The sequence below is a fragment of the Accipiter gentilis genome, chromosome 7 (assembly GCF_929443795.1).
Source record: "Accipiter gentilis chromosome 7, bAccGen1.1, whole genome shotgun sequence".
Classification (NCBI taxonomy): domain Eukaryota; kingdom Metazoa; phylum Chordata; class Aves; order Accipitriformes; family Accipitridae; genus Astur; species Astur gentilis.
Window position 1 is genome coordinate 38,216,953 of NC_064886.1, and position 288,358 is coordinate 38,505,310.

A 288,358-nucleotide genomic window follows, 5' to 3' on the forward strand; every position below is an offset into this window, starting at 1 on the left:
TCTCCCATTTCACTGTCACGAATGGCAAAAATGGTGGGATCCTACAACCAGAGATGGATTATCCCCATTGCTGCTGTACCGTCTTTACAGTATTCCTTAAACATCGAGGAAACATATAGCACATGTTGAGTGGGATAACTCCCCACTGTCCTTTGCTGTCACTACCCTCTTCTGGCATCCAGAGCATTTTGAACAAAAGCTTGCCTCCAATGGGAAGAACAGTGTTTTCCAGCATTTCCATCCAGAGATTTCTCTCCTACATTGCCGCATAATAAACTTGTCATAAGAGGCATCTTATTCAGATAGGCGTCTGCGTTTATGTTACAGAAATATTTATTGTATATAGACAAGATTATGTGTTCTCCCTCACTGAGCTAGATCGTATCTCAAGCACACACCCCAAGAGAGAAGAGGGAGGAAGCTATTCCATCCTGGGACAGCACAGGAGCAATTCCTCCCTATTTCTGTTTTGCTCCAATACCAACAGCAAATACTCACACGCCCCAATTCCTATATGGACTAGGTCGTGCTGGGGTGGTGCAATAGTTGGTCTTTGTCTTTCTCCACCCACTAGTTTATGAGTCTAAACTCAATCTCAGAGCAATCACAGAAGTGTCTGGCTGCCCCTTGTGCCTTTACAGGAGCTCAGGTTCCACAATCCAGCTCGGGTACTTGTGCTTCTGGCTATGGGTTCAGGGGAGTTCTGAACATGAATCTGCACAGCGAGATGAGAGAATACACAAAGAGAAAGCGTTTTAAAAAACCCCAACAATAATGAACATTTAGAATAAATTGCAAATAGAGGTGCATAATTTGTGGTTAGAGAGACTGAGTGCTAGTCATTATTCAGTATCACTCATGTCTTTCCTCCAAATATACGTTTGAAAGCCAAGAACAAATAATATTTTTATAAACAGGGAGGAGGTTTTCTTTTTTAAATTAGATTATGTTAAAAAATAATCTAGGATGACTGGAGTGAGATTGTACCTATACAGAGAAATTACTATACAGCCAAGTGAATCATTAATCCAAATACAATGTATAACTTTACAGCAAACAAAAGCCAGACATATTAAGAGTGAATTGTTTACAATAGAGAGTTACATATTAAAAAGTATGTATAATTGTAACCTTCTGTTAACACCCTCTTGAAGAGAAGAAACACCAGTTCCAGGCTTTAAAATGCTGTGTTTTAACTATGCTCACTGAAGTGCTCTGTATGTAATGAGAGCAGCATACATAGGAGGGCTTCTTACAGATTAAAAAAAAAAAAAAAAAAAAAAAAAAAAGAAGAAGAAAAAACCAGCTCCTGTAAAAGTGTTTAGCAAAAGTTGCTCCATCTTCATTTGTCTGTATCAAAGGAATTCATTGTCATTACCAGAGACAAACTTTGGGGAAAGAAAACGTGCTTCATTGAAAGTAAGACATATGATTTAATCTGATCTCACCAGAATTTCATTCTAGCCCTAGGAAGGTTGCCCTGGTGACATCACATTTTGCGTCATGTCCTCAGCCCACAGGCATCCATTGTAAACTCTAGAAGAGACTTGGCATTAGCTGGGGATGGGAAAATGCACGTTTTGGAGGACTGATCAGGGAGAACAAACGCATCTTCCATCTCTGCTACTAAAAGAAGCCCAGAGACTTGGCCTAGGTTTACACCATTTGCCTCCACCTCCTCCAGAAAATCATCAGAGGCAGAGAAACAGAGCCCCTCATTTGCACCAAGCTCCTTTCCCAAACTTTTGGAAAGTACTTGACAGAGGAGAGTAACTGTTAGGTCTTCCACCATTTAACCCATTTACCCCCCATAAACAGCTTCTCAAAGCAGTATAGAAAGCAAAGAAATCAGGTTTCATTCTCTCTTCCCATTAAGAAATTGACTATTAAAGCTTTCTCATCACCCATTAAACCAGAGGGAAACAAGAACAGCAGAAGAACAAAGAATCCCTTAAATAATAGAAGCTCATTTTTTATATTTTGGATATTACAGCACTGGAAACCAGGGAATACAGTAGTTCAGAAGATAAAGAGAGACATGGAGAGATCTTATTCAGAGATGAAACTCCAGCATAGACCCCATTGCAGCTGCAAGACCTACCAGGAAAATAACAGAAGCCACAGTCAGCACAATGCTTGTGTGTTATCACATGTACTCACATTTCGACGTAATTCCCATGTAAACACATGTCAATATTTTCCATCTCAGTGAATAAATAGACAGGATTTAAATCCCTCAGACACTGTGGAGCACTAGTTTCCCAATACAGAAGAAGAACTGGGTCTCTCTTACCCCCTTTCCTAGAGCCAAATGCAGGAAAGCTCCTCTGCCAAGTCTTCTGGGCAGGTGATAGTCTCACCCGTCGATGGAACAAAGTCAATGAGAAAGTGAAGATTGACTTGCTTATTATCACAAGGTTCCCAGCTGCCTCACGCACACATTGGGAGGATAATTTCAGAGGAGCTTTGCTGCAAGTGCCCCTCTTTTCCAATCAGTAGGCATCATCACAGCCGGATAAGAAGCTAACACAGATACTAGCATTCCAGTCATTACAGTGACATGTAATACTACAATTTTCTGGGCTATTGATTACTGCTGTTCTGGCATTGCAACCCAAAACACTGGAGGAAGTCAAGTGGAGAATGAGAAGAGGTGGATTTAGCATGCTGGTGAGCTGGTTAAAACACCTTTGCTGAAAAAAAGCTGCTTTGTCAAAATCACAAGTTTTGGCCAAAAGGTATGAATTTGGAGACAAAGGTTTTGCAGGTAGTTTGGGGATTTTTGTCTGGGTCTCCAACCTGACAAATTAGTTCCCTAGTCACACAGCTATCAATTATGCTCTCTCAGGTTATATTTTGTTTTATTTTAGTGCAGTTTCATTCTGAGCTGCACCACAACCAAATTTTGGAAACATCTCAAAAAAGAGTGTGTTTTTCTGTCCCTTACCCCTCCTTAGTGTTCACATGGAGGTAAATAACTCTATCATAAACTCTATGGGGAGTTTATTGATAACATAAAATGGTACATTTTGCTTTCAAGACATTTCTTATTACAGTCAGGAGAGAGAGGGTGCGAGTCAGAAGCTTTCTTCTCAGTTTCACTCAGTTCATTTATTCACTTGGTTTACTGAAACCTAAGTAGCTATTAGAGCTAGAAGTCCCGAGGCGCATGTGTTCTTTAACACATAACTTAATTTCCAAAACAAATAATTACAACTCCATTTCTGAGTGTCACCCTTCCCGGGAGCATCTGATGCATATGCAAAAAATGCAAAAACTTGAAAGCTGAAGCTCCGCTGCCGCTAACTGCTCTCTCTGTTTCAAGACCCTCTACCCACCGTTTCTTCCACTCGGGCAGTCATTTCTACATCTGGATTACTTTTAGATGGTTTACTCCAAGCAAGCAGACAATGGCAGATCACTGTTTTGTCATCTCCAGACCCCTCCAGAAAAATCTTACACATTGAACAGATCTCCCTTAATGTCAGACAGAGGTAACTCTCAGTTACCTCGCAGAGAAAGCTTTAGAATTTAAAGGTTCAGTATTTTGCATTGTTAGGAACTGGCTCCTCCTCCCCTTACCAATAACACTGACCTAATTATACAGAGCCTCAATGCTACAGTGTGTAGCAGTTTCAAGTTCGCTTGTTATGTGATGCCTGCAACAATATTTATTCACAAGCTATTTCAAATAAAACGTGTTGTTTTACTGCGTTAACATCAAAGCCGAGCTTGTAGATTGTACTGGTTTCACTTCTATGATATGCATACTTATACATATATGTATTTTTATATATATGTACACACAGAGATACACACATGCACGCTTGACCAAGAGAAAAAGCAGCGCAGGGCTGCTTATAGTAACAGCAAACAACAACTGATGCTTGTGATTTTGGATCCTGCAGCACGCACCCGTCTGCATGCCTTTCATATTGAGATCCACACGTGGAGCAAAGACAGGCAGCTGCCTGCACGGTGCCTCACCCAGCCGGCCCCGGCGCTGCACTGAGCGCTGCTGCCTGCAGAGATGCCATCAGTTCTGCCCCAAAGGGATCCCGTTTTCTCCTACCCCGGTTAGCAGTAGGAAGGCAGAAGGCCATCTCTTCCAACATCTCTGGAGGTCGGTACAGATTTTTATTGCACCTTCTTGCACAGGTAATGACTTGAGGTGGTGGATGTCTGTATGCTGACCATGAGCATCTTCCAAGACAGCAGTGCTGTGTTAGATAATTCAAGATGCTTGCCAGAAGCTCTTTGGTGAATTCTTATCTGCAAGACATCATTTCTGGTAGGTTAAGAGCAAGCTGCAGAGGTTTTCTCCACACCCAGTGCGCTGCTTGGGGTACTTGTATACAGTACACCAGGCATTCCCAAAACCAACCAAACCAGTCCACTTGTACACCTGGAATGTCTATCTGTTCATAAAGACACATAAATTTTCCTTGTGTCCAATAGTGGTTGAATTAAAAAAAAAAAAAATAAAATCAGTGTGTACTAATGAATGATTTCAATCATCTTAGCCATGACTAGGTCAGTGTATCAAGAAGTAAAGCAGTAAAAGTGTCTGTTACCCTCTTTCTAATTTCCCTATTCTCTGCCTCAACCCCTTTCTTCCTTTAAAAGTTGAAACTGAACTTTTAAAGAGACGAGTAGATCAAAATCAATATCAATAGTGAGCTATAACATGGAACTTTGTGCCAAGACACACTGAATAATATTGATTTGTCTAAAATATATGCTCATGAAACCAAGCCCTTGCATATTGAAGTATTTTTACTTTGGACTCTAAAATCTTTGCATTCTCTAAAGCCCCCATACTCTTCCTTCCTTGTTCTCTGTTTTTCTTTTTTTTTTTTTTTTTTTTTTTTTTTTTTTTTCTCTGAAGGTCTGTATAAACCTTCCTACAACTAGCCAAAGAAGAGGTATGGTCCAGAAATAACATAGGGTCCTTAGTTTTCCTTTCTTCAATTAAGTTGTGGGAATATAAACTATTTGGTGACAAATGTTCAGCTGTTTGGGAACATGGGCCTCAAATTCTCCTACTCCTCACTCATCAGCATGGGAAAGGAAAACGTTATCTAAGAGAGCTGAAGGTCTTCTTTTCCCTGTCTTGGTTTGGCCAGTGCAAAATAGCAATGCCCATACTGTCTATAGGGGCATAGTTCGGCATGACCTAGCAGAGGCAATGTGAGAAGGTAGAGCCAAAGACCTGAAGTGGAATAAGAGCATTAAATACTGTTATCACATGTACATGGGACAAACTGCGATCCTTCAGATGTTTCCCTGCAGACTCACCAGTTCTCTTTGCCAAATCTGAACCCTTCTTGCACAACACAAAGCTTTCCCAGCAGAGGTGGCCTAGGCAGCATCTTATTTTTTCATTGCCAGAAAGTATTTCTGAGAAAGGCTAGAACAGAGCATGCCAGAGTCTGGAATTAGATACAAATTAATTGCATGTAATTACTCAAGAGCATCAAGTATCTTTTGGGGATTTTATACTTATTGTTATTGTAATGATGTTCAATTTGCAAATACAATTATTGTAAATTACTCTATTGATAACTTCAGCCTTCCTATTGTGTGTGATCACCTCGCCAGATTTCTTGTGGTCTTTTGAAATGAGTTTTTTTTAGCCACGATGAAGACACAAGTAAAGCTGAAAATTGACTGCTGTTCTCACAATGGCTTTCTGTTACTCAGAAGTGGGGAATTGGTAAATTATTAGCTTATGATCAAATTACAATGTCGCTGCAACATCTAAGAGGTCAAAGTCATAAACAAACTTTATTTTTGTCTTTTACCATGTCATGGTTTAACCCCAGCCAGCAACTAAGCAACACACAGCCACTCACTCACTTCCCCCCCACCCAGTGGGATGGGGGAGAGAATTGGGGGAGAAAAAGTAAAACTCGTGGGTTGAGATAAGAACAGTTTAATAGGACAGAAAGGAAGAAAATAATAATGATGATGATGATAATAATAATAATAATCAAAGAATTGGAATATACAAAACAAGTGATGCACAATGCAACTGCTTACCACTTGTCGACTGATGCCCAGTTAGTTCCCGAGCAGTGATCTGCCCCCCCCCTGGGCCAACTCCCCCCCAGTTTATATACTGGGCATGACATCACATGGTCTGGAATACCCCTTTGGCCCATTTGGGTCAGCTGCCCTGGCTGTGTCCCCTCCCAACTCCTTGTGCCCCTCCAGCCTTCTTGCTGGCTGGGCATGAGAAGCTGAAAAATCCTCGACTTAGTATAAACACTACTTAGCAACAGCTGAAAACATCAGTGTGTTATGAACATTCTTCTCATACTTAATCCAAAACATAACACTTTACCAGCTACTAGAAAGAAAATTAACTCTATCCCAGCCAAAACCAGGACACACCAGAAGCCTACTACTAATAAACTAACACATAATTTCTTAGCAGTGTTTCCTCTTTGTTTCAATTTTATTTCTTATTTTTTCATTTTATAGCCACTTGGGTTGCTCTTATCGTTTCATGTAAAGTAGGACTGCTAATGCTCCAGGGAGGTGTTGGGAAGGCTAATAAACTGATGCTTAAAAGCCTTTCAAAAGCCAGTTTTTATGTAAAATATGTAAGATTGGTTAAACATTCTCCTTCTTGAGCTTCCTCACAATGTGTAAGTAAATATTAATACGCACAAATAGAGAAAAGAGGTCTGAAAATTTTCAGTACTGGAGTATGCATTCAGCTACAGTAACTCATGCTCATTGCTTGCCTGTTTGGGCTCAGAAATTCCCTAGGCCTGCTGTATCCTGACAATTTAGTACATTGTTTGGTCAATAAACCCTATAGAAGAAAAAAACCTATAACTATAGGGAAAAAACTATAGCACAGTTAGAAGGGGGAATGCTGACCAGCATGGAGAGGTGTAAGAGAAAGAAGTTATAAAGAGGATAAAAGGGGAAAGGGAAAACCATTGAAAGGAAAATTCTTAGTCCCAGAGACTCTTGTCCTTCCTTCCAGAAAATGTTTTCTTACAGCCTCTTACCTGTGTGGGGAACTACATGTGCCTCCTCTGCATAGCCTTTCCTCTTTACATTCACCTCCTTTTAAGTCAATTTTCCAGTTGAATGTCTTTCTTCTCTTCATCCAGCTCCCCTCTTTCAACAGAAATCCCTTTTTTCCCACCATTTTTTTCCTTGCCCAGTTTGGTTATTTTTCTGTATGTTTTAAACTGGAAGAAGAAAACTTCAGGTTAAATATTAGGAAAATCCTCTTTGATGATTCAGACAGTTGAAGCACGGAAACAGATTGCCCGAGGAGGTGGTGGAGGTTCCATCACAGGGTGGTTTTAAGGAAAGAATTCAACAAAGATGTGCTGGGGATTTCCTAAGTCTGGCTGGTCTTGCCTTGGGGCAAGAGGATGGACCAGATGACCCCTTCAGATCTCTTCCAGCCTTATGTTTCTGTGATTCCCTTCACCTCTCCAGGGTCTGAGGGTATTTAAATGGCTGAGGGTATGTCAATGCTTAATTAAAACTTTACAGCACAGGGCAAGCATGTAAACCTGTAGAGACTATTTTTCCAGGGTTACTGTGCTTACATCCAGAAAGGTGCTGATACAGGCACACACAAACACACATGGTGTTGTAAGAGGTGTGCTCATCATTTATTTATGAAGTTTATAATCTGACACTTAAAAAAAAAAAAAATTGATCCTAACAGGCTCCATCATTCCACAGTTGTTGAAATGTCACCTCTCACATACAGATATTGATTTACAGTTTGAGACCACGTACATTGTATTCTGTGCTAACAAGCCAGTACAACTCTACTCGACATTTTTCAGTGAAGGAGAGGGCTAAGTCATGCTTGGTGGCATTTGTTAGAAAGCAGTGAGTTTTGTGCGTGTACTTTAACATCAGGCTGTGAACTGGGGAGCCTGTAGACATGGGTCTGTTCTGCCTGGGCAACTGGGCGAAGGTTAAATGAGAAGAGAGTGTCAGGTTTTTATTTAGAGCCCACAGGGCTGCAAACAGGGTTTCTGAAGGAGCGTGGCATGGGGAGACCCATGAAAAACAAGGCCTCAATGAAACCTGGTCACTTGGATGCTTCTCTGGCATGTGAAGAAACAGTTCTAATCTTCTCTCTTACACAGCTTTGTTGAGATCTCTGGGCACCTGATTCAGCCACTGGCTGATAGTTACTAAAAAAATTTTGCACACTGGAGTATGTTGACCTTTTTTGAGTAATCACCTAAAGTGAGATAACCCAGGTGGAATCCATATTGTCTGAAATGCTAAAAATAGGAATTGCAGGTTCTGGAGAACTTATACGTTGGCACACGGAATAAACCCACGATGTCGGTGGTGGACAGCTGACCACCAGGGAGGCAGTGACAACAACGTGATAGCTATATGAAACACAAGATCTCAAAAAAAAAAAAAAAGATTTTGTTTGATTTGCATGGAGCTGATTTCCAGATCAGAAGGCAAACATCTCAGTTCCAGCAAAGGCAATGGCAAAGTTCCTGCTGAGACCACTGGGACAGCAAAAAAAGTTTTCAAGACTTAACTTGAATGTAAACTTCCAAAACTTAAATCCCTAGTGAAGAAATCTGTGTATTTTTCATCACATTTCCATTGGTACTGAGCCAGGTACAACACATGATTGCATTTCCTGCTACTTTTTAAGCAAATTTGTAACTCCAGAATCTGTCTCAGGCATCGATCATTGTGTACACCACGCCGGGCGCACAACGAATACACCATCCCGGATGCCCCCATCCTTTAACCACGGTACAATGTCAGGGATGGACTCCCCTTTCTGAGAGTCTTGGCCATGACCTGCTGCTTACTGCAATTTTAACTGCTGTCTTCTAGAGCATTTAGGCCTGGGTATCTCACTTGGGAAGAGCTGTACCACTGAATTGATAATGTCCGAAGCTTCAGCATGATACAATTACTTACTTTTGCTGCCTGTGCATTTGTCGATAGAAAAGCATGCCGCATCGTGAGGAACAGGTGAATTTCTGGTAACCAGGAAGTATTAGCAGATTGTCTTAAAATTTCCCTCTTTCTTTCTGAGCTTCTAACTTGGCTGCGTGGTTTACTTAAAAATAATAGATTTCCTTCAGATGCCTTGGTCCAAAATTTCTCCTGCTTATTTAAATAAATGATTGCCTGCTGTCCAGATTTTATTTTGCCAAAAGATAAGCTGGAAGGTCTACTGAAACCTTTTTATCGTATTCCTAATCCAAAGTGTTCTAATAATGTTAGCCTTGCTAATATTATACTGAAGAACTTCCATTCAGGCTTTATTTTTCAAAAGAGCTTTTAATGTTTTGCTTTCTGGTGCCACCCTTTATTTATTTATTTACTGTGGTGCTTTGTGGTGGTGGTGGGTGCTCGATTGCACCAGTGGAAGGATGTGCAATCAAACTTGCAACGAGACAGTAGTCTCTGATTGTCATCAGCTGCAGCTCATTATTCTCTCAAGGATTCCTTGTGCCAATCGATGATAAACAATGTGTAATCACTTGCAATTGATTGCAAATCAGATTGCATAGACTGGCATGTGGAGTCCTTGATGGAATAATGAGCGATGCCTTTTGCCCACTCCTGGGTCTGTAAGGCCCACATGCCATTATCTGATCGCTCCTCTCCTCTCTTTGACTCAAACGCTAAGCAAATCACGCAGGACGTATCAGGTCAAGGTTGCGCTTATATTTGGCACGTGACGTTTTGGCTGTTCGTTTCATACTGGTCTTGTCTCTCCCCACGTCTGCTCTAGGGCTGTATTTTCCTGGGACATTACCCTCTCTGCAAAGTTGAAGAGACAAAATCTGAGAGCTTAAGGGGATGTTTATCATTCAGTCCATCAACAGTGCACTAAATCTATTTTCCTTTCTAAAGATTTCTAAATCTCTATTTTCCCCTTCAAAACTGGCTTGACAGCTCAGTTTTGAAGCAGTTGTTCGAAGAACGGTCTGGACAAGTCACAAGTAACAGAGGAATAAGCCCCTGCTCACTTGTTCCAAAGCCACATAAGATATGTGGTGAGTTCAGCTAGGTTTTGCCATTTAGCCTTTTACCTTCTAAGGTAGTGTTAATCGGATCTGGTCTATTGACCATTGGTGGCCTGTAAAGCACTGCAAAAAGTGGTCAGTGAAATTATGGCAAAAGAAGAAGAGATGGCAAACGTCTTCTGTAGCTGCTTTGTGATTGACGTTCGTGGCTGCCACCAAGCATAGCTAGCACTGTAATTGAAAATGTTGGTAACCAAACGCTAATATTTTGATTTTAGAAGTATTTTGTTTATCTAATTTTTAAATACATTGTTATTTGCCAATCTCCCTCCCAGCTGCTCTAGGATAGTAGGTTGCTAGGCCAGAACTCTTTTGTTTACAAAAAAGTTGGGTGGTTTTTTCATTAAAAGAGGTCAAGAAACATCATTTTAAATCAGTTCTCTATCTGGATGTTTTAGTTTTTCAGGCCTAGGTGTATGTGAGACTCCAATGATCTCATTCCAAGTACTGATCTTAGAAGAGGACATGAAATACCATCTAATTTCCACATGAAAAAAGTAAGCAAAAAAAACCCCATTAAAAAATACTCATGGAGTAGGTTGTTCAACTGATAGTGGGCTTTTTTCTACTTCAAGCAAGCAGGGTCTTGGCTTGATCTTTATATTTAAATGAGGAAAGAATAACATTAGCATTTACTGAATATTTTGATTGAGATAATAATCTCTATTGATAACACACTCCCTTTAAAACATCTGTAAGGCAATCAATTGGAAACTGATGCACTGCTCTAATCTTACTTTAGAATCTGGTTCTTAGTAAGGACTTGAAAACCATAAAGGACCAAAAAGTACTCTTTAATGGAGATGAAGCTCTTCTAGTAAGTATGCTTTAAAAATATTTTTTTAATGTTTTTTTTCTGAAGAGAATTTTCCTTGCAGTTTATGTAAACCAATGTAGCTCCACAGATTTCAACAGAATTAACTGATTTACCCAAATAACAGTGAGGTCAGGGAGAAAACTACTCAATGAAAAATGCACAGCTAATAATTAAAGAGATGGCCTGGTTTTGTAAATCTTTTTCCAAGTGTTTCATTAATAGTCATTGCTGTGTTAAAGTACAACTTTTTGAAGCTGCAGTGTAGCTTGCAATTGCTCTTCTATGAGCATCGCAACAGCCATCCTTAAAGAGATAAAGCACATATATTATCTGCAGCAGGCTTCTAGAAGAACATTATTCCCCAAGGGAATTCCCTTTTCAAAACCAAGAAGGGTCATGGATTTATTTCAAGTCCATTCTCCTTCACTGACCAAAACTGGTATGTCAACAAAGGAAGCAAGTAGACAAGTTTGGGTTTTTTCCCTCATAATCTCAGCTTATAAACAGAAACAGAAGGAGATATTGTCTTAGCTTTTTTTTTTTTTTTTTAAAGTACAGTCTTATCAGCAATCTGAAATATGTCAAAATTCTCCAGTATTCTAAAAGGTCACATACTTGAATAGTTAGTTTAAATTACCTACATTAGAAACAAATTCCTGACAATTCACCTCCCAGACTTGAGAACACACTCTAAAACTATGTAAAGCTTTTGCAACATTACATACAAAATGTAAGTCAAAGTGTTTTGGAAAGGGGGGAGCAATTTCTCACTGGTGTGAGCCGTCCCTGCACGGCAACGGCCAGCAGCAATTCACACCGTTGACTTTAACGGCTTTTGAGTTGAGCTCTTATACCCTTTCCAAAACAAATTTTGGTCATTGAATTGAAATATCCAGCTCTGAGCAGCACTAGCCCAGGACAAGGCATCGCTGCGCAAGGGCTGTGTATTTGGGCAGTGTGGTATTCACGGGCAAGCGACTGCGCGGGCAGATACGTCGCTACCAACAGGATTCCTCGATGGCAAGGGGATCCATGGGCACCAACGTCGGCAGGGGCCTAGCAGCTGGTTTTCATTGCTCCTTGAGGTACACGTACAGTCGGCATCTCCCTCGCGAGCCAGGGGTCTCCTCCGTCCGCCTGCTCTCCAAAGAGAGAACTTTCGGAAGGCAGTGCTGCAGGAGTTCACCACGCTCCCCGCACGGAGCGCAGCGAGGCACAAAGCACGGGGCTGGTTGAGTTACGGGGCTGTAAACCCGCCGTGGCTGACAGGAGAGCAGTTGTGAGATGAGTTTTCGTCTGCCCTGCTGAAGAGGAGGGTGATTTATACGCGGTGTGTGTCTGCTCTGTGCTTGAGCTGGACGGACAACTTTCTATTGGCTTTGTTACATGTCTAGAAAGAGGAGAGCTCTAACCAGCCTCGTGATAGAGGGATGATGAAGGTGTGGATGGTAGGCTGGTATCTTTGCTGTGCCTACAGATGTCTTGTGTAAGAGGAGTTGTGATGTGGTGTAAGCTGTGGGAGACATCCTACATAGTTTTATTTATTTACACGGGAGCTTTTGTATGACAGATATCCAGCATTTTACATGTGTCTCTTCTGTGAGGCGAAATGTTGGCCAGTTTACAAACAGAGTGGGCACGGATGTTCTGCAAACCGCTTGGTAAATAATTACACCCAGGTTTGTATTAACTGCTTTTGCTTTCTGCAGCATGCTGATGGATATATGCAATTGGAGAGCATCCGTGATATGTGCTTGGATTTTCTCTGGTTTTGTCTTACTGTAGGAAAAAGCAATTTAATTACAAGCACCAAAATAGATAAAACATAATTTGTTTCTGTTTTGACATTTGGTAAGGATTTTTAAGCATTAGCAGTAAAACAAGAGCTATAGTTCTGGCTATAGATAAATAATTGCAGCAACTGTGTAGAATGATGAAAATACTAAGGCAGGATTTATATCTTCAGTGTGATAGCAAAGAATATACAAACTCTCTTACACTGAAAATTCTTTCCCTGGGTGTATATATTGTTCGCTATGTTGAGCAACACTTGTAAACCAGAGGTGAAAAACCTGTGCACATCTGAGAATTGGACAAGATTGTCCATACCAAAGAAGCAAGGCTGCTTTTAACCAATAATGTCAAAAATAAATGCAGCATAAAATATGGAGTGGTGAGAAAGATGTTTATGCCTGGAGATGGATTCAGTTTAGGGTTAGTCTGGGTTTTGAGGTTCAGTTGAGAGACTTAATTAAGACAATGGCTGTGTTCAACTACAGAGAAATCTCACGGAATTTCAAATTCTCTTGGCCCAACCCTTCTAAGAATCACTGTTTTCATGAGATTATATGTATAGCATATACAAATGGTCCTCCCGGCTTGGAAGTGACTTACAGCCAAAGAAAAAAAAGAGTTTGGATTTCAAAATCTAGCTTAGCTCATTCTTCCCTAGTGGTAACAAATTCAAGGAAGAAAAAGAATATAGTAAAATACTATGAAAGTGTGAGAAAGCAGATTTAAACATGAACCATGGAAAGATGATGGGTCTGTATGACCAGCCCATGCCTATTTGTCTTGCTACTAGTATTCACGGTCTTCTGTCAGACAGTCTTAAATTGTTGAGCAATGTGATATATTGTTGGAAAGTACTTGGAAAATGTTCATGACTGAAGTGTGATTTACAGGTCTAGTCTTACAAACAGCAGCACACAGTGCACGAGAGAAACTTTTTACAGCATTTTTGAGCAGAGACGCCATGCTGTACTGTGCTTTGCAGGTAGCTCGGTACATTTTTCATCCAAACCAAGTTAAGTTTTATTTTCTCCTCCGCAAATCTTTAAAAACTTTTCCTTGAAGATGAAGCCTCTATTATATGGTGTGTATTACAGAAATTAATAAAGCTAATGAAATCAGGCACTGTTGGTTCATGTGTGATTCATCAGTCACACATCTCTGTTTAATTTGCACAGGTTTGGAGCCTACTTCTCACTTACACAAAAGTCTCACTGTTAGTTTAAGAAGCCCTCGTATAAATAGAATCCATTTTCTGATGCACCATAAAATATCTAATAGCAATGAGTGATTATAGTCACAAGGGCTATTTTGGCTGGACTCATGGTAGTTCCCCAGGCCCCGGATTAACACCGCTTTCCCTGCATTTTGAGAACAGAGGAATTGTCAGTATCCTCCAACCAGCAGTGACTAAAACCAGATGTTTCAGTGGAAGAAACCTCTCATTAGGCTCGTAGGGAATGAGCTTTGAAAAACTGGTTTGCTTGTTTGTTTGTTTGTTTTAACAAAGGGGAGTGCAAATGCACCTGAGTGTAAATGCAAATTGGGCTTTTTGAGTTTCATGTTGATACAGCAAAGCCTAAAGGAAATGACAAAAATACCCAGCCAACAAACAACCCTATTTAGTTTGTGGTTTCAGAGCTGAACTCCAGCCCTTGAGGATCACTGAAGGCAAGCTCAGGTTAGAATTTCTGCCCTTTGGAAATTCTGCTTTTTGTAGTAAAGGTCCCAAATTGGTAAGGCATGTTTCATTCTGAAGAGCTCGTGTAGGGCTACCTTCATAGCCAGGGATTTCGCTGGTTTAAAATGGTGCTATTTTGGTTATAAAGAAACAAGAGATGATAAGCTGGGGCTCTAAGTGTAGCATTGACACGTGTCTTCAAGTTGGACAGGTTTTTAAACAGTAGCAGTAAGGCAGGATAATAGGAAGCTCAGATCCAGCAATGCCTCCAGTAAAAACACCACCCAAGGAAGAAGGATGGAGGGTGGTGTGTGCTCTGGCGGTGGATAAAAGAACCTACTTCAGAAACCGGGCATGAAGTGAGGCATCCTGGCTGCAGCAGTTTGCTTTGAAAGTTAACTCCTCTCTCCAGGCAGTCCTGTTGTGTCCCATTTGCAATTGAGGCGTATTTGCCTGACAACTGTAATGAAATAAGCGTTTGCACTAGGCATGCAAATACTGAGGTAAATGTCCAGAACTTTGGAGTCCTGGACACATACTTCAGCACTTCTATTCCCCTTGTCTGATATCTATCTGGCCGTCAATATAACAATACAATACGGGGTTATCGGCAATTAATAGGGGTTGAACATTCCGCTCCAGCCCAGGCTGAGCTGTTAGGAGTCAGGACAACCTGTAAGTATCCTCTGTCCCAGGAACAGTGGTGCCAGGACAAGCTGACTAAAGAACACGTGCGGATGAACACAGGACCATTGCCCTGGTTTGCTCAGCTCATGGCTGCGGTACCCATGTGACAGGGTGATGGGATGAGAAGTACAAGCATGCACGTGGCCTCCTTGCCAATAATGATATCTATTTACCTAACTTCAGGTAAGTCACTTCACCTGACTCATGCTGCCTCTGCAAGATTGGACGTTGCAGCTCCCTCTCAGAGGGGATTTGGGGATGAAAAGTCCTTTAGCAATCCTGAGGGCTCTGAACAGTGCAGAATCCCGTAACAGTATGTGCAGAGGGGTAGCCCCCACCTCCTTCCTACTTGCAGGGTTGAAAATCACTACCATCAGACCCACGACACAGAGGCTATAGGGAGAAATACTCATACCAGAGGAAAGGCTCCCCGAGGGATTACACGCCGAGTAACCTTGTGTGCATCCATTGTGTGTCTTTGCCTGACATTGCGCTCTAGGTTTGGGCTCTGGCAGCCAGAGAGGTGTGCTCAGATGTGGCACAACAAAATGGCTCAGAAAAGCATGCCGCCTGGCAGTGAAACTCTGTGATTTTTTTTGATTGTTTTTTTTTTTTTTTTTTTTTGCATTTAAGAACAAAATTCCAGTGAAATAATAAGTCCTTAAAACATGTATTATTTATTTTCAACAGAGTAAAAGAGCCCCTACAGTACTTTGAAAGAATGTCTGTTTTATAGGTCTGCAGTGATAACATGTTGGAAGTAACTAACAATTATGTTATTTTTGTCCTCGCTAATAATGCTCAGGGAGCAATTGATGTTTCTTTTAGAGTTAATAAGAAACATTTGCAGCAAAAGCAGGAACTGTGGAGATAAAGCAATTGGCAAGAAATAGTATGTTTAAATACCATAAAACAGCCAGTATCCAAACAGGTGTGAGATAAAGTGGTATAAATAAACTACTCTGTATGCAGCCCATCACACAGCAGAGTTGTGTAAAAAATTGCATGAAATAACTTCACTCCTATTCAGAGGAAAATATAACAAAACCGATCCTTGTGTCTCCTAATTAGCTTTAGCAGCTGAGAAAACATTTCTCGTGGAAATTTCTAAAAGTTAAAAGTTGTTCTGTAAAAATGGAAAACAAACAAAAGAAGCATTCAGATTTGCAAACTCTTTGGAGAAATCGTATCTAAATTTTGCAAAACTCTTTACCAGTTAAAGCCAGTATCCTGAAGAAACAGTGGAGCCTCTTTCAACCTTGCAAAGCTACACCTGGCTCTTTTAGTTATTCTGCATTGCCTGGTGGCATTACGATACTAGATGATGTCTGTGTTATTTTTATTGGTCCTGCTTTCACAAACACACAGACATTTGCCCTTTCTTCATCCAAACATTTGGTTGCATTAAGGGTTGTTTGGTTTAGATTAAAGATTTTCTTTTTTTAAGACCAGTCAAATGCAAAGTAAATCAGCACTAGCAAACATGAGGTGAAAATAATTACCCATGCTCACATGACTGATAAGCAGAACTATGGAAAATGGCTCACAACAAAATCCACCCGGTTTCTGTGGCTCCTACAAATAAGAAGCCACGATAGGTTCATCGAAAGATTTGTCAAGATCCATCAACCTTTTGGATAAGTGGAATGACTTGTATTTTTCGTTTAATCAGCATGTGAATTTGTTCAACATGTGAATTTTAGGTGACATATTATGATTTTTGTGAGTCTTACTCACTGGCTTTGGGCTCTTTCAAACCCATGTTGAATGAAGACAAGAACTTACATGTGCCTGTGTGCATGTAGATACCCATGATGTGAAACTGCTGAATTTCAGGTGGTTTCAGAAATCAGAGCTTTCGAAAGTTCCTCACTGTAACTCCCTCGTTTGTGAATCAGGTCCCTGAACACAGCTCTGTGCAGTCCAAGTTGTGCAAAAAGCCAAAACAGAAAGCACAGCATCTCTTTGGAGACTCGTTCTCTGGCCTGTAATACGCTGTGACTTGGGAAAAGGAGCTTCTCCACGGATACTCTCTGCTGACAAAACCCTCCCCATAAGTTGTGTTCTGCATAGCATGGAGGAATCCCTAAACGCAGTGCCTTGGTTCCCACACAGTGCCTGGACTAAGGGAAACACGCTTTGTCTAACACCAATGTTTACTTCTCCTCTGTCATTCTGGGCTGGAAAGATTTGGAGGGGCTGATCCGGAGAGTCCCTAACCTGTGTTGTTGGTATCTCACTCACAGCCTGCACACACTGGGATTGCTCTGGACCAGCCTTCCATCAACGGGAAAAGACAGATATCATATCCAGGTGGACGCCACGCTTATTTTGGAGTCCTTTGAATCAATCACCGTCAGGGCTCCCCTGGCCAAGTCGCACCTAAATAAATACGGTGTTAGTGGAGAACTTGGCCCCGTGGCTCTTCAGGAGCTCACGTTTTTAGCTTCGAAGCTCTGTTGTCTCGGGCTTGCTGCACAAACAGAGACAAGGGTGGGTTTATGAGGATACTCCCACGAGATGCTGACGTGAAGCAGCCCCACGCTAATCAAACTCGAGGTGCCCATGGGGTTTGCTCTGGTGCAGCACCAAACAGATGTGAACTCGCTTTGGTTGTCCAAGCTGGTGCCCCTTTCTGACAAGCACTGCGTTAAGAAAGCTGCCTGGAGAGCTCAGAGTTGCAAAGTGTGGCATCGCGTGCTGTGTACATGCTCTGGAAGAGCAGAGGTGTTCGGAGAGCAACCGATGCTGTACCGAAAGACACGCAGAAATGGGAACGCTTCTTCTTCGAGCTGGCTCTTTTCAGTTAACCACCGATAGATGTGATAAAGTCCCGGTGCTGCTGCTAATAAGTAAAGGAAAGGAAGCCAATGTTCTTTTATACTCTGACACATGGTGCATTTTGGTTTCACTCAGAGTAGCAAACCTTTCTTTCTCGTAGCAAGTATTATAAATAGGCCCACTTCTTATCAGATCCTCCTCTTAATGTTTTTCATTAGAAAACCACAGTTAATTTTAGATAATTGTTAGAGATAATCTCAAATTTGTGTGTAATGTATGCCCCAGTTCTAAGAAAAACATGACATTGGGAAGGTACTGCCTGCCTAACAGCTTTTCATTTACAAGACTGGTATGAGATCTCTTGTTCTTGTCAAATGAATTCTAGTGTCTTAGACATTCAGACTCCTATCTCTCAAAGCAGATAAAATTTTAACTTGCTTAGTATTTATTGTCTTCTATATTTTGTAACAGCTTCTGAGCAGTGTGTTCAGGGACCGAGCACATGTCCTGCCAAACAAGAAGAAAAAGGTTTCCAAACAGTCTACGCCAGAATTTGCAATGGCATATCTGACTCTTTAAGCTTTCCTGTGGGAGTCAATTTTACTTTATTTGACAGCAGTGGCATTTGCTGCCAGAAGAATAAAGACAACAGTTGTTTAAAAAAGCACGTGTGTCACCCTGCACTATCAAACAATCTGCTCCACATTGCAAGAGATTTAAGATGAAACGAACGGATGAATTCCCAGGACCAAGCAGAAAAAGTCTTTCTAACACCAAAGGAGGAAGGACGTTCATCTACCAATAAGAAAGGATTAAAAGTGGGCTGCGAATAGTCCATTAAGCCTTCTGGAAAGGACAAGGAGCAAAACCAAAACATGACGAAAGTTTAGAAAAAAAGCATTATGCATTGCCTGTCCAGTCCAGTTTTCTGTTCAGTATAATTGCCAGATATTTTTTGAATAGCATGAAAATAAATATAAAATATAGTGGCATTTGGGCCTATAATATGCAAGACATCATAAAAATAAACAGAGCAAAAAGCAGTCTCTGATCTTCCACCTTAAGGAAGGCAATGGGGTAATAGAGGTGCAGTGTTTTCTTTGGGATGCCAGAGGATGGTCAGAGAGAAAAGCGAGGGACTTAGATACTGTGGTCTTCCTAGTCCCAAGCAAAGACATCTATTCCCTGAGCAACGTTTACTTTAACAACTAGGGCTGAATGTTACAAATATTTGTAGCTGAATTATTTCAACATTTTGAAGACTATGTACCTTGAATGTTGTGTTTTTCTGGGAAAATTAGTGGAGAGTTGTTCTTGGCATGCAGAAATGCTAGGAAATTCTAACATCATGCACAAAATTTCAAATCTGCCTTTAGGAAAAGCCAACTTCCTTCATAAATTGGCTCCTTCTCACTGGCAAAGGTGAGTAGGGTCAGGCAAAAAAGCAAACACAAGCTTACTTTTAACTTTGTGAGGAAATTTTAAACCCCATAAATTTCAATACATTTTGCCTTTTATTGTGAAGTCCTGGCATATTTCTAATCACAAGTTTCTCAAACAAAGTTCAGCTCTGCTATTTTATACTCTCTGTTTATGATATGTGTGAATGGATGTGTATCCAAGTTTATAGCTGACAGCCCCATCAGAATGTCAGCCAGTTTAGAAGTCTGCAGATTTTTGGGGTCAGCCCCATTTTTCACTCTCTGTGGTCCACAGAAATCCATAGTTTAAAGATCTTAAGATAATAGAGGGACCATGGTTTTTTCACCCAGAATTAATTGTATTTCAAACCATCAGGCATATACTTTTTACTGTGATACACACCCACAAAAACCATCTCACTTTCATGCTTATTGGTGAGGGAGAATAAACTGAAGGTTGATAGCTTTATTCATACACAATAGCTCTGCTAATAAGCCTCATTTCTTATCTTGCCGTTCCTGTCTGGCACCTCAAATGAACAGAAACTGCTAGTAAGATCAGAAGGTATAGTGTTTTTAATAAAGTGATGCATTAAACTCATTTTCACCTGTGATCAGAAGCCTTTCCATGTAGACTTAAAGAAGTTAAAAGTTAATGTATGTATGACACAGATTAGCTAGCCTGGGGTATTGTAGAACAAAACATTCCGCTTTTTAGTGCAGATTATTCTTGTGGCTGCATTAGCAAATTAACAAACGAAGGGAAAATACAAAAAAAACACAATGTCATAAACATACTTCATGCTCATTAAAAAATACCTGTTAGATCATAATGTATCTACAGCAAAAATGAGTTTTAAGATTTCACAAGTAAAAACTGCTAGGTTTGCAGTAACTCATTGGTTCTTGCTGTCACTGTAGTGCTTTTTAGATCAGCAAGGCTCTGCAGGATAGCTGATGTCATGAGTGTGTCCCTCATCATAAGAAAAGTCATAAAACACACAAAAAAGTCTTTATTTCCTGTTTTAACACTAGAGGTACTTGTTTGACAGCAAGCTAAGTTTGACCAGAAAGTCCATACTAAAAATTCCCAGGGTGAAATTTAACCCTATATAGCTGATTAACTGTTTAATAAACATGCTGGCAAAAAAGCCAAACCACTGTCTGCACTCTTCTGGCCAAGGACAAGGATAACATTAGCTTTTAAGAGGCACATTTTGTTTGCTGAAGCCAAAAGGGATCTTCTTATTGGACCGGCTATCAGAGGAAGGTTTAGAACTCCCATCTCTTGCCTGCACAAAAATCCAGTAGCAAAAGATAAGTTCACATTTAAAGAGTGTTCTTTCTTTCAAACACCTACCAAGTGACTTATCTGCAGAAATACAGGTGTGGACTCCTTCCCCCTCTCTGCTCCTTCCCTCTTGGCTCCATGCTGAATTCAATTCCATCGTAAGGGTGATTCAAGACCACAACCTGCAGTGGGGGTCCACTGCACTGATGGCACTTAAGAGGATAAAATTGATCGTCCTGGCCCCAGAAGGTATTTTTCTCCCCCAGCCTCCAGCCTTGCTTCCTACACAGTTGTGAGAGGATGCTAACGCTACCACACTCACTTGCAATTGGTTACGAGCTGCTTTCTTCATTGCATGGAGCTACAGATCAAAGAACCGTGGAAGTCTACACCCAGGTAACACTCCTGAGCAACCTACAGCTGCATGGGACAGGTCTGCATTTCATCGTCCACCTCTAGTGGAATTACAGCACAGTGATGACGATGACCAAAAAATGCATCCCACTTTCCAAGTGCAGCATAGCAGAGAGTGGTTTTGGCTTAGTTGTTCTAAACAAGACACTGATTAGCTAGTAATCAGCAAGCGATTAGCAAAGACAACTGGGTCACTTGGAGTTCAGCGTGTGCATTGTTTGCTGGGAGGCACTGAAATGCCTGTGCTCAGCATGAGCACACATGCTGAGATGATTGTCCACCGCAAACAACCATTCAACAAACTTGATTTGGGAAATCAACTTGCGTCCCATAAAATTTTAAGCATAAATATTGCAAAATAAGAATCATAATACTGGCTAGCTTTATAAAGCATTAGAAGATGTAGGTTGTTAATGGTTTTGATTAAACAGCTCCAGTATGTAACACATAATCAGGAACACTGTGATATAATGAAGAACCATTTTTATTTTTTTTTTCCCAAAGATTATTATAAACAAGCTGTACCATGTTCCACAGCCTAGCCACGATCATTCAGTATCAGATCAGGAGGTACCAAACCCTGCCGATAGCAGCTTTGCATAAAGGACAACTACAGAGCAGCCCTTTCCGAGTAAGGCACACCAAGAGTCACACACAAACCCATAGCTGATCTCAGTTAGAAGGTCTTCATCAGGGACCAGCTGAAGCCCCTTGTATTTGTAGATCTCCTGCTCCAAGGCAAAGCTTGTATTGATTTTGGTGAGTCAAAGCTACGTCCTGTGAAACGTGCGAGTCCTGGTTCAGCACTTTTATTCTGTGTGCCACCTCCTAGATATCAAGGGAAATATGAAAAAGAGTCATTTCAACCACCTAAACAACAAGGCTAGACTTGTACCCGAGGCAATTTCGTTGTCTCCACATTACCCATTGCATTTAGTTTCTGCTAGACTGAAGTATCCAGTGTATCTTAGTAACCCTTCACTATTTACGTCTGAAATCTTGTTCTTCATGCGTGGAGGTGGTGGAATGGATATGGTCTCACTTTGGGAGAGTGAGGGCAGGCAATCCCCAGGCATTTTGGCTATCTGGGAGAGAACAGATTTTTATACCAACACATTTGTCCCTTCCTTGCTAAAACAGAGGATGCCTATTCCTGCCAAAGGAGGATTTTATTAATTGTATAAAAATGCTGTTAATTTTAGGAGTCTCCATCTTCTCCGCCAAAAGAGCTCCATGCAAGGATCATAATCTTGAAACTCAAAATCCAGCAATCCCAATACTTCTGTAGAAAAAATTCTTTCTTCACATACTGCACCTTCTTTCTCCCATTTTCTTTCCCTCTCAATAACAAAACAGAAACAGAATCATCTTGTAACTAGCACGAGCCTCGTGAGCAGTGACACTGCATTCCCGCTTCCCCAGCACGCTCCTTCCCCTTCGCCTGCAGATAAGGAAGTCACGATCTTTTCAGGCAAGTCACGATCTTTTCGGGCACTCTTTCCAGTTGACTTTCTCTGCAGCAGGACTCTGTGCATGGTTAGGGCTGAGTAATGGCTGGAGTGCATGCGTGTCTGTGCACATGTGCAATATATACACAAAAATATGTGCCCATATATATATATATATATAACATGATTAATAGTGCCAGAAACTCGACCCTTAAGACTCCAGCTAAGCGCTTTAATACGCTGCGGTACAGCAGGCCTCTTAAGTGACTTGCATTTCCTGATAATATTAATTTGAGTACCATTAGACTTCTATTCCTGCTTCAAACTTAGTTACTGTTGACTTTAACAAAGATTGTAATGTAAACTTTTGAAACTCATATTTTTGCCAGGTTAAAAAAAGCGCAAAAAATTCCCTGTGAATCTGACCTCTTTTTTCTTGCAATGCCTTTCAGTGGGTGTTGTAAGAAAGCAGCTATTCAGTTATTATAAGCAGTGACTGTTTTGCTAAAGCACAATATTTGAAGTAAATAGATACAGCAGAATATGTGTATGTATGTCCCAAAGTTAAGTTGAGCCTAGAAATTGGATGCACTGAATTCAACTAGAGTTAAATTAGGCTGGAACAAAGATGGGCAAATCCTCCAGCCAAGAGACAAAATATTTTTTTTGTTTCCAGTCTCTAGGACACTAAAAATATCCTGTCATGGCAACGCTATATAATACTTGAAGCCTGATATGCTACAAAACAAAGTCTGAAGATGCTGCCCTGAAGCCATTCCTTGCACCAGCGCTGAATTCGATCCCCAATACTTGACAAGTGTGTGTTTCATTGGGGGGGTGACCCCAGCCACCCTTGGACAGGCAACTGCCCGTGCCAGAGGTGGCTTCATCCCCCAGAAGAGTCCCAGCCCAGCGCCATTAGTAGTTCCTAGGCTGTAGATATGGTGCGTTTGAGACACTTCTGGTCCCATCCTCTCCCTCGATGTCTTTTTCTTCTCGGGGGACAGAAAGCTAAGATGCATCACTTGTGCGTCTGTGACAGAGCACACACACAGAGCTGCTCTGCTGAGGGCAGCGGGAAGAGTTCTGATTTTGTCACATCCAGGCTGTTGTAACCAAATGTGTGTGAAGAAATGCGACATCAGATTACGAAACAGAAATGAGGCGTATGGAGATATTGCAGGAAATAAAGCAAATGGAGAGGAGAAATATTTGAAGGTTTTTTCTTCCTTGCCAAAATCACACACATCCATAATGTCAGCATCACACCAGTGCCTGCTCTCAAAATAATGCGTATAGGGCCAAGGGAAAACATCGCTGTAATTATTACAGAATGATTAAAGAATCGTTACTTGAGAAGAAAGCAGGATGGGAACAGCAGGGCTTCTCATCACGACTTAATGGCAAACTGAGTTATAAAAGTGCCTCTATTAGCAGAGACAATGCTCCAGAAATGGAAAAAAGCACCAAGAGAAAGCAGAGCAGGGCAAGAAGGTGCGACAGCAAAAGGGTGGGTGCGGGAAGCAGGTTTTTGCTGCTTTACAAAACCCACTTGATTTTCTCTTCAAATGGAAGGGGTTAAGGAAGGTAACCCAACTTCTCATTCTTTTCCAAACAAACCCACCCTTATCTAGTGTATGTGGAATGAGGACAAGGCTGATCAACGCAGTAACTTCAGCACGAATCACCTTATGCCCATGAAGAGTATCAACTAGGCTGAGATGGAAAGATATTATAAGCCCTTATTGCTTGAGCAGGATGTCTACACTATTAATTGCAAGGCATCTGCATCTTGTTGCCATAAAATGGGTGCACATTTTGAAGACAGCCAGGGAGGAAATAAACTCATAAAACAGGAGGATTAAAAAACCAAGAGAAACTATTTAGTGGCAGCCTTTCAGGTTGGGGAGTGTCTGGGCTGTGAGATTTTGCCTCAGTCCCCTACTTTTTAAGATCACGTAGACCAGAGAGAGGAATACCGTGTGCACGAAACAAGCAAGGGAAAACCAGATCACTTACTGATCCCTGCACCTCACCTCTCTTCCCAACATCTTCAATCCTCGTTCTTTTGTGGATTTCCAAACAGATTATCCTAATCTTTACAACAGAGCTGGTGGGAAACTTTCAGTCTATATGGACCATGGAGCCCTCCATAACTTTCACCAGGTACTTTCAGGTGAGATAAAACTGTTCTTGATGTTACATCAAAGCTCTGCAAGGAACAACTGGTTTTGGCATTAAATTTATTTTTATGTTTTAGCCTAATGTATCTCTTTTTACCCTTCTGGAGGCTGACATAGGAGCACGTTAAGTTCATGGTCAGAAAACGGAGGCAAATGAAATCAAGCAGAGCTGGTCTTGCTCCTGGCGATGCACTAACCGTGTGCTCGCTGCTGCACACAGCAAAGCAAGCCGTACTTTCAAAACTTCTTAAGAGGATTTGGATGGCTCTTTTCCCTTAATTCCAGAAAGCAGAAGTGTTTCGAGGTGGTTATGTAATGACCCCAAAGCTGACATAAGTGAAGGAAGAAACGGCAGAAGGGCAGCCACAAAGGGGAATCTTTGCCAGGCTTGAGAGAGACTGGCTTCCTACTGCACCAGGATCAATACTAAGATTTCAGCTTTTGATTACTTACAGTATTAAACAGCTTGATGCATTCTACTGGAAAATATAGCAAACACCGGGCAAAGATGATAGTACAAGCACGAAGCGAAAGGCAGAGCTTGCATCATTCCTCAGCCTGTTAATTCATATTTGCCTCGTGGATTTCCTTGCCTGCTGTTGTTAAAATAATCCTAAAATTACAATTGAGCAGATCTATTAAGAAATACAGCCAGAGTATCAGTTTACACTGCGAGAGGTTCCTGTGCAAATAGAAAATGCCGGCTTCTTGGAAACTGGAAATTCCTATCTCCCAGCCTGCAACTCCGTACTGACAGTCATGTGTTTCCAGCCCATCAGGGCTAATAGGCTCTACAAAACCTAAGGACTGATTATACTGGGAGCACAACACAGCACTGAGCATTATGTAGCAACTTAGCCGGTATATAATTACTTTTGAGGAAAATGCATTACAGAACAACATCACTTCTCAAAGATTTAAGTTATTAAGGAAGATTAAGGAATTTCACTCTGGAAAATAGACTTCACTGTGACCTAATTGAAGTTTTTAACATTCTCAGGGGAACTAATAAAAATTGGTTCATGCAAATTCTCCATACTTTCAAAGAACACGAACACAAGAGAACGTTATCTAAAAAAATTGGGAAATTGAGATCAAAAAGAATTTAGGGAAAAAAAACCCAAAACAACAGAATAATTTGAATGAGAGGGGACTATTCTACCAGGTTATTTAATCCATCCCCTCCTCCCCTTGAATCACAGAAGGATTGATTTCCTTATCCTTAAATAATCCCTAATAGATGGGTGTCTACTTGAGCCTATGATGACAATTCCACAACCTCTCTTGGCAGCCTGTACTTTCAGGAGAATAAACATATTGAATAAATTATTAAAAAAGGCCACCGTGGGCAAGAAGAATCAATGAAATCAAGGAAGAACTTGTTAATATAGAGTGGGGGATGAAAGACAGGGAGTAAAAATAAGCTCATTAGATGAATGAAAGATGAAAATGGCAGAAAAGGAACAGAATCTTGTGGTGCGTTTTTTTTATTCTTGTAGTACTGTTTTCACTTACTATTTAAAGAAATTACACAGAAAGAACACCTACACATTTCTCCAAGCATAAAGCAATTTCAAGAACGATCACATGAAAACTGCAGCCAGTGTAGCCTCTGACAAAAGAAAATGAACAAAAGAAATGCCCAGCAGTACATACAGGAGCAACTTTCTTACAAACTGAAACCAACGCATTTGCAAGAGACAATTACAGGTAGATTCATAACACATTCACACACAGGAAAGCATACACAGAAATAAAACACATTAATAAAGTACTTACACGTGAGAGTTAGATTTTCAAGGACACGAGGTACAAATACATAAAGCCCCTCATCCTGCAAGCGGGCATATATTTAACTTCACACATAAGAGCAGTCCGGGTCAACTCATTGGCATTATTCACCTCCACAAAGTGTTTGCCAGATGAAGTCCCCAGACCGTGCACAGCTCCTCACCCTGTGGCCACCCCACCAGTTAACTCTGGGAAATTGTTGCCGGTGTCCTTGGTGCAAGACTGTCAACAGAAAACCAAGCGCTTTCCCCAAAACCGTCACCTAAATACTTCCTGCAGAAACACAGTTATGATTTCACACTTTAATTGGGGCTGCAGGTAAATGAAGTGGGTGCCATTACCATCCCTTGCTGCTGGGCAGGGCAGCATTGGCAAGGGCAGCGGAGAGCCAGTGCCCGCGAGTCACGAACAGCAGGAGATGGCTTGCCTGTCTTATCAGAAGAAAACCGCCTCAGATTTTTTTCACGGCTTTCCCAGTACTGACTCGAGTGTGAAACCATTCAGAAGCTGTAGGACAGCAGGAAAACTTCAGAGGTTGCAGAGTGGGGCTGCTGGAGCCTTCGGAGTTGCTCAGACATGTTGCAAGCAGCGCTCTGTGCTCCAGAGCACCGATCCCTGGGTGTAATTCAGATTCTTCACGTGAACTTTTACATTGGGGTGTCACTGGCTGATGCACTTGCACCAAAATGCCTGGAGACAATTGTTTTTTTCTAGAATGGTGTCAAAAGTCACAGCTCCTCCTCTCTTCCCTTTCCTTAAAGTGCTCGTGGCGGGGTGGGGGGGGGGGGGGGGTATCATTAGACATATGTGAGTCTCTGGAAAGAGAAGGATGTGGCTTGATTGCTTTTCTTTGGATGGATTGACTAACTGCTCATGGTTATGTTTGACATTTGGATTATTTTCCTTCATGCATTTTTGGGGTTTGGATTTTGAGTGGGGTTAGAGCACTTCTGATTGATAGACATTTAACAGAGACTGCAAAACACAACAAATAGGAAAGTGGAAAAAATCTTCACTGCCTACAAAGTCCTAAATAAACATGCTGTGATTAAAGAGGGGCAGACGTAACCATCAAACGCTCAATTATTTTTCTTTAGACCCTTTCCAGATTTCTCAGATACTCATATACCATGTTTGCAGTATGTGTTCACTCACTTCACTTGTATACCTGAAACATCGAATCACTTTAATTCTTACTGTCACTCTCCATTTCCCAGCAATAATGTTTATTTTTCATTAGCATTACTTCTATAACTTCCCCATTTATTCAGGCTATTATGCATAGCACCTGGTCATATTCTCTTTACCGACTGTCCATGCGAGGCATTTAAGTGACCTGCAAACTATAATTATAACTGTATAAGCACATTCTGTCACTTTTACTACAAACATTATTGATTCACACAATTACAAGATTGTACCTGCTTTAATTTTAAATGTAGCAAAATTTTCCTTAAAAAGAAAGAACAACTCTGATTTAGGAACTTTTGTGCTAAGTTTAGACTGTAATTGATCAGGCTTTAGCTGTTTGTTCGCATGCAGCCCTTGCTGAGGTGAGTTTATGTCTATGCAATGGATGCAGACCAACTTTTTTGTTCCTGACAGGTAAAACTATACTTCCCTAGGCATTGAGCGCTTTCTCTCTCATGCAGTTTTATAATTTTGTGAACGCCTTTGCTTTTGAGATGTGAATTCTAGTTCTGCCTTGAAATGTATTTTGCACTGTACTTGGACTGGTTAATAAAATCCAAATGACCTCATTTCAGCTTAGGAGACATTGTGGGAAAAAGATGACAATTAAGACATAAAGATTTTGTTTTCCTGCATTTATGTTTTCTTTTTCTCCTAAGAAATATTTAAGTGAAATTGAATTTAACTTAACTTGAGGTTTGTTTAAGCTCAACAGTCATTGGTTTATTGCAGTTGCTTTCAGAGAATTTTTATCTTAAAAATCTTTGGCATTAAACCAGAAAACATTCTAACTTTCTTCTCCTTCGTCTTTAAGCTTACGACTTGCTTGTGCAATTGTTGCATGAAAGTAATTCTACATTTTTTTTGCTCTTATAGGAAAACAGATGGAGAAGAATTTATCTGCAGTTGGGATTTGCTGCATATAATTTATTTCACAGGATCAAGTAAAAGATAACTGTGAGCTCACACTAGCCAAGCTTCCAGGACGCTGTCACTTCCAAATTATATATATATTTTTTGAGATTATAGTTATGGAGACACATGGGTAGAAAGCCATTGAGGCATTTTTCAGATTTCCATGAGAGCTTAATGCTCCTCTGCGGCTATACAGTACATTCCTGGTGCTCCCTCTTGACTGGGTGGCTCCCATGAATAGAAATATATTTCATATTCTGCCTCCTAGCTTTCCGAAGCACTTGGTATAGGAGAAACAGTCTACACACGTAAAAGAGCTGCTCACTTTTCCACGGTGGGCACAACTTGTGTCACTTTGCCATACGCTCGGATTATGTGAACAGGATGGAAATCATTCTGACATGAGCTTATTACAGAGCCCCATTCCTCAGTGGAAATTTTCTGGTATGTCCTATTGTTTTAGCATTACATTTTATTATTTTTTCGTTAATACGGTAGGAAAATCACATTGCTTCCAGAACACGTTGATGCTAGTCAGGACGCTCTTGAGGCTAACAATGAGTCAGGACTCTGGACTCCTACCAAGCTTTTCTTCCATTGAGCTGTGCTCTTTTTTTCTTCCTCCTTAAGGAACTAGCTTTTATTGGCCTCTTTAGCTTTGGATTAACTTACATCATACATTTCATAGTATATATATATTCCAGTAAAAGAATACACAGAGTACCATGCAAATTAACCTCCTAATCAAATTAAAAGGTTGACTGACATATATAGAGCAGTGTGGAAAAGAGGTTCCACACGGTAACGTGATGGTTCGCCTTACGTGCCTTGCAAATCAGGCATCTACAGTGCACTTAAGGGAGTGATAAAGCCAAATTACGCTTGTGAGTCAAACGCTGAAGGAGCCGTGACAGGAAGCTGTGCAAGTGAGCAGCCTTTCACTTCCCAATGTGTTTTAACATCGTCAGGCATGGCACTACGTTACGGAGGACACGCAGCAGGTCTAAAGGGAGAGCAGGAAAGGTCGTATCCGCTAGGAAAGGAAATAAAAGTGGGTTTCTGTCAATGGCACAAAGGGACATAAAGGTTCACCTCCTGTTAATTTCCAAAGTACCTTTAAAAATCTCCCTAGGAAAGGTCTAGGAAAGCAGCCATAACCAGGCAACGGATTGCAGAGAGCAGCAGCTGCTGGCGAGCCTTGCCTGCGATTTTGGAGTGTGGGCATCCGTGTGTACCTCTCCTCTCCTGGTGGGAAGCTCTCCTACACAAACAGGGTCTGCATTATGGTAAAGGTGTAGGATGAAATAGTGCCAGCATATGTGTTATGGCAGTTTAAAGCCTCTCGATACCACTTTGGTGCCAACAGTGCTGTGATAATTCCTCTCTCCTCCACACCTTCAATTGTTTCACTTCTCAGCAACATATTTTAGCCCTATGGCTCCACTAGCTTTTTTTTTTTGCTTTTTTTCCTTCTGTTCCTAAGCATGGGGTCATTGACTGCCTTAATCAAATCTCACACCATAATGAAAAGTAAAAGGCATAATGTAGCATTTAACAGACTGACTATCCCCCGTGCTGACTGGCATATGATTTTTCTCAAAGAATGAATCTTCAGTAAGACCTGAATGGTTCAGTTCAGGAAGAAAGAGAGGCCAAATCGTCTTTCTAATCACAAACCTTTGCCCCATGGGGTCTGAATTCTTGCTTTAAGGACCACATCAGAAGATTTATGAAGTCTGCTGCTTTGTTCCCATTTTTAGGAACCACTCCAAGTCACACTGAAGTCAATAGGAGTCCTTTCATTGACATGATCAGGCTTTGGAGCAGGTCCATAGAGAATGTCACTTTTCTATGATAAAAAGAGAACAGTGCTGAACACTCTCAGCATTTCCACTGATGCTCACGTAGAGTGGAAAGTGTTTCTTTCTGGATGAGTGATCATCCTGCACAGTCTGTAGAAACACTAACCAGACGCAGCACTTGCCCAGTTCATCATCCCAGTTACTCAGAGCAAGGCAGTACAACGCTACAGACACAGCTTTAGGTACACTTTAAGATAAACTTGAATAACCACTGAAATTCTCAGTTTCTCAGCTAGACCCTCACAATGCTGAGCCCAAAGGGACCTAAGAGAAGGCAGCTTTCACTTGGTCAAACCACCAGAGTCTTTATAAAATGAAGCGCTCAAGAATTCATTACAAATTACTGCCAAGTTTACCTGGATTTTTATATTCTTTTGTGGCCCAAATATAACTGACAAAAAAGATTGTGTTAGTGTGTGCCAGTTTGCTAGGTGTGAAAATGAGATCTGTGTAATGCCCCAAAACTCTAGATCCCAGGACCCCAGAAACACATCAGATGTGATGATACCTGTGGCATAAGGAGCAAAGCAGATGTATTTGTTCTGTTTTATAAGAAACCCTTCAACGTGAGCTCATTGTCATAATTACCAATGCCTTCATTCACTAAATGACAAAAAGTCACCTGTTTTCTACCAAACTTTTTAGTAATGCGAATGCAACTAACATTGCTTCAACTGGGCAGTAGCTTCTGCCTGAACGTGCAGACACTTTAGAGCTCATCCTCTTCACCAGAGGAATCCTGGGCAAAGAAACTCCTTAAGTTATAGCCCAGAAATATTTTGTGTTCTTGGAAGGGGAACCCCAAGTTGGCCAGAAATGAAGCTAGTTGAATTACTGGTGCTTTTACCAACTTAATAAAGAACAGAAGATCTTCACTCATGGAGCATTGTGTTACAACAGCAGCAGCTGGGTTCATCTCTTTCTCCAGCGGGCAGCAAGCGATTCCACCCTTCTCATTTCAGTAGGGTTTGGGGGTCCAAGACACCCTGGTTTTCACCACACATTGATAAAAAAGATGTCATTATGAAGAACATTAACTAATATACAGGGAAGAAAGGAAACAAAGTCGTCCATGGGAACACTGGATTGAATTATCTTGTTCGCTCCCAGCTGTAGCATGCAATCAGTATTTATTTACTTGCAAGTGGAAGGTGTGCTATTTCAAATACTCTCCCTCTGATGGATGCAGGGCTCTGCTGGATCATGCTGTTTAACTCTCTCTTTGGGGCTGTTTGTCTTTGGTTTTCAACTGTCTTATCATGATATATGTGTACTGTGCATACCATGGCGTGTCAGGCTAGATCAGACTACAACTTGTCACACGCAGCAACAAATTAAGACAGTATGAGTGAGCTGCAGATACATATCACATGACATTGGGAAGTTAATAAAACTTAGTTTGGTGGAAAATATGTTGGTGTGTAGCAAGCATCCTTTGGATCATGCTTCCTTCTCGCGTGGCTGGTTGGAATCTTTTTTTTTTTTTTTTTTCACGTGTACAGTTTGAAACTTAAAAGGTAATTATGCCATTTAGAGGTATATGTTTAAATTTATGTCTTTGTTGTTCCCACTGTTCCCTTAACAGACTAATTGGTTAAAGTCATCTTTGCAAAATTATTCCAACTCATTTTTATTTTATCACTTATTTTGCATTATTAGAAGAAGCTATTAACAGAAGATGGGAAAGCTCTTGGTAATTACGGAAGCTATCTGGGTATTTATTTAAAGGAAGTTATGTTCACAAGAGGAAGAAGAACATTTTAGGCTAATATAAGAACCACTGAAAATTTTAGCCCAGATGTCCGTTTCAAATTCACCCAGGCATTTCTTTCCTTTGCTGCCCACCATATAGACTTCCACAATCTGGGTCATAAGCATTGAAAGCTGCAAAGAAAATACTTCCCCTTTCAGCTCCCATCCTTCCTTCTTAAGCCAGATGTGTTGCTGAGAGCTTGGCAAACCTGAAGGAGAAAAAGGGTCTTGAACTCAGAGCACCAAAGGGGCCAGCCAGGACGCCGGGGCTCTGCGCCGGGCTCTGCCCGTCACCCTGTTTGACTTCTTCTGGTTTGTTTAGGCATCAGTTCAGGGAGACTCAAAGCCACGTGGCTGACTCCCAGCACAGGTATTTCACAGGAGTCAACTGGAAACAATAGGGCTGTTAAAGTGTTGGGAGTCGGAGCTGTAGGAACGTGTTCCCTTCAGTCTGGTGGCTGAACGGCAAACTGAAAAAAATGATTCAGGTGAGGCTGAACCCAAAACACACAATGTGTTGGTGGAACAGACATAAAAGCCCCCCCCCCCAAGTTTAATTTTGGATCAACTCAGATTGCTTTGATTGATCTAGAATAGAAGTTTTCATATTGTTTTTAACCCAAAATTTAAGCAACAAACAGTTCTAGCTGAAAAAATCCTCCATTTCAAAACATCAAAAGGAAACTTAATGCAGTGACAATTCTTTCTCTTACTGAGAAGTCTAATATTCTATTTATCGTATTACTTTCAAAATAATAATAAACAAAAAAAGGTTAACTTTGAAAAGTAAGTGGTTTAAGACGGGTCAAAATGACATAGATTTTTTTGAAAATACTGAAATGAAACATTTAAACTTTCCCGAGAAAAGAAATTCCCCTGATTTTCTTTCTGACAAAAGTCTTTATTACATTCAACCTGAATTTGTGAATAGTTTTCCACTTCAAATTGCACTTTTGGCAAACTTAGTCTATCCTGGAAAGATTCCACCAGCTCTGTTGAAACTGGCACATGCTCACATACTTCACTGAATAAGAGATTTCATCCTGTAAAATGGGGATAAGAATAAAACTTCCCCACTGATGGAGAAAAATCTATAGGTTGAGCCGTTAATGCCTGTGAGATATAAATGTCTAAGGCAGACACCAAAGGTTTTGGCTTCCCGGGGTATAACACTTCACAGAGAAAGGAATTCTCTTTGTCTTAATGGGAACTAGATTAGGTCTTCAAAATCTTAACTAGTTAGATGAATAAAGAGCTAAAAGATAACACAAACTTAAGTGCTTTAAAATTATGATATAGAAGGCCTCTAATTTGCAGTATTACAATGTAGCTGTTCAGTTTAGTTTGAAGTGATAAATGGACACAGGCATCCCGTATGTGGCTGCGGCAGTGAGGCACATAAGGGTTCCCACTGCAGCCGCAGCACGGGGACTGTGTCCCGTGTCCCGCTGCAAACCACCAGGATAATGCTCTTGGCTGCAAGAGGTCTACCAGTGCCCCTGTGCAGGTGTCACCCACCACTGTCTTCCTTGTCCTCTTCTTCTTCCTTACTGGGAGGGGATTTCAGCACGAAAGCCAGTGATCAGAATGTTTCGGGTGGAATTTTCCTGTTTCATTATATGTGACATGTTCGAGACTGAGTTTTGCTGCAGACCCGTAGCCTATGGCGGTGGGCAGGAGAGATGAGGCTTCACTGAAATGTGGAGCAAACGTACGCATAAAGAAGATGGATAAAACATTAAAATGACAGCTTGCTGAGGTGGCTTTTTGTTGGAGTGGCTTTAGAATGATCACAAAGAGATGTGCAGTAGTTGACATAGCGTGCTCCGACGTGGTGAAACAAAATCGATGCTTAGTTTGCCCCACTAGACGAGGATTTGCTACAGGCACAAAATTTCCCAACCAGGCCACAACAGGTGTGCCAACAAAATGGTGAACATACAAAAAGACGTGTCTATACGTTAGACTTGAATCAAACATCTACTCAAACTTTGTCAAGATGAATTCAGAGGTTTGATCAATGAGCTGTGCTCTGCAGCTCAAGCCCATTGTTAATTTAAAAATGCTTTTGCACCCCATGCGATGTGACAGCATAGATACAGAAAATGATGTCAGAGTTTGTAAAAAAACCACAGAGCCAGAAGAAGTGTAAGTGCTTGGGGCAAAATTCCGGCATCAGTAAAATCAATGGCAATACTCCCACTCCCTTCTACAGTGCCGGAATGTCACCCTTTACCTATAGAAAAGTCAGCAGATACGCAATAATATGAATATCCGCTACACTGGGGTTTATTTTGTAAAAGTTTTGGGTTTAATTTCTGAACATATTTTCCAATGAGCTTTTGTTTAGCTCACCAAGGTCAATTAACTTAATTCCGGAACTTCTGGATCAAGTTTTGTGTAGATCATTCTCTCTAATGCATCCGTCTGTCATGAACTACTCACATCTTCTATTTTCACTTAATTCCCTTTGAAGTTACCTGTATGCCTAAAGTTAAGCCTCTTTTTAAATTCTTTACAGAATCAGGGACATAGTTTTTGTAATTCTCCATTCAGCTGGTGTGGTAAGAGTAATAAAAAAGGGCTGTGATGTATGTAGAATTACATGGTGTGCTCTTCCTCCGAGCTGCTGCATTTCTATAGCAGTACAAAAAAATCCTGTCTGCAGGGAATGTTGTGGTTAAAAATCTATATTTTCCTTTTCTCTATTTGTTCTATAAAACTGAACTAACAGGCACAACAAACATACATACAAATGTGCATACAAATATTTAAGAACAGCAATCATACTGGGGAGGAAAAATGTGCACTTGTTTTAAGCAGTATAAAAGTATTTCTTTCAAAGACTAAAAATGGAAAATATTCATTTGTTAATTACCACAGGATGTGCAAATATAGGAAGGGTTTTTTTCAATGTGCTTTTAGAACTTATACGAGAAATGTTGTCATTTAATTCACATACAGTACGAAATGTTAGATTTACATTCCTATTGGTTCCAACAAGATTATTTTATCATCTACAGAAAAAAATAATAAATACCTATAAACATAATAAAACCTGCTTGCATAACATGTTATTTTTTTAAAAGAAAAAGATAACTTATCCTAACTGCTGCCAAATATTTAAGTCATCTCTGTTTCTAGCATTCACTCAAAGCTCAAGGACTTCAGCTGGGAAGGCTCTTGCGAGCCGCACAAGTGAACACATGCGCACCCGGGTCAGTCTCCCCATGGGAGTGAGATGATACCCACTTTCTGCAGCTGCAAGTGTTGATGAAGAGGAAAAAAAAGGTTTAAATGACAGATGCCAACTTCCCCATCTTTCATCTCGACGGACAATAGGGAAAATTAATCCTCCTCTTTTTACAACTTCCACTGAAAATTTCCCCAGCTCTTCCCACGCTTCATGTGCATCGCTGGTATGTCGAGGACCTCCTGTTTACCCACAAGCAGGTGTGACACTGCGTTTAACATGGCCTCGGTGGAAAAGTGCACCTTTTGCTCCTTTTACAGTTAGGCGGCAAAAAACCACAGATTTCCCTGTTTTGCTCACAAAAGCAAGGCTTCGTGCACACACTGAACCAGGGAGGGAACCTGAGGTGGCCTGGCTGCAATGTCCACGCGGGGCAGGGGGGACACCTACCTTCTCCCACACTTTTACCAAACTTGTCCCCTTCTCCCCCCTGTACCCACGCTTTTGAGCACCAGCTCAGAAAGGCCTCATCTAGTGCCTTGCAGAAGCAGTCAGGGCTCTTGTAAATAAATAATGGGCGCTCTACTTTTCTAGCTCGGGTTATCCTACAGTAGCAGTTGCGATGTAAATCTTCTCCATCACTACTCCTCTTTTTTCAGCCTGCGTTTTTGAAACCCAGCGCTTTATTCTGCTCTTCCAGAATTGCCTGTAACAGCCGAGCCAAGACAGCCCTTTCCAAACGGGCGGTGAAAGAGTTAACAATGCCCTTTCATGCAAAACCACAAACAACTGGGGGGAAAGAAAAGAAAAAGAAGGAGAAAAAAGAGTTTTTAACTGAGAAATGGAAAGGATCCAAATTCTAACCGAGAGTAAAAGCACAGAGAGAGTATGAAACGCACAAATCATCCCAGGGTTCGGAGTTGATAAAGTTATTAAAAAAAGAAAAAAGGATGGGGGGGGGGGGGGGGGAGAAAAAACCCTTTGTTTCTGCCCTATACCTTGAGGCTGTGGGAGCAGAGCAGGAGGGAGAGCAGAACGAGTCAGACAGGAGCCCAGCGCAGAGCCCCATCCATCCCCGCGGGGCTCCGCAGCGGGAGCCGGGCACGGGCTGGTGCTCCCCAGCTCCTCTCTGCTGAGCTCTTGGCATGAGCTGGGTCGGGTTTGCTTGCATAAACTTGGCACTTCTTTGGCTTTTTTTTTTTTTTTTAAATTATTATTATTAGCAAGTGGGAGAAGAGAGGCTTTTAATACAGGCGGGCTGGAGCCTGGATCCGGCCGGAGCGCAGGGTGGGGTTTGGAAGGCTATTGGGCCATCCGCTTAGCAACAGCATGGAAAGGGCCAACCCCAGCATTTTTACAGTTGGGCCACCTTCCAAGGATGGGTGCCAAATGCTCCGCTCCTCTGCCAAGAAAACAAACAAGGGCACTTTTAAAAACTCCAGAGTTAAAGAGGTTTTTTTTTTTTTCTTCTTTTTTCTTCTCTCCTCCACAAACGCTCCTCGCTGGCAGTTAATGATCTCTTTCCCTTTATTGCAGAAGTTCAAGCTTCAGGGAATTGTCACTTCTGCAGGTTTCAGGAGTCGCTTCCACTTTCCCGTCTGTGGCAGTCTCCCATCTCTGCAGGCTGGAGCAGGCGCTGGAGTTCAGTCAGCCGATTTCTCTTCAGATGCTGCAGGTTCCCTCCTTTCTTCCTTAACGGTAGACATCTCTGCCATCCGCATTAGCATTGAAATCTGCTTGCTATTGCCATGCATTTATATAACTTACATAATTTACTACCTATGTCACTCTCTCATCTTTTACCTCTTCATTCATTTCAAGCCTGCTAAAGAAGTGGAATAAGAAGCGCAGAGACTTAAAGAGGCAAAAGGTGGCTCGTAGCTAGAAACCTTTTTTTCTGCAGAGAAAGAAGAAAGAATTTTGCAATTCTCGCTTCCTTTTATTAAGGACACATTTTTACATTATATTTTTAATGCAGTCCTTCTTATACATTAGTATTTGTGATTGATGAAGTTGGGGTAGAGCCAAATGTTTGCTAAGAAGAAATATGGACTATGGTTTTTACCAGCTGAGAAACGTGTAGGTCCGTATTGTGACACCAAACCTCTTCTTTTCCTGTGAAGGAGAAAACCAGAGAAGTCAGAGCCCATTTCCAAGAAGCACCAAGCGTCTTCAGGTCCCTGTGGCTTAGCGCCTGCCCAGAGAGAGTTCTCGCCTTGGACCTTGGCTCCTATGCACTAGAGGAAAAAAATGAAATTGAGATTTCCGTTGCTGTTTTTGTTGTTGTTGCTCTTAGATGCTTTGGTACGAGGTGAAGCCAAACAGTATTTCTTAGGAAATATTAAACACTACACAGGGACAGGCCTAAAGAGGCCAACATTGCAGCCCTTTTCTCACGCCAGTCATTCCATTAATTTCAGAGACACTGCTCACATGAGTGAGGCTAGCAGGGTCAGGCCTTTATTTGCACACAGTAGCACCTCCGAAGGTTAAAGGATGTCATTTGCAGTCATGATCCTGTTTCACTTCCTACCTCTACCTCTGATTTACTGGGAAACCTCGAGTAAATCACTTAACCTCTCTCAGACCAAGTTTAGCCAAGTGCAAGAACATTCTGAGCCTCCAACAATATTTGTGAAGTGTTTTGAGGTCCTTGGAGGAAAGATGTACTTGCAAATTAACGGTGTGGCTGCTTTTATGGAAATAAATCTAAGTTTCTGCGTTTAAGCACGTGTCCCTGCTGTATTCCAATCTCACGTCTACATAAGAGTGGTTATGCACCATAATCTACTTGGACTTCATCGGAAAATATGCAGGAAAACTGCTTCAAAGGACACCTCACCCAATCGCAGCCAGGTCCCTTGATCCAGAGAGCTGGGCTTTGGGCATGCTATATGGTGCACTTCATTCTCAAAACAGTTTTATCTGATATATTGAGGGATATGTTTCTGCAGCTGCATGTTTCAGCTGAAACTGTAGTTCGCTGATGTGGCAGCCATAGTCCATGCACTATTTGCTTTCTCAAACTACCCAAACGTCCGTTGTTACAAAAACTGGGCTGGGGAAGATTTTTCTGAATAGCAAAGAGCCAAGATGATGGGAACCCGTGTGGTTGTGGCTGTGTTCCCTGTCCTAGGCAGAACTAGGAAATATAGGAACAACAACAGGAACCATACAAAAAAAGAGTTTGGGTAAAGGTTCACTGCGGGGAGAAAAGGGAAGGGGCTTCCTTTTTATCTGTACTGGTTCTGCTTATCTTTTACTAGAGGTTGTTTTTAGTGATGAGGAAGTAGAATAAGAAATCCATTTGTTTTTCTCATGACACAGCAAAATCCACAACCTAATAACTCAGAATAACATCCCTTCTGCCCTAAAGAAATAATCTGACAAAATTAAACCAAGACTTTATCCAGAGATTGCCCAATTCAATAGTAAATTTCCACTGAAACTGAAAAGGCTTCGGATAAAACCTTCATGTGGGAATCCAGCAAATTGAAGCAACACCATAAATGCTTGATATTAATTCAGGACTAGGGTCTTAATTATTTTTCATTCATTACTTAGGCGAGCAAAGTGCTACATATTTTGATGGGAATTTACAGGACTACAAAACAGGACAAAATATTGTGGCACATAAGGACAGCTGGATCAACCTGTAGGCCTTGAGCCAAGAGTCAGCCGATATGCATTGAAGCACCATTTATCACCACGCTTTCCCCCAGAACGGCTTCCCCTCCTGTGCTGCTGGCTCCAGCATGTTCCAAATAACACCACCACCCTCTACAGCACGTTTTACAACCACCTGAAATTGTATTTTATTTAAGGGGTACATACATTGTGTCGGTAATTCCTATATACCCATAATTGGTTTTATAACACCTGGTTACAGTAGGCAGTATAATTTGCCAAGAACTTGATATGAATGCATTTCATAACATGCTTTATATAATCCATTATTAGAGAACATTGCTGCATCTGTAATTATGTTTGCAAATGCATTTTATTGAGTTCTACATAAAAGTATGCAGTACTGAAACCAGCTCTTAGGCTGCAGAAGTATATGTATACTTTGCTTCCTTCCACATATTTCTTTTTTTCTGTATAGTCAACACTACAAAGGGGAAAGTGCAAAATTTAGCCCCGATTTCCTATCAAATTCCAGCCCCTGATCCAAGCGTCCTTGAACCTGGGGACAGTTCAGACCTTCACCGGAATCCTGTCATTTTTATCTGCTTTAGTTCTACACACCAGAAGTGTTTATGTGAGTTCTGGCTTCAGGCTGATCAAATCTTTCAGTGTCTCCTCTGCTGTTGACACCACTATGAGAGGCACAAACTACATTTGGTACAGGCGTACCTTTACCTGCAGAACCCACACAGGTAACTGAGCTGGAATCTACTACAGCTGGTGCTAGAAATGTTAAATATAGTCTGATTTCCTAGCCTCTTTTTGGCAAGGTATGAGCCAGAGAGAATCTAGGTTGATTGTCACATTCCAGATTGACTTTGAGTGACCAGCAGCTTTGGGAGCGAAGCTGCCTTCGCTGCTCCTGATGATATCCATTTGGCTAAGTGTGAGCAGTGGAACCTAGCCTCTTGCCTACAGATTTCCAAGAAAACCTCTCCTTTGCGTTGCTTATTTGCAGGAGTCAGGCAGTTCAGACAGCAGCAGCATCTTTTTTTCTCATACTGCCTTTCCAATAAACGCGCTTTCAGTCGGGGTTGATTATTTCATCTGAAGCTGAAGTGCAAGACCATCACCAGCCCTTACGTATACTGAGCAAACATACTACCATGCTAACCTGTTGTGAGACAGGTATCTGTTGTGCACTTGAAAAATACAGAACATGTGAGTTTTGGTGCACTTTTTTCTCGTGCATGGAAATACGGTAGAAAAGTGGTAAAAAGCTCAGACAAGGTAAATTAATTATAGTTCAAGCCTTTTTCCATTTATGGTGAGCTTTCTCCTTCTTTCCCAGCCCCCCAAGGAATTGCACTGTAAAACACTCTCTCTAATAGGTTTTATCTCATTCTGCCTTGCCTCCATTTTCTCCAGCTCCTCTAGTGAATATTTGTCTTTCCTACCTGCTGCCCAGTTAAATCAGCCTCGGAGGCAGTGACATATGCCAGATCGCGGGGGCTGTCACTTTAATTCCCCGTGCTCATATTTTTCTCCTCCTAGCAGGGCGCTGGGGGCAGATGTTTGGAGAAGGGACCCCTTTGCTGCCTGGCACACTGAAGTCCTGACGTTAGCTGCTAATTATGGGAGTCGAAATCCTGGCCCCGCTTGCAGTACCCGGAGTTAAACAGCCGGCTTCTCCCGAGTGCAGTTGAGTGCAGGTTCTAGACGTTAGAAATGAAACCTTAGACTCCACCACAGAGTGCTTCAGGAGCAATTTCTTCCAGTTTCAACTCAACTGTCCTGTCTAAGTCCTGCCTGAAGACATCGGCCTCCCCAAGGCATGCGTGCTAATGCTGGTCGGCTCCCATCCTTCAGCCTTCCACAAAAAAAGCTATTTTCCCATCTGGGAGAAGGGATAAAGGGACCCAAGAAGCTGTGGCCTCCACCCCTGCATTGCATGGATCATGATGGGCTCCAAAGCACCGATGACTCCTGATCGGTCCACTGCAGCACAGCTTGCCCAGGGAAAATGTTGGTGAGACCTCATGAGGGATGATGGCTGGATGGGTAGCACATCCCTTGTAGCTCCCTGCAACGGGCAGCGGTTGATCTGGGGCCACATCACATTGCAGCTAAGCCAACAGGTTCATATTCTGCACCTTCTCTCCTCCTCAGAGGGAAAGGGAGTGGATGTCCCCTTCCCCTTTAACGCAGATCTGCTGCTCAAATCCACCTAACTCAGGTTTTGAAGAGCCTATGAGATTTTTACCCTATGAGATATACCTCAAAGCCTTTTGAAATCAATGGAAATATCTCCATTGACTTCACATGGCTTCCAGGGGAATGTTGACTTTAAAAATCTCACTGGGCCAAAACTGCAGTCCCTACCTGGCTTCTTAGAGGTGTCAGTAATTTTTCTGCCAATCTGACTACGAGAACCTATTCTTCTGCCGGCAGCTTTTCTCAGGAGGAGAGCGAAACCCTAAAGCTTCTGATGGTTTGCTAAAAATCCCCAGCTACACAAACCTTCTCTCATGTCTGGCACCATATGGAGCACCCTAATCTAAGTCTTCCTTAGGGCAGTGGAAATTTAAGGCCTAACCAGATGAAAGCTTGACAGAACAAAATAACCATGTTTTCTTAGTGGGCTACATTTTGGCGTTTAAACTGAAGTTTATTGGAAAAATACTGGAAGGGAGTAAACGGTCAAATCACTGATGAATGCAGGCACAATGGCAAAAGCGGCCAAATTGTAGCTCCTGCCTGGTGAGATAGAATAAAATGGACCATGGCCTGTCATTACCCTGCTGTCCCCAGATCAGGAGAGACCCTGACACACTGCTGTCCTAAAAAAAAAGAAGACTTTGGTGTTCCTTTCTGGAAAGACACAGTTCCCAACACCACACCTTTCTTTTCCAGCTAGAACTTAACACCATCTCTAAACAGACAATGATATAACACACATTTCCAAGAGCGAGTGTCCAGGGAGTGATAAATTGAAGGTTTGGGGTTTAGTTACATTAATAATGCATACAGAAATGCTATTTGAAAATAAGAAAATGATACATTTTATGCTGTGCAGTTTGGGGGGAAGGAGTGGAAAGAAGAAATTTAGTTTTACATTCCCTTTGTAGCACGGGGTCAAGGTGACTCGCCGCGTAAGCTGGCACAACCCCACTGGCAACCTCCTACGCACCTACCTAGTGTTGCTCCAGCTCCTCTCCCCAGCTTAGTCATTTCTCCAAGCATATTGTAGGGGGAGAGCTGGGAGAGATAAGGCACAGGATTGCCTATCCCCTCCCTAGGATGGCCTGGCCTGGGGCATGACACGGGGGCTCTTTCCAGTCCTTTCGTCCCGTCTCCTGACCAGAGCAAAGGATTTTGGTGGGGAAACTGTGCCTAAGGATGTAGTTGTAAATCATGGAAGCAACGGCTGGAGCAGAGCCTTTAGTTTGTTATTACTCAAAAGAAAGCAAGCAAACTGTTTCTACTGAACTTCAACGAGCAGACAAACTTGACATAAAAGCAGCGTGCGAACATTCGCACTGCAGCATGACTTTGCTCCAGCTGTACTGGTACAAGATGGCAGACCACGGGCACTTGAATCCTGCACGGTTAGGGAATGCATGCCTGACTCTGCTCGCTGGCTCTGCCTTATTTTACGAGGGCTTGATTCACCCGGCGAATGAAGAGTCCTAGCACGAAGGCAACCGGGAAATGAACCCGAAGAATGCTGCACCCTTTGCAAGAAGGACTGCTCACACGTACAATTGCTTTTACTGGGGGCTGTCGTGACAGAAAACTGCGCTGATGCACTTGGGGATACTTTCTATGAGACCGGAATGGAGCATTGCTTAACAAAGCAAGGCTACAGGCTTCCCAGCATACCACTGCACTGGCAATTAAATAAGCCTCTGAGCCACATGTGACTGTGCCTTAAGAAATTAGTGTGATTCAGAATGATTTGGGTAGAGGAAAATATTCCCTGCCTGGGCTCCTCAGTGCATGGAGGGTGGGAGAGGAGAGTTTCCCAGTCCTTGTGCAAAGGTGAACTCTGCCCAGAAAGAAGAAATTCAAGCCCACTGCAGCCACCTAAGGGCATTCCACCAACCAAAATGGAAAATTAATTAAGAGAGTGAATCATTTTCTGAGACTTATTCAGTTTTGTTCAGCTTTAGCGTTCGTCTTTTCTGTCAGTAGAGAAGCTCTTGATCCAACACGGTGTTTATAGCCACGTTTCCATAGAGCCCTGGCGTGCAGAGCCAGCTTGTGCGAATGACCTGCAAGACCTGTTTATAGACCTCCATTACAGAGCCTCTCATTTTCTTGGATGATTATCGTAGGTGTCAAATAAAGCCAGATTACCTGTTTTATGTCTCAGAATGATAAGCAAGCCAAAGCAAGTCATTTGGCTCATGTAGTTATACAGGTATACCTAGATATATGCATACATACATTATTTCAAACACTCAAGGCAATCTTACAGCCTTTCTTGTTGAGATTTCGAAATCTTTTCATTTTACCAAAATGTCCCTCTCGGTAAGGCGATGCTGGAATTTCAGCTTCGCTGGCTGAGCTGCAGAGCTAGTTTGCAAAAGCTACCAGCGGATGGCCTGGGCACAGTGGAGTGGTGTCACGGGGGCAAGGAGCCCTTCTCCCAGAAGACTGGTGGAGTCCTCGCTGATGGAACTCCCAGCCGCGACACGGCTTGGCTCAATGGCAATGCCTGCGATGGTAACAGGAGGTGAAGCATGTGCTGACAGAGCTCATTGCTGGGAAGCTTATAAACGATTCCTGGCACTATAGTTGGCAGTGGCCAGCGTTACCAGTCCTACCATTGCATAACATCTGCGCTTTGCCACAATCGCCAAAAGAATCAAGAAAGAAGAGCATGCTAACGCTTGTTGGAGAATAAACTCGGCAGTCACTCTAATATCACACACTTTTCCAGCTCGCGGCTCCACCTCCTTCCCCTTCCCTGCCTGGGACGAGTGGGCTCCTGCACCGGTACCCGGAGGCCCCACCTTCCCGGGCGTGGTGGGACCCAGCCCTGCTTCCCCTGGGCAGAGATGTGCTCAGGCTTTGGGATGCGCTGACTCAGTGATGCACGGCTGATTGCGAGCGGCAGTTTCAGTCAGCCAGCCAGCTCCAGCTAGTATATAATATGCATTTACCAACAAACAGACACAACCACAAGCTTCTTTTATAAATGGATTCCAGAGCTGGACGGCAGAGAGCTGGCTCGGGCTGAAGACTCACACAGGGCAAATGAGGGTACGTGGGAGGCCTGCGCAACGATGGCCTTTGCGCTCCCACAGCTTGGGTCAGCTAATTTCTCAGCGAAGCCCCATTCCTCAGCATAATCGAGAGATGCTTGGAGGCTGCTCTAATTAAAACTGATTGCCGTGGCCCTGGGGAGGCTGTTCCACGACATGGACTTCGGTTGGACCTAGGGAAGCTCTAGGAAAAACCCCTTTCTCTTCCACCTATTCTAATATATTCATTTACGCCCTCAAAGGATCCGCTCCTCAAAGGTACGCCCTAGAAGCCAACAGGTTCAAGTCCCTACAGGACGAGCCCTGGACCAAAGTAGCCCTTGCGAGAGTCTCAAGTCCTCACTTGAGAGCAGCTCACTCTCCTTCCCAAAAAACGACGTTCCAGCTGACATGCTGCTCCTCTCAAGCGATGAGGCAATATCCCCTGAGAAGAGAGAGTGTCTCTTGCATAGACAAGCTATTCCCAGACCACTGAGCCTGATCCAAAATCAATTGAAGTACATGGCGAGTCTTTCCACTGATTCCAAAGAGGTTTGAATTAGGCCCAAACATCAAAGCCAACACCATAAACTCTGCCTGGGAGCCAATACGCAGCCAAGTACCAATTCCTCAGCATCGGTGTCATGTGCTTACAGCGAGATACCCTGCTTATTCAGCAGGATGCTTGCCTTCTGCACCGGCTCCTCATTTCCCAGGGGATTTAGCTCCCTTTACTGCATTGCAGTTCTCAAGTCTTCAGGTGACAAAAACATGGATAACAGCACCAAGGTCCACAGCCACGAGGAAAGGTCACGGCACTCACCGCCAAGCAGAGATGGGCGGGGAGAGGACAAAAATCAACAAACTTCCTCTACATAAGGAACGGGGTCTCCCAGCTCTTGGCCAATTATGTTAAATAGTGGAAAATCTTTATTCCCCCACAACCAAATGGAGCAAAATGATGACACAATGGCCTCAGTGCTTTAATCAGCAGGACAAGTCAAGCCTTTTATTCCTTTGTATATTCCAGTCAATGGAAAGTTATTGCTTAATTAACCCCCTTGAATGAATACCTGATAATTAATAAACCCATATACTGTACCCCAAGGCTTTGAGTTTAAGAAATCTCTTCTGTTCAAGTATGAGAAAAGAAAACATGCTGAACTAATGGGAAATAATTCTGGTAGAAGGCAAACCAATTAGGATTAGTGAATTCCATTTCATTTAAAGTTCCAAGATAGAGAAGTAATTTATCTAGTAAATTAATAGTGTTAGTGACTTTCCTAATATATTAGCAAGTCTTTCGTATCATATTAGTGAAAACCAAGCTGGCTAATACAATAAAAGACTTATTATAAAGGTATGAAGGTTACTAATGTGATAAGATTTTTGCATCCAATTAGTATTAAAAGAACGCTGCTCTAAAAGGGACTTTTATATTTATTTATATGATTACCCAGGCTACTGTAGAGACCACAACTTTTATCTAAGCAAATTACTAATTCTCCTCCCAAATTTGGAGCTACTGTATGTTACGTTCCTCATTCAAAACTGCATGCGTGCCTCTATCTGCAGATCTGCATGGACAACTGACCCAGATTATTTGGTCTGGCTGCATTGTGTTTAGCACAACACTACAGTGGTTTTGCATTCTCCTAACCTTGGATCAGCTAGAGACTGGTCTAATCAGATACAGCAGCCTAAAGGCAAAACAATTACACTGAAATTATCATATGGAATCAAGCCAATGCTCCATCTTGTCTGGTATCCTGTCTTCATCAGTTACTAGATCCTCCCACCCTTCTCTGGAGCAAGGTGAAAAATACCTGCTGCACCGAGCTGATGGAATAACCTACTTGTACAGGCATTTCTTCAGAGCCTAACCAGGTACTGGCTTCCTGAATGAAACAGCAAGGTTTATGTCCTTTTTAAAATCCTGAATTATAAACCTTATTATTATAATACAAACCCGTGTAACTATCCCTACCTAAGGCTATGCTACTGTGCCAGTGAGTTCCAGAGGTGACTTTTCAATAGGGTGAAAAGGTATCTGCTTTGGTTAATTTTAAAATGTGCTGTCTTTTACACTGTATTATTAGATATTGTATGAACACAGCTTTTTTTTCCATGAAAGATCTCCTAATGCCTTTGCTGTGGGTGCAGTAGCAAAAGAGCAGATTTGCCTTCAGTGCCCACTGCAAAATAGGTTGCACATGGGGACACACAAAACCAGAAAAGACAAGAACTAAAAAGAGGTTTTTCTACATTTATTTGACCCATTGTTGTACAAATGGGTAACATTTTGGATCTGCATATAGTTAACCTTATTTACTCGTATCAACAGTTCTGGAGTATCCGCCTATATATATGGCTTTGCAGTGTGTTTATGCACAGTCTTGGGAAAGAAAGTTTTGAGACCATCATAAAATCCCTTCTTATGGGGCTGGCAGTAGAATTGTACAGAATCAGAAACATACACATGGGTACGCAGAAATCAATTGTATTAGAGAATATAATTGGTGCTATTTGTCATCTTTAAAGTTCCTGCAAGAGTAGTTTCCTTAGGTATATCAAATTAGTAAAGTAGAAACAGATGCAGTCCATTGTCCATCATTCAGGTCGAGGCATGGGTGATAAAGACTGATCACAGTCAGGGGATGTTAATGTGAGAAGATATATTCCTGCACATTCCTCCAAAATTGGAGCTGTGACTGATCTGATTCATCTCGTATCCTTAAATCACTGGAAATTGTCATAGTCTGGATTGCAGACTTATGTCCTACTATTTCACCCCCATGAAAAGCATAGCATCTTACACATCAGCCTGGAATTCTGCCTAACTTTGCAATACTTACACCTCCGTTCCTCCAAGCCAGAGATAATACAGAGCAATCTCAGGTGTGTGCAGGAAAAAGGTGAGCTATATGTCAGGGTTTATACTGATACATGAGTATAAGGAGTTGAAAAGATTAGGATAAATTCCACCTGAGAAGACATCATGCGCTTATTTTCTTCAGCCTCCTCGCATAAATTCAGACGAAGGGAATTCTTGGTGAAGTGCAAGGTCAGTCTTTTAAGAACACTGAAAACTGCACGTTTTGCTGCAACAGTCAGCCTGAGCCATCATTGAGACAACTGCCACAGTTAAATTTAATACAGAACCTCTACCTCCCTGAGTGTAGGAAGAATAATTATGCAAGCATAGCAACAGGTATATTTAACTTCATAACTAATTTATTGCCCTTGTGGGGGTGAGAAAGGATCCCACATCATTAAACCATATGCTAAGCATATAGCTAGCCAAATTTGTGTGCCTCTTTTTGAAATGTCATATCACAGGCACATCTAGATGGAGACCATAGCAAAAAAAAAAAAAAAAAAAAAAAAAGGTATTTAAATTATTTCAAGGGTGGAGGCAAAAAGAAGGAAACAGGGACAGCGGAGGAGAATGAGGAATTGAGAGAGAAAAATAGGAATGGAGAAGTAAACAGAAGCAGAGAGACAAGCACAAACAAGCACATTAGGTCCCTTTTAGATGTACGTAAAGACCTTAAGAGGGAGAAGGCATGAGGTAGGGATGGAGGCTCCGGCCACGGTAACTGAGAGCTGGTGTGCAAGGGTTTGAGCCGAGCCGCGGAGCAGACAGCGAAGGAGCCTGAGGTCACAGGAGGCACCAGTGGAGCTGCTGGAAGAGCAACTGGAGAAGGAGGAAGATTACTGGAGAGCAAGAAGTTATGGATGCTGGAGGAAGAAAAAGAACGGCTGTCAAACCAGCACAAAAAATAAGACAGCTGAAGAGAGAAGTCATGGGAACAACCTATACCAGGGTGGCTGTGGGGGCTGGGGAAAGAGAACAGTCATAGGAAATCAGACGATGATTTGATAAGGGAAATTCAGATTCAGAGGTCAAAGGGGAAAAAGTTGTTGGTGAAAAATAGGTCAAGGGAGCAGCCTGCCTTCGTTATTTTGCTTTTCAAACCTTTAATTTAACAGTTGCTAATGACAGACAGTGCACAAAATGACATTTGTATTACCCTCCAACACTGATGTAAAAATAGGCATAATCCTGTTTTTGTGATGATTAATGCAGTGTGAAAAAGATAATTAAATGAGGCCTGGTGTACTTTTGCTTTCTATGCCTCACTGCTACCTTCCGTGGCTCCTGCTCAATCTCCTTGAAAATCTATTAGGCTCTGCTACCACCATTTTATCACTTTTCCTGCATTAAGTTAGACATGCCCTCCCCGAGCTTTAGACAGAGAGCAATTCCTCAGAGGAGGCAGAGCCGAGCGAGAGCCACGGTGTGCCAGCATGCTGTCTGCCACCTCCTACTCATGTGATTACCTGACCCTTATATAAATTCCAGCACATAAAGTTTTTACTGGTAATGCTTACTCTTAATTAGCTAGTTCATGTAGTAGTAGCAACTTTTACCCCTTCGCCTGGTTAGAAAAACCTTTGGCAGCCGAGTTCACCATTGAAGGTGATGCACTTCACCAGCTCGCAGTCTGAAATCTCATTTCTGAGAAGCACGGGAGGGGAACACGGGACAGAGGTGTTCTGAAAACCTTAAAAATACCCTGTACAAACTATCTGCATATTTGTAGAAAATAAATTTTTTTAAAGTTCTGTTTTGGAATTTTATCTCTATATTTTTTTATTACCAAAAAAAAAATTGAAAATCGAAAAAGGCACCAAATGTCTGAAAAAAGTCTTTCAGAATTATTTTCTTTGCTGACGGCCTAGACATTTGCTGGATTTGATCCGAAACAAACTGCAGTCAAATGCCAGCTTACTCCTGACATTGTCAGAAATGGATTTTCTTCCTTTGTGCTGCCCCATACATAATCAAATGCAGATTCAAAATACATAATGGTCTGCTAGTTTAGAATTATTGCTTGATCCTATGGCTGTGGAAAAGCAGTGGAGTCAGCCAGTGTTTCTTCAGGGTGCATCAGCAGCAGAGGCAGGACTAGAACTGAAGACACTGCAATACCTCCCTCTTCTCCTTCCAGCTCCCAAAGCAATAAAACCTCTCTGTGCTAAATTAGACTATTGATCAGTGGCTACCATTCCTAATGGACATCCTGTCTCTCATGTCTGGGATTAGGATGTTCTTTCTACTGCTGGATAATCTTAGCACTGTACAATTGCTCTTTCTCTGCTAATGACTGACTATAAGAAGAAATATTTCCTGGTTGCGTTTGGTTTTTGTAAAATCTCATCATGCAGGCTCACATAAGAGGAGCTAGCAACACCGATTTGTGATCTAGTGCTATCTGATCACATTCAATCTAACTACCAGGTATGTGTTTTATTTTCTATGAAGGGATGTTACGTCATTAAACCACCACCTGCAACGTATTATAAGATACATTGATAATTCAAGCTATCAAATCATAATATTCATTAGAAAGAAAAAAAGAAGAAAAAAAAAAAAGCCAAGCCTTTCTTCCTGTTCTGGTGATGGTCAAATGATAAGCATGAGCTGAAAGTCACATCCGCCAAACTTCTGAAAAAGTACCACAGCCTGAACATCTGCATCAAATACAGCCTTATGTGGGTAAGCCTTCAGCTGGGGTAGCCCCAACACAACCAAACTCAAGCTCTCTGTGATTACGTGAGAAATAGGGCAAGAGACTACCTTCCCTGTGACCCAACACCCACACATGCTCTCACACGACCAGATGAACATACGCCACGTGCTCAGCAAATCCTGAGTTTTAGCCCAAAGTGGGCGTGCAGCGAGTGATGATGTGACAAGAGAGTTCACAGAGCAATTTCCCCAGCTCTTGGCCACGTCTGAGGGCTGCCGGGCAAGGAAGATAACAGCAATGGCAGAAGATAGCCTCAATACTTCTCTACCCCTTCCTGACAACATCATTTTAGGGCAGTTCTCGCAGATTCTTTATCTTTCGGACAGGGAAGAAGATTGCGCATTGATGAATGTTTTGGTATCTCAGCTGTAATCCTGCACTGAATATATCATTATGGCCAGACTGAGGGCAATTTTAATCCAGTTCATTGAAATCATCAAAATTTGCACACAACTTTTGTGTGGGCACGCACCTATTCTCTTTTCACCCATCTTTTTCTTAGTCTGAAAACACCCGTTAGCAAGTCAGGCTCCATCCCAGTAGCTACCCTGCGTGTCACAGGTTAGCAAAGGGAAAAAAGAACCATGTCTCTGGGAAATGTACCCTAAACTGTAGTGTGCTAAATGTAAAGCAGTGGTGGTGAATTAGCAGCCCTGGCACAAAGCTGGAATAGTGGACATACCTGAGAGAGCTGCGAGTGCTCTCTCTGCCTTCTCTAAGTCCACAAGCAGCATCCAAATGGATGTCAAGAGAGGGTCGTTTTTTCTTTAAGTGTAAGCTGTTTTCTATCGTATTGTGGCCTGCACCTCAGCATACAAGATGTACTACGGCATTATGAGATAGTGACAGCTGCTGAAGAAATGCTGTGTTCTAAACATGCAATGATGCAGTGAACTGGCAAATCCATATGGCTGGAAAAATGATGAGGAGGAAGAAGAAAAAATTGTTTCGGAGTTTTTGAACAAAATAGATACTCAGTAGTTTGCTTCAGCTTACATGCCCTAATCACAGCTTTTTTCTTTAATGGAAAAAAGGCTTATATACTCATATATAAATAAATAAATAAATAAATAAATATTTTATTTTTATATATATATATATATATATGTAGTATTATCGTAGGGATGATTTACATGTGGCTGGAGAAGCAGAGGTGACATTTTCATATACTACCATATTTCTGCTTCTTATTTCTTTGAGCTCTTTGGCTGAACAACCAGTGTCCTGAATTGTCACAGCACTAACTCCTTCATGCACCCCCCTAAAACCTATGTGCAGCTCCCCCCTCCCTTTGTCTGTGCAGATGGGTAAGCTCTGCACATATACAGCAGGGAAAGGTCAATCACTCACTTTTGCAGTGTCATCAGTCAGGGGGGATTCTCTGTGTGTCAGAATAAATGAGCGTGGACAGGACGGACGGAGGATGTCACTGAGGGAGACCCAAAAGCACATGGAAATGTTTATACAGCTTATATATGTCCTCATAATTGATGGATCTCAGCAAGCATACCCATCCATTGCTTTTAAAAATGCTGATAAATCCAAGTCCATGACACATGTTTCTTAGGAAAGCAAGCATTATGGCTTTTTAAAAAACTGAATGAGGAAATGGAAGCTTGCAGTCATATCAATCCCCATTTTCAAACCTGGTTGCCACAGCTTGCTTCCCATTTCTGAACATAAGTTCCTAACGAAGGCGGCACAGCTTCATGCGCATCGTGTGTTAATGGTGGCAATCCAGCCCTTTCTCAGTCCAGCCATTTGTGCTTGGGGCCTAAGTACAAGATTAAAAATCCCCGTTTTGTCACACAGGTTTGAACTTGCAGCCCAAAAGCAGATGGAAACAGAAGCTGAAGCTCGTGAGTCTGCTCTTTTGTGTGGCACTTTTCCATCCACCTTTAATCAACGACATCTGAGAAATGAGGGCTCAATGAGTATGCAGTCCAGCACTGGCAACATTTCCCAATGCTCCATAATCATCCTCAGATTTTTATGGAGAGTTTTCTCCCCAGTGATTTTTTTTTCCTTGTCATTTAGTGCCACTATTTCAGATTTCCTCTTGCTGAACTGCTGGAGTGTCATCAGTGCATCTATATAGAGTATGAGAATATATTTGGAAAGCTTATTTCCAAGGGCCATTGGAGATGACTAACATTTTTACACTGCACAAAAGAAGAGAAAATAAATTTAGGAGTAGCAAATAAAGCGACTGTGTTATTTCCTTCCCTGTAAATAAATAACTGTAACACTTATATTCCAATCGTGGAGCTGGGTATCCAGCATCTTTGTGGGGAAGGCACATTTCAAACAGCCATAAACGTTCACCCAAGACATTGACAATGAAGGCTTAAGACAGCACAAATTATAGGGAACATGAAAGAGGCCCTGCTTCCCTTGAAGACACCACCTGTTTAAGCACCTGGGAAAAATTATTCATAGCACTTTACCACTACACAGACAATAAAGATCCTATGGAAATGTCTTTGTTTAAAATCAACATTTATGGCCCAGATTTCATAGAAGGCTATGTAAATGTTAACTGATGCAACAAATGCAAAATGACATCTTTAAAAACATGGTCCCTGCGCATCAAGCTCCAGCACAAGTCAAACCATTTCAGCTTTAGAATCTCATACTTTAGGAGCCGAGACCTGAAACCAGAATTTTCTTCCTTCTCCTCTTCAGTCTGGGTTGCTGTGCCTCAGTACATATTTATATAATGAATTTTCCCCTGCACAGAACTGTCCTCCTCAACTGAATAACTATTAACTGGGAAACGGGAGCAGAACCCATTGGCATTCATCCTAACGCTGCTCGGTTCTGCGTCCTCGCCCAAGCCACGAGAGATCTGATCCTATAAGAGCAACCAAAACCTCTGTAGTTGGCCTTTTGCTATGCAGATGGATAATCTCTACATGCACCAAGGAAAGGGGGACAGGAGACAGACATCAATTGCATAAGAACCCAGGCGATGTCCGTCTTTATGCCCATACCTAGGAAACACGTTCAAGCCTTCATCGCTCTGCGTTGTGCCTGATTTACCTATCTGCAGAATGGGAGTCACAGTATTTCACATCATGCTTGATCACAGTTATAATTTAAAACCGTTATGGTGCTTCTACAGAAGTTTAAAATATTATGTTTAACAAGTAGTGCATAATTTAATTTTGAACTATAAATTTTACAGTTACCTTACACTGCTTTGATTTGTTTCTGAATCCAGTTTGAAGATCTCCTGAAACCAATTAATGGGTGTTCTCCAGCAATCTCCTATTGACTCTTTTGTTGCTGGCACCTTCTGCGAATAAACATTTCACCAAGGAGAGGAAAGCTTTCGGGTGTATTAGGTCTAAGTCACCACATGGCAGATGTAGCGCGTTGTCCAGATGTGTTTGGAGGGTGTCCCGCTGCAGAGGACTGCACACTCCTGCGGTGTAAAGGACCCAGGCAGTACTGAGCGGCGGCAGGAGGAATGGAGTCAAGGCACTTCTAACCCTTCCCTGAATCATTTTAGCATCCAACTAGAATTTCTCCCTTATACACAGGGAACAGCACCGTGGGATCAAATAGGGGTAAAGATTTCTTGTCTGCTTGACCGCCATCATCATGGTACCTTAGACCCGGACATATAGCATGTGACGGTACTACAGTAGAGTTCACACTTTCCGTAACACTTCTTTTTAGTCATGCAGGAAGCCTGGGAACTCTTCTCTGCTTTCTAAGCTGAGGAAAATACCAGGAACTGTCCTCTCCCCACCCCCCACTTTCTTTAGAGAAACCCCAACAGTCTTCACAGAAATAGGAAATGACTGTTACCTTCAGGCTTGTGGGTTTTTAGGTTCCAGCCTTCTTTCTTTCCTGTTTAAAAAGTTGACTCTTCCTTCCATTTCTCTCTGTTTGCCTCCATCTTCCAACTCTATTTGCATTCAAATAGAATATATTTGAATATATATTAGAATATACATATTAGAATATATATATTAGAATTATATATATATATTAAAATATTTGAATCTCCTCTTTTTTTTTTTTGGTCCCACTTCTAACCCAAGAGTGCTTCAGTCACCACAAAAGAGATACCAACAGCTGAGACCTCAAAAGAGCCAAAGCAAGGAGTACAGTCAAGTTTGGGTACTTTTATTACCAAAGAAATTTGCTGTCGTACCCCTCACAAACATTGCTTCCCCAGAAGGTGAAAAGCTGATCAAGGGACAAGGAAAATCTTTCGCCTGGCTAGAGCAAAACTCTGGCCTTTGAGAACAGGTTGAGTGGGTTTGTAGCGGGGTGAGGAGTTTGTCCCTGGTTTGCTGGAGCGTGCAGGGACATCACAGGCTCGTGGAGCTCTTGCTACAAAAGCTGCTCCCTTGCCATGTTATAAAGGAGGACTACGTGGCTTCACCAGAGCAGTATTCACAGGGTTAGGCTGCTTATACAAGGAGAAAGTTCCCTTTCACAGTGCCTGCTGTCATAATTTTACACTACAGGAAAGGGACCAAAAAGAGTAATCAAGGCATAAGAAGTTGCAGCATTTTGATTTATTTTTTTTTCATTACTTTTTTCACTGAGTAAAAACAAGTGCTTAAAATACTATCTAAGAAATCACGCAACCGTTTAATATTACTTGCAGTGGAAGATTTTCATAGTATTTGGTTGAGGATACAATCTGCCCCAGCAACTGTTGTGGCTGGTTATTTTTCCAAGTGAATGAAAACACAGAAACAAGCAGAAGTTATTGCAACCACTGCTGCCTCATTTACCTCTGCTGTCAGGTTGCTACTGGTACAAGTGCTCAGTTTTATACAGGAAATACAATTGCAGGTGCAAAACTTCAAGCTCATGTTTACACCCACCAGCGGGAGGCTCACCTTCTTAAATGCATCTGTCTATGTGCAAAGCGCTGTGGAAATTGCCATAATAATGATACCTTCTCCAGCGCATACATAAATATTACGACGTCCCTTCTGCAGAGAGGAAAGTGCAGGAGTAAAAAGTACATAACTTCACGTCACAGCAATGGAACAAAAAAGCCAGGGTTTTCAGGAATTCCTGCTCCTTAAGACCAAGTCTGCTTCTTCACCTAAACTTGCTTTTAAAAATAATTAAAAGTATTGAGAAACTTTATAAAAACCCACAAGAAGCTTCGGTGAATCTCCTTCATATTTGTTTGTTCTACAGTTGCCAGAAGGTCTTTCGGTCTCCTTGTCATTTTGCACTATATGACCTAAGTAACACTGATATTTATTGCTCATTTTCATTTAGCTCTTTGAAGACCAATCCACTTAATGATCAGAAACCTCACACAATTTAGCAGATAACATCACTGCAGAGACTTGTTGGGAAGCTTTAATAAGTAAAATGAATACTAAGAGGTGGGCTGGGGTGATTGCTGTGTTTTAATCCTAGATGATAAGAATCAGAGTCATACCTGCCCATTCTTGCTCTGCAATTACAGAGACAGAGCAGTTCAAGTGGACACAAATTTTCGGGGATGTTGTTACAGTGACTACCTCAAGCACTTCTAAGATACACATTATGATAATAACGCCTGCCCTTAGTGTCACTTGCATTTACCCACACACAGTTTCTCATGCAGTAGGTGAATCCTGTTACCTCTGATCTGCAGATGGGAAAACCACAGTGACCCCAGTCCCGGCAAGCCCCAGGCAGCCCCAGCCAGGCAGGGCACGCGCTGCCAGCAGCCTGGCACTGGTACCCTCCCTCCATCCTCCCCCAGCACCAGTTTGGGGACTGGAGCGCTTTGGGGCAGGTCATTGCATAGGCCACGGCCAGTAGGTAGCTGGCACGGGAGCTAAGGGAACCTGAACAAGGGTGGCTTTTGTGGATACGAAATACTCACTTGAGTACGAAAGGGAGCATCACAGAGTATGAAAGGGAATCTAAGAGAGTTTCACTGCCCGTACACACAGGCAGTGACACTCAGTAACTTGTTCAAGGTCGTGCAGGAAATCTGTAGGGGAGCAAAGAGGAGAATCTGGTTCCTCCCAGTCCCTAGTTCATGCCCCAACAGCTGGACGCGGCTCCGCGATATATGGAAATACGCCTTTAGTCCCACTGCAAAATGCTTCAAATTACAAACTTCCTACTGTCCTCCGAGAGTGTTCTATTTGTGGAAACGTTAAAAAAACAGTCTCTATATAATAACCGTGGAAAGTTGTTTTCTTGTAAAATTGTAAATAAAGCAGTATTTATATTATTGTTATAATCTCTCTGGTCCTCAGTGACAGGGTGACCTCCGTTGGTGTACGGAAATGGAGCAATTAATGAGTAATGGACCGTTTCCTGATATGCATATGCTGCAGCCCATCTTTTGTTCCCAGATCTTCAGGGACTATCTCTTATCACAGGTCTTTTCCCCTATGGAGAAACACTCGGAGGTTGCTTTAGGTAACACAGCAATGGGTAATTTTCAAAGCCAGCTTAAATTAAAGAGTCTTTTCAGCAGTTTTCAGTATGCCATTAGTGGATGACTGCATAGGTAAATGAATTGACTCACCCTCAAAAAGTTTTAGGGTTAGAAATTCTTGGGTTTCAGACCTCTCGTCACGAAATGAAGCAACAGGCACCACCACCTCATTGTCATGAGCGCCTTCAAGTCTCATTTGAAACCACCGAGTTCTGTTCCATAACCTGCGGTCTTTGCAGGAAACATCACTTTGAGGGCTGAATTGTGATTCGTTACCTATCAGAAAAGGCCAAAACCTAGGGTTTTTTGTTCACTTTTGGGGATGTTCACCTTCTACGTACAAACAGATGGCATTGGAACAACAGGTCTCTATGCATAAGGCAAGGTTTTGTGGATGTGCAGTTCTTCAGCGAGCACAAAACAAAGTAAAACCAGATTGAAAACTTTCATTACCCAGCAATGCAAGTCACAACAGCGGGGTTAAATCTGTTTCTGTTTAGACAATATCTGGAACAGTGTTTTATTATACAGCCTGTAAAGCACTGCCTGTGCATGGGTGGAAAGTACATTGTCTCCTTAAATAAAGAACTGGGGCAGGATTGTTTGGCACTTTCTTTTTTCTTCTTCTTTTTTCTTTGACCATAAATACAAAGTAACCATTTCTCCATAACATTGAACTCTTTGTGGCCTTCCTAGAAACAATTAAAGTATCCAAAAATGAACATCTACTTAGAATAAATATTAACTCAGAGACCTTTAAAATATGAAGAAAATGGTCTCTGCAATATCATCTCTTCCCTGATAATGCAAAAGCCACCCCACGGGGTTTAAAACTGAAGGATTTCAAGGCTTCAGGGTGTCTCATGATGCTCGGTCTGAGCAGGCTGAATGCCAGGCTTTGTGAACGGCTCTGTCTTAAAAGACAGAGTCCTAATCGCTTTCAAGTTTTCTAATTCTTCACATTCCTTCCTAGCAAAATAACTGCCTGCCTTATAATGGCAGAAACATTTGGAGACTAAAAGAAACAAACAAAAAATAATCAATTTTCAAGGTCCACTTGCAGACGGAGGAACTGTTTATGAAACATTTACTGTTCAGTTGCAGGAGAAAATCTCATCTTAATGGCAAAAGAGGAAGGACGGAAATACTGGAGAGACTTTTGCAGGGGTGGGTGTGGGCATAGAAACTCTCCTACTCTACAATTCAGATGACTGACTTTTCCAGCAAGTAGATCCCACCCGTGCCTCACCCAAGGACACGGGAATTTTCAGCTCTGTGGAGCGAGGAGTGGGTACTACTACCTCTCACACAAAGCAGAACGTGTTTGCTGCCCTCAAAGGGGTCAGCTGAACTTGTAAAAACATCCCCGGCTTCAAACTGGCCAAACCCCGACCGCATGAACAGAGCTCACCCCACTGTCCAAGTGCTTCTCCCGGGACAGTTTTGGTTTCCGAACCAAAAATCTCCTGCTGGGTTGTGACTCACCATATTTTACAGATTTCCCACTGACAGAGGACAAGAAACTGACATTTCAAGCCAATCTTTCTACACGAGGCCCGTTCTCAGCTTTCCCCCACGTTTTGCACAAAACTTGGCATGGTTCTTGCAGCAGTGGCTTGTTCACATGGTCCCGCACCACTCCCGGCCCCGCTTGCCCTGTACTCCTCATCACACAAGACTGTTGCAATGTGGAAATGCTTCCGATTAAAACCTCATGGATTCATCAGACTCTACTGCCCATACTTCTGATCACAGCCAGTCATTTGTCTAAAATGATCTATCTCCTGCCCATGAGGTTAGAGGTTGGGTATTTTGTTAGCCTTATCGCCTCTTGGATCTGGTTTTGATCTTTATCTTCTATGGTAATACTCTAAGAATTAAAAAAAAAACAACAACAAAACAACAGCTTTTATTGCCTTAATTTAAAAGTAAGACTTGCTTTTCAATTCCAGTTAAATAATTCATTTAAATCTTGCCAGAGATGTTGAAAAACTAATGTGTACAGATGAGAAGCAACCTTTCTAAAAATATGAATGGAAAACATCCAGTCTTTCCTGTTATGTTTATAGTTTTTCCCTTACAGCGTAACATTAAAATTACCAGCTCTTATGTGGTATAATTTGGTTACATCCCCTAAAGACACATGAAAGTAGTCCCAAAGGAACTATTTACTTCAGTGAGAATAGAAGGTGCTGAGTACATCACTCGGGAACATTTTTTTTTGGTCATTAGTGTGTGGGAATATTGGTTTATTGCCTAAATCTCCCCAGACCTCCCTTCCATACACATCAAGATGGAGCCAGGTGGGGGGGGCCCAGCTCACGTGCCACTCTTACATGGATGTTTCATGGCTCTAGGTTTTGGGGTCCATCACCTTTGCACACATGGAGGAAACAAGTCATGAGAGGAAAATATAGTTGTCCCCAGACTAGCGATGTGGTGAGAAGACTTGCACAAATGTAGTACGTCCATGAGTGAGCAAAGATTTAGCAAGAGCCGGGCTGCCCTGCTGCTCTGCGCTTGTGTTACCCCACTTGGCTGTGGGCAACGGTTTCTGATGCGCAACAAGAGGAAGAATCCAGAATAAACACATTAAGCATCTTAAACTTGCAAGGCCCTGATATAGTACAACAGATAAGTTCAGTGCTTAACTTTAAACATACAAATAATAACACCAAATTCACTTTCGCAAAATTACGTTGCATGCTTAACATTAAGCTTATGCTTAAGCGCCTGACTGATTAATTTTCTCCCTGTGTACTTTAACTCAAGTTTGTTTGGAGCCACTTTATGCCATCTTACCCAGCTACACAAGAGCACAGCTTCTCTAAAACAACACACTGGAACCAGCGTCCACACACTGGAAAGCTAGCAGGTTAAGTGTCTGAGGAGTTGTTTCCCCATTAAATATGACCCCCAATTTCTATCACTACATTTATGGACAGTTTATCACCTGAGAAGCTGAACCTGCAGTTCTCAAAATATCAGTTTCTGGATGTAACCTCGGTGCTCACAGGGTATGGGCCGCATTTCCAGCCCTTAACGGAGAGGCGTATACAGCAAGTGTATTTCTGAAAATTTGTGTACACTCCTGCTACAGTTGTTAAACCAAATAGAGCTAAAAGAGTTATTTTGTCTAGCTGGGTATTACACGATACACTTTCATGGTCTTCACATTTTAATGGTAAGTTTTGTCAGCTTCATAAATTGGTCCATCATGGGTAGGCAGAAGCCTTATAGAAAGCAGAAGCTCTTTTGTATTGTCTTCAGGCTTTTGCTTTGAAAGAGCTCTGCTACATCTGCATAGACTTGAAACAGGACATGGTAGGGCAGAAGTGTGAGCAGATTGTTCTTTACAGATTCTCTCCAACGAGGAGTCAAGGAATTAATTCTCAGTGCAATCACGTGGGTTTCGGTGGGTTGCGCTGCTTTGATGGGGACAAGTTATTCCCAGTGATTCTTTCATTATTTAATATACATCACTTTCCTAGTGATTTTCCTTTAAGGTCACTTCACATTCGTGACTGCACGAAGAACTGGTTTCTAAGTAGTACCACACTTTTCAAACCACCACCATGACAAAATTTGTACAAGTACCAGCAGTAACTAGTTTTTGACTTGCATGACCCATGCGAGGGAGTAAGAATCTTACCTACAGCCCGATATGAGCCCGCAGTTCCTGGCCTGATGAACAAACGTCCCATGTCCAGGGATAAGTCCCATCTCTGTCACCCAGCTTGCTGCTACAGATGAACTGATACAGATGAGCTGCAGATCCTTTCCCCTTGCTGAAGAGAAGAAATTGCGACCCATGTGGCGATTCTCCTCTTGCCGCGTGGAACCCCTTACCCAGAGCTCGGTAGAAAGGTTCAACCTAATCCTCATAGCTGTTTTTGAAGAGTCACTTATAAAATCCAACAATTAGCTGAAGAAGCTAATTGCTGATATTCTCTTAAATAAAAAGAAAACAAAATGCTTTAATGATCTGTGTTGCGCACTGCTCTAAATGTGTATTCAAATAAAGCATATATCTTATTGAACACATCCAATACCGGCCCTTCCAGTTTCAGTATAAATAATTAGACCTGTCTCTCTTTAGACAAATTATCAGTAAGGAAAGCTTTAAAAATATTTTCTTGTGAAATACAGTGCTATTTCTTTAAATAAAGGGCTCTGGCAGTTCTGTGAGGCAGTTAGCTTAGCACCATTAATACAGAATACAGTCTATCAGCATTTAGTGAACTCTCCATGACCCTGGTGGAAAGTAACTCCTTTAGCTTATACTTATGAAAAATATTATTAAAAAATGCTGTTGAAATGTAAGCATCATTTATAGTCAGTGTTAAACCGGAGTGATATTGCCAGCTCCATCAAGCATTTCACCAAAGATGGGGACCACTCATCTTCTTTTCTCAGGGATGTAGGGGAATTCTGGGAGCTGGAAGTGGGAGCTTCCCAAAACATCTCAGTTGTCTCCTGCTACGTGCATTCACGGGTTTCTCTTTTATTTGCTATGTGTTTCACCTTTCAGCAGAAATCTCTCAAAATTGGCCTCTATGGTAAGTTTTTAAATTCACCTGCTTTGCAACAGAGCAACAAACGTGCGCTGTGCGCATGAGGACGTCCTAATGTGCCAAGACATGGACTTTGAAGGTCACGGCTCCTCCCTTGGAGAAGGGCATCTTGGTCAGGAAGGATCTGGGAGAGGAAGCCCAGGGCTGTGTCTGCTCTTCCTGCCTCGCAGAGGAGGAAATTTCAATACTTCTCTGCCAACAAAAGACAGTAAATGACTTCTTTTGGTCATTCAGACACACAGATCTTTGGCTTGCTGAACTAGTATTGGCAGTACTATCCACAGGATTACGCTTGTGTGTAACGGCTGTCCACCAAGTAGTACACGAGGTCATGCAAGAATATAAGCCCTTCGAAGAAGCAATTTGAGGTGACTTTTTGGCACGATGTGTAGTTATCTAGGTCCAGATCCATAGCGCTACAAGTGCCCAACTCAGATGCCTGCGTTAGGGTATTTGTTATTTTGGGCTCCTTTTAGAGCCAATGGATGGACAGGCACCCCTAGAGGACAAATGCACTTCCCTGGGGTATCTCTGGGAGTGCCTATCTCTCCCACCTGAATACATAAGGGAGCTCATGTGCCTAATGTAGCCTCCTAATTTAGACATTTCATTTAATCCAGGCCTTAGTCCAAGTTTTGGCAGCTCTGAACTGAACTCAAGGAGCTCTTGCAAGCTTCTTATTTGTGTGACATTCAGGAGGTACAACTGGCGACAGGGGCTGAGCCCTCAGCCCACAGCCTCGGTGCTTTTGTGGATCGAGCACGCAAGGATTGCCCGTCTGAACCCTCTATGTCAGAAAAAAGGGGTTTTCCACATTTGGAAGAGGGCCATCACTGGAAGCTGAACCTGGCCAGACCAGTTAGCAACATTTTCATGATAAACAAAGCCGTGCGTTGCTTGGGCCACTGACTGATTATAATAGCTATGAAATTACCCAATTTAGTTCACCGCGTCAATAAAATTTATACGAAAATACCACCAGAATCTTGGCTAGCATATGGATAACTGTATGAGAGTTACCCAAGCCAATGTGACAACCATTTAAGAGGACTAACCTCTGTCATACGGTTTTCATTTTATGTGCATGCTATACAAACACAACCACCACAAATATGCATTACAGGCTGCCTGGGACTCACTACTGAGGTGAATTAGCACTGTAGTCTGACCTGTTGAAAAGCTTAACCTTTAACCTGCCAGGCAATGGCGGTTGCAATTTGCAAGCCATTCTTGTGTTGAGTGGCTGAAAACATACTTATTTACTTGTATAAAGCCATAAATGAAATGGGTTGGGTGAGCTCAGCTTACTTCCCAGTTCACAGACCATGTCGCAAAACACTACCACATGTTCAGCAAGTAATTCAGTGTGAAGACTGAATGCTACTGCACTGTGACCCAAATTCACTCTTCAGAGAAAGAAGAGTTTCTTCTAATCTGGAGTGAAAAAGAGAAAATTCAAAGTGACTTCCTTTTTAAGTAACTTCCCACTATGCTTCCAAGAAAAAGAAGTTCATAGAAATTGTTTGAAAATAAGTCATTTAACCTCATGAAAAATCTGCATAAGCTTATAGCTTGAGAAACTGAAATCCTGCGCAGAACCGCACTGCACTTATCATTAGAAGTACACGTTTCTTCTTGCTGCCCACTGGTAAGTCTCAGCTCTGTAGGGCAAAGCATTCATTCACTTGCTTTTCCACCTCATCTGCAAAAGCTGCCAGTGGTGCTATTTAGGATTAACTGTAGAGACCGAGTTGGGAGGTGGACAGAAATGTAATTTCCTACTCGCAGGTTTTGCAAGATTTATCACTTATCAGTTTTGTGAAAGATGCATCGTTTCGGGATGTGAAGCTCTCCCATGCTACACCTGCTCTTGTCTATCAAATGAAGCTAAATCAGTAGATAACCCAGGTTTAGCAAACTGGATGTTTTGTAATGGAGATAGCTGGATAACAACTATTTCTAGATCAAAGTCAGTGCCTAGGCGTTGCTCTGGGCTTGTTGGCTTTTCTGTCTGACTGTATAACCACAGGTAGGCTTGAGTTGCAAAATTCAGATCAGGATGCAAACTCCATAATTTGGGAAGTGTTTAGTTGCACAGACCTCGTATGGTTCACGGAATCAGGATGCTCAGAACCAGGTCTGCATATGAATTATGGCCAGCCTGACCACATGGTGCAGTTCTAGTCCATCTTCAATCCCAGAGGAGTTTTCTGATCAGCCTAAAGCCACATTTTGAGGTGTCCCCCACCCGCACTTACACCGACACGTTTGCACAGACAAAACCCCATACCTATTACAAAATTCTTTCATTAAAGCAGATACTTCTGATTTTTGTTTTCTATTTTGATCTTGTTTGATTATTACCTTTCCTTTCATGTCCTACAACAACAAAAGAAAAAAAAAACAACCCTTACAATATATATTTACTATACTTCAGCAAAGACATAGACAAAAAGGTTTACTTCTCTCTTACTTCAGAAACTTTACATTATCCAGAAAAAGCTCAAAAGCCCTAGATGAGCCAGGAAGGGTTGGGGAGGGATGTAAGGGAACACCACACTATATATTATATCGCTGCTCTTCACTGCTTTCATATACACACCACAGGCAGCTGCAGCCCTACAAGTTTTAGGTTAAAATGGGACACAAACCCTGGGATGTATCAAAGAACATGAAAAGATGACACAGCAAGCAACAGGGATAGAAGAGGATGGAGCAGAACCTGGATGTCCAGGCTTGGTTTACTACAGCTGTAGGCACTATGGAGTGTCCATAGCCCATGCTGGTACCGAGATCCTGCTTTCATGTATTTTCTGAAATTGGGGTAAAATAATAATAGTAGTGGCAATAATAATAATGATAATAAAAATAGCATCATCATTCTGGGCTGTGTGACAACCTACTTTCTGAATATTGGTGAGAAGCGCAAGATTTGTTTTTAGAAGAAATTTTAATGAAAAACCCGGGGTCTAAAATTGCAGTTTGCAGCAAAACTAATCTTGGATGGCATCCATGTCACGTTCTTCCACCATATTTAAAAGTTGGTTTCCATGGTGAATATCAGCATTTGAAACAATATTACTGTTAATGGTAGGGTCATATTTGTTGATTATGAAGAAGGAAGCAGATTTCCTTCAAAGAGAGGAACCAGTATCCCCCACTGGTCGGGAGCTTGCTACGATAGCTCTGCAGTCAGAGCCTGGCAATAACTATGCCTTGGGTTTTGCGGTCATTTTGGATTGGTGTGAACATGATAAATGACACGTTTTAATTTGAACTATTGCTCAGCAGGCCTGTTCAGGTAGGCAATAATTCACTCGAGCAGGCAATAAACCTGAACAGGTAATAGCCCACACTTTGAAGTATGCCAGCAAACTCTTTAGCAACAAAATAAATATGTACATGAACTTCCGCCATAAATTGTCTTTGGTGAGGCAGACCTAGTAAGAGTTTCAGAGCTGGCTTTTCAGGTACTCATGAGGAGCAGAGTGAGTCAGTGGGCAGATCCTACTACTGCGTTAATTCTTTGAAGCTGGACTAACGAACTGGTCCAACATCCACTGAAGTTAGTAGGAGTCTTCTGTTCAATGAAGGCAGAGTGACTAAGCTGGTAGGGCAGTTTGGTCCTTTTACTAATGTAAGTAAATTGTCTTCCCATGAAACCACGGACTTATAAATAAGTCTATTCCTATGCGGTTGAGCAAACTCCAAAAATGCAGCAACAATGTGCGGAGTAGCTTTGCTATAGCTCGGAAGAGATACAGGAGGGTTCAAACGGCTCTGATTCTCAATGCTCAGGAAACCTGCTGGCGAAACCATGTTTGCACAGCACTTTTCTTCACAGCATTCCTTTAACTGCTTTTGAACAAGGCTGTTTGTCAGCCATTACCTTACTTTTATATTACAAATACAACATTTTCAACCTTTGGGCAAATGTATGCATTGTTTTAGTTACTTACACCACTATGTTTTGTGCAAATTACTCCAGACTTGCTGGTAATGTCTCCATCGCTGTGGGATGCTGTTGTAAAGGAAAGCAGAGGTGCCTTGGTTTCCTTTTCTTTTGGCAGCTAGTCGGTCTTATTTTTATAGGTCGGGATCTATAGTGTTGTCACTGATCACCCCAATGCATGCTAACTTGTGATAGGAGAGGAAAAATAATTCAAAGAGTAACATGACACAAGCCAACTTGTTTGAGGTTGGTGTCTGTGAAACTCTTTTGCCTTCTCCTTTATAATAAACAAGGGAAAGAATTCAAAGCCAGAAGAAGAAACAGCAACAGATTGAATGGAAAAAGACAGTTTATCGTCAACTAGAGATGTCTGTGAGACCCGACTGTTCTGCTGCCCAGCCATGCTTTCAAACCAGACACCCATAACAGAGGTATTTTGAGATACTTCAGTCTCTGAGACTGTGTCTAGTGCAGGATGATCCCTCGCTTGTTTGCAGAAATGTCTCTATCAAATCACCCTGCAGGACAGGGCAGCACATGCCACCATCCTCTGGCTGTTGGGAGGAACCTTTCCACGGCAATTCACCATGCAGGGCACAATGTTGTTTGCCTCGTCATTGACAATCATTTACCTTTAGAAACACACAGAACGTGAATTTCTGTGCTGGGCTTTGAATCCAGATTTGCATTCTTTCCTTGCCTGAAGTTGCCTAGCTCTGTCATTCTGGTTTGAACCATCCCAGGAACAAGATCCAGCAGCTTCCTTCAGATGCGAATCTGGACCTGAAAGCCTTCCTTTTCCCTTCCCACACCATCTGGGAGCTGGGATTTTCCATCTTTTGTTAAAATAGTTACTTATAAAAGAAGGAAAGGGTTGAGGGCAGTTCACCACGTTTATTTCACTTGGTATGTGTTTGTCTTTGCTTTAACACAGGCTGTTTTCACGCCAAATGACAGTTCTATTTGTTCCCCCACCCCCTTTTTTTGTGTAGCTTATGTAGAACATCTGGTTTTAAAAGTGTCGCAATTTCTAAACATATTCTAATGCTCTTGGGATCAGAATATCAACAACTGTCTATTGCGGTAAACCGCATGTCTGGAAAACATTCCTGCAAACTGAGTTCTTAAATAAACATAAAGCATCTATAACACATAATGCAAAGCAACATTCACTCGTAAACTCAATATTTAGACCAGATGAGGTGCAAAATACAGTTTTTCTGGGCTGAGCCATCACGATTTACAATAACACTGACGGGCTTTCCGTTGTATACAAGAGAGGGCAGAGCTGTGGCATGCAGATTGGAGCCTTTCCTTAAGTGCTCATTCTGCACTTAAGTCCCATCTTGTGAGATTTTCTTACTTCGGTTGGAGAAGGGAGACCAGGAGTATGTCCTCTGAAAAATTTCTACTGTGATTAGAAAGTGGGAATCTAAAAGGGAACTGTAAAGGACCACAGATTAGAAATGCCTGTATCTGATAAGCCTGACCATCTTGTGTAATATCTGCATCTATGCTAATTATCTGCATACATGTGTCTGAAATCCAGAGGCAATTCAGAGATTAAATAAACTGAATAAGATGGTGAAAGGAAAATTGCAGTAAATTGGTCTGAGTGGGAAGCTTTTGTTATTTTCAATCACTATTATTATTTATAGGGTGTGGAAAGCGGAACCATAAGCAACTTTATAGAGATATGCAGTCATACTTTAAAAAAAATGGTTTCACTTTGAAAACCCCCTCCACACTGGTTTCAGAAGCATTTGCTCTACACTTAATGAGGAATAGTACCAAAGCGAATAATCACTTCAAATCAGTTTCCAGGAGTATTGGTGGCTGATGAAGTTCGCTGACTGGAAATGGAAACGCTGAAAACTCATTAAACTATTGCTAAATGCTATAAATGTATTTTGATTATTCTTCCAGATTGTTATTTCTTAAAAAAAATTGCCGCCTTCCTCCTACAAAGAGCACCGAATACTTTCTCCCAATTAATTGTTTAAGAATTTCCACTCTAAACTTAATGCAAAAATATTTTATAAGGAGAAAAAATGAATATATATGCTCAGGGTGATGTAATTACATCTGAAGGTTACTGAGAAGTCTACCGAATCCACCTCCTGCGGCATCTCAAAGTTAAGGTTTATCAAGAGAAAATTGAAAAATTAAGTCAAGCTTTATCATTTCATTCCCTAATATTAAAAAGGGCTGGATCTTTTTTTTGATGATTAACATCTGGAGTTATGTAAGGTAAGATAAGGGTATTAGAACATCTCACTTCCCTGTATAAAGAAGATCTGAACAGTATGGAAATGAGGGCCTCCACCCTAATACCCCATTATGCAACTAAGAAGATGTTTTGGCCCCAAATCTGCACATATCAGGATGAAAACACCTCCCCTGCTTGTTCACCACTGGAAATATGTACCACAGGCTGGACCTAAGTGATTACTGGGGGATGGATCCTGCTTGCTTTGAAGACTGAAGACCTCTTTTGAGGTTGGTGAAATTTTTAGGTCTTACAAGGATAAAAGCTTAGGTTCTCCCCCCCACACCCCCCTTCCATAATAAATTCAAGGGTTTGCATTGCTAGTGTAGGTTACTGGGCTGACCTGGTGTAGCTGAAACTGATTCTCCCTCAAAGCTCAAACAAATGGTTTCTAGAAAGCAGAGCCGTTTTCAGTTTACTGGAAGCAAGTAAAATTTTAACAAATCAACCAGAGTGAAAAAGGCTGAGCATTTAGCCGAACATATATCAGGCTTGAAACAACTGTGCTCTAATGCAAAGCAGATTTGTGCCAACCTGCAGGGACTTCTCAGTCACGGCACTCTCTTGGGATTTACCGGTGTGGTGCGCTTTGGGACAACCAAACAGCTCAGCCTCTTGCTTCTGCGAATGACGCTGGAGGAGCCACGCTCTTAGCAATGACAATTAGCTGGCTGGTGTCATCCATACAAAACAACTGCTTTTTGCCAAGTCTAATCACTCTACTAGGCACCTCACCTTCTTGAATGAGAGGTCCTCATTCAAGCATGTAGTTTATTCAAAAACACATGCTGCATTCATTATAGCTGAATATTAACGAACACCTTGAATTCTTGGAGCATTATTGGTATCAGGTCTCTTGGCTGCCGCTAGGACAGAATGCCTTATGGGAAGCTTGATGCCCGGCCAGGACTCAGATTACAAAGCACACACATCTTTCTTTCAATATACCGAAGAATCCACTCAACCTTACATTATCATCAAAATACTTCCTAAACATATGTGTTTTTCCAAAATGTTTATGTTGCAATTGGAATGACTCTGGAAAATTCTATCTTTCCTCTTCCAGAAGCTGGAAAACAGGGATTACTCTACTGAAAGTTTTAAAAGGCATAATTGTTTCAAGTAATTTTTTTCTCAGGCTTTTAGCAGTTTTGATAAAATCCTGTAAGAAAACATAAAGAATAAGCTCAGACAAGGACACTTTAGAGCTCAGGTTGCATCGTGTCCTCCTGCTCGCTATACATCTGAGGTAACAACTAGCGTATTGCCACAAACTCACAACTAGTCGCATTTTCCAGGAATCTGATCTATCCATGTGTTTGCGTGACCTTTGCCACTTGAAAACTTTGCAAATTGTTGTGTCTCAACATATAACATTCCTGTGGAGCACAGAAAAGTTTTTCATGTTTTTTAAAGGCTGTCAAACTGTCGTAAGGTGTAAATAAAGCGACAGAGGAAGTCTGTGGTTGCGTGACAGCAGAAGGTGGATCACCTGAATACCAGTTCAACATCCTGCCTCCGAGATCGCCCTTGCTCTACACACAAAACCACATCTTACTGAGAGATGCTTATTATATTAACATATTTCTTAAAACTGCATCCAATATAATATCACATTTCTTCAAATACCCTGTTTCTTCAAAGTATTATGTCATTGGCATCTTCCGTTGAGTAAGCTGGAAATAAATGTTTCTGTTATTACTCCTAAGGCGCAATATTTATTATTTATTCTAATGGGTCATGGACACAGACATCTCGCACAACCTGGGGCCAGGGTTCTCGCCAGTTTCTGTTCCATCCCATTTCAATTCACTCCCCTGACCTCAAGGACCAGCTTGGAACCTCTGCAAAGATACCAAACAGACCCACCAGTAATCCCTCTGGGGTAGCTGTGACCCTCTGAAATAACGATGGAGAGCACTCAAATGAGACGCCCCTTGCGTGTCCCTAGAGGAAGGGGGCAGCACTTCTGACTAGTTCAGATGTTCACCGTCATGTAAATTCTGCAGTGGAAAGTCTTTTATCCAATTTCCTGGTGTCACTCCAGAGTTTGCATTTGAAGGGAGCCATTTCACAAACTACAACATGTAAAAGCTGGCTAGGATCAACCCAACCCTGCTATTTAACTGAAATGTGCCTTGAGATATAAGTGAGCAGGGGAGGTGCTTCTTTAAAGAAACCAACCCATGGATTTTGGAGAGGATTAGGCACAAATATCCTTCTGGTTTTATAAATATTGACAAAAGGAAACAGGAAGATAGGTCTGTCCATAAAGAGGAGGTCTATTAACCATAATGCTGCTCTATTCGAGTGATAGTTTTATCTTTGTATTAAAACAAAAAGGGTAAGGCTAGATACTACTTTTTTTATACTGATAGTTCCAAACCTCATAAAATATTAGTATCTGTATCAGCTATAAAAATTAACAGCTCCAGATCCTTCAGTGTTGTGCTCTTCAATTTTATCACCAGTTTTTCAGTTGTCTGTGTGTGTACGTGTGTGCGTGCACACACGCACACATGTCCATTCCTTTCTAAGCTGTTTGGCTGTTGATGAATAGGCTTATAATTGCTCAGTAAGGCTGTCTGGTAGGGTTTGCAAGTGGCACTCCTGATTCCTTTACATCAGAGGTCACTATTGTACAGTGAGATCCTGATAGGAGATAGTGATAACAAGATGCAAAAAAAAAAAAAAAAAAACAAACAAAAAACCCCAGAAGAAAACTCTGGTTTTGACGGTGTGGATTGTTCTCCAGTTAAATAACTTTCTAGGCGCAAAACTAAAAAATTCTGTCAGGCATGTCAGTCCCAAACTGCCCTTTTAAAATGTTTGGGAGCCAATGTAAACACTAAACTCAGTATGATGTTTGTATTCACTTACCCAATCTAACTTTTATTAACAAGTAATCCATCAAATTTCAATGCCTATAAAATCCTCTGAGTCACAAGCCCCTCTGGAACTCTGTATCTCGAAAACAAAAATTGCAATTACTGGCATTATTTTTTGATGCAGAATCAAATTTAAACTGGTTTTACAAACTGCAGAATTATCTGCATTTCTACTGTCTAAAGGCATCAGATTCCTTTAAAGCTCATATACAGTGTAAATACATAGGAACTACAGGAGGCAGCCAGTACATATGGAACAGATAAAGGCCACATAGTTTATTGAACCTTGTGGCCTGCTGATGTAACAAAATAAGCTTTGCAATGAGCAGTCAGATCTTAACATCAGGTCGCTCCTTCGCTAGAGTGTAATAGATGATAGCTCTCAGAGGGCCAGATTTGGATCCCCATATTTATCAGGAGTCTTACTTCAGGCTCTGGCCCTCAGTATGCTGAATGAGGGATTTAGAAACATTCATTCGTAATATTTTCTTTTCTCTGAGCAAAGTGTGGTGAGAGGCAGCTGGAAGGTTTCATGTTCCAGCAGTTGAGGGGAGAGAGATCCTGAGACCAGCTATATGAAATCTTGCCAGTACTGGTGAGTCCTCCTCTTCCAAACAGGTAAACAGCTCTTTGTTGGGGTAAAAGCAACTTGGACTGAACTGTCTCATCATTGCAATAACCCTTTGCTGAAATTTTAAACCAACTAGAGGAGCCAAAGCAAGCAATGTGTGCTATTGCCTTTACCTGCAGCAAGGAGTTTGCCACTTATGAGAGATACCCAGTTTTCTGTTTCTCTTGCTTTTTGTTTTTTCCTTAAACTCAGCCTTCCCAGCATTTGAAGTCTAATCACTCTGGGATCATTACTAATGAAATCAGCCCATGAGAGTCTGGTGTAAGGGTAAGGAAGAAAGTCCTTGCACACCTTAAATCTGGTGCTAATGGAAATACCCTAAATGCTGATGCAGACTACAGCACAGCAAGGCTTTGATGGAAAGTCTAAAGGTATGTCAAGAAGCCAAAGAGCTGTTCCTGTGTGTCTGGGGACTCTTACCTCCTCAGGTGGAAAGAATTCCGCCTCCAGGGGTACAATCCCAACGCTTGTGCCCCAAGCAAACGTCCTATGGTCTCTGTGTGTCTGTACAGAGACACTCCTGATTATAAACCGTGGCAGTGAGTTTTGGCTCATAAGGACTGCTTGTTTGCTGGTAGCGCATCTATTAAAACACAGAGACTTTGTTGCCTGAGGAGACATTTTTGGAATGGAGACTACGGAGCTGTGAGAAGAACGGGTGACTATTTACTCTTCTGTGTTTCCAGCAGTTCTCCCTGCATGCTTTTCTTCCCATGTTTATTTCCATTCTTCTGTTAGGAATTAACTAATACCTTCAACCCCCAGTTTCTAGGAAAATTTAGGCTGGAAGGAACCTCTGGAGAAATACTATTTTGTTCCAGCATCTCAGAGGCCTATCCTGTATTCTGTCCCCATGAGGCACCTATATCCTCCAAGACACTACAAAAGAGCAGGTTAATGTCATTCTTACTATACAAATCCTCTTACAAATATGCATTCGTTAAACATCCATCTTCTCTTCAGTGAAGAACAGAGCATATTCCTAACCTGTTCCTGCTCTGGAGTTGCACATCTGGTTTACCAGACCACACTCACCCATCCATACTGCCCACTGAAACAAAGTGACCAAACCACAGGACAAATTAAATTTAAGTACATATGAATCCATTCATAATATAGCAGATATCTACAGAGAGCACCTTCTAAGCTGTTTTCAGAAATCTGCAGGGAACGAGAAGTATTTCAAGATTATGCACAAACTGAAAGCTCTGAAAAACTTGCAAATACTAAAATCAACGTAGATGGCTCTTGTGGGTAGATAACACTAGGAAAGAAAAGGCAGCTGCTCACCGGCAGTCACCTAAGGTAAGCAGGGCTGAATGAAAAGGATTCCCAGCCCTGGCAGCCAAAGAAACACAATGAGTCAAACAAGATCTAATGCAGCTCAGGAGCCAAGCAGGTCAGTCTCAAGCCCAGATGAGAATGAAGGGGGTCACGGTCACCAGTGGCATAAGCAGATAAAAAGATCCAACAACAGCACGGAGACATGCCCCCACTGAGTAAACAGAGGAAGGTCATGCAGCTCACAGCTCTCCTGCAGCTCGCAGGAAAGCTGTCTCAGTGCCCTAGACTGGCAAAGAAACCACCGAAGCCCTGATGAAAAGATTACTGCCTGGTGGTGTTCTCCAAATTATCTCCAAAATGTTCTCTCGTCCTGATAAACTGAGAAGAAAATGTGATCTTTTGCCTACAAAGACAAAAGAGGAGCAAACATTCACAATACAATAATGTGTTGATTCACAAATAATAGGAACTTGAGTTCATTTTCCACCTCCTTAACATTTTCTGCATCGTGTGGGTAGCAGTCAAGAGCCAATTGTTTCTAAAGTCAGTGTATCTGTTTTGGTTTAGGAGATGAGATTAAACAGTTCTGGATCAACTGTGGGTTTTGTTTTTTTCCAATAACACATGACCTATGAAAATGTCTTCCTAGGAACTGTTGAGATACGCACATAGACCGACCATAAAGCTTTCATAAGAGCTTGTGGTCTAACCATGGGGAGCATTGGTTCAGTCCTGATTACCTTTTACCTTTCAAAGGTTAATACACTTCATTCCATTTTGCTCATTATGTTGTGGACCTCTTAAAAGAAAGTCTAAAAGCAAAGGTCCTTTGTGATTCTTGCTCCTAGAATGTAATTTTCTGTGGGCAGATCTCGGTGTAATTCTTCACATGAGAGAAATGAAGATCTATGCTTAGGGAACAGATATCGGGGGAAAAAAAGACCTACAAGAGAATTCTCATCATTGAAGACATACTGTTATGTAGTTGATTTTAAAAAAATCTGATCCTCCATACTATAGTTCATACACTTTTAAATGAGGTTATATATTTCCCACAGAGCCCTGCGATGATACACTCCCTATTAAGCCTTCATTCTACATCCTGTTCTCTATTTCCATGGCTCCCTTGGATTTGCATTTCAGCGATGCGCTTTGGGATCCTCAAGATGAAGCATACTACTGAAATGTTAAAACAGTTTCATAGTCTTTATTTAATATGTTTTTACCATTAAAGGACAGGAATTACATGAGAAGTTTGCAGCCTAACACGTAAGAAAACAATTATTTAGATAAAGGAGATCTGCACGGCTTATTTATTTCTTGTTCTTCAACCTATTACATGACATCATTTTAATATAAAAGTACGTTGTAATTATGATGCCTTTACTGATAATTCTTTGTTGTACACCACTGGATTTTCCTTACCTGAGCCCAGAGATCTTTTGAGAGATTTTATACTCACACCTTAATGAAGTCCCACAAAAAGTCTTTCAACCCTCCCAACCCCTTGCTTTGCTTTTGTGTGTTCGGGACAGCATTTTCTGTAGTTTCCACGTTTTAAGCTTTAATCTTTGCCTAGAGGGCAGCAAAACAGCATCTCCCGAGAACTCCAATACCTAAATCTGCTTCCCGTATTCAGCGAAGGACCACAGTCTCTTCTTCAGTACGTCTAACGCTGTGCTGGAAGGTACAGCCAAAACGTAACCCATCTTCGCCAGAGTGGCTTGGCACGGGCACGGTGTGGTTAGCCCCGTCTGTCTCCCCACTGACCTAACAAACCGAGCTGGGACCTGCCAGGAAAGAGCCTCCACTAGCCATCCCCAAAGGGTTTTGTCAAACCTGCTGCCAGCGACCCACCAGCTATGAGGTAGTGTCTCCAACTGCTGGGCTGGAGATTGCAGGACTAACTCAATTATTTAATGATGGGGGAGACTTTACTGCTGAGACTAGAACTTGCTGCTCTAGTTTCTGGGCCTAAATGGGGACCATGAAGAAATGCTGGAAGCCAGACAAGCACACAACTGTTCAGTTGCAAAACCTAAACGTCTGTAAGATTTTCTTCCAGTGAGGTATGCAGCTGAGACACTGCTTCATGGATCAAAAGTCACCTGGCTAATGGAACGAGAACACAGATAGGCAAGCAGCCTGGGTGTTCTTTCCTTTTTAACTGAAAAAAATTACATAAATTCAAAACCAAACAACCTCCAGAAATATCTCTCCAGATCTCTCGAAGCTCTGAGGAAAGACACATGCCCAATGGGACTTACCCTTCCGTTACCCACCAAAGTATTTGAATTCCACAAGAAAATGCACTTGAAGCAGAAGTGAAGTATTTCCTAGATTAGAGCAGATAACACTGAAGCTGAACATGTTGGAGTCAACGGGAACAGGAATGCCCCAACACAGAAAAATATCTGAATAACTGAGCAGTAGGGCTAATAAATCTGGTTTCTCATGGCTTTGTGTGTCTTAACTGGCTCCTCTGATGCCTCGTGAGGGCTCCTGCTGTAGTTTCATCCATTGGGAAAGGCGTGACTGGAGTCTTTCTCCTCCACCTTGCTGTCTATTTTCATAAACCTGTATAGGCACATTTTCCCCACGGCACACCACCACCCCTTTTTTTTTCCCCCCTTCTGTTAAAATTGAGCAAAAGGATTAAAAGTTAGCCAGGGAGGATAAAGATGGACAAAACCAGGATACGATAATAGTCTCTCCCCTCTAGAAAATGAGAAAATGTGCCAGAAAAAAACTAATTACTATTGAAGTTAGCTATTTGGAGATACGAGGGCAGAACACATGCAGGAGTGTCAACCCCTCAGTATTTGGAATTACTTAATCTTGCTGGGAGACAGTAACAAAAATAATAATAAAGACTCACAGCTAGGGTCAATCCCTAGCAGATATTGGCAAATGTTTTCAAGTGTCAGTACAGAAGGGATAACCCCTGCTTGCAGCCAGAAGAGAGTGACCACTTTCTATCCAGCATTCCCTCTGTCCTGTTTCTTGCGCACAGGTCTGCTTACACTGATACTCAAAATTCAGGCACAGTCATACCCACACTCACAGGTTGCTCTGAATAACAAACGCAACCTTCCCTTTTATCTCTGCCAAAAATGGAGAAGCAAAGCAAGACAGCTTGTAAAAAACATTTTATATGCAAGACAGATTAGAACATTAGTGGTGTAATAAAGTAAATAAGATGGCAATTGACCTGAGACATGTGGGGTTTACCCCAATTTTTTGTTTATAGTTGAAGGTCATAAGCTATACAAACCTCTATTGATCAGAGTCCTCTTTGTTTAAACAGAACCTACTGTATTTATTTGTGCTGTTCCTCTAAAGTCAAACAAAAGGGGACAGTTTTAAGTAAATCTCTGCATGACACTGCTGCCATGTGGTTCATTCACTCAGTATACAGATGTTTTCAATCTGTACAGTTTGTCTTTCATATCCATATGAGATGAAGCAGGCTTGATTTAGGCTGGGAATGATGCCAAAGAGAGAAGAGACATCATTAACCCTTAATAAACGACTTATGAAGTATCCCTGGTTTATTCATTAAAAGGACTCCATGAAGGATTACCATAACACCTTACGAGTAGTAAGAACTTGTCCATAATACTATGCGACAGGTATTTATATGGAAAATAAAATGCCTGGTGTGGGAGATCCTCCCCTTTCATTGCCTTGCACACTAGTATACAGGCTAAAAATAAGCATCTACCCAAACTTAGCATTCAGATAACAAACATTATCAAGAAGTAGAAGGACAGAATTCATTTGGGTTTCACTTTGCAACTGATGCGCTGTGAAATCAGGACCCTGCGTCCTGGGCATCACACGAGTCTTTTCAGAATTGGTTCTTGCTTTGCCATGTTAGTACGTACTATGTGTACATACTTAATACATACTCTGGGCATTTACTCGATACATACTACGTATAAGAGGCAAGATGGTGCCTCTTATTACACGCCTGTGAAACCGAGACAGCAGATTAAGAGACTTTCCCAAGATCACGTGAGAAGGATGTAGCAGAGCCAGGAACCAAACCGAGCTGCTCCAAAACGCAGCCCAGTGAGTTCCTCACACGACCAACCCTCCTATACTGTTTCCGCTCTGCTTTCCTCAACATCCCTTTCTCCTAACAAATTGTTACAGCTCTTGACAAACATTAGACGTGTGTTACGCGCAGCACTGGGCTCATACTGGATACAGGAATAATAGAAGCAGCTACTGGCTTGGAAGCATTTGGGGAAACAAAGGACACAGCTTTTTTTTCAGACAGTTTACAGGGCTTTGCACGCTGAGTCTATTCTTACTGTATTATTCGGCGAACAATCTGTTGCATCACTACAAAGAAGAAACTGCTGATCTAATGCAACTAATAGACAATCTCATTCAATCAGTTTCTTCCTTTATTAAAACACGCAAAACACAGTAGTGAGTTTAAACCCGCTGTGCCAATAGTAACATCTCTTGATTTTAGCAGGGAACAGTGTGGCTTGGCAAGAAAAAAAAAAAGAAAAAAATCAGAATTGATTTGCGTTTTCCTTCTACTCCAGCTCAGTTAGAAGGCAGGAATTCACCACACTGCTTAGCTTAAAAAAAAAAATCAGAACTGAAGGCCACTGCTCAGAAGTGTGGGCTGAAAAGGCTGCTCCCTGCTATAAAGCCTTGTCCCTACAGATTTTATAGCCAGTCCTATGCCGTTAGCAGGAGAAAAAGCCTAAGAAGTTGGAAGATATTCTGCCCCATTTCAGGTTGTGTTTGAAGAAGGGGCTATACATAGTCACATGTATGTTCAATTATTCATTTTCCAGGAGGTGTTTGAGTCAGGGAGAGCAGGCTCAGCACATACCATAAAAATACTTCTGCTCCTTATTCTCAAGATCTGCACTACAGGTCAAACAAGCTACACTCAGTCATGGGACATTAAGTCCCTGGATCTTGAACTCCAGCTGACTGCCTCACCCAAGCTTTTGGGCTAAACGAGCATCTCCCTAGCCTAGATGCTAAACGAAGAAGTCAGCAGGTCAGGCTTCTCTTAACCCCGCTGCCAAGAGAGCTCCTCTCAGGACAGCTTTTGCACAGCCCAAACCCTCCCTAGACACTGCGCAAGCAAGGAATCAGTCAAACACAGGTTTTTTTCCACCTCCTTCCCTACCATAAAAACCCAACTCCCCCCCCCCCAGCGCTAATCCCAGTGCTAGAGACACAGCCCTTTTCTAGCTGACTGGGGGGAATTACTTAATTCGGCGCAGCTGGCCCAGCCCAGCTCCCCACGCAGTGCAGGCAGCCAGTGCACGCAGCTGGGAGCCCTGGGCTCAGCCCGCTTTAACCCCCTCCCTCACGGCTGCGGTCGGAGGGGAGCCCCAGCGGAGGGGCACCAAAGGGGAATTGGGGTGCCTGGATTGGGAAAGCACCTGCTTGGCTGCCATCGGACCGGTTGAACACCTCCGCGTTTAATTGCAGGTGCTGAGCACGGAGAGGGGGGTTGAGCACGCTGCTTCTGCTAGGGCAGACCTCGAAGCTGCCTAGTCCGGTCGTGTCCCCAGATCTGCTCGTGGCCTCTCTGGGACACGAGGAGGTTTCAATTTGCAGCTGGGTGGGAGCCGGGACCCCTCGCAAAGCCAAAAATCAAGAGGTTCACAGGACAGTGATGGATGAGAACTGGAAGTACCCAAACCTGAAGGTGGGCGGTTGAAATCAGGTCTCTAAGGAAGGGCTCTGACCATTGGGCTGTGATATAAAACAGGGCAGTCATCATCTCTATGTTATAGTCCTGAAAGGCTTGGACTCCGCTCCGTTCCTTGGAGGAACAGGGTTTGGTGCCCCTGCCAGGGAGCAACCAGCATCTCCGCATCAAGTGTTCTTCTTTGTTGAAGACAAAATAGGGCAAATCACAAAGTCAAGTGAAACACGGTGATTTGCCCCAATTCATAAACCAAGTCAAGAGCAAAACCAGCCCAGAGCCCAAGTCTGCCAAGTCCCAGTCTTATTCACCAGCTTACACCGTCCCAGCTATGCAACCTACAACCATATGGAATAGACCTTTTTGGAGAGACACACTCCCCTCAAAAAAAAAAAAAAAAAAAAAAAAAGAAAAGCAGACTGGTTTATCCATGGTACTTTAACAGAAAGCTTCTTCAGTAAGACTATTTTAAATTCAACTACTCATTTAAATATGGGGCAAGAATCGGGGACTTGGGGGGAGAGAGGGAGCCACAGCTACTGGCCCCTTTTTAGGTTTTAAACCAAACCAGAGACAACAGTCAAACTTGGGACAATCCTGGGTAAACCACAAAAGATGGCAGCACTTCTCATCATCCTAAAACAACAACATTTTTCCAAGTTTTTCCAATCAAATATGCTAGCAAGGCCACCCTGGAATTTGCTACCATTTTTCCTTACCCAAAGCTATTTTTCAACACAAGTATTGAGTTTACATATTAATATACCACTAAAAACAGGATGAAGAGATTGGAATGTTGGAGTTGCTGATTTGTTTGGGATTTTCTAAGAAAAAATAAAATAATTCTGTTCCACCAGTTTTCTTATTTTTTTCTTTCTTTTCCTTTTTCCCACTAAGTGACTGTTTCAAATTAATAGAAAGAGGATGCAGCATTTCTTGGGTTTTATTTTATGGGTTTTCCCAGCATATGGAATCTTTTTAAACATGAGAAGCTGTGGGTAATATGTTATTATATGCATATTTTAAGTTAACCATTCTTTATATCTTTCTCAAAAGAAAAAGATTTACCATGTTTATGTCTGAGAAATATGTTTATTTGGAAGATTTACTCCAACTCTACTTACTTCCTTTACAGGGATGTCAACTGGAAAACTATACTAGCATTTTTTATAATTAAAATTAGGGTGGAGCAGAAAGCAATCATTGCTTGTTGCTTTTCTAGATCATGGAAGCTTTCCATAAATCAGACTTGACAGGTTCAAAACGTTATTTTCTGAGCTTTGTTCCTGTGCCAATAAGGCTGTTTTTAGGGTGGTGACAGAAATCCTGACCTGTAATGCCAGAGAGCCCACTGGCACATCTGAGAGATCGCAGGAACCCACATTTCCAAAAGTGGCTACTAAACTGAAATACAGCTATCTGGTGAAGGGGGAAAGGAACAAGGAGAGCATTTCTAAACACCAAACTGGCCGAAGGTGATGCCCATTGAAAGCTCCAGGTCTCCCAGCAGCTGCTGAGCACTGCTGAAGAGCAAGAGTCAAGGGTGAGCTGAAAAGTGAAAGCAGCTAAAATCAGCAGCCACAGTATGAAAATAGGAAGAAAACGTGTAGGTGACCCTGCTCACCTCTCCTTAAAATAGATGTCAAAACAGGAGGTATTACTGGACTGCCATGAGCATTAACAAATATTTCTAAAAGCTTCATTACCAATACTTTGCCTATATACATTACCAGCCATAGGTGGTATCCATAAACCTGAGGAAACATCCACCAAATCTAGCACCTCAGCTGATACCGGGCCCAGCTGAAATCTAAGTACGCACTTTACTTTTCTCCTTCCCCACTAACCTAAAGTACTAGGATGAGAAACGCGCTACCTCTCAAAATGGGTTTCTCCAAATACAGTTAAAAAAATTACATTCAACTGACAGAAACTAAAGGGAAAACTAGTTTTATGTAAGACGTGCCTGTTGTAAAGAAAATTTCACTTTTGGCTCAGGAAAGACATTTTAATTACACGGGGAAAATTATATGAAGTTGTTACTAAACGATAACTGGGGAGGCAGGTTTTGGGATTCCAATTTGCGTGACTTTGGGATTTTCTCTGGGTATGTGTTTAGTGTTTCTGTGTATCAGAACTGGCAAGCCATGCTGAACATAACATTTATCTCCTCTCTGTGCTGTAATTCAGTGTTGATCTGAGATTTCACAGGAGGGTGACACCAAACTAACAAGGAAGGCTATGATACCTGTTCACATGGATTGCCCCTTCCCGAACTGCCCGACCCTTGGGGCAAAGGCATAATTCAATTCTGAATTATTGCAGGAAACGGAGTGATTGTGCTCCCCAGGTAAAGTAGTGAACCACGGATGAAGAGTGACCACAGCCTGGAGATACTGGAAAGAAAGGAGGGAAGTTATATGAGCTCCCAGGGTCGATGCAGGGTGGCAGGACCAGGAAAGCTGATGTCTATGGGGGGTGGCAGGCAGAGATGGAGGGCTCTAAATTCGGCAACTTCTGAGCACCCAGCTGGCCTATGGCCGTGTGACAAGCTAGCCCACTCCAAGTTAAACCTAGACTTGCTTCTCCAGACCTTGTTCTGGACTACTGGTCTAAGTGATAAACGCAAGTAGGTCTAACCAGCAGCCTTGGCATTACTCTCCAGTTCTGCGCGGGCTCTTCCACCACCTCCATTTCACAACGCCACCTACAACACCCCCCCACAGATGTCCTCAGGAGCTGGGCTCCAGCGAGGAGGGCTTCCATATTCTGCTCTTTCAAAGGCAAACCGAGCTCAGCAGGGGAGCAGGGGGGTATCACCAAACTGCAACATCAGATTAAGGCACCATGGACATACCCGTATGCTGTTTGACATGCCTGGCTCAGCCACACAAGGAAGGGGGAAAGGAACACGGCCCGCCTGCGTCTCTTTTTCTGAGCAGGGTGTGCAAAGAAGAGGAAAATGTTGTGGCAGAGGAAGACCAACCCTATCAGATGGGGCTGGGACTGGCCAGACCGCCATGAATCAAGAGCCTGTAGGAAGATCACAGACAACAGTTTCTTTTTGTGCCTCATTTTGTATCTGCTTGAAAAGCCTTTGTTGCTCAACAGTTTGTACATCCTTTTTTTTTTTTTTCCCCCATAGCTGTCAAACCACATTGATTTCCAGTCATTTTAACCTGGGCAGGATCAGGAAACCTACTCCCCCAGGTGAAAAGCCAGGACTGCAAGGAAACAACTCGAGTTGGCTGAATTATCCAATTCTTCTAAGACACAAAGAATTTGTTTGCTTTGCTCATGAGAGCTGAGGGAGGGATGGCACAGAAGGCTAAATCCTCACCGTCCCCCTGGTACGCGCTTCACGCTTTGCTATCGATGCAGGCAGAAATGTTTCCAGGGCTTGCAATACAGTTGGCAGTGTCTTTTCAGAAAAGGACCTCTACGGAGGAAACTCGTGTCTGAATTACATCTCAGCCCTCGGGAAGATGGTTTCTTCAGTTCCCCTTCAAGGTCAGTTGTGGGGTAACATATGTTATTCGTCTCTCAGTCTTGCTAACAGAAAATCTGACTGAGCGACATGTGGAAACTGGGAAATGAAAATAAACAAAATGAATAAACACATTTAAAGGGCTTGGGGGGAGACAGAATCCCGACCTGCGCGTAACATCCTTACCAACAGGACAATGCTAAATGAAATTTGGGATTTGCATCTTGATGGGTACGTTAAATTTGAACTCTACATGACTCCAGCGCATCTGCTAAGCAAATAGAGCCACTCTTATTACAGATGTACGGCACAGACTCAGCGTAAGATCTGGGACCCAGCAAGCTCGTTGCATTTGTGAATAGCACATTTGGAGTTTTTTGTTCTTTTGCTTGGACATTTCTTTTAATAATCAGCATAGAGCAAGGTCTTGCAGAAATTAGTACGTTTAAAGGGTGTTTCAGTCCTCCTTTAACGTGCTGTAGCAGGATGAACTTGTAAACCCTGTGTGTTCCCAGCTTTGCCTCTCCTCACTCTCCAACCACGTTTCCAGCTGCCCTTGCCGAAAACTGGCCAGGCACAGCCGTGAAGCCCACCCCGAGCCCCCAAGGATGGGGGGCACAGCCCTGACAGCCCAACAGGAGCCTCTCTCCCTGCTTGACGATTCCTCTCCAGAACAGCGTGGGCATGAGTTTCAGTGCAGTCTCAGTTGCTCCTACCAGGGATCTGCACTTAGTCAGCACAGCCCAGGGACACGTCAGGAAAGCCCAGACGGTTGTCTCAGCTACCCACTACCTTAAAAGACGTTGTTCACGTTACCCGTGTTGTGTGCTAATATCAGGGTGGTTGTAGGCGAAGCGGTCATATATTCTAGACGTTCAGGGCTGCTCTTTCCTGATGTAGCAGCTGAAATCAACCCCCATGGTAGCGTTGTAGCCCTACTCCAGCAGCTCTCATCTGTACAGTCATGTTTGCCATTCCAGCCATGGTAAAGAGTTCCCTCACTGGCTCACCAATGCTTCAGCACACCCACTTCTTTCCTAAGATTTGGCTAAAGATCAGAGCAGCTTGGTTGTAATAGCATTTGGCAGTAAAAGTCTACCAAGCAACCTGGCCTGAACAGCTGAAAGGAGAGCAGCGAAGCAAAGTGAGAGATGATTAAAAGAGACTCAAGACTCCAGAAGGAAATTTCTGGGCATCCCTTACAACCACCATATCCTTGGATTTCTATTTTTGTCCTATTCCTCTGTGTAACACTTTTGTTTTCGCTCTTCCTTCCCTTTTTTTTTTTTTTTTTTACAATCGGCAAGGGAGAGGGGTGAATCGCGAAGTCAGGTTACGAGCATCTGCCTGAGCCTGCGTGTGTGCGTGCAGGCACATGGGCACGGGAGAGCAACCAGCAGCACTGCCAAAGAGATGAGCCAGAGCCAGGCTAGTGAAAAGAAGTAAATGTGAGGATAGTGAGTTATAGGGAAGTGAGTGAGAAAAGTAGAAAAATTATCACAACAATTTCTCTCAGCCAGCTGGCATAGCTGCTCTGCTAGTGAAAACCTAGAGGCTTTCAGTGCAGTATATTTCGTAAGCGAGGTATTACAACTAAATTCAATTACAAAACATCACACAAAAAGGCATTTTAGCATTTTCTACGGGAGCGCTGATGCTGGAACTGAAGTGCTCTTGAGCTGGAAGCAAAACCCAAAGCCTTTGCTTTGGTTATTCATGTAACAGCATGAGACAGGCTTGGGCTTCCCAGGAGGTGGAGGATACTAGCGTCAAATCTAGGACAAGGAACTCCTCTTCAGGAACTCCCGAGGATCAATCACTGATACAGGCTTCCTGACGGACAAGATTTTGTTTGCAAAGATCCCATGGTTACGGATGTGCTCCCTGAAAAGCAGGTTTTGCAGTGCATCTTGCATCATAGAGGCCAGGTCCTGGACATACATCAAAGCCTTCACCTTATGAGTCGCAGTAGACATCAAGATGTGCTGCCTGCTCTGATCTGCACAGCACCAGCTCTGCCTTGGCAGGGCAGGGTACCACACCTCACGCCACCCGGGTGATGTTAGCGGCATCTCAGGGAATGGCCCTTGCTCTGAGTAACAGCCTGCTCAGTGATCAGTCCAAGGTGGAAACCAAAGCAGGCAGGTTTTCTACCAAATTATTTCTGTTCTTTGTCGGACTGGTCTGCTGCAGCATATTCACATGGAATTCATTAGCACATCTCTTCTGCTAATCCTCGCTGGGTTTAACACAATGGTATACATTGATTTTTTTCCTCGCCTCTAGGACAGCTGTGTCAAGTCAGAAGCATGTGCTTTGGGACAGGCTGAACCCAGGAGCTTGGCCCTTAAGAGATTAGAGAAATCGGGGCTCTGAAGGTTCACTCGGAGGATCAGGTGGAGTGAATTTATATTATAAGTCAAAGGAAAAATTCCGCCCCTTGAGACCCTCCACCCTTGCCACCTCCCACTTTAAATACCAGGATCCACGACTGCTATCTCAAGGGGACTGTCAGACACATCCAGTGCTCTGACCCAAACCACGAAACAACACAGAGCCGGCTCCCAATTTAAAGACACCCCCCTCGCGCACACAAACCAAAAAAGATGTCTTCAGAGTTCGCTGAACAGGACATCCACTCCGCCATCCCACGAAGCCCCAAGAACTCTGAGGTGGTTCAGCAAGCTTGCTGCTGACAGTCTCAGCAGTTGAAGGAAAAAAGATTCTCCTTCTTCTGCCAGCTGTGAAACTGAGCCCTGTCCAAAGAGCCTTGGCTCCAAGGCAGCCACCTAATGATTCCCAGGCTTCGTTGAACATCTTTATCCCTCTAAATACCATATGATTTGGGATAGATTCAGTGGCTTTTCTGGACTACCACCACGAATAAACACGAGACACTCCCTGAAGATAAAGGTGGGGGCCATCTGCTGTACACTCAGAAGAGTCCAAACCATCAGAGCAATTGCAAACATGTGAACATCACTTCTTTAAAATGCTGGCACTGCAGCATCAGTCACGTGGTTCAACCACACGAGCGCTGCCAAAACACTTCATGATATCACGTCGGGAGCCACCCCGCGTACGCCTGTCCTCACCCTGGATCGGCAACGGTGCTCAAAGGCACGGCAAAGCCCCGCTGCCACGGAGAAACGTGCGGTGGCAATGGGGGCTACAGCCCCAGCGGGGCAGAGTAGCCTCAGAGGAGGGATATGGGAGAGGGAAAGAGATGGCAATCGAACCTGGAAGAGGTTTAGGGAACAGAAGGAAGCACATGAGCAATAGGAAGCAGACTTACCTCACCTTGCAGAGCTTGATCAGACTTGCACTGAGAGCAATGCAATTTATTTCTCCATCTCTTTAGATGTTAAGTATCCAGTTGCATCCAACGCTGAGTGACAGCCAAGAGCGGATGTAAAACCGTAGATGTACAAGCGTGGATACGTGGAGCTCTTGGGCTTTCCGGAAAAGTTTATTAGTATTACAGCGTAGAACCTCAACTGTGCCCTAGTAATTCCCACCAGCTGTGAATTTCATTCTATGCTAAGAGATAAATCTCCAAGCCCATGTGCCCTGTACTGCCAGGTGCTGTCATTGACAATGGTGGAGAATTTGTCCACTTTTTATTGTCTGCATTACATAATTTATTACCCGAAGCATTGGTTTGGCCACGAAATTTTCACTAGGGCTTATTTTGTAATAAATCATTTGTGTAGTAAGTCAGTCACACTTCCCAATTTGCAAATTTTCCCTACGTGCCTCTCCTTTTTTGTGAATATATTCATTATTCAGAATGATCAGTTGTCTAATGTCGGGTATAATTCTTTGCCCTACCTATCTTATGGGATAGTTGGAGTAAAAATAATTTTGATGTCAAATTAGGGCACAGGTTATGTTCCTGCTCCATAATTGTATTTTCAAACTCAAGTTCTTAAAGTTGGGCATCTAAGTCTGTATTTAAGCATAAACTAAAACCAATTCGTTCGTAAATACTGTTATCCATCTGCTTTTCTGACACTTTCAGGAAAGACAAAGCATTTAGGAGAAAGATTTCTAAGAAAAATATTTTAAAATTTCCATGGATTTCAGCATCTCTTCAAATAACAGATGATTATTGTTATTACTACTATTGAGAGGTTTTGGTAATCTCATAATATCCATGTCAAGTTATTTCTCATTGCCAGAATTTGCATCTTCAATCTGGGCTAAAAATCATTAAATTAATAATCACACGCTTAGCCTGCTCGATTCTGGTGCCTCTCCCCCTTGGCACTCTGTACGTGTGCTGGTAGATAATCTAGGTTTTAAAAGCTGACTCCCTCTTTATCATTATGTGACGCTGGCCTGCAAAGTTCAAGGTAAGGCCATTGTGTCTTCAGTCTATTTTTGTTGTACAAAACACTGGATGGAACTTAATTTTTTTTTCCATCTGCCAACCATTTCGACTAATTGAACCCTCTGGAGCCAGGAGTCAAGGTTTCCCAATGTAAACCAGACCCTGGAACTCGGCATTAGCAGAAATGCTGAAAAGTCATGAAGGAATTTTTGGTTCTGAGGTTTGGTTCTGTTTTCCAGAGTCTGACCAGGATTCAGAAAAAACCCAAACCCTCTCCTACGTATACATTTTTTTGGGTTCCTTTAGTGTCTCAAATTTTCCAGGCACTAAAACTTCCCATTACCAAAAAAGAAAAAAAAAAAAAAAAATAAAAATTGAAGGATATAACTTAAAGCCACAGAAGTATGGAAATTCCCAGCAAAGTCTCAGACTTCCATTATTTTGGCAAAAGCAGAGCATGCTTGGGCAGCATTAAAAATGAAGCATTAACTTAATACTGGAGGGTTTCCTGATAAGTGCTCTGTACTGAAGATTGGATTCTTGACAATTCTGCAGTATATTTTAATGTTATTTGCACCAATATTTTTTCCCCTTAAGAGGGTAACTGGTGTAGCCAATAAATTCCGTGGCATGTTTTATTTGTTTGATGACCCACAAATAAGTTTCCAACTGCAATAATATTCCATCTCTGATTTCAGCTCAGAATGTGAAAATCTTGGGATTAGTGACTCTTCCAGCAGCAGGAGATCACCAAGGACTGAAAGGTAAGAGGCATTATTTTCCAGCAGTGACTCGCGATACACCTCTGATGAGATCAGGGAACCTCACTTCAGATTCTTCTGCTTGGTAGTGAAGCCTAAATGGATGGCTTGTGCCTCTTAGTTTCAGCTTTCGGTACAATACATCTGCTTTGATTTAGTTCTTTTTAGAACCCGGTATAATTAAGGTGGCATTTCCATGCTGATGACTACTGCTTCATTCGTCTCAGTGTCTTCTGCTATTGATGTTTCTTTCCCCAGTAGTTCCTCAACTTGCCACCAGCATTAATGATATGCCACTAGAGATGCTTCATCCTTTGTTTTTCGTGTCTTTGCTGCCTGGCCATTAGGAAGCAGAAGATTCAATGGCTTCTACCACCGCGCTTGTTCCCTTTGACAGAAAACTCATTTTACAGCATAGCTGTGTTACTTTGGAAATGCTTCACAGAAATCAGGGATCTGTCTGAAATTCTACACTGGAGGCAAATGAAAATTTTTAATAGATCTGAGTCTTAGTTCCGCTAATTTCAATGGTTCGTTTCGCTGTTCTGGCAGTCAGGATCCATTAGTGGAACAGAAGGAGAAGCATGTATAATGCATGTACAGCAACCACATTCTAATCTGAAATTTCTTTTTTCTTTTAAGTTCTTATTTTTTAAAATAAATATATAATGAGTTACTGACAGTACTTAACAATATCTTATACTAGACACTGTAATACCCCCAATAAATACTTAATTTCTGCTTTCCTGCAACTTCACTAGGATTACACCATGTCAGATTACTCTAAGTCTGCTTTAACCCAGTTTGAAAACACTAGTTATTCAAAGATCTTTACAATTCTTAATTTCATTCCTTGAAATACCTTTTCTTTTGCTTCCTTTATACAGTTTTTCAAGCTTGTGAAGGCCAGAGAGTTGTTGAAGTCAGAACAAGCCTGCAAGGGAGGAAGCTGGGAAAGCATAACTGCTGCTCAGCTGACAACAGAGCTCCCTCCCTTCCTTTCCCACTGGCCAGCAGCACCTCGTTCTGCTGGGTACGGATACAGCTAATTTCTGCACCCAATTCAACCTTCAGACTGTTGGATGTGGTAGCAAACATACCGGTAGTTTTTGTGATGTATAAAAGTATCTACAGAGAATGACACGGCCACCATGAATTCAGTTCACATAGGGTCCTTACCACCCACGAGATGGCAAGTGGTTTTGATCTATTGACCTGCTCGTAGATCAGAACCACCGAGTAAAGGGAGGTGTGCACTACCTTTAACCACCCAGTGAAGTCATTAGCATGCGCTCCCTACCATGAATTAAATTAGTTTAGATTCTACTGACGATGCAAATAAACTCATGAAGCATAGCTCTATAGGGCTGCAAACTAACCCATTTGAAAATACTTTTGCTGCTTTTGTTTATCATTCTGTATGATTAACAGCTACCTCCCCAAATTATCCAGAAAAGAAATTTTAACCATTCAGCAAATAACAAAAATTGTTTTAATGATAAATAAAAAGTCACAAAGCTCAGCATGTTCTGCTGAGAACCATTAATGAGGGAAGATGGTGAGGCCTGTGAATTTACCTTCCCTTTTGTTAACAGTCTTTTCCATCTGCAATCCATATACTTGAACAGAACTTAGATCCCTTACATAAAAAAATCAGAAAAAACCCACCCTAGGTTTTGGTGCTTATTGTCTTTCAAATGCTGCCTAATCTTGTGCTGAAGTCTTCTGAAAAGCTGAAGCAACTGAGCTCCTAATCCCACTATATTTCTTTGAAAATCTGGACCATAATGATGACATTAATTATGGTTGCCTTTGACTTTCCTTCCTTCGAAAATATCAGCTTAAAAACCAACTGTTAAAATAGCCTTCCTGTGGTAGGAAGCACCTTATCTTGTACTTTCGTGTCCCTGTAACATCTGCATATGGTGCTCTGAACTTTGCTGCTGCCCTCAATTAAAAGCAAAACAAAACACAAAAAAAAACCCACTTGATAATACTTTGTTGGAAAAGGATCTAAACAATATCCTGCTTATTGCAGAAAACCAACACGGTGTGTTCCTTTAGTGTAGAAAATAGGATGCAGAGTCTTGGGACACAATAAAGCCCACAAAGTGCCCTTCCCTTACCTCTGCCTTCTGATCCCCATCCCTGTGCTCCACGGGCTTTCCAAAGCTCGCAGCACTTGTTTCCTGCTTGGTTATCGAAATGGGAGATACTGCTATCTCCTCGATTTCAAAAAATTTCTGGCAATCCTGTAATGTCTATTTTGAAATGTGTATTTGGAAATACTCTCTCATCCTTTTTTTCACTCTTAAAATGTATTTTAATGACTTAGTTATAAGGGTCTTTAGTGTCTTCTACACAAAAGCTTTAAAATTCACTGTTTACTTGGTTGCATCAGTCAGTGACATTTTAGATTATTTGGGAATCGCCTCCTCTTGGCTACGTGTTTCAGGTCTCTATAGAAGACCTGTCCAAATCACTTTGAATTCAGCTGACAGAGTTAACTGAATAAACAGGTTTATATGACCCTGTCCCAGCACCAAAACCCAAACCATTCAGAGAATGGGACTTAGGCAAGCTCGTACCCAAACTATAGCTAGTCTAAAAATACACACATAAGAGAAAACCATAAGAAAACAGTGATTCCTTTGGGCCTGAAGTTAGTCACAATTACATCATTTGTGTATAGAGTCCATTTTGCCTGAACCAGCAACACACGTACTGACTGCAGGCTCCCTCTCGTCCCTCCCCCATCAATCCAAGGAGATGTGAGATCCATTAGATTCCTGCTGCCTGCAAGATGGGACACTAAACACCAAACTGCCCGACAACATAAAACGAAGACCAGACTGATACTAGGACAAATAAGACAAGATACCACCATAAAGTCTTTAGAAATGAGGACAACAAACAGGGACAAACCTGCTTCCCTCGCGTTCTTAAAATTGAATGTAGCCAGTTGGCTGTTCATAGTATTTTATGGAGGCAAAAATGCAATAAAAAGCGAGCATGAGCACAGGCAGGGTGGGTACCACAGATTTAGGAACCGCAAAGCAAGTCACAGGATCTCCACTGGCCTCAGACATGCAGCAGTGGGTGTTTTCCCAGAGAAGTGTCTGCTGGAGAAGAGACTAAGGAGTTAGATGGTGGGATGAACGTTTTTCATCTGAAAATGGGTGTTGGCTCCTGTCAAAAGCTGTCTCAATCTCTCCCCAAGAAAGCTATTGCCAATACTTCTGTACAACTTGGCATGATCATCTGTCTCGTTTCCAGAGAAAACTGCTACCCTGTCTCCACCCTTTTATGTGATAGCGGAGGCTTAGCAACCGCATGTAGACCTCGGCGACAGACTTGAGGTGAAGAGCTCTGTTCACTATCTAGGCAGGGAAAATTTAAAGGTCTTTTGTCAAGGCACTGCAAACATAGGGCATTAAATACCGTAAATGCACTATTTATTTAAAACAAACAAACAAACAAAAAAAACCCAACCCAGAAATCTCAGATTTTTCAATTTTAAATCCTTGTAAATAAAGAATGGCCCGCTCTAACATGATTTATAAAAAACTTAAACATCTGAAAACTTGCGAGGTCAATCACTGCTTGAAATCATTGGTTCAGATATCTAGTCTTCCATGGGGAAATGATCAGACCCTAGTGAAGGGCAATCAGGAATTCCACTCAGAAAGGATTATCAAGAATAGAGTCATTTCTGTCTGAATTTCAGACTTCTTGACACTGACCTCAGAAAAATCCTGGCAAGTATTTTTACAATTGCTATACTCACTAGAATCTTCAAAAGGATTTTTTTTCAAATTCCTCAATTCTTTGCAAATAGATGACATTTAGCTGCATATCACTTAAGTTCATAATCCTCTTAAAAACATGTGGTCTTGATTTGGCACCATTTGTTTCCATATGATGCTACTCTGTGACTCTGTATCAGATAACTGCATAATTTATTTGCCTTGCATATTGAACTGAGGTCTGAATGCTGCTCTCCCAGCCCAATTACTCCAGACTAATGAACAGTGAGTCAGAATACAGTGCTTGAAAACCAAAATCAAGGAGAACGATAATCAATGGGCACTTCTGTATATTTTTTTCCAGAACATACAACGGTCAGTGCGGAGCTGAAATTTTATTTGCTTATAGAAGTATCCCACTTGTAACTCCCCATTTGGAGTTAACTTTAGAAAGCATTTTATCCAAGTACTGAGTGGTACCTTCATCACTTATTCTACCTTCCATTTTACACCCACAGTCAGTATTACTCACAAATGAAAACCCTTGGTTGCCTGTCTGCGTCATTTGTCCACTTGATTGATAGCTGATGCAACTATTTTGGAGTGCAAAAGAGTGCCTGCACATTTGGACTTTAGCTACCTAATAAGGTTTTTAAGTCTGTGTGATGCAGAAATCCTGTTCCACCATGCTCCAACCCTGAATTCTTTCATAATATGAGATGATCAGGTTTTGGACCACCTAAATAAGTGAGAAGTTACCAGTTTTATGTCCCACTAGAAAGGAATATTCAAAACAAGTTTCACGAAATGAAAAGGAAACTGCATGGTGAGCTCACTGACGCGTTAAATGCATACTCGCCTCAATATCAAAATTAGGACGGATACTAAAAAGTGTCAACATTTCAGAGGTACCACGTTAAGACTTCTTTTTAAAGATGTCCAAGAGAACCGCTTCTCTCAGGTGAAATGAAGTGGATTCCTTCAGATAATTCTACTGGCACTCCTACCACCACCTGGAAAAATGCATCTTGACTCCTTCCTCCAGAAGGAGCAGCGTGTATTGAGGTTCCAGACATGGAAAAAAATATATCTCAACATACGCATGTGTTCACCTCAGAAATCAACCGGACTTAAACACGTGCTTTAAATTACAGATGAGCCTCTGCACTTCCCTGAGCGAGGAGGGATTTAGGCAGGTATTTACACCCTCTCTGAATGGGGGCAAGAGGAAGTTCAGTAGGGCTTGGTACCACTCGTACTCCACCTGCATAAACTGGAATTAGGCAGGACAGCGTTACTGGAAAGCCTCCCTGCTCAGAGAAGCGAACACGCTTCTGGACAGGCTTTCGCGACGGTTTGTGCAGGGAACGCTCAGTCCGTGTAAACAGGAAACTGTGTTTGCTTTGTCACGAGGGAAAATTCTCCTGTGTCAGTGATTCATTCCATGACAAAACAGAATTTCTTTTATGTAAAAGCCGAAATAGCTTAGTGGTATCAGTTGTCATGGCTTGACTTTAAAATCAGGAAACTTCTTTCCGCTAGATTATCATCATCAGGAGGTAGATTGTTAAATGATGGTTAAGTCAGTATGTTCTTCCCACAGAAGATCATTTTGGGGGAGATGCAGGAAAGGAAAGTAAGTATACTACAGTAGTATAACCTAGGATAATTTCTGCCTTTACTCTGGGGAGGTTTCCCACAATACTTTATCCCAAAAGCTTACTTTGCCTTTTTTTATAATATAGGTCTACAGTAGAAATTCAAAGGAGTAAAACCTTGCAGTAGATTTGGGGGCTTCCAAAATGCAAACCACTATCATGAAAATCAAAAGCATCTTAGTTTTTAAATAACAGCAGCGTTTGCTGCAAAATTATGATTGGTTACATTTTGATTTTCTAGGTTTGCTGCAAATGGAAGTGAATCGGACAACATTCGCCATCATAATTGCTTTCCGTGTGAAGAGGTCTTTTTCAGGCTGGGCTGGCTGCTGCTGTTTTAATCAGAAGGTTGTCTATTTGTATGTTAATAGTTTCATCCTGGTTTATTAGGCTTGTTGATGAAAAAGCAAAAATCAGATGCTTTACTGTTTTCAAGCTTCACTATTAATCTGTGATTTTTTTGGTGCCAACACAGAACCATTTCAGCATCCTCTGCCTTAAATCCTCTTAATGAAAGCATGAAGAATGACAAAATACTTCCTTTCATAAAGCAGAAGGCTGTGCCAATTCACTTTCAACATGCTCATTCAGTGGAACTGAGGTAAATATGTTGCTCCACAGGTGCTTCTCCTTGCAATAACATACTCCCTAGTAATCCATTAAATTCATCTCATGCTCTGTTTAGTGCCTACTCTGTGAACTGCCTAGCTGGTTAAGGTCATTGTGATAATAGCACCAGGTTAAACAGCATGGGTATGTTGAACTCTGACATTCATCCGCTGTGGCCACAATACAGATAAGAAACGATGGGCAACATTAGGTGTGTAATATCTACTCAGACCGACAGGATTTTTTCCCCTCTGCGGCTCCTTACAGGCAAAAAACCTTGGGATTAGGCAAACACCTTCAAACCTGAATTCTCAGGACTCCTTAAAATAATTTAGTGCCTTCAGAAACAACAGATCAGCAACTGGAAGCCTGTCTGCTTTCTTGCCTTTATTGAACTAGCCCAAACGATCGAGCAGGAGGAGGCTGAGCGTCCCGCGGGGCCCGGCAGCGGCTGGGTCGGTGGGTACCTGTGCTGCGTGATCCCAAACGGCACCGCTGCTCTCCTCCTGCCCTCCCTGCCTGGGAAGGAACCCGAAAGCCACCGCTGCTTTGTTCAGAGCATCCTCCCATCGCAGGGTTTAAAAACAAACTCGGTATTAACTCCTGGAAGATAACCTCTTTCATTATGGAGTTCCTGTTAAAGGCAGACAAATAATTGCCAGTTAGTAAGTCGCTATTAAATTCAGCCCAAATTCAGCCCCAGCAATCCTTTCCAAAAGCCTGACGGGTTTTATTTTATTATTTCCTTTGCAGGGTGTTGGGAAGTGTAATCACTGGTAACTAATCAAACTTCTTTCAAATACCCACAAATACATAAAGAGAATGAAATGATTAATTATTGGGCTAAGCCATTTCAAATAAGACCTCATCTAAATGAGCAGATTTATTTCCAGAGCAAGCTGGGTGTAAATTTAGCTGGTTTTCAAAGCTCTGAATCTAAAGCATGCATGGATTTGAGGATGGAGGGGGTTACGGGTGGCTGTATAACCTCTCCCAGACATCCAGCAAAGCACAGCAATAAAAAACAGACTGCAATTTTACAAAATATTTGTTTAAACAAAGCGTTACTGGGGTTAATAAGTGCTACCATTGGGTACGGTTAATTAGAGGCAGGAGTAGGTTGGGGCATTAAACTGATAGAGGATTTTAAAAATTTCAGTATTTAAATGAACATTCTTTTCCCCCCACATAACTGTCTCATTCAAGGAGAAGAATTAAAAAATGTTTTGTCAAATTTCCTTCCCTGTCTTTATTTTGTTGCTTTGGTTTCCAATCAGTTCCTCACCTGCCTGCTTTGTTCCTTTCATTTCTTCCAACATTGCTACCTATTTTAGTTCAGAGTGGGGCTTTAAGGAGCAAAGAAAACTCAAAACATATTTGGTTTCCCTCTCACTATCCTCAAAAATCCCGGGAATATGCAAAGAACTTGCCAGAGGAACTTTTAACTCAGCACCATTATCCCAGTCTACTGCAGTTATGATAATCGTAGATAATCTCTAGCAGTGTCTTTTCTTAGTAATGTCACAGGCATATCTCTATTTATTTAAAAAGGAATATTGTAGAAATAGTTTTCTCCATCCAAACCTAAGCTCACAGAACTACAATACCTGTCTCCAGAAATACACAGCATTTCCCATATTAAGAAACACATAATTAGAAATGGGTTAGCATTAATGTATATGCTGAATATTCTTGTTCCCAGGCACAAAATTAATTTGTGCAATTCAGTTTTATGCAGGAAGATGTACACGTTTCTTCACATACTGAATATATTTAACAAAATAAGTATCAGTCCCACCAAAGCCCTACTTGAAGAAAAAACCCAAAACTTAGCTGGTAAAGAGGCCTCAGCGCACAACACGGGTTGCACACACTGTGCACATGTGGGCATCGCATCTGCGCTTTGCAAGCGCTCCTGGAGTGAAACTGTCAGCACCAGGATCTTTGCAGAAATCTGCTTCTAAATGCAAACAAACATTTACGGAAAGCATCTCCCTGATTTGTGAATATCTGATCGCAACTAATTAGAGTAGTCCCCGGAGTGGAAACCCTCCCTAAGGAGGCTGAGGTGTGCTGACACGTGTCCAGCCCTGCAAACGCTGACCTAAGAAAGTTCATGCAGCATTTGTTCTGCGCAGTTTTATTTTTTGTGGCATACATTTAACAGCTCAACATTTTATACTTGTCCCCAAGGTAATTGACAAAACACGTTTCTAATGTTATTTAACAATTTTAATGACAGCGGCTGAAAGATACATTAAAAAAATATAACATTCTAAGCCAAACGTTTTTTGTCAAATGACATGGTTCCCAAATTTGCTGTTCCATGGCACTCTATATCTGTAAAAACTCTCATTGAGGCTGTAGGTCACAAAAGAAGAATGAAGCCTTGGAAAGAGATACAATGACTACTTAATATTGTGTGGGATTATATGCAGTGGCCTGTGGCAATTCCTTATGTCTCTCTGGGTAGTGATGCTTTTCCAGCATCATTTTTTTTTTTTTTTTTTTGTCATCGCACAATTCCATTGTGAAATATTCTTTTCATGAAGGAGGAAGAAAGAGCTGGTTACACCCTGCAGTGTTTTGGGGAAGACTAAGAAGCGTGGTTTGCAGGGAGTATGTGTGAAATATGACATTTCATTATGTGTAATTATTTTTTAACCAGTAATGTCCATGTTGAAATGAGTTTCTTATTTTTGGAATGCACGGGGAGTGGTTGGGGAGGGGAGTCATGGTTTTTTCCCTGTTAATAAACTCAACTCATTCTTATGCTAAAGTAATTTCTCAACAAAACAAATTTCTCTCCATCTGGGTAATGGCACACCCAAATGTGATTACATTACAAGGGATTTTAAATTAAATTTCAAGGTAGGAGCATTATTAATCCAATGCATTTGTCTTTATTATCATTGGATCTAAAACAATAAAAGACTTGAGCTCACTTTTAAATGGCAGTTCAGTGCTTGCTTCTTACGGCAATGTGGGTTTGATCTGAAATCCTCAGAATTCTATGTGTTTTGGGTCAGGCCCCAAAACGCTCTCCAAAGGTGGAGAAGGAATGGCAATATCCACCCCAGAAAGACAGGGGAGTTGCAGAAGAGCTTCATTTGGTTTGGATTCTTTCTGAACTTAAATGAGCAATATCAGATGCTGATCCGAGAGATTTTCTAAGTCACAGCGCTGACAGGGCTATGAAAAGGTGGGATGTACAGAACTGGCACAGTCAAATATACACATTTTCCAGACTTATAGCAAATCAAGTCATCGCCTTGAAAAATCAGAGTCCGTATTTTTAACAAACTGCTAAATGTTGCCCACCCCGATATTTCAAAAAGAAGTGTTTACATGCACATGCAAAGGAATTGGATGACCAAATGACTTGTGTTCATCTGCTTTCTTGTGTTCACAGGCATTCAGATTACATTTTGGATGCAAAACCAATTTTGTTTAAGCCCATAGCCAACAAAATGCAGTAAATAAATACAGAGTGTATGAATCCCTCTTGAGTACTGTTTTTCAATCCATCACATACGAAACTTCAACTATCCCTGCTTATAAAATGAATGCGATCAGAATTTGTCATCGCAGCATTATTTGTCCATTTTTTTCCCGGGGAACCTGACAGCTATCAGCTGATTACATTTGATCCGGCAACAGAACATGGATTTTACCAACTCTTCATCACAACAGCAAAAAAACCCACAACCAAACGCCACCGAGTAGCACGCTAAGTAACGTTATTACAAAACATTACTGTATGATTTTCTACAAAGCCATTACTTTACAAAATGTGCCGATTTCTCACGTTTCTGCCCTTAGAGGATGAGCAGGTCTGAGGTTCAGTTCATTCCACCCCCCACGGTCTTTGGGTGTTGGACTTCAGAAAGCACCGAGGCAGCAGGAGGGTGGAATGTCCTCCGACAGAGCCAGCCCCGGAGAGCCGCGAGGGCTTACGTCTTCCCGGGAGCCAACCCCCACGGAACAGGCAATATCAGGCACAGCGGTGGGAAAGTGGGAAATTTTGAGCGGTGTCTTTTATGTTGTTCTTCACGGGGGCTTTCCCTTTTGCCACCCAGATCGGGGGACTCGGCTGTTCAACGCAACGTTTCTGGGATGAGTTTCCATTGTGTTGGAAATACGGTACCCTAGTGCAACTGTGTGCATGTAAATGCACGCTTGTGACAGTGGGTGCCCACGGAAATGTATGGGGTTTTTAGCTAATACGTGTGTCCCATTTAGCAATATAATCTTTCCAAGAGCCCTGCTGCAGCACAGAAGCGGGCATTACATTTCAGCCTGGGTATCCATTGCCATGCAGAAACAACTTAATCTCCACAGCATATTCCCCCAGTAACTGCCTGTGCATGAGATTTCCAAATGCTCAGACATAATTCTCTCACTGGAGAGTACAGGCTGATTATGACAAACTCCGTCAATTTTATTAGCCACACAGATGTTATAGATATATGTGAAAATGAACCATAATTCTTCCCGTGATGTGCATAGTGGCACTGCCACAGGCTGTGTCTTTCCCCTCCACAACCCCAGAGCTCACAGGCTTCCAGCCATTCAGCCTCCATGCGGCCCCTGAGCTACGATGATCTTAAAAAGAGAAATATTAAAAGGATTAAAAATGACACTATTGAGCCAGTGGGTGCCTGCAACCACAGAATCCCGACTGCTGCTGAAAACCGAAGCAGAACGCAGGGAAGAGATTGCTGCCCTGCGATCTTGCTGCGTGCGGGATTTCTCCTCCGAGGTGTCCCCAGCTAACCTGCCGGCGGGGTCGTGTGTACCATAGCGGTCGTCCCTCCACAAATATCTCTGATGCTGAATACCATGTGGGCGAGCCTGGCTGCATCTCTGAAGCTGACAGGGGGCACAGCTGAGCCGTACAACTGCTGAGGTCCTCCCATAGTCCTTCTTTACGCTTGCCGTGGGGTCGTGACGCTCGCTTTGTCTGCCTATGCAAGGCTGGATGCAAAGCGCGCTCTTGAAGAGCTGCGAGAAATATGTGCATCAAGATCATTCGGCCAAAGCCCTCCCTGGCTCCCAGCACTGGGTCTCAAAGGCTCAGCAAGCAGAAGGAAAGTGATGCGTACAATTTAAAGAGAAAGATGAAGCCTACAGGGGCTTGTTGGTTTAAGTCTCTATCGCAATGCACCTCTAGAAGGCCAGGAAAAGAAGCTGAAATGCAGGTTTATTGTGGAGAGGCAGGTCCAGGAGTGAGAAGACCCATAAAGACTCAGTCCTTAAACCCTCTGCACCTCAGTCTTCCCACCTACAAGTAGTCCTCAGGTTTAATAACCTAGAGAGTACAATAGGCCACACGTGTGGGGTGAAAGTAATTAGTAACTGTGAAGTACAGAAACTGTTGGCAAAAAGAATCACATAAATGCAAAGTTATTATGGGCACCCAGTTACCATAGTGATTGGTGTCTCAGAAATGCTAATAATAGTAAAATAAATAACACAGGCCAGGCAGGAAGAGCCCCTAGAGATGGATGTGAGCTGCTCCCCTCCTGCGGGACTGCGTGTACTGCTTTCTCAGCGCTCCTCGCCCCGCGCTGGCTCCGGCTCAGCTCCCTCCCGGGTAACACACTGTGCTGCTGCGAGAGCGCTAGGTCAGCCAAGTGAAAGCGGAACTTTTAAGTGCTTTATTATTTTCAGGAGTCGTCAGAGAAAACGAAACCCCCACAACTACAAATAATTGAATACGTCAATAATATTTTGACTTGTTCATGTCTTGCAAGGTTTACTATAGCCCCGTTAAGTACTTTATTGCTGTCCCTCCAGTGATGTTAATTAAGTTCACCATAGGCTCATAAGTCCTTTTTTTTCCCCTCTTTCTTTCTTCCCCACTTTTTTTTTTTTTTTTTTTAAAAAAACAAGCAAGCAGTTTTCCCAAGTATAAAGCCTAGCAATGGGAGCTGTAACCCAGTGGAAGGCACTCAGACAACGGCAGATTAGAAGGAATAAAGATGAGGCACCCCTTTAGTACGATGGTCAACATTTCTCCACAAATAGGTTTTCCAGCAACATTAGCTGAGGGATTGTGAAAGTCCAAAGAAAGTGTTAAAGAGCCATGCCAAATAAATAAAGAGCATCGATCCTCAGCCTTGGGCCACTGTCAGATTAAAAATTGTTCTACCCATGTACAAAGGGATGTTCAGAGCTGAACATCTTAGGTAGGTGTTTCACCACTTTTCCATGTAATTTTACATCTATGTTACATTTTCCATTTAAAATGTTTTTATCAATAGGGGAATCAAATGAGGACAAGCTTCGTAAGGAGAACAGAGTGAACAGTAGGCCAGTAGAAAGATATACACCTGCTCCCTCCTCTCAGTATGTCTCCAGTCATCAACGACGGCACCATGATGCTTATCCCGCTGCCTCTCCCGACAAATCCTCAGCGTCACCTGAAGACCAGCCTCCTCCTACGCTCCAGTCACACTCCTCAGTGCATATCCCATGCTCTGCTGTCTCAGTGACCAAGACCAATGGGCCTCGGGCCTCTCATGAGAGCTGAGAAGCACGTAGGAGTCAGCAGGACCCAACGGAGATTTAAATAGCAGGGAGGTGGGTTCTGCTTTCTATCATGCTTGTGCAAATCCAACCATGACCTTGATACAGGAGAATTTGGGCTAGTACTTTCCTCGTCAGCCAGAGCAGCTGTTGTGATTTCAAGTGTCTTGAACTGAGTTTTCTACCTTCAATAAATCAAAAAATAAAGTGCCACTTTGCAATAAACAGCGATGCAAAATCCCACAGGACGTGTTGTCCAGCCATCTAAGCCAAGCAATCTTACTGTTTTACAAAGCTTTTGTAATACAACTGATCTTGGTTTCGAATGAGAGGATTCATTGCTCTTAATGTACTTATTTCCACTAAGTTGGAAGTGCATTTTTTATGCTTTTAAAACTGGGAGAGTAGGAGCATTGGTTAGTGCCAATCAGAATAAGAATAAAATTCTGTAGCAAGCTTTGGCCAAGAACACAACCTTTTTGTCCAGGTTTTGCTCACTGAAGGCCACTCAATGGTCACATCTCTCCTTTCATTTCAGACTCCAGCCATATACACAGCTGATAAATTGGGCTAGTACATCACCTCAAAATACCCAGAAGCACCAACTCCACTGCTGAGAACCGTACCTATGGAACCACCACTGGTACTGGGCAACCATGAGCCCAGCCATGCTCTTCCTGATGTTTTTGCTTGCAGTCTGCGCAAGGATGCTCAGAAGGAACAATTTCTGTATCTGTCTGGACTTCAAGGACGCGCTCATTCTGGAACGCTGTGTGCCAAACCAGTGAAGGGAAGAAAAATAATTCGGTGCCTTTCCTTCCACTCAAACAACACCGTGGCACAATCTGGCCCCGTGCAGTATCCTTCCTGGCCCCCAGGAAATCATTCAAGCCACCTCAATTAATCTCTTCTCAGCTTAACACTAGCTAGATATGCTGTCTAATGGACAAAGATGCTGAAGAAAGATTGTTTTAGTTCTTGGAACAGTCCAACCAAATGGAAAGTACCAGCTAACCCTCTATCTACCAACTTAATCCTGAGTCAACGGAAGTATTTCAATGGGAGTCCTGGCCACTTGTGCAATGAAGCAACACAAAGAAGAGAGATGAGTCAAATATGACACTCATATGGCAGGACTGGGAGACAGGACAGAAAGCGGAGGTGGTTAGCTAGGGAGATGAGGTGTTGAATTTTTGCCATGACTCATGCATACAAATCAATCAGTGATAAAATACAGAGACATCATGAGAAAAGATGGGGGCGAAAAAAGATTAAGTAGTTTCCACGCTTTCCAAGCAAGGAAGTGGTACAAGCAGAAGTGGGTAAAAAGCCTGACGTTACAGAGGGGATAGGAGGGGAAAGGCAAAGACTATGTAATACTTCCAGTTTCCACAAGCATTGAGCTTGGAGTTAAATTAGTTTCTCAGATACTCAGGCAACAGAGATGGCTGCTTTGAGATGTAATTCAATCAGTAGATTGTAGGGAAGCCAGCATAAGAAGGATGATGTTGCAGACAGAAAGCTTGCAAATTAGTATAATAAGCAAAGCACTGAATAAGCAGGAAGGAATTGAGCTTTATTTGAGCAACAGTTTGCTCACACCTAGATGAGTTTTAAAGATGTTGACATGTGATTAGCGATGGCCATCTCCCAACCTCTGAACGCTTCTCTACGTATGATTGTACAAACCACCAGACCTACTGCTTGTCTGCATGGCCTTGTTCTGAGGAGCAGGGGACTGCCAGCACGACAGGAACGGACTGAAAAACATGATGTTGGAAGATGAAATGGAGTAGCTGGGAAAAATCCACTACTGACCAAAAAAGACTCAAATTTGGACGATCAGCGGAAATATTTTTAGGGATTAAAGGCTTCCTCCCTTAGACTGCCCACACAACAACCCCAGTTCATGGCTGTATTAGATAAACCGTTTTTCCCTATACATTTGACTGAAGAAGAAAGAGTCAGGAGGTTGAGCGTTTCTTCCGAAACAGACATCAAAGACCTTTTTGAGAAGACCAGATAGATGCATTTTGCAGTCTGCTTCTCAGCCTCTCCAACACATGTGCCATGTAAACCAAGCGATGATGTTGCTTCTCCCTCCCACAGAATTCTTCCATATATAGGATTTGGGATTTTTCCACTTGAATCAAACAGTTCAGCCTATTGCCATATCCAATTATGTCACACAGAATTATCCCCTTTCTGTCCCTTCTGTTTGTGGCCTGGTTGTTTTGGGAATATAAAACCTATCCTATGATTACCTAGCATTACAATAGTATTTTCCTACAAGGAGCAAGTAAGGAATAGAGAAACAGGCTGTAATTTTCATTAGCAGTTACATCTGCTCTTGCTATGGTAAATGGTTTCTCCTTCCCAAGCCATTGCATCCCATTGCAAGCAAAACATAATCCTACCCTCGAGACTACAAAATCAGTTTCCATGGGAATCTATGTGATGTCAGAAATCTGTTCTTCTTACTCAATAGTAGTATTTCAAAGGCACAGCTCCTCACAGACACAAGTCACATAAGCACAAATCCTGGTTTGAACACTTTGCTCACGCAGACTCCAGGAAGACAGAAAGATGTTCACCTAAAACACTAGTCCACCTGCTTGCACTGTATATCTCTGAAGAAATTGTTACTTGTTCCCTTAATGACTAGCCTACAAGTGACTAGTTAGCTGATAAACATACAGAGGTTAACCAACAAATTTGAAAAGACGGACGTAAAATAATCCAAAACTTCCTTAACAATCTCAAAGCGCAATTGTTCTAGCTGTCTATTTATGGTCCATAGTAAATGATTCTGTCCGTTTCGAGAATTGCTTTAAGTTCCAGCGTGCCATGCCTGCTGCATTTCCAGTACTGTGAAATTAACTATTGTGAAATAATACCTGGAAACAAAATTGCCACCAAGTCTATTGTTTTGGTGTAGGAAAAACATAATTAAACAGCCCACATTGAGAAGCTAGTAGGATTCTTACCAACAAATGGATGTCCTGGTTATGTATATATATAATTTCAAATTCACGAAAATAAGATGTGTGCTACCGAGAAAGATGATGATTCTTTCCTTCCGCTAAAGAGAATGTTGTTTCAAGCTCATTTCTTTTATTTGAAGGCTGACTGTTGAACAGGTATACTTTATTTTTTAACATGACACAGCAAAATTTCCAGTAACAAGTTGTTTATGCAGTTCAGCGCAGGTTTTTTTTCCAGCTACATTAGCAACACAAAGTGTTTTAAAAGACGCGATTCGGTAGCACTTGTTCCCTTCCCAGCCATAGGAGAAAACTGTAATAATTATTTTGTAATAGTTCACAGTAAGGTGGACATTGGTTTCATTTAAAGCATTGCTATTCCTATCTAGAAGTGCTGGGATTTAAGCATGTGACTCCCATTAACATTAATGGAAGTTATATGTTTAAAACCTCTGCGCATTGTGATGGGAATATGTTCCATGGAATCCAATTAATCTGAAGAACATTGCATACATTTGGGAACATTCATGATGTACAATTTCACTGGCATATGGATTTGTCCTCAATAAAGCTTGCTAGTATCTGGTAACAAAGACATTAACAATCTACTGTACAGCTAAATAAAGGAGGACTAGACTATATGTTTTCCCAGCTCAGTGTAGGCAGCTACAAAGAAGCTTTTGAGTGTAAACAAATAAAGAATTGAGAAAATAAGGAAGAAGATGGTATTTTAAGAATGTGAATATTTGGAGAATGCTGGGGAATGAACACAGAGGAGGCTGTTCGTTTATAGGTTAGATGCATTTTCAACAGGAACCAAGCAAGTACAAAAAAAAAGAAAAGAAAAAAATGGAGGGAGGATAAAAAGAATATTCAGACTCCGGCTGTTTCCCACACGCCGAAGATAATAATGTGAATGGAAGTGATTTTGTTTTAGGGGTCAGAGCAGAGGCTGATATTGCAACCTTTCCAGATCCTGAAAAACATCATTTGATTAAAATAACTGGCCCCGTTGTTCTTGTGATCCTAAGGAGGCTATTCTACATGATGAAGACAACAGCAAAGCAGCGAACAGTAAGTTTTAGTGCTTCAGAGACAAAGCACTAGAGACACACTGCTGCTGGAAAGTGTAACAGAACATTAAAGCACATGATAAGCAAGCAAGAATCAGCAAAAAGTTAATAGGAAACCACAGTGACAATATGTCCCTGCAGTTCAGTACAATATTTCTCTCCCTTTTTTTTTTTCCCCCCTCTTCTAACAGGATGAGAAATTTAACAGGACACAGGAAAGCAGTATCTTAGTAAAGAAAGGAACAACCAGAGATAAGGAAATAATGGTTCTTGCCACTAAACAAGCTATTCAATTTTAAGAACATTTGTTTGTAAAAGTTTGACAAGACCTCACTTACCCAGACCTTGATGATCCTCAGACCTTCTTCAGAAAGGTTTCCTTTCTCTAAATGAAGAAATATATGACCAGAATGGCCAGAAACTAATCATTATTATTGAAGCCTCAATTTGAAACACGTTTTAAGGCCTGGTACTCACAGAAGGATGTTTAGGTCTTCTGGAGGAAGCAAGAGTCTTGAAACCACCTCAAATCAGAGATCTGCCCGAGAACGTGCGTGGGCAAGCTATGTGCAATGGGTGCAAACCCACCTCCCTGTGTAGCACGCTGTACAGCTGTATATTCGTTCATGTCAGCTTCTACAGATGAGTTCAGAGTGTTTCATTCCTATAAAGGCTGCAAAGTTTTGTGTTTGCCTTTGCAATCCACTACATAACCAACACACAGACCGAGAACGGAGGGGTGAAAATAGGCAAGGCTCTGCAGCCCTGCGTTTGGGGGAAGTGGAGAAAACAGTTGCATTACAGGGCATAGCTGAACTGACAGACTAAAAAATTACCTGAAAGCTTCTAAATACAATAAATAAATAAATAAGTGAAATCAGCAAGCTGAAGCATTAGATTTGAGGATTTTTTTAAAAGTGTTTTAAAAAACCTGTTGCTGAAATAGGAGGGGTTATTCTTTTCTGGCAATCTAAAGCACTCACTGCTAAGCCTGATAGTTGAGGAAGTCCCAGATCTTGCACACATACCAATGTGTACGGGCATGTTGGATGCAAGGTTTAATATGGCCTATTGTGATCAGAAAAGGAGAAAAAAAAACATTTTCAACCTTATCTTGAAAGTGAGATATGGTACTGAGAAGGAGGCATTAATAAGAGGGCAAACTGTGGATGACAAAAGTTCAAGAAAAGTTGAGGTTGTTTCATGCCCCTGAAATTGAGACATGAATGTTTTCCTACTCCTTCTAAGGAGCAAGCTGGCATTGGGCAATGGTTTTGTCTTCCTGGCCATTTCACTCTAAGCCACAGAGGGAGGAGGCACCACCACAACACTTCCCGGAGATGTAGGGCACCAGTCTACCTCCCGCCAGCTGTCTAAAAGGGCATCATTTAATGACTGGGGAGACAGTTATCACTTTGTGTATGAGGGAAGCGTCTGGAAGCCACGTTCCAAAATATCCTCGTGGCCCAGAACAAGCACTCCATACCCGAGGAACGAGGCAGGGCTGCCCTGCAGCGGAAGACAGCGATCTCCGCTGAGCCCCAGGGCAACTGTGTCTCCTCCACCACCACTGACTCTCCCCATTCAACAGCCCGGCAGCAGCAGAGCTTTGCCATTGCTCGTGGGACGTAGCCCCAGCTTGGGTGCCTCAGCCCTTGGAAAAGCCCTTGGGTGCCTCAGAGGTGGCCCAGGAGGGCTGTCACAGAGCCTGAGCATCATTTCACACGAAGCACGCTGACGCGGGAAACGCGCAGCTACAAGTCGTGTGACAACGTGCACAGCACCTCGCTGTCACGTGCAGAGCATTCGTGAACCAAAGCCTTTTCTTCCACAATAAGTAACAGCTTGTCTGAAATGCAGTCGTCTATTTCAGATTGCTGCCAACTCTGTGCATCTTTATTTGTCCCTTAATCATGCAGCTTTTTTCTCCTAGCAGAGCCATGACCACAAAGTGTTAAAGCCAACAAAGACCATTTACAATTCATCTTTTCACTTGGTATTAAATACTCATTTTATAGAAAGCAAATACATCTTTCTTAACAAAAAAGAGAAAAAAGACAGAAAGAATAGAACCTACACTGTTTTTACAGACCATCATTTAAACCTGATCCTGAAAAGTAATGTTAAAATGATAAACATGTTGTTCGTGATGTGTTAACATTTAATGATGATGTTATTGAACACGGAGATTAGATCCCTATCAGATGTGGTTTTGAAGAAGACACCTGGACTATGGAAAGATTTTCAAAGGCATTTTTCTTACTAAGAAATAGCCAGCTCCTTGTATGTGTCTCCTTCTAAGTATCTTAAAAACACATCAAGTTTTTCACCCTCCAGTTCAGATTTCAGAACTGCTATTTATCTATTTTAAAGACCTCTTCAATGAAAAAAAGAACTATAATTAATGAGGGGTTTAGGCCTTACTGTATACACACACAAGTTTATCTATCCATAGACATAGACACATTTTAATTTTAAGATGTGGTTTAAACTTAAAGGACTGATTGCAAAATATTGGCAAGGACCATTTTATTTAACAAAATATCCAGTGGTTTGCCTAACATCTAATTCCACAATGACCTCACTGACATTATCATTTTCCAAAAGGCTAACAGAGAGAGGTTTTTTAGGGTAAAAAAGAAGAGCTAAGCCTCAGACTATGGATGATCCAGTGCTTGTGCAAAAGAAAGTCACTCCAGGCAATGCAGAACCTTACCTGACCTACAAATACATACTATCTCCCCTCCCCAGTTCCCATTTACCAAATCCAAAATTCCCCCAAACGCGTAAGATGGCCATTCCCATTCCATGGTACCCATGGAACAAATGTCAAGGTTCCCGTTAGGGCTGGGGTCAGCCTGCAGCACCATGCACTGATTACCTGGTCCAGTCCCCTCCTGCCCTGGCTGGCCCGGCAGAAAACACTGCTCTTGCTGAAGAACAGCACAATCAGGCAAATACACTACAGGGAAGACACACGTGTTAAGAGCAACTACCAAAATGCAGCAACTTTAGAAGCAAAACTTTTAAAATTTAATCAAAACCTAAACGAACAGTCCTATATTTACCATTGGAATTCACTGGATAGCCAAAGAGAAGAAAATAATGTATGACTAGTGCTAACACCCCATTTATTAGGGTTCTGAGCTGTGTACGCTCTCTGTACATTTTACACGTCTATCTATACACGCGCCTAAAGGACTCCAGGGAGAAATCAGATGACAATTTCAGTATATATTTTCTTTTGAAGAGGAAGATCAAATCCCTGTGTTAAGTCTATACGCCAGTCACTGGCACAACAGGGTCTGCAAGCAGAATGGCACATGTGTTTAAAACTAAGCACGTTTTATATGTAGGCCTAATTGTGACCAGAATAGTTAGTATCTTACAAGACCAATTCATAATATCCCAATTCAAGTTTCTACCTCCTTCAAGGTATTTGATATTGAAGAAACATGCTAATGATCTGGTGCAGAACAGAAAGACCTGCATCATTCTTCCAAAATATGCTATTGCCTACTCAAGCCAGGAGAGAACAAAAAAATCCCTACTTTTTTTAAGGATGGTAACTTTCTAATAAATCCAATGCAGAATGCTACAGACAGCACTTAAGAGTGCACTGACATAGTACTATCTACAGAATTATGGACAACCCTAGGACCCTGCCAGGTTGAAGCTTAATACCAGAAATAGAATAAATTGATTCAAGAAGTCATCTTGAACACCACTGTTCAGCCTGAGTGCAGCTCAGTCTCTAATGATTAAATGTTACTTCTTTATAAGCTTCATTCTGGCCAAAACTCTCTTACACTAATATTTTCACAAACTACGTCCCAAAATAAACATTTTGTATATGATACAAATACCAAAGTCACTTCAGTTCACTTATTGTGGTCATGACCACTTTGGCAAGATTTTGGGGAGAGAGGAGAAATTCAATAAATCAGATATTTTCATGATTTAGTGTTTGCAAAGGTCAGAAACCAGCACACAATATCTCCCTACTCTGAATTACACATCAGTTAATACAAAGAGCAATATTTTCCAAGAATCCAGCCAAAACCTGGCATCTGACAGAGGAACTTCATCAGTGTGTCCTGTCCTTTGGGCTCCTCCCTCCCACCGTTACATCCTGAAGAAATATGGCGCAATACTGGACACAAGGACTAGTTCTTAAATTAAGAAACCAACAGGAGGGGAAGGATGAATGGTGAGAAACTTTTTTTCCTTTAATCACATTGTGCTTTCATTAGCTAACGTTGTAGCATTTGCACGAGAAGAAGATAAACTAAGGAAATGCAGTGACAGAGGGGGGGAAGTTGAGCTTTGTGCTTGAGATGAGATCGAAGCATCTGCAAAATCACAGCGTCTCTGGGATTTTTGTTTTAGCCAATATTTAAGAAAGTCTGGGGCATCTGCAAATTCACAGCCAAATTTCAAAGACAGAAAGCACATCTCCAGAGCAGTAGCAATGTGCATCGAATGGGATTTTCTTCTAAGACAGTAAGTCTACTCAGTTTCATGTTTACCTGGACTGCTTGCTCCTCTTTGCACCGGTTTATTTTCTTCTTATCTATTCTGACGCAGCTGGCTCTTGACAGATGTACACATGTTCATCGCATGAGGAATATTTGTGATGTGTTGGGGAAAAAAAAGGCCAAAATGTTGGATTCTGTTCTGTGACTTGCTGTCTTCATTTCCTTAGGCTGGGCGTACCCAGCATGTCCTCGGCCAAACATCATTCCACTTCCCTTCCATTCATTTACCAACAACGTTTGACCTAAATAGAACAGAGTACAGCTCATACAGCAAAACACCCGAGACAGAGCTGTGCGTCTCCCTGTGATAAGAAAGTGCCCACTCCTCCATGTTTTCACTGGCGATGCTCTGGGGATGCTGCAGTTAGGCGAAGCCATTTTCTGCACAGATGAAAAAATGCAGACTTCTGCATTCCAATGCCAATAGCAACTTTGCAGCACTTAGTAAGGCAACCCGACACGTGTAATTGATATGAAAGGAGCAAGCCAACAGCCAGGAACTGGCAGGGATGCCCCAACACATGTCCCTCCTGCATATATCATAGCATTAAAACCATCAAACACTCCGGGTAGAAAAGCAAACAAACAAGACCGGCGTAAGACCAAGATACATAAAATGCCCAAAGCAACATTAAATCATCTGAAGATATTCCCATTAAACAGAATTATTGTCCCCATTAAGAACCAAAGCTATTTAGAACCATTGGCCGTTCAGCCAGTTCCCTAAGAGACTTCCCGATTAAGCAGATTTTTCCATGTGGGTTTCTTGTGATTAAAGGCCTTATCTTGCAAATCCTTGCTCCTATCTATCGTCCTAACTCAAGTGAGCAGTCCTAACGCATGAAGAGTGCTGGCTTACTCATCTCATCTACATTTACCTAATTCTGCTGATTTCGGCTTGATTTGCATGACAAGAGGAGATCAAGCCAAGGGACCTACTCTCAGAGTTTGCAAGAGAAGAATTACAGCTGTGCCTACACTCAGACACAAAGAGACACACATTAAGAACTGCCCAGACTCCAAAACACCAGAGCTTCAGTCAGCTCTAGTCTGGAAGGCACGTAGCCACATTAGCAGAACACTGTGAAGATGCTGATAAATGCACCTGAGAGGCAAAACTTTTTACTGCAGACACATTCACACCCTAATGTGTCTAAATGGCTTCCTGACCAAAGCTGGCTCATGCCCCAGTGGCTTGGAGCTAGCCTGTGACAGCACCAGACTGTGTAGACACGTTCTATACGGTAAGCACATGCTATATTGACAGCATTTAGTGGATCCTTCACAATAAAGTGTGTATTCTACTGGTCTCTGACTGGCCTGCTGACTGTCTGAAATTGCCTGGAGGCGAAGAAATGAAACGGGACAAATTACTTCAAGAGTAATCATATTAAAAAAATGTAATGCAGTTTTGTCTGCCATCTAGAAATACTGTTAGCATCAGGCAGAGGAGCAAGCGAGAATCTCAAATTCCACAACTCAAACCAGAAATTAAGGACTTACTCTTTTTTTAAACCAAACGTGCATTTGCCATGATTTCTGTAATTTATAAGCCTGGAAATTAACCTTGACATCCATAAATTCCCATGTTCCAAGTTTCCTAATATTTTCTTTCCATAGATCTTCTGCCCCACCCCTTCTGTGGTCCAAGCTGGATTTCTGAAGACACTGTGCTGATACTAGCAGTTTGATAAAGTACAGTGACCTCTTTCTGCTTTCTCCGAGGAATATATGTATCAGTGCTTGCCTGGGTATATTTGCATGCATGCGTAACATGGTTGCACTGCCCCTTCTTCTTGGTCCTAATGAAAAAAGCTGATTATCACAAAGCAATCCTGAAAAATGGTTAAGAGGAAAGATACCAGGCCTGTATGAGCCCACAAAATGGTTCACTCCTTGGTCCCTGTTTCAGGCACCCAAGTACAGCATGAGTGAGTATGAAATGTTAACCTTTTATGGTTAGCTATGTGATGAAGTGGATCTCGTCTTGTTTCATTTTTGTTTGACAGTGCTATAAACATATGAAATTAAAGTAGTGCCCCAGCCAAACCTTCCCTGATGGATTTCTCTTGGAATTTTTGTGGGGAGCAGCAGAGGGAGGGAGACCAGGGCACAGACTACACGGTTGAAATGCACCAGTCGGCAACTCTGACGGTTGAAACTAAGTGATTTGACCTGTAGGAGTTACATGTGGTACTTGGGCAGCGAGCTCCAGGAGAGCATCAGGGTGGCCAGTGACGTGGAGGGCAGGAATGACTCCATCAGGCATCTCCTCCAGGTCACCTGCAAACATGAGTGAGGACCCTCAATTCACCTAAAAGTTCAGTCTAACACACCTTCAATGTATTTCAACTCAGAGTGGTCCATCTGAGACAAAGTAGGGGAACATTAAAAGCTGGCACGTGACAGCACGTCCGTGTGTGTCAAGCTCTGCAGACTTGTTACCTCGCTGTGGTTAGACACCTTGTTTTGAGATCCAAGCAGATTACCGCTAAAAGCTTTCCCTTCAGTTCATTACTTCCTACTTCAGTGTTACTCGTATCGATTTTCTTATTCTAACTACTCGCATCTAAAAGCAGAGCACTGAATTCATAGGACTGCTTTCTGACTTTTTTCATAAACAGGGCTAACGCTACTACAGATCAATCACTGTTAAAGTTATTTTTCCTTGCTTCTCTTTTGACTGAAAGCCTAAGAATCTGGACTTTCAGAGGTTTGGTTAGGAGGCATATTATGCAATTTAAATGTAACGTGTCAATAGCGAAGATATGGCACGTGGGAGAGGGAAGGGACAAGAAGACCACATCTCTCTGTATTGTTGAAGTTAACAAGAAAAAGAAGCCAGGCAAAGCATGTGGAGTTACACTGCTGCAATACTGGGGCAAATAAGAAGAAAATCAGGCACTACAGAGAAGGAAACAGAAAATTACAGCTCTAATAACAACAGAAGTGCATGGAATATGCAGCATACATAATATATGTATGCATAGTAGATCTTATTAAAAACTACAAATATTTTCTTCTTCTCCCTTCTGCTATTGCTCAAAAAATAGAATAGCTCTACCTCCCTTTGTCAATAAATCACATTAAGGTCACTCTGAGGAGCAGCAGAATATAAATGTCTTGTATGCAAAATCAAACTATGTTTGGGGTATAAATGTGATACAAATGCCATCCAAAATATGCTTGAAAGAGAGAAATGAAGTACTAGCGCATTAGATTTCGCAATTTATTTACAGAGTGGAAGTCATTGAAATCTACTTCTCCCAAAACTATCTGTTCCCAAGCTTTAAACATTCAATAACTTCTCAGCCAGGGAATGTGCTTTTTTTTTTTCTTTTTTTTTCACTTCCCTCTATTTTCTCTGTGGTTTGCCTTATCATGTGCTAAATATATTATTGCAACACATTAGTTACTTTGGTCCACAGCTTTGAAACCTTCACACAAGGCTCTAGGAATCTCACAGATAAATCACTGATCAGAATAAACTGATTGTCTATTCTGGATTCTTTTTTGTAGAATTTAAAAAAAAGCCCAAGAGATAAGTTCAGAAAATAAACCCAAGTCTGTTACTTCTCAAAAGGCCATGGGTTTTCACCCTCAGTCTACGCATTTTGGATTGTTTTCCAAGTCTTCCGTTTGAATAGCAAAAGCTGCATTTCTTGCAAGTTGTAGGACAATCGTCCCACAATCAGAATATACTTTTAAGATTACAAGCTTGGGTTTCATTTGAAGTTTAGATGGAGTGTGTATCTCTTCCCTCAAACCAATATTTAAGAAGTTGCTTTTGTGACCTGCTGAAGCAAGACATCTGCACTACACTGCACTTTTGTTTTCAATAGACTCACATTTAGCCTGGTACAGTTGATGTATAGGAGAGAACATCTTGGAACAGATAAGCCATGAATAATTCCAGATCTTCAACTACCACAAGCACCTTCTTTCGACATCCTCATTCTGAACACCATCTTTTTTTTTTTTTTTTTTTTAAATTAGTCAACGGATGCCAGATTGGGGTTATGGACTGAATTAATTTTATGTCTGTGACATGCTCACTGTATAATTATACCAAGCTGTGCACTATTAGATAATTATTTTTGGTCCTCAAAAGAGGAATTCAATTTGTTTAAAATTATTTTAGCTCCTTCAGAAAGAAAGATATTATTTCCCTTCGAAAAGCCATCAAACTAAGTGATAAAGCAACCCCATTCTGGTAATAAAAGACTATGGCACTGAAGTGGTTACAAACCATTTTGTTCAACCAGACTATTTACAAGTAGCAACAGGGTATCTGTTTCCTGTCATCTCCATCATATATCTTGAGGCAGAGAGATTGGAGCCCAATTACAGCCTGATATCTAATCAATACACACCTTATTCCTAGAGCAGGAAGTAAAGGAGGAGGCCCTTGGGAGCCAGAGTTCAAATTACTCCGCTGTCGATTCCAGATAGCAGCTAATGATAGGATATATTTCTGGAAAGGGGGGTGGGTGGGAAGGGCAGCATGGTTTAATGGGATTGTTAATACAAGGAACACATACGTATATTAATTTAGACATCTGCTTCTGAATTCCAAAAGCCCTACCCGAATCAGAAGAAAAGTGACCCAATTTGCTAGTCGCTCCTATAGCTTTGGGGACTCGACTTCGTTAAAATAAAGCAGTCAAGTGACAAACCCAGTCCAAAACCTTTAAATGAGATTTGTAAACTACATTTGGTTAGATTCCCACCTTTTTAGAGTTGCTTTTTCATGAAGAAGGACTTACTTTCATATGGATACAGATTTTATATAGCTCCAGGGACTTTCAACCAAGCCAGTGAGCATTTCCCTTTCCCAGCTGACCAGTTAAATTTACTCTGTTGTGTGCATGGACCCACTGGGCCAAATCCTGCACTTAACTGAAGGCAGCTGTCCATTGACTCTTGGTCAGTTACTAGCTGTTCAGGAAGATCTTAAACAGATAAATCTTGGGACTATTTGTCCCTAAGTGTCTACCTCTAATTGCATCAATTCACCAGAAAAATAACCTCTCCTACTTATTAATTGCTTTGTATTCCTAGCAATGGTTCAAAAAGCTGCCTTTTGCATAGAGGGCTTTACGAAAATGTTTGGGGTTTTTTTCTGTCTTCCAAGAATTACCCTAACTCAGAAATGTAAAATATGAAGAGCAAATAGCCTGAATAATCAAAGAAAGTCACATGCTACACTCAGTACTCCCAGAAAGAGAATGAAGCACAGGGGCATAATAAATCTTGTTAGTATTCAGCTTTCAAAATGGTCTGGAAGGCTGCCTGGTGACATGGATTCCTTCTAGGTTTAATACAGGTTTGATTAGCCAGGAAATCATTGTCTTTTTCTAGGGAGCCAGACCACAGACCTACAAAATTCACATTAAACAAAAGCAGGCAACAAAAATCTTATCCATGGTTTTCGGGTTGGAAGCACTGCAGTAGGCTCTCAGACTCCCAGCTTCAGTGGCCAGCAGCCCGAGCAAGGCTGCGCACGCGAGGCAGGTAAATCCTCACAAGGAGCGGATCAACAAAGACCTTTGGGTTCCTAACTTAACTTTCTACATACCTAAATCTGGTCTTGGATCTCGATACGCTTCAAATCCTCATCTGACATATTTGGGTGAGTAATCCTTCCTCTCTCCTGTCTTAACTATTTGTCCATCTTAACTACTTATAATATAAATTGTTCCAGGCAGTGATCACTGCAATATATTTGCACAATAGTTAGCACAATTTCAGCTTGGGATTTCTTAGTCTGACTCAATCGTTCTATTGCTAATACAGAGTTTCACATAAATGGGCCCCCAAGATTGAATGATACCTCTAAGTGCTGCTGTACTACAAATAAATAATTATATGATATACATAAATCTTGCATTTTTAATGCTGAAGTCCCATGAGACAGAAAAAAGATTTTAAACGAGACAAGAACTTTCTAATTATACTGCATGTTGATGATCTTGGAATAGGTACAAAAACCATTAAAGACTTTTACTTTTTTTTTCTGCCTCTTAAATAGGAAAAATCTTTTCATCAAACATAGATTGAAGCCAGTGATAATGTAACTCTGGCTTACTAAATAATAACAGTGCAGGGCTTTCTAAATAGCCTACTTCAAATAATGACTTATATTATCCTAAATTCAAAAGCAAACAACTGGGGAGAAGGAAATCGCTAAACGAAGAGCAATATTAAATTCCACAGGGTGAATGTGTGCTGCTAAAGGTGTGGTCTTAATGGAATTTGACCTATATCCATAATTTTGCTGTCACTCAGCGCCAGCTCCCACAGCACAAAGACGGCAGATGAGCACTGCACGAACAAAGCAAGGAGCTGCCCGGAGCAGCAGGATTCCCGGTAGGAGCGTGGGTATGACCCCGTTGCCCATTCCCCCACCGTGAGCCCCCGACACCTGAGCTGGCTGGCTGGCGCTGCCATTTAGGAAAGGGCTAAGGTGTGCTGGAGGGTGGCTACCGCTCGGCATGGGTTGGCCTCTCCCAGCAGGAACGATCGGATCCTCCGACATTCTTGCAGCGGCAATCCTACGGGCTCAGTCAATCATCCCAAGCCCCTTCACGGCTCTAGGCGTTCGGGGCACAGAAACAAAGAGGCGGTGGCTACCTCCCAGGTCCATAGCCCTTGGGAGAGAAAATGAGATTAGGTTAGCGAGCTGCCTTTATCCCAGCTGAACTGTTGGATGAACTTCCAAAAATATCCTTGAATTGGCATTCTGCATACAGCTGTGTTTATGAAAGGCAGTATCATGTATGTAAATAAATTCAGATGCTGCTTGAGTTATTTTAAAACAATCAGTAGAACACTAATCATTTTATAGGCACAATCTTATCCCAAGAAAAGTGACAACTTGGTGTGTATATACATGTACGAGAAGTTAAAGTTACTGTTACTTGCACCTCCGTACAGACATTAAACAAGAGGTAGACTTGTCTCATAGCCCCCTGAAAAGCTACTTGTGTTTTCTGTGTACTTCGCTCGCTGATGTAAGCTTTAAATACAGTAACCTAAAAAAATCCCTTAGCCAGAGTTCTAGCCTGGGTGGGTCTCCTTATTGGTAGGAAAGAGACGTACCCTGGCAGCGTGTGAAACCCCTCGCGCGAAGACCAGCTCCTCCAGTGCGATCTACCGAGGGGGAGAAGCCGAGCACCACAAGGGCCCCGGCCCCTCGCCAGCAGCCCGGTGTCTCGGGGAGCCCAGGGCACGTTCGGAGGATGCCCGAGCCCCGCTCCCCTGGGCAGGGTGGGTGCTCCGAACCCAGGCTAGAGCCAGCCTGCCGCTGGGCCTTGGCCAGGAAGCACGCAGATCGCAGAGCTCCCTGCGTTTAAATCCATTAATTATCTCGCAGTATAAACAGTTGGAGAGTACTGTGGTTGCCTGCTCATAGGGAGATAATGCAGTTTAACCACTGTCTGTTCTAACTTCCTCGCTGAACAGATACGAGGAAGGCTGCAGAAATACCGGAGCGAGATGGGGAGATGACAAACAGTTCCTGGATTCGGCTCCTATCATCCCGCAGCAGCTTGAGATGATACTTCACCTCAGCTGGACTAAGTGAAACTGTGGCTATCACCTGGGCTGAGTCAACGGCGATGCTCCCTCTGCCTTCAAGGGAGCAAGGACATCGCCTCTTAAGAGAGCCTGAACTTTGCACTTGTTTTCCTAACATCGACCACAAAAATAAAACCGTTAGCTTATTCCTAGCAGCCCCACAGTAATCCCATGGTAGCCAGCAGTCCTCTGCTTAACATTTGAAAAAGCAAAAGCCCTGAACAGACAGCACATCTGGGTAGTGAAAATATATGAAAGAATACCTGGCTCCTCCTTTATGCCACAATATGCCATACCAGAGTTCTGTGATTCAGGTGGCTGTTTTATTAAAACATCGTATATTGTTCCCATTTATTCTTTTATGATTGGAGAACAATCTGGGACTGAGAGGGTATAATCTGTCATAGTCTGTTATGTACTATGTTATCATCTTTTTGCCAGCGTTAGCCTCCAGAGATGACATGTCTGGAAATGTGAATACTTCCATTAACGTTAGCTCTGGTTTCATTTACCTTTTCCTTTTTGAGCAGTCCTGCACAGCAAGGTGAACTGGTTATATGATGAACCGGTTACACTTTGAGAGCTAGAGAGAATACGGCCACGTAACAAGGTACATCAGCAGTAGATGGAAAAAGAGCTTAAACTTGCGTGGCGAAAAACCCCTCAAGTCCACCTTGAATTTCATGTGTCAGCAACGCAGCATCTCTTCAGACACAAAACAAAATCTGGTGGCTAACCGGTGTCACTGCCATTAACCTCATCCTGATCTCCAGGGTCCAAAACAAGAACTTAAAATAAAGGGGTTTTTACAGCACAAAAGTTACCCTGCAGAAGACTACAAAACTGCAGGATTACAAAACATCGATGGTTATTGCAAACTTCCCTCACAAATGCTAATGAATTGTTTTCTTTTTTTTTGCTCCAATCCTTTTGTTTCAAATGAAAACACATGGCTGCTTTGTTGCTGAGCTCTTTCTCCCACAGTGCCCTGCATAAAGACTTGCTTGTGCACCCTCTGGAATGTGCTTATTCCAAGATGTTTAATTGTCATTTCTTCCACCTTACATCAGAAGCCTGTCACATGCATTAATTAGGTCCACAAAAATATGCTTGAAAACCTTACCATTTAAATACAAAAGAGAGAGAAAGAGAGCGAAATGAGCACTGTAATTTCCAAGAATGACTAATGTCTTGCTGAAGCTAATTCTCCGGATTGATGGCCTAATTGCCAACATGGCTGAGGTAAGGCACGCGGTAAGATCTCAGGCTGCTTGGCAGTGAACACTGCCTTACTAACACGTAAATGACAATTTTCTAATTGATATTTCCAACTATGAATTTGATTTAAATGAAAGCCTTACTCATGGAACAGACAACAAGCTGCCATTTATTGCATACACAGACACAGAAGAAGGGGAAACCTGGTCTAGCCATGGAGAACTGGGAATTAGAGACCGAGAACCATTCTGTGTCATCACAGGGGCAAAGCAGCCCACCAGCTAGATCAGAAGTTCATGTGCTGCAGTATCCTGTCTCCAGCAGCATCAGCTCCAGATGCTTCAGAGTACCGTGTAAACAACCCGTATGGTGGGTTCATTTTAACTCCCTAAAGTAGCCATCAATTTAAATAAGACCCTTTCCTAGCCAGAACCCCCAGGCTGGATTGCCCTCTCACAATAATATAAATGAGTCACTTCATTTATACCAGTGGCATTGCAGCAAGGATTTATTCACTGTGAGAGTGGGGAAGGCACGGCTGGGAAGACACACAGAGCTTAAAACAACCCAACTCAGGCATCAAACGTTTTAAAACAGCTTTGCTCCTGCAGTAGCATTGACATATCTATTATACATGAACGGCAGTTTCTCTTTCTTGCCCCAGTGAGCAGAGCTGGCAGCCAGGGCTTCCTAAGGGCATTTATCCCCTTCCCACCTCACACCTCTCTGACATCCAGCACGACGACTTTGTGTTCCCACTCAGACTTGTTCCTTCCATACAGCTGAAGATGGGTAATGCAGAGAGGTCTGGGAATTATTTCCATGTTGCTGCTGCTCTGCTGCAAACGGAAGGTTTGTGCAGAAGGGGGACACCGAGAGGCCACCATCACTCCAGCGTGGGTGCCCTCCGACAAGAGCTAGCCGTGAAACAGCACTCGCCAAGCTGCAACGCTACAAACGCATGCTGACTGCTGGAGTCCCGATGAATTCGGGGAAGAAGCTCGCAAGGAAAGGAAAAAAAACCTGCATTACAATCTGTAATATTTGGAGTATTGAGATGCATTAGGATATTAAGACATATTCACAGCACAAGAAACACTCATTTGCAGACAGAGAAGCAAACTGTGAGCACTGCCTCTTTGACATCACTGGGGTAACTGTAACTTACAGAACGGAATCTAAAATCAAATAATATTGAACTTTAAAACTTTTGCATTTTCTTGTGTTGACAGTCTTTCAGACTTGAGGGAATTCAACTGCTTGACTTACATAGCCCTGAAAAATGAGACTTATATTCAAATATCAACTTAATGCTTCTAGTATTAATGGCTTTTACTTTCACTGGGAGAAAATTCTGCTGTTTGTTTAGAGTGACCAGAGATATATGCAAAACGTGCCTGGGAAAAATATACAGACAATGAATTGCTTTCTGAAAAACTAAACCAGGTTTATACTAGCACATCAGCTGTATTTGTTTTCACATAATTCTGATATCCAGAGTTAAAACAAATGCATGTCTTTATAAAATACATGCAGAAGTATATTCAATCTGTCTCAGATAAAACATCTTCCACTAACTCTTGTGATGATCTATATCTTTTAGATTTATAGCAACACTTATCTGAGGAGGTCAAAGTACTCTGTAACACAAAAAATTGAAACTTGCAAAATCCCAGATGAATAGTAAGTGTGATTAGAATCTATTTTACAATTCTAAATATGGTTTTACAGTAGTCAGACACAGAGAGGTTAAATACTTAGCTCAAAAAACCCCCACACAACCTAGCTCTATCTTCTCTCCATATTCATGGCTTTTTTTCCCCCACCTCTGCTGATCAGAGAGAAGAGCTCAGTGGCTTTAGCGACAACAGTTAAGGATGGACGCTGGCTCCCTTCCTGCCCCTTTGCCCAAAATATTCACCCTGAAGCAGAGGCAGCAGAAGGGGTCGTATGGGCAGCCCAGCTCACGGGGCAGTAGGGCTTGTGCTCACCGACTGCCCGACCCATGCGTGCCACGCTCCTACCACCTCTGTGTAGGACCCAACCCGCGGGAGCAAGTCAAGAGTACGCAGTAAAATACCACTACCAAAACCGTTCTTCCCTTCTCTAACACACCAGTTTGTTTGGCTAAAGATAAGAGAAGGTCTGAGGTGGTTTTAGGGCTTAAAGGAACTCGCTTCAGACTGGCTTTCTAAGTAGAGCAGACCTGAAATATTACATCACTACTATGGTATAGGTAGTTCTTTAATTCTCACCAAGTTATCATCCTCCAGCATAGTCTACAGATGACAGAGCTTGACATCAGCACATACTTTGGGTTTTTTTTTTTTTTTTTCAATAATCCATAAATTTTAATACTCAGATCAGTCAAAGTGAGTGCTCTCTGGCAATTAATGTATAATTAGACTAAGGTAATAATATCTTTAGTAGAATTCAAAGGTAATTGCTATCGTGAAGTACACACGCAGTAACCTATATTGAGCCGGAGGTGGGCCCAAGCTCAGAAGCGAGTAACCAGAACCCTCACGCTTTGAAAAACTCAAGGTCTGGATCTGAATCTTGCCGATGACCTCTCCCTCCTCGCAGCCTCACTCTACCCGAGTAAGTGAGGTGCCAGCAGCCATCCCACAGCAAACGGCTGTTCACGTGATAGGTTTGGTACATCCAAAACCCAGAACTGAAGCCCCACTTCCGAAACTTCCCTCTTCCCCCTGAATAATTTCTAAAATCCAGATCAGAGTTCTGTGTCTTGGGGTCTGCTTAGATGATGTCTGCTTCCCCTGCTGTGCTTTACCTTTGATTCACTGCTCTGTGTTAAACCTCAATCGACCTATTTGACAATAGCACATTTTATGATGCCAGTTCTACCGATGAGAAATCTGAGCTACAATGAGACTAAGTGAGATGTCCAAGGCTGTATGTGACGTTTATAACAGAGTTTGGAGCAGACTGAGTCACAGGCTCCTCTTTTCTCTCCCTGCCAGCAGGATTGTATTTTCTCTTTATTTTGCCTTCTCTCATGCTTAAAATAGTTGTGGCTTATTGAGAGATTTAGCAAGGAGCACAGGTCAATGTACCTGTTTACCTAGAGGCTGCAGTGTTTCTAGAAGATGTATACCTTGGACCTATATGCCACATGACACCTAAAGATGCTGGATGGCCTGCCTAATATTTAATTGGAGTACACAGTTGTCTGCCAAATAACTGTAACATTTTTTTTTCAGAAAAAAAGCTGGGGGAAGAGGGCAACTTAAGTAGGCTAGAAGAAGCAAAGACGACCTTGCAAAGATTTTAGATATGCACATAGCCCTTCAAACATCATCAGAACTTGTAGCAACGTCAAGAAAAGCTTGTTCATATCTGGCCCCAAAGCGACTATCCTTTGAGGACCTCTCTGTTATCAGTCCCATTTAGATGATGATGATGAGGTTTAGGGTCCATGCCTGAAAAAATCCATCAGTGTCAAATAGGACGTCACTCCCGGCAAGACGTGCGTCTCACAAGCAGCATCTGACTCCAGTGCTCCAGGGTCCACGCTCGCTGACTGGCAGTCTCTGGGTGCATGCTCAGGGCTTATTTTGCCCAGTGATGACTGACCACTGTGAGCCGACCCCAGAAACTCAAAAGAAGGTTGGACCAAGTCTGAAGTAAAGCCCAAAGGATGCAGAGAACTTGCTCAAACATCCCATGCCACTGCAGTGCCCAGCAGATAGGCTGAAGCTAGTATTAAAGAGAAGCAAGACGTATGTGTTTTGCTATAAAGCAGTTGCAAAATAGATATTAACTGTTTCCGAAGTGGTCCATAATAGCCTGACTGTACTGTACTTTGGCCAATAAGGCCCTTTTGATTTAACTAGGAATTAGACAGGAGCAATAATACCTAGTAAGGAAATATTTTCAACTTGATTTCATTTTCAGATGGTTATTTCTTATTCTGGTATCAGGTTTTATACTGCTTGTGAAGTACATATTATACATATTTTTAATAAAATCATTGCAAAATTACCCACAGGCAAAGAGAGAATAAATTAACAGGCTACTTAACCGAGTTCTTTTCAAGATTCTTAGCATCAACTGCAACTGAGTGAAATAAGGAGGAATGTAAAATTTGCCACTTTACAAACCACTGGCCATTTATTCTCCCGGCCTGCTCAATGCAGCAGTTAATTCTTAACCATTTTAACCATTTTAAATGAAAACACAAACATCGATGCATCAGCTTGGTTACAGAACCAGTGTACCACCAAAAAAATGCCAATTTCAAGAAAAGGAAGAATTATCCCTCCTTTACTGCTTCAGAAGTCATAAACCTGAAATCTAAAGGGTGTCCAAATCCTTCTTGATCTCAGTGGACACCAGGGACCTAAAAACTTCTGAGGATCCCGGCCTTTGTTCTTACCCTTTCATTTATATGCATAATGGGGGAAAGAAGTCATTAATTTACTTGACCCTTCCAAACTCCAGAAGGAATGCAAGCACCTTTCTTTCAATTGTACTTTTAAAGAATCATTTTGAAAGATCCCTTTCCCAGCCTCAGTGAGACTGTCAGGCATTTTAGAAGAACACAAAATCTTTCCCAGTTTGATTTTTACTTTAACATCAGTTAATTTCTATTTGTTCTTCCTCCCCAATTTCACTAATGCCCTTTTTGTATACGTATATTTGTCCATTACAATCTACAGAACAATCACCCTAATTGATCTAGCGTTAACCTCTGACGGCTTAAGATCCAGACTGTTTTTCTCTATTGCTCAGTCCCAGTTGCAGCATTAATTCCCTATAGTGCTTACGTCTCTGTCACCACCGCCACCCAGCCCTTTTACAAGAAGCACCTCTCTAAATAAATGCCACTGTAAACCATCCTTACAAGAGGAGCGGAGGCTGTTGAAAAGCCCCTGCTGTAACAGTTTGTTTTTGCCTTGTGTTGTACATAATGATAAATTTCATACAGGTGTCACACTTTTTAGCAGGAGGTGAGGATTGATGGGGAGCAGTAGAATGATCCATCATCAGAGGCAGGTGGCACAGTATTGGAATTTCAGAAATCTGTTCCCAATCACATCCACTGCTGGATGACTCAGTAACGACCCTATTTGTGATGCGTTACTGAAAATCAATGTGCCGCATTCAAGGTCAATGTACTGTTAGAAAACTCCTTAAGCACTGATGGATGGATTGTGTTCATTCAGAATAAATGTGAGAAGAAAGTGACAGCTGAGCATCCCAACAGTTGTGCCAACTTTAAGAGAACAGCTTCCTCCTGGAGAGAGAAACAGGATTCCCTCGGGGATTACATCATTTCTTATTTCCTTTGTTCTTTCTCTTTTGAGCATTTAGGTAATTGTTTAATGTACCTATCTTCGTGCAATTAGGAGACTTCAAAGTTTGAAGACAAATACTGATGAACAACAATCTTTATGGACTTCCCTGTATGAATAATATTAATCATTATGAAAGACTATCAAAGTTTATAAGGATTAAGTAGACAAGAAGGGAAAACATTTGAAGAAGAAACTAAACCCACACACAGGTATAGAAAAAAGCCTCTCTGCAAAGAGCTCTAAAGATAAAATCCCAAGTCAAAACATGGTCTTGATTTTTCTGTTATTATAGTAGTGAACAAGATACTTAGTGTCTTTACATATCTTTACATATTTTTCAACTCTCTAAGTGGTTTTGCATAACTTTAAATGTTTTACATTAGCTGGGAACTTGCCATGCATGGTAAAACAGATTTTAGCTTATAAAAGATCCATGCTTATAAATAAAGCTATCTCACTTTTTCTTTTAGCAATGGGATGAGATATCTTATTCAACTAGTTTGCTAAATACGAATTAATGACACTTCAGAGACTACTTCCAGAGGGATTCAGAAATTACGCTCCTTTTCTTTCCTGAGCAATAATGAAATTGTCTTTTAGTTGATGGGGAAAAAAGTAATCATCAGCTACCAAAAGGAAAACAGGATTGATAGCTCAAACAGGAAGGGGGAAAAGTGTAATTTACCATGTGGTTCACCAGCAGCTAAATCTGTTCACTTGACACAATAAATGATGTCAGGCTTCCTCACCCACTGTGTCAACAAAATGGGTGTTGTCAAAAACATTAAGACATCTTATTGACAAACTCTCAAGTCATTATACTCTTTGAAGTGGTTTTGTCTTCTGCCTAAAATTATTGCACCGACAGCATCGATTCATCTGATACATTGATACTGCAACAACAAGCTCCGGGGAGGATTCTGAATACAGCCAAAGCAATCATCCAGACAAAGTTTGTTGGTTTTTTTTTTTTACTATTTTGCTAAGATCCTGAGAAGTGGTGGGTTATCAGGGACGAGCAGTTCATTTCCAATATTCAAACAACTGTGCCTCCACAAGAGAACAATTTTTTGCTATCAAAAAGTAACTATACAGAGCACTGTTAAAAAGAGGTTGCTTTGCATCAGGAGCTATCAACTAGGGGTTAATTGCAAATACATCATCTTAAACAGGTTGCTGCACATTATTTCAGCCAGAATATATTGCTTATTCAAATACTTCAGGGAGTACAAAGCTTCCAAAGCTCCTTTCCTTACTCAAATAGTTGTACTGAACTCCGTTAGACCAGTGCTATAAGGAAAATCTGAATGGTTTTGCCAAAATAGTTACGTTTGTCAAAGAAGATTCGGTCAAAAATATGCGAAATACCTTTACCATTGCAAGTTAAGAAGTCAGAAGGAATCAAGGCTCATCTGAGAGGTCAGAGGGGGAGTGCGTACAGCAAAGTTTCTTTCCCAGTCTAAACTGATGTGGCAAAGTAAGGGTTAGGTCAGGCAGGGTCATCTGCACCGCTGCTGCCCATCAGTAACTCTTCTGTGGACAAACAGGAGACATCAGAATCGTGATTTACAAGTGCTTCTGACCCTTAAGTTTAACACATCATAGGCCTAAATCCTCCCTTTACGCCACCATGAATCAGCAGTAACTCCATGGAAGCCAACGGCATAACAGCATAAAACCAAAATGGGAGGAAAATCAATTTTGTATGGGATTGAATGTCTATTCATCCCAAGGCAAAAGAGGTCCATTTCTCCCCCCCCCCCCGCCCCTTTTCTTTGTTGTTCTGCTGTACAGTGGAGTCTCCGGCCAGCGCAGAGCCAATTCGGCAAACTCCAGCACTCCTTTTCCCCTCTTGTCTTTCGGGAGCAGGGTAGCTGTGGTAGGTACAGCCAGAGGATGCTGCATCCCTGCCTCCTCGCTGACCATTCTTATGCTTTTCCTTCTCCTCCTTGTTGGGTTTGGCGGATTCTAGACCCACAGGCCAGCATCAGGGACTAATAACTAGGTCGCTGATCCCACCACAACCTCGCACACAGGCTACAATCGTGTGCCATTGAGCATTTGGCTCGCGGTCCTTAATGTAAAGTACAGAGCTGAAGATAGAAGCAGGCTGAGAGTGCCAGTTCTGTCCACTGTGGATTTGTGATTGAGTTTTGCCATTAAAATACAGTATATAAAACACTAATTCAAGCCAAAATTATAGACTTGGATAATATATGGAATTACCGTGCCAACAATCCACAATAAAAATACACAGTACAAATAAATGAAGGAATCTGATGTCAAAAATATGGATAATGAAAGTAAATTGTCTAAACGTAATTAATAAAGGCTTGGAATGGAAATTTCCAGTGTGTACTGGCTGAGCCTAGATCCACTGAATATCCACAGACTCTTCTAAATTTAAGCTGGGATAGTAATGACCAGCTTCTTATGTTTTGTTTAAACTGTATCTTTTATATCAGAAGGCATCTAGGAGTCTCCACTAAATTGTTTTAATTAAACTAGCCATTATGTTTTATTAGTTCCAACTTTACCACGTTCAGATGAGAAATAAAGATGCACGTAAAAACCAGACTTTGACATGAAAAAATCCATTCCTGCACAAGTATTCACAGCTGCTATCTTGTGCTGCCCCAACTCTGTAGATAACAGCTACTGTTTTGCTGGACTTGTCATGTAGCCTGGAAGTCTGACAGGGGTTTTTGTGATCCATTTGCAGTCTGTGCAGAGCCTTTTTTAAGTGTTTGTTTTGCTTTGCTCAAACCCCTGAGCTTGGGTGGCCTTGGTGAAGGATTTTCAGATTCTGCTACTAAGATGATGAAGAAAAGACTTCTTTTGCATGAAGTACTTTTGTTTAAAAAAAATACCACTGAAAATACAGAGAGAACAGGTTAAGACAACGACTACCTTCTTCATAGCCTCTGACCTCCTGGCTCAGAGCTGCATTTCATAGGGGAGATTCCCATAACAGACGGTAGGAACTGGCATTTCCATCTAATTCTCCATGTAGACACAGATGAAGTAAGTGGAATACACGGATATTGTACTGTGATATCTACACATTACAGTGCAGAAGCCAATGTGTATATGTATTACTTACACAAGCCAAGAAGGTGAAACCCTACCTAGAGTCCCAGTTTTGCTCCCTCTAGTTTTGGTTTATCCATTTAATGAAAGGAATATCTTCCTACTATTCTTCATATGATGGAAGGCCACGAGCCACTGAGATTGAAGAAAAAGAACATTTGCTTATTACGCTGGGTAGTGGGATTCCAAGCCTAATTTGGAGATTGTAAAGGTTTTTGTGATCACAGAATGAAAAGTTGCTACCAGTTAAATCCTCACAGCCTGCTCACAGTGGGTAGTTTGATACCAAGGAGGCTGTCCTGCAGACATATCTCTTGGTTTCTGATCCACTTTTTAAGAGACTGCAATCACACAGAATTCTGTTGAAACACATTTTCCATCTGTAATCACAATACAAGTAAGTAGTAAAGTCTCCTCAAGATTCTGGTGGAACCACATGGCTCATTTATTCACTTATACCACTCACACGAGGCCACAGCCCAGTGAAAACCAGCTTCTGGAAATTCTTTCCCAGCCCTGTTACACACCTTGAATTGGGAACTTTTGCCAGTATCTTGGCCACGTTGGCAGCTGCTGCACAGCTCTGTTGTGCTTTTGGGGCTCCCTACAACCTGGGCTACGATATGAAGGAGCCAGTGCCACTGCCTGCACAGGAATGAGAAACGCGAGCTACTGGGAGTGATGCGAGCCTCCAAAACCTTCCTCCAATAAGTCTGTGCCTGCAACAGATGACTTTCAAACAGGCACACAGGGAGAAACAAATAAATTCCTTGCAATTTTCATAACAAACAAAACCAGAGAGAATCATTCCAGAATAACAACTTCAGTAATTTGACCTCTCTTACTCTTTCAAAGAAAGCAAAATTATTTCATACAAATTAAAGACCATTTCTGCTGGGAAACGAGAAACATTATTCCAACTAATGCAAAATATTAAGCAATAGGTTTAAAAAAAAAAGTCACCCCATCCCTGTGCAGGAAAGGTACACCAACCTTTTAGCTCTGAATTAGAAGTATTTCCAGGCACCTTTGTGAAGTTGTTTAAGTGTATGCCTACATTAGCCTCCCTATATTTTTAAGTCAGTTATCGGGTATTTAGCAGAATAAATAGCACTTTGAGCTCTTGGTTGTAGTTTAGCTCCATGCTTCCAGTCTGAAGCAGCACACGTATAACTCCAGGGGCAAACCAGTGATCTTTTCCAGATCCAGCCGCAGAAGCTGGAAGACCACTCCTCAGGCAGAAGTTACCATCCTGCAGCCCAGCCAGCACGAGGAATCACATCTTTTCTGGCTGCCTCAATGCAAAGTCAGATCCTTGACTGTGTTTGCAAAGTCAGTCAAAATTTGACTGACTTTGCATCAACACGAACAGGGCAACAGCCATACAGACCTTTCCATTTCCTCCAGCAGAATTTGCAGTCTAGCCTAATTTCATCCCCTGTGTTTCCAGACGGAAAATATTCAATGTTTTCTTTCTTATCCACACAGATTACCATGTCAGTATAGCTGTGCAGGTCATCATATTATCACACATACTTTGTGTTCTCCCCACTAATCTTCCTACTTACTTAGCAACTATTAAAGCAATTAGAAATATTATGTTCCTTCCCGGCAAGTCCTACAGAAAATTCTCTGCACTCTTTGTACAAACGATGCCAATGGAAAATGTTCCAGTGATATCAGTCAGTGTATTATCAGCTTCTCTATAGCACAGCTTTTTGGGTAGTTTATGTCTTTACACAAAATTAAATAATAATTAAAGTTACTCAAAAGTGGTTTGGATGGCCTTCCAAATGGAAGTCTTAACAGAAGGGATTCAAGAGGAGTAAGAGATACATATGTTTTGATAATCTGAAGTGAGCAAGCTTACCCCAAAAGCCACTTAATTACACCAAAACTGAAACATCTGGTTTAGATTATCTGCTGAAAAATAGTACAGTGAAAAGCAAACCACTTGGAGAGGAAGTATTAACATCATTCCTGACTTACAGACAGTCACGACAGAAAACGAATACCTTTTTATTTTTATTATTATTGTATCTTCATATGACATACGAAGAGGGAAGTCAGCAAAGTAAGGAGTTCACTTGCCGTCACACTGAATTAGGAAAAACGAGGAGCTCTCCCTGCCCTGTTCCGAGCAAGCTGTAGGATGACAGTCACAGAGGGACTGCAATGCTGGGGGATGCCGGAGGTACCAGGCTAATCTTTGTCTCTTGTGGATCCTTTGGAATCCATGTGGCTTTCTGATGTCCTGCCATGTTCAGGGTATTTTCACAAGGAAAAAGTACCAAAAAAACCCCAACCCTGGCAACATTCTCCACTTTGACTTGATTTAAGAACATTCCTAACATTTCTGTTTGCTATTATTGATTTCCTTTTTTTTTTTTTTTTTTTTCTTCCAGTTGCAGCCGAGGAAAGACAAACCATGCAAAAGCAATGCCAGCTCTTTCCCTGCACATACAGCAGGTACTCCCCAACCTGGAGATATCCAAATCTCTCCTGGTACAGCAGCCTGGTATTTCTTAACAGTATCTGTAGCTGAGAAGTCACATTATAGCACTTAAGAACATTTAGAGCCTAAGGAAAACCTTTTATGTGAGCATTTTAAAGCTCAAAGCTCTAATCTAGGACTTGGTATATTTATCCAAGTCCTTAATTATTAATGTTACTCTATTGATTTGATACCTGAAACTCTAACAACAAAACCTGTGCAAACTAATTATGCCTGGCTTCCGAATTTACAGGGCTTCTTTGCTCCTCTTCAAAGTTCTCTTTTTCTTAATCAATAAGGTCTGATTCATAAAACAGTACAGAGATGCCAGAATTGATAAATAAAAGGCATATTAATTATCATATAAATCGTGCAACATCTATGCATGTTGCTGAAGCATTTATTCACCTGAGGGATCCCAACGATATCTAAGTTCATCTTAGTTTATTATCCTAATGCAGGCAGCATAATCAATCCTAACAGTATCTTAACTAATTCAAAATAGAATGATTTTAAAAAAAAATCTTTGGTATCTCCATGCAAGGCTTTGTAGCACCACTTTCTTGAGGCAGTGCAGCTTTGCCAACTTTCTGCAGAAAGAGTAAATTCACAAACCTCTAATCCCCACAGGTTCCTCTGTTCCTCCCGGCAGTACTTCTGCAGTACCAGCACCAGTGCTGTGCTCTGCTAGTTTGCAAAGTTTAGAGGAGGCCAGATTCCCCTCATCTGCGTTCAAAATCACCAAATCAATTCCCTAATACAGCTAATTTGAGCCAGATTCTGACGCCTTGCTTCACTCTTAGTAGTATCATTGAGACACACAAGATTACTTCTAGAGAAGTGTTCATGCAGAGGCCTGGCAAGATCACCATAAATAATTTAAAATAAGTTTTTAAACTACATCACCAGATCTGTAGTAGTGAGCAGTTTTGAAAGTATGTAACGCAGGAAATTTGCAATGCTCATTCCTGCTCTGTTAATTTTTCTTTTTTTTTTTTTTTTTAAATTTCATACGTAACAATACAGAGAGGGGGAAATATTTAATTGTCAACAATATATTTGGTGCTCTATAAAAGTAATGACTTCGCAATTTTGCTAATCCTCTGTAAAGAGGACATCCTTGCATCTCTTCCTAAGATATATTACTGTCATAAACTCATTCCTGAGACGGAGGTGTTACCATATGGAAGACTGAATAACTATGATACTATACGATCTTAACATTTTTTATCAAGGTCACTACAAGGCATGACTTAAAACTTAATGATGCTGGTGGCTCTTTGATCACAAACGTACATAAAATATTTTATTGAGAGGCAAAAGTTTGGGACAATACGGCCCCAATGAAGAACAATTTTGATTTATTTGACTCTGCAAATTTTGCTCCTTTTTAGGGGAGAATTTCTTTTTCTTATGGAACAACTTGTTCCTGTTTATTTGTTTTTAATGACACTATTTCACCTTTTTCAGGTGCCCACCTCAAGGCAAGGTGTTGTCTTATGCCTTTATTAAGTAAGGGTCAATCTTTCCTCTCTTTGGATTGCACCATAGATATTTTTGGTGTGATTTCGGAAACTGTTGTGTGCAGACTTTTGCAAACCTAACCCCTGCCTTGAATAATTATTCTAAAGGTATAAGTGAAATACATTGTTTCTGGTCTCAGCAGCCTGGACCTGAGTCACTGCTGTCCTGGGGAACATATTTTTTTACCATTTTGCCTAGGTGCAAGTGACTTCTTAGAAATAACAGTGGAGAATGAGACCGTTCCTGTCTTTCACTGCAATGACCATTACAGTTCAAGAGATACCACAGAGAGGGACCAGTGATACCACAGTTGTCGCCTCTTCTCACCAAAGCGAAGACGGGAAATAGATCAGATTCTTTATTCCCCTTTTGACCACAATTGATTTTTTTATTTTTTCTTCCAAATAGCAAATGTCCAAGTATAATATGTCCACATCTGTTTTACAGAGTGGAGACTGCATGCCATATTTTAGCTGTGAAAAGTGGCTCAGAGAGATTATTAGTACCTGACTACAGGTTTAGAATTGGTCCCCAAACCTCCTCAGAGCTGTACTTCAGAAACTTGTATCTCTAATACAAAACTGATATGTGAAATGAGAAATTAAGTCCTAACATATTTTCAATCTCCACATTTGAACATCTATTTCACTTTTATTGTTGTCATAATAGACTTAAGAATTATTTTCTTCAAATCCTCTGATCTACCCAGTTCTTAAGCAAATATACTATATTCGTCTCAAATCCTCTTGCTTTCTAAATGTCATTTCAGGTAGAAAAACATTTTTAAAATGTGAATCAGAAAAGAAAGAATGCAAGTTCTGAGGAAGATGCACAGTGCAATTTTTTTTTTTTTTTTTTTTTTTGAGCAAAAGCAAAAGTTGACTAGCTTAAATTCTTAAGTTCACTGAGACCACTCCAGGTTTACATCAAAACCAATGGCAATCAGAATTTGGTCCAACTACCTCCATTATGACCAAGCTCCATTAGTTCCACTGAACAGTAACTTACATCACAGAGGGAGGTAATTTACAATTTTTATAACCATTATAATTTGTAGTACACAACTAACCACATGGCCATTCTTTCAAAACATCAAGATAAATCATGAGAAAATCAAAGGCGTGTTTAATGTTTGATGACAAATGGCTACTAACAAACATTTACTGCAATAAATTGTTCTTAAAAACAGATATTATGGGAAAATGCTTAAAAAACATGATTAGGACCACTTATTTTCAAATTCTTTTCCATTGCTTCTCTTAAGTCCATGGACCACCAAGTTTCATTTAATCCTTTCTAATTCTGAGCAAGATAATTATGGCAAATAATGGTGAATGAATCACATGCCTGTACAGGAGTATCACAGCCATTGTGGCATTTAGATGAATGTTGTGTCAGAGGATTAATGTGGTATAATACCGCATTTGCTTTTGCAGCCTGTTATTTTAATCTTGTGAGCTGCCTTTCATCAAGGTGGGGAAATACAGTAAGGTTACTGTTGATCTCAGGCAGCCGGAGAGCATGCTGTGTGACATCCAAGTCCTTCAGTCCTATAGGGGACTCTTGGCAGCTTCTAAAAGTCTTGTTTTGTGCATTAATGGAAGGAGAGAGAGAATTTGCCTGTGCTAGGGAAAAGTTGGCAGGTGAAGGAACAGCACAAGAGATGCCATTGTGCCAACAAGTTACTTAGTTCTGAGTATTAGGCAATGTGCACCCAAGAATTCATGGGGTCCTAAAACTGCAGAGACAGCAAATCACTGACTCGTCACTCACTGCAGATAGGGAAGCAGAGATCTGGCAATGGCGCAGAGCTAGACGGACCGTGGTAGCCAAGTAGTCTATAGAAGAGAGTAGAATACGATCTAGTCTATAGAGGAGCAAAACCCTCTTTTAACGTTTTCCTCTGCCTTGATACAGTTTCTCTGCTATTTGGGCTGAGGTCCTTAGCATTATACTGACTAATGTATTCCTACGAAAGGCTACCCATGAACTTTGTCATGGACTGGTCTGATCCTTATCAGTAGAGACTTCTGTCCTGCTGAACAGGAGCATTTTGAAGTGCTAGAATTGTTAGTTATTTAGTTATTGTGCGTATCAAATGGCCACCTATGAACGCGTGCTCTACACTCACAACCTGTGCAGAAAGAAAAGCAGCATGGGAGTGTGAAAATTGTTCAGAAGCAAACATGACTTCCCCAAGCCACTGCCCAAAACATAAAAGGAATTCAGAAAGCACTGCAGATCAGAAAAATTCCATTAAATTCTACCCATTATATTTTCTAAAACAAGATGGAGGAGTGCCAAAATACCTAAACAAAGCAGTTTTTTCACGCAATTTCCATCCCACTGAGAAGTAATAAGTCCTGGAGATCTTATAAAGAAACCTGTTCTTGAACAATTTACTGCCCAGATTCATAGGTCCAAGAAATGAGGATGGTTCAGATTAACTTCATACAAGCATCTACTCTGAAGAGTTCTTCACACCAAGCCTGAGCCAGATTTTTTTTTTTTCTTTTTTTCCCCAGTTAGCTGCCCTTTTACACTGGCTGAGTCTTGTGAAGGGGATGGAAGATGGCCACAACTGCACATTTGAGAATTCCCCGAACTATGGAGAAGTCTCCAACTGCTTTGAATCACTGGAATCTCTTCTTACACTTCGATTGCAGAGGAAAGACTTCAAGCACACCGGAGAGCTCTGCTAAACCACTTCATGGCTGGCACCCAGCACCTAACCTACTCTAATTGCTGTTGGGGTCAGCACTATGGAACTTGCAAATCTACAAGCGTTATCCAGTTGTGAATATGCAAATGTAGCTGAGGGTTTTGGTTTGGGTTTTTTGTTTGGTGCGGGGTTTTTTTTGTTTGTTTGGGTTTTTTTGCTTGGCCAAGGGAAAAAAATATATTCACTCAATCTGAACAAAAGATTTGGATTACATTTCATGTAAAAATTGCAGAAAAAGTCCTTTCAGCTGAGAACGCTGAAATTAAATATTGACTTTTTTAGCTTTTAAATTTTGATTGGACACAAGTAATTCAGGGAAGTCAACATGAATTAATTGGTGCAGTGCAGGGCTGCCAAACCGGCATTATTTTTATTATTACTAGTTCTAAAATTGGATTTGGCCACTCAGCAGGGACCAGCTTTTTTTATAGGAGATAAACCCATCCTCAAACTTCTATTAATCATCAATTGTCCACTCTTCTGTGTTGTCCATTGTACCAGATAAAGCACAGTAAACTTGGCAGGATTAGCAATGAAAATCCAAACCTTGTACAGTTCACCTTAAAAGGTCAAGTGAACTTTTCAAGATCTGGTCTAAGATCTTCTGAAGAACCTCACAATACTTCGTATGTGGGAACTGATAAAAAATTCAGCCCAAATTGAGAACTTTGAAATGTGGAGTCCTCTGAAAATCTGGCTCCAGAAAGGCTATATATACTCCAAAAAAGGCAATGAAAGACTGGGAGCCACACACCTTGACTTTATCTTAACTACCTTGATTAGTGGTGAACTAACCAGACTTTTTATATGACCCTAAACCTTACCACAATCCATAAAGTACTCTGGAAATATAGCATTTAGGAAGAGATAGTAAAGCATATGTTCACTCTATTTGAGGAGAAAAGTCAAATATCGTAGCATTAAAAAGGAGGCAGTTTAGGTATTGAAGACAGAAGTATACAGAGGAAGACTAAAAGCAGAGAAGCACAGCTTCTAGTCTATACATGCAGGTGGGTGGTACAATAAAAGTGAAGGTGACAGAAATTGGTTGAAAATATTCTGAGCCCCCAGTCTCTCTGAACCATTTGGGGCTGTTTCCGGGCCATTTTTCCTGAGGAGTAAAACACAAGAGTTCTGAGCAACAGTTGAAGCAAATGGAAGTCACATCAGGCAAGCTGAAGTCATGCAATTTAATCCTGCACGTCCCTTACCTTATTATATTCATTTATGATTACACCATACTTAGAGAAAAACATGTGTTCACTGGCAGGCTGCAGAGAAAGCAAAGGCTGGTGATATCTTAAGTCAAGACATTGTATAAATAGAGATTTGAATACGAATTTCCACAGGGAGAGAGAATGGTGGTGAGATTTCATTTTCCATTATTACTACATGCTGGTAACGTGCTTGATAGTGTAAATATCTGTAATTGACATGAATGGATTTTATTTTTTTTTTAATCCATGGGTCTTCTCTCTTACTCTGCAGTAAATCAAAAGACACTTTGTTGATGTCAGTATTGTTGTATCACTGTATAACTGGGGTGAAATCAGAATTACAGCTACTATTTTAAGCAGGAGTGGTTCTGGGTCAGTACATATTCTCATTTGAAGCACAGATGAAAAGGGGAAAATGGTCTAAGAGGCTGGACTGAAGGTACCAGAGAGCAACTCTTCTCCCCATTCTGCCACAGACTTTTGGCACTATAATTTGCGCAAATCAGTAAGCATTATTGTAACTCAGCATCCCATGAAGCTGGCTCACGGATTTTTGTAAAGGGGAAAAAAATAAAGTTAGAAACTCTAAAAGCAACCAGGGAAATTGTTTTTCTAATAAATACCAATGCAGTTTTACAAGCAAATTCAGAAGAGTGAGATAATTTTAATGCTACTGTCAGGGTTTTTTATTGTATTAAAAAAGTGTTGGGAGTAAATGCAGAACAAAGATATGCACTGTTTTTTAAAAAAATTAAATAAAAGGAAGGTTTTAGATTTGTTTTTAAGCAAATCAGTTACCATGGATCCATACTCTGGCAATAATGCATCTACTCTACTTTATTGTACATTTGAAAGCTACAGAAGCATATCAAGGTAAAAAATTACTTCAGATTTCAAATTAAAACCTTGGTAAAATAACTAAAATAACAAGAGATTGAACTAGCCTGGGGGGTGGGGGGGGGGAGAAGAGGGGAGGCAGGTTTAATGCAGTCTCTGAAAAAGATAATAGTGAAAAGCCTGACTTTGTTTATTCCACGGGCATTTTGCCATCTACCTCCACAGAGCCAGGACAACAGTGTTGTGTTTTGTAGGGCCCCAATCCTGCAAACTGTGTGATGGAGAAGGGAATTTCTAAAGTCAGTGGGATTCCCCACAGCTCCCAGGATCAGAAATTTGTGGGAAACTATGTATAGAACTTGTTTGAATTTTGGCCCAAGAGTTTTCTCATTTCCTTTGACAGTCTCCATAAAAACCCTCTTGTGCAACTCCACTATCTTTTCATCTCGGGATGCCAAAATATAAGAGTCTGAACATCTGTTTGAAAAATAAAATACGCCAATATTTAAATTAGCAATGGTTTCTTTTCCCTCCAAGACTATCAACTAATTATTTGAAATAGATTTACCCAAATATTGCACTTAGTTCCATATTACACATGCATAAATGAGAACAGAATTTGGCCCGATATGTTTAAGCTAAGCACATTTTTGCAGCTATGAAAAGTAATCTGATTTCCATGGAATAGTTCATACATGGCAATTTGCCTTCCTGGGCCTCAGTTCATGTCAAGCCTTTTCACTCTGTTCATTTTATGAAGATTTAATTGAATCCTACTTAAATAGCATCAACTAGCACTTATTCATAAAGCCATCAAGCCTTTCATCACAAATTCATAGTTTTGTAATTCTTAAAAAAAAAAAAAAGAAATAAATCATATATATTCAGTCATACTATCACTGGAAACACTTGAAACAAACTCTTCCGTCCACAGTCCTCTACCATGATTTCGAAACCTCATTTTGAAGTCCCATGAGAAAATAACCATATTTTGACCAAAGGTGATTTTATTTTTCACTGGTTTTCTGCACGAAATGTGACGGTAACGGTGAAGTTACTGCTGCACAGACAAGTAAGGTTTGTCTTAGAACGAGCTGATAGAAAGAAATACAAAATAACTAGAGGTAGGAAGGGTAAAGTCGTTTGGGCAAACCCAGCAGGAATGTTGCCCCAGTACCAGAAAAGGACAGCACGGCCAAGCTCTCCCAAACTCACCTTTCTCAAGATCTCAACCAGCAGCAAGCACGGAAGGTGCAAAACCCATATAGGCCCTAAAATAAATTAAGCCAATTTCTACAGAGGCTTTGTAGGACTATCAGAAACTCCTGAAGAAGGTAACATCTGCCCCCCAACAGGTATGATTTATCAATGAACGAAGATGTGCGAGTAGCAAACACACCCCTCCAAAAACCAAAGAACAAAAAAGCCAACTAAGAAAAAGATGCCCAAAAGCAGAGGGAAGAAGTCTTTTCTTACTAGCCCTTCTCCAGCAGCCCAGCCATCCTGCTGGGAGAGAGGCAGCACTCCTCTCCCTGCCTGCCGCCAGACCCACCACCATCTGCACAACCACTTCATTTACCTCCATTGTTTTATCCCCCAGTTTATTACCTCTGGCACCTCAGCATCAAAAACTGCTGAAATTGTATTTTTGGAAAGAAAATCTGAGTACTTTGCCATTGGGTAAATTCTTCAATTTACTGCCCCCCAACCCCTTTGACCCGGGTTGTTATTTGCCAGAACAAATTGGGTCTTACATTATTGGTTCTCGTTCTTTACAGTCACAGAGCTGATACCATGCTGTTCATAACAACCTTTCCAAAATAACTCAGACATGCCTCAGGTAATTAAGGAATTATACCCCCCCAGCCAAACAATACCATATTTCTTATTTCCATCATATAAATGATTCCACAAGGGACCAGGAAGCCTTTTTGTCTCATAAAAATAGCTTACACAGGTGCATACTTAAAGCATGATTTCTTGTTATTATTTGGCATGGTAAAGACATGGTGGATTTAACTTCTTAGCGGTGATGAAAACCGTGTGGATTGTGGCAATGCCCACCAATACAGATCTTACAGTACAGGCAGAGTAGGAAAATTTATTCATCCAGGATCGGATGGAGATGATTTGCATAGCCTATGATCTTCAAATTAATTGATTCTGGATTATACTTCTAAACAGAGATGTAGGAAGAGTCCTTTCAGCTTGAAAGGAAAATCGTGATACAGATGAGGAGGTAGCCCATTCCACACCTACCTCACTGTTCTGTCAAAATGCAATGGGAAATGAAAATTGTTTCCCCTTCTGTTTCCTTGCTCATTTTCACATAATGAAGTGAATTTGCAAATGTAAACCACCAGAAATTATCACAGCAACAGAGATGAACGGAAAGGTAAAAATGGGAAAGTGAAAACTTCAATCCATGACTCAAGGGGGAGGGAGGGGGGGGTTCACAGACAATTCCTGTATCCGATGTCCCCACCTCAAGGCCGGCTCCAGTCACTTTGGGCTTGCCGATATTTGTGCAGGCAGCCCTGCGCTTTCTCTGCCCGTGTCGCTCAGTGGTTGCAGTAACCTTCTCCTTCCAGTCTCCTCACCTTCTCCTTGCTTCATATTCAAGCTGTGCTTAACCCTCTCAGCCTGTTCTCTGTGACCTTCCCTCACCCTTCTCTTGTTTCATGTCTTCCTTTTTCTTTGCTTTTTTTCTCCATGCAGTTTATTTCTTCCTCATTAAATCCACTAGAGCACAATAATAAAATGGTTAAGCTGACTTGTGCTGACCTGATATTGTCCTCGTCATGTCCCCGCGAGCCCAGCGAAGAGATGCGAGTTCAGACCTGCGGACAGCAGGATTGAATTCATGTGGTCCCAAGTGTGGAGCAACAAACACCCTGTCCCAGATTTGGGGTTGCTCTCACAACAGCAACGCTGCCCTGCTCTGCTCCATGTCCCTAATTGATCCGTGGTTTATTATGATCTATAACATTTTCAGATACCTGCCTTTAGGCATTTGGGCTAATTTCCTCCGTTTACAACAGCACGGACAAATTTTAGCAGAAGAAAAAACCCAGAGGTTCAAGATATCCGGGAGATAGATTCCACCGCTAACACACTGTTGAGGGTGTGCATCCGCGCAGCACCCACAGTGACACCCATCTGCCCCATCGGCAAACAGTGTTTGCTCAGTAGCAGTCGAGCCCTGATAGCTTCTCTGCTGACCTTTCGGTATTCCGCGTGTACTTGGAAGGCTTTACTATTATTTTAACCTCTTGGGCAATCCTTCCTTTTGTTCTCCACTTTTACTTTCCTTATCTTATTTTTACACCCTCTTATCTGCATTCTTTCACATCTTTTTATTTAAAGAGGTTTTCTTCACTACTGTTACTATTCTCTAAAAGTTTAATACATAACTTCTCAGCCTGTGTTTAACTAGGTTACTCATCTGTTACTACCTGTCTATAAGGGCAGTAACATTTCAGGGAAAAGGAACATTCAGGTCTTGTTCTCTCCTATTAGTAAAACCCCACTTCTAAGGTATCGAGCAGACTCTTTCCAGCATTCAAATGTACAGGCCTTGGGCTCCTCCCTATGAGCTTGTTCCCCCAAATATTCAGTCTTAACACATGGAAAGTATCTTGATTGATCTAACCCCAGAGAATACGTATACAAAACTGTTTGAAATTAAAACACAGTTCAGCTGAAGGACTTTCCTGCCTCCTCACAAAGGGCTGGATTCTCTCTGCCCAGCACGTTCGCGGAACCTGTCGATATGCGCATTTTACGACAAGCGCGTTCGTTCACCGAAAGGTCCCCTCCGCTTCCTCTCGGAGCCAGGTGTTTCCCGACAATACCTATTGTCCTGCCTGGCAGCTCCTCGCTCCGGGACACCTACTGTAGGGCTCTCGCTCGCTTCTTTTGTCAGAACATCATCTGCTTCCATGCACGCTTTTCTCACACCGAGAAAGTATCTCCCATCTGGCCAGAATCAACCTTCCTTTCCTTTCTCACCAACCCTGCCAGATAACAACGGGCTCATCCTCCAGCAACCAGAGCCTAGGGCTGCGTTCTCCAAGCAGAGCAGGACTGTCGCCAACTCAACATCATGAGCAGCAGCACGCTGTGAGACAAACAGGGACATTATTCCAAGTTTCAGCTTCCTCTTCCCTTTCATGGTACAGTATCTGCTTAGTTCATCAAGGCAGAGAGCAGCACGCAGGCCAAAAACGCGTGCCAACATCCTTCCAGCGCACATTAAAACCGAGTCTCTTAGCTATCTGCACTAAATTAACTCCCATGCACTGCACAGAGCATTAACCGCTTTAATGCACCGGGGTGGACGAGGCAGGGCACGCTCTGCTCCGGGGAGCCGCTCCGCAGCTGGAAAAGTCCGCCACGCATCCCGTCCCTCCGCAGGCACCAAAATCCCCGCGCTCGCCTCTACGACACCGCGGTCTTTGCCCGGCGCTTTGGGAGACAGCGCGGCGTGGGTCGGGGTTAACCCCAGCCGGGCAAGCGGGCTGCCAGGGCTAGCGGAGAAATCACCGCGCGGCTCCGAGGAATCTCCCTGGCATTTGCTGCGGTGGCTGGAAGTGGGATGCCTCCGTGAGCACCAGCAGCCAGTGCCCACCTCTCTCCTCTCCCGGCGTAGGCTCTTGGCTGCACTGAGCCTAGCTGTCCAAACACCTATATGTCAACATAAAAAAAGCCTCTCTGCGGCTGCTGTAATTCACATCAGGGATCAGGAACTCCCTGTAATGAGTAGCGTTGCTGAACAACCTGTGGGCATCAAGCACTTGATCCAGGGGAAAGTCAGCCCTCTGTTTTTTCACATAAAACAAAATGGGGTCTTAAGGCACCCGTAATTGCACCCCGTGCTGTAAAACCGCCAGAAAAAAACACTAAAATCAAATGCTAGACCTTGGTTCTATCTTTGTCAATGTGGTACCTTTCTCAACTCCCTTTTTTTAGGTTTTCTTTGGGGAAGATGGGGCTGCTTTGTTTTGTTCTGATTTGTTTTTTTGTTCCTGCCAATTGTGTGAAATGGAACATATTTGGGAGGAATGAATTAAATTTTACAAAAGCTCTTCTAATAATATATATTTAAAAAAATAAGCAAAGAATAACAAGTATTTGCCCAGTAGATGAACTGTAAATGTTATCAGGCAAAGTAAACATTCCAACTGTAATTGTTATTGTAGATGGATGAATTCATAAATATGGAAACACTAAAAAATGGTGTAATACAGAAACAAAATGCAATGGACTGAGAAAAGAATGCAGCATGCAGCAGGCTGGGCAAAGGCAGTTCAGAAAGGTTAAATAGCTAACAAGAGCACTGAAGAGCAGAGCTTTCTAACGTGGCACCAGCTCCATGGAAGCTGATGCAAACATTCGTCACCTATTCACCCCTCCGGATTTTGTTGACACTGCACATGAACCCAAAGGAAAGTATTCCTATCCCCTTTGTCCAACACCAAACAACATGCCCTCATTAGGAGTTTAGGTTGCGTCAAGGGAGCACTTTTGAAGCCCTTCTCCCAACTGTCCTCACCTACCATGCTTTGGCTCGCAGCACGGGTGGTCTTGGAGCACGCAAACCCTTTTGGAAACCAGAGAACGTACTCCAGGGATGTACCTGAAGTGCCACAATCACTAACGAGTTCTTGGCCTCAGACTAGCAACAATCCAAACTCAAATCCTTGTTAACGAGCCCTGCGGCCACGGGGTACTCAGCACTGAGTGTTCTGCTCCTACTGCACCAAGTGCCCTTGCTGACACAGACAGACCCTCCTGTAAGTACCCGAGAGCTTTTATATCAGCTTTTCCAGGGGCAACTCACCTCAACAGGGATGCTGTTCCCTCTCTACTGCCCTTGGTAGGATTTTTTCCACTCTCATTCTCTTTCAGTGCCGGCTGTTAGATGGCATAAATACGTGTGAAAATCACATCAACTGACTTAGGGGGTTTCAGGTGACTGGTGTTTTTCTTAAAGCTCTGCCTTATGGGAGACCCCACGCTCCTGACACACGCCAGAACAGAATCAAGGATGTCCCGGGTCGTTCGAGAGATACGACTGCACGTAAGGAGTGAAAGTACCAGCTGTCACCCTCTGATGCTCTCCAAAGTCACTTTGGGCAAATTCAGGGGAAGCAATTGCAACCAAATTCCTACCCAGCCCACAGGGCTATCACAAAAAATGAATTCTTCTCTATGCACTGGATTCGTAACAAAAATCCCCACACTGTCGTCCCTTGGCCAGACTACAGCCAGCAGCGAAGCGGCAGGCCAGGCAGCCTGGCTGTGCCCTAGCGCACCTCTCCTGTCCCCACTTCTGCAGCAGGTAGCCTCATGCCAGTAAAACTAGCGAAGACACCGAGACCACCAAATGACATATTTTCCCCTATCCCAGCCCCATTCTCACCCGATCGTGGGCCTAGATGTTCTGTTTTCCTTCCGCTGCCGTTTTGGCATGTACCCATATAAATGGCCTGCTAGTCCTGCAAAATCAGACCGGTTCTTTCCTTTCCAAATGTTCCAGATCCCTAGTGGGGTGGTCAATGACAGCAATGCATTTCTCTCATAATTTTCAGCTCGTCGAGTTGCTCAGCTGAAGTCAAGCTCTAATTTAAGGAAAGGAGTAGTATCGCGAGTCTGACATTTTAAGAAAGCCGCCCTTCGTTTTGCCAGAATTCCACCGATACTTACACTCCTGGTTTCCTCTATACAATGCATTGCAAGCACAAATATTAGCCCTTAGCTGATCTAATCTTCAATCACAAAAAGCTGTCTCGGAGCTAATGCCTGCACCCACGGTTCATTAGCGGGCAGAGAGAAAAAAAAAAAGCTTCTGAGAAATAGGAAGGCTGGCCCTCTGCTCATCTGAAAATTTATCTCTGAATATTCAGTACAACCTCAGTCATTAGTTTCCAAAGTCACATATGGAGCAGATAGATGTCAAATCAATATCAAGACAGATAACTTCTTATCAGTAGGAACGGATACTGAGAAACAGCCTCTGTGCGATGGTATCATTTCATTAGGTTAGTTATCAACAACCAGCGCCATATGTGACAATCTCATATAGCCCTGAAAAAAAGCCTGAGAGATAATAGTATGCTTTATAGCTTAATTCTCTGCACCAGTTAATTATATGGCACATTAAATCTACCTCAAAATAAACAAATATTGTAATTATAGCTAGAAAAAATTTATGTCATTCTCATCAACAAAAGTTTGACTGGAGGAGCTGGGTACATTTGGACATCTAAATCAATATGTAGGTCCTGAAAATGGATATCCAGATGACTTCCAATCTTTACATTTAAAAACTGCTGTGTTGAACAGACAGGATTAAATCAAAGTATTACTTCTTTTTAGGAAAGACTTCTTTCCATTTTTTACTGGTTAAACAATCACTTCTATATTCAACTGCTTTGCATATCTACTACATATAATATCCTTGAAATGTGGAGGAATACGTATTTTAGACGCATTTTTACTGCTTTTGCATCATACGGAGTATGCAATAAGATGCAACTGAATTAATTTCATCACTGTGATGGATTATTAGTATGCAAATCTAATGGATCCCCTACTGTTCCTTTGCTATCATATTACTCCTGCTTACAAAGGATTGCAAAACTTTCATTATGTTGGCCAATCAGTCAAACATTGAGTCAACTAGCTCATCTTTTTCTGTCTCTCCCAGTGGCTCTATTTATATCAATCAGATGTTGGACAATCCTCTAAAGAGCAGCAACTAAAATACCCACCCCCTTCCAGCAGCAAAGACCTCTCAGATTCATGAAAACTCTTCTGGCCCACCTGTGCTGCACAGTTTGCAGTATGGGCTGTATCACAATGCGCTTCCCTTCTCCCAGAATAAATAAACCAAACTAATTAGGTTAAGGGATAACCATGAGTAATGTCACAGCTGCAGCAAATGACTCTGAGAGGAACTATGGAATAACTCAAGCATTTGAAGGAGTACAGAAGCAAGTGCTCTACAATAACCCACCATTTATCAAAATAATAAAAAGAGACAGAATCTGGCAACAGCAAGGACATGGCAGTATTGACATACATAGAGATGTCCAACATAAATATTTCGAGATCTTTTATCAACAGTTTCTAAACATAACAGGAATGTGCATGAACTGCAGCAGCTCCGTTCCAAACAGCACCATGTTAGTGACGACCAGATTTTAGATTTAGATTGCGAGTGGGGCGGAGAAGAAATGAGAGGGGGGAAAACGGTTTGCAGCTTAGCAGGTCACTTTCAAACCAGCAGCATTGGTGCCAAATGGAGCTTTCTAATTACTTTTATTTTCCTGCTGAAATTGCAAAGGCACAAAAAGCTGCTCAGTGCTGGGGTGATTCACATGTTTCTGGAAGCTGCAGCCCAGGCAATCCCTCCCTGGCACTGTGGCTGTTGCCTGTTGACAGAATTAGGGTTTAGTAGCTACAGGCTGATCTCGTGAAAAGGAGTGACAGAAATTCAGCCTATAGAATTGCAGTGGGGAAAACATAAACCTTTTGCTTTTCAAACTGTTCACTTCAGGAGTAGAAAAAGAAGTTGTTTTTCATATTTAAGCTCCATAAAAGTTGTTGATTCATAAATACTGTGATATCCATACCCTTTCTCTGTATGACAGCATTTAGAAAGATCTCCTAAATTAGAAAAACTGTTTTAAGCTAATTTTTTTCCTCTTTCTGAAAACACATGCTTGAATGTGTGAAAACAGCCCAAGCCAGCATGAAGTCATTTATTCTCCAGACCACCGAAAAATCTGATTTAACAATTCTGCACACCTCTCCTACTGGGCATCTCCCAACTTTTGTCCAGCTTTCTCCGAGACACACTGACAGAGTCCTGACTGGGTAAGAAATATTTCTATTTTCTATTGCTTTTATGCTTACCATCAAATTTCTGGGAGTGGCTTCTTGTATCCTACTAAGCAGAAAGGTGGGAGTTACCCTGTTCAGTTCAGCCTGGTCAAGGTGTAGCTAAACCCTCAAAAAGGCAAGGCAGAACCCCCTGTCTGCGTTTCACCCCCTGACCAGCCACCTACTCTACACCCATCACCAGAATGATTCAAAGGATTCTCGCAGTGGCTATCAAATTGCCACCAAATACAGCCTGCAAAATGAATTAACGCTGGCTTCCCTAACCCACAGCGTACAGCAACAGCAGGAGGGCGACTGGTAGCTGGGACAGAGCTAATGTAACACATTGAATACTTAACTTTAAGCTTAATGTTTTCTCCCAAATAAAAAAAAAACCAACCAAACAAAAAAAAACAACAGGAAAGGAAGTACGTGAAGTCTTGTAAATCCTTGTGTGAGTCAGCTTTAGGAAGAAACAGCCATGGACATCCACGCTCAGAGCCCTGCAGATGTTTCGAGGCGATGCTTTTCACGCTCTTCTACACTGGATACAGAGAAGCAGTCAGCCATTAGCCCAAGGCCAGGAATAACATTACACGAGGTTATCCCTGAGCACGTGTTCACTGAAAGGATTTAGGGAGATGCTGCCCTCACTCCTGAAAAATTCCAGGATCATCTTTCCTCCTCTGCATTACACATACACTACTTAGGCTGAGAAATCCCCTCCGGAAGAACATCAGAGGTGTGATGTTAAGTACAAGCATTACTGTTCAATACACCACCCGACACAAAAAGGGGAAGTCTGGGGGAAAAAATAGATTTTATTTACAAGTTAATTCCCATTTTTCAAATAGTGCAACACACTATTAGCAATATTTTTGGCTGCATTAAATATTTGTTTGCTACAAGTTATATTGTTTACCCTTTTTGAAGCTGATGACGAAATTCTCCTACTTTTCAAAATTTTATATACTCTGCCTTAGGGTTTTGCTCTACCTAGAGCCTCCAGGAAATTATTATTCTGGCTTGTACTTCCAAAGAGGGTTAAGGATCTGTGAAAAAGACTATTGCCTCAGCATCTTTTTATCCATACATTCATCCCTAGCAGCGTGCAAGGTATTATAGTTTAATTCCATTAGGAGACCCACCAGCAGAATACTGGAAACGTCCCAGGTGCTGGTGGTTTAAAGGTGAATCAGAAAGCTCACCGGCACCGAGCTGGAGATGAAGGTCAGTTACGCATCACAAGATTCAGTGACCATTCAAGTTGGGCTTCTTAAAAGCTATTTTTAAGGACACGGACATTTTGTCACCGGAGTGATTATGAAAATCCTACCTCCCTCACTCCAAATTCTCTCATTCGTTCCATGTATTTTACACATCCGCTTATTGATTTCACCGACTAGTTTTGGCATTATGATCTGTTGCTCTGAGCCGCTAAGCAGGCCTTTGAACTTTTACTCGCTTATCTAAGCTAACGACACAGCTCCATTTGTGAGATGTGCTCACCAGGCCTTTCAATTCCAACGCATTGTCAAGAAATGTCATGAGGAAAAATAGCCATGGCTTTAACTTTAAAAAATAAAAGTAACATCGCACAGATGAAGCTCAACAGGATACTTCTCACCGTAAAACTGATATTGCACTAGTTTAACTGGGCTGTTGAAAACTTGCAATGTTTTTAGACAAGAATTCTGTTAATTGTGCAAGTTGAAAGATGCTTCATTTGCATCAAAAACAATAAGTTGGCAAGAAAGCTCACTAACTGTGCCAGATCTAAAGGTGTTACCATGACGGTAAGAAGAATTGGTTTAAGAAACCATTTATTTGATGAAATTGGAGGATCCCCAACTTCATAAATCAATTCCCAAATTGCAGGAAAAAATATTACCTTTTAAATGCCCCTAATTGTTATTCATTATTCTAGGCCCTCTAAACCTCACCAGAGTGGTTTATTGATGATGTAGTCTTCAAAGAACATTATTCAGGCAATGGAAAGGAAAAAAAAAAAACAAAAAAGGAAAAAAAAGAGTACTGCACCAGAATAATGAATTACAGTGGACAACATCAAGAAGTTTTAGTTTGTTTGCTTTAGGCTAATTTAACAAATAGGAGGATTTTTTTTTTCCCTCTTAGTCTTTCTTGGAGTCAGTTTAGGAAGAAACAAATTTATTTAAACAGGAAAAACAAGGCAGTGAGATTCACATGGAATTACTGTGTTTAAAGTTTTAGGTTAACTCCTATAATACCTAATCCTTTGATACAAGACAGGGTTCATTTGCTGCAAGATTCTTTACTGCAGGTTTTGTTTCTTGGGGTATTTGTCTGAGGGCTTAACAGCCGAGGTGACATCCCAGTTCCATGGACATTGCAGACAGCTTTGGCACTGGCCACAACAAAGCCAGGTTTTCACACAGCAACTTTAAATTGCAGGTTTTTTGGACTGCAGAATTTCTACTAAGTCAAGGGAAGTTCAATGTGCACATTAGACCTGATTTAGTGAAGGACTTCAGTGTGCCTAATGTTAAGCATGCAAATCGTCCCATTCATTCCACTAGGACTAATTCACTGGGTAAAATATTGGCTCCAATAAAAGTATAACTCCCACTTAGGGTGTTTCTTTAGAGCAGATTCCTTCACAGGACGAAAGCAGATGGAGGTGCCAGGCAGACGTCGCTGAGAAACTGAGATCAGGCAAAAAAATCATCATATGAAAGAAGGAATAAAATCACATTTGGGGGAAGTTAAAAAGAACAGTCTGCAGAAAAGTCTGAGAGGCATCTGGTGATAGAGAAAAGGTACTAGAAAAGACTGAGGAAAAATAGGGTCCTGCATGGGGCTTGAGCAAACCTACTTGAAGTGTATTTAACTGTCCTGGGGCAGTGGGTAGATACTCACTGTGATAGCAACTGTATATACAAAGGCCCCAAAATTTTTAAATCTAAACAGATGAGACAACGACAACTGAGGAAAAAGAACCATGACCTTCCCCGCGTTACAAACTGAGGGTAGGACACAGCCACCTCCAGCTCTGGGTCAGGAAACAGGCTCAAGCGCTGGATCTCGCTGAGCTCCGTTGCACTCGCCTTGTGCCAAGGTTTGGAGGGGTGCCAGCTGGCCCTGCGCCCCACCATGGCCGCAAACAGCTTGAGAGGAGAGGAGGAGGAGGAGGAAGGCTGGACACGGCTGCCCTGCCCAGGTCAGAGGGGAGACGGTCAGGCAGGCGGCAGAGCCCGTGCCATGGGGCTGCGGCTCCATCCCGGACCCGTTACGCCGAGCAGCACTATGGAAATGGCTGGGTGGGAATCATCTGCCTGGGGACAGAGCAAGTATACAACAGCCCGGCCAGGCACCGTGCCTAAACTTCTCAAATCCCATCCTCAGGCTTTGTGCAAAACTGTCTATTAAAAAAAAAGCACAAAAAGGTGGTTGTTTTCTTTTGCATGCAGGCCATGGGAGGAAACGTGTTCCTGAACAGACACTACAAGCTGCTGAACTCCCGACCGTTTCACCAAATGCTCTGAAGCGTGTGTAACATGTTGAAAATCAAAGTTATTGGGGTATTTGTAAATGAAACTAGGCAAGTGTCATTTCTACAACAGTTAGCTTCTCATGGTGAGCTCCCTTTGGAGGGCAAAATCCAAAATAGCAGTACTGCCAGGGTAAGGGAACACATCTGTACCTCCCCTGCTTGAAATGCATTAACAGACAGGGGTTAGGTACGTCACCAATAATGAAAACAATCCCTATCCCATATCTGAAATTAAAAAAAAAACCTCAAACTTCTTTTGAAAACTGTTTCCAGTGCAGTGGGTTCTGCACACAGGATGCTGTTTTTAAGAACAAGTACAAGTCTTGCAGTCCTGCTTCATTTACTGGTGTAGACACAGCCTTATTAACTTTAAGTGAAGACTGGTCCCATTTAACAGAAGTGGTAACCATGAAGAGTTTTCATTCTCACTGCAGCTAATATTGCATTTCTAATGAAGCCATGAAAATGACCAGCACACATTTATCTCAGAAAAGTTTGGAGATGGAAGACTTGCTGGAGAAGTGGAAAATATTTAAACAAAACATGTTGTTGTCTCCAGCAACAGGATAGCACACAACCAAACTGACAAAACTTCATCAGCCATTGGCGTGGGGAAAAGCACATACAGAACATGGAGAAGAGGGGAAAAATATCCCAGGGACAGACTGAGGTGGCATTCTCAGAAGTAGAAACTTTACAAGGAATTTAAAAGGATTTCTGGGTGATTCAGAGGTGAGACCTAGGAAAACAAAATAAACTGAATATTTAGCAGAGGATGTTATCTGTAATTAAAACAATTAAAAGATGAAAGGAAGGTAGTCCCTTGCTCTTTTCCCGCTTAAGTATCAAATGCTCATAAATCCTTCCTCCGCTTTTCTGAAAAAGCTAGAAAAGCAATAGATTGGGAATCTTCTGGGTGGAGTTTATCATTAACTAACATATCAAGTAGGCTCTAACTACAGGTTTGGTCATCTTTAAGTTACAGGGATGCTCCTTATACTGGGACAAAGGCAGAGATAAACACATAACTTCAAGAATCAGCTGTATCTCAGAGTGGTCTCAGTAAAAATATGGCTTTGTGCACAGAGACGCAGGTTACAAACCAAGTAATTCTAGCCACACAAAGGAGAAAAAGTATCACTCCAGAGATGGAACTGATTTTTAGTGCAACTTAGTGACTAATACAATATTGGAGTACAAAGACACACCAAAACCCAAGACACAACCACCCCAAGAGATAAGAACCAAGACCAGGATTCCTCAACCTGAAATTGCTCCCAACTTCTGAGTCAATTCTGCCCACAGTGGCAATGCATTTTAAACATTGACTGCTTACATTTTAATGTCCTAACTGAAAACTCAGCTGGTGGTTTCAGAAGATCAGTTATAGTGTCAGACCTGACCTTATTTGGGACATGCAAGAAGGGGAAAAAAAAAAGACAGTGAGAAATAGTAAAGGAAATTTCAATGTTGCTCAGTCTTTTAGAAAAAAAAAAAGACAATAGTCTGCTTTCTTTCACTCGCATTACAGAATTTACCCTGGGACAGATTTCAGAAGCGTTAGCACACAACAAGAAAAGGTGAGGGGGGCACTGCTCCATTAATTTTCTCGTTTGCCCCTTTGTTCCCTCTGCAGCAACCTAAACAGAACTAATTCTGATGTTCCAGTGTGTGTTGTCTGCCTCTAAGTGAGAACAAAACAAAAGCAGCATTAAACTGAACTATGTGGTCATCCACACACCATACTGGTTTGGATGACTCTCTGTCTATGTGGCTTTTTGTATTAGAGCTTGTATCAATGGCCTCCTTGTTGTCTGTTGAGCCCCCATGGGGTTACATGAGTACTATCTCAATTCAATAGCTTTTCTCTCAACCATTGTCTTTTAATATAGGTTTATAGTCCTCAAGGATATATGCTGCATTACAATTAGTCATAATGTCCAGCAGTTACTGAGGCTTATTTGCAACACAGTTTATTGCCCTTTATAAGGCTGACAAAGAGATACTTGTTGAGCTGTATACAAAAGGGAAATACAATGTATGAATTTCTCAGTAATACAAAAGACAAAAATAATAGCTGGTCAGTAAATAGTTCTGTAAGAGAGCAAGTGGCATCTCTTCTTCCACCTCCTCTGGCCCCCACCCCTGGCTTTCTCAAATCAATGCATCTCACCTAATTTTAAAGCGATATCTTGCAGAGACAGAAAAAAGTGAGCCCGCATTGTGTGGTCAGCTCTGTTTTCCAACTATACTGTCACTGAAAAGAAATGAAGTGGCAGGAATTATGTTTTACACCCTATGCTGGAGGTGTTTGTCACTTCTCAAGTTCAAACACAAATTGCAAGTCCTCTTGCCAGGGCTCGATGCGGTTCGGCTTGCAAGGAAAAGGAACAGCAGCTCCAATGCGACAAAATGAAGCTACTTGTGTAACAAAGGCTTTCCCGTCTCAGCAGTCTCAGGCCATGCTGCTCCACGAACAACTCCACTTTTGCACATACACCACCCAGCACACGCGGTCCTAGGGGACACAAGGACAGATAGACACAACCCAGCCTCCGTTAGCAAACGGACTCCAGCATCTCCGAGCACAGCCCGTACTCTCAGAAACGACCTCTGCCCATCAGCCAGCCCTCAGCAGTCAGCGAGGGGTTTCAGCACGTCATTTCCCACAGCAGCTGATGCAGAGCAGGAGCTGTGCTTGGCCCCGGTGCCAGGAGAACAGGCACGGACCAGCGTCCCGGGCAAGCTGTGGATGAGCAGCAAGGTGAGGCAAAGCTCTCCTGTCCGTGCACCCCTCGGCACAGGGGCTGGAAAGCCCATCCTCGCAAAGCCTTTCCCACCCTGAAACACGTGGATAAGCAGGAATGGAAGGCCTGATCCTTTATTGCTTTACAAAATATAAATTCAGTCTGAAAATTGCTATCTGGACCGTAAGGCTAAGGAGCAAAGTGGGATCTGAGTGCGCAGAAGCAAAGAGGGAGGCAGCAGAGCCTGCATGCTGTATACTCCAGGAAAATGGTAGCTTCTTTATTTAAAATATTTGGACAAGATACCACAGTGTAACAGAAGAGGATCTGGTACAGGACCCAAGACAGATCAAACACTCCATCTGCCTCCCTTCCTCATCCTCCTCTCACCCCACTCCACTTCACCCGCTTCTCCAGAGGTTTTGAATTTGGGGAAAGTTCACATCCAAACAATGCAAATCTACACAGTCTGGGTTAAACAGACAGATACGGAAAACAAAACCCAAACACCTCTACAGCATAGGGAAGCTCTTATATTTCCGATGTAAAAGGCATGGTTCAGACCAGGCTTAAAAAAAATTTGTACCAAGGGGCTCTCAGCAAAGTAAACCCAAAGCGTACTCCATTGCTCTCTGTCCTCTGGTTGAGCGCTCCATCAGTGTTGACAGAAAGTTAGACACACCGGCAAAAAGTGGTCATCTTTACACTAACAGTGAAAAAAAGAACATAAACTCACTGCTGGGAGAGAAAGCAAAGTGTCATCTGCAGGTGGTCATTAATCAGGGGGGTCCTCTCCAGACAGAGGATTTTAATACTGGAAGTTGCAAAGTCTAAACACAAGGATCCTTAACATATCTGCATGTGTGTCCAAGTACAAAATATCCCTCTCACTTATCATGAAGTCAAAGCTACATAAACAAAAATAACAATGCTTGTATTTATTTCCTTCTCGGGTTCCTCAGCACTTTGGAGAATTCCTTGGACAGGAATCTCAGCTCATTAGCTGATGAGGATTTTTTTTCTGCTGTCTCATGGCTTCTTTTCAGAAATAGTTTTTCAGCCCAACTTGCCAACTTTCCCTGGCCTACTTTGGGTCCTGCCATTAGGTTGGCTTTTTCCTCTTAAGAAATCATCTTCTCCTTCCTCAGAGCTACATCTATGTTTCTTGTTCCTCCATGACTTCTTTTTCAAAGAATGTTTCATCCCCTTCCTTCCGTCCAAGAAATTACCAGACCCCTTATTTCCCTCTCCTGACATTGTGGGAGAAAAGCCGTTCTCTCAACTCATCAGTCAGAACCCAGGCATTAGGATGAGTGAACTCTCTATCGTCATTATACTGGAATATGTGACAGACCTGAAAAAATGATGGATTCACCATCTGCAGCAATCCAACATGCTACCATTTTTCATAACAGCAACTTCATAACTTCAACCAGAATTCATAAAATGGACTTGAGACCCCCATATCAAGACAGGCTCCAAAAGTCCTCAAGGAATTGTCACATCTCTAAGGCATTAAATCCATCTCTCATTCACCAGGTAGCTGTGTGGGTATTAATACAGAAAACCTACGTCAGCTTTGCAGAATCAAAGAAGAGTAATGAGCAGTTTTGGACTCCACACAAATGTTTGCCAATATACCTTTGAACATGAGTTTAATATCACAGCTAATTTTGTTCTAAGGCAGGTGTATGTGTTCAAAGACTCTTCATACTAAAATAAAATATTTCCCTGGTGAAAACATTTATTTTTCAATTAATTAAAACAGATAAATAACATGGACGCATCAGTTCAGGATATAACATCTCTCGTGTGTTCCAGAGAACACAACTTTTTATTTGATCCTAACCTTTGAGAGCTGAAAACATTCTCTTAGCACTTAAACAGCAACATCATCTATTAGCTTTTCAGCCCAGAAAAGCTTTCACAGGGAATTGTAAATCACTGTTCCCTACAAGCCATGTGCTATAGGAACTTTCGTCTGAAAACTCCTGACAAATTGCTTGCTTCTTAGATATTCATTGTGTAGATCTAGATCAGATGCAGAAATTCACATTTTTTCCACATGCCAACCTTCTATATTTTAAATTAATCATGAGTAAAAAAAATAGCAATAGGGCATTAGAAATATGTCTTTTCCTGAACATGCCAGTTTATAGACATAAGTTTCTGTTCTATACTTTCTCTGGCAGGTATTAGCAGTGTAAACACTTGCATTTAAGCATCCTTCTAGTCAAAGATTTTGTCTTTACTTTAAAAGTTGTATGTGTGCATTAATAATAAAGCTGCATACAATAAAGCTGCATATGTAAATAAGGATATGTAAATAAAAAGAATATGTAAATAAAAGATCTTATTTCAGACAACCAAATATGCTACTGAAATTTAATTGGATGTAATAAATATTCATCAGGACATTTAAATCAAGGGGAAGAGGTGGAAAATATACATAAGGATTTGGTAATAAATGTGTACACATTTCAACAAAGTACCTATGGGTCTGAGTTTAATCCAGTACTTTAAAAGCACTATAGGTAACATCACCTTGCTTCACCCTGCAGGGACTGAGCTCAGCCTCCAGCCATGCCCCTCTTCTGAGCCCAGGCTCCATGCAAGGTGCAGCATCCACAGCCATGCAGCAGAGATGAAAGCCTTGACAGCCACAGAGAGGGCCAGTAAATTAATTTTGTAAGACTTTTTGCAGGCTGCCAGACTCCGTCCCTGCACGCACCCTTTGGGGAAGGGCGAAACACAATTTGCCTCCCCCGTGGCTACTTACACCTACGATAACGAGAGGTGGGAAGGGTCAGACTGTGCCCCGGGAGACGAAATAATCTATTATAAGCACATTACTCATTAGAGCAAATCAAAGAAGATACAGATGCAAGAAGCCTCAAAAGGCATTACAGGGTCAGTTGTCATAACTGACCAAAGTTTGAAACTTTTTGCTTTGCTTCCCTTCTCTTTACATATATACACATCTCCATGTGTTGGTGTACATACAGTTCACCAATCTCCACAGCATTTTGATGGTCTGCGTATCACTTGCGCTGTTCTTTTGGACATGGTCCTTCACAGACAGACTAGTTAAAAGGCATTTCTTGCAATGCATCACAACACTTAACAGTAACAAGCAGAAATGAGGGAGAATAAAACAGGTACTTGGAAGGGGGAATAGACTGAAATTAAAATTCAGTTACAGGAAAATTAAGCTAAGCCTAGCAAGCACACATGGTCAGGATATTACAGAACACCTTTTTTTCTTTGCATTGTTCACATAAACACTCCTATATGCCACCATAAGTTTCCAATGAACAAAATCTTCCTTTTACAGCAGTTTAAGGCACAATGACAATAGTCCCATCATTTCATCCCTACAGAAGCCCACCCCTCAGACAGTGTAAAGCTCTATAGCATGACTTGCTTCAGTGAAGTGAGATTAATTTATCCTCCTCTCCCCCCGAACCCTTTCTTTTTTTGCAGTGAAGTTTAGTTTCACTCTGCTATTTCTATCTTCCAAAGGAGAGTAAAAGTTTCTGCCACCCAAACCGCAGGATTATCTGTTGTACAAGAATTATCATTTCGGTGACAAATCACAACACAGGTTTTGGGAGTAGGAAATACATCCCACAGGCTGAACAGGAGACTACTGCCCAACTTAGTCCTGATGCTGCTCACTGTCGTGCACAATAAATGCGAGGCTGGGCCTGTTCTCCAGCTCTTTCTTCATTTTCTCCAGCAGTGCTAGGTTCCTGCTTGCTCTGTTCCCAACTCCTTTTAAGTTACCTCCCTGGATTAAGTCCTGAGCTACTTAAATTAATATCCTCCCTAATAATCCCCAAAGCTGCACTGCTAGTGAACTACATGTTTCTCATACATTAACTTTCAATATTCCAACCCAATGCAAATCATACCACTGAGCTGAGTGTCACCCGTTTACCCAGGGTCTAAATTTAGGTCTGGTTTTGTGTTGTTGCCACAGTGTTGCTGCGGTTTATGGTTGTTTTGTTCTGGAAATCCATGCGTACCTGCTTATAAAAGCTGCAGAGACAGAGCTTACCGGCTGGGTGTATACACAGCTGAGAAACTGAATTTTCCCAAAATAACAATTTTCTTAAAAGCCAAGAATATGGTGTTTGTGTTGCTGGGGAAGGAGGGCTGTTTGATCTTGAAACACAAGAAGATGAGACAGTCACTCAATTATGCAGCCATTTTTTTTACATTTATCACTTACTATGATTTAGAATTCCTAGATGAGTCTTAGGCTAAAAAATTAGATAGAACTGCAGTGTTGCTATTAGAGCATAAGAAACTTCGGATGACAGGCAACAGCCCAAGATAGGACTGGTTTACAATTGCTGATCTCCTCCTGACACACACTAGTGAGACAGAGTGGATTTCTTTTCCAATTCATAAATACCCTTCAGAGGGCAGGTAGATAGTCTCCACTAGCAGAGACCTGGCACGTTCCCCCTGGGGAAGGCCTGTCCCTGAACAGCTATGCAGATGACACTCATAACTCCCAGAAATTTTGTGCCTGGAAATGAGAAATTCAATCTGAAAATATCTGTTGCTCTATTCTTGGTCTCTTGCATACTGTATATTCCTCCTTGTTCTAATAATGTACCCAGCTATTAAAAATAGAAATTACGTAAAACTCTTGGAAGGCGACAAGTTCATAGCCACCAAGAACATGAATAGGGCCCTTTATTTCCAGTGGTAGAAAGGCAAGCATTTGCTAAAGACTTTAAGAGCTCTAATCCTTTTAGAGATGGCAAGTACTTCTGCTACCGTCTACATCCAGTTTGTCCACTTTCCCTAGAGGAACAAGAAAAAGGAGCTTCACCTCGGTGGTCCCCGGGGGCCAACGTGCATGGCTCTGCATTCACTGCTCTTCATCCACACAGAGAGCGCTTAGCAAGCAGGAGTCTTAAACTGCTCTGAGTGTAAATATAACCCTGCTTTAACTCTTGTCCTTCTAGCATTCTCTGGATAAGACATTGGTGTTTTGCCTTGTTGCTCCCTAAGGAGAGGGTAAAAGTATAAAAGGGGAAAAAACCTCAGAAAAAAACAGATAAACATCTAGTTTCCAACGAAACACATGGTTTAACTTAAGGAAAATTTAGACAGCAATCTCTTAGAAAAATATGTATTTAAGTTTTTCTCTATATGGAGTGAAGGAAAAGATCTCAAAGATGAGAGGGAGATATCAAATGGGAAAGTTGAAAAACATTGAAACGATCATGGTTCACTTCAGCTCTGCACAGTGCTTCTGACACCAGCTTCGAAGAGCAAAGTCCAAGCCCTGCAAACTCAATCCAAGATAAAACTCCCTACTCAGTGATCCCTAAGTATCCAAACGATAATAAACACATTGAAGAATCTTGTTGGGAAGAGCCAAGAGGAAGATGTTTTCAAGAACTGGCTTGCTTTCACATCCCTTCAGTTTTAGGTCTAGCAAAGGAAGGCTGAATGACCCTGCCTGCCTCTCTCTCAAATGTTACAACAAAAGCCAGACAAGCAAATGCTCTTCTTTCCCTTCCCACAGCTCAGTGCAAGTCTAACCTCCGTCCAGCATTTAATAACCACTCTGCCTTTCCTGTTGGTGTGTGTTACCTAAAAGCCTAAAGCTGGACAGACTGACAGGTAGAACACTGCAGTACAGCTGGACACGCTACAAGTTTCCCCTGTAACCCAGCACTGCCCCATCAAGACATCAAAAAAGGCTGAGAAACATCAGCAAATCATGCTTAACAACCCATAGATAAATGAGAGATTCACCACAGCCATCTCCATGAAACAATCATCATCTACTATATCCTTCACCCACCAGCACAGTTGGTTCCTGTCGACCTTGGGCAGATAAGAAACAGAAGTACAACTGTTACACTGACACACAGGCCAACACAACCCCCAAAACAGCACCCAGATATCCAAACGGGTGCCTTAAACAGGGTGATAGTCCTTTTCCCTAGTCAAAGGTACTTTTAACAGATAGGTAGCATAAATAAAAGTAGTTCTAATTGGCAGAAACAACTTTGATCCAAAAAAGTTGTTGTACATAAGGATTGTTTCTGTGCCAGCCTCATCTGTCTTTTCTGACTAAATCACTCGTTTGTCCCCCTTGAGATTCCCAAGTACTTCCTTGAAATTTGGACAAAGCAGACAATGTGACAATGCAATAAACAAACTCCTGACATGGCAGGGAAAAAGTCTGCATCAGGAAGGTCAGAGTCAAAACCTTCGTAGTCTGGATCTGCCCAATTACATCATCATAGGAACCAGACACTTGCCTCTTGCACCATTCGCCATCATTACTTTTTACTGTCCCCTTTTCTGCCACTTGCACTTTAATTTAGGGTTGGTTGCACTCTACCGAGGATTTGACTGAAGTCTCTGCAAAATGCTGAACCTTGAAAATCCCAAGTGTCATTAGCTGTGAGGTGGTGATATTTAACCAGATGAATATATTCCAGCCATGGCAAAGTCAAACTTCAGATAAAAATGATGCCTTTTGGGGTGGGCTGATTTTAGCAGATCAAAGCAAAAACATGTTTGGGAAAATAAAATACCAATTCTGAAACCACAGCAACCTGCCTATGCTATTGTGTTCTCACCATGTGTCCTAGGGTACGGCATGGCTATAAACTTGTCAGTGGTTGCTTTTCCCTCATTTGATAGTGACCTCATCAAGTGTGAATCATGAAACCGCATAAACTGCAACAATGCTGTCCTTCTACTGACTTCTCGGAACATAAACAATAATAACATAAATACGACTTACCAAAGACTTAAGCAAAGCACTTAAAGGAAATCTATATTTTTATATAAACCACGGATGTTTAGCGATGTGGTATGATATTTCTGCTTAGCTCTGAATAGCTGGAAATTATCTTACTACTGAAAAGCAGTATATTCCTTGGATGCTGAGAATTAATGCCAAAATGGTATCTTTTATTTATTTATTACACATTTTTGTGTTTTTATATCAAGCAGCACAGGCATGAACATTATAGACTGGTAAATGATTCAGTCTTGATCAGTTTACAAATGACCACAAAGTGCTAGCAAGCCTCTTTGTGTAAAACATGAAGTTCATTTCAAACAGCTTGATGATGGAAAAAGAATAATCCAGAAGAGATCTTATTTGCAGTTTATTGACCTCTCTTGAGTGTTCATTTGGCTGTTGTTGGATACTAACCTTAGCTGATACTGAATTATCCGACTACAAAGTCACGCAATCCTCATATTTTCATCAGCTGATTGGTAACCACAAATATTTGTCATTTGTGTTATCTGAGCAATAACGAAAATCCAGCATGGAAAAACTCAGACATGAAAATCAATGTTGAAACCACCTTAAAACCCTTAAGATGATAAAAGGCAGAGTCAAGCCTGGAACACTGTCCTTAAAGCACCCCATTTTTACTAGCTCAATGCAAGGATCTTCCAAAAGCAGCTTCTCTGCCTTAGCACATGACAAGATCTGCTCACACTGCAACCGCTTCTTCACCTCTTGCCAATGAAAGCAGTCCCTTGTTATATTAAAGCCACTCTCCACTTGGATTTCTTCCAGTCTAACTCCCCTCAGCCCCTTCCCCCCCCCCCCAAGCAAGCTCATCCCCATCTCTGCTGACCACAGAGTGTCCTAAACCCAGTGCTTCAACCGAGCGATGCGAATACTGCTTTTACCATCAAAACTTTCAGTGAGTATCAGACTGTGAGACCTCAGTATCTGAACCCTCTGCACTGGACAAAGGGGTTACCTGAAAGGGAAGCTTGGAGCCTCGTGAAATATGTTAGAGCAGATCTTGAACGCTGTCTTTGTCCTAACTGATAAAAAGGAGCGAACCGCATCACTGTTGAACGGGTGATGTATCTTCTCTGTATCACCAAATGTTTCAGCGACTGACACACAATATGCCAGCCACGCAACTAACTTTTGAAGGGAGGTCTTAGGAAAAAAAAGTGTCATGTGCTCTTTTTAAAGCACTGGGTAAGTTCTGATGAAAGAAAACAAGGAAATCCACAGTCTAGCCAGAGAGCATGCTAGGACCAATAGAATCGCTAGCTGTTTTTATCAAAAACTACAAATCAAGAAGAAAACAGCAAATTAGGAGCTCCCTGCCAATTACAAGGTAAGGGAGATTAAAAATAAAGCAGTTTGGAAAAACCTACGATTCCTTCCTGCCTGACACTCGCTTCTGAAAATTTGCAAGAACAAAACAAGACCTCACTAGTATCAGGAATAGCGATGAAAGTGACAGCCAGTATATGACTAACTATACATGTGCCACATCAGACATGGCGTTCAGATAACAAACAAGGCTGAATTGTGCCAACCTGAGGATCTAAGGTGCCTTTGCACAGGTACTATCACCGTTGACTGCAATGGTTCATGCTGATATTCCAAAGAAAACTTCCATCTATTGTCTCCATCTTGCTTAATTCAATTGCTTAACAGTTTCAGGATCTATGGGTTTAATCTAAGGAGAATCTAATTTAAAGATTCCACAGGGCTGATAAATGAAGTTGTAAGGAAGTCATAAGGAAAACAGTAAACCTGTCAACAGGTCAAAATTCTGAAAAAAAAAGTTGCTGATACGGAAAAAGCATTTGCTGTGTTTCTTGCATCAATTCCACATCATCTGAGTTAGCACGTGAGAGTCCCCAGCACAGCGAGGCCAGGACTCCTGCCAGCACTTTTAAGCACTGCATTATCTACCTTAAAAGGCAAACACAGGCAGAAAAACCCAGCAGCTTATTTGCATGGGAGCTTTCTGCCATGACCTTGGGTGAGCCACATTATATTTCTCCTCTGTCAAATGAAAGACAATGATGCTTCTCCCCTTTGACAAGGGCTTTGAGATCTGTAAACAAAGGACTCCAGATGTTGAAATCCTGGGTATGCTCAGCATGGCATGTTCCCTGAGCTTTGAGCAAGAAAGGTGCCAAAAACACATGGATAAACAAACATGATGCAGGGGAGTCAATATTTTGACTATTCCCTGATCAGTTGTTACTCTACCTGGGTAACTGAGTGTAAGCGAGGGTTTTCTTTCTGCTCTCATCGGTTTTCCTCCTTTATTTTTCACATCTATAGTATATTAGAGCCACTTAATACAGACTAAAAGTTGGTATCATGGTCCACAGAATGACAGTGACAGTACATTTTACTCCACTGTTTTCTCAGGCCTGCTTCTATTTTTGTGTTTGTTTATTTGAGCCACTAAATTATCTAATTAGTGGCATATATAGTTGAAACATGAGCTGCTGTGAATATTTACTGCACACTTGTTCAGGCATTTATCTAAATAGGTGGCATGCCAGGCCTATGTAATAAGGAATAATGATTCTTTAGAAGAGTTACAGGAAATTATGGAAGACAAAAAAAAAAGTTTTGCGTAGTGGGTTGTAGCTTCCAACAACATATATCAATTCTTCCAGAGATAGAGCAATTGCATCGTAATGACAAAAATTTTATTGTAACAAGTAAATCAATACTTGCCCTACTGCAGTCTCAGATGTTACTTTTATGGATCTTCCCATGTCTATTATATAAAACTGCTCCTGATAGAGTGCATTAAATGACAACTGCTGGGGGGGGGTGAAGAATACAGTACCACATCTCTGCACACTGTGCTCTACCTGCTATTAATCACTATCTCATTGCATGGAGATCCATTTATATCACTGCAACAACAGTGCTGAGTGGCTTACAGTGATGGACTACACTGCACAGGGAATGTTTGTTTTTGCAGCAGAGCTGTCACCGCATGCCCAGCAAAATGAAAATTCAAGACATCCCCAATTAGAACTGATCTGGGGGGGGACGGGGGGACGACACGTGCAGAAAGACCAGTAAGAACACGGTGGGGCAAAGATGAAAACTCCAGTGTCCTATAGTCTCAGTACTCATAAACATGGTAGAACAAATTTTCTCAGGGCCCTATACAATGCAGACAATCTCCCCCACACCATGAGTGCTACACCAGTCCCTTTTTGTACCCAGCTCTTCAATGTAATAGCAAAGCAATTCTTCATGGTACATCAAGTGAGTGTAGCAGTATCTTTCTGGATATCTGGTAGCTCAAACAGAAATCAGAGACACTAGATGCAAAAAATTGTTACGTGTAAGATTGTACCACAGTCATCCAGTCTAGCAATCTTTGACTGGCATTCTTCTAAGTACTAAAAAACCCGGAAGAAAAAAGAAGCTTTATCCATCCTCTTGGACCAGTGTCTAGTAAAAGGAAGATACCTATCCCTTACATGTATTCCTTTTAGCCTTTTGCCCTGCAGGAGATGTGCCAGCAGGGACCAGTGCCAATGAGTAATAGGAAGTACCTCTAAAGTCAAGGGAATACCACGTGTGGGCAGAGTAATGTCACCATGACTATTTGAAGAATTACAGCTGTCAAACACATTACCTTGTTTTACCTCACTTGTTAGGAAACATCCACCACATTTCCCAACAGAACGAATACAGTCATCTCGTCTTTTTTAAAAATACTTCAGTTGACAAATACTTGCAACAGGAGAATAATTTCTGAATAGTACTGTCTTCAAGAGGTACTTGCAAGGGCTAACTGCATCACATCATTGCTTTATCCCTCTCCTTCCCCTCTTTTTCTTCTTCCTTCTTTTACCTGTTAGGCACAGTGTTACATAAGACCTTTCAGGGAGGCATGTCATCATCTTTTCACTGTCACTACAATTTGGGCACTATGATGGGAAACTACATTATAAAGTGATACTACAGAGCATATTCTTTTGGGACTGCTTCTCAAAAATCCAAGTTAAAAAAACGCCAAACAACAAAAATCCAGCATTAATGAGAGTCCTTCCTTGCCCCTCTCTCCCCCCAATATTTAGAGTCAATTTTTATCTACAGCTGAAAACCAGGTCAAATGCTACCAACAGGAGAGCCATGAAGAACCAGGCAGCTTATGGAATTCTCTCATTTCCCCAGTTTCTGCACTTTCAGGTGATTTTTTTTTTTTATTATTGTTGAGTTTTTGAGTTTGGGGTTTTTTAGTATGATACTGTACTTTTCTGTGTTAGATCCAAACAGTTGCTGAGCACTTTAAAAGGAATGCTGCTGAGCATCTTCCTTGGCCTTTCCAACCCAATACTCTCCCCAAGTTCCCATTTCTCAGCCTACGGGTGTCGCCTAGATGACATTCTGCTCATGGTCAGTTTATCTCTGGTGTATTATTCATACCCTGTGGGGGAAAAACCCAAAACAATAGTTTTGCACTGTACTTCAGCACTTCATAAGGATACAGAAGTTTCCTCCTGGACTAGGATTAATTTATTCACCAGTATGGTAATTTCATTTGCCTATGGCTATTAGTGAATAACCTGAAGCCTGAATTTGGCATGGTTGTTAGGAGTGCTTGCAATGATAAATGACCAAGTGGGTATATGTACATGGATTCTTTTTCTTCTGCTTTTTAATTCATTAACCAAATGAGGTCTTAAAACCATTTACCTATTTCCTAGCCTTCTGATAGATTGGTATGCATTTCATCATCATCCATCTGATAAAGGCAAAAAAAGCAAGACTGTCTTCCATGGTGTTACAGGCAGGATTCTCTCCACCCTCCTCATTACTCAGCTAAACCCAATTTTGTTCCTTTCGTTATTTTCTGTTCTTACAGTCATTTGCAAGTGAATAACTTCACTCTCTGAAGAGGCTGGATGAGACGCAGAGCTGTTGTGCCAGGCTAGAACAAAGAGAGCTGCACATCTTCTCATAATTGCTACCTCTCCAGTGGCAGGCAGGTGATTTTCTCACCACCCTTTCAGATCACACACCTCCAGAGCAGTTGACCTACCCTACTCATCCGAAGGGATGGGTCTGTGACCACTTCCCATCAGCATATGCCCTCTTTGGAAGAGATACTCCCTTCACCCTGGGCGCAGGTTTCCTCTCTTCACCCCCATGGGCATTAGCATTTGATGGCTGCAGGGTGAGCAATGGCAGGGAAGGAATTCAGCTGCAGGCTAATCTTTTACTATTACTGCTGGGCTAACCAGATCAATGAATGCTAGTGCTGCTCTGGGAGAGGTGACAGGAACATGCAACCAGGCACAAAAAGAGAACAGCAGGAGGGAAGGAAAGCCACCCCACCGGGCAGCTGTGTTGTCCAAAAATGACGGTGGAGCAGCAGTCAGTTGGGCAAAGAAGGGCTTGTCTAGAGGTCCTCTGTGAGAAGGGTGGAGTTCCCCTGCTCCTTGTTTATTTATAACTTTACCTCTAAGACAGAATTGTCTTTTCTCTACAGCAATTTGTTTGGGGGCTTTGGTTTTTGTTTCATTTTGAATTTTCCTTGCAGGCGTTTGGCATGCTCTAATAAGGCTTTTTAAAAGTTTTTGCCTTACCTACAAAAAGCACATTACCTTAAACTGAAGGGAGGAGGGAAAACAAATAAGCAGAGAACCCCATACAGCAAGGTTCATAGCTCCAGGGAGAGCTGCAGCCCATCCTCTTATGGCTTTAGGACACAAGTTCCAGAGATTTTGTGACAAATTCCCTGCCTCCTCCACTTTCAGCTCAAACAACTCTTCAGTCTGGCAGACTTCATTGGTTTCATTAACTTATCGGTGCCTGTCCTTTGGAAGTCTAGTACTTTATTTAGAGAGACTTCCCCTTACTTATCTTTCCTTTTAAATTCAAGTAAATCACCTTTCTGGTCATTCGTCCAAACCTTTAAAAAAAAAGTAGCTCCTTCAGAACATCCTCACTATTTATTGACATTAAGACTGAAAAAAAAGCATCACCTCCTATTGACTCAGTAAATATTTGGTGATATCCTTCCAGAAACAGCACTTGTTTTTCAGCTCACATGCAGGAAGTCCCCTAGTACTACAAAAATATATTCACCTTTTCCTTTTGGGATGGTGCTGGTGGCGAGAGGAACCTTATAGGATTCCACATCCTAAAGTCACACATTTTTTTACTGCTCTATTTGGTGACTGTCTGAGCTTTTCTGGTCCCTGCCTGCCTGAACTCCTGATTCTTACCTATAGCTGTGGCCTTTACCTGGCTTTTAAGGATCTCGCTTTTGAAAAGGGGAATTTAAAAACCATCAATTGCTCTCCTGCTGAAGGATGTGGATGGAGATTGTGCTATACCATCTGGTCCCAGCCGATTTTATGCTATTAAAGAGACAGCTTTTTTACTCAGTAATTCTAAGTATTTTTAGTTTGCATTTGTTGCTATTCTACAGCTGGGATCACAATGTTTTGAAGTAAATCAGATGAGAATTATACCGTGCAGAAAGTAGCAGCAGATATTCAATGCACCTATATTAGGTTAATGTATTCTTTTTATGGATTTATTTTTCTTAGTTCAAGACATGCAGAAAAGAATAGGGAAAATAATAAAATCCTTCAAACAAGTGATTTACTCTATATCAGGGATATGTTTACCTGCCCTACTTAGATGGGAGAAAACAAGTTAGCTAAATGTTACTAGATATGAATATTTTCATCCTTTATTTCCATAAAGATTAGCTGCATATGGCCCCATGAGTAAACAACACGTATTGGCTCATAAGCTCTATTGGGAAAAAACCAGCATTAAAGATGGATCTCTGCTCTCAGTTCCACTGCAATCGCACTACAACCAAGAGACTAAAAGAAATGTTTATCGATTATTTTCCCCATAACTTTGTACAAAGAATATTGAAGACCAGCAGAGTGTACTAATGACTTAACTTCTTTCATTTAGTTATGAGGATAGAAGCAAAAAGCAACAAGGGAAGCTATTTCTTTAAAGAGAATTTGGATTAGGAAGAACTACATAACCTTCATTTCTTTCAAATTAGGAATTGTTTCAAGCGGAATACACATATATCCTTCAAAATAAAGGCTGAAATACAATTCTTTTGAGTCTCTGCCTGGTAATAACACAAGGCAACATTGTGTCTCCATAACTAACAGACTGTCTTTTAAGAGAGCTGTTAACAGATATGCCTCCAAAGTAGCAACCCTTTCAGCACAAGGATTTACTTTCCACCACCTCTTGCAGCTCTCCTCCTCTGATCCTCCCTGCTGGTTTGTGGAAGTTACTTCATCCTTTCTCTGGACAATTTTCATACAGATACAATATATGGATGGGAGGTGGACTAATGCCAAAGCTGAAGTTATAGTTCAAGGTAACCATGCATTGCAGACAAGTCTTATATGGTATGGCTGGAAACCTTCACAGGCCACCCAGTGTCTGAGAGTATCTCAGCTCTTTTCAGCTTCAGCTGGTCTATACCAAGCATAAGTGAACTTTCAATTTAAAAAACAACTCGAGTAAAGTCATCCTAGATGGTCACCTCATTCTGCTGCACATACATTCAATGCAAAACCAAGTCCCAGGTGCATATTTGCGCTACCTAATTTGAAGTATTTAATCCAAGTGTCTGGTTAGAGCTCATGTTCTCTACCTAGACAGCAGAGATGCACCTCTGGCATTGAAAGAGTCAAACAATGTACACATCTATATCAGATGCCTAAAACTAACTTCCTTGAAATATCAATCTTTCAGAAATATGCTCTGATATTTTAACCTTTAATGTCATTAGCAACGTAAGGATTTTTCTGATTGCACAGCGCTCAACAGCACTTCAGTCTGTCAGCTAGACACAATCCAAGTAACACTATTTCTCAATTTACAAATTTCTTTGCTGACAGTCCCTAACCAAGCAGCCAGCGGACACAAAATGGCATAACACATGCTTATATTTTTGCAGTCTGTCAGCATTGTTCAGATACAGTTGCTCCAGGCCCTACAGTCCATTGGAAACTAGTCCATTAGTGAACTAAGAGCACAGTGCAAAACCAGCAACCTGATCACCAGCCTTCCCTGGTGGAAACACACTGAAGGCCTCTGCACAAGCCACAGTCGTTCCCTAGCTGCAGGTCTTTAGCAAGAATCAGTAAGAAACTCATTTCATAAATGGTTTGGTCTCTAATGAGACCATCTTTAAAGTTCCCAAGCCCCCACACCAACGCTCTCCACTATCAACTTCTATTCTCTCTTCAACATGTTGGGTTTAGGTTAGAAAAGAAACACACGTCAAAAGTGCATTCTGTTCAAGCACACAGAACTTGAACATTCATCAGCTACTCCAGTGTTTAAGGCATTATTCATGTCAACAGCATTTTGCTTGCTTTTCATCCTTTCCCCTGAGGAACAGTAAAACAGATTTATCTTTACTTTCTGATCTTTATTCTCCGTTGTCACTTTATGTGGAAAAGCTTCTGCTTTGTTTCCCCTACTTCCAGATAGGGTTTTTTCCTTGAAATCCAGCTTTTCTGCATGCTATTTTGTCTTCTGTTGATCATTGCTTTGCTCCAAGCTTCACTAAATTGGATTTGCCACTATCTATCTTATTCTGGCTTGTATTACAAAGTGTCTCCATGCTTTTTAAATTTAAAGCCAGCCTTCAGGAAAAGTACTAGTCATGGGTATGGTGATCCTGAAACACCAGCATATGCCTAAAACCCGGGCCTTTTTCAATCATGGTTGACCATCAGTGGCTTTCCTAATGATGGCTCTTTGTTAATTTGGTTCTGTTACCCTCACCCTCAAATCCATGATTAGATAGTACCGCAGACATGGCCACCTCCAGATATTTAGTTAGTCTAGGAATTTGGGAAGCATAAAGAACATGTTTGGTCATCTAGAGGCTATACAAAGAAAACCGAGAAGAGAAAGGGTGAGGGGCATCTGGGGTATGGCTAATTCAAGCTTAAAGAAAAAAGTTACAGCCATTTTAAATAACTTATTTGTATAAATGTGTTCGATCAGTAAATAGTGGAGTACTTACCAAGCTTACCCAATAGCTGATGCAGCCTTTATACATATGTGCCTTTCCCTGTTGCCAAACAGGTTCATCCTCTACATACTGGGAAAGCACGGTCCACAGAATTTTACTGTAGACAAGAACTACACTACTCCCCTAACCCTATCAGGAAGTAAGGAGTGAGTATTACTTTTATTAGCAGTGAGTTAAATTAATGTGGATACTTGAATACTATAAACAGAGACATTATGGGGAGGGGGGTTGACATATGCACAAGTATAATCCTAACTCTTAGAAAAATCAGAGTAAAAATGGGCTTTTCCTATTATCCATAGCCATTCCTGATGGCTCTTGAGAATAAACAAGCTAAAAAGTATCATCTGCCTTTTAATTTTATTAGGAATTGGTCATCACTGTCCTATCTGCTCCATCACTCTATTCCAGAACATCTGAATGTAATATTAAATTAACCTAGTGTGGGATACTTATTCCTGTTTCTGTTTAAACAGCAGTATATTTCAGTTTTGGCTTGGCCCAATCTAAGTTTTATGGGAACAAGTATATTACTGAATACAGTTTTTAAGTTTCCTATAAATTTTCTATAAACTGAATGTGTGAATATTCTCTACAGCAAGTTAATCTCCTGATATTAGGAACCCCATGGCAAAGTTGACTAAATGTCTGCTTAGTAGTACAGCATGGCATAAAGCCATATGCCTTTCCCACTTGGGTCAGAGCCAAAACTGACCTTTTGCCTTGACGCACAATTATTTTCCAAGCAACAACTGGAAGAGTCTCATGATAGTATGCAGAGGCCAGAACCCCACTGCTCAAAACCACAGTAGCTGTGAGTCAACAACTATCACCGTGTCAATGTAATGTTGCCATGTGGCTGGGAAATAAACAAAACAAATTAAACATGGATTTCACCATCTGAAGTTCATCTGACACAACTGTACAGGGTCAGCAGCTCAACTGAAGTTGTACCGAGCAGTTGTTTCATTAAATACTTCAGCAGGAAACATGAGAATCAAACTTCAGGCACCAACATCTCGGTCTCTGGTTTAAGAAGCACAAGTTCCACATGATTCAACAGCCATTATCAACCGACCTTACCAGAAGTCACTATTACAGCTAAAAAGTTCTTCAGGACAGACAAATAGGTCATTTTCAGTTACAGAGATCACTTGAATTATCTTTCATCTGGATTCATCTCAAATATTCAAAGATTTTTTTTCTAATTATATAGCAACATAGCAAACATCTTTTGACCCAAATGACTCTTAGCACAGGCATAAACAAAAACTTAATGGAAAACTTTCAGCAAGGTTTAGTCCTCAAGTTTAACTATGCTAATCTAAACAGAAGACGTGCCAATGTCTGGGAAGGATTCTATCATCTGTTGTGTCACATTTTGCTCAGGCATGTGCATCTTCCTATTCTTTACTTCACTAGGAACTGACTGACCTTAATCTGAGATAGAAGACAAATCTTGCATATGATTTTCCCCCTATCCAGGCAGGCTCCTTTCAAGCATTGTTGAAATAAGCAGGTCATGTGTGCATTTATATAAGATCAAGTAAATTAACAAGATCAAATTATTTGCATTTACAAGAAAGTATTTGCTAAATAAATATGGAAGAGTCACTGTATTACATCTAGAGTGGAAGTACATTGGAAAAAGTTTACAACGTCCTTAAAAGAGAATGCCTCAGAAGCTTGAACTCTGTTACCCATCACAAGACAACATAAAAGGCCAGATAGATTTAAAAGAAGCCCTAGGATCTGATTGGTATGATTTTATATGCACAGCTTATTGCAAAAGAGCAAGACAGTTACCACCTCCTTCCCCTTCACTCAAAAATTCATCTTGACTAGTGTTAAGAAAGATAAAGGAAAAGCAGAAAAAGTATTTAAAGAAATGTTAATACTTATGGTCTTGGATTCATAACAGAGTGAGACCATACATTTATGGTGACTTGCCAGGAATTGCAAAATTGCACAGAACAGTAAATAGCTTTGCTGAATCTGAAACAACAGTAAAAACATTTTCCTGTGCTTCCTAGACACTGGTTTCAGCCAACATTATGCCACACACAAGTTTTCCTGCCATTCACATGCTGTCAAGAAAATAAATGGACAGTGATTGGATAGTGCCTTCTACGCAGCTGGACTATGCCAGGACAGCACTGACCCTAACATTTCATAAGAGACAAGCAAGAAAAAAGGAGAGGGAAGAAATGGAAAATCATGTGCAACTGTGAACAAGATCTGGGTGGTTATACTTGACGAACTCTGTAAAAAACAGATAAACAAAAACCACAGAAGGGACACAGACAGTTTTGGAGAAAGAAAAAGGACAGCCTGATGTAAGCAGTAGGCAAGGTACCTTAAGAGGGATTAGTCCACAGTTGGCTCTGAAAACTTAGGTTGGACTACCTGACCCTTGGTGGCTTCACTGCCCAGATTTATCTTTTCAATTTGCACTCCGTAAAGCACTTTTGAAAACATATGGTAAATGGAGACGTTCTTGAACACATCCCATATAATAAGTGTTTTATGTTGCATAATAAATAACCAGATTCAATTAAGCTCAGCATAGGAGCCATATTTTGTGAGTATTGTTGCGAATTTTAACATCCAACACTTTTAGAGTAAAACGTTTTGTTAGAAGCTGTACAACAGCACGTGAAGTTAGATAGCCTGAAGGCTTCTTTCAGCCACAGGAAAAAGAATCTGGATCTAATTTTTGTAGCAATCCCAAGAATGGGATTTTGACCTCTCATTGGTGCAATCCAGGAATTACTCCTTTCAATCTTTACCTCTACACCTGTGGAAATTAGACACTAGACAACTGTTTTGTATCAGGTTTTGGTACATTGTGATGTAAGTGGTTAAATCCTAGCTGTAGTGGTTCATGTGGCATTTCATATTAAAGTCTTTCAGATTGCCAGTATCTTGGAAGAAAGTTGGGGGACCAAGCAATTGAGCTTCTGCCTTTGCAGAAGGAAAAAAAAACTTCCAAAGACACAAGTAAAAAAAGGATCCTTGAAATTCAGCACAGAATAGAAAACTTTTCTTAATTTGGGCAGGCTTTCTTAAAACGCTACTTTTCTACTCCACTGTCATAGTTGTGTGTAGCATATCCTTATTCCATCTGTTTTCAGGGTTTGAAATTTTGATAGTCTCAAACAAGCAGAGTAGGTATTTTAGTTTGTGTTTTGGGGGTTGTTGTTGGTTTTTTGTTACTGGAAGTAAAGTTGTGTGACAAGAGAAAGGAAGTTAAGTGAATTTTCTTCTGTTTGGAGTAGTATTTGAGTACGTATCCTACTAATTTGATCTATGAAAAGACAAGTAAGCATTTATTACAAGAAGTGTGTTAGGCACAAAGACGGAGAACATTTTTAGATAACTTCATTGTCCTGGTGGATTGAGATTTAACTCACTGAGCTTGTAGTCATTAAAAACACAGCTAGATCAAGCTCCTAGTTACCGATTTATTAAAGAACTCTTGTATGATACACAGACACTAACAAAAACTACCCCAGCAAGGAGGGAGAAACCATCAAGGTCATTAGTATCCTAATTCAATATTCATAATAATCCTTCACTCTAAAAAACATGGGAACACAACTTCTTTAAAGGTATCCAAGCTCGAGTTAAAGACTACAGTAACAGACTCCATCATATGGCTATCTTGTTCCAGAATAAGTCTGAACAAAAGTGCTTTACATCATAATTCATTTGCCTGCTTTCCCCATTGGATTCTGCTTTGCTATGCCCTGCTGGAAGCAACATCTGGAGTTACTAACAGTACAGAGATGAACCTTGCCTATAAAAATAGGCATTAAAAAGACTATCCTTGGAGATAGCACACTTATTTCCTACCCTGAATCTCCTGTGACAACTACTTATTTTATTTCCTACACCAGCTGTGGTATTTCAGTTGTTGATACTGTGGTAACCATTGCTGAATGACAACTTTTTAGTGGCAGATTAAGCTGCACTTGGCTTTCATTGTCCATCTCCCTAACATATTCTCAATCTACACATTAACTAGAAATATTTTTCTAATTCTTTACCATTTTAATAAAACAGTCCAAAAGTTTAAAGGGGAAAAAAAGGTTCAAAGTTTCTGGATCCTTTATTTTTCCATTTGAGTCAGTGGAGTTTCTCTAGGTTTGCTAGAGCAGGCTGTGGTCCTGTAAGATGCATCTCTTGCTGTTCACCCAAGATGCTATTTGGGAAAAATTGGAATCTTGCAAATGCTATACTATTATTTTAAAATAACTTGGTAGTTTGGTTTCTTATGATGCATGCAGGATGAGTCTGGAAACTACAGCAATCAATTGTGGCCAAGTTTTGGATAATAGTAGAGATTTCAGTACTGGAAACTTGTCCAAGATATCCTATAGGCAGGGACTGAGAATGAAACTTTTATTTCCACTCTGATACTCTCTCTGCTACTGCCATTTCATTCTTCCTCCACCACACTTATCTGGCTTGTTATATTTTATATCTGTATCATAAGATTCCCAGGGCTGGAACAACTTTCTTTGCAACTTCTCTATATAGCACATTCATGGGGTGATGTAAATATTTGGCCAAAGTTACTAGGTAGATAATACAAAAAAAAGTCCTTTACAGAAAAAAGAAAAACAGCCTTTAGAATCTTTTGAAAATAGGACTTGTAGTCCAGGTTCTCAAAGCAAGGAAAATTACACTCAAGGAAACAAAACAAACTCTTGTCCGCACTGTCACACCTCAAGGTTGTTCCTGCTTCAAAGCAGGATGGTTTCAGCCCCTCCACCCAGTAGTTTCTCAGATTGTTCCTCAGTAACAAATCCCTTCTTCAGGCATAAGACCAGCCAGAGGCAGCTCTTGAGCATAGGAGAAGCTTCAGACCCCAAAACCCTCCAAGAGAAATGAACGTTTTTAGAACCAGCAAACTGAGATTTTAACCAATTTAAACTGAGTACAGCATCTTTACCAACATACCAGGCTTTCTTTCCAGTGCTCTTCACCCAGAATTGTTTTGATGTGTTGAATTTGCTTTATGAATAAAATCATTTACTAGTGTAGATTGAAGGTATAGTGTGCTCTAGGAGTTTACTCTCTTTATGTAGACTACTGTGTATAACAGAATACTAAAGGGCCTGGGCACCTGGTAGCACTCAGATTTGATTTAGAGAAATGACAAGCAGCATCAAACAAGGAAAATAACAGGTTACATTACGCTTCATGTTGGCACATATCTTAAGTTTCATAAACCCCTGTAATAACAGGAAAAAAACAGGAATAGAAAAACATTACCAGCATTTATGATAACCTGTACCTTGAGTATTAACAGACCTGCTGAGTTTTTTTAGTCTTATTCTCCCATGTAAATATAGTCTGAAGCAAATAACAGACAACTGACGTTACATTACAGAAAATCCCACATCAGCTACATTATAATATTTTAAAATAATGTTACAACCTCTCAACCATCATACGCTATCAGCATTGCACTAGATTAGTTTTCTGAATTTTTTCATCTTTGAAAATCTGGACAGAAGATTAGTTCAGGTCATACCATCAACACAATGAGTTTGGCGATTTCTCAGGCTAAATTAAGGACATATATCTTTATCACAGGAGCCCAATTTTACCTTTGTTACAGAAGCTGAGTGCTTTGCACTTACACATGTATTAAATTTAGCTTCGGTTGCATTTTTACAGCACTAGCTTGTGTAGTAGTGATAACACGGTTCAAGTTGTGTTATGCATGTATTTGGGGGCTTGTATGCAGGATAAAAATTTACAAGCCAGATTGTATCACAGTAAAGCTGTAGTTATCCTGGGCTAACATCCTGTAAGTTCACAGTTATTTCAGCATTTGAATGTTTTTGCTGGATATGTTGCATGCATAGTGACATGGTCAGTGGCAAATCCCTGATAGTAATTTCACATACCTCAAAGTACTTCTCCAGCAGAACTCCCTGGTTGTCATGCTGGCTGACAGCAGTCCCAGTGAGGGGCTGTTCTGACTCTAAAAAAAAAACAAAAAAGAAAAAAGGGCTGAGTACCTAGACCAGTTTCCATACTGAATGAAGGTGACTTTCAGTTTTAAGAGGAAAAGGAGCATCACAGAAGATTTAAACACAGTTTGGTAGGGAACGGTTTCACAGCAAAAAGAATTGCTACATGAACATCCATTAATTAATTACAGTTGAAGGTATTGCACAGGTTGCGCACTCATCAGAAACACATTACCATGAGACCTGGAGTAGGACAAAATCCCCTTCCCAGTTCTGGAACTGGAAGGACTGACAGCTCAACTAAAATAAACTAGCAGAGGTGTACATGAAAGCCATTTAAATAAGCTAGTACCAATTCAAACAATTAGAAATACTTCACCTCACCGTGCTTGTACATATATACAGCCACTATACACAACTAATTTTCTTAGTTCTTTCAAAAAAAGAATCCCACGTGCAATGGTTTATGATAACATAAATTGCACTGATTTACTTTGTGAGTCTATGCAACATACTGACAGGTTTCAAAGCCAAAGGCTGAAGCCCTGCCCCAGACATTATTTAAAACAAAGCCACGAGATCTCCAAGCCTCAAACTGGCATGTTTCACCAGAAAGGTGATGATTTAAATCCACTAAATTTCACACAGAGTAAATGAACTGCTGAAACTTGGTCTTTAACCAATGCTTGGAGCAGACATCAAATTGCAGGGTCTGAGATGAGAAAGGTTCATCCAGAGGACACTGCAACAGGTCTGAGCCCAAATAGGTATAAACAACCAAAGTGAGCTGTACAGCTGCTTCATTATTATACTCAGATGGCCAGAAACATATTTTATGTCTTGATGATGCTGTGTACAAGGGGTGGGAAAACCAGTTCTCTATTATTATGTGGAGATTTTAAAGAAGAACACATCTTAAAAAGTTGGAAGGAAAAAAAAAGAAAGAAAAATCAAATTAAGATCCTGCTGATGGTGAGTTTATGTTAATTTTTATGTTTCACTTGAATCAGAATCAGCAAGATTTATTTTTGTAACAGTTGGAGCCTTTAAGACATTTTATCTCTCTTCTTCAGTGATATCACAAGAGCCACGTGCAATGAACTCAATGTGCATAGGCATCTGAAGGACTCAAAAAGACGCTTCTGCGATCTCACATGGTTGGAGTGCTGTCCTCTGTGAATCAAGCAGTTGCACCCGCTGGCAAAAGCACTGCCGAGTCAGGCAGTAGAGAGATCCCACTCTCCACCTTTTGCTTTCCTGTGAAGTATTTAAACAAGCAAGCCTCCCAGGGAAAAGCAGGTTCAAACCACGTATCTTGGAGGCTGCACCTATGTCCTGCAGGCTCCAACAGCCCTGCTATCTTAGAAAATTGTTCTTGTGTCAGTGGGGAATTACCCATCGATTTGCACAAGGGACACTAAGGACCTAGAAACAACCATGGCTCACTCCAAGACCCACCACTATTGAAGCCATTCCTTGGATTAAAGGTCTTCGCATCAGACCTCAGGAACACTATAATGGTAATGCATTCAAACATAAGGAAATAATATTATCTGAAAAGCAGGTTAAATAACAGTACTTCTAGATTGCATTTAAGATTTCAAACAAGTGTTAAGATATTTGTTTTTACTAATGATCCAGATATATAAACTACACGTCAGATAAGTCATAATATGTCCATAGTTTAAAACATAATTCTTGAAAGAAACTGGTCATCACTAGCAGTTAATATTCCCTCAAATAAGGTTTAGGCCTGAAACAACATTCTTAATGGCTAATTTTAAATCGATTTTTTCTGAAAATAAATCTTAAATTATGGGAGACTAGATTTTTATAAAGCAAAACAGTTGCAGGACTTCACCATTTCCTTAAAATATTTTTTGTAGCAGTCACAGATCTTCATTTGCCGTAAGGAAAGGTTATCGCAGCTTTGTGAAACGGTCTTTGCCTACAAGTTACCAACATAAATTTCCCTATAACTGCATAAAATGTGACCTGCCCCAAAGAATTTGCCTTGGAAATGGGCTGGAGTTTTACTGTTCATTTTCATGAAACAAAACAAGGCCCACACTCAAAGCAACATATTTAGTTCCCAACACCTAGTTTTCCTTAAATCCAAGACAGAACACACATATCCCTGACAGTAAATTGTGATTTATAATCAGTCACAAGTAACAATGTCAGATTTCACTATATTATCTATAAATTTCATCATGATTCTGTACTTATTTGAGGTCAACTTTCACAAATCACAATTAAGCCATCAAAATCTAGTTAATTCCAAGAAATTGGTTTTGCTACTACAAATGGATTATTTCTTAATATATATCTTTAAGGTTTTATTTCTATTAATAGCACTGGTTGCTTCTGCATTTAGAGCTTCTGCTGTCATCTTGCTGTTGAGACAACAGGAGCCTCAAGATTTTTTTTCTCCCAGTAGGAAAACATGACATATAAAAATAACATAATCAGGTCCTAGTTATTTTCAGGAAGTATCCAAAAAGAGTGATTAGAAGCTTAGTGTGGTTGACCAGATTACCTAGGTATTTTCATGTTTAAATGATGGTGGTGGATTACCCTACCTTAACAACATAATACAAATTAATGAGGCATTATAAACAACAGTCAATGCAATACTCTTCTTTTGCTTAATTGCATATAATCTTAGTTTAATTCAATATAATACTAGCTGCAAACAACTAAATACAATGGTAAAGCAGTTCATCAAACTTAAGGAAGATCCATGCCAAGTATTCAGACCTCTTTGCCCAAGGTTAGACATTTAAGATCAGAATAATACTGAATCATATCCCTACTTGTAGCCCTATTATCTTTTCCTTCTTTAGTCCTTAGATAAAAATTGATGAAGAAGCCTAACCTCTAGACTTTTATCAAGCAGTAAGAACAGATCCCTCATTTGGTATAAATCCACATTGTTTCCCTGAAGTCAATGGAGTTGTATTAAATTACTTTAGCCAAGGTCTGGGCCATTGCTTTTATCTGTTCAAAGCTACCAGTACCAGATAACAATCACTCGGGTTTATTTTTTCCACACCAGAATCAGCACACCAAACACCTGTTTGATCTTGAAGAGATTTTACATGGTTTAGTGGCATAACAATTTACTACTGTTGAAACCACTGGTTGAATATAAGCTTTCATTTTTTTCCATTCTAATTCACCTGTGCTACAGAAGTGCATAGTACATACTTATAGATCTATAAATAATTAAAATCTAAGAGGGCTGTTGGGAAAATTGTCTCAACTGATCATTAGCCATATCTCACCTGTCTAGACATATTTGCATAGCATTTATTCCCATCTTTAAAAGGGGCCATAGATTATATGAACCACAGGTGCCAAATGAGGATGGAATAGAAACTTCTTTCTTCAGCCAGGCACATAAGTCCTCGCAAGAGCCACTAGCCTCAAATCATTTAAGTGCTTCCACAAACTTCTCTCAACCTCTTGTCTCATTTCATCTAGAACACATTTCATTTCCACTTGACACACAGATAACCATCTTTCTCATCTACAAACAACATTGATTTCCACAAACATCTTTGGAGTTAAAGATTAGGAGGTTGGAAGGAAGGCTTTAGGAAGGTAGACAACAGTTAGCAAACACAAAGAGACTGTCAAAATAAGTCCATCAGCCTTTGTTTTTCAAGGCTCCTTCTCCAGAGAAGCCGTTTTACTCAAGCATACTTAATGTTGTGAAAATACTGCCTTTAACAGCGGGTGCAGAGCAAACCAGAGTAGCCTGAAAATGAATATACAAAGTACACCCCAAAATCCTTCCCCTCTCACAGACAAGAAATAATTCTACTGGTTATTTAAGAAATTTAAAGCCATGCTTACAATTCCCCAAAGCAGGTCATCTAAAGCAACAGCTCAGAGTCTTAATGACCAAGCAAAATAGATCTTGATAGCATCTTCCTCTACCACAGAATTCACTCCCACCACAGCCACCAAAAAAGAGCCTCACATACCACATTACATGCTTTATACCCTCTCTCATAGAAGCTAATTCACTGCAGCTGAAGCCAGCGCCATCCTTCCACAACCAGCAACAATTTTGGTGACAACTGACACCTGTGGTAGATGTTTAGCTCAAGGAGAGTATTAACCTTTCCTGTGCCAGTGATTTAGCCCCGGTCTATATACATCTCCTCACAGCCTTAAACACGCACAACTATTCCAATGAAAGCAGCCTGTTCCTCATTAGCAATTTCACAGAGTCCGAAAATAATGATGTGACAACAAACTCAACAAAATTTGCTCTAGGGTACAACAAGAAATAGACAAGATTTCCATATTTTTGGAGGACAATTTACTGTACTTGAAAGAGATAAATTCTTTCTGTTTACATTAACCGCCTCACTATTTGGTCCAATTATTCCCAGTACTTCAGCAATCATGTTACGCTTGTTCAAGAAGAAAGAAATAACAACAGCTTATCTTGTTGAGAGCAAAGAACAAACAGTAAAAAATCAGTGGATGCACTTAAGCACTACAGTTGTTGCTATTGTGCTAAAGAGATGATTCATGTTCTCATAGCAACTAGGGTGAAAGAAAAATGCTCTTCTTCTGAAAAGGATTCTGTTGTAGTGGTTAAAGACCTCTTGAATAATCAAGCCAAATGGAGAGAGGAAAAAACACTTCCCTACAAAATTATGTGCACTAAACTCAAGAACGTGTTGGTCTTTATATTATATCGGTCTTCACACGTATCTCAGTTAATAATCTCTCACTGTTGTATGGTATAAAGTGAAGACAAAAAAAGGACAGCATCATATATCAGAAAACGCTTTAAATAAGGTGAATCTTCCAGCCAACAGCTGTGGTAACTGAACGGGTATCGAGGCTTGCTACAGGAGGAATCTGTATCATATGGTCAAACCCAAATGCTCTTCAGTCAAAATCATTCATACAAATGATTACTACCAGCTCTTTACAAACTGCCCCATACATTTTGCATTCACATGGCTAACTGGCCACAAACAGCAAGCGCCAAATCTTTTCTGGCACTGCTGTCACACCACGCTCACGCGTCACTTCGCTCTCGCTGGATGCACATCACAGTCACAGCACATCGCGGGGAACGGGCAGGAGTGACAGAGAAGTCTGAGTGGACCGTGGTCACGTTAAGCTGACTTCGTGGTTTCAGCACACTGTGATCTCGTCCTCGCCCGTTGAGGTTTACACTGTTATCACAGTCAAAATAGATCACAGTTTGCTAGCGCATCACTGTCATGTTTTATTCATGCTGAATATGCTTTATTCCCCCCCCCCCCCCCCCCCCCCAATCCGTTCAGGGCAAAACGGCTTTCACAAAGCACTTGGTAAGTTGCTGCAGGCATGGAGGGCAAGCTTGTCCTTGACCTGTGTTTTAACACTCTCCTTTGCGGCAAGCTTTAGTTTCAAATAATGGCCAGGTTGTGGAATTAGGAATCAATACTCAGGAGCACTGGCAAGAGAGAGGGGGTTTAATTTCCTGATACGTGTCAGCGTGACAGCAAGTTAGACCTAGACCAGGTAGCATCAGTTACCAGCACTACCTTCTGGGCTGCTCCTAGAATGAACGTCCTGAGAAGGGATAAATGCATTTGCGATCAGCTTCGCTTCCCCGGCTTTACTCTCCCTTCCTCTCTCACCGTCTTCCTCTCCCTCATCATCCTCCTGTCCTCCACTCGCTTCTTTTCCCTTCTTCATTTAAAGTGGCCTCAGTTATCACTGATGCCCTGTGCCAGAGCTGTGTGTGACCGGCACCATACAGGAATCCCTGCTTCTGGCAGAAGCAGCTCAGCCTAGCAGGCTAGGGGCTGTTAGGATAACAAAAAGCCACAATGACCAGAGGAAAATTTATTAAGTGTCTTGAACTGAGAGCTGGGCAAAGAATTACTGTAAAAATTAGTAGAATCCCACCCAAATGAGGGGATCCTGAAAATATGCCTGTTAATGTTACCAAGGTATGTTCCACATTATTCCCGCAAGGGAGTATTCAGCTGGTGGCCAACAGCTGGCTGCAAGATGGGCTGCAGCCTTTAATGTTTATTTCCTCTGCAAATTTGTGTTGCAATTCTGTAGCCACGGAGAGTTCTGTAAGCGACCTTTAATTAATAGTTTCATCCATGTAACACTCAGAGTATCTGCCCTGTTAGTAACTACTATTTTGAAACTAAAGCCATATTGGTAAATTCTCTTAAACGTTTTCTCAGCAAGTTTTGACAGCTTTAATACAGGAAAGTGGGGTGGTAGCAAGATATCTATCAAAAGATTATTACACTGTTTCCTTAAGCTTATCCAAAGCTTTTTAGGAACTTTTTGGAATGCCCTATGGCTTCACCATCCTCTCGCTACATCAGTTGGGATTTTGGCAGAGAAGCACAGCTGGGTATCAAAGAGCACCAGAGGATGCTGGATTGACTCAGACGCTACTCCCACTGGAATAAAGCCACTGTGACTGCTGCAAAGTCCTGCTGGCAAAACACAACTGCAAGCTCAGCACCAAGCCCTAGAGCTTCTGGTAGGTACGCTACAGCGATCTCCTCTGGATGTAATCATTTCTGTGGCTGGTCACTAATCATTTCTAAGACAATGACTTGAGCATGTGCCTTATCCAGAGCGTGCTTTCAAGGTACCTAGAGATATATCTAAGCCGACAAGCAAATTAAAGCACTGCCTAGTTAGGCAAATAGGTTTGAATTTCATCAAGGCTATTACATTTATTTCAAATATCTGCAAACTACGTAAATATCTAATGAAGAAATTTTCCTCTGCTCTATGTTAGTCATGTTGCAACAACTAAAATAACTTTCTGTGCACGAGGTATTCACACCCCAAAATGAGCTTAATCTTTGCCCTACATCCAGCAGCTTAGTTAGTCCCTCGTTTAGCTTCTTTGTGCTAGCTAACAACCCCACCAGGCAGTAAACTTCACTGTAAAATTGCATCGAGGATGTATTTGTTGCAGTGTGGCCAGTGCAGAGGTGGGGAGCATTCCTGACATGAACTTTTCTCCACTCCTGCAAGGTCTGGGAGCTCGTACCCATTTGGAGCACTCAAAGCACTTTTCCCCATACACAAGCATTTCAGAAATAGGCCAAAATGTCTTCTAGCTAATTTTGGTTTCCAGCAAAGTTAAGCTGCATGCATATGGCTCTATTATGATTAAATGATGCAGATCTAAGTACTCTGAGTTTACAAAAAGAAAATGGTTATGAAGTGACTGTTTTCACTAGCTCTCTTTGTGTGCTTAGAACATAATTAACTGGAGGACAGGCTTGCCCTGGCACAAGTCAAAAATGATTTAAACACAGATCTTTCAAATTAAATGTTTGAGAGCCTGCTTGTGGGTTTTATGGATTTCAGGAGGGCAGATTCACATGGCAGAGTATCCTGGGAAGTATGGGAACAACAAAAAAATGCCCGTTTCTTGTAGTACCTCTCCTGCTTGTCCATTCCTGAAGCATTACAGCAGATGATTCATGAGGCTGAGGGTGTTCTGCCGTGCAATTTAGTCAGTGCCGGTGTCACTTCTCGACACAGTAAAGAGAAACTTTAATATACCATGGTTTGGTCCAAAAGAAAATATAACCTCTGGTAAGAGCAAGCTGGCTTGCTGGACTCTTTCAGCCTGCTTGTTCCTCTTAGATGTCAGATAGGTGGCCCCGTGTTGGATCACTCCTACAATTCCAGCACGCTTCAGCTCCAACAGCTTTGCTGCCCCAAATTCCCGTGCTGTGGTGACTACGCATTGGCAACCCCACCAACACCTTCCATGACAGCTTGGCTTGATCTTGAAGGGTACTCTACCCTACGAGAGAGTTCACTCTGGGAAACTAGAGGCTTTGGGATGTTGTACGAAATGGAGCCCAGCATGGAATGGAGCTCCATCTTTTTCCTTTATCGCAGCAAGATGATGGAGCTTAACTCACTTGGACCCATTTTTTTCCACTGCCAACAGTGCAGTACTTTTTAAACCAGCAAGAATTTTCTTGCATGTGCTGCACTGTAGTTTAAAGCAGGCTTCTAAGGAACTTTTGTCAGTGTCAGCATCAGTATATTACAGTGCCTGCCACCATCAATGCCAAGCTAAGCCAAGGGAGACATTCTTCCTGGAGACTCGTGTGTTCAAGGGATTTCTCATGTCTGGTTGAATTTACTGAGGACCAGCACAAATTATCCTGGATGGCTTCTAGGGGCAGAAAATGCTCTTGAAAGCTGTGGCCCTTTTTGCCTAGAAGATGAGTTCTTAAATGCTCATTTTGGACACAAATCAGATCTACTACCATGGTGGCACCACTAGGAAAGAAAAAGTTGAAGCTTGATAGCAAACATGCCCTGTACTTTTTCATATTACTTTATTTCTTTATTTCTTTGAGTGTGCTAGGTTATTAATGTTGTGGTAGGGATATGATCCAAGTCAAGGTGAATAAGGGTTAATGCTGCTGAAACAAGTGGTTCTCAGGCCTCCAACATGTTCACACCACTACCTTTGTGCACAGAAAAAAAAAAAAAAAATTAAAAAATCCACAATTAGATCTCAACCACATCAGTCCCCTGATATATCACACTACCCAGCCACACGAACACTGGTGCCTGCCCCAAGGGGGAAGCAGAAATGTGATGCTGGGGGCAGGGATGGTTTTGTTCCTCAAAAGTTGCAGATGGTGTTGTAAAAATATAAGGCTTTGGCTTGTACACAGCAGATCTTTCTGGTAGACCCTACTGGAAGAAGGCATCATGCCTCACAAAGGCTAATTTCTCCAGGAATTCACATCTGTCCCTCCCTTCCTCCAGAACAACGTTGAATTCATTGCCGAAATGCCTTTTGCAGAAAGGAGTTACCTTTCTGTTTGGCTGCCCCAGATCAGATCTCGAGTGGCATGGATTGCATGAAGTCCAATGAGGAAACATAGCGATCTTCTGCTTTAGCCAGATATATCCAGACCTGGAGGTCTGCTACAGCTGTGTCGACAATTCAGCAAGTGGCAGTGCCAGAAATTAAATACAATATTGCTCTTTTTGGCTGCCAAAGTAGCTCTAAGGAACCATTTACACTGAGTACTGCAGAGTCCAAAATGTGGGAGGTATTGCCCAGAATGCAAGTGAAAATGTGACTTTAGAACTGCACGTTGGCAACCAGCCCTCCTGCTGCAAACAAAAAGGGCCAAGACCATTCCTAGTTTGAACCGAGGAGGTTTGACTCCCCACTGGTGTTAGTGAAATCTGAAACGAAACAAATCACCACAACCGTGATCCAGAAACTTTATGTCTATAATCGGATCTGCTTTCCTTCTCAAAGCTGTGGGCTGACTAAAATTTACATGAAGTGTGCTTTTGGAAAGCCATCCATCTCTTATAAATGGGGTACCACCCATACATCAGGTGCTGTAGCTATACCTTGGGTGTGAGCCACAGTATGAAAAATGGTGAGCCAGTTCCTCATCTTTGTTTTATCACAAGTTCCTCTTAGCCCAAAACATAACCACCTGGAGTGAAGGAAAGATTCCCACAAATTGTGATTTAGTTTTTAGTCCGACCCCTTGGGGGTCCATTTGTTTTCTACTCGTTTTCCCTTTCACATGGTTTTCACTTGGACCACTTCAGCCTTTAAAGATGGTTTGCATACCGTAAGAAATATATTTCTTACAAAAGTAGACTGCTCCTTTCTCCAAGCACTGCTCTTCCTTTGGACATCAGATTTGCACTGTTTCTCACAGCGATTTCTATTCCTCTGCAAGTTACCCTTTAACAGAAGTATTATTCCAACATGCATTGCTCTCAAGTTCAGTAGGATTATCTGGTGGGTACAATACTCCTCACCGCGGTATCTCAACCCACTTTATGAAGTATGAAAATATCCAGAAGCCTCACTCAGGGGAAATGCATCGTTACATTTTCTATTGCTGAGAAAACAGTACTGCCTTGTTCTTCCACACATTCAAAAAAATTAAGAAGGAAGAGCAGAAAACCAATTTTCCCTTCTATTTATTTAAAGGATAAAATATTTTCTACCAGATAGAGTTGCAGAACTGGAGAAGGAGTATTTCTCAGGAAAAAGCTGTTTGGCACATTTACTGCTGGGCATCCAGAACAGAGTTACCTTGATAAAAATGCTCCATTATATTGCCATTTGCTAAACAAGCAGAAAGTTCATTCTGTTCACCTTTGTGTCCCATTCATAAGTGAGCTGCTTAAACAACTCTCCATTCCAAGCTGTCTCCCTGCCTAATAAGTTTTTTTATTGACAGCTTGCCAGCAACAGCCCTAAAGTCAGCCTGAGAACATAAATACAGCCTCTTGAGCTTGCTTCAGTGTGTTAGAGGACTGCTTTCAGTACTGTCGACAAAGCTTTAATGGTGTGAACTCGGAGCTCGAGTACTACTGAGCACTCCAGCGATCAACACCCACAGAACATTTCAGAGAGTTTCTTTCCAAAAGTATTTTAGGAACCCTTGAAATCAGAGGCTTTCTCTCTGCTCTGCAAAAGCTCATTTTGGAAAACAATTTAGACCATTTTTAGTTGCAGAAATGTTGAGATAACCCCTCTTGCGGTGTCATTCTGTTCCCTTCGTTTCCACAATGTCACGCTTTCAAGCCGCCCGTCTTTGCTGTCCAGAGGGTCTCGCCTTTCCAAAACGCCTCTGAACTGCCATGAACATATATTAAAAGCAACAGTTCCTGTTCCAGCTCCATCCTGAGCGGCTCAAGAGATGGAACAAGTCTCACCGGCCTCACTGCCTGCTGGGTGTCGTTATCCTTTGATTAAACCTAGAGAAGTCTCAAGGCTGCTCCAGCTCGCGGAGTGAAACACCAACAACGCTGGCTCGGGGCAGCTCTCGGACAGCTTGTCTTTGACCTCTCTGTGCTTGTGAACATGGCTCATTGAAACCCCTGGGTCACAGCTAGGAGTTCAGAACTTCTTTACCTCGTATTTTTCCATCATATAGAGCAATAAACTGTTTGGGAAAAATAGTGCCTTCTGTCCCATTCTTGCTTTAAAGCGTCTGTCGTCTTCTTTTCCACTTGCTTCAAGCGAATGTGCTGCAGCACACAGCCATCACACAGCCCCCGCGCGTTCCCCGTCCCAGCTCGCACAAACTTTGGGCTTTAGGGCTGGCCTAGGTACAAAAGTTGCACTGGTTTAACAGTTTTTAAATCAATCTAAAGCAGTGCAAAAGCTACTGGTTTGCAACCATCTTATATAAAAATTAGACAATTACTGGTTGATGCAGCTATTATGGTAACTTCCTGATTTAAACTAATTTGATGTAAGCTGGTTATAAACCAATTTAAGTGTGTCCAATCAGAGACATACACTGGTTCAGCTAAATGGATTTTGCAGCTGAACTGATGCTACTATTGTGCGTGGACAAGCCCCCAGGCTTGCACAGCCTGTTTCGCCATTGCTTCTGTCTGCTTTCATTTACACCAGGACTGTAAACGTTACCAGCTCCCGGCAGTACAGCTGAATGCCCACGCAGAACAAGTGGAATGTTAGTACAAACCCAGAATTTTTTCATTTTTCTGTTCCCAAAGAAGAAAAACATTAGTATTTTATCACGCAGCGTATAACTCTTACTGACTAGCCTCCCACGGACAGCAGTCAAGCATAAGAACCATTATAGGAATGAAAACACATAGTCTCATATTTCAGTGGCGAAGAATCGTCATCTCCAACCACACAGCCCAGCATATATCTGGACTAATTCGAAGGAAATTGAGGTGTTACCCTTCTGTGAAGCCAGTGAAAATGAGCAGAATTAGACGCAGTGTCTGCAAGTGCTCCTGGAGAGCACGTGAGTGATTCCCTGGCCCCGTGGCAGCACACAGGCACCGAAAGAAAAGGGAGAGCAGAAGAGGCTGGTGCACAAAGGTACCTTGCGATGACTTTCACTTGCTCTCCATCTCATACTGAAAGTTTTGGCTTTGTGCAAATTAATACAGGGTGTCCCTGTGTGATGCTGCTCTGATCTCAGCTATTCACTCAAGCCTCAGTAACACTGTCCTGGAGTCCCAGCGGAGCACGATGCTCCTCCCAGCTCATCAGTCTTCTTCATGATCTTACTTTTCATGACTGTGGCATCTCCCCAGGCCATATTTCCTTCTGACCTATGCAGCATGGCTCATCAGTTCTGAATTAATCATCTCCCCTTCTAAAAACCTGCTTCTATTAGTAAGAACAGATTTGTTCTGGGAGTAAAGGCCCAGATGATACCACCCTACCTTTCCCATCCACTGAGTTACCAACAATTCAATCCAATATATGAAATTCAGATAAGTTTGAAAAGACCACAAGAGCTTGTCCTTAAAAATATTTCACTTTCTGTAAAAATGTAGGGGAAACCCGATATTTTTATCTTCATTGAACGGTGTTCTGAATTGGATTTTCAAAGTTTTGCCATTAACAAACCAAAGGCATTTTTATCGGCACATTCTAGGAATTTCCTCATCAAGGTTCTACATGGCTGAAAAGACATTTCTCATCCAAACCCAAACATTTTGCAAAAATATTTCAACCAGCTTAAACAGTAATGCAATTTTATAGTGCACAGATATAGGTCCAACATAATGATATATTAGTATGTTGAGCTATCACTGGTCTGTGATACTACAATCTCTTAAAAGCCTGCAGCATTTTAATAAGAAGTGGGGCCCAATTCAAAGTAAAGAGAAAACCCTTAAGCTCAGAGTAGACATATATAAACTGACAGGCTGACTATATTATCTAAACTGCTGTTTTATAGCCGTATTATGCACTCAATCTAAAAAAAAAAAGTAACATAAAAAAATGTATAAAGATAAGGCACTAGTGAGGGGTGGAGTTGTGTTTTTTTTCATTAGATACATTCTTTGATTCCCCTGCCTAAAATGCTGCAGTCAGCAGTAGCTTAATTCTAAGTTATAATTAGGGTTATGCATTAAACCAGGACTCTTGAGCATGTCTAACCTAAAGAAGTTCAATGCATAAATGAAAAACAGACCTGTGGCTGGCTGACTTGGCATCAACCAGGATACCAATATATAGTAACAGAATAAATTTAAAATGAAAATTAAATGTGGTCATTATAGCTTAAATTGATGTCGTATTTGCCAACTGTTTATGAAAGGAAAATTTAAAGATAAGCATGATTTTTGAGGAGGCAGTGGGTCCTGATACACAGCAGCTTGCTGTGACTTGGGGTTCATTTTAAAATAATCTAACACTAATCTTACAGTCTACAGAAATGAAGTCAACTTTTTTTTTTTAAGACTAGTTTCCCCCAGACTGCACATGGTACTTAAATGCACAACTGCATGGTACTTCTTAGCTAACAAAAGACTATTTTTAACTTTCAGAAATTTAGTTGCTTAACAGCACTGGTTATTAAGACCAGCAAGTCAAAGAGTGAAACAAAATTCAGATCTCCAAGAGACTTAAAAGCCTTACAAAATTAAATGAAGATGCCTTGATTAGTAGGATATTACTGTGCTTTCTATTTATTGTATTTTGTGTTTCTGGCATAAAAGGTGGAAAGCCTTGTATCTTTAACAGCAGTTTCCTTCAAAAACCGAAGAAGACAATGAACTGTGGAGAGTAACTTTTCCGATTTTCTGCATTTCAGCAAATATTTTCAATTGGTGTGAAACACATTATTTTTGGATGCTTATAAACCCTTTTAAGGTATGACGTTGTTTAGCAACAGTATGCATTTTACAAGTGTGCAGCTTAATCTCATGCAAATCAAGTTTTAAAGTATGCAATTGCCATTCTAATAAAACCAGAAGCACAGAAGGACAAAACTGGATGTAAGCAGTGGTTGAGCATAACTTGCAGGCGCCTTGCAACTTGGCGATATACCTTTATATACCAACTGCCTCTCTGGATATTGGGCAGAATTGCCACAGCCTTGATTTTCTCCGTCCACGGCAGAGGAACAGGCTGTAAATGAGGGATTCAGCAGGAGACTGCTAGCACCAAGAGCAGCGATGAGCAGGCAGCCCCTCCACTGACCTCGATGTTACAACTCTTATCACGTTGAGCACATTCCTCCGTGGGTTTAGATGTCTGGAAAGAAACGCAAGCTTCTGTGTTTCTGTGCAAATTAGGCACAAAACAACAATGGAAACACTATTTAGAGAAGGTGGAGGCTTCTGTTTTGGTTTTTTCTTTTCTTTAGGATTATATTTGCTCAGTGAAGAAACAAGGTGCTGAGGTCTCTGGCAATGGCTCAACCTCATTCAAATATATAACCTAGGGTTTAAGCATGTGCTTAACTTTAAGCAAAAGAAGTCCCTTTGAAGTCATACCGTAACAAGACATGCACCTAATGTTAAAACACATATTTAAGTGCTTTATTGGATTCGAGCCAGAATGCCTCGCTTGCAGGATCCAGCCTTCAATACGTAGGTTTAGATCTTAATTTACAGACCTGATCTTAAGGAATGAGATTGTGTAAAACTGAAAAAACTTGCTTTGTTATCACATCCATTACCCTTCTGAGTCTTTCGGGAACACATACCCTGCAATAGGCCCTGTGGACATGCCTTTATATGTGGCTGTTGCAACCACACTGAAAAGCTGGCCAAACTTCAAAGAACAAAAACTTGATTTTATGTGTGTATATATATATGCATGTATATATATACACACACACACACACGTGTGTGTGACTGTGTATATATGCATGTCATGCATGCATGTGTGCGTGCATATGTATCAGCTTAAGAGGCAATGAATTAGAGTTAAACATTTGTTTTTGTAAGGCGTATTGATTACATCAGTGATGTTTCCTAAATAATTAAAGGTTTGCTTTGATCTTTGATTGTAGGCTTGGGTTTATGACAGTTAATGTAAGTATCTTTAAATGGTTCCATCCTACACTTACCTATTATACAGCCTCGCACAGGGTCATTGGCGTTCATCTGACAAGAAAATGAGTGAATTCAGGAAGCAAAACTAGCATGAAACTATTCAACGAAGGAGAGGGGGTGGGATTCAGTTTCCTGCCGGTTTAAATCTCCAAACTGAATCTCCATGAGGTCGAAGCATCGGCAGTGCTGACACCAGGGAAGCTACCTGAGCAGGCAGATGGGGAGCGAGGGAAGGGTGCCAGACCTCCCGCAGTCCTCGCGGCCGCTGGAAGGGACAACCTGCACCTTGGCGCAGCCGCAGCGGCGGCACTGGGTCATCCCTCTGCAGCAAACTCTGCCTGCTGACCTTCCCCTCTTGAAACAAATATTTAAGCAAAAGCATACTAAACAGGATTCTTATGTAAAATACCTCCTTTCCTCAACCCGGTCCTTTTTTCGGATACAATTGCTAGTTAAGGAGATAGAAGAGGTTAATCATCCACCAAAGTGACTGCAAGCAGCCTAACAAATAAGCAGAGTTCAGCCCAGAGGCCCTCAGCGCATGTAAATCAGTATCGTTTCATCAAGCTTGGAGCTTACACCATCATGCACTCACTCAGGATCTAAAACCTAAATCTGTAAATGAAAATGATGCTAATTACAGTTCACCACCGAGCAACACTGCCTTAATTTTAAGGAAATGAAGGAAACGGGCTTGCTACATGACAGTCGATATCATATTGCCATACAACTAACTTAAAGTTGTATAAGTTAGATTATAACTTTTGAAGAAGCAATTATGATTTTATTGCACCCACTCTGCTGATGATTAATGCAGAGAGCCTAGGGGAAAATGCATCCTATCATTTGCTAACATGCACTATAATTATGCATACCTCTCCAGGTACTGTAATTTAGGACTTAAAAAGCAACATTCTGAACGAGGACTGCTGCACTTGTAAAACATTACAGATGTGTTATCATATAAATGAGGTAGCTTTGACATGATAGTGTTCTAATAAATCCTCAGCTAAGATTTGGAGACAAGATATGTCAAAAGCAAAATCCAAACTGTCTCTTAATCTTCTACATAAACTGTTTATTTTTTCTGAGCCCTACAATAATACATGTGTCAAGAAGGCTTTGATGGTTTCTAGATTAAAGTACAGTTGGGTTGGATTTTTTTTTTCCCTTTACGGGTCATCTTGAGAATGCTCATTTTAGTTAAATTAACTCAGCTATTTGCAGGTTTTAAATGTGAAGCAAAATAAAACTGTTTTCACCAAATTGGGAACTTGTGAGATGAACTTCATAAATAACAAACTTATTTCACTCCATTTCAGTGAAAGTTTTTAAATAGCTAACGCTGAATGATCTTCTGTCAGCTGGAGAGCTTAATTTCAAACCATTTGCAACAAATCCAGAAGAAAAAAAAAGCAAAAAACCACCCCACTTTGTATTCAGTGAGATGAATTTATGACACCCCCCTCCCGACTTCTGTTCATTCTGTTTATTTTTTATTTATATCACAGTACTGACTCAACGGCTCAACCATGACTGGGGCCCCATTCTGCTTGACAAGATACTGGAAAAGGAGTTTCCATCCTCCTGCACAGCTTAGTTTACAGTCCAACCTGTCAAAACAGAGAAGTTTGGGAAGGGGAATAGTAGAAAAGCAGCAATATGGCAGGCCCATTCGCAGGTTAGAAGCTGGGAATTAAACCTGTATTTCTCAGTGCAATCTGTATTCAATCATGATGCTTCTCAGTGTTCCTGATGCTGCCCAGTTATATGTCCCTCATCACTAGCAAAAATTTTGCTTTCCTTTGTAAAATACACTGTACAGAACAGATCACACACACACACGTGCTCACAAAACTGTTCTGGGCTGCTCCTGGAATAAAATAGCATGGCCCTTTCGAGCTTTTAGTGGAATATTTCTAAAAGCTGTCTTGGTAAGTATTAGGGGAGGAAGAAACAAAAACACCAAATAAACAGGAAAGGCAGGATTTCACACAATAACGCGTGAACAGCAGTTGCATGTTATACCAGCATCTGCTCTAATTATGCTATGTGAGTGGTTCAACTGCATTTTGTGGTTGACTGTGCTGAAAGCCTCCCATAAGTTGGGCTGGTAGAATTCAAGATTTATTGCTATTCAAAATCAACGGCTAAAATCAACATATATCTGTAGTTATTAATTCCAACTTGCATTGTCAGCCATAATTTTTCATCAATTTCATATTTTTTGCCAAAACAACAACATAAATTTAAAAGCTTTTTAACAATGTGACCACAGGAAAAAAAAAAAAATTCCAAGAGAGATATTTTATTTGATATACCACAAACATCCTAGTCCCCCAAAACAGTTTATTTTCAGGTGTATCACACCTAAATTATTTTTTAAGCTTTGAAAGAAACACTCATATTTGTTCCATGAATACTAGCTAACTTCTTGTTACCAGTTCTGATTTTTGAGCCAGCAAAAAATATTCTTCATTGTATTCTCCTACTTGCCTGGAAAACCAAGCTAAAGGAGGGAAGTTTTTATTATTTTTATTTCAGTTTCCTGCAAACATTTTGTTAATTGTTTGCTCTTTGCCTAATCATGAGTGATGTGAAAACAATCAGATAAAGGCCCTTTCTGTGACTCTTAGAATCACTATTCTTGCAATTGCTCAGGTTGCTGGTAACGTCTTGGTAGAAATAAAGTCCAAGCAGCTGTTTGAGGTGCTCGTAAAAAAATGGATTTGTCTTCTGTCCTCAACCTTCCAAAGTAAGTTGAGTATACACTCAATATTCACATATATGTAAGAGCCAGACAGTTCTCATAACACCTGGTAGTAGGTTCTGAAAACGACTGCTGTTCATTTTTCCAGAAATGCAGCTCGCTCTCCACTTTGTGATCTCCTCCTTCTCAGGCAGAAATTAAAGCCAGCCTCAGTTTTCACACAGGCATATTAAAAAACTGCATCGACATTTTGTAAGACTCTTGCAAATATCCTGTCTTGATACACTGTTTTGCATTGATAAAATAGACCCGTTTTACACAGAAACTTCTCAGGAGATTTTTATAATCCTGATCATTTCATTATTTCTCTCCAACACTGTAAAGACATTACTTCCTACTTGATGTCTCTGGGAAGATACTGGTCTTCAGTTCCCTTCAATCAGAAAAAGAAGGATTTGTAGACGTTTTGTTAACGATAATGTTGCTCCCTTCTTGTGTGAGGGGAAAGACTGACCCCAGACCTTCATGACTCTTTTGCGCTGCTTCAGAAAAAGAAGAAAAAACCAAAGCTTTCATGTTATTTTTTTTAAACATTTGTAAAGGTGACACAGCCCCTTAATTTCTACGGAGAGGTTTTCTGGCTCTTCTGAAGTAAACCTTGCCAGCGCTCTCCTCACCACCGTGTCCGCGTTGCTCCGGGTCCGGTCAGACAAACTCCCATGCTGAAACCACTGCCAGGTGAATGCAAGTCTTTCGCAGCAACACCCCTTTCAAGACAAAAATCAAAGAGGAGGTGATTTTGCCCTGCAGAAAATGATAGCAGAGAAACAAATAATATTTTCGCTCAGGTCAGCACAGTCTCTAGAGGTTAGTGCAAATCAACTGATATGTGAATGAGACAAGAAACGACAGGAATATGCAACAGGCGAGAGCGCGCTTAAACTGGATCTCCAGCAGCCGGCTGCATGCGCACCGCTGAATCAGTTGACTGAAACAGTTTCCCCAGGAAAAGTTGAATCCTTTCAGAACACTATTTACCAAAAAGCCCAAAATTGAAAGATTCAGCTGTAGCAATAGTTGACCTTAGATACTCTCTACATTTACACCTTTACTGCAGGAAGCCCCTCCAATTCCAAACTGTCATCAACAGAGAAAACTAGATGGCCAAATACTTCATAAGCTAGCTCTTTTTTGATTATTATTTTGAACGACTATGCAAATTACAGACTTGGGAGGAGAAGTAAATGTTCTCATACTGCAGAGCATGCACTAAAATATGTGCACGCGCCATCACAAGATTTGCTTCTTTACAAATATGGCTGAACTTGTTTCCATAATGGTTTGTGTTTGTTCTTTTCCCTCTTCACATTTAGTTGATGTAAATTGTAGGTTTCATGTGCTCTGAAATGATGTTCACTTCATCAGCATTTCAGCACTACTTTATCTGTATATAAAGATCCAGCATCCTCACCCCTAACACTCTTCTTCACATTTTTTACCTCAGATTCTTTATGCTTTGTGCAATACTCTTCCAGTGACTTCCTTCTCTGACTCATCCCCACAAACTAGCGCAGCAATTTTGTGTGCCACTCAAGCAGGTTCTGCACATGTCTGCTGTTGCATCACTCCCTGTTGGATGATTTAACAGCACAGCATTGCGAGGTAACCAAGATCATCACGACAAGGTTTTGAATGAAAAGGACAAGTACGCAACCTTGCTTGCACTTACCATTTTTATCATCTTTTCAAGCTAAAGGAAAGTATCTATCAGTGTTTATGAATTTTAATAGAACTCCACTCTGGCTACACTAAATAAAGGAAATACTGTCCTTGCTTTGTGAGTTAAAGAATAAACTAATTCTTGTATGCTATAATGGTTTCCAGGGACTGCCGGCCGTCTGGGTAGACTTAGATTGGCCTGAACGACCTGCTGAGGATCAGTGAAGTGCAAAGTTGACCTGGCCACAATCGTGTTGAGTGCTTCCTGGCTATAATTCAATATGAGACTATACCTCCTCTTAGCGCATGGGTCATATCCTCAAGACTGCTCCCATGATTGATACAGACATCTGTCAGCATGTACTGCCTAAATGTCTGTCAGGAAAAGTCAATACTCACAATCACGAAATCACACAGAAGTGACACAGTGAGCAAAATGTATTTCTTATGCAAGGTGAGATTTCACACCTCTGTTAATCCTTCAGAACCATTTGCAGGTGAAGCCATGAGTTTGATAAGAGGAGTGAAGATGGCAATTTTACACTGCCATTAGTGACAAAGCAGGTCTGTATCTGTCTTGCTTGAAATTGGCCTTTGGAAGTCTCCGACCGAAATAAGAATGGAAAATTGGGAAATACTGATTAATGGTACCACAGGATGAGCGGGATTTTAGTTCTTTCTTCTTCTCCCCCTGCTACAAATTTATTAGTCAATTCAAACACAGTATTCACATTAGATCTGCATGTAAGGTGCTGGGCAATCAGAAACAGTTTAAGCTTCACATGGAGGTGCTCAAAACTGTGTCACTGGTGACTTGCTCTATTTCCTCTGGACCTCCGATCCAAAAGTTTCAACTTAAATGTCCCCTTCCACAGGGGAAAACAGAAGAGGAAAGACTGCAGGACGACAAGACAATCTTTCCACTTAGTAAGCGATAAACAATGATATACACTTTTATATGCATTTGGCCAAGATGGGGTTCACCGATTGCTTGCTTTGGTGTAGATGGCAAAGAGAGGGCTAGAATTTTGAGCCATGGACTTCCCTTTGTTGAAGGGAAGCAAATCTTTTGCCAATACTGCGTCGGGTGGTACTCACAGGAGGCATCACGTGTGATTATTTAGACATGAAGTGACAGGTTAAACACCATCTTTCCCCACTGGGTAAAAAAGAAAAGGTACACAGTCTTGTAAATACCAGTACAAAAACGGCTCTACATAACGTAACACTAAGTACGAAATACCTCACTCAGGTTCACCCAGCCACAAATGTGCTTCACAAACAGATTTGTAGTCAGAGATGCCACAAGATGCTGTGTGACCATGTTTAGTAGGGCAATACTCATGAAACCCCCAGAGAAAGAACCCCAGGACGCATTGCAGTGAATGTGCATCAAGGCATTTTCATTCTTTTGGTTTTTTCAGAGGAGAAAATCTGAGCAGGCTGCATAAGCAAAGGCATGTGGGAGCACGGAGTACACACGCTGCTGTGCATATAGATACCAAAGTAAGAGAAGGTCAACCAACAGTCTGAGTTGCCAACACACTTACACATCTTTGGGCAGAGGTGTATTGAAAGAACAAAAGCCTTACAATATTTTGCAACTTTATCTTTAAAAAGAAACCCAATCAAACTAAGGAAATATCCCACCAGATAATCAAAAGGTTACTTGACAATAACTTCAATTCTCACTCTGGCATACTAGTCATTCCCAGTCCTCCAGGAATCCGCTGTATTGCTCTTTGGAGAGTTCTCAGAGTCCCAGCACACCAATGGAAGGTGGTTAAGTTACACAAAAATCTCTGCAGTGTTGCTTAGGAGCCAATCTTTGGAGTCTATAATGAAAAATCAACATCTGTGCATTCCAGAGACTTTGAACTTCAGGTGTTTCACACTTCCTGCTACTCAATTTATGGAAAATGCAAATGAAAGTAAAGCAGATAAATGTTCTTTAACAACAGGAGGGTTTTGTCATGTTTGAAATCGCATTGTTCTGAAGGAGTGGATTAATTTCTCCACTACCCAGGATACCAAAGGTTATGCTTATAGTGGAGACAAAATAGAACCTGCGCATATTTTGATAAGATTACATCATCAGGATAGTAACAATAAAACCAGCTTGCCATTTCTGTGCAGACCAATTTTCAAGCAGGAGGTGTCTTGTGCTCCCCCTTAATAATGAATCAGGCTGACTGACATTTGAAATGGCAATAATTTCCCCAGGAGATGCAGCTGCAATCTTAGTATTTTCTGTTCTTGCTCTCAATCTGATTTCTCTTATCCACAGTATGAGGCGGCTGAGTATAATGCAGGAAACATTATCAGCAACAATGCTACAATTAATGCTGAAAGAAAATGAATATTTGTCTACAGAAGAATAGATTTTAGAATACCTAGGGGAACTACTGTACTTTGAAAATGAAGCCATTTTGTGTGTTTATTGAAAAGCACTCATATTTCTGTGGTTATACTCTGACTAGTTAACCATATCAAGGTAATAAGTGCATAGGCAGTTTTTACTGTCCTATATTAAAGCTGTTTACTGAATGCTAAGTAGTCTAGGTCTATTCAGAAAACAGTCTACTTTGGCTGTAATCCATCTATATGTTTCCACACCTCACTTCTTCCATTATTAAATCCAAGAACTAGAAAGGTCATGGCAATTTCTCTCCGATTCAGAGCTGCAACTGCAGAGGACATCCCCACGTGGAAACGAGTCCTACAGCAGCAATTCAAGACCGAATCATGGAAATAGAGTTTCGTACTCTGTTATTGGTGGACATGGAGGTGGACAGATACGGTGGTTTCCCATCTTTTCTATCTCAGGGTGCCTTTTTTCCCAGTATTTAAACGCTAGAAAGTCAAACAAGTGTCCCATTCAGCTCCCTGGTGAGATGGGATAAAGAAACAGAAGCTATCAGAACATCCAAGCCTGCAACCAAGGCCCAAACTGAAAGGTGCTATTAATAGAGAGAAATAAGCAACGAGACTTCAAACAGCTCTGGACACAATAAGGCTTTAGAATAAGCTAATGCCCCCTTGACCATCTGCATATCATCAATCAGGTCATCCAAGAAAAAGATCTATAAATAACCTATCTGACCAACTCTGAAAAGGCTTTTGATACAATCCTTCATAAGTGCAAATGGTAGCATTCAGACCACCTGATTTGTGAGCACAAGAGTCATTTGTCCCTATAAAGCAGCTAGTTGGTCAAAAATCTTTCATGCTCGCATTTGACTGCATCCACAGAATGGTACAAACAACAAATTACAGTGAGCCAGCTGCAATCCCTCACAGAGACCCGAGGCAACTTGCCGCACGTAACTCAAATACAGTAGAGTCCCAAAGTTTCCTGTCCATCCCCTTGATTTGCTATATCAGGACATATCATTTAAATGATCCCAGACAAAACAAAGGCCCATCTGCTGTAGAGAGCAGCCTCTCAACTTCTGGAGCGCGGCTCCGAAGCACAGTGATAATCCAAAATAACGACGATGCTGTGAGTGGTTTCAGTGAGTTCTTGTCATCCAAAGTAAAAGTGCAACCTAGAGGCCTCAAATCCAGCAACTCCTTTGCCTAATGTGAACGCTGAAGTTGACCTCATCCCTTCTTCCCTAGACCCCACCGGAGCAAGTCTCTGTGTGATTCTACTCCCCGAGCCTACAGCCTTTACTTACCCATACACTGGAGTTGGGGGTCCAGCACTGACTATGTGAAAACTGCCCAGGACCCTGGAGTACAAGAACGTGAGCAAAATCCTCTTTGACATTCCTAAGGAGGTCTTTAATAATGTAGCCCTCAGGTTAAATAAATATCTTTGATCAACAGGGCATAGTTATTTATTATTCATTTACTTCTATGCAAGAAATACAGGTCATCCACTGAACCAGGCACTGTCACATTCGTTTTTAACTCATCTGGAGATAAACCTTTATTTATTGGAAATGATCATAATCCCATTGGCTTCAATAGAGTTTCATGAGCTGAAGTCATCAGCTAATCCATATCATAGTTACTAACTGATGATCCTTCTCAAGCAGTTAAAGCTGTATCCCGCAGATGACATACAGTTTGTTACAAAGAATTCAGTCTACATGGGGGATGAGTGACTTCCCAAGGTGTTATGTGAAGATACTGAAAATCTGAGAATATTTTCTTCATAAATAATTATTTTGACTTAAATGTTTTTAGCAAAGCTGAAATACATTCATTTTTTTCTAGCATATTTATTTGTTTTCTGACATAACCAGCATTTTGATTTTCAGTTGATTTCAATAGATTTATTCTGGTCCACCAGTACACTCTACCTACGGATCTGCTCCATGAAGTCAGCTACATTTTAGTGGATGGGCTGATACAGTTTTCTTCCTTATTTGCTGTAGGTTTCTCTTTTATGTTCATGAGCTAAAATCATAATGAAACTCTACTTAATGCTTGTATTGTTTTCCAAAGACTACTTTTCACTGAAGTAAGTGTGGGGACAGATTTTTTAAATGAAATAATACTGTTTACTACCAAAAAATATTTAATCATAATTACATTAAGAAACATACATAAAAGCTAAGTAATAAAATAAAATGAGTTGGAGAACACAAAGGGAAAAAAAAAAGACAGAAAGGATTAAGTAGAGTCATATAAGGAATAGATTCTATTTAATGAAAATTTCCACAGTGTTCAACATTTTTATTATGGTTAATAGCACTGTGCTTCATTTTTGTCTGCAGTAATTGTGTATCCTTAATGAATGGGCACTCTTATTTCCCCATTGAGCACTGACAGAAATTAATAAACCTAATTCTGTAGGTTTAAGTTTAATTCTAGTGAAATATATAAAGCAGTTACATTTTCACTTAGCTACTAACTGGAATAGAAATGGGTTTAAGCTTTTCAGCAGCTTAATAGGGAACAAATTGGGTTTTCTTTTATTTCTTTTTTTTTTTTTTTTTTTTTCTCCTTCAGTACTTGGGTCTATTTTTGTTGCTGTGTGCAAGAAAGGACATGTCACGGCTGGTGAGGCTGAACCGAGCCTACAGTGAGAGTTGTTATTTTTTCTATTTTTTTTTTTTTTTTAAGTACAATTACTAGACTTAGCCCTTTGTGCCAGCCTTGTTGTTAATGATTGGTGAAGACCATCTCCTTGGTTTATACTTTGATAGAGATTGCAAGCAATAGGAGACTTCAGACTGCCATCTAGAAAACTCAGCTATCATAGCACTCTGGAGACAAGCTTTCAGGTTCTTTCCCTGTCTGGTTATGCAAGGTAGTAAACACAGAAATAATCTGAAGCTGAGCAAGAATTGGGTGATACTGGATATAATTATAAATGCCATCTTTCCTGAAAAAGGAAAAGTGGGTGACCTGATGCCTTCCACCAAATTTAAAAAAAAATAGAGGAGTCCCATCTCAAATGTTATCTTTTGGGTGCACATATTCACATCAGATGAACGAAATCCAAACATTTTCCCACCACAGCACCACTGCCATAAACCGAGCATATAACAGGTGATACTTTGATACTGGTTATGAGATAGACTGCTTAGGCCCCATAATGTAAAAACTTTGCTGATCTCCGCAAAAAGCCCTTTCTAGTAGAGAGCTGGGTGTAACAATTCAAAACTAAAACTGAAGTGAGTTTGCAGGTAGGTAAATAACTCAAAACCGCAAACTGGAATTTAAGTCAGAATTTGATCGTGAGACTCTGAGGTACAGTGTTCTGCTGCTGCTGAGACCTAGGCAGTGAAACTAATGTGGGTCTTGTTTCTTTTTGGATTAGCAGTTTTTAAGAGAAAATCCAGGTGCTGAAGGGAGCCATTTTAAGAGCCACCGCTGAGTGCCTGAAGGACTTGGCGTGTTCACTTTTGCAAGAACCAATATTGTGACCACAGGTGGGCAATAGTGAGACAAGCACTTTCTAAAATACATCATTTTAAAAACAAGAATAGAAACATCAGTCTGGCATCATGACAAAAGTGCTCTTTGGGGAATAATTATATGGATTCTTCCTATCCTACAGTTTCATTTTAGAGTGGGCCAAATCCCCAGCTGGTTTAGATCAGCAGCTGATTTACTCCAGCTAAAGACCTGGCCTGGTATTTCATTTCTATTATTACCTTATCTTTTACAGTCCCCACTGTCCTAATTTATCATCTGTGTTAGGAATCGCAGGAGCACAGTAAGGGGTAACCATGAACAAAGGAGCAAAGACAGGGAAAACCTAAGATTAGAGCAGAGCCACGTCATGAGCTCTTCTGTACCCGCATCTGCCCATTTTGCTAGATCATGGGACTGAAATATAGTTGAATCATATGTAACGACGTGGTGACAGAGGAGGCGGTGAGAAGACCGTCAGAGGCAGAAATCAGACATGAGGAGGGTTTTGAAGTTGTTACAAGGAGGAGACGTAGGAGGGCAACAGGAGAGGATGAAGTTGTTGGTGGAGGAGGTTGGACTGTGCAGAAGCAGCAGAAAAAGGACGTAAGCTTCGGGGGGGGGGGGGGTCAGCAGTTTGGGGATGCTGGAGAGCAAAGGCACAGGGAGGCGAGGATCAAATGGCTTCGAGCTTCACTGTTCGGCAACAAGAGCTGACGTGAGGCATGGGCAGGGTTAGTCTGGGAGCTAGGCAGATCCTCTGTTCCTGCTTTCACTTTGGGTTTGACAAGCTGTACCTACCCAACTGGGAATCCAAAACAACACCATGTAACCCTGGGTGAGCAAAGAAAACTGCTGCAAAGTTAAAGAATAACTTACAGGGCTTCCTCCTTCCCTTTAGACTCTAGCACCCAGATGTGGAATAGACTCCGAATTCAGGAGGAGTTGTTCCAGAGAGAAATGAAGTAATATGCTATTCTGTCTCTTCCCAAAAGTAGCCTTTTCCCATGCACCCCTTCCCTAGGAAAGGGCAGCTGCAGCTGCAAAGCCTGCCCTGAGCTGGCTCTGCCAGTTTCTATCTGTTCCGTAAGCCTCCAAGGTTTTTAAGTTAAATATTTTGTGAGAGATTAGTGTTGAAAAGAAACAACCACTTACTAAGCAGCAACAGGTAACACCCTTCGAGGCAACGCAGACTGATTTCTTAAAGCCATATGCCTTGTGCCTCGTTCGCCTCACACAAATTAGCTCTGAGTAGCACAGCCTATATATATCTCAGTATATGGGCTGTGCTGCTTATAGAAATGAGAGAAATAAGGCAGGCATCTCTTCAGGGCCATTCAGGATCTCCCTCTTCACAGCCACTTAGGGCTACCTGGTACCACTGGTGGGTGCAATAGTCTGGTTGAACACTGATTAGTCCGGGCCCTGGACCCATGGAGGATAATCACGGTGAGATCCAAACCTCTGCGAATGGCCATCAGCATTGTAGCTGAGTGCTGAGGGGAAAATGTCAGGCATTTACCCACAGACTCTGCTCAGAGGATATGCTGCTCAGCCTGTAGAAAAGTGTCCTAATAATGAAAGAGCTGAGTAGCAAGAAGAATTGGTAACAACAACTTTCTCATGAAAACCACATAGAAGAAAATTTACTCTTCCCAAACGCCACATGCCTAGCCTCTGCTGTCTAGCGAAAAACATTTTAGGTTTTAGGCATATTTTTTTTCAGATGTTTCCACACCGTGATGTTTTAATTATTTTTCCCTGATCAGCTAAATACCTGTTTGGTTAATGACAAATAGCTAAGAGCTTCACTATAATAATCCATATATGAAAGTTGAGGTTACATCTTGCACTTAGTCTGAGAAATGCATTTTCCCACCCCGGTTCCCATCACTGCTCCCATTACTAGCAGACTAATAAAGATGCCCTGCAGCACCAGCCACCCTGTTAAGTAACAGGGTTGAATTTCCGCCCATTTTTTCTAATGGAAGACTAGCAGGCATACACCTCTGCTGTTTACCTACTTTACAGGTGTCCCAGAGGACATACAAATGTTTAATTTGGAGAGAATATGCGCCTAAGTTATTATTATAAACTGCAGTTTCATACTTAAATTTCATTTTTTACTTCAGTGTATCATCTTTTATGTTTGCCTTTAAAAACCAGAAACCTACCGTGCCATGTTCTACTTCGAGCGATGAAGGAACAGCACAGGTGCAATGGAGACTGGATCTACCAGCTGAAATTCAAGTTTGTGCACTGTGATTGATTTGCTGTCACTGACAGGACCTAACAAAGAAAACACTGGCTCCTGTTCCAGAGTTGCACCTACTAAAGATCTATGCAATTATACGAAATTAATATCTCTTCATTTCTTTGGACAAAACTGCTCTTTCCCCCGGGCTGTATTTCAATCCATGTCCTACACATTTCCCAGGCAATGGAATATTGTCATGCAAATCTGACAGGCATACTCTTTGGTGTGCCACATACAAAATCTGCCCCTACATGTTGAAGATCAAATTCCACAACCTAATATACAATTTTAGCCCTTCTGATGACACCAACACCCAACACCCCCAGGAGACACAGCTCTCCTGCAGCCATAAGGCTCTCTCAAGAGTAAACTACCTGCTCCAGACACAGCCGGGGGACTGGTACATCACCTCCTTCCCTCCTGATTGTTTAAATCAACTTTAATCACAGCTAAACTCTCACGCACACATGCCAGCAGTGCTGTGAAGCTGTAGAGGATCGTGTTGCAGAGTCAACCGCACACAGCATTGGTGATACCAGCAAATTGGAAGGGCACCTGAGTATGAGCAATGTCTGATGCCAAGTGCTGATACCAGCTAATTACAGAGGGAGAAATACAGAAAGGTAGAAGAAGGAGGAGAAGGCAGGGGAAAGAGAGAAGTTAGAAAAGAATACTGTCTCAATACAAAGTCATTAGGGAATTGGTCCATGAGGATAATGGCTGTGCATTATGGGAAAGCTCAGCTCATTTGTTTTTCCAGGGGCTCTTGGAGCATATCTCTGCAGCTGAAGGAATGGCTTGTCCTCCACTGCAGCATCTCCTTTGGCCAAGTCAGGAACAGCAAACTCTGACTTTAGCTTGAGACTCATCCAGCACTCTTTACAAAAAAGAAGTATAATTAAGGTACACGGCTCTGAGAGCAGCAGGATTAACATGGGTTACGCTGGTTAAGCACTGAGAGGTGAAAGAAATACTTGACCTGTTTTCCTCCATGTATGCTACAAGCCATAAACTATGTAAGCCACAAGCACCATGGGATCCAGACTTTGGAATCCTAGATGACTATGTTTATTCTCTTTTTGGACCTTTTGGTTTTTATTTTTTACACTGAATCTAAATAGAAATTGATGTTTAACTTCAGGAGCACTTGAGGACATGTCATGAAGGCTATAGTCTGCTACTGTTCCCAGAACAACATATTTCAAGGAGGGAACAAAATAATCAATAAGGCAGCATGACATGAGACAGTCTGGAGGCCCCACACTTGGTTTAGTGTTCATGACAACAATAATTAGCCAGGATTAATCATCATAATGGTTTTTAAAATTTAACTTGAAAGTGGAAGCCAGTTAGCTCAGGAATTTTGCCACTAGAATTTTGGCTCCAGTGCAGTCCACAGTGATCACAACTAAAAGCCTCAACTCTTTTATTAATCTTCAATGGTTTACATAAAATGAGTTGGTGGAACACCAGTGATCCATAAGAGATCAGTATCCCTACAACCCATATGTATTTGTTACAATACCATTTTCTACAGAAGTCACAGACTGGCACGGAGACTAAATCTTGCCTTCGCCCATGCTAGCAAACTCGCTTCAAAACAGAACCTTGGCAAATACATCCTCAGCTGTACTATTTCTGATTAAGAGAGAAGATTTTGAAAATTCTTATAACTAATAACCTGGGAATCAAAGCCATGCATGTACCTGAAAAGAAAACCCAATTTGACTCCTCCAGCCATATATAAGGCCTTGACCCTGCACCATGAAAGTCAATGGGAGCCTCGCCTGTCTTCAATGAAAGTAGGATCAAGCAGTCAATAAATAAAACTTAACATGATAAAGGCCCATCTGGCAACACTCCATTTTACTGAAACCAAAATCGCTCAAAAGCTGAAAATGTCACACATGAAACTAAAGATCAGTATGGAAAGGTATATCTCAGAGGGAGAAATGCATACAGCTTCATCCTCATCCCACCATCATTCAGAAAATGAATATAAGCCAGTAGTTACAACAGTGAAAAATTCCTAGCAATGCATCATGCTCATCTCTCAAGTAGTTCTTGGTCACCATAGAAGCAGGACACATCCTCTTCTCATTTCTACTGGGATAAGTCAGGAGTAACATAGCTGAAGCAAAGGTTACGTACGACTGATTTAGGCAAGATCACAATCAGGAACACAAAAGATTTGCTTAACTGATGGTCAAAGGGCAACTGTTTAAGTGACTGATGGAGAGCAACTTTTACTTTTAGGGGAAATTACCAGTTCAGACAAGTACGAAGCATAATCTAAATACAAGGTGTGTATTTGATCATTAATATAACAAAAGTCTTAGTAGCAAAAGGAACTAAAATGCTAAACATTTCCCTTTTGCTTTTATGGTTTCACAGAGGTTAAATGAAGACACTACCTGATTTTATTACAGAAGCACATGTGCCATTCCAGTGCCCAGGATCACATTCAGTACACACTATTCCCCTGTTAGGACAGACTGCTGAAGCCTAGCCCTCGTGGATATGGAATATGGAAGTGCCGTGTTGCTCAACAGCTAGAAATGGCTTTTCCAGTTATGCTTCCTGAGCTAACCTATTAATCACGGGGTACAACAGACACAGGCCAAACCAGAAGCAGTTTTTAATGCCATCACCTGACTACAAACAATTATGAAAAAAAGGCAAACCATTCTACCAGTTCGTACATCAGATACTGCAGGCCAGAAAGCCAACAAGTGCAGGATGAAAAAATAGCAAAAATGAATGTCACTTTTATCTTTGAACAGACAGGTCACAAGTGACAGTGTTGAACAATCCCTTGCCCAGCGACCTGAATAATGAACCTGAATAAGGTCTGAGGATCTCAAGTCCCTAAATTTCAATTTTAAGTTACTGAGGCAATGCTTCAAATGTTACTCTGTTTCCAATATTTAGCTTGGTTTCAGCCAGTAAAATCAAATGTTGAAAAAGGTTCTGCTTTTTCCTATCCCATACCTATTAATTTAAATATGTAAAAAGAAATTTTAAAAAGAATCTAATAAATGACTGTTGATGCAATAGATTAATTCATCAGGGAACATTTAGGTTTCCCAACGTAAGAAACAAAAGTACCCCTCACACATTCACACGAGCAAACAGCAAAGTGACAGTGGAGATTTGCTCCTGTGAATCTTCATAGCTGAAGCTGCTGCCGGCTGCGTTGCCAACGAAGTCCAGGTGTAGACCATATGAGCTGACAAAAACCAGATTCTTAGGAGCACAATCCCGTTTCTAGGTGCACAATACGTCCATGCCAAGGTGCACTTGAGCATCTGGAATTCACCACTCTTTTCTGGAGTGGTTTTTAACTAACGTCTCAGAGATTTACGCTGCCAGGTAGCTACCACCAAAGCTGCTCGCATGAGTTCTAGAGGATTTGTATGCCACTGAAATGCATGGTTGTGCAGCACCAGCGACTCATTTAAGAGGCTTTAGTGATAAAAGCAAGGTTGGCCAGCTGCACATTATAAGAGGTACATAATTAGATGGGATCTCCAGTCAATACTGCACAACTGCCTAAGTCGCCCTTGGTCTCAGCTATTAGAAGCTGTTTCCTGAAATGGGAGCATCCAATTTCTTCACTTGTTGACACCATGAAATTAGGCATGAGGTTTGGAGCTAAGCAGCAAACGCCTGCTTTTAAGTGGGCCATTGGTTTCTGCATCACCCAGTGCAAAACTGGGTCAGACATGCAAATACACACAACTAGCTGAATTTTTGTCAGGAGGCTAAAGCATTTCACCAGCTGAGGCCTTGGAATATCCAAAAGAGATATTTAATTGCTATTTCATTACAATGGGTGTTTCCTTCACTCCACAAGGAGTTATACACAGCCCTTTTGGGTCAACTAATCAACAATTTGTCTGCGAGGATTAAACTTTCCTGCTTCCTACAGTTATAGCCTTTGATTTAATTCTGTTTCCCGGGTAGCTATCTTTGTGCAGCCCTCGCTTTTTTCCCCCATCCACCCTGATGGAGTCTCTTATGCACGAATTCCCACTGACACGGCCCCACGGCTCCTCCACAGGGCAGCCCCATTTGCCCAAGCAGTGTCACGGTAAGAAACCATGACAGTGTTTTCTGCCACTTTGCTGGGTCTCACCAATGTCCTGTTGCTTGTACTCTTCAGTGTCTGGAAAAGCATTTGACTTCTGGTTGCTTCCCTCCAGGTTGGCACATCTCCCCAGGCAGCTGGGATGGCAGAGGTCTGCCTTACTCTGAACGGTCTCTGGGGACATTTTTCCCTCTCTGGGACTCTATCCTGAGCTGTATTTTCACTATTTCGTGTTCCAGAGCAGCACAGCTAAATGAGCTGATGTTAGATTGGAAGTCACCGGGGCATATGAACAGCCGCACAAGACCAAAGGTCCCTGTGATACTGTACCCCAGGTGCAGCAGTGGCCCCCACGGCACCCAGAAGGAGCCCAGGGAAAGCAGCTGCTGGTACCTCCACAGAGCCTTCTCCACTCTCTGCCTTCCTGGCCTGGAAGCAGTGACTTCACATTTAATAATAATTCCCAGTAGACTTTTGCTCCTTGACCGTCTTCAATTGCCACGTGAATGCAGAAGATGTTGCTCTTCATTGTACAGCAGAGCACACGCCGGGACCGTCACAAGAATGTGTGAACACAAATCTCTCGTGGGATCACAAGGAGCTGGTGTAAGGGCACCCCCTTCCCTCGGCACAAAACAAGTGATCTCTCTTTTATTCACCACAATCTCATTTTACTCCCTGCCACCAAATGTGCGTTTTATTAAAGCAGGAGAAGAAACTTCTAAGCCATCTCTACCTGAGGACTACTCCACATAAGAAGGAAAGCTACGGGGGTTTATTTTGACTCTTATTTTAAACAACAGTCTTTCAGCTATAAACACAGCTGTCTGTGCTAACACCGAAATTCACTTATATTAGATTAAACAAATAGTCAAGATCAACTACTTATAGGTGCTTCAAGCCTCAGCAAGTAATCTCATATTCAAATGAATCACTGGGTCATTTTAATCAGTTAAGTGGCTTAGCACAAGAATGCCTGCTGTTCCTTTTGGTTCCAGGATCTTCCCTACCTGCACTCATCGCTACCAAAATAATCCCTCCGCTCCACCCAGCTGTTAGGCCCTAATTCATCAAAATCCCCAAACCAGAAAGTGAACTTTCCGTGGGTGAGAAGCCCCTTTAAAACTGAAGGATGACTCATGGTCTTAAACCTGTGCTGCTAGCTTTATATCCTTGGTCATTGGTAGGCAATTTTAATAAGCATTGATTAATACTCAATGATTGCTGATGTATTACACTGGCACTTCCCTAAAAAAAAAACTAGAACAAATGTACGTGAAGAACCATGGGCTTATTAATTCACTGGCTGCTACTTTATCTTACCATGGGATAAGCTGGAGCAGAGGTGTAAGGAGTAATCTCAGCTTCTGTTATTAAACTGTCTAGAAGTGGAAATGTCCCAGAGGAGGGCACTTCATTCCCCACACACATTTATATATACACACCTTATGTGGCATGTGTTCAAGGCTTCTCTATCTCTGTCCACAAATGGGATGTTCACACAACTGTGAAGATTCGGCCTCTTCCTAATTCAGGTCACCTTATTTGTATGTCCCTCAAACTTGTAGAGGTCTTTGTTCCATCTGGGAGAAGTGGTAGAGAAAGGGACAAAAAGGAGCTCCAGTATGAAAGCCACCAGGTAACGGATGAAACAAAAGAAGCGTGAACACGTGAGGAATAGCAAGACATGGGAGGGAATAGCAAGAGGACGCACCCTTCTCTCCTTCTGTGGAGAGTTTCATGAACGTTTTTATTTTGTCCCTCATTTTTAGCCCTGAAAGAGCCAAGAAACTGGAACTCATTCATCCCAAGACATAACACTATCAAAAAATATAATTGAAAAATTTGATATAATTGGAAAGATGTGCATTACAATACTAGATACACACTTGATAGCTTTTTGGGGGGGTGGAAGGTCATAAGGACCTTTAATGTACTTGACTTTAACAAATATCTAAAATTTCCCTTCCTCAACCCTTAGCTAAGGTTTCCACAATCACTACCCTCAGGGATGATAGAGCTTTCAAGGTGCACAGGGAGATGACTCTCTGCAGGAGCATGGCCACTGATATCTGAGACAACAGAAAAGGTTGTAGAAATAGATTTTTGGAACCAGACTATTTTCAATGCAAAAAAATGCATAGAGGAGGAAAAGTACAACAGAATGAAGTGAGATTTATGTCAAATAATTCTAACAAAGATCCGATAGATGTTTCTGTTTTCCTGCATGTCCTCAGTCAGGACACTTCCCTCACCCCATTTCCCATCATTAAAACCAAGGAAAAGGCATAACACAAGTGGGAAGAAATCTTCAGTCGTTAGAGTTGGTTAGGTCTGAAATTTTTCCTTTTCAGGCAGAAGTGAGCTGTGGAAAAGCTTAAAAAGAGGGTTATATTTTAATCACTTTTAAAAAAAGAAAAAGGCAGGCAGGCTATCTATTCAGTGGGAATCCAACAAAAAAACAATTGTCTTACAAGGGCAATTGAAAATCAAAGTGAATGAGTATTTATAGCAACTGAACTGTTTAAAACAACAAACTGAAACTGCAGCACCAACTACTTCACAAAGTCATATTCTTGAAGAAGGGGGAAAAAAAAGATCAAAGATCTGCAGGCAGCCAGCTCTGCATACAAGTGGCTTTATCAGCTCTTGGCTGTGTTAAAGAGAGTCAGGCATCCTAAAAGAGAAAACATTTAATGAGGGGATGAACAACACTTTCTTGGCCTTAATTATAAGGATAGGACTAAGCAACAATAATTGCAGGATAAATTATTGTCAAGAGATATTTCCAAACAACAACAAAAACCCCATGTCATTATCAAACAATTATTTTAAGTCTCATTTACATATAAAAAAGAATAAATGGAATAGTCCTCTTTTTCTTTTCCATTTGTGGGGGTGGTGGAAATTTTCAGGGTGGTGCATGGGAATTAGCCGCACTACACCCAATATTGCTAATGACAGATTAATTCTCTGCAGATCACTCTGGGAATTGTACATTTGTATCCAAGGGCAGAATTCAACCCAAGAAAAACTCAAATCTCTGTGATGTGCCCCCAAAGAATCACGCGTATTTAATAATAGGAACAGAAGACCAACTTCCTCACAAAGTATCATTCGAACTAAATGGCAGAGAAGTTCCATTTAGGACAGAGAGAATTAAGCTTGAGGTGTAGTAAAGCAGATGTGCACATAAGCTACTCAGACCTTATCAGATGAGCCTTTTAAAAGCTCACATGAAAGAAATGAGATGTATACAGTAGCCTTGAGTGAAATAGGGTTTCAGGAGCCAACAAGTGTATGTCATACGAATGGAGACAAAATGAGATCATGGCAGTTGCTCTCGGGCATTTATCTCAACACTACATTGTGCCTACAGATCCAAAGCAGTAGAAGACCAGGAGGTTTTTGGCATTACAAGTGGTGCAGAGCCAGGACGTCTACTTTCCCACATTAGCAAATGGAGCAAATTACCAGGCAAATTTTCAAAACAGTTCCTGCTTAGCTATTAAAATAAACAGTCACATTTTCAAAAGACCTCAGAAGAATACTAGTTGCCATTGGTTTCTGAAATTTTCTCTTTAATCCAGCTGCTTAAATTTGCCATTCCCAACTAGTGATTTTGGGTGGCTAAACCAAAGACCTGATAAAAAGATGGATTTTTTCAGAATTCGGGGGGGGTATCTCCCTGAAAAAATGGTCCCTGAAAATTGTTTTTAGTTATCCCTCAAAAAACCAATTGTACCAAAGAACTGATCACTTTGGAAATATGTAATCTTTCTCTCATGTATATGTACATAAGAGAAACTAAATATAAACAGTGGTTGTGAATACAATACCTACAAGGAAACCAAATAAAACAAGGTGATGGTATTTGAATGTCTTTCCTGGACGCAGGTATTGTGGCAAGTAACTTACCAACAGTGATGATCAGTTATGCTTAGAACACGCTAGCATATTATCGTATGAATATACACAATAAGAAATCTCATTTCTTTCACGAAGAAGAATTAAATGAAGCTGCATACCACCAATGCTTTTTTTTTTTGTTTCATCCAGACATCCAATAGGGGCAGTGATAAGTAATATTATTCAAGGAAAGCTTACGTATTTTTTCCTTTTTTAAAAAATTCTGATACATGTGTCAAACTACTTGAAACATCCAACACATTTTTCCAGAAAACAGGAATTCATCAATGACTTTACTCTTGCTACCATAAAATTATGACAGTAAAAGCATAATTTGGGAAACATAGGCTCTATTTCATGCCTGTTCTATCAGATAGTAGAGCTACAAAACCTGATTTTCAAACAGGATAAAGACAAACACATTTTAGATATTTCACCCGTCGGCTTACAAAATGCAAAATCTGTTGCATAAATTAGACAAGTAGCTTTCAGCTTGTATTTCAGTTATTTTGAAGTCCACAGGCTACTCCAAAGGAATCTACACAGAAATCTGGCAAAAGTAGTATTCAACAGGCTTACATTTGCTGTATTTAAGTCTATCAGATTACCAGAAAGGCTCCATTAATTTAAAAACCTTCTCAACCACATGGTCCCAGCTCACAGCACACATAAATGAGCGTATAAGGTGCAAACAATTGAGAAACAAGTCCTGAGATTATATAACTGCATATAGAGCTACAAGGTAATAAGACACAGGCAGTTTAATCAAAAGTTCTGTAATTTCCAAGATTCTAGCCAAATCAGTGGGATATGATTCAGACTTTAGATACTAACTATTTAAGACTGGGATTATTTTAGTGACAAGGACAGAATAAAAACGTATTTCTTTCTACTACTTTGCCTACTGACATGAGACAGCACAATAGCTGCTTCATTTCTGCCCTTATTGTGCTTATTGTAAATTAAAGCCTTGGCTCGCAAAATACAGAGAAAAGCACAGTTCTTATTTCAAAAGCTCCCTCTAGCTTTTCCTAAGTGTTTGTTACCAGAATTTTCCTGATGATCTGCTAGAAAAAGCAGCTTAGAGTCAAAGGTGGTCTCATCAGTCTTAGAGAAACACAAGCACATATTGTATAACCAATTTCAAGTAGGTTTTTAATTTGTAAAAGCCACACAGTTAAGTCGACGTTAAAAACCCACCCCCTTCTTTTGATTCAAGATCAAAGAGATTTTTAGAAAAGTGACATAACCCTTAGATGTCCCAGAAAACCACATTTGCCACAATTAACCAGCTTCAGTCTCCAAGCCTCATACACACAGAGGAGCTGGAACAGCACGTTCGAAGCAGCGAGGTTTTATTGCAGTTGTGGGCACATTTGGAATAAACAAGCCCAGGTCAAGCTCCCCACGGCTTTGTTCCAGCCTACGACAACCAGGGGCAGACGGTCAAAGGGAGCCCGAAACGACCAATCTGGGATTGCATCACCAGGTCTTCAAGGCGGTGTAAATCAGCATTTCTCTACTGAACTCACTGCGGTCTCATTGATTCATACCAGTGAGCATCCGATCCATCAATTCCAAACACGGTGGAGGCCAGTGACACCGCACAGGTGAAGTGCTCAGATGCACATGATACAGATGCTTCTTTTCATCCAGGGACAAACTAAAGAGTCTGGTGAATGCCCTGAGGTCTGAGATAGCAGAAGCAGAAATAAATACGAGAAAATGACCGAGATGCTATAGAAAGAGAAATTAAGGAGATAGGAAGTTAGAAGCTAGGATCTACATGCAAGCTACCCCAGCAGACTGTCTGCCAGAAGGCTACATCAGAAATTCTGCATACAACGTCTTCTAATAAACCTCGACTAAACTGGTTGAAGAAGGTACCCGGTTTCAGAGACGCCTAAGGTCTACCATGAAACTGTTACAGGAGAAAGAGATGCCGCCACACGTGTTCCAGAAAGGTGAAATGAGAAACCCATCAAATATACAGCATGTAAGTAATGTAAAGAGATGAAGATGATAAGTAATCTTCCATGAACATGCATAACTCCTATGAGAGAAAGGTGATGCTTTAAAATTACCTTCACTTGAAAGCAAAAGCTTGCAGTGGATTATCCTTCTCAGCTGTGTTTAAAACACGAAGGATGGCTTTAGCTGCAATGGCAGCATGTCAACAAAACATACGGAGACACCGCAAGCGTGGAAGAAGCGCGTAATACAAATGCAAATCTAACATCGCCCGTTGCTTCTGGGGCAAATCAGCACAAGGAACAGTCACATTCACTGCTTTCAGGTACCCGGGCTGAATCTCAGCACACACAGGGAGAGCACGCACGTGAGTACGTATCACGGAGATCAGTCCTGACGTGGCCAGTGCAAACTAGGTAGGAGCCTGACTCCTACTGATAATTCCTTTTTATCTTCAGCAATACAGAACATGCTTTTAGAGCATGAATGCCTAAGTCCAGTTCCACTTTTATGGTCATACGAATAGGAAAGGTTATGGCTACTTAGAAAGCACATACATAATCTTCTATAGTACCCCTCTGTTACTGCAGCACATACATTCCTTACTATAGATAGTAGATCAAATAAAGACATATCAATTCCAGCAGGTACTACTGTCCACTCCACCACCACCCAGGGAGTAGACTAGAAACACAGATACCTTTAGAAGCAAATGGAAATGAGGGGGAATTTCAGTCATTTTGCAGATCATCATCAGAGGAACTATGGGCCACATCTTGTGAAATGCTGATACAGATGAGTGGCAAATAATGCACAATCTTCTATATTCTTTTTATATATTTGAACCTCATCCTATCTTTATGCACATTTTTAGAGATCTAAGATTTGCCAGCATTAAAGTACTCTGTGTGCTATAGAAAGGGATAAAAAGACACATTATAAGTTTAAAACCTGAGAATTTCATGGGAGAGTTAAAATTGTCACTAAGGGCACACCAGAAAGAATTACTGATTTTTCAGACTGCTGTAACATCAAAGGATTAAATAAGAAAACCAAAGTCTTTTATAAACTCAAGCAAACGTACAGACAATGTCAAAGCTATTTGGTCACAAATTGGAGCCATCATTTTCACTTTGAAGGCTTGCACAAGAAGCTATTCTGCACTGGAACTGCCACAAAAATTGAAGGGAGAAAATGAATGGGACAAGGGAAATATGGACTTACAGTTCTGAAACAGTGTAAAGTGCTATGTAGAAGCAATATTTATATGAGACACCAGGATGCTAAAGACTTTACTATTGCCCATCACTGACTGTGATATATGGGCTGCGGTTGTCATACATACAGAAGGACAAACCTGAATTGGATTGTCCTCTGTAGAATGAAACTCTTTGTCCCTTACAGGAAATCATAGCTCCTTCTCATTATCCCTGGAGTGATCTCAAACTCCTCTTTGTTCACTGTTCCTCTGTATATGTGCAGCTATTCATGGACACAGGACAAGGTCCATCACCTAACAGAGTTGGTAATAAAGCACAAATTATGAAAACATCAAGTCCATATTCTGCAATATGCAGAGAACTAAAACCAAACTGAGCAGTGGGTCAACAATCAAAGCAGATAAGACAGCCACGGTTTTTCTTGACTTTGTAAATTGTTCTAATTAGAGATTTGTATAAAGACTATCTGCCAGCCCAAATTCAGTGGGCTGACTTGGAGAGAAAGCCCTGGGATGCCTAGCCGGGACAGCTTCAGACCTTCAGCTTCTGCAAGATGACCTGTATCAGCGATCTCCACCCATATCACAGACTCATAGAATCACAGAATCGTATCTCTCAGTCTTCACTGTATTCATAGCATATTACCTGGTTTTGTCCCAGTATGTTACACTTAGTATTGCAATTATTTGCAAAACTCATGATCATTAAAACAGCAAAAGCTCTGATAGAAGTGAGGAGATGGAAGAGGACACTCCTTCTCTGTGTTCAATAGAACTGACAAACATCAGCCATTAGGAACGCCACAGAACGGGCCATCAGCAGGTGTAAGTAGCCATGAATCTATGCCACCAGACACCAAAACTCAATATCAAACCCATCTGTACACACACACAAATATCCAGCAAATTCTTTCAACTAGAGAAAGCAGCGGGTCCATTTAACAGATTATATTCCCTACAAGTCTCCCAGCATTGGCCTTTTAACTTATTCCTCTCTAAAAACATTTGTTGCATGTATATATTTACATTTTCCTTGAGATTTCAAAAGAGTTGGCATTGTTAACTTAGAATATTGCTAGTTAATTGTTGGTGAGAAAAGACAAATTATGAACAGGGGAACTGTTCTGGGAGGATTTAGTATATTTGAATAATTTAGACCCCTGCCGTTAACGTGACAGGATTGTTTTTCTCTTGCAGTAGCCTGCTGCTACAAGAATTAAAACTGTCGTGGCAGGCTACAGCTTGGGCTAGGCCTTAGTAATGAGCTTTATCAGTCAATAAATGATTTTATGCAGCAAATTAAACTGTAAATTTGGTTTAGGTGGTAAATATTTAGAGAATAAAGATATCCAGCTAATGAGGAGGACTGGGTGGGGAAAAAATGTAATGCAAATGTCAATCCTTTAAATCTTTGGTAGACTAAAGCTTTGCAGAAAGTTTACTGCTACTGCCTTCTTTTTTCTTCTTACCTTTTTTTTTTTTTTTTGGCCTTTGTAAACAGCAAGGGAACACTATCTCAACTGTATTTACAGATGCTAGAGAAGGAGGGAATGACTTTTGCAGGGTATTGTGTGAGCCATAATTCCACACACTCACTTGGCTCTCGGACGAAAACATCAAATGGCCTCGTGTTGAAAGCGCTTCTGCAAGAGAGACATCGTACACATTGGACTCACAATGGACAAGAACAGCGAGTTTGATATGAGGTGAGCTCCCAAGGACAAGTGGGACACTTACAACTTGCTCCTGCCTCTAGTCTCTACCTCTAAACACAGTCTACATGAAAAGATCTGTTTGGTCCTCAACTCGTAGCAAGAGAGACCAGCAGCAATCAGTGGAGGCAACTGGTTTATGGAGGCAACTGGTTTAAAGCATTCCCCTTTCAAAGAGGAGACTATTTCTGACAAGATGAACTTTCGGCTCTGGAGCTTACCTCTCCCTTATGGCTCCCCCAAATCCTGCACTGCTCTGTGGCCCACCCTTGAGGCCAGGTACCTGGAAATGGATTCTGAGAACGTCAATGGATCAACAGGAGGAATCTGGCTTTAAAAGGCACATCTGGATTAACATGGATGACAGTGCCCCAAACGAAAAAGTTGTGTTTGTTCAAAGGTCAGCTGATTAGTAATACGCTGTTTCAAAAGCAGAAAGGGAAACAGTCTACCAAAAAGCTGGTTTCCAAGATAAGTCCTTGACTTCCAGCTATGCTCCGAGGAGTATTCTTTCTCCAGGGAAGGTCTGGAAAAATTATTAATCTTGGCAAGGGCATTTATTACCAAGATGAAAATTTTGCATGTAAATTTTTTACTGTGGCCAAAAAGTCAGCTTTCAGAGGAAAAAAAGTATGGGAAAAAAATGTCAGTCAGCTCCATAAAGAATTGCTGGAACTCATCCTAAAGCTAGGAGTGTTAACCTTGCTGTCCTTTATCAGTTTCTAACAGTAGTAGCAATTTTTTTGTGATTTCTGCTGGATGTGTTATTCTATACTTTCTGACAAGGAAAATATATGCAGCCCCAATAGAATCCGTGAAACAATGGCTTTATTTATGCCTTCCAGGTGACACTGCCAGATGGTAAAATCTCACGTAAGCAAAGCCAGAAGTGCCTGTACACTGCACAGGGCTAACACAGAACCTACTCAAAGACGGGGAAACCATCTCTTTTCATGAGAATCACAAGAGAACCAAGAATCGATGCCAGAAGCTCCACTTTGAGCCAGTTCCAGCCTCAGACACAGTGCAGTTCACAGTGACAACACAGAGAAATCCCCAACTATCACAGAGCCCCAGGCGTGTCCCTGCACTGAGGTTGCTCCTTGCTGGTGCTCAAGTCAAGGTCAGCCTTGACATTTTAGAAACCAGTTGATAAGGCACAGAGCAAAGGTTGTCCACCGAAGCAGTCGACTACACAAGGCTTTAAAGCAAAATTTCAAAAGGACACAGTTACACATTGAAAGGAAATTGAGCCACAGAATATCCTAGTAAAACTCAGTTGGACCCACACATTGTACACTCCAAACAATATGCTATTAAGTGCAATAAATCCAAACAGCACCCTGGAGATTTGTTTGGAAGATCAGAATATATATTGTGGATATAGTATGGAAGGCTGTTTTTAACATGAAATCTATTCAATTGCAAGCTGTTGATGTTAACAGTTTCTTGAAAGACCCAATATACTAATGCAGTTTATTTACATGGCAGAGAATGAAACTTCATGTATCACCTTCTCCATGCCTTTCTTTGATTAGATTGCCTCAGTTTAATTACTAAATTCTGTTAAAGGACTTTCCGCACAGATGTAATTTCATGCAGGTGTTACCTGGTGTAATGAAACCAGATGTTTCCATCGGAATAGGGCTCCCTCATTTGAGATGTCTGTGCTGCAATAGCCTGATTTGTATATCCATCAGTTCAAACTGAAAAAAAAAAAAAAAAGTGGTTGGGGGTGTTAAGCAAGATCAGATTTTGAGTACAGAACGGGTAGTGCCACCTGTTGTCTCCCGTTATATACAAAAGTCTTCCATTTGTACATAACTTTACTTTTAAATATCTTCCCCTATTGTTCCTATTTTGATTAATCCAGAGGGTGGCCTCTTTTGCAAAGCATTTAGGAGCTTGATGTACAGAGGCACGGACTTATACATGGAAAAGGCAAGGCTGTTCTTTGATGAGCACAATCTTTTCAATAACATTTTATCCCCACGTATACAATCTGTGAAGCTTTCTAACCAGTTTCTACAATGGACTAGAAAGTTCTTGGCTGGTTACGGAATGAAACAAAACTTATTTACTGAGGTATATCAGTAGCAATTAAAAAAATCCCAGAGTCAAAACACGTTTGTTTTCAAATGACTTTGAATAGCTTTTGAATATGCTCAGCTTTCTATAAGGAACCTAGCAGTTTTAGAGTTGATATTATGGCATAAATCAGGGAGAGCATTGAGTAGTCAGAAAGATGTTCATGAGAATTACATGGTCAGATCTGTCACTTATTAGCTCACAGATTTGGGGCATGCAGTTCACTTTTCCTGTTATAAACCCAGCAAATTATATTAAGCTGGCAACTGTTGTAAATATAAAAGAAGTAAATACTCCCTGCACGAGAAGTTTCACGGAAATGCACTTTTTGCATTCAGTTCCTCACAAGTTTCCTTAGCAACACAGCCTCCTCGTTTTCCATCACACACATGTTTATTAGTGCTGTTTACTCTTATTTTCATTATTGTAAAATCATGACTGGCCAAATGACAGACCAAAGGTTTAAAGTGACAGAAAGAAGCATCATTATGCAGCAACACAGAGAGAAGAATCAAGCCCATATCACGCCTAAGCTGATAGCAATTCTGGAGTAGTTTCTGTAACACCCAAATTTTGAATTGCTTTTCTGATTAATGCAGTTCATCAAACACATCACGGCCAGAGAAGTTGTTACATATCAGCTGGCACCATCCAACACCGAGGGAAAAAACTTCACCATCACGCGGAGGGGAAAACCCGGGGAATTTGCACAGAAAGTCTTTGCCAGTTCCAAACTGCCACAAAAGAGTTGTGATGAAATGTTCACATTTCAACCCAAAAAGAGCAAACCCAGCCCCAGCTGGCAGGGTAAGTGACTCCGATCGGCAGTTCCAACACGAGCCTGAGTCAGAACCTCTTCACATTTCTCCCCATTGTTCTGTCAAGCCCTGATGCTGCCCAGATGACACCAACCCAACCCCGGGACTGAAACTCATGGGACTGCAAAGCTCTGAACAATGAAGAATGAAGGGCCTATGGGCATTAACAGAAAGTTCACAAATAACAGCTAACAAGCAGTGGCACAAAAGGCTTGCCAACCAGACAGCTCAAAACGACCAAGGCAGTCATTCTTTGGGTTAGCTCTTTTAATATTAAAAACAAACAAATAGAGAAGATCAAAATATTCATAAATTACGCTGCCCTCCCCTCCTCTTCCATCTGTATTCTCACACTAAGCTTTAATGCTCTTGGAAAGTACACATGCATTTGGTAGGCACATGAAGGCGAGTTCGCAAGGTGGGGTCTTGAACCGCAGGATGACACACAGCAAACAGAGACTGCACAAGCACGCACAAGTGCACGCATGCGCACGCACGCACAAAGACATTTTATGTTAATAGCCTCCAAATCTCTGTCTTTGCAATTGCTTTTTTGAATGAATTCATTTTTATTTTGTGTTGTTTTCAGGTTTATTTAGGGGGGGGTGGAAAGGGAAGATATAGGCTAGTCAACTAAACTACTGTCTGCCCTCATTATTTCAATTCAGGGGCTGACAGTACAAGACTTAATATTACAATAAAGCAAAACTGGTGTCAGCAAAAAAAAAAGTTTCGATGACACACTGATATGGAACACTATGATACACTGGTAAAAACTATGTGAAAACCAGAAACACATAAGACTGCAATTTAATCTTTTTATTTGAAATATAAATATTGTTACTATCAAGCTTGACAGTATAGAAAATGTGTGCCCTGCAGCCTTCTGACAAAACAAAATTTATATTTAAAACTTCCTGAAATAATGCCTTTCATATGTGGAGTTTTGTCACATTGCAGCGGCTCTGAGCCTACCTTATGGTCCTGCACCTTTAATTATTTTATGCCTAGAAGACACATTTTAAATAGAAGAGGCGGGTTACAAGAGTTTTGACAGCTGTGGATGATTAAAATACTGACAACATGCACTATATAAAATTCCCTGAGGTTTTAGCTGGGTACTCACACGAAAGTTAGCGATTAGATTCCCTCCCCCCCTGCCAAATCTCACCAGCATGAAATGTTCGTACCACTGGCCTGTTACCCTCTCCTCTTTAGGCAATGCAAACCTTTTTCTTTTTTTTTTTTTTTTTTTTTAATATCTCAAGGCCACATACTTGAAAATTGGTCAACAAATTTGATTTAGTGATCTGTTCGCATTTAACAAATATGCAGCCAGGTTTCATGACCAGCTGTTCTGTATCACTGCATGAATGGAGGGAAGGGAAACCATTTAAAATGTATGAATGGTTTTAGGTTTTGTATTCACCCCCACCCCCACCCCCGCCTTTACAAGAGTGTTACAGCTTGTGCTAATTTTCTGGCCTCTTGACCTACGTGTTTGGGTTGTGCAAAATATTATATTATGAGGGAAAAAGAGTGTTCCCCAGTACAGAAAAACACTGAAGTATATTCTTAACCTTAACTCTGCTAGCTGCCTCCTGACTTCGTACACTTAAGTTAGGGACTTATTTATGTACTTTGGTTAAACTGGGACTCTACCCTTCAAGTTCTTTGAATTAAAAGCTGCATATGAAATAACAATTACACTGACTTCGAGTTGTGGCTACAACTATGTCAGTCTGTCCCTCCCTTCATTACACTACTGGTTCAGGAGTCAAAGAAATCCTAGAAGCAGCAAATCACCTCCAAAAATACATGAGCAATTGCAGAGTCAGACTATCTGGTTGTGGGTCATAAGTTATTGTGTATTTTTTATTAACTTTAATTTAATTTAATTTGTTTAGACACTTCAATATGCAAGAAAAGACAAAGAAGGAAATCTTATCACCCAAAGAGCAGACATCATTTGGACGTTCCTTTCAACCCCATAAGAGAGTCTGCGAAAAGGCAAAGATGGATTTGGGATAAACCAGTTTCCACACTGATGGTGGGAAAGCATACCCTCCTTCAGTGTCATGATGTGCCCTGGCAGAGGTGAAGTTCAAGGATGGATGGGAAGGAACAAACTCTGTGCTCTAAATAAAGCAGAAGTGATTCAGAGATACTTGCAAGCCAGAAAGCAAGAGCAACGTCAAGGCTGATGTCATGGAAAATGCAGAAAGACACCCCCAAGTGCCATACAACGTTAAGGGGGAAGGGTTCAAAATCTCATTGATTCAACTCAAATACTTCCAATTCTGCCAAATCTCTCTGAACAGCTATTCCACCAAAATCAATACACTTTGTGATATCAAACATAGAACCTACTTGCCAAGCAGCAACCAAAGGAACAGGGTGGAATTTAGATGCTTAATTTGTGTAATAGGGCACACACATTTATTTTCTCTGGATGCACTAACAACTTCCCTGTTGACTTCCATTCCTGAATACTACCGGCTACAGCGACATCTCAGTGAATCCAGGGAAGGGGTGAGCAGGAGCAACACCCCGCGCTGGTGCCCATGTGCTCACCCTACCTCCATCCTCAGCACAGCAAACCCCGGCTGAGCCCGTCCCTCTGCCGCCCGGCCTCTCAGAAAGAAACCCGCACGCCCGGGTGGGATGAGAAATGGGTTGAACTCCTGGTTTGGGCAAGAAGAAGGTCTGTGGCGTGATACCACTGTAGGAAGAAATGTGTGGTTTGCCATTCAGGGAATCTCTAACAGGAGAGTTGCACGTGCTTTTTGTTTCTTCAGGAGCAGCAGAAAGCGACTTTGCTGTACAGAAGGCTGTGGGAGTTGTTCGGTTTTCAAGTGCCCACTCTTCTACAAGGCACACAGTACACTTGCAACTATGTAGTCTTTTTGTTGTTGTTGTTAATGATTATGTATGTAATTTTGACTGTAGAGCTGTGTAGGCTGTGTAGATTTAATAACGCTGATATTAACAAAGACAGGGAAAGGACAAGGTTCTTCTTACAGTGCAGTGCAAGCTACTGAAGCAGAAGTAAAATTGCGGAAATGGGAGCCAAAAATAGTTGAAGTATTTGATTAAAGTACAAGGACATAATAAGAATTTATCAAATGCTCCTATTATGTTTGGCCAAGGTACAAAACACTCCTTTTAATCTTCAATATTTGTAAACACAATGTTGGATATCTTTTTTTCTATTAGAAATAAGAAAAGACTTTTACTTCCTTGAAAAATCAGAAATCCACCAGTTACATACTGCAGCAATGAGGCACAACACTAGAACTTCATACAAAAATACTTCACTTCCTAGGAAAACATTACTTACACCAAAGTGTATTTGGAAAACCATGCCCATAAACAAGTGCCTTCAGCCATGTCCCTTGAGGATTTCAAAGTGCATCAGAGAAGCAAACAGGGCTTTCTTCCTTCCTGCTTTTTTCCCCCATGTAAAAAAAAAGAGAGTTCTGAAGACAACTTATCTAAAAAGTGAAAAATATGTAGGTTATTGGAGTGGCAGTGGCCACCGAAATCATCCAGGGTTTTTAACCTTCGAGCCAGTGAGAAATAAGCCAAGGATTCAGCGCCAAGGAACCAGCTCTGTAAAAGACAGGCATCTATGCACCCTAATTATGTTGTCTACAGTATGCTGGAAAGGCTGTAAGTGGGGAAGATGGGTGCTCCTCCACCCCTCTTCTACCACTCAGTCATCCCTGTGCAATCAGCAGCATCTGCTCATTTCCAGATCGTCGTCCTAAGACAGGTAGCGTTGAGAATCACTGCCCTTCAGCTAGCCAGCACCTCCTCGCAAGCTGAATTCCTTAGGGGCCGGGGACTGTTTGCAAGAAGCGCCTAAGACTATCAGAAATCTGGGAGTGTGGGTTTTTTTTTTTAAAAAAAAAATAATCAGGGAATATTTAAAGCATCCCCATCACCCCACCCTTGGGAAAATGAGTTATTAAAAATGCTGGAATGCAATCTGTGTCAAAGGAGACATTACATCAGTTGCTCGTCTGCCTGCTTTTTGTTGTTGTTCAAGTTCTCAGTAAAGCAGAAGAATGAAATACATAACCTGGTGTCCTTGCCTTCAAACCTTCATTGTTATATATAGGATATTGCTGAGTATTTTATGGCTATTGCTGTTTCCTCAATAGAAACTACCCGATACAGATGTTCAAGCATTGGTCTGTAAAACACAGTGTCTATTAGAGCAGTTAAGTCACACAACTCAGCTCTTTCCAGCTTCCCAGTTCGTTACATATATCATACTGTGTATTATTGGTTGAATCATCACTTTCCAACTGAATTTGGATTTTCACAACGCGCAGTTTCTAATGCACATGCTGATCTGTTCAGGGTCTGTCTCTCATCTTTCTTCGCACAAGTAGTTACAGCTTAGTATTTTTGTATCCAATTATGAAGAAAGATGAGAATGAAATGGGAAATAAAAAAGTGACAGGTGGAATTACAGAACAAAATGGTATTGTACGCTTGCTTGATGCTAATTGGTTTTCTTAACTGTTTAAAATCCATGTCATAGCATAAAATAACCCAACGGGAGTGGTCTGCCAGCCCATTTTTGACACGTTTTTAGTCAATTTAATTTACTTAGTGGCGGCTCTAATACATTTTGGCTGCTGAGGATCTCAACAGACACTCCAAGGATGACCTTTATGGCACACAAAAAAAGTGGGGATAAAAGAGGAAACAAATGCTTTTATTAAAGAAAATGTGAGATGTTTTGGATTAGGTGAGGTTGCCTTTTTTTTAGCTTACAAAAGTGGCAATATTTAACTGTTTAAGTACATGAGCTGAAAGTCCAGCACTCCTGAGCTCCACCACTACCAATAATTTATACTTCCTTTCATGTGTTTCTGCTTATTATTACTGATAGAACTTTTAAAGTCAGCTCAGCTGAGACTGCAGACAGGTCACTGCCGACGAGAACAGCCAAGTGATAGCACACCAAAGGAATATCCTACAACTGAGTAATTCTTCAGTACATGTTGTCTGGGTATGATTCTGAGAAGACCTAAAGACTCATCGAGGGTGACCAAGGCCTGTTAAAACCTCAGCGCGCCAAAAATTATATTACTAACGTCATTCTGCTGTTGGTAGTGGGGAGGCAGGGGTGAGACCAGTGGTGTTGATTGCAGTGCCTCTATCCTGTCTGTCCAAAAGACAAAGTGTGCTTTACAGCTCTAGTACTGAGTAGATACATCATTTCCATATGCTAAGAATACTGGACATCTAAACAGGTATTTGAAATGGTACTTCCTCCACAAGCACTGACACAATATACACATATCCTTTTTACAACCATGCGTGAAGTATGCCCACTTCTGAATATGTGGACTGCGAATGGCAGAGGCATAAAAAAGGAATTAACTAATGCCCGTCGGCTTTCAATGAAAACTGAGCTTGTAGACCAGCCTCCATTGCTTTTGTATTTCTCTTTATCAGTACTAAAAGTGAGGGAAGGTAAGGAGGCGGGGGAAGAAAGAGAATAAACTTTTAAGTGACCTTAGACACATAAACAGATTTTCAGTTTGGGCTTCAGAAGCAAGGTGGGTAATAATACCAGCATTTTCTCTGGAGGATGATGTTATGAAATAATAGGCATAAAAACCAATAATAACTATCACCTTCTTTGGAACTTTGTGAAACTCATCTCATTCAAATTTGAAAGCACTCTCGGATCCAGACAGCCAAGTGCTGTAGAAAAGCAAGGTACATTTAAAATTGAGCACTTTGGGCTTAATTTATGTTCCCAACTACAGCTTTTGGGATCCTGTACATTAGCTGTATATATATTTTTACATATTTCTAAGAAAAATGGTCCTCAGAAGATGATGAATAGCATGCCTTACCAGAAAATATATGACAGGTTCTAAAAATGGTACATTTTTAAATTGGTGTAGATATTTATACTTGCTCTGATCCTCTGAGATGTATATTGAAATCTGTAATATAAACAGCAAAGGGCATTCCAAGACAAGCAAATTAAAATGAATTCTGCATCATTCTCTCCTGTCCTATTATTATAAGTTCTCAGGAGGCCTACAAAAATTTGTATGTGAACTAAAACTGTATGTGAGTCTAGTAAAAGTTACTTTAAAAAACCCTAATCTTTTATGACATCACAATGTAACTGATGTTTAAAATAAGAAGTTAGGGCTATTATCACAACATATAAACAGAGTCTGTGATAGACTAGCACTAGCATGCTATGTCTTTAATAACATTTTACATTGCTTTTCCCTGTATGTATTAAAATGTATATATCGCCATCAATTCATGATGGAAGAACTTTATTTTTTTAGAAAGTAATATCATCCCCATCTCTTAAGAAAGAGCTATTTATCACCAACTGATAAACCCACCGTTCATTCATAGTCTCTTGGCAGTAGCTTTTACTTTTTCCTCTCGGGTTGCTCTTCACAGGTAATAACATAGGCCTGGATAGGACCTCCCCAGCCTTTGAATCGTTAGTAGTGCCAGACTCCCCTTAACATCTGTCTACCCTGTTCTGGAAACCCTCTGATGAAGTCTGCATCATTACTCAATTCCCCTTGTGGTTAGAAAGTTTTCCTCCCAGTCATCCTAATGCATCTTGGCTGAAAATTAAATTGGTTTCTTTTGAATTCCCTCAAGTGGAGAGAGAACAATAAGCCCCAGCCTTTGTGTAACTTTCTCATATTGGAGAGACTATCACGATGATTTCTCCGTAGGTTTATCAGTTCCCACAACTTTTCTTCATAGATCATGTTCTATAAATCTCAGATTTTCCTGTCACACTCCAGTCAATTTAATATGCCTTCTTCATATGTAAAATATGGTGCCCAATGCAGTTCTTTAGCTGTGTACTCTCTACTGCAATTTTTTTTTTTCCTAATTTTTCACAAGGACATTATGTGAGACAAAAACAAAAGCTGAAATCAGGATAATTCAGCAACATCTTCCCCCTTTCCCCAGGCTAGTTATTCTGTCAGAGAAAGAAATCAGATGGACTTGCTGAGAACAAATCACTTCAATCTTATGCTATCTTTTACAACCTTCTTATCATCTGAATAGTTAGAATTTTAAGATTTGTTCCCGTGTATGTCCAGGAATAGCTATTGGGCTGACTGGTTTATGAATTCCTGATGCCTTCTTTTTCTCCTTTAAAAAAGGTAGGTACAACATTTACACTTCTCTCACACTTTGGGGCTTCCCTCATCCTCTAAAATTCTCAGACTATCACTTAGCATTTGCTGAATAGAAATCCATGCTGCTATTTCATTTGTAAGAGATTGATGGACTCATTCTAAGACCTTCCCAGAGAACTAAGCAGCTAAAAAATTCAATTTGAATATACAGGAGCAGCCCAACTTCCAACTCCAAGCAAATCTATAGGTGAAGTTTCCCATTATAGGTAAGGCAGTGCCACACATACTTGGTCACATCCGTCTCTGCTTCCTGGCTCTGCACATCCAAGTAAAGAATGAGCAAATTCATGGAGTTCAGTTGTCAGAAAAATAACTATAGGGGGGAAAAGAGTTTTCTACAGACGCCAGAGTGTGCAGCTTAAAGGCATTGGAGACGTCAGTGATACCGAGGGATGGAGAAGCAGAGCCACGCCTTCCAGCAGCTGCTGGTTATTAGATCGGTTTTCCTATGAAGTAATATCTCACCAAAGACGTGCAAGGTACACACCACCAAATCCTGGCTTATTAGCTACAAAAAAAGGAAGAAATCCAAGTCAAGAGACTTGGAATTCCAATTCCAGCAGAGTCCAATCTCTGACAGCTTTGACCTTTGGGTTTTAGGCTCAATACTGCAGTGATCCAAGATGCTTTCTTCTATCCAACAGGTCTCTTCCACAGGTTTGCCAACCTGGCTGCTCCTAGAGTGCACAGCATATCATTCATACTATCATTTAATTACTGCAAATACCTATCACTTATAAAAAACTTCATAAACACTCAAAAACGGGTATGTTCGACAGCTGTGCAGAGTCCTCAAAGTTTTAAGCACACTGATTCAAGCAACAATTTACAAGCTACGGACCACTCCTGGGGTGGAGCGGGGAGACTGCAAGAAAAAATAATGTAAATGCCATTTTCTGAGTTGCAAGGGAATTAGCCTTTTCGGCACTCCTCCCACAGTGTCACCTGCCTGGCAGTCCGCCCCAGGCAGCACGGTGAGGACACTAAGGACACAGCTCAGCCAACACAGCTGTCCCTCCTTCGGTGGCCCAAGGAACAGGAGAGAGTTCGGAGAACCAGAGCCAGGGATCTGGTCCCAGCCTTGCCACGACTTCCCCGCCGTGTTTCTAGCAGTGGGCTAGAAACATCACTGCCGTCACTCCTGGGCTTTGTGGCACTTTACTCCACAAGTAAAGTGGCTGCAGGATGGGTTTCAGGTTTGTGCTTAGCTGAAGAGAAACTTTAATAGGGGAAGGCAGGCAACTTGAAACCTTTAGCAAGCATTAAATGCTCGTAATAAAGAACAGAAAGAAATTGCTGTCTTTGTGTGCTGCCCCATCTGAATATTTTTAACATACCATGGGAAAAAGAAATCTTTATGAAGAGCTGATTCATGTGTTATGTCACTTGTGCACTAAATACTATGTTATCTTCTGAAATTATAGAAAGGAGGAGGATATTTTTAGTAATTGTTGGCTACTCAAGCCACTGAAAGAAAGTATGTTTCTCTGGGTACAACTAATTCTGTTTGTGGTTTCAGAGACCACTGCCAATATTTCAATAATATATACATTACGAACTGCTACAGCTGGCAAGGTGTATCTGTGTTGTCTATTCCAGGGAAGGATTTTGCTGCCTATTCAAAATGAATAGATTCAGAAGTGGAATCCAGCATGGAAAATGAAGGAAGGTCAGGGGAAGGGTAATATTTATGGAAGATTGAGCATTTTAGTGTGCTACTGGCTTCAGGGTCTGCACTCCTTTAAAAATACCAGGGTTTGTGCACTGGAGTGCTGAGCAGACAGAGTATAACTAAAGCATTTGTTTGAACCTTCAGAAACAGACAGTTGCTTAGTATTCAAAAAAAAGAAAAGAAAGAGAACTTCTATATTTTATGCCACTCTAGAGCAGAAACACTTTACCCAAATAAGCGACCCAAAAAGGGCTTTTCAATCAACAAGAGGAAAGCTCTCTGAAATATACCTTGGTTTTGGCAGCTAGTACAGCAGATGCAGAACCTCGGCCCTTCTCCCCACCTCGAGCAGAAAGCTGCAACTTTCTGAAATGTTTGTGTGTTGGGGGACTGGATGGAACAAGCACATGGAAGGTTGCAAGATGGGTCTGAAGGATGGATCAAGTGCACGGAGGGTTGTAAGATGGGTCTGAAGGTTTGAGAGAGATGGGGGGACAGGTACTTGATACCATTCGAGAATTGCCAGCCGTAATTAAGATGCAAATAAACAAAGAGAGTTAACACTCCATGGCTGCATTAATTTTTTGGAAATACATGAGAGCTAGTGAGCTGAAGGATGTGGGAGAACTGTTCAGTGGGAACAGCTGCCTAGTTCAAATGTATAAATCCATCAAGACTATAAAAAACTCTTATCCTCACGTGACCAACCATTCATTGATCTAATGCTTGTGGTCTGAGCATATCCCACCTATAAAGAACATTATCTTTCCATGTTGGTAGTCAAATGTGTATGGTCAAAGACTGAGTGAGCATGAACGCTATACAGCAGAACCTATTTTCTACACCTACAGAGCCCTTTTGATAGAAAAGAGGATGAAAATATAAAGCACTGTAAATAAAGAAATATGGAAAACTGCCTTCACTGGCAACCAGAAGAAAATAATTTTCAGAGCTTCCAATTTTCTACCTTTAAGCATTAAACTCAAGGGGTGGGAGGGGATGGGCGAAGAGGCGCAACAAAGTAAAAGCACTAACTCTAAAAATACCCTTGCAGAATGCAGCAAGGAAACCCATGCATTGGGTAGGAACGAGAATGAATTGAAGCACTTTGCTTCTTCACAGCACAGTGCTTTGGGTCCCTGATGCAAAACACACGAGCACTGATGTGCGACTTCCTTGCTCTTCCACGCCCTTCACAAGGCTGAGGCCTCCCACAGGAACATTTGCAGCATGACAATGACATAAAAAACCCAACCCTATTTACATATTTGCTCAATGGCTCTTCCAAAGAGTTCCTATTACTATCAGTTAATTACACTTGTAATATACTCTGTATTTCCTAGTACCAACTAAGAATCGATTTTTGTCTTGGTTAATGCAATGATGAAAATTGTATTCACTTTAGTTGGAACATGTTGAACCTCTGACTCCTCAGACTTATTTTCATGTGCCTGGGAGCAAAATTCCAGTTATATACCTATATTCACTCTGCAGCTACTCTTTCCAAATCAGGCATAACCTTGCCCACGTCAACAAATCTCCCTGAGCAAGAAATGAGCACCGCTCCAAGGTTCAAGGATACACAAGCAGGTCCTGCTCCCTGCTCCGTTTCTATGCACATTTTGTTTTCCTGCAGTATATAAAAAGTGACTCGCAGGAAGCTTCGAGTAGTGGAAAGTTGTAACTCATCTGAAAAGAATCTGTGCTTTAAGGAACAGGCACTATCTTACTGGATCTTAAATAATATATCACATAATGCAATTATTCTATGTCTCCTGGTCATCACATGGTCTGGGGAAATCATAGTCAGTTTTTTTAATATCAGGAATGTAAGGATCCTATGGAATTACAGACTACATAGAACTGTATTCTTCTCTCTGCATAATCTGACCTCTGATCAGAACAAACAATTTTTAAAAATTATGATCCATTCTCCATTTCACATTTATACACATAAAAATAAAATGCAAGAAATGTGCTTTGGGATGGTTGCTTACCCAAAACATACCAGACAATTACACGGTATGCTGTTTTAATTAGAAACTCTCTCTCAACAGGTCCTGTTTGAAATGTGTGACGCTCTGCACTCCATGGCTGAAGTTGAGCTGTATTACAATCACATCTCCAGTCAAAGAACGTTGCCGTTTTTTTCCTAGATCAGACACCTGTTATCAATTTGAATGGTATCTGATTGAATATTTGTGCAGGAAGGACAAGAATCAATTATTCATGAGTACTAAACAATAGACTGTATAAACACAGTTCATGAACCTGAATCCTTTACAACCTAGCTTATCTTCGATACATTTATAAGGGCAGTCACATCTTTTAAACAACTGACATATTTATGGCACCAAAAAGGGGCGGGGGAGATAAAAGAGGAAACAAATGTTTTTGTTAAAGAAAATGTGAGATGTTTTGGATTAGGTGGAGTTTCTTTTCTTTTGCTTATAAAAGTGGTAATATTTAACTGTTTAACTAAATTTAACTAGACATCTCATGTGACAGCCATTTCCCTGAGACTCCCAGCTCAGATTCTGCTGAACCAGGCCATTTGGGTAACTCGGATGAACAAGAAAATATATGCAACTTTTGGATCCTTACCCAGGAGTCTTGTGTGAGTTTTGGACTCCTACCTGTTCTTGGCAATTTAACGGAACAAAACATTTTGAGGTTCTCCTGTCATTAGGTCTTCTCCATTGCAGGAACCTGTGTTCTTTCCCTGGCAGCCTCTTCTCTTTTAGGTTTCCAGTACAATTCAATTAAGCTCTGCTAGCTCTGCAGTGCTGATCTGGTTGAATGCATGCCAGCAGAAATCCTGCACCTTGTTGTCTCATCTGAGCTTCGTAGTACAAATGTGGCTGATGTCAGAAGGGGAAAAGCCTGAGCCACAGTTTCAGGGAAAATGTAATCCTGACATCATGGTGAACAATAGAAAAGAGACTAATAAATAAATGTATTCTGTTAAAACCCTTCCTCCTTCCAAACACGGCTCTTAATGTTGCTGTCGTGTTTAATACTTTTTTATATATACTCCTTTTATTTTCTTACGGCAATTGTTTAAATTTCAATACAAATGTTCAAAGCATGTGACATTCCGAAATTACAGTATCCATATTTAAAGTCCCAAGATTACAGCATCTAGTGGTGAGTGCTTGAACTATTGTGAAATACAATTTGATTTAAAATCAATCCTTCGATTGACTTTAAAAAGGCACCTAGTGCTGTTTATTTGTTTTTATGGAAAATAATACAGGCAATTAATTTTTTCCCTACCGTAAGTGTCTGTGTTACGGAAGTCTATAATGTAACATGGCATGCTTGATGAATAACATCTGAGGTGATTTAGTTTAGAGCAAGTGATTGGCAGTTAGCAATTTTGATAAACACTTGCTGCATGATATGCAACGGGCAACTCGGTTGTACAGCCGATTCAGTGAAAACAAACTCAGAGTGAAAAAAATTTCTATCATGTTACATTTTATGCTGGGGAGTCAGAGAGAAGGAGGAGGATGTAATTCTTTCCTAGATCTAGTAGCTGCTGCTTTAAGAAATGAAATGACAAGGTTATGGGTTCTCCCTCTGCCATGCATCTCCTTCATAAATTTTAGCATTAAATTATAAATAAAACATATGAGGACTCAGCTCAATGAGAAATATGTCTGGACTTTGGCACTATATAGGTCTGCACAAATCCATACAAGCTGCTTAACATTGATTTTCTTTGGCGTCTTTCGCAGCCCTATGCAGGCTTCGCAATGCAGAAGGCAGACATGCCTTTTATTGTATCGGGCCCTTTGCCATTAATTACAGTCATGCCTTTCCTTAATGACTGGGCACAACTCTCCTGTTGATCCCCCGGCTGGATCACCAGAGGATTTAATCAACAGCACAGACCAGGACTGTTGACCATTTGCTGTTCCTGGCCTCCCCGTTCTCCCCATCCTCTTTGCTTTCTTTGCCAGTGAGAAGTTAAGGCCAGTACCCCGATGGGCTGACTTCTCCTTGCTCACTCCTCCTTCTGTACCAGTTTCTCCAAAGGAAAAATAACTCAACACACATCTCCAGTCACCTTCAAGCAGAGGTCAGTGGGGAAAGCAAGAGGAAAGACTCATCTTTCATATACCTAGAAGTGAAAAACTTCAGAGCAAAGCCAATATTATCCTCTTGCTCAACATGGAGAGCTAACCAAACCTCCTGAGTCTGCAAAATTGAGTGGAAAATTTGAAAAAAAAAAAAAAAAAAAATTTTGCCTGTGGTATTTTCACATCTTCACTGTGGCCCTGGCTAGAAAAGTAAATGGTCTTGGTGGTTAGTGCACGGGGCCAGGAGTGAGGAGCCCTGGGCTCTATTCATACCTCTGCTACTGACTCACTGCAGCAAACTGTTTGGACAAAATTCTTGAAAAGCATTCGCTAATTTGGGGAGCCAAATTTTTTGCGTAAACAAGTAGAGACATGTAGGCGCAGAGCACCTACCGCTTTTCATAACGCCAGAGGGAGATTCTGGCACACACCGCACCACTGTCAACCATCCAGACCATGATCTGGACCTTCATTTAGGAAGACACAAAGCACGCTTCCATCTGAGTCAGAAAGCTGAGAGCTCCTCCTGTGCCCAAGAGAGATTATTCCAGAGATGCAGGACTCAGCATTTAATCATGACACCTAAAATTAGTGGACACATGAGCTTGAGCACTCCCTGCTTCTCCCACCTGCTAAATGGGCATTATATATGTGTCATAAGAGTCCTCTGACCTCCTATGACGGTGTGTCAGAAAATCTGGCAGTTCCTCAGGATGAGATCTGTTTCAGAATAGCAAAAAATTACTGTAACATTTTGATGAATCTTAGAACATGGTTTGGTTCAGGTCTGCACATCTTGCAAGAGACAAATACTTGTTGGAGGATAATTTTAATTTTCCAGATTAGTTTATCCTGAGTAATATTCCCCTGTGTATAACAGATTTGTTGAATTGCTTTTCTTAATAAACCTTTCATATCAATTGCATCCTGCTGGTTAGATTTTGCCACTTTAGCAAGAGCTACTGCAACATGTATCTGATTAGGAAAACACTATGTTCATGTTAATTTCATGTTTTATTTATTTTTACTTAACTTTGACATATTTCCTCGAAGATCTATCAATAATAGCCAATCTCCATGATTGGTTCATCCAAATAATGACTGTTGAGCATGTAAAACAAATTGGGCAAGACCCTGCCCTAAAAGCAAAAGGTAGAGCATCAGAATCAATTCTCTCTCAGATAGAAAAGGTCACTGATAATTATGCGCATGTATCTAAGAATGAAATTTGCCTCATTGAGTGATATTACCTCTTCACTTGCAATAACATAGTAAAAATTAAAAGGAGGAATTGAGTGAGACATCCTCACTGTTGTTCTACCGGCTAAATGCTGTGTTTCTGTCCACAATTCACCTTCTGCTGAATTGCCTGCATTCAGCATTTCAAAACCTGATGCATTTTCTTTGCCCAGGGCAGATTATATATGGCATGTTTTTCCCCTCAACTGACTTTACAATTCTTGTGCTCCTAGAGACTTCTCCCCCAGATTTATTCAAATCATGTGGGAATTTAGTTGTTAATAGAAGAAAAACATAGCATTTCAATATTAAGGTCTAGATGTGAAGTCCTGAATCTCTTACTGAAGGCGCAGAGAAAGATTTCATGTTCGGGGGCTCTGCCTGGTCTGTTACGGTGCTAACAGAACCTGTACTGTCATGTCGCTGGTCTCAATTGGAAAGCCCTCATCTCCAGGGGACAAAGGTATTTCACCTCCTCTACTTCTTTCCACCCTCTGAGCAAATCATTAAGAAAAAAACATAAAAAAAGCCAAATAGACGCTATTGCTCCATGAGCAGAACACAATCAATAATATTGTTACAATTTACTATTTGAGAGAAATATGTTTAGAGAAAAAAAGAAATGAGAAAATCAAATCAACCATGTCTTAAAACGCATGGTGAACATGTCCCCGGCCTTATGTCCTTTATGGAAATTGTGCTTATACAACAGATAATTCAGCAATGCAGTCAATAACTGGCAAACTTGATACTTCCAAAGGCACTAAGGGGGAATGTCAACCAACACTGATGAGCAGCTTTGAACCCTTAGCCTTTCAGATGCAGGCTGACAAGTTAACAGGCTTTTCTTCCTTGGTAGGAAAGAGAGGTTTCATAGCCTGTATTCCTACGAATAAAATGCAATCCAAAAGTGCTGGGCACATGCCACGTTTCTTCAAAGGCTAAGATTACCAGCCCCTCTTGATACACTGTGGGATGCCGATGTATGTTTGTACTCAGTGTGGTTCTTCCAGTGAAAAAAGGGAACAAAAAAAATCCACAGACTCTCTTATACATGGGAAACTACATCCGTTCCGCAGGGAAGCAAAATGGAGTCTACTTGAGTTAATTTCTCCTCATTTATTTATATTTAGCTCTGCAATAATGGTCCAGCAGCTCCCATTCCATTGAAATGGCTCAGCATTACCTCTTGAAATTAAAACGCTGCTGGATAACAACTCAAAGTGTTTTTTACATGTGGCTCTGAGGAGGGGAATCCTTTTATTTATTAAACAGCAAGCAGAGGCAAACCAAAAAGGATTCTGTTAGGCTGCATGGTCAAAGAGATTAAAGGAAATCTACTGGTTAGTCAGGTGTGTTAATCAGGGGGAAGTTACCTATTTACTCCTTTGGCCCGACAAACCCTATCAGAATGTCACCACAGTGAAACACACCCACAGAAATAGGGATCTTAGGGTCAGCAGACACATAAGGACCACGTCAACCAAGTCTGTGCAGTTGGCTACACTCATCTTCAGTCTACGTGCAGGATCCTCCATCCGTAAATCAGAACAACCATCTTAAAGCCCCTACAGAAACACCACTTTGTACTCTGGCTTCCAGACTTCTTTGTATATATTTAACTACTTTGAGAAATGGCCATTATTCACTGCTTGAAAAGTAGAGAGATGACCTAAAAAGCATCTAGGTAAGCTTAAGAAAAGAGATAATGCTCTTAACCCTCTCAGGCACAGATTCTATAGCTCTGATTTCTTTTTCTTAGGTTATCGTATTTTTCCATAGCTACATATGTTCTTTCTGGTTGGAAATCATCCCACCTGCTTTTTATCCCCCCTGCTTTTTATCCCTCTATCCCATAAACATCTATTTGAATTTTAAATCTAATTCTAAGGTTTTGGTGATTTTGGTGGTGGTGGTAAGTACAATATTTCCATCATGTTGTAAAAACTGTAAGTATTTTCAATTTTTGGAAGTAACAAAAGCAAAAGCATAGGCTATGTAATTTTGAGAAGTGGACTTCAGTCAAGCTTGGGATGGGATCCCACAGAATGTGTTCTTTAGCAACTCTGTTGTTTGTATTGAGATATCTGGTAAGGTCTTTTGGGAAAACATACCACATATCTCTTTAAGGTCCAACCAAAATATCATCTATCCTGCCCTCAGTACAACAGCCTTACTGAGATAAATAGTTCAGGGGAAAATAAAAATCTTCCACGGTAAATCATACTAACCAAACACTGCTGGGCCAAATTCTCTACCCTCTGCTTCAGTGAGATGCTGTTTGTTCAATAGGGAGTCTGATTATTTGACAAAATTTAGGAGGTTAAAATTAAGACAACATAGCTGCAGTCCTGTAAGAAATTATTCTGTTCTTATTTTCTTGCCTCTCTTTTTCTTGGCACCAGGGGACTTTGGGTCAGAGCTAAACAGCTTATGAACTCATTTCCTAAAATTTTCAGTCTCCCAAAAGCTTGCTTTCCTTGGATTATTTTTAATTCAGTCAATTTGTAACACATATTCAGCCTGTATCCTCCACAATATTTTATGATAAATCCCATTCAATTTCACATGTACGGTTGCAAGCTTTATTGCTTAACAAACATTTCATCTACTCTCCCATAATTTATATCTGAATGGGTTTATTATAGACATAGCATTTCATTCATTGTGCAGTTAATTCTGTAACATGCTGCCTGTTTTCTGTATGGCCGCTCTACCATTATGTGCTTTCAGTACAATTGAATTTTTCCTTGGGAGCTTTATAAAATGGTTTATGAATATGTAATACAAATTGTATTAACAAGGCAAATGTACTTTTTATTCCTTTTGTGAGCATTTCCAGTCAATGACTAGTAAGAGAACAAGCATGGTAGTACATGTCTCCCTCAATTCCTACTCACTAGGGCTACCCATGCAATATTATTTTTAAAAGGCTCATCACTTCAAAAACAAAGGTGTTTTAAAATCTTGGTTGATGCTGCAGTCAGCTCCACAGAAGAGAACACAAGAAAGCTTTGCAACACGACTTCTCTCTTTGTAGGGACTTTTCATCTTCTATTCAGGTAGAAGGATCTTTGGCAGATACTATTTTAAAAAGGCATCACCTTTTATCACATCCGTTTCAGGCAGTCTATTGCCTTGATTAGCGTTATGTATGTGTTTTGCATTAACACCTAGAAACACCAGCCCTGTTCCATTACATGCCTATGTGCATATTAAAACAAAGAGGCAATCCTTGCCCTAGAGCTGTGATTGACCATACGCATCTAGTGAGACAAGAAGGGGATATGATCTAAGAACAAGGTTAGAGAGGGTTACAATATAGATGACATTTTCCATGTGTTCACCAACGGCTGGAGGGACTATGTCATGCCAGGGGGGAGGTATAGATGATGTTAAACGGTCACACAAATTTTTGAGGGAGCTCCTGGGACGACTGTCATTACGTTCATACACTTGAAAAATGAGAAGCAATGTGTTTTTTTACCTAAATTAGTTTGCTTCCATTTGATAGAAAGCAATTTGCACACTTAGAAATGAAGGTAGGCCCTTGGCTTCTGAGAACACAGAAAGCTCCCTTACAAAGGGAGGTAGAAGCTTATTTTACATCACAACCTCAAAGTTCACCACAACGCCCTTGCTAAACCTCACAGGGGGATTTGCTAATGCACTTTGCCTGCTAACGCACTTTCTGAATCTTCAGAACTGTCTCTGATTTGCAAACGTAACTCCTGTTAAAAACCCCATCCTTCCATTCACCATCTTGGCCAGCACACTTTCTAGAACAAAATCATGTCCCTAGCATTGGCTGATGACTAATGGCTTGCCATATGTTCTTACTTTACAGCGCAGGGGATTAATTCTTCAGTGACATGATGGGAAGGCTAGAGCCTTCAGTGGGAAATAATGTGGTACTGACAGAAAAAGGAGGAAATGGAAAAAGTCTGAACATATTTCTGCTCAACTATACAGAGTACAAGAAGGGACGGTGCAAAAAATTGCTGCTGAAATTCAGATTCTTTTGAAATCTGCCCACAGGCTCAGTAATGTCTATACTATCTATACTGGGAGGCAAGCAACATTTAGCAGGGTTGCTTTCCTCCCAGTATCAGATATAATAGAAATAAAGCAAGGTAGATTAGAGAGTTGCATTTGGCTAGCTTCTGCTCTCAGATGCCCTGACATATGCATGGAAGAAAATCCCCTGGTGTCATTCTGGATCACTGGAGTTAGCCTGGATTTGCAGGGAAACCATCATGAATGAAAAGCAAGTAAAAGTACAAGAAGGGACTCTCATGTTTCATGAAACTTATGTGCTTGTAGAAGCATTCCTATTTTAGGAGAGGGAAGAGCCCCGCTTCTAAAGAAGGGATCTTCTTATCTGTCTTGCATATGCAAAGTGGGGTTCAGTAATGAAACACTCAAGCACAGCATCTTGTGCTTTTCTAGATTAGATTCACAGAAGGACTCAGAATTAGCAGCATGGATCACTGAGCCATACCCACTCCTTATTAAACTCCTCCAATGACAATTTTACTGGTGTTTTATATTAGTGTTAACAAAGAACCTGAATAAGATGTAAGTAAGAGATGTTATATTTTAAATAAAAGTCCAGGTAATGCGCCACTGGAGACCTTAGGATCAAATGAGCTTTTATATTTTTATGTAGAATGTAATCACTTTTTTCATTATTGTGGTTGCTACATTACTGTTATTAAAGAGTTTATTACCCTGTGGGGGATACTGCTCATTGGAATTACATGCTTGCAGACCAAAAGAGACAGTGTAGCTTCAACCCTTAATTCATGATACAGCCACAGGACAACAGAACGTCAGTGCACTGGGACTGGCATGACATGCTGGGTACCCAGTATAATCCTGCTGGTACCACGGGAAGTCAAAGCTAGATGCAATGGAAACTGGAAAGTCATTGTTATATGGTCATCTGGTTTGCAGACCTTTAGTACATGCTGAGTTTCTAGCAGGCTTTTAGGGAAACTGGCCAAAATACAACATGTAAGGAGAGGGCAAATTGGCCAAAAAAGACAAGATATTACAAGAAATGGAAAATTACCTAACAGGCCACTTACCCCTATTTAAACCCTGGAAAACCTTAGAACTTCTTCCTAGGCTGTTATATAGCTATCATTTATTATCAAGTTGATCTTTAGCCCTCTCAACCTTGGCAGCATTATGCTTTCATGAGAATTATTTTTTAACATAGTCAACTTATTAGAAGACCCACTCAAGCCCCACTTTAGAAGGAAAGGGGTCAATACCCTCTTCCCACTGATTTGGATTTCAGCAAGCACTACAGTGAACTTTACAGAGAAGAAGGGTGTGAGCTCCTGGGATAATCCTACTGGCTCCTGACACACTAAATACCTCTTCTTCTATCTCAGCTCCAGCCTGCACTCATGAGGGCTGTCATTTAGGAGGGAGGTTCATTCCACGAGGTTTGAGTTCCTATGCCTCCCATAGTTTCCCAGGCTAATCATATAGTAAATGTATACATCCAAGAAAGCAAACCTCCTTGGGACTCCTGTGTTGCTAAAGCATGGGTGGTGCTATTCTTTGGCGTTTTGCTTGTTTTCAAGGGGGAAGATATCTATGTGATATGTTAATAAATGCAAACATCTAAAGACAAATCTAGTAAGTGTGTCCATATCATTACTTGTTGCTTCACTGAGACAAGGAAGGAATCTCTTTGAGGAAGGTGAACAGGAATGTATTATCACAGCATCTTAAGGAATGCAACTGATCCATATTGCCCAAAAAGGTTATAGAAGATGACAGAATAAATAGGTCTCTCTCCTTCCTCTCAACACTAGAAATATCACCTTGCTTCATTTTCTGTGACAAGCTGTCAAATAAATACCTATCTGGAGTATAGGAGGAAATGACTCATCAGTTCCACGTACAGTGGCTCCTTCTGTTTCCATGTCACGGTGGAAGCAGTGGTTCTGAGCGTACAAAATCCATACATATCAGTACGACACGGGAAAACCGGATATCTTGGAACATATACACTCACATGGCTATTATCCGTGGTATCTGCCATTACCATTTATCAAATCTGTCTTTCAAAAAGTTGATGTTAGATTTCATATCAAGGAGAAATGACACCCAGGTTGGGATCACCCACGCTACCATGAAGTATTTGTTGTCTGCGACAGAAGAACAGTGGCATTGCTCTTTGCCCTTTCAGTCAAACAAATCCAAGACCTGAAGACCTGCCACAGTTGTCAGCATAGGGATGACCGCTTGGGTGAGGGGACCCAAGGAGTACAAAGGAGCTTGTTCCTAACAGACGCATCACTGTAGCATCTCATTGAATGCTAGGTTGAGAGTCCTGATAGTCTTGTCTTGAGAGGAGCCCACCTTCCTCCGCTGGCAATTACTAAGCACCTTCCCCTCCACTGGTTATTACTCAACACTCTTGCAGCTATTCTGGACTACACAGAATGCTACGTCAACATCGGGGCAAGGGCTTTTGCAGGAGAAAAGGGCTGCCTGGTGCCCCCAGAATGGCCACACTGGCATGAACCAAGGCATCTTCCAGTAAGTTGGAGTACCATCAGCAATAACAGAAAATCAGCTACTGCTGTGCTTTAACCACACACCCTATTTTGCAAGTCCAGGCTAGAAGCAAGCAATTTCCTAACTCTCCTGCGTTAAGGAGATTTACGCTCACCCTTACTGCACGTGCACAAAATGAACTCAGCCTTTATACAGCCCCACAAGTGGGAGGCACTCCCCTGTCCTTGTATACCCATTCGCACATCACACATCATGTAGCTCATAAACCATGTCACACATTAATGAGATCCAAATAATGCAGAATCTACAAAGTAGTAACATCTGTAGTTAGACTATTTAGCTTAAGTCACAAGGATTAACAGTCCCCATGGTTCTAGAAATACACTAATCATGTGCAGGGATCACAGAAGAATTGTTGCCATCTTGCACTGCCTGGCTGGCCAAGTGATTTTAATCTTCTTTTGGGATAGATACTGGATCTTACAGACCACTGGTCTGTTGCCTTATAAAATGAAAGAATTCTACAGCCCCTGTATTATCTCTGTCCCTCCATTACATCCTTTTTGTGTAAGAGGCAGGAAAATCATGTTTTAATGTGAAAAATTTAGCATTAAAAAGAAAAAGCAAAAAGCTATCTCAAGGCCAAGGAAAAACTCTGGGACCCAGCTTTGGTTTTCATTTTAATGACTGTTCCACAACCTTGTTTAACAAAATCCTATGGGTAGGAGATAACCTAACAAATCCAAGCATATCTGCAAATGCAGTGTTGGAAATAGATTACAAAATCGTTTTCAACCTGCTTTTAATAAAAAAAAGAAAGCCCCAAATCCTGGATGAGCAGGTTGTGGTTTTTCTTTTTTTTTCTGCATATTCTAAAAGTTTATTAGAAATCTGATTATTAAACAGCATCTTTTTAAACCCCTGCTATCATACTGCATTTCCAATACATGTATACATGCGTACTGAAATTTAATAGATGTATTATCTTATTACCATTTTTTTAAGGAACAAACAAATGATAGGATTCTTTTCACTGACTTCTACAGGCTTCCACAGATCACCCAAGAGAGCAGCACAGAAGAACAGCGTTTCAATAATCCGTACTTTTGAGTAATAGTTTGAACATAAAAGATTACTGTGCTGAAGGCAGCCAGTGGACATATTTCATACTATCACGGTAACTTTCTTTCTTATCACTTTATTTTGCGATATCATCTCCCTTGAAAAAATAAGACTGTATGATATTTCTGTCTCCTGGAGTTGAGACAAACATAACGATTCTATCTGGTTTAATACATGATAGTACTCTTACATCAGTTTTCCGTGAAAATGTAGAAAATCCAGGGGAAGGATTTCAAGGAAACAAACCTATATACAATGTTTGTTCTGTGTATGTTTGGCTTTCTCCTTTTCTGCAGGCTTTTCATTACTGCCAGAGAGTGCTGGCCTAACCCTTTCTATAGAAAGAATAATCGTAAATCTGCATGAAGTTCATGATGATTAGTTTCTCTTGGAGTTGGGCCAAAGAATAAGCCTTTCTCCAATACAGACTTCACATGCAGGCTCAGTCAAGAATTCATTTATTAATCCTTTCGATCAAGCCTGGATTAAGCCATCCAGGGGCCCTAGCGACATCCAGTAACTCTGTGTCTTGAGATATGCCTCCCAATCGAAAGCTCTCCAAGACAGCAAGCAGAGGTTACCCCTGACGAGAGCCCATGCCGTCTCTTTACTGAATTCCAGAGTCCTCCTAGGACACCTGGATCAGGACGTCTATTTACAGGCATCACTCGTCCCTTGGCAAGCACGGACAGGCTGTGCTCCATTTTAGGCCAGGACACGCCACCCAAGTGTGTTACAGGCCAATGGGTACAGGAACATTTGAAAGGTAAAATGTGTTGGAAAGGATAGTGTAGCCAAAAATGAGAAGATCAGGTCTAAGAAACCCAGTAGCCAACCTAAGAGTTTCTTCACTCCTACCCTTTGATTCTAAAAGTACAGCCATGAAAAGATTTTAGCAGCCACCCTAATGTGTCAAAATCTACAGATGTACTTACCCATGCATAGCATTATTTTTGTATCAAAGGCAATCGTACTTTGATTCAACTACTACTTTCTATAAGCTGTATTAAAACTCTGTCACTCCATTTCCTAAGAGTTCAGCTGAAAATCGGTTTCTTTGGCTTTTAGCCCCTATGTGTTTCCTAGTTTAAATTCTTTGTCTCTCACTTTAAAATTCAGATTTAGAGGTTGATATTCTACTTCAGAAGTAAGATTAAGCTAAAACACTAATTTCCACCTTCTTTTATCTATTTGGCTCTTTCATTTCAAAAGAATTAGCAAGATTTTCCTGTTGCAAAACTCCCACCTGGTCCGACTTGCCTGCAAGGTTAGTGTCTCCTCTCAAATGCAGCTGAGTTCAAACTGATCCCTCTCCCCCTTCCTACCACATCCCCCTCTCCATCCAGGCAAGATTTGTTGCAAACATTTCACAGAGCTCTAACGTTGTGTGAACTCTTGCTGAATTATTGTTTTCCAGGAGTGTCCTGGGGGATTTTCAGAGCTGCTGTGAGACAGTGATATCCCTTGTGGAGGACTAATAGACTGTCACTGTTTCCACTGGGAACAATGAAGGTCAGACGTGCTAGCTAACCTATGTTAACACGGAACTTCCTCGCTCTGCTCAGGAACGGCATTGAAAATAACACCGTGCCTAGATACCCCTCCTTGCCATTTCATTGAGATCACATCGAATCAGTCATAAAAACGCCGTCTTTTTTGCATCAGCCCGGTCCCCGGCAAATCAACTCAACAACCCCATAGCGTCTACCGCTCTGGTCGCTCTGTCAGAAAGTGTCAAAGGACAGCAAGGGAGAAGCAGGGCAGGAGGAAAAGCTGCCTGCTCAAAGTGGCTGCCCTAGCAGCTCAGCCCTGAGCCCTTCTTTCACCCTGCAGCAACACCCCTACTACTCACTGTTTGAGCGCTTGCTTTCATAACCTTATCAACTAACCTGTGTTAGCTGATTTTAACTCCTTGTTTGACAAGTCCTCCACAAACAGCTTTTGTTTTTCACCAACCCACCCCCTCATTCTGGCTTGGGGTTTGTCTGGTTTTTTGTTTTTTTTTTACCTTTCAAGCCACTTGGAGTTCTGCCAGAAGAAAGACTGTGTGTGTTCACAACATGGCAAAGGCCAGTGGATGAATTCTGCACCCCGCTGTATTTCAAAACTGGGATTCTGCTGGGTCCTGCAGAACAGCAGTAGATGCAGGGAAGAGTCTCCCAGGAGTTGCTGCCATCCTCCCTTGTCTAATACTCTATAAATAAAGATAAAGGTTTAGTTGGCAGCATGTATATTTGCAGGTGCTATTCAACGTTTTATTTTAACATATCTGTAAGCTTCTGTTGTTCTTTCACTTCCCAGTATGTTAATGGCCCAGTATTTTACTATATTCTGAAAAACTACAGGAGCAAATGTAAAGCTGGGGGGAAAAAAGGGGATTCAGAAGTTTTAACAGGAAAAACTGTAATTCATAAATATTATGACTACAAGGGAAAATGAACCACAGCTTGATCACACAACAAGAATAGCAATTAGGAACAATTGTTGAATTTAGTTTAGGTATGCAGCATACGTAGGTAAATACACTGAATGCTAATGGTTTTATAATAGTCTTATTAATTCACACACATAGTTAATGTTTAAGATAAACTCCCCATCTTTAGAGTAATTTATGCATTCCACTTTTATAGAATTCCAATTGAATGAATATGAACATAATCATTTTGCACAAATGTTCTCTAAGGAGTGTGCAGAGAGTCTGAGGCAATGCTGAGGCTCCCCACAGCTTTATTCATAATGGATCAGTCTATTCATTCCTTATTAATTTAATGGAGTACAACTGAGCAGTCTAGCAGCTTGAGCTTATGAGTGTTTCACAAATGGGGCTTTTTGCCTGTAATCGCTTAATCCTACTGGCTAGGCCTCATAAATTGAATAAAGGAGTGAACTAGGTTTTAATTAAGTCTAAGGAATGAGCTTGTCTGAAAGATACTTCAGCCTCTTAAGATCACAGTGGTGAAGTGTGTTTGTCCAGGAGCCTAGCAGGGGCAAGCATCCTAGGCTAGTTAGGTTAGAGACCAGTTGCTTTGATGTAAGGTATTTGTTAATACTTTTTTTCCCTTTAATTAAAAATCCATTCTCCACTGTCACTACCATCCAAGAGCACAAGTGAGAGAACTGCAGCAAACCTGACCAGTTCTGGAAAAGAAAGTGGTTTGGATTCATTCTCTGTAACTTCATAAAGCAGCAGCTCACAGAGAAAAGCACAGATTGACACTGACAAATAGGGAAGAAAACATTTGGCCCTAACAGTTTCGAACCTGTCTCCATCAGGGCTCTGCCCCGGGTTAAATACAGCTCAAGCAGAATCCATGAGGAACAGTGCAAAACTGTGAGTCAGACTCTCATCCCTTCCAGGGGTCCTGTACGTCTGGTCAGAGGTACCAAACTCACACCTACCTGCATGTGTCACCCCACACCACAATTCCTGTCTCTGTGCATACCCAAGCACCAGCTCAGGAGGACTGGTTTGGTACCGGTTTCTTACTAAATCTGAGCAGGACACATGAATTAAAAATTCTCTTGTACATTCCTGAAAGGCCAAATCCTCTCAGCCTTTTTTCTAAGGAAAACAGAAGGAGAGAGATCGCATCTTTTGCAAAATGTATTTGCAGCCACTTTCTTTCAAAATTCAGCGGCTGGGGGAGCGATTCTGTTCTGGGTTTACAAACTAATTTGGCTCTCACCCAGGCTAGGAAAGAGCAGCGTTCAAATCCCTTCCTCCCCACAGCGGTCTTGAGAGAACAAAAATTATAATTTTCTATACTTTCTCCAAACTACCTGTTGAGGATATGTCCGGGGCAGCAAAGATTCATGGTGGTGTAAAAGCCTTTCTTATGAATGTATTCCATTTTCTACTCTGGTGGGCTGTCTAGAGTATATATATGCATTAGATAAAGCAGAGATGCTGGGCACTGAACTCGGGTGCCCTCCTCCCTCCTAGGACCAAGGCTGGAATGTAAACTGTATTGTGCACTATCACAAAAACTATTGCTTTGGTAAATCATCTCCTAGGATGTGGGATTTTCTTGTTGTACATGTAGATAAGGAACAAGATTCTGAGAAATCCTAAACCAAGGGGTTTGTTTGTTTGTTTGGTTGGTTTGCAGTACGTTGAAGGGGAAAGATGCACTGTTTCTGCTATGATTTTACAGCTTACAGTATGATTTTACAAGACCCAAAACTGCCTTGTTACCTCACTGTGGGTTTTGTACACTAGTGCAACAGTACAGTGAAGTCTCAACAAAAATCAGACCCCTTTTGCTGTCTACGTAAACACATAACCAGAGATAGGTCCTGGCCTCAGACAATTTTAAAGCATGCCATCTAAGGGCAGTATTTTAAAGAGATTTGGCATTCATTTGTCATTTTCCTTCCATCTTTGAAAATAAGAAATGGGAAAACGTAAGGCTGGTGAAAGGAAGGTTAATTTGCCTGGCTTGCTTCTTGTGGGTTTTACTGAATTATCCTGCCGCCCTTTAGTCATGTTTTGGTATTAATTTAGCTGTAGGTTTAGGTTATGCCAAAGGCAGGAACGATATGAATTTTAATTAGGCACCCATCTCTCCCTGAATTCTCCTAGGCTCCTTTGAAAATCCAGACCCTAGAGCTGTCATGTATGTGTGCGTGCTTGTTTCTGGGCATGTTGTATATATTTGTGCATACACAAATCTACATAAATAAATAAAGTGACATGATCAGATTTTCAAAGGCATTCAATCTCAAGAAGCACCCCTGTTGTTCTCAACAAGAGTTGGTGCATGCTGAGCTCTTCTGAAAAACCAGCCCAGATCTCTGACTCCAGAGAACACTGAACTTTCTCCAGCCAAGGCCTGAGACGAACATACATGATTTCTGATCACAATTAAGTTTTAATTGCTTTAAAAGATTCCGATCTGGGGATGGGCAAAACAATGCATCTTTCTAAATGGCTGGCTTTTCAGCTTAAACCCGCTTCTCCTAGGCGGGTGACAACGTTAGGCATCCTGCCAGCTTGAGTCTGGAGGGCTCCGATGAACAGCACACAGGCTGTGACAGGCTGGAGGAGTGGAAGCATTCAGAAAGCCTGCTGTAGATTTTCTATTATGTTAAAATGGGGTGGAAAAGAAATAAAGTTAAACAAACACCAGAAGTCCATGTTAAAATGTAAATGTAAGCTGTATTTATTTAAAGGGCTGTTATGATTGCTTAATTACAATTCTTTAAAAAAAAAAAAAAAATAATCCCTGGCTTTTTTCCTCTAAACAGCTTGTTTTCTGCACACAGCTAGATAGGCAGGTAAGGTTCATCTTTGGGGTGGCGGACCTACAGCGGTCAGCATTTTCAAAGCTGGTACCTGTTCAGGGTCTTGGACTATTTTCAGTTTTGATTAAATTTTCTAAACTACTCAAACCCCCCATTTTTAATTATCCATACAAGTAAGAAATAAGAGGACTCTGGTATATGAATATGAAGGAGTGAAGGCTTCTAGATGTACTTCTGAGAGCCCTTCTCGTGGCAGTCAGCCTCACTGGAGTCAGTCTCCCTGTGGTTTTGAAGGGCAGACTTACTTTGAAAAGAAAACAGAAACACAGAGTTGCAAACCCACAAAATCTGACAAAGGCAGAGACTGAAATGATATCCCCCTCCCTTAAAAAAAAAAACAACACAAGGCTGGACTTCACAAGCAAGAATTCAGCAGGGGGCAAAGAACTGGTTGGGGCAAAAAAGCATCCATGAATTGTGGATGAAAGAGCTGCACCCAAGAAGCTAAACAGCCACTGGAGCCTGACAGTCATGAGTGACTCACTAACATGCCAAAATGGACGTTGGAACTTGTCTTTTGACTAACAAATCCCTCACCCCCAAGCAAACTCCCTCTGTAGCCAACACCTTCTTCAGCTCAATCCCTTGCCTACAACCAGCATCCTTCCCTTGCTTCCCATACTAAAAAGAGAGCCTTGGGTCACTACCACCATAGGTGAGCAACTGCAGAGGATCAATCTATAGAGAAAATATCATACGGAGCTGTTGGAACATCCCAGAGTGTGGGCAACTTTGGTTTGGAAGGGGTCACACATATGCAGGTCAAAAGGATCCTCCTATATCCTTATTTTCAGCGTGAGCAGTTTATGGAGCAATACCTTGAAAGTACTTTTTAAGTAAGCAGAAAACTGCAGGTACAGTGTCAACTGTCTACTGAATAAATGCATAAAGCCCTCTAAATCAAAAGCTGCATAATCAAAGTACTACTGATCTATTTTTAAAAACGGATAATTTTCTCACGTTTTAAACCAATGGCACTTAAAAGAGGTAACATATAATAGAGTGCAACATTTTCCAAACTACTGCAATTTTTAAGGTGTTGCTAACACAGATCTATTGACTGATTTACACTAATTACTTAAAAAAGATGCTCCAGGGCAAATCACACACTCTCAGTCAATTTACAAAGGAGGTCATTCTGTAATTGACAAGGTGTGCACCTCCTTTTGAATAGCTGTCGACTGAAAAGAAAATAAATACTGAACTCAGAGAAAATATATAGAAAATGTGGTTAAGCTAACACAGAATTCTCATCGTACTGTTAATTGTTAATGTTAACGCATAATTCCTCTCTTTTTCATCATCTTGTAAAGGAAAGAGGCACAACCAGTATAATTATTAAATCTAGATAAGAATTAATCCTAAAGTGCTAATTTGTGCATTTACTTGAAAAATATGTTTCCCATTCCTGCGAACACAGCACTGATGATAAGACAGGTACCAAGGTAGATAACTTCACAGGAGCACCACACATCTAAGGAAAGCACATAGTGTCATCCCCTCACATTTTGTGATTCATGGGAGACTTTCTGTAATATACACAAGCGATTCAGTGCCACAACAAATCTTTGCTAGTATCTGACATGATGTGCAGAAAGCTGGGATCATTCATTTGGAAAGGAGATGGAACAATTAACAGCCCACGGTGACAGGGTCAGGATAGAGTCCAGATGTTCATAAATGCATTTGAATAAAATCTACATTTCCAGAGGGAAAAAAACCCCAAACAGGTAACCATTTATACTTCTGTCACATGCCCGTTGGAATCATCAGGACAACAACACGGCCCGATGGGTTTTAGAAAGAGGCTGCAACCAAATTCAGCCACCAGGCTGGTTGTCAGCAATGGGTAGGCAAATCTGTATGCAGGCTCTCATACTGGTCACCAAGCTTCCCGTTTTACTATCTGTAATAACACATTAGAAAGTTGCATAAACAGGTGGGACAGAAGGGTTGACAGGCTCGTAGTCTTTTTCACATTCCCGCAATATAATAGAATATATATACAATCAAAAACCAATTTGCATTAGCATCAATGGTGAAAAATAGGATGCCAGCATTGTCTACCACAACAGCTGTTCGGCATCTGAATGAAATACTGTATCCAGTATTCACCCATCTCATAACATCCTTTTTGTAAGTCTCAGAGGTCACCTAAACACATTTATTGACTTCATTATTTTTATATAGGGAGAAAAAATTGATGGTGCTACAGAGCTGAGCAAATAACTCACAATAAAATCTTTATTCAATATATTTCATCTTTTTTTTACTGTTCCTGCAACACAGTGAAATTCTTATATTTAACCATTATCTAAAATCACTATCTGAGAATTTCTGCAGTAAATTTTTTTATGCTACAAGATGTTCTTGGAAAGTTCAGAGTGAATGTTTACCATTAAAACTGGGTTTATTATTTAGATAAACCATGCAGTACTGTTACTGTTCTCCAATTGACTTATATAATTTATAGTACAGTGTGACTTGTGAATTTTACTGGTAAGCGTACATGACAAATCCATGAACAGTTGGTTAGAGTGGCTCAGATTCTAGGACTTGTCAATAATTAATTTCATGGGGAGTAAAATTAAAAGGCAATTTGAAAGGATCACATCCCAAGTGTCCTATCCAGAAGAAACAGAGACCAGAAAATGTGATAGCAATGCACAAATCAGAGGTTGATTAGTCGTACATATTCTAAAATGAAACTCCCTGTGGCATTTTACATGAGAGCCTCGATATATTTAGTTGCCTTTTTTTAATTTATTTTTACAAAAATATTTAATTCCACTGAGCACTCATTTCGCTCCCTTCCCGAGTGGGAGACAGCCAAATCCTTAGATGCTCTCAGTCACCCCTAGCCCCTCGGCAAAAATCTAGTGACACCTTAGCTGATGAACTTACAAAGGGAGAGACTATAAATAATGTTCCTGAAACAGATACTTTTTGCTCACATTTTTATGTATATTAATAGGTATATTAATACAAATCCAGACGAACCCTGGATCATTCAGCGATATGATATCAATTCCTGCTGATAGAGATGGGTACCAATTTCACAATATGCAGTTCTGAAGAGTTGATTTGCTTCAGCAAGCTCCTCTTTGGATGTTATTTTGAAGCAGGCTAAGGAATTGAGACAACCTCAAGTACAGTTACATACGTTTTTAGAGTGCTCTTAGGGACGAGACTCTTCAAACTGAATGAGATCTGAAATTTGCTTGAGAAAGCTTGACCCATCCTTATTGAAACAAATGAACCAACAAGTCAAGCACATAGCTCATTATGACTATAAAAATAATTCAAAGCAAGCCCCCCCACTGGCTCAACACAAAGGGACGGCTCATTGGTTACACAGGGTATGAGTAGGAACAAGCACAGATGCAAATTGTACTGGGGACACGATGATGCAGAGCTGTGAACGTATGGACAAGTTTTGTCCTTTAACTGTGCACAGGGGATTATTCAGATGTCTGCTCAAAAGAATTTAAGTCACAGGAAGTGCACAAAAATGCCTCTTGTATGATGGGGAGACAAGATGCAACAATTTCTAAGGCCCTAAATGATAAGCCAAGTTTTATCCAAATGTCCTCTGAATTTTCATGCATTTCTGACCATGGTAATTTTGTATAATTAGTCCAGGAAATCTAAGTAAAGCATCGCTTGATTTCTGTAATTGCCAGAAAGACACCACAGGAAACAGAAGCCTTGATATGGTATGAGAATGATACAAAGAGGCACTATGTTCTCATGACGATGGGCTCCTCTTTAATCTATACCCAACAGCGAGCAACTCAGTAAATGACAACTGGGTTCCAAAACCTCTCTTCATTAATGTACAAATACAGGTCTAGCTCTATTGCTATCTCATAAAGACCCCGCTGCCGTGGCATTTTTATGACATTTTTTGCAAAAGAAGACAGGGTTCAAAAACCGCTGAAAGGGATAATAACCATTTCGTGTAGTCTGCACACACTATATGAGGAACGGTAGAGAGAAGTTCTGAGACAGCTGTCTGACATCCATATTCCAAAATGTTTGTATCACTGATATAAAGGTATTATGACACTGACAATGTTACTTTCTTTACAATTCTATACACCTCTTAATAATACTACAAGTGATTTTCCAGAGGATCATTTGGGAGAGGTTCGACCGAGATGCCCACACACTGATACCCACGTTCCTGTTTTGGCAGATACTCCTCGTGCAAAAGAACAAAATTAATTTGTCCCTCTAATGAGCTCCTCTTGATCTGACACATGCGACATAAATGGTATGGTATCATTTTAATTTCTAGCAGTCACATGCGTCTCTCAGTTGCCCAGCCAGTGGGACTGGTCCCTTTGTGGGCAATCTCAACAGAAGGAAGCAACTGAGGGAAATGACTGAAGTGCAGCACATGGGAAATTTTCCTTTTACGTGGTGAGTCTTTCAGGGACATTTCAGGGATGACACACAGAAAAAACAAGGTTAAAATCCCTATCTCCTTGAAATCAATGGGATTTTTGCCATTGACTCCAGGGGAGCCAGGATTTCTTTCTAAGATACTTTGAAAAAGATTGCAGCCAGTCTTGTTCAGTAGCGTTAACCAGTGTATCACCACTGGCTGCTGCTGATTTACACCAGCTGAGAATCTGATGCTCGGTATTGCAGAGAGGACAGATTCATCCCGCTATCAGTCTGCATTGTTACTCACCAGCCTGAGCCTGTGCTGCAGATAAAGGGAGGGCTTTAATCCCCAGCACTCTCAATCCAATACCTTTCACCACTGCCAGATTCACATTTTGTTTTGTTTCTTTAATACGAGTTTACAGAAGAACGAAACTGATAAACTTCCTCCTGCTCAGATTGCAGGAGCACAGGATAATATAACAAGTTAAATGAAACATTAGGAGAAATAGAAAGCACTTTAGAAAACATGCACTGCCTCTTTAACATTTCAAATTTTTCTTTTAACATAAAATTACAGCATAATATAAGAAAGGAATCCAGCAAGATGCTTTATCACAATACTTGGGCAACTTTAACTCATCTCAAGTGTTATTATAAGAAATAGAATTTACTGGTATGGACTTCTATTCAATAGCACTCCTTCCCTTTTTAATGAAATGTCATTATTCCAATACAAATCCTTTCATTCTGCAACCCGCTCCCCCCTTCATCTCACTATATTTCATTTCCTGCAGTTACGTGATATTATTGCCTTTTTTTCCACAGCTATTGATTTAGGTGTATATGGTTATTACAATGCAAAATAAAACAGTTCCCCCATCCATTCTACCTTGTACCGTTGAACATTAACTTAATTTGTTTCAAATCTGCATTTGATTTGGCAAGGAAACCATTTATCTTTATGAAGAAAGCCCTCATAAAGTAGGGACTTCAGGAGATCACCGCTTTAAAAATTTAATAGCCTTGTGTCTTATACACTAGAAAAATGAATTAAACCTTCAAATATTATATGTCTCAATGTAACCTCTTTGCATTTCATACTATGTTTAATTTATTATATCCCAGGAAAAAAAATAGATAAAACCTCACTAGATTTAGGGTAGCAGTTGGTTCTCAGTTTTGTTTTGACTTGGGTTGGGTATTTTACATGCCGGGATTAAAAGTCTATCAATACGGTATTAGCAGTTGGATGTAGCTGATGTTGTTAGGCTGAAGCTGATTGTTACGTATCTGATTTTCTTGATTTGGTTCTCAGCACTGATGAGAAACATTAAGTTCTGAAGCCACCACCAAAGCTGACCTTCCAACCTGCATGTAACGTGCAATATCTTTAAGGATGATTTCTGTGGCATGAGCAAAGGACAAGCTTTCAGAGTCTAAGGTGATCACATATCAAAACAATTTATGTATTCTCACTAGAGATGGAATATTTGGATTGCAATGTAGTATATGATGCCTTTTGCATGACTGGTGAACAAATGAGGTAGGAAGCAGAAATATCCATGACTGTAATGGAAAAGTTCTGGTTTAGAGAAATAGTCACTGTATGACTAGGCTGATGAACAACATCAGCAACCAAGAGAAAATAATCAAATGTTTTTGCTGGGGTGAGAACTGCTCTAGGTATTTATGTCCCTTATTTCTTGGAAAAACTTATTTCACATTGCCGCATTAATATAGTCATTCTAGACATCTTTAAAAGAGTGGCTTTCCTTCCTTCAGCCTGTTTTTCCACTCTGACCAACAAGAGCTGTGCTAATTTCACTGATTCATTAATAATTCATGTTTGCATCATCACTGAAGACACCAAAATCAATCGCAGTCAGAAACCTAAATACCTTTCAGGACCTGGGCTGAAGGCTCCAGAATCACTGGCCGTCTCTGCAGTGCCAGAGTTAAGATAAAGGTCTCCTTAGCACACAGCCCTGCTGACCGCTTACACTGAAACCTCTAAGGCAAACCTCCAGTAACTCTAGACTCCAAACCTCTGAACTCCAGCATACAAATTTGATCATACCCTAGCATAGATCCTCCCACACTCCATTTCTGTGTATATTTGGAATTCACCCAGGATCTTGAATCTTGAACACAGGGGTCCAGACAGCAGCAATCCTACTATTCCCTGTTCTTCTCGCCCAACCATCCTGCCCACTCATACACCTCTTCTGTGCCTTTCGGTCAGAATAAGCTTAGGCAAAAAAAAAAAAAAAAAAAAAAAAAAATTTAGTTTCTGAGGTTGATTCCTACGAAGGTCAGCTTCACAAATACAGCCTACAGGAAGAATAGGCATGAGGAAGACTATGAAGACAGACAGCTCATATAGTTTGGTCTGGCTGAGTATGACATGAAGTTTAAGCCTGAATCAGCAAACCAGAAACACATCAATAGGCTCTCTCGAGTCAAGAACTAGTAGTGAAACTGTGAGTAAAAATTATACTACTTACTCAGATGAAGAGTTATAAAGGTAAATACCCAACTTTAGGCAGGTTGACCTTAGTCAACTGAGATGAAAGACACAATCTTAGCATGGCACACAAAATACAAATGTCGTATTGTCTCTCTTGAGGCGGGATTACATTAATAATTGGGTTTTTGTTAGGATTCTCGGTAGTGGAAAAATCATAGTCAAAAGATACCTAGAACGAGGAAAGAGCTTCAAGCAGAGAGGCATCATGAAAGGACCGAAGAAAACTTAAGCAGAAGAAAAAAGCACCTCAAAGGACTCCTTAAAAAGGACAACCAAGTGAAGGGAAGAGGGCAATAAAACAGCTAGAAATTGTGTAAGTAGGGAAAGAAGGAAGCTCATAATGTTCAAATCTAAAATAAATTCACCATCAGAACAACTTCCATCAGCCTGCATCGCTGTATTACTGAGCTATATTCTTTGGTACACCTAAGTTTTATTGATTTTACAACTATAAAGCAAACAGCGAACACTAGAAATACATTGGATAGGTCTCATTACAAATCTCCCTGTCTGTATCTTAGAACATTCTTAAGCTGCATTTAGCAAGCAACCTGGAAAGCGCTGATATACTGTGTACACATATTAGAGACATGACTGTATTTGCCTATTTCTTCCCAGTAGGTAAAAACGGGTTGTTTTCATTGGATGATCTCCAGAAATGAAATCAGAGCACGGCATTGTGATTACTCAGCTCATACAACGAATTCCCAGTTTCAGTAAGAATAAGTAACATTCTAATTTAGAGTTGATATTTGACACTGTGTAAGAGGGGAGGGGTCTACTTTCCATTTTCTCCTTAGACAACAATGGTAAACTGCAAAACTCCCTGCTAAAATGTATGATCTTTGGAGAATGCTAATTGACCTACTAAAGTTGGCTTATTTTATTCGGTGAAATTTGCTTATCGCAGGCCTCTAGGTGCTCTACATAAACAATATAAACGAAAATAATGAATAGACCAAATACCTAAGTGACAATGGGGACCACATCAATAGCTGTCTGCCCAACAGAATACGGCTCAAAAGAAACTGTATTATAGCATCTGATCATCTCAGAAGAGAGAACTTTCCCCCCTTCTGAGGTTTGCTTTATTTCCAAGCACAGGGGGATTTGTTAGTTTGAGGCAGATCAGGTATATCCACCCCTTGCAGACTGCAGAGCACAGCACTTCTGTGGATATGAGTACATGCAGAATTGATGCCATCCTGTGGGTGTGGAAAGCGGATATACAGGGAGGGCAGGCGATCCTGATGAGAACGGTACACACTCCCACATTGCCAGGGTAGACTTCTCCAGCCCAGTGGCTGGTCCGAGACTACAAATAGAGCAAAGCTATTGAGCTCACAGGCACCCTTCTGTTGATTCCCTACACTCACGCAGGCACGAGGACAGGCACACCACCAGCAGAGGTTATCTCTGATTTTATGCATTTTCCAAACTAGATGATTTCTCTCAGGATAACCTGATTTATTTATTTTTTTCATTGCTATTTCTGTGCATTAAGTCTAGGGAGATTTCTGAACAGGATGAAGCGAGTACATCGTCTTCTCATGGAAAGGCTCATCCAGCAGCAATGTTCTCTCTAGGTCAACCAAGTCAGAAAATAAACCACATATGTAGGAACACGGGCAGGATCTGAGAGTAAACCAGTCACCCGATGTGAGTCATAAGAATGCTTCAGGGATATAAATTATGAAACTGCAAATTTAATATTGAAATAACCAGACTAGACTTCTGCTAGCTAGCTAACAAAACGACGTTCAGCATAGCTTCATTCACTGCTCACTCTGAACTTGCCAGGTCTAGGCTGCTAGTGAGCTGGAGGCTTAGGTTGCTCTACGTCCCACTTGTCCCACAAGAGTAGTTCTGAAATACCGACTGCCCTTCCTGATGTGGGGGACGGAGGACAGACCCTCCTCCATTTCGGAAAGCAGGATCCTAGGCAGGACCAAACAGGCACTGCCTGCCGGACACTCGCGTCCCGCTGAGAACGCCCCTTGCAGCGTAGTGCTCAGACTGGGATAGCAGATCGTCACCTGTGATGATAACTACCATTCACTACATGCACGATTCCCAGAACTATGCAACTCAGCAGTCTTAAAAGGTTTAAGTGTATCTGGTGATTCTCTGGCCAGTGAAAGCAAAGCAGACAATAATACCTGTTCTTCATAGATTTTATACCACTTAGGAGCAGGTACATGGAATCAGAGACATTCTTCCTCTTCACAGATTTAAAAGTTTGGATGGGAAGAAGCCTCATTCAATCTTCTGCTAAAACAGTATGAAACACTCTTCACAGCTGTAATTTCCTGTAGCATCTAAAATGTTTCCTGTTAATATTTTCCATGTTGTTGCTGTTTTTATGAAAAAAATCCCCTAAATATTAACATTTTCAGCCGGCAGAATGGAAAAAGCTAACATAACTCTTAGAGACACAGCATACAAATCCAGAAATAGATCTAAAGCCGGATTTCTCAGCACTCCCTAAATTCTGTCACGGGGAACAGACCATAACTCCAGCCCAACCTTCTGCTTTTCCTCACCCAGTGCTCAGATGTTGTAATTTGACCTTGATTCCAGCCAGAAGAGGAGCCTCACTTCTGTAGCGTAACACCGATCATGCACCTTTATTTACTCATTGTATCCATACGAATTCCTCTGTTGCCTCCTCCTCAAATTGCCATCGCAAATAATAGTCCTACCTTTGCCTATAATGCTTGGAAGAGAAAGCTTAGGCTCTTTCTCTGGGAGGAAAAAGATATTTAGTAACTATAAAGATAGTTACTCTGTGCTCCTGCTATTGAATTTTTTTTAGCTCAATGGGAGGTTTGAGAGACAGGGAACAATAAACACAACAAAGCTACAAAGTAGCCAAAACCAAACCAAACCAAAACACCCCTGTGTTTTAGTCCTATAGTGGCTCTCAGCTACCCTCACAAATTCCATTTTAAAAGATTTAATGACCGCCCATATTGTGAGCAGCTAAAGGATGAGGCACATCTACAAAGACCAGAACTATGCCAGTAGAAGTGTGCCCAGCATTTGCTAGGAGCTTTATTGCCCCAAGAAAACTAGAAAATGCCTTACCCTTGTAGAGCAGCAGTAACAGACCCAGTAAACAACTTCTATTATTATTTTGCTGTTTCTTTGTCCGTGCTGCCTGGAGGGCAGAACCAGCTTTGTATGAGTATTTGTTTGGCTACCCTGGCTGCCCAGCCTAATTACTCAGCAAAAAAACGTGGGCTGATTCCTCATCTGGTAACTGTAACCCAGCGACTGCCAGCCCCTGTCAGTGAAGCTAGGTGTATTTATACCAGGCGAGCTCCGTCTGTCTGTCTGTCTGTCTGTCAGCCTGTCTCATCATCTGGCACGGGGCTATGGGATTTATGCAGCATCTCCTCTCTAGCTAAGCGAGAAAAATATCAAATCGGACGCACTTGCAAGACGGTGCAATTAGCGCTGAATTGGGTGTGCAGATTAACATTTGTTCATGTATTTACCTACTCATGAACAAATTTTCAATAATGATCTCTACAGCTGTGGCCATAATTTGTGTACTCAGAGACCATGAATATTGGCAGTCAAATGTCTTGTGTGTGCCCACAAATCTGGGAAAGATCTAACACGGGATCAAGGCATGCCTTTTGAGAGCCTTCTTGTTCTAGCTGGGTCCTCGCTTATTCCAATGGAGAAACCAGTGAATTGGTTGAGATTCTTGATAGCCACAGTAGAGGAATGTAAGCAGAGCAGACTGAAGATACAAATGCAGCTCCAATTTCAGAAGCTCTTGCTGCAAATTGGCCTAGTTTGTGGCTTACATGAGCAGTGAAAAATACTCACTCTTCCCGGAGAGCATTCGGGATCTACCACAGACACTGCTCGCTTGAATGTTATATACAGCTTTTGAAGATCTTTGCAAACTTTCTGCTTGAAATTAAAAGCAAAACTACACATACCATTTCAAATAAGAAAGTTTTTTTCACTGAGAATATGCATGTGATTTCGGCTTTGTCATAAATCAGCCTGTAAAATTTCTAGCCAGACTTTTGTTAAAAAGCAAAAAGAATGCTTACTACTGTGGCCATCTTGTGCCAGAAATACAGTGGCTGGCAAAGCCCCGTTTTAACAGGAACAACTCGTGACCCCGTAGGTCACTCTGAATTGCACTGGCCTGGACACACAGAGTCAATTAAATCAATGAGACCGTACGTGGGATACAAGTGAGTCTCAGAATCCATCCCCCAACAAGGGACTCTTTTATTTGTCCACCTTTTTTCCATAGACAGCTGCAGGTGTTTCTGCCAGTCTAACGTACAGCGAAGCATGGGCTCCACGGCGATTTGTAGATCAGCCCCGTAGAGTGCCATTACTGGGTTTTTCATATTTGTGATCACACGCCCGTACCTCGCCATTTGTATCTCTTCATATTTTGATTATTTAGATGCAAATCCACAGCACATAACAAATTCCCCCTCTCCCAAAATGCAATCGATTTTAAAAGCATGCGAGCAAGAAACTGAGCGCTCAGAGTCTTTGCAAGTGTCCATGACATGAAAGACTTTAAGTGACTGTAAGCTATTTTCCTTGCTGTCAAGCTGCCAGATGATTTTCCTGCCATTAGCACATGCCTATACAGGCCAAACTAATGCTTGCCTTTTTGGACATATGTGAGGAAATAAATGTAATTACAAGCAAGATGTAATCACAATTGCTTTACTATTAAAGCTGCTGTTTGCTCTCACAGTTTAGGTAACAATACATGCAGGAGAGGGGAATTGCTTAATGTTCTCAGAAAAGGGGAAAAGAGGGAAAAAGATAAATATGGCCTCTTTCATTTATATCTGTGAAAACACAACATTTAAATGCAGAATTTGACTTTCCAAATATCACACCAAAAACCTTTTAACAAAAACAGCAGGGAGAGAAAGCTCTTTAAACCATGATATTCCATGAAGGATTATGAAAATAGAGGTCATTGCAAGAAAGAGAATTGCAAATACAACTTGAAAAGCTTCTCACATTTGTAAATACATCGAGGAGAATTTATTCCTCTCTGGTTTTGCTACCAAAGGATATTTACAGGTTCCCAGGGAAAAAGGAAGGAAAAAAATGACATCAAATTTGATATACTCTGTGTGGTGCAACATGCTGATGTGTAGTAGTAACACTCAACTGAGCTTCAAAGGAAATGAGTTTTCTAGGCTGGAGTTACACATTACGGGCCTGATCCTGACAACACACTGAGCATTTCCTGAGAGCTTTCGTGTGCCCTCAGCTCTCGCTGAATTCAGAGACAGCTTTTGATTTCTTTTGGTGCTGGATTATGATCAGAAGTAATGAGACAAAAATGTAGCGTGCTTCAAAGCAAGAGCTGAAGCTCATCTTCTTACAGAGCCTATCACGCTGGGGCCCGCGTCCTTCATTAGGGCTCCAGAGTGATAAAATAATAACAGTTATGATCCTCATAACAAAGTGAATCTTGGTTTGCCTGTTCAGACAGTCCCAGACTCTGCACAACGACACATCTTACGTACCCAGCGCAAGAACAAAATGCATTTGGGCTACTTGCATAGGTGCTTTGGCATACCAATGACGCAGAAGTGGCCGAATACATTCCCAAACCTTTGACTGACAGCTGTTATTAGCAGGTTTCAGTGCCCTGGATCAGTGAGGCCTGTTTTTCAGCAAACCCCAAGTACCAACAGTCTTAAAATTATACCTATTGGACGCGTAGGCTATCTTATTTCCAAGCAACTAAACCCACTGCCACGTGCAGACGACGTGCAGGCAGCCCCTTCAGACTCGAGCCATAGGAGGTGCTAATTTGTGACAGACACAGCCAGCAGATCATGTTTTCCATCCATTAGTGATGAATGACTCCCACAAACTTCAGAAGCTCTGTTCAGGTGGTATATGCACTTTCATATGACCAAGGATTAAAACTCCTACTGTTTTGAACTAAATTATCTGAAACTTCAGATATTTCTACACTCGCGCCGTGAAAATAAACTGGAATAAAGTGACGTATACTAGAACCAGCCTTCCCTGCCCAAACTTTTGGTGAATCCAAATACTGGAGAAGATCCCTCTGAAGTCTGTGACACGGTACAGGTGATAGTTATCCCCACTGAAAAACCAGTCCAAAACCTGCTCATCTCTGCAAAAGGCCACATTTAAGTCTGCCTTTGCCACACAGGCTACACAGTTTTGCTTGAACTTGGCAGTTACTTTACAGCTGCAAGGTGAAACTCTGATGACTGAAATCAACGGCAAAGCTCTCACTAGTTTTAGCAGAACTAGGATTTCACCTTATGATTTCCTTCTGTACGAAAAAAATCAAGCAGAGACGGAGCTCAACTTCTCACTGCCCAGACATCTGATACCAATAATACTTTTTTACTCTGTCCAAAACTATATTTAAATTGCATTTCTGGCAGGTTTTGAGATGTGTGATATAGATCTCCTGCTATCACATCAGATGTAGTTTCCTTCAGAACTGTTGAACCAGATGTAAAATGTGAGAGATGTAAAAAGTAAAATAAAAACCCTGCTCAGAGTGAAGTGTTTCTGGCATGTGGCTATTATATATGGGGGTTTTAGATGTATATCTCCACTCCAGCCATTTAAGAAGGTACACAGTACCATAAGTCTATTGGAGCTGATTAGTGCCAGCTACTTGTGATCAGTAGGAATTTAAAAACCAAGGGCTGCCAAACACTAACAATTTATAAACTGTATGCCAGCAATGTGCTGCAACCGAATATTCTGTAGTGTACTTAATTTCAAAGTAGATCCACATTTAGAACACTGAGGGGGGAAAAAAGAACCTAATACATCACGTCAGTATTTGATTTTCAGCACTTAGAACTATACATGTTCTGTTTCTTACTGACAAAGAGAACCAGAGGCACAGAGTGAAAGGAATTCTTGTGAGGTTGTCAAGCATTTGCACAGACAAGAGGTATAGTTGTAAAGTAATTCTCCCTTTTCAAGCATAAAATTGTCTCTTACAAATCTCAGTTGCAAATGTGCATAGGTATAGGCCTGAGTTACAAATGAAGAGCAGTGAACAAATACTTTGGCAGCAAAGGTGAGTCAAAGCACAGTGACACTGAGGGAAAAAACAGCTGCACTCACAGCACATTAGCATCCTGATTGTATCCCACTCCCCACAGACTGAATGATCACTTGCATGACATTCAACAGTATCTGAGGAGCAAAGGAATTTAACCAACTGCCTGTTCTTAGAAGGGCAATGATTCTCTTATCACAAGTTTTATCTCCTTGCAACCCCTTTTTAGTCCAAGGAAATCACTCCTGATTTATCATACTGAGAGGAGAATTAGTCCGAGCCTATTTCATCACAAGAGCAGAAGTCCTCCAAAAAGCAGGGCTTACCATCTCCCAGGGACTGAAATTTGTCCCTCCCTGGTGATTATGTGTCTATTAACATCCCCAAAACACTATGCAGCATAGTGCCTTCAGTTAGCTACTACAGCTTGGACCACTCTAAAAATGAATATAATTATGTCCTGTGAGCAAATCAAGAGAAAAAGAATAAGGAAAAATAAAAAGCTATGACTCATCCAATCATCAAGAATCAAAAAAGGCTTCTCAGGAAAAAAATCCAATGAGACAAAAATTCTGCCTGGTCCCAGGAGAAAAGCGATGGCTTTGTTGTACGCAGCACCCTGACACTAGCTCAGAGGTGCAGAGATGGACATTACTGACAAATGGGCACGAAAAATTGAATCTGCTGTAAAGTAAAGAAGGCTCCTTCTATCATTCTTGTCCATGAAAGATACCCAAGGGATCTATCTTTTTTTTTTTTTTTTTTTTTTTTTTACTATGAACAAAAGACTTCCACAGCTTATCAAGTCAAAAAGCCTCACTGAATTGAACTGAGAAGAAGAGCTAAAAAAAATTCACCCATAATCCTTGTAGTTAGTCTCTATCTACACAGCATTTTCTATAAGTACCTAAATCCCCTTAAGTAAACACAATATACTGAAAACTCTATGCTTAGCCAAGCTCCTTCACTGATATGAGCAACTTTTAGGAGTTCAAGGAAACAAAAATGCAAATCAGATCTTTGACAACCCAGCTCCCTGATGCAAGACATGAGGCGCAGGAACCAAGCGAAGAGCCCCAGCATGACTGGAGAGCAAAGAATGTGATAATTCCCGTCCTTGCTGACTTCTGGCAAGTGCTGCTTGGGTATTTTAATATCATTGTAATTTGTAATTGTTCAAATTGATGACATCCCAGTTAATGGAGCTATAAAAATTTACATGAGCTGAGGCTCAAGGCTCAAAGGCATTCCTCTATGATGGAGCGTGGGGATTTGGGCAAGGGGAGCTAAAGTGGCCTCTATGCTTGATAGAGGCAGACTTAAACTGGGCCATTTTGATAAAGGTCTGAGAATGCTCAAGGAATGATACTTATAGTGCCAACAGTCAGGAATCTTTCACACTGTCACTGGCCGGGCATCTTCAAACCCTCTCCACTGTATATTGCACATAGCTAACACAGGAATCCTCGAAAACACGTTTGGAGCACCTCGCCCTAGTGAATCCAGCTGTGAGGCAGTGTGCTGAAAACAAAGCAATATCTATGATTATTCATAACAAGGAGTATTGCGCATTCTTTGGAAAGCACGCATCATCCTTTGTACTCAGGAAGAGTCGCGATACACCCCGGTTTACCCGGAGGGCCTTAGCAGAAGCTGTGGAGTTAGAAACATACTTGTGATGACAAATGCAGAGATTTCTCAATAGGTATTTTAATTTGGGTTCCTGCACTGAATTACCACACCCCACTCCTGCAAACACAATCTTAGATATGGCAAATATTTGGAAATACATGGAAATCCAGATGTTCTCTCATATAGTACTGGAAAAGATCACTATAGACTATGTTCAGTAGATGCCAGTTATGATCTTTCACATACATTTTTAGAGAAAAGCTGTAATTTAAAAAAAAATGAAATTGATTCTAATGGAAAGTGACATTTTAGTTCAGTCACAATTACAATCAACCAGACTTACTCTTCGCATTAGAGGCAGGATATGATCTTTAAGTTCATACAGGGTTAAGTTTGTCATCCTCAGAGATTTCTTAATGACCCTTGTTATCTAAACCCCGATTCAGAATGGTGGCTGTGTATTACGTTTTCAATGCACATCCCCAGACGTATTAGGACATGAAGTGAACCTGACAGGGAGAAGAATATTTCCTTTCTCCTCTGAAATGCCCCAGGAGGGTTTTCTGCAGGTGACCTCCTCAGACCTTGGCTCTACATTAGAGTTATTGTCCTGAGAGAAGATTCAGTTAAAACACCCAATTCATTTCATATAGTGCTCTTGAGTTTATTCTTGGTGGCAGCTAACTTGTAAAATTTTATTATGGATTCTTCTTTGGTTTGCTTGATGGAAAACAATTATTCTATCATCAGGTCTAAATTATATACCTTGGTGGACCACACAATTTTCTTTCCATTACGATTTTCAGATAAAATGTTAATTTCTGCTTAAAACAAAGTTCAAAATATCCTTCCTAACATGATATTATCAATATATTAATTTAGACCTCACACTTCCAAATGGCTGTGTTCAAATAGGTCTGATATCCTAAAATGAGCCTTACGACTTCTGAATACATCCTGTTGACAATAAAAAAAATAATAATAACAACAATAATAATGTAGCAGCATGCTGGTGTCTCTTACAAGAGCAGAGCTCATGGTCGTAGGCTATACACAAATGCTTGGTAAGAGTTCATCTACGTCTGAAACTGCTTATACTATTATCAGACAAAAAGACACAGCGCAGAGAGTCCTACCCTGGGTAAGCGAAGCTGAAGCACAGAAAAATATGCAACTTCTGCACAAATAAACAAGCTATCTCTGAACGAGCAGATGTGCCTCCACAGCCTTGTACGGACACCAGCTCACACGCAGAAGCAGCAGGGACCTGCCGGTGCAGCAGTGCCCCTGCTTTACTAGCTCTGCTTTCTGAACAGGCTGATGCAGCTGCGCTGCTTCCAGAGCCAGCCTATCTAGAAGTAACTCGGGTATCTCTGCACTTAATTACAGAGGGTAGGTGTACCCCACAGAACTCAGAAGATTTGAGAAGGGCTATGCTGCCACCTAGAACCAAGACTTCCAAATCCCAGCTGAGAAGAGTAGCTTGAAGTCTGTTCAGGTGTGGGGCTTCTTAGTGGCATTTTCTCCACAGCAGCTCTGGCATTTCCTTGGGGAAAAATGTCGATGACGGCAGAGCTAAGCCCATACAATTTATTTACATGCATGTTTTGAGATTATTGTAGAGCGTACCTGACCTTGAAATATATTGCTTTACAGGGCTGTTGGCAGGGAGCTACTCTTACACTACAATAAAATTTTCAGTGCTGTGACCCCACTCTGGTTTCATGACATCGCCCTATGCCTGCTCTGGAGTGACAACCCACCAGCTGAGGCAAGAAGTTAAAACCACCCTCTCTCTTCCCCAAATGCTGCGTGTTCTCTAAGATAAGGGAAGTAAAAGTGGATAATGAACATCTCTGAAACCTTTTAAAAATTCACCAGGATTAGAGAGAAGAACCCAACCATCTGCAAAATGCAGCAGGTGCAGTCCCTCAGAATCAAAGCTGTTTTCAAAAATGGACAAGTTTGAGTTGGATGGGCCCATTTTCTGGAAAAAATAGAGCATTTCAGGCGCTATGTGCCCTCTCTCTTTCATACAGACACATGCATTAGAAGTCTAATACACGTTCAAAAACAATGAAAAATTCCCACTGATTTCACTAGGCTTCAGGTAAGGATGGTCTGTGCTTACAGGAGGTTGAGCCCGAAATATTTGTATCAAGCCTTTTCTTTTAAATCCCTGGGCAACAGACATTTAAATTCAGGTTCACCTCTTATCCCACAAATTTGCTGTTTCCAAGTTGCTGTTCCTAGTAGAATTTTCTCTTGCAAAACAATCTGCCATCTACTGAAAAATTCACATACTTATAGAGCCATTATTCATATATTTGTTATATATGAAGTGAAAAATCCAAGCCACTAGAAACATTATGCAGTTTCTTCAGTGCACTGTACAGTCAGATTGCTCTGATGAGATGGCAGATGCAACCTAGGAAATTAAAGTAAAGCTAGTACTGAGGATTTGTATTTAGAATCTGGCTGAAAGCACAAGGAACATTTGAAGCAGCTTTGTGCAAAGCCTGTTCACAGAGATGAATCTTGTTTTGTAGCAAATATCATGGTGGGGTTAAAGTCTGTTGAAAAACCCCAAGTCTCCTGGAGGAAAATGCACGGAATGTGATTTTACTTAAGGCTTAGTAGAAAGTCCTAGGAAATCATTCAGTGGGTTTTTTCATGCTTGCAATATACAGTTGAACATCAATTTGGAGGCATGCAGAATTATATGATCCTATGGAAATCAACATGGTAATGAGTATTAACATGATAATTAATAATACACTTAAATGTGTGTCATGCAGTTGAGTGAGCCAAGAATGAACCAAATGTATTGTACCAACTAACCCCCCACAGTTACAAGACAGAAATGAACAGCATTTTGTAATTATACACAGTGACATATTTTCTCATATCTAGTGCCAAAAAAAATATCACTTTTTGGAATTAAAAGAGAGAGCAGCAAATAGAAACAGCTATGTCATCAGTAATTGCAAACATGTTTTCAGCTCCAGCTTCTGATAACTATCCAAAGACGTTCTTTTAATTGGTAACATTGACAACTGTCCAAAAATAAAGGAGTCTTTAAGGGCCATGTTCACTCCTAACAAGTCAGATAAAGAAATCAGAGTGCCAGAGGAGTACCTAGAAAGTTTTGAAAGGAGATGGGAATCAGCAAATAAGCAGCACAACCAAAAGTAAACCGTGCTGCTTGTAAAGGGGCTTTTTAGATATTACAAGATTCTATTAACTTTGCCCCATGGGGCCTGATCAAGTTGCCCATGAGAGATGGACAACAGATAGACTTACCATATTTAAAATATAACCACGTCTCACAGGAACACTAAGAGGATTGCCTAAGACAAGTCTTCTTAACACAGGAGCTCTCTAGCATGTGATAAAACAATCTGGTGAAATCCAAAACAACTTTCCAGCTGATACAGTGTCAGAGTCAGAGAACTTGGTTCCAGACCTTTACAACTAAAAGATACTTTTGTAGGGCATTACTCTTGGACACAGGCGAGATTTCAGTCCAAGATGGTGTCTCATGTTCCTCAGTGGTATTGGGGGAATCTGATGACCCATACACAAACCCTCACCCCATCGCAGGTAAAGTGGTTTATGGAAATGAGGTCTATAAAATGATCCAAAGGCAGGCAGAGGGAGACTCTGCCAGATCCCCTCTGCGGCCAAAAAGACATTTCACCAGCCTGATCATGTTTGAACATTAATTGTTACTTAACAAGAGCTACTGCTTGATAACATCGCAGGCAAGCAGGAGAGTAAGGTCTCTACTCTGAAGTTTCTTATCTAAAGAAATTTTGTCTTTCAAGTATCATACTATACCCGTATTAAACAATGAAGCCCAAAGAAGCCCACAGATTCTGGTCCTCAAGGACTGAACAGGAATTAGGACACTGAATGCCTCTGAGTCTAGGGAATCCAGAATCCCAAAATATCTGCAGGTCATAGATGACATAAAAGGAATTAAAAAAACCCTTCAGTGATAATAGCCTTAGTACAAATTCCAGCTGGAACTGACCTAGGAGAGCTCTCAGCAAGAGAAATGTCTCTTTATTCACCTGGCTGAACAACCAGGTACTAAAAGCCTATGTGATCTACAAACCTCTGTCCACTTACCACACAGGTATATTCCATACATCCCATGACAATATTTTGCCATTTGCTACTAATTGTTGTGGAAGAAGTAAGTTCAAGTGACTTTACATGTCCTGACCTTTAAGTTCAAAGACATCTTTACCTTCTCGCTCCCTTGAAATCAGCATTTCTCCCTACGATGAGCTGCCTCCTGTCTACTTGTAGTATTTAAGCTACTAAAAATACTGTATTCAAAGAATGATTAATAAAGCTTGTTGGGGCCCAAGAGCTGCCATGGAGATAGCTTTGTGTACATCTTAAAGTATGTGTAAATACATGTTTGGACAGTTGTTAAAAACATGTATAATTTTTTCCAAACACCACAGCTCTTTCCAAAGAGCATAGTCTGATGGCATAATGCACATTTAAAGATTTTTTTAATAGTCTGTTTTATTTATAGTTATTTACTCAATAGAGTACATCAAGCCCTCAAAACCTTTGTGGGCTATGTGTGAATTAAGTAGGCATTCACCCAGTTTTTTAAAAAAATGTGTCATTTACACAGTGGATCGATCTGTAGAAGACATTACAATCAGACACTGCACGCAGGAAAAATAAGACTTGAATATTACCTGGGGAGAGTTACCGTGATACTTCTACATCCACAGGGAACAATTCTGCTTTCAGGATGCCAGTGTAAATCCAAAGCATGTCCATTAAAACCAATGCTTTTACGCTGTTTTTTTCTTCTTGGTATGTGGCAGCATAATTCAAATCTTTCTGAAAGACATGGAAATTTACAGAGGAGGCAGAGTCCACTGTTAGTAAGTTTTCCAATAACTCAGTTTAAAATACAGAATGAACAAATATTTAGTGAAGGCTTTCAGAAAATCCTGTTCCTCTCTATTTTAGCTGGCCTCTCACATGTAAAACTTGAACTGAAATCTCCTTTCTCAAGTTTCACAATGTGCTCAATTCAAACATGGTAATACATGTTGGTAAAGAAAGAATCTGATGAGTAGCACACCACACGTTCTTCAAGCATAAATTATTTTGAGACATGCTTCCCATTGAGTAGATGAGTCGCAAAAGTCTGGTTTTATTTCAGTACTGTCACTATTCTGTTGGTAGAATCCTGGTCATCTCTTAACATCACACCTCAGTTTTCTCCCTCTGCAAAGACCTTTGCAATTTGTTTTGAGATAAAACGGTGCAAAGAGTACTCTAACAACTATCAATGGTTATGATGGGTTTTGGTGTTGTCACTGTTGTTAAGCAAAGTTTCTTTAAATGCTCAAGCTACTCTTCTGTCTTGTGCAGAAACTACTACAATAGTATCCCAGATACTATTGCATCACCAACAGAACTGGAAAATATTCAGAGCACTTAAGAGATTTGCAGAGACTCAGACCTAAGAGTGTAAAGTGCATCAAACAATTTACCACAGGCCTATCTATATATCACAGATATCAAATTCAACTTTGAATGCGAGAATGGAAAAAATGAGAGATATGAAATTCATATACTGTAATTAAATGGAAAACACATGCAAACTGTAGCAGAAAAATAATAGAAACATGAATCGTGTATATTGCATCTGTCTGTTATTATGGTAGGAGTGGTAATGATTAGGAGAAATAGGGTTGCAAAACAATTTCTTATATAATATCACTTCCTGTGCCCATAGGGTAACTGTAATAAAGACAACTCACCCTTAGGCAAGGGCACAGGCAGAAAGCACAGTCCTTTTGCTGGGAAAGAGAAGCACTCAGTTGCGCAGAAGCCTTCCCAGCCAAAGGAGGTGCTGACGTCTCATCCTTTGAAGGTACTGAGACAAGGGGAGTCATAGGAATCTCAGTAGACATAATAAAGGGGGGTGAAAAATGATGTTTAGTGCTTACATTGTTGAAATTAGCTGAGGTAGAGACAGTCCTTGATAAGAAGAGCTGGTGCCAAGAACCCGCCAAAGAGGTAAAGACAGGAAAGAGGTTACTAGCGGTGACGAAGAGGAGTCATCTATCTTCATCTCTGCGACCACCAGACGACCACCATAAAGAGGCCCTGTGCAGGCGCAGTTGGGAGGAGACTATGGAAATGACCTCTCGGAGCTAATTTTAATATGAAGCGGGGATAGGTCATGCATATGTATAGGCGTATTGTGAATATGTAATACCTGACTGTATAAACTTGAGGCGAACTGCCAAGTTGGGCACGCACGACTTTGGTGGGACTACCCCCCGTGCCGCCCAGCGCTGAATGAACATACCTACTTTACAACCTCACTGATTGTGGAGTCTGTTTTCCGCACGTCAGTACCAGCAACCAGTCTTGAAGCTGGCACTTGGAGAGAGACACCACTGCCAGGGACCTGCAGCCTAGACTATCCTAGTCAACAAGAATCTGCTTCAGAATCATCCTGCACAAGGGAGGAATGCTAAGAACGCTCCAAAAGCCTTAAAATGTTGACTTGTGTTGACAGTACTATGCAAATTCAATGGCGCGTAAACGTGAACTTTTACATATATACTTAGACTGGGAACTTGCCATTACATACACATATGCATGGCCCTGCTGAGTGCGGCGAGAATATTCCCATACTCAGCATTATCCATGAGCATTATGCCATGCCTTTTTATACATCAGATGTAAACCACCTCAGTTAACATACTGACATGGGTGCCTCTCAGGGTCCTAGTACACACCTGACTTCAACAGGTAGCAGAAAGCCATTAATATATAATGGTGATGGGCTGTGCTTTTGCTTTAAGAGTTTAACACTGAGGTTTTCCAGAAGCAGAACTTAGCATGTTGCCTAAGACCACAAGATAAACCAGTGGCAAGCTTGAGCTGGCAATCTGGGTGGAGGATCTCCCCCCTCCGCCCAAGCCTGACTCACTGCAGCTCCCTGCAGTCGAAATATGAAGGGGCAAGATCTCTGTTGGTGGTTGATGCAAGCAATCAGTTGGCCGCCTTTCGGAAGTGCTGAAATAGGGGACCTTAGTGGGGACACCTGAAATTATCAGCACTGAAGATCCACATTAGGTCTTCTGTCCACCAGAAACTAGGGTGGGCTGTAGTAGATTTGACTGATGCTCTCTGTGCAGCTGCACTGACTCCCAAACAGTGCAAGCCAGAGGAAACTAAACTGGCTTAAAACATCTCTGCTCCCTCCTGATTCCAAGAGCTGCATCACTCAGGTACATCACTGCAATGCCCAGCTATTGCACACATGTCCAGTCCTTACATACAGGCTGCTATGAGCCCTGCTGTGTTAACTTAACTAACATAACCCCTCCTGGATTCTTTATGCACCATGCCGGCTTTGGAAAAGGTGCAGGGAAGAGGGTATTTTTCTGCAAGCAGAATTTTTCATAAGAGGCATAGTCACCTTTTGCTATTACAAATACAAGAGCAATAACAATATATACAGGCCTGAGCAATAATGGAGATTCTGGCAGATATTTTTTCCCTGTCATAAGCACACTGGGCCTAAGGCAAGGTTCTCCTCTATTTAATAAAGAAAATGGAAAGGTAGGGAGAAAAATAAAATTAAAAAAACCTGCATTGCCTCTCAAATTACACAACCTGCTAAATATTTAGGGCATTCTTTCCAACAAACATTTCAAATGGATGAGAAAGAGGTTTGTCTTCTTGACAGTTCACATCCTCTTGTGGGCCAGACTCATTGCTCTGGAAGCTCACTGAAGTCAATGATACAGCAGCAGGGATGACAGATGAAGCTCACGATCCACATCTTAGTGGTACCTATCTATCGGTCATACAAATCAGCTCAAGATTAAGATGCAAGTGAAGACGTGAAAGGTTCAGGTTGAGGAGACAACTCAGGCAGCAGAAACAGTCTAAAATGCGTGGCAAATGTGTGTGTTTTAATTCCACTCAGTCTCTTGGCTAGAAGGGAAGGGCTTGAACAACGTAACAGTAACTAAAGTTGTTTTTCAGTATCTGCTTAGAGTGACATGTATTCTTGCTGTTTGGGTTTTTTTTTCCCCCAGTTGTAGTGAATTGCCATCACGTACTCTCATTGCATGGCTGGTTATCTTCATTGTAAAGAACAAAGTGACAAGTGCTTACAGTTGACTAGTAATGGGTCACCCTGCAAACAGCTCCTAGCTTTGCAAATCATCAGTCCAAAACATTAACGTCCTTCAAAACACCAAGAAAACTTCTCCAGCCTCCTAAACTGGAAATAGCAAATCTGATTTCAGTAACAGGCCCCAACCAATCCGACTTTACTGGCAATTGAATTAGAAGTTCACCTCAAGTCCAAATGAATATCAGTGAACAGTCATTAGATCAAGTAAAAATGAAAGCGAAGAAGACAAGAAGCCACAGCTGTAATCGTCCATCCAAAATTAACTTATCAGCTATCAAGCAAATAACTGCTATGTTAAGAGCTTTTTCACATTAGGCCACTTGTTCTTCATAATAATTAAAATACAATGCTTTAATAAAAGAGTTTCATTTATATTCTGATAGTCAAGCTGGCACTTAACTTGATTTGGGGCTGTTCTCAATTAAGAACTGTTTACGGTCTCCAAAATCCCTTCTTGGATGCTTCTGAAGTTTCGCACCAGAAAGAGAAGGGGAAAACTGGCAAATCATAATAGAGATGTGAGAACTGTGCTGGGGAAAAAAAAAGCAAAAACCCCCTGGAATCTGGATTCTGAACTCAACCAAAGCCAAGCGGCACTGAAATGTAAAAGTTTGGCCAACTTCCTAACTTCTAGTATCATGATTTTCATTTACAGTACTTATTGTGCAGCACATTTTAATTTCACGTTCGGTAAAATACTACTTTTAAGACAAATTTTCAATTTCTAAGGTTTTCACCTGCCATTTCCCAGTCCTATCTGCCACACTGAACTTCCCACGTCCAAGCCGGCATGAGCTGGATCCCCAAGTCACACAGCTGTCCTTTGACAATCCTATCTCCGCTGACAGCGTTTTCACAGACATGCTAGTACAGTGAGGACGAGCACATTCCACGTCACACTGGCGTCCCACCACCCAATTTGTGTCTGCAGCTGGAGGCCGCCTCGTTGTCTAATGACGTCGCTGAAGCACAGCAGCGTGCAGGACACACACCCTCTTATATCAGCCTCCTCTGACTGCTTTGCAACAAGGAAAAGGTGAGGACATGACAAAGCAGCAGCAACTGTTCTTCCTTACTTCAAAAGACAATGCCATGCCACTAATAATCCTTCACACTTAAGTAACAGCCAGCTTTATAAACAGTAATTAAACATGCCTTCTGGTGTACCTGCAAAGGAAATATTATTTTTGTTCTCCACAAGGACCACATTTTCTTTAGAGACTTTGATTAAAGGAGAAAACCTTGAGCACAAAAGGCTTAATTTTCAGGGGGACAAGCAGCTACAGGTCACATTGTATAACCTTCTAACAGTGTCTCCTAACATCAGCTAAAAGCTAAATCTGATATTTTCGGCAGAAAGCCTCACAATTTTTCATTTCAGAAACTTTCTGCATACTGCTAATGGGTAATTTTGAAAGAGGGGCAGGATTCATACAGCAAAGCATTGTGAGATTTGTTATTCATTTTTACATATACATATACATATAAAAAATCCCCGCGCTTAATCCCCTGACATCTCATTGAGTAAACCTGCCAGGGATGAATTAAACCAGCATTCTGAGATTCACTGTGTGGGTTGTTCATCTGCTTGTGCTTCTCCTTTTATTGTTAAACTTCGAACTGGCCAAGGCTTTTACCACTCACCATTTGCCTTCTCCAAAAATTAAGCTTTCTCTGAGCACTAGTTGGAAGTGAAAACTGGTGACAGTTACAGCCCTGCCCACTCAGAAAACCCAGTGCAACCTGGGTGAGCCCAGAGACGCCAAGTCACTGCTCTGTCTAATTACAAACCCGAGGCAGATTAACCTTTGATGACTAAATTAATCTTCTAAATAAAATGAATATGCATCAGCCTGCAAATTAGGATTAAATGCTTAGCAGAATCTTTATGTGATCAAGCAGGTTTTGTGGTGCAGATGTTAACCATTAACATGAAGCAATAAAATCATTCTTTTTTCTTATAATAACACCTAACAATTCTAAAGCCACCTTTCATCTGAGAATCTCAAAGGGTTTCATAAACATAATTAATTAACCCTCTCAGCATCCGAGACAAGAGCGTAATAATAACCCCATCCAACAGCTGAAGAAACAGAGGCATAGCAACGTCCTAGATCGCGTGCCTCGGTCTGTGTGTAATGTGGATGTTATACGCTTTGAAGAAAAAGAAAAGATCAGGTTTACGCTGGCTTCACCCCTTCTCTCACGTAGCACTTCTGCCAAGACTGGCAGGGTGGCTTCTCCGTAAGGCTGAACTACGGCCCCGCACGCACGTCCCTGTCGCAGAAACGCTTGTGGTGGCTCTACGCAGCCTTGAAGGTCGGGCATGGCGTCCGCCACCCACTGAGGCACAAGACCCGTGGGCGCTGCTTCGCCTCACCCCGGTTACCTGCCGGTGGAGCAGGCACAGTCGTCTGCACCAGGACATCTTTACTAGAAGAAGCAATGGAGCTTGTCTCCCTGCTGACCAAATAAGAACAAAGACTGCGGTTTCTAATCTACTGCTTTATTCTCAAATATATTATTCCAGGGGTGGGGGTGAATCTTTTCTGGAGAAAAAACTTTCTTCTTCATTTTTCCCTCAGGCATTGGGAACTACCAGTCCCTTAAAGTGTCTGTTCCTCACGCACATCAGTTACACTGATTTAGTCACAAGGAGACCCAGATGACGGCAGTCCCACTTCTTTTTGACTGCTGATAGAACAGTTGCCCCTGCAACGTGATTCCCATGTCTACATGGAGCAAAATCCTTGCAAGGAAGGCTACCACTTCCATCTAGATCCTGACACTGTGACACTGTGACACAAGAGATGAGGCCATGGTTCTTCCAGGCTCTCCCAGAAGACCTAATAGTATCAGGGAATCAAGGAAACCTGCTGAGGTCCACTTTCTGTGCTCCTTCTTCCAATGGGATACTCATTTCCAAGCGGTTTACAACAAGGAATGTATACATCGTGACTTTTCAGCCTTACTACCCCTGGTTTTAATTTCATTAGTTTCAAACATTATGCATTTGATTATTATCAAACTGTAAAACTAAGTTTTAATTTGATCTATTTGAATCAAGAATAATGTAAGAGTATGTGGGCTATGGACAGGCATGTGAGAATTCGTATTCATGATAATCCAATTTGTCGACATATTTTGTTGTCCAATCATAGCAGCCTCTCCTAGTACGTAAGTTTTTCTTTTGATGTGAACTAATCTGATGGTGTAGAATGTCTGTTATTGCAAATGTAATGTTATTTGCTTAAAAGGGAACTGGCTAAGTTCTTAAGGTCAGTTTAGATTTCTTGGCTTCTAAAAGCAAGCTTAAACTAGAAATTTACAGTTATTTTAGAATATTGACATCGCATATACAATTTTGGCATATAAGTGACTTCTACAGTACTGGAAGTTAGACATTTAAAAGCATTTGTTGTTTTCATACAATGACTGCTACAATGTGTGGAAAAATTCCAAGGACTTTAATAACCTTTGGATTGGGCACATTATTACTATGAATGTAATTCTTGATACCTCTCATAACATCCCAGGCCATGTGAGAAACTTGGGAAAAGCAATTAACATTCCTCCATCGACTTTTGTATTTACATTTTAAATTTACCATTTAAGACTTTAATTCTCCATAAAACTGCTTAAATATACATAACTTCAGTGTTATTTAAATGTTTTATGATCCTCCTGAAATGATCAGCTAATTAAAATCACTCACCTAATTTAGTACCTTAAATTTACCTTCCTTTATTTGGAAGGAATTGGATTTAATGTGCAGGTTTTGTTCATTTTCTTTCTCCGAAAATCTTAATTTGGAAGGAAAATCATGATTATATGGTAGGGAGGAGGATGCCTTCTAGGCTGCAAACTTAAACTAGTGGTAATCATTAGCTACCATGTATGACATGGAGTACATAATTAAGAAATAATTTTATTACAGAAACTTGGAATTATCAATTAAAAAGTAGTCAGTGCAGTCCCACAAGGTCCGATATGATTACCTACGTTATCTGGGCTGTCACTTCCAATGCTGGTTTGAATCTCAAAGACCTCTGAGGGGTGCTCCGTGTGTCAACTTAAATAAGTGAGACAACCTTAGTGGAAAAATGCAATGATAAAAGCGGGTGCAAGCACAACTCTTCTCGAGGAGAATAAAGATGTCAGCTTCAACTTGAATACTATTGGCAAAGTGTTCTCCCTTCCTACTGTACTTCCGAATGGACTGACAGGACCATTCAATTTGTGGCTGTACCACGGTCTGTTTGATGGGTTAGGGGGGGCAGAACCTTGGGGGCATTAAAGGACACTCCAGCTTGTTACATTTTTTTCTTACTTATCACCTTTGCAGACTTTGATTTTTTCTTCTTCAGAGATTCCTCAAGTTTAGGGCCAGAAGAGACAGTTAAACTATTTACTCTGACCTTGTATGTATGCCAGGCCATTAAGATACACTCACTGACCCATCCTTTATGAACCCTTCTCCTTTTCTTTAAGTTACCCATCATAACACTGATCTACTAATGTGTCTCAATTATGAGACAGTAAATCAGTGTAAAAAATAAATAGCTCCTCCCACCAGCCTTTCTCTCCAAAATCCAAACCCCAGCAAAATGATTCTGTTGCTTACTCTGAAACAGAATGAAAAATTTGGCATCCTCTGATGAATCAGATTTTGTTTCTTGTGCTGAGTGTCTCACATCTCTATTGCTCTGGGCTCTAGCTTGGACTAGAAATAAAATGAATACAAAATGTCACCTGATCATATATTGGACCTGATTGGGGTAGATGGATCTTAAACACTTTATATTCAGCTGTGGAGGCTGGGTACACTTATTTATGAATTCAGATACGAACCAAATGAAGTTAAATACAAGTTGTTCATCCACAGGCTCAAAATAAAATCCTAATGTTTTCTAGCACTGTAACTTCTTCAAACCAGTATACATCAAGAAACCTAACATATTCTTCACAACTCCAGTACCTGACTATGCAGTAAAAATTCTGACATTTACCAGATACAGGGAGAAAGAAAGTAACAGTCCAAAACTCATGATACCGTTATTTAAGATACAACTTGAAGACTGTCTCTTAGCTCTGAAATAAAGACCACTGTAGACACAAGAACACTGACAGACAGTGATTGTCTCCTCTTTTAAAACTATGCTGACAGCATCAACCATTGTTCAGCTTGGTACCAGGGAGCGTCAGTAAGAGTGAAATACCGCTTACCTTACCACATCATGCAAAATACAGCATCTCTGTGTTTCCCTGGATTCGCCCCATGAGCGCTCCAAAATGCACAACAAAACCACATGAAACTCAGATGATTTCAGATCACGTTACAAAGTCAAAACACAGAACAGATTCACAGAAAGATTTGCTAAGGTTCACCAACCTGTTGAGTGAACCTGGGCCCAGTTCCAAGCAAATCTGGATTGATTAATGTTTTCTTTAAATCAACATCACCCAAGGTTCTTTGCTACTGATGCGACTCTCAGTTTTTTCCTTCCTCTTTGGAATTTCAGATCAGTTTAAGTACAGAGCTGAAAACAGCACATAGAATGCACATCCATCTACATACTAACTGAAGAGCATGTATCACTGTTTCCTGCAACACAATGAAATATTGCAAAACCAGCATCCCACTAGCCTCATCAGTATTTTGCACTTTTATTAGCTTTTTAGTGAGGGCTTTTTTCAAACTGTTCATGCTTTTAAGAACATAGCAGTAAAGGAGCTCTTCCTACCTTGCAAACACAGGACCAAAACGAGATATACTCAGCTATACGAGGAATGGAACCTCTCTCTAATGGACCCCCTGAAATCAATGGAACTACTTATGGAGTAATATACCATTACCCATTGTGAGTAAGAGCTACTGTAAATAAGCTTTGGAAACTATATTCTAGCTACAGTTGCGCTTGGTGGTTTGTAATATTCCAGCACTTGCTAAATATAAATAAATGAAATAAAGTGGGAGATAGTGATACTCTGATTTCTGTTAGCACTGACTGTACATTTGTTCCAACTGTCTGAGCAATCAGAGCACTACATAAATACCTTGCCATGCCTGTGGGATCCATGCTAAGTTATAATCCATCACTGAAGCAGGCAGCCGCTCTTGAAGACATGCTAAAGCATTTCTGAGGTTGAACGTAATTCATTGCTACGCTCTCTGGTTGCATGTTTATTTCCTCTAGCAGGAAGAAGTGGCTACATGCGGAGCAGTTGTATGCTGGAAATTTCACTTAAAATTTGCATCATTTTAAACAATTATTGACCAAAGGCTCTGTAATTTATCAGCTGATTTATCTTCTCCTTTCTATAAGATTTCTTTGTCAATAACCTTTACATTCAGGAACCCTACCTTGACACATAGCTTATCTGTATTTATATCTTTATTTGAAAAATGCACAAGTTTTCAGGATTGAGCCAGGAAAAATCGTTCAGATAAACAAGAAGAATCTGTCCAATCATGTCCTCAATATACATGCATAAGAATATGCAATATGTGAGCAAAAAAAAAACAACCCTGCTTATCACATAGCTGCTTTATTCATTTTCGTCATTTCTGACTCCTGGTTTCAGACAAACAAAAAACTGAGGAAAATGTTAAAGAACTGCCAAAGTTTCTGTTGGAATAGAAAAGGAACAGGAATATTGTAAGACAGACTGTTCCTTCAATTTCTTCTGGCCAATTTGTAGTCCCAGCAGATTTGCACAAACTTTGAACAAGCACAGAGGCCTGGCAGTGCTGACATGAGCTGAACTCCTCTTGCCTTGTGAAATTCAACCACTGCGACTTCATAGGCAGCTTTGGCAAAATACAGAGAAGATCAACCCAAAAGAAAAAGACATGTTAAACCGACCGGATTCTTAAGGAGAATTTTTGTCAGCAACTGAAAAAGCGCCCAGCGTTTCATGGGGGAACTTTCCAGCAACTTAATTTTTCACTTATATGTTTGTATTGTGCGGGAGTCCATCCCCAATGTTCTGAGTTCCTGCTTTTTCCTTTTGCTACCAATTTAGACATCGGTGTCCACTAATGATCTAAAAAATGCAATCTTTAATGTTCAGGCTGTAAATATGCCACCGAGTCCCAAGAGCCTAACATATATCAAAGGCATGAAATGATGACCATGAAAGGGAACTCTACATCTGTGTTTGCTCAGCAGAAGAACGGCAGAGCTGACCTGTGGACTGATGTGGCTGTTTAATATGGTCTCTGCAAACTGTTCAATAACATCTGAACTGATGTTTAATCCTCTTACCAGTACCATTGACATTATTTCATGTTCTACTAATTCCAAGCCATCTGCAGAAATACTTGCCTCTCTGGCAAGCCAACAGAGAGGGCCAAATTGTTTAAAAGGCTGCAGCTATAATCGTCCATATATAATTTCAGAACGAGATTTTTTTTTTGTCATGGGAACATTTTTGCACAATCTTATAGTCTGAGTCTCATCTCACTTTTACTTTTGCAAGTCAGGAGTAAAGGTAATGCAAGGTGAGGATCAGAGCCCAAAGCTCCATGAAATTGAATTTTCTGAAACAAATATCCAAGTATATTTTGAAGCTACATCTCCAAAGGTGTTCAGATGCAAAAACCTCAATTATTTGGCTTTTGGAAGAACAAAAAATATATTTAAAATAGGGGGGGGGAGGGGGGAAGATGGGATTTGAGAAGCTTCAGAGGTAGCTATATTTCTACTTTGCAACTTCTTGAGTAGTTTTTGCAATGTTCTCCTCTTTCATTTGTATTTCCTACAGAGAGTTTGTGGCAATCATATAAATAGACAAGACCAGGTTTTTGACATGGTCATTCCTAATTCAGTGTTCAACATTACAAAAACCACTTAAAATTACTGAAAAAGAAATTATTTGTTAATAAAACAATCTCTTTTAATTATTTTCCCAGGCATTTCCAGAGAGTCACAAAGAGCGCTAGACCTTGAAGGGGAAGGATTCAAGGGAATGAAAACTTTCCAGGTTTGGAAGGAACTACCATTTTTGATGCTGTACAATCATTCTTACCTCTCTTTGCAACCTTTGGGGAGTCACAATCCATCCAGGAGAATCAATTATTGAATGTAACAGTAAGAGCCTTGTGCCACCATTTGTGTCATGTCACTGTCTTCTGTTGGAGAACACAAGTGGGTCTGAAACCAAAGCAGACACATAGTGTGAATGAACTGCAAAACCCCAGAATATTTCAAAATCTGGAAGACTGGTTAACACCAATGTCCTGCTCAGAGCACTACACACCACAGAAACTGGTTGAGGAAAGAATGTTTCTGTATACAATACACTCAGGCTCCCACCATCACTTAATCCCTCTTCCATCTATGCCAAATTCCAGCTGCAGTCCATACTCGCCTCCAAAGAACCAGAGCTAATAGCAAAGTAACAGTCATATCTATTGGCTCCTTCGCCAGCATTTCACAACAGTTATCATATGATTAGGTGTTAAGTGGGACTATTTGCACTTTTGCTTATGGCACATATAATTATGTAATTCTCTATAATGCCAAAATGACTGTTTAAGTAGCAGCTGCACAAAACAGAGATACTGGTTGGACAGCACAGAAAATACAATCTTAAATAAAACCAACACAGTGAAAAATACACACATACATATACGTATATATGTGTTTATATGCTGTCAGGACTATCTAACGCCGAATGTTTTTACAAAAAGATCACATCTATGGTTCTTAAGCAGGACTCTGCCTCTCTTCTTGCCTATGAAAGTTTTGCCAGTGACAGGCCCAGGGTCCTTACAATACATATTGTGGTTTGACAGATTCTTAAAACATAATGGATGAAACCCTTGGAGTTCATGATCTCATCCATCAGCTGTTGCCGGTGTTTGTCACGGAGCAGGCTGGCACTAGATGGCTCTGTCAGCGTTTTAGGTGAGGTGGTGTCGCACATACTTGCTTTAAAGATCTGTCTGCAAAGAACCTTATGGGCAGCACAGTGGGAGAGATGGGTGTAGATAAACTGTATACAGCCACCCTCTGTAGGGTTCCTCCTGGGAAATTAAATGAATAACCATCCCTGCCATAAAAAATATGGAGGAAGGTACATTTAACTTACTTTTATTATTTTTCAGAGACATGTCCTAATATCATGGCACAGTAACAGAGCTTCCATGAGCTTTGATTAAAGTAATGACAAAGTATCAAGGTGAGTTAGAAATGCTGTTATATTTTAAAATGCATCCTTCTAAGCATATGGGTAAGGTGGTGGCAGTGGTAGGAGTCTGCCACAGAGGTGCTCTATAGAGGTCAAAAGGAGATCACCATTTGTTTAATTTAAATAAATCAATTTGTTAAACAAGGAGCTGCTGAGATTATACAGTTAGAGGGTGGAGAGCAAAGAAAGATAATTATTTTTGTTTGCATAAATCATTTTCTTATTACTTGGGGATCAGGGTGGTATTGTTTGGGTTCGAGAAAGGAGGGCAAAAGAAGATAAGTATATCAATTTGCTGATCAGGGTTACATGGGATTTTGCTGCTGGGGCTGGAGAAAGGAAAGAAGATCATTATTTTTATTTAAATAAATCAATTTGTTGTGATCAGGGATCACATGGGGTTGTGCTGTTTGCAAGAAAGGCACTGGGAATTCTCCTTTATGGATAGTTAGTTGTAGAAGAAACATTCGGGCACTACTCTATCAAATGGAGAAAGGACAAAAAAAACTTTCAAGACCACAAAGCTGGATTTCTATTTCTTTCTTTTGAAAGACCATGTCTTTGGCATCTTGTATTGGTCTCCAATCTGAGTTAAAACAATAGCTGTCACACATTTAACACACTGAATCAGGATTATATGGGCGTGTATGTGTATATAAACCATGTATTTAGATAATTAGATAGATAGATAGCAAGATAGCAGCTAATGGGGCCTGATCCTGCAAAAGCCCTTGGACTTCGAGGCAGTGCCTGCTGCAACTACTGGAAACACTGTGACTGCCTTCCCAGGATGTAGGATCAGTCCTCCAGTGGGGAATATTCATTGAAATCAATGGCCATTCTGTGCACATACACTTTAAGGGCTTGATATTTGTTGCTTCTTTTCTGAGGCAATTAATGAAGCTCTGTGTGTAATTTTAAAGGCCCTTCATGAACTAACTGGAAATCTACAGCACTGAACATCAGTGAACTCATATCCAAAACTAATAGCTTCAGTATCACTGCCAAAAATTGACTAAGCGCTCTTTGTGCCTGCAAATGGGGTTCTGTAGGCAGTATCCTTCTATCTGCCTTCAAGGGATAATCTCCTCTTACAAATAAAACAATTGTTTCATTTGCTCATTGCAATGGTTGAATGAGGCTGCAGAAATGAATCTCACTGGTTTTGAATGTTCCCAAGTCAATCAAGTAAGGATTTGGGGAGTGGGGTTGCTTTCAATTAACATGTGTTGCTATTTGCAAAACTAGTTTAAAAAAGGTATTTTCACAGGTTTGGATGCGACTCATGCAAACTAATAAGCAAACCATTCCTCTCACTATACCCAATTAAATGATGGCTTAAATATAGTGTAAAAGACAAAAATCTGTATCTGCAGGATCAACGTGTCCCACATATCACCTTGGAGTAAAAAGAAGGAATAATCTAGTTAGCTCTTTAACAAACGAAACAATGTTGAAGTAATTACAGAAAATAGTGGACCCCAACCATCCCTTAGATGCTTTCGGAGCCAGTGGCGTAGTCCGGGGGATGAATTTGCATTTGTAACAAGAATGATAAATCTAACTAAACATCTTTATTTTTACAGTACGTTAAAGAAGCATTTTTATTTAGTGCAGTCATATATCTCCACATTATTTTGAAGTATGCTTCTTTATTGCTTTTATGTCTTCAGAATTGCCTGAGGAAAGCATCCTTTTCTCCCTGTGTTTCATTGTTGTTACCCTTGTAGAGTATTACATGCACAAACTTGATTATGATTAATTGAGGGCTCTGGCAAATTATGTTTTTATTCCTTTCCATCTAAGTCTTCCATCTGCTCAAGGAGAAAAAAAAGGAAATTTTACATTTATAAGGACACTGAGGGCTTTCTGGGTAAATCATCAGAACAACTTGTTCAGCAGTAATGGCTACAAGTGAAAAAAGTCTTCCTTCACTCTTACGTCATCAACACATTAATGCATCTCCATCCTACAAGTAAGGCTGAGAGAGAACGACAACTGGTCAAACCACATTTGATCCAAAATCTTGCTGCAGAGCTGGAATTTCAAACTGAATCAAACCAGTTTAGAATATTGCTCAATTAGATCCTACCACCAAAGAACCACTTAAAGAAGTTAAGTACCAAGTCTGTAAATATAAACACCTGTGTCCTTCGGCATAATGCATGTAACATCAGGCATGCTATTTATAAGAGACTCTGTTGAAGCTCTTACCCAAGGTGATGCAGCTGCATATACCAGCCCATTAAGCCTGGTGTACCACATCAGATAAGGCCCTTCCTTCGGGGTTTATGATTCAGGTATAAATGCTTGCCATCCCCTGGAAACTGGCAAATGAGGTTGCACTTGGCAGTCTGGGGTTTTCTTAATAGGATGAATGACAGAAGCAAGAAGTCATGTTTAACTTGTACGGGTGCAAGGAGGAAAAGGCAGGGCTTTTTCATTTAAAGACAGCCTTGTTCTCCAGCCTTGTTAGTGCACAGCACAGAGTGGCGCCTTTGGCTGATGAGAAAGTAAAATCCTTGAGGAATCTTCTCCTCTGAGACCACAGAGTTGAAATAACAAAACCCCACACAATTTCAGCAACCAGAATGCAGACGCAATCGGTCTTTAAAAGGCTGGTCTGGACAGCTGGTGGCATAGGGACAGGGGCTGCAAATTTATGACAAGGTCAACATCGGTGCCATTTTTTCTTGCTCAGCCAATAACGTGAATTGAGTTGTTGGCCTTGGCCCAGGCCCCTGTGAATAACGCTCCAAATGACTAACACCACGCCGCTCTTCTTGAACCACCACTGCAGAAGACACGTTAAATCTGCAAACCTTATACTGAAGAGAACTGCAGAGCACTGGTGTGATCTGTTACTGTAAATCAGCTGTAAAGGTGGTGACTCCAGCAGGAGGGATAATAATCATCAGCAAAGCCTAAGCGTGGGTCTAATTGCCTGTAACAATGACATCTGATGACTAGCAGGGAAGTTACTGCAGTGCTCTTACACACAAGTGGACAGAGTTGAGGCTGACTAAGTGTCAAAAAACAAGAAGTCTGTGGTTCAACTGAACTAAACTAGATTTAGAGGTAGATACAGAAGCTACGCTTCCTCTGCCAAAGTTTGCAAAAGATCCTTGTCAAAGACCCACTGAGAGCAATGCTGTAACAAAGATTAAATTCCCTGGTAGCCTCACAGTAGATGAAGAAACCACTTTGTGTAGCAGACACGGTTTGCGCAGAAAAACCAATTCTGTGGAAAAGGCAATATGGTTCAAGAGTCCTCCATGGCAGAGTGAACAAAGCACAGAGTAACAGATGAATGCCACATGACTGGTAATACAAAGTCACTGGCCCGTACCATAGGAAAAAGCAGTCGCTTCTTAGCAAGAAAGGATGTTCTATTAAGTCCAAAAGGGTTTTATTCCCAGCTGAGCCTCCCTAGATGTTGGTCAAGTCACTTCAGCGTTCTGGTTTCCAGGCTCACAAAATGGAGAGGCTGCATTTACCCACCACTGCACAGGGATCTTTGTAAGAATGATTCACCGGAGTAAACTTTTCCAGTGATACGTATTGCCATTTCCTACTGCAATGACACAGCTGGACGAGAAGTGAGGGGTGTCTGATGACTCCACCCCTCCAAGAAGCAAACCGTACGCTTCCAGGCCCAAACAGGACATCACACAGAAGATCTGGTGAGGAAAGTAATCTGGTGACAAAGCTACTGGAATCTATGGTGAGAAACCCCTGGAAACGTTGTCCCAGCTTGCTCCGGGGACTACTACAACATAAGCATCCTGCTGCAGTCCTCCGCCCCTCCCTTTGCTCACACATCATGTATACACAAGGGCACAAGAGTTAATTCAGTCTTCTGTGGAAAGCTCTGCATGAAGCCTCTTTAATTGGGCTTTGTGCAAGTGTGTGAATCTCATCCTGATACTTTCAGGGTAGTCAGGGAAACATTAGAATGGCAGCACAGCAGAAATGGAAAATGCATTATCATTCATTGGCAGCAAATAATTTATTTGATATCCGCCATCGGGGTTTTTTTTTTTTCCCCTGCTGGCTGTGTTTGTGATTGTATGTGAAATTAATTTCTGAAGAGTTTAACTAATAATTATTGGTGAGAAGATCCTGTCAATCTCTTAAGATAAACACGAAATGGTTCCAGCTGACACAGATTGTGTGTCACATGACTATCCTATTTTTCTGATTTAATAAATATTAATCTTTCTGCCTTTTAGGAGCATTGTGCAAGATTTTTTTTATCTTCTGATTTGACATGGGAAATGGCTGGTACATGCCAAAACTATTCCTATTATCTAAAAAGGCAAATTTTCCTTATTTCATTTCAAGACAAGACATCTTTCAAATTAAAATTAATATGCACACAGATTATATCTTCTCTTACACAAATCTATGCAAGATGCTCTTTAGGGTGTGCCTTTTTTCCTAACCACGAATTCTTCTACCATCAGATAAAAGAGATTTATTGTCATATTCCCATTTTATCTTCTAACTTTTGCCTAGTGGGAAAGCATAAAGGAGACAGGTGACCCCCCAAAAAAACCTGTAGAAAATGAGGCATCAAGGCACTCGGCAGAATCTCAGATGATCTCTTGGGAGTTGCCAACCTTGCCAAAGATTTTCCTTACTGCCTTGAGCAAACTGCTTCCCTTCTTTGTGCCTCAGTTTCCTAACTGTAAAGTAAAAGGGACAGGAAGGTATAGTAGTTCTTTCCCTTTTCTTTCTGTCTTATTCCTATTGCAAACTGCAAACTCTTCAAGGCAAGCCTGATTATGCATTTAGCAGATGGGGGCTCCAAACTCAGCTGGAGCCTTTAGGCATTACTATAGTATAAATAACAATAATGATGATGGAGTGTTAAAATAGACAGAACTTGTTCTTTGTTCTCCATAATGTGAAACAAACTGTGGCTGGACTTACATTTAACACCACCAACTAGTTTATTTAAGAGAGGATTTATCAGAAGTGGTTGGGTTTAATTTCCTCTAATTCACACTGCATGAAAAATGGCAACTGTCTGATTTTAATCTATAACCTGATGATAGAGCTTCCCAGAAATAACAAAAATACCACAGTTGAGGCATCCAAACAGTTACTGGAGGAGCGCAGCAAAGGCTGATTACGCCTTCTGCCTCACACCTCTGCTCCATCCCCTCCCTGCCTCGTCTCTTCCAACAATATCTGCAAAGGCCAGAATCACTGAAGCAGTACATAAATTATTAATGGTAATAAATAGAATTTCGGGACTTCAAGTGCCTTCCTTGGCATCCAAATTCACAGAAAGAGTTAATCTTTTGTTCTCAGACTGGCCTTTTTATTTTTTAACCAAGTGGATATGTGTTTGTTAAGCTGCCTTTCCTAAGGTGGAAGGAGGAGGGAGAGGTTGTGAAAAAACACTGTCATTTTCAAATGGAACAAACGCATGAAGTTAAATATAAATGTGCATTGACAAGCTTGCAGATTATCACAGGGTGAAAAATAATAATATAAAAAAGATGGAATTTCTTTTCAAACCAATAGGAGAAAGATTCAAAAGCAGGGGCAATCAATACCACCCTGTGATCAACAGGAAATTCTAAGAATAACTGTATATCATGTGTGGCTTCAAATTTACAACCAGGACATATAATCTCATTGTAAGAAGAGAGTCAAGTTCAAGAACTTAGCCTCTACAGTAAAGCTCTCATTTTAACTAAAGAAGCTGAGGTCGACGGCCTCTCAAATGAAACAGATAAGGCGACATAGGGTTCTTGTCAGAAACAAATGTTATGTCTCTCCCTACTGAAAAGCTTAAAGATATTATCAGCAAAAGCCTAGTTGGGCCTGAAATGGGTCCCAGAGAAGTAATATTAACCAGGCTCCTGGCAGATCATTTATTTATCTCAAGCTAAATTCAATAAAGAGAGCCATATATAAGTGAGGGAAAATAATGCAGCTGCTAGTAATTTATCATTGGATGGAAAGTCATTGTTATCCTTATCTCTCCAATGATGTTCTATTTCCAACTGGTAATGAATTATGGGGCTTGCCACATCTTTACTATGTGACAGGTCAACACTACCTCATGGGTACTGTACTGTATTTATGCGATCGATAGAGAGTTTGCTGGGAAAATATTGGCAACCATTTTGTGAGAATGACCTAGAGCTGTATGGCCTTATGATCATTGGTGGTGGTCAGTGGCTATAGCAGCATCTCTATACTCCTTTAAAACAAAGATTTCTCCGAATGCTTTATAAGTATTTTCCACTTTGGTCTTTCTAAAGCCAAGCATGTGAAGTGAACCACTGGATTGTTAATTATAAAGCATTCTGCTCATTTAAGCTGGCTCAGCCACCAAAGGGATCTTTTCTGTTCCTTTGTTGCACTTATTAGAGGGATTTATTAAATCAAACTTCACTACAGACTTATCCAAAATTATTTGTGCCTGTGGTGTTTGGGGCATAGCAGAGGCACGAAGAGCAGAGGTTTGGCCAGGCTGCTGCTGAGATGTAAGGACAGGCTAACGAGCAGCACTGGGTGCCCCACAGAGCTCCCAAATTCCATGCAGAGTTTTAAGGTGGAAGCCATGCAACTCAATGCTGCGTCTACTTTCCTCAAGTCAGCTGTGAGGGACCCTGCCAGCATGACCTCTGCAAGAGAAGCAGTGAAAAACAGCGCTACCGGAGGGATAGCTTCAGGAGGAAGAGCCCTGCTATAGGGACACGTGGCAAGAGTAAGCTTTCTGGAGTAGTCCCTTCTCTGGCGCTGTTCTACCATCCCTGAACCAATTTCTTCCATGTTTTCTCTCTCCTCTACTTCTCCCCATTGGGTTTGGCTTTCATTATTCACAAGAGGGGCTCATGTGGACTGAAAAGTTGGGATTTATGCTAAAAACCCCAGAAGTATACTTTTTAAATTTTATATGGCTTGAGGGGGAATATATATCAGAAATTACTAAAAAATTTGGATTTTGAAAAACACTTCTTGAAAAAGAACAAAGGAAATTTCCAAACACATTATAATTTTTCAGAAAAAAAGAAAGATTTTAGAACAAGCAGCCTTTTGTCACTAAAATGTACGAAAGGAAAAAAAAACCCAACACAACCACATTTTGGCCCAGACCTCATTTCTAGATTAGGCCACTTACCTTCATGGCGTTTAGTTCACCACCTCCCCTTGAGCCTCTTTCTCCACTGAGAAACAAGAGACTACCCACTTGTGGCCAGGGATTGTTTCAAGAACAGAAAAATCCAGAAAATCTTTTTTTTTTTTTTTTTTTTTTTTTTTTTTTTTGTGTTAGCTAGAAAGGTAGAAGAATACCTCTCCCTCAAGGTAGAGTAGGGACACATTTTGAAAAACAAAGGGAATGACGCTTTCACTGAAGAGAAGCAGCAGCCATGTCGCTGGTAAAAGTTACTGATGGTAATAACACGTGGATTTTTAGCCATGCAAGGGGATGCCCGGATGAGTGGGGCCACCAATGCTGAACCCACAGACCTTTCTAAAAGAGCACAATAGGACGGGACCGTACCTGTGTGACATCCAAATGAGGCAACGAGAGGAAAAGTAAAGCTGCCTTTTCCCATTATTGTGGGAAAAGGAAATTTGGACACACTGGCCAGCTACAGTTCACTTAAATAATGCATTAGGTGACCTAAATGATATTAACTAAGTTGGCTAAGATTAACTCAGATGAAAAACAAACGCGGATAGCTCTATCCATTGTTAAATAACAACCGTGCTTCCTGGTCACAGAGACATACTGTGCCTTCTGGCATGCATGCATGTTTTAATATGTCTCTTTGGCTCTGTATGTTTAGGAAAGTCTTAGTAATGGAAAAACAAGGGTGTTGTAGGTGAAGGCTGAAGTCCTCTGGCAGAGCAGCGTGTGCAAGAGCTTGACCAGAGCCTGCTGGATTGTACTTCGGCTGAGCCTGTGATAGCAGTCTGTCAACTCCGCGAGCATTAACACTCATTCACAAAGATTCAGAAAGTCAATGAGAGCATTACCATATCCTGGAGTAAATAACGTCGTTTTCCCATGTACCGACTGAGATATAAATTCCATATGGTTTGGCTGTACCAGAAGGGGTCTTGCCCAGATCACATTAACATATGAAAGCTCTGATACTTTCATTATCAGTTAACTCAAGGGGTCATCTAGCTGATGCCAGGAAGATCTTGCCTTTCTTTTAATAGCTGAGAAAGTATGATGGATTTTTACAATTTAAACAAGTAATGTAAATAGCAAAAAATAAAAAAAGCTAGGTGTCATAACTCTTATAAACCAAGATAATCCAGAGAAATATACCCCTTGAAATCAACTATTGACTTCTGAGTCTATCATAACCAGCAAGCAGTCTGCTACTTGTCAGATACTCTTTCTCATGTAGTTTCAAACACACTGTCAAAATTGTGTATAGCTTCTAGCTCCCAGGCCTCCTACTTACATACCAATCACTCAATTCCCTTTTTAATTTCCATTGTTTGGAGTCCTCTCCCAAAATTTTTAAAAGAAAAAAACAACAAAACTTAAAATATTGACTTAAAACTACTTAGGTTTACAGAGGTACAGTCTGGTAAGAATGATGTATGTGTTTAATAATATGTTCCCTGGCTAATAAAATACTAGATTATTTTTGGACTACAGAATTTAAATGGAAGGAAGTTTAACCATTAGGAACCTGTTTACTATTACCAAGAGAATAGCCAGTTGGCAGGTCAATAGCTATCAGCAGAAATGAACCACAGCAGCCACCTGTGCTTAAGGCTTGTCCCTGTTAGGAAAAAAATAAATGAAAGGGCAAAAACTGAGAAGCAAAGCTAGAGCATGCTGGGGTTTTTTTCAGCTTAAAATTAAAAAATAGAGGACATTGCTCTGGGACTACTGATTTCAGAGCTTAGTGCAAACAATAGCCGCCTCTTCCAGGCCATTTAAGATAAAATGGGCAGCAAATATCTAGATGAAACTTTTTCTCTAGATAAACAGCTGAATCTGAACCATGTTGAAATATCTCAGACAGGTTCTTCGTGGCATGAGGATTAGCTGTGAAAGGAAGTGTGCACACAGGGATGTTTCCCCTTCCTGTGTGAATAGTCTCACCAGTGAGCCAGTTGGAGATTGGCCATTTAGAGTTGAAAAGGCCAGTAGACACCTGTGTCAAGTGCATCCTTCCTTTACCAGATGGAAATAATTGGAGCCTTGAGAAAGTTCTCACTTATTGTCATTTGAATGGGTCGGAGAGAATCACACCTGCAGAAGAGCTGCACTGTGTATCTCGCAGACCAACGCACACCGGGTAGAATCACATTCCCAGTAGTGTCAATAGGACTTTTGTTGTGGAACTTGAGGATAAGGCTATCTATTGCCAGCAGTGAACATTTTCAGAGGCAATGAAATCTGGTTCCTACATAACCTAAGACATACATCAATCCTGAAATTAAATGCAGAGGAGAGGGTTTTTTCCATCTGGTTTCTTATTTCCACAAGAAGACTATTTCTTTCACTTTTACCAGTCAGCTATGGTTAATATGTTTTTCTGTCCTACAGACTTCTTTGCATACATATGGATGTATGTACTATAGTAACATTTACATATCATTAAAAATGAATTAGCATCATGTGGCGATTCAGATATTCTCTAATATAAGCATAGAGAACAACTGTATTAGTAAATGGCAACCTTTTAAAGGCAAACACCCTGCATAATATGTAAACCGCTCCTTATTGAAGACACAGAAACATTATAGTCCCAATATCAGCTAAATATTGAAATATTGGATGTTTAGGTGATCGATAGACCTAAAAAGGATAGTAATTTTTTTTCTTTTATTTCTTGCCAATGAAACACCAAGACACTTGAATTCAATTCAAGTTTGGGTAGTCCAAAGATGTTGATTTTTCAGAAGGAAAGAAGTTTTCATTTAGTAAAAACTGGAGTAAAAAGTTAGAGGAGAGGCTTAAAATTCCCAGAGAAATCATTACAACTGATCCAGTCAAAAATGAGGCTGGTAATTTTTTTCAGAACATTTCCTGTAATCACAAATTTTCTATGATTTGACAGAGGGGAAATTTAGGAAACCACTTGCTACTTGGCTTCCATTTTAAGGGCTCTGCACATTGTACAGATGCAGTAGCAGCACCTGCAGAACACCACTCTTGTGCTCCTGACCACCTCCTGGTGGTTCCTTAAGCTTTGTTGAAGTCAAATGGCACTCGGCCAGTTTTATACCAGTTATCCCATTTACAAGTTCACCAAGTGGCTTAACAGCTGTTACAGATATTAACGGCTAATCAATTACTATTGATGCAATTATTCTTCTTATCCACAAGCAAAGTCTTAAATAAATGGGCAAATATTAACTTAGGCTCCAGCTGATAAGGTTTCCTTCCCCATGCTTGTTAGTATAGGCTTCCCTCCTGAACTTTGATAAGACATTTACAGAGTAAGAAAAAAAAAAACCCACAAAACAACAAACAACTAAGAGAACGATTGCTGCTACAGACAACCTTTATTTCGTTATCACAGGACCTTAACCTGAACTTCTCTAATGTTACATAACTTTTTGGTACCCTGCCCCCTGTTTGTACAGTTGAAAGATGACTAGTAGTGAGAGCATGGGCTTGCTCACATGGCTTGGGGCCAGCACGCTACCCAAAGAGCCCTTCAGCATGCCCGGCGACCAAGGGAAATGCCTCCACAATGCTCCAAGTGAACAAGGAAGGCAAAAGGTGATGTTGCCTTCAGCTTGCGACTTGCCAAAACGCTACTGCCAAGGGGTCAGCAAAGGTTGAGACCACTGCTCTACAGCTCATGCCATGTGTTCCCATAATGAGAAAACAAGCGCAAGGTAAGGCATGAAATCTGAATATTGGGACCCCATTGATCAACACAGAAATGAATCCAATGGACTCAACAAATTTTCAGAAGGACAAGCTCACAGGGGTTTGACTGGATAACAAGGCTACAGGTCTAACTAGGCAGAGGTTGACTGCAGCACAACCAACGTAGATCAAGACCCTTTTTCAGCACACATAATACACATTTTTTTCTTTGAAAGCAAATTGTCAACTTTTAGTTCTGTGTTGACTTGCTAAACAGCATCAGTTTTTTCATCTTCACTATTTCCCAGAACCAAGCCTCCAAGTATATAAATAAACACTTCAACTGCCAGAAAAATTATAGTATTTATAACATATAGGAACTTCACTACAAATATTTTAAAGAAAAAGCTCCAGCTCGCAGGGTGTCTTGTTTTAATGTGCTATTTCTTTGAAATTCTGAAAATACTTGTGCACTGATTCGTAAAGAATAAACCCCAATATATGCAATTCGTAGTCTCATCTGAGGTAATGGGGGGTTGTGGAGGGAGACACCACTATATGTTGCTTCCCTTCCTTGTACAGCCTAATTCTGTAAGTCAGATAATTGATCCGCAAGAACAAGACAGGATGGGTAGTAAACTATCCAAGGCAAACTCCCTGTCAGTTGAGTTTTTAAATCAGGGTTGAATGTATTTCTGAACTATGTGTTCGAGCTCTACCACAAGCTCAATGCAGGAATCACTAAGTAAAATCTTCTGGCTTATGGGAGTCAGCCAAGATGATTATAATGGTTCCTGCTGGCCTTAAAAATCAGTAATATAGGTGAAATAGAAACTATGGTTTAAATTCATCCACGTGCAAAGCTCTGTGATAAAACTTTGAACAGAATTTCAGTCAAAGCGCTCAGAAAGTCTTAGGCCACCCTGCATCCAGTGCAATTTTTAGGGAAAACCCCCTGAACGACACATGGAGAAGAATGGCTATGTCAAGCCTTATTAAGGTTTTGGTTTGCATACTGTGAGGGGAAATAAAAAGCACTGCCTTCTGCCCCAGGGTTGCTGGAAGAGAAAGACCAGCTGGGACCTCTTGTGGAATGCAAAGGAAGCTTAACATTTATCTGCTTTTGCTCTCTTTGGTATTTGTTGGAAGAGCACTTAAAATGTGCATCTCCAAGAAAAAAAAACCTCTCAGGAAGCTCTTTTGACCTATCAGCAATTTTCAGAAGGGCTGGAGTCAGCGGTGGCTTTGCTACATGTCCTCCAGGCTCACCAAATAGTCAGTCTCTAATGAATAACACTAAGGCGCCAGTGTAGGAGGACGCGCACCTTGCAGCATGGTACGTGAGAAACTCTGGTCTGTGAACCCAGTAACTTCTCCATTTCAATAATGTGTATTGTAGAATAAAATTTATCAAGGGAAACGCTGACTCCACAACTCGCTAACATAAATCATCTGTTGAAGGGCAAAACACACGAAATTGCCTTGAGATTTGGAGCAGTTCGAGAAGCACATGATTTTAGCATACCGCATTTGGCCAAGGCTTATTACTGCCTCCTGAAATGGGCAGGTGCCCACTGCTCCTCCTGCACGGATACACAGCCCAGGTCAGTGGGCAGAAACTGGCCGCAAATACATTCACACAAACTGTACAGAGGTATTAGTAAACACACAGATTCCACCATAAAGGGATTATATGACTCTTCCCCCGGCGTCTGGAATGCGCATTGTGTTACCAAACAAAGGAAATTATGCAAAGATAGCCCCAGAGGCAGAATAACCATGATCCGCTCCTACTTGTGAATACTGGGCAAACACTTCCTAGCCACAATTAATTACCTGCCCCTGCTCGTTTTGTTAAACGATCAAAGCAATACATCCACTGGTTGCACATGAATGTGACTATTTGTACAAAATTACATTTATGCAGTAGTGGTGCAGGGTCAGATCCTGCAGTATTTGTCATTATTCACATGCAAGTCGCCTTACTGAGGGAATCGCTTCTAATTACTTAGCATCAGGACTGCAGGATGCAGCCGGACTTCTGCAATATTAAGGTGATAAGGTTATGTAGCAGAGCAAGGGTAGAATCAATTGTTCTTAGATTTCTTCTCTTCCTCATCAGCCCACCTGACACACATGAAATATTTGTGAAATCAATTTCAGAATGACCAGACAAGGTACTGGAAGTACCACAGACAGTTCATCAGTTGGCTCTTCCAGGAACACTTCAGGAATTAGGATGGAAGCATATTACTTCCTTTCCCACAGGATAACTGCAGTGAATACAATAACCCTTGTTCTAAGAGCTACTGCCGTGCACGCTGCCTCACACACTCTATCAAATGAACATCGTTTGCCCCCTTCCAGCAACAGCTGTGCAAAGGACCATTCCATACGCTTAAGCTTTCTTTCCTCATTTCTTCAGCACTGTGCAGTATTTTGTATCAGCACTGAATCACGCTGAGGTTCTTCAAAATCAGTCTTTCTCCCTCCATTACTCACACGCAGTTGTGTTTACCCCTGCAAGGCATACGTGGTCAGTTCTCCTCCTGCACGATGCAACCAGAACTGGGGACTTCATTCCTGAGTTTGGCTGTCTAAAATGAGAACTCTGTTATCAATCCATCTGGAGCAGAAAACGTAGAGCAACAAGGATACTAACAGGGCTTGGTTCTTGGGCCATTGAAGTCCACAGGAGGTTTTGGAGGCAGAGTGCTAAACTTCCATCTCGGGCAATTCAGTCTGTATTCACTCACAATAAGGCAGAAGTTTCACAGGCCTTAGCACATTTGGCCCATGGTTGCGTCCTCCTTATGAGAGCTTTGTATATGCTCTCCTGGCACAGAAAAAGGCAAACTTTGCAATAAAGGTATGGAATTAGGTTCACTAAGAATTTTGATAAAAGTGCATACAAAAGGAGCTCTACTTGGTGTCAGTGCAGACCCTTTAAAACACATACATGAATATTTATGCAGTTTCCCCTTCTTTCAGGAATTGTTTGTTACTCTATTTGATCATAGTACTTCTCCAGCTCCTAATATTTTTGGATAATGTTCTTGCCTTCATTTGTAATCACTCTTTATTCAGTGTGGAAGATGGATTTTTCCAATTTTGTGCTATTATATACCTTAGCATGGAAAGGATTAGATGGGTTTTTCTTTTTCCTTTTAGTCCTTATTTAACTGCTTGTGAGCTTCAGGGATTTATATCCCAGTAGGTCTAATTCCAGGATTATAGGTATCTAGATATCCAGTAAATCATTTAGCAGCATATAGGTTTAAGGCAACTCCAAATAACCCCTCCAGTTAGCTCTCCAGCTAAAAACTGAAATTAGCTAGAAGCACTAGATTTGAGTAAGAGTTACAAAGTGCAGAATCACTAATTTAGAGTCTGATTCTACTTGCTTCAAAGGCACTGATAAAATTTATACCCACTTCAGTGGGAACATGGCAAGGCCTTCAAATCCTCTTGCTTTAGACACTTTCCTTCTTCCTAGCCAAATACTAATCAAAGTCTCCTCCTCCTCTGATTTAAGGTTTGGATCTCAGTCCCATAAGTGTTGCATTTTTATTTAGATAAATGCTGTCAGGTTGAGTTGACCCAAAATTTAGATTTATTAAAAATGAAATAAAATGAGCAACAGAAAGCTTTCTGTATTTGTTTTTCTAAATTCCAGTGAAAGCAGCTTCTCAGTTTAGACTTCAATTTGCCTTGGCATCATCTACAGCCTGAACATTGCAGCACTGTGCTCCCACATGAAAGCAAATAGGGGACAGACAAAAGTGAAATTGAGTTATAGGTTCTCCTTGTTTGGGCTTTGTGAAAAGTGAGCATGTGGTACTACAGATCAAAAGCAATCTGGTTTCTTGGGATCTATCATTCAGAATAATCAAAAGCAATACTAACAGCAACGATAA

General features: G+C 41.1%; 2 long non-coding RNA genes across 2 annotated transcripts; both read right to left on the bottom strand.

Moving 5' to 3' along the window:
• Window positions 1–37,233: 37,233 nt before the first annotated feature.
• Window positions 37,234–170,194, bottom strand: LOC126040833 (uncharacterized). The gene is made up of 4 exons (XR_007506722.1): window positions 170,119–170,194; window positions 59,832–60,130; window positions 53,572–53,671; window positions 37,234–37,519 (listed from the first exon to the last, which is right to left on the bottom strand). It is a non-coding gene; the product is annotated as an uncharacterized LOC126040833 (long non-coding RNA).
• A 41,932-nt stretch (window positions 170,195–212,126) lies between these two features.
• LOC126040834 (uncharacterized) lies at window positions 212,127–261,086 on the bottom strand. The gene is made up of 3 exons (XR_007506723.1): window positions 260,943–261,086; window positions 237,297–237,482; window positions 212,127–212,210 (listed from the first exon to the last, which is right to left on the bottom strand). It is a non-coding gene; the product is annotated as an uncharacterized LOC126040834 (long non-coding RNA).
• Window positions 261,087–288,358: the final 27,272 nt, after the last annotated feature.